The sequence below is a fragment of the Cetorhinus maximus genome, chromosome 2 (assembly GCF_964194155.1).
Source record: "Cetorhinus maximus chromosome 2, sCetMax3.hap1.1, whole genome shotgun sequence".
Lineage (NCBI taxonomy): Eukaryota > Metazoa > Chordata > Chondrichthyes > Lamniformes > Cetorhinidae > Cetorhinus > Cetorhinus maximus.
The window spans coordinates 144,028,167-144,316,524 of NC_135880.1; the positions used below are offsets into that span (position 1 = coordinate 144,028,167).

General features: G+C 43.9%; 3 protein-coding genes across 10 annotated transcripts in view; 1 reads left to right on the top strand and 2 right to left on the bottom strand.

Moving 5' to 3' along the window:
- The first annotated feature begins 5,331 nt into the window (after nt 1-5,331).
- LOC144691460 (transmembrane protease serine 9-like) lies at nt 5,332-175,686 on the top strand. The gene is made up of 18 exons (XM_078559567.1): nt 5,332-5,784; nt 23,403-23,545; nt 40,281-40,350; nt 47,851-48,016; nt 60,658-60,923; nt 68,777-68,913; nt 73,221-73,378; nt 100,670-100,785; nt 101,204-101,334; nt 105,269-105,336; nt 115,120-115,295; nt 119,397-119,435; nt 127,908-128,009; nt 143,447-143,512; nt 146,443-146,605; nt 150,209-150,471; nt 163,393-163,529; nt 175,048-175,686. Exons 2-18 carry the CDS (start codon nt 23,444-23,446, stop codon nt 175,207-175,209), a joined length of 2,322 nt encoding a protein of 773 aa, XP_078415693.1. The 5' UTR covers nt 5,332-5,784; nt 23,403-23,443; the 3' UTR covers nt 175,210-175,686.
- A 34,248-nt stretch (nt 175,687-209,934) lies between these two features.
- Nucleotides 209,935-253,117, bottom strand: ythdc1 (YTH N6-methyladenosine RNA binding protein C1). Of its 6 annotated transcripts, none has more exons than XM_078570391.1 (17): nt 252,958-253,117; nt 244,606-244,707; nt 243,428-243,777; nt 239,026-239,440; nt 236,857-236,955; nt 236,719-236,772; nt 232,990-233,084; nt 230,052-230,160; nt 224,312-224,429; nt 221,919-222,003; nt 221,661-221,827; nt 218,609-218,691; nt 213,105-213,141; nt 212,973-213,012; nt 212,794-212,859; nt 212,026-212,160; nt 209,935-210,860 (listed from the first exon to the last, which is right to left on the bottom strand). In XM_078570391.1, exons 1-17 carry the CDS (start codon nt 252,983-252,985, stop codon nt 210,645-210,647), a joined length of 2,199 nt encoding a protein of 732 aa, XP_078426517.1. In that variant the 5' UTR covers nt 252,986-253,117; the 3' UTR covers nt 209,935-210,644. The 6 variants fall into 6 exon arrangements, with proteins under 6 accessions (XP_078426517.1, XP_078426511.1, XP_078426536.1 ...); XM_078570385.1 differs by having other exon boundaries at nt 212,973-213,030; XM_078570410.1 differs by lacking the exon at nt 236,857-236,955 and having other exon boundaries at nt 212,973-213,030; nt 239,146-239,440.
- Nucleotides 253,118-270,967: 17,850 nt separating this feature from the next.
- LOC144698474 (UDP-glucuronosyltransferase 2A1-like) overlaps nt 270,968-288,358 on the bottom strand; it is a 77,784-nt gene continuing 60,393 nt past the window's right edge. For all 3 annotated transcript variants that reach the window (XM_078570421.1, XM_078570418.1, XM_078570429.1), the window contains 3 exons: nt 287,094-287,181; nt 276,210-276,429; nt 270,968-271,710 (listed from right to left, as the gene is read on the bottom strand). In XM_078570421.1, the coding sequence (XP_078426547.1) occupies nt 271,428-271,710; nt 276,210-276,429; nt 287,094-287,181 (591 nt within the window). In that variant the 3' untranslated portion in view covers nt 270,968-271,427. The remainder of the gene's footprint in view (nt 271,711-276,209; nt 276,430-287,093; nt 287,182-288,358) is intronic.

Sequence of the window (288,358 nt, forward strand, 5' to 3'; positions counted from 1 at the left end):
TTATAAGTCTGAGCTGGAGAGAATTTTTTTTCTCTCAGAATGTTGCCAGTATTTGGAATTCTCGTCCCAAAAGAGCAGTGGGGACTGGGTCATTGAATTCAATCAAGGCAGAAATAGACAGATTTTTGTTAGACAAGGGAATCAAGGGTTATCAGGGCAGACAGGGAAGTGGAGTTGCGTCCACAACCAGATCAGCCATGATCTTATTGAATGGTGGAGAAGGCTCAAAGAGCTGAATGGCCTATTCCTGACCCTATGCCCTATGTTCCTATGTACCCTGTTGCTCAGATCATGTGTCTTGCTTAAATTCATGCTATCAATTAATGCATCTAGCATAAATTGTTAGTAAATTGTCATCATGTTTCATGATGAAGGCATTATGAATTGGTTACAAGAAGCAAGTGATAAACAGAGCTAAGCGATTCCACAAACATCAGGTCAGATCTAAGCTCTGCAGTCCTGCTGCATCCACTCATGAATAGTGGTGGGCAATTGAACACCTCAGAGGAGGAGGTATTTGTGGAGCAGAAATATCCCTATCCTCAATAATGGGAGAGCACAGCATATCAATGCAAAAGATAAAGCTGAAGCATTTGCAACAATCATCAGTCAGAAGTGCCAAGTGGGTGATCCATCTTGGCCTCCTTCTGAGGTCCCCAAAATCACAGATGCCAGTCTCCAGCCAATTCGATTCACTCTGTGATATCAAGAAACGGCTGAAACGGATGCTGCAAAGGCTGACGATAATCCGGCAATACCACTGAAGACTTGTGCTCCAGAACTTGTTGCATCATTAGCCAAGCTGCTCCAGTACAGCTTCAACACTGGCATCTACCCGGCTATGTGGAAAATTGCCCAGGTATGTCCTGTACAGAAAAAAAAAGACAAATCCAACCCGGCCAATTACTGCCCCATCAGTCTATCCATGATCATCAGTCAAGTGATGGAAGGGATCATCAACAGTGCTATCAAGCAGCACTTGCTTAGCAATAGCCTGCTCACTGATGCTCAGCTTGGGCTCCGCCAGGTCACTCAGCTTTTGACCTCATTGCAGCCTTGGTCCAAACAAGGACAAAAGAGCTGAACTCCTGTTGTGAGGTGAGAATGGCTGCTCTTGACATTGAGGAAGCATTTGACAAAGTGTGGCATCAAGGATTCCTAGCAAAACTGAAGTCAATGGGAATCAGGTGGAAAACTCTCCACTGGTTGGAGTCATACCTAGCACAAAGGAAGATGGTTGTGATTGTTGGAGGCCAATCATATCAGTTCCCAGGTATTGCTGCTAGAGTTTCTCAGAGTAATGTCTGAGGCCCAGCCATCTTCAGCTGCTTCATCAATGACCTTCCTTCCACCATAAGGTCAGAAATGGGGATTGCACAATGCTCAGCACCATTCATGATTCCTCAGATACTGAAGAAGTCCCTGTCCAAATGCAGCAAGACATGGACAATATCCAGGCTTGGGCTGACTAGTGGCAAGTGACATTCGTGCCACACAAGTGCCAGGCAATGACCATCTCCAACAAGAGAGAATCTAACCATCGCCCCTTGACATTCAATGGCATTACCATCACTGAATTCCCCAATATTAACATCCGAGGGATTACCATTGAACAGAAAGTGAACAGAACTAGCCATATAAATACTGTGGCTACAAGAGCAGGTCAGGGGCTAGGAATCCTGTGGCGAGTAACTCACCTCCTGAAACCCCAAAGCCAGTCCACTATCTACAAGGCACAAGTCAGGAGTGTGATGGAATACTCTCCACTTGCCTGGATGAGTGCAGCTTCAAAAACACTCAGGGAGCTGGACACCATCCAGGACAAAGCAGCCCGCTTGATTGGCACCCCATCCACAAACATTCACTCCTTCAACCACCGACGCACAGTGGCATCTATGTGCACCGTCTATAAGATGCACTGCAGGAACTCACCAGGGCACCTTACACAGCACCTTCCAAGCCCACGACCACTACCATCTAAAAGGTCAAGGACAGCAGACACATGGAAACACTACCATCTGCAAGTTCCCCTCCAAGCCACTCACCATCCTAACTTGGAAATATATCGCCGTTCCTTCACTGTCGCTGGGTCAAAATGCTGGAACTCCCTCCCTAACAGCACTGTGGGTGTACCTACACCACATGGACTGCAGCAGTTCAAGAAGGTAGCTCACCACCACCATCTTCTCAAGGGCAATTAGGAATGGGCATTAAATGCCGGCCTAGCCAGCAGACGCCCACATCCCATGAATGAATAAAAAAAATCCCAGCTCCTTATCTGCATCCTGGCAAAGAAGTACAGCTACATTCTAGGAAGCATATTCCACTGAGCAATGTTCTTCATGAATGTGCCAAGTTCAAAGACAGTAAAACTGTAAAAGATCAGAGAAGGACAAGCCTTTGAAGGGAAATGTAACTGGAAAAATTTCAAACACAGGAAAGGTGACTGAATGCATGAGTAAGTTTAATTAAGATCTGCTGGTTTCTCCCACTCGACCAGTGTATCCTCATCAGAAGATGCATGGAACTCCTAGAAAACTGTGTAAACAGGCTTTATGGCCCATTTATGCTATTTCTCTGATTCTTTTGCCAAAGTTGTTGCAGATAATAGGGAGAAATCTCACAGAAGTTCATTTACCTTATTTTAGGTAATATGTTTTTGGGAGATGGAAGATGTCATTAAAAGTACTATCAAGCAGCACTTACTCACCAAGTTGAACATTCAGCAATACCTTCTCAAGGATAACTAGGTCATAAATGACAGTCTTGCCAGCGACACAAACATTGCAACTAATTATTTAAAAAATAGTATTGACGCTGCCTTGGTCAGTTTGATGTTTCAGTGTTATGTTCAAATTTAACTCTATTCTTTATTGATACAGTAACTCCATATGTTCTATATTCTAAGGCTTCAACTCAACGATAATTTTAACCTTTTCAACAACCATCCACTTGCACAGTGTAAAAATCAGGCCCATTATACAGATACATTAGCACATTAACCATATATTTAAAATGACCCACTGGTTGCAGAATATCTAGCTTATGACCTACTCTTACAGTCAAAGAATGGATATGGACATACAAACCCATATAATGTTGAATTCTTACAACAAAACCCATTATTTATGACTTATTTTAAGCAACGTAGTGTTTGCAACTGATCTTTAATCTTTGTTTATTTTTTTTAAATGTGGTAGAATTTCTGTGGGAATTCTCCTGATCTCTAAACTTTAGCCACAATCATTTTTACTATCTCCTCTAGTTCCCTCAGTTCATAATGGGTTTTTGTCCTCTTATCCCTCAGCTTAACTTCACACTCTGCCCTTCCCCCCAACTCTCACCCCTCAATTTAACCTGGCAATCTTGTACTTCCCTTTCAAACCAACCTCACACACTTATTCTAACTCACTGATCAAGCCTCCATTCCATGATGCATGTTATACCTTGTAGTTCGTACTGGTATTCTCCTTCCAGGGAAGCTTGCTGTGGAGTCGGGAATCTTTTGACATGTATGTATAAAAGGTCTTGCCAATTTCAACTGTCATAATTAGATGCTGTTTGGAAAGTTAAATATGTTATCAATGCAGTCATTGATCATAGGGTGCTGTCCTTAAGAGGTAAGAAGCCAATAAGTTATGTAAGGGTTCAGATACATTGGAGTAATTTATTCCTTGGATAAATTCCTGCATTCTATAGTAAAGAGAATCAGATATTAACATATGTAGGGAACACTGTGGTTTGATATTCATATTGATTTAATATCCTTACATCTGCTCAGCCTTTGAAGCACTCTTCCAGTATCCACTAAGTACAGAATCAATAAGCACTAAACACTGGCAAGTCTTTTAAATGCTCAAAGTAGTATTTTGCAAAGTATAAAAAAACACAATCAGCCATTCAAAATTCCCTTTAAAAGTTGCTCCATTATAAGCTCATAAAACTGTTAATCAAGCATAGCCAGTGAAAGTTCCATTGAAATACTTTCATTTCACTTAACATCTCCTAATCTTATCTTAATAAATAAAGTAATTGAAAAACCACATCAAAGAAAGATAAATGTATTACAAGCTCACAAAACTAGCAATCAACAAATCTAGCAGTCTTCTTTGCAGTTGTGTAAACAACCCCCTAGAGGCTGAATGTATTTGTGAGCCTTGAAGCTCAGCTAAGCATTCATAATGAGGCCATCTGGCAAAACAGATGTCAGGCTATTTGTTTGGTCTGCTTTGTCAATACAGTTGCCAGATGAGGGGTGGGAGCTAAAGGGCTTAAAAACCATGAATAGAAGTAAGAAATATCCCAGTAAACAGAGGCAGGCCTTCTAACCTGGCCTCAGCATCTACCTGCCTCCATTGCCTCCTTGGACCGGCCTTGGGAGGTGGCGGTCCCAACTCCAGCCCATATGCAACTCTCAGAGACCAGAATACCAGCTAAATGGGCTGGCTTTCTGAATTTAGGAATGCAACACCGGGAAATGGCCCAACACACACTTACCGAAGCCAAACAGCTCAAATTCAGGTCAAGGACCATTCATCAAAATGGTATAATGGCTTACTGAGGAAGGTAGACAATGTTATAAATTTCCAGGGTATTATGTATAATACTTTGGAAGCAGGGCTTTTGAAGGGATGAAATGAAATTAGATGTTTATAGGACTGGCTCTATTAACGGAATTGGAACCTATACATTCCTAAGTTCCTAAAGACACCAGGATAGACTCACTTGGGAGGGTGTGTTAATTAAGTATGTCCAGTGGTAAGTAAGGATTCTTGGAACTTAATTGATATCATTCAAGAATCAGGGAGTAATTTTCCAAGAGTCTCCTTGAAATTGATCACATGTTGTCAAACTCTCTGTATACTTTTTCATTCTCTGTGCTTTTGACTCCCCCAGGAGTTTGCATTGCTAACCATTGAGAGTGAAGTGAAATTTTGCTCAGTCAAACATTGAGTGAGTATGGATGGGCGAGACCATCTTTCCTTGCTCTTTTCATGTTTGTACCTTTATTAGACATAAAACACTTACAGTTACAACTACTCAGATGCGTTTCATTATCCAAATTCATGCTTTAACAGCTGTAGAATGGAGAAAATCCTTCAGAAATATTTGGCCAGTTTGTCACAATGATAAACGCCTTCTTCAAAGCTTGTGTCTTCCCAGTAATAGAGGCTAGTAATGCAGTTCCACAGCCGTAATATATTTTCAGGTGGCACCAAATTAAGTGCAACGGTCATTTATTTTGCAAACAAGCAACTATTAATATATTACAGGATTTAAGCAATAATTTACAGAGAGGCAAAACAGTATCTCCCGATTCCTTCCCTGGTTAGCACACATAATCCAGTTATCCTTCCCACTGTGGCATCTCGACCTCTACAACTAGAAACTACTTCATCTGTGGTCTTATACCCCTCAAAACTGTCATGGCATGATGTTAAACTAGGTAGCAAAAAAAATCTAAGTTATTACATAGATCAGGGGAAAACCGAATTGCTGACTAATACAGCTCACAACCAAAACTACCTGTGTCATTGAATAACAAGCAGCAGCAAATTCATGCAAAGTTTTCTGCTCCTCATTTCATGCAGTTCCTTCTTATTGTGCAATCCTGCATAACACGCACACATAGACATGTTAAATGACGCTTCTGAAATGACTCATTATCTGTCTAGCTTCGATCAGTTACTTCCATACCTTTCATTCTTGATCGCCTGTCCAGGATAAAGAGTGTGGATTTCAAGGATCATCATTTCTAATTATCACAACATTGTTGTGTACGAGGTAAGGTTGCATCTTCATTTACCTTTCCCTAGTTCTATGCTTTCTTTGTTTAAAAAAAGAAAAAAAAACATTTTGCTGAACTTTCAAAGCAGGCAAGAAGCCCCAGGATTCAGAAGCTGTGACAAGTTTGGTTTAATATTTCTGATACTAAACCACAAGTTCACCGAAGAACATTCAGAAAAAAGCACTTTGGATGGAAGCACCTGATAGAATTGAAGTATAAACTGTTGTAAATATGATTGCTGGAGGGGTTAGAAGTACAAGCATTCTTTAAAAATTGAACCTATTCAATGTTCTGCCGTCTGGTAACTGAATCACCTATTAACTTAAAGCGCAGCTAGTGAAATTTTAACCAACTTAGGAAAGCAAATTCACAGGATATTTTCTATTTAGTAGCTCCACTCTTAAATTTAGCATAAATGGCATTTTCAACAACAATTTATATTTATATAGCACCTTTAACACAATATAACTTTCCAAGGTGATTCACATGTTGTAAAACCAAATTATACATCAAGCCACAGAACGAAATATTAGGACAAATGCTCAAAAGCTGAGTCAAATAGGCAAGTTACAAGGAGTGCCTCAAAGGAAGAAATAGAAGTAGAGAGTTGGAGAGGTTTAGGAAGTCAATTCCAGAGATTAGGGCCAGAATTTTCCAGCCTAGTTGGCATCGGGCATCATGGCAGGCAGTGGGTACAATATTGCAAGAAGGCCAAAAATCGGTTTCACGCTGCCGTGAAAGCACAGCGGGATCATCCGATGGTGTCAATCCCACTGGAGGCTGGTGTGAACCCGCTTTGCATTTCGCTAATGGGGTGCAAAGTAAGGCCTGACAGGAATCGTTCCCCCGTGTCAGATTTACTGTTACGCTGGCGGGAAACAAGCTGGTCCAGAACACGTCTGGACAAGTGTGACGTGTAGAAGTCAGGACTTACTATTAGGGCCTTGCTCAGATCACGGACATCAGAGGAGCAGAAGGTGCTGGAGCCCTACAGCTACCGGACCCTGGAGGAACACGTGCAATGCATGCTGGGTGGATTCTCATGGGCGTGGCTCTGCTGCGAAGCAGCTCATGGAAGGTGGGAGGTCCCCATTGATGTCTGTGGTCCGCTTCGGAACATCACAATCTTGGCCATGGGCTGTTACAGGTGATCAGCGAGGGGGTAAGAGGAAGGATTAGGTTTGACTTGAGGAAGAAGGAATACCGGTGGTGGGGTGGGGGTGGGGGTTAACTTGGGAGGGGGAGGCAAAGGTATCAGGGGGTGAGCTTGTGAGGAGGGAGGAAGGAGTATAATGGGAGGAGGGTGTAAGGGGGGAGAATGTGTCAACTGAGGAGGTAGGTGTAAGGGGAGAGGAAGGTGTAAGGGAGGGAGTTCAGAGTGGGGAAAGTGTTCGGAGGGGGCACGGACTTCAGAGGGATGAATGAATCCGGAGGGAGGAAGGTAGTCGGAGGGGGGAAGGTGTCCAGGGGAAGGAAGGAGTCCGAGGGAGAAGGAGGGGGAGGGGAGAAGGAGTAAGGGTGGAGGAAAGAGTAAGGGTGGGATGTCCAGGTGAACGTGCAAGGCAGGGGTCTGTGGAGTTAATGATGCCTCCTAGGGAGTGAACTGAGGGTGGACATGGTAGGAGAGAATGGTGAAAATGAGAGGAGCCAGAGTGCGACGGAAGGGTGGGAGGGTAAGGGTGTGCCAGTAGCAGAAGGGATGGTGAGGGTGGTTAGTGGCGACTCAGAGGCTGACACTCACTCTGGGGGTGGGAAAGAGGAGGTTGGGGAGGTCAATGTGGATGGGGGTGGGATTCTCAGGAAGGTATGGAACATGCACGCTCACCTGGATATCCTGGAAAGAAAAGGGTTCTGGTTGGTTGGTGAGGGTGGGGTGGTCAACAGTGATGGGAAAAGGGACATGGGTGACTGGTGGAGGGGAAAGGATGGGAGAGATAACGAGAAAGTTGACTACAACGATGTTTTTCAAATTGTAAGTAAGGGGAGCCTCGTGTTGGAGTGGCACAAGTGCTGCAGGGGAGTGCTGCCCTGCCATCCACACAGGGGTGGAGACAGCCAATGCAATGGTTGGCCCTGTTGCTTCTAATGACTTTGGTGTGCATCCCTTGGAGAGCCGAGGTCTTGAGGTCCCTGGCTTGCTTTGGCTGTCCTCCTGTGGGCCAGCAGCTCCCTCTGGGGTGACAGAGGATGAGATTGAGGGGGTCACAGGCAAAGGGGACTCAGGCAGAGAGGCCAGCCTCTGAGATTCCTGAAAGGATGGCCTAGGAATGTCCATCTGCTGTTCCTCCTTCCTTTGGGTGTCAGAGGGTCCTGGCCCTGAGGGGAAGGAGCACCTGGAGGGACCTTAAGGTGCCCTGTTTCCCTCTCGCATTGCTACTGCAGGAACTCACCCATGGCTATCACAATGGAGTGCAGGCCTGCATGCATCTCTGTGTTCTACTGGACCAGGGTCTCCATGGCGTCTGCCATCTTTCCCATGGAGACTGCCATGTGAGTACATGTGGGCACCACTTCATCGGAGAGCAGGAGAATGCACTCGTCCGACACGCGTGCCACTCTGTTGAGGGCTTCCAACTGCTCTGTATAATATTCTCCTGCCTTATGCTGACTCTCCACGATGAGTTGAAAGGCCAAACCCAGAGGCTGGTCATCTGACTCGGGCCTCACAGATGTCTTTTCCCCAGTAGCCCTCTGAGTGCTGGGGAGCTCAACTGAACCTGCCTCCTCCTGTTGCGGACATGTATCCGTGTGGTGACAACCAGATTTTGAACTTGAGCCTGCTCTAGATCTAGATCCCATTGAGGTGTGTGTCTCTGTGCTGGTGGAGGGTGTGGGTAAGCGCTGTGATGCATCTTCCAGGCTGCTTATTTCCAGCTCTATAATGGAGAAAGTGTCCTTTTAGCTGGAGGTGAGGACCTGGATGGAGCTGAGGGACTGGCTGGCTGGCTGAGGACATTGGTCGCTTGGCAGAGCTCCCTGTGAACCATAGTAGAGATAATTAATGCTTGGCAGCACAGTCAAAAGCAGGAGAGAGAGCACTCACAGTTATGTTGAGGAAGGGATGAAGTGGTGCAGGATCCTCACGAGAGTGTTCACCACCAACCTCACTGTTGCCACAGGCATGGTCAATATCCTCACCAGTCTGCGCGATGGCACACTGCTCAAAGTGAGTGAGGGGCCTAATGTGGGCCACTCCACCCCCAGTCTGGGACCTCTCCCTGCTGTTGTGAGCCAGCTTCTCCTGCACGAAAACAGATGGGGAGAGTGTGAGCAGGACACATGGCACTGTGCGTAATGTTTGTGTGGTGAGCGGAGCCATGGACAGGATGAGCAGGTGAGCTGCAGAGGATATGAGCCTGATGGAGATGTGAGGGTGTGTGTGAGAATCAGTGGTGTTTTCCATTGAGGTGTGAGATCCCTGTGGATGTGTGATGGGTTTGTGAGTGTGTGAGTTGAGTGTGATGAGGTGGTTGCCTTACCCTGGTGGAACAGATGAGAGCATCCATTCTCTTTCTGCACTGGATGGCTGGCCTCCTCTGTGCTCCGTGGCACTGACTGCCACCGCCACCAACTCCAGGCCGGATTGGTGGCTCTTGTGGACCTCCGGAGGCCAGAACGGGGATTGAGGATGTTGCAGTGACCTTCCACTGCATCCAGCAGGCACCCCAGAGAGGCTTCAGGTATCACTAAATTTGGGGGCTGTTGTCTTCTTTGCTTTTGAGGCCATCTGTCACCCGGAGCAGCCCTGGTCTGAAGACATGAAGTAGGCTACACTCTGGTGCGCTTTAAATATGGTGCCTGGAGCGAGGAAGTGCTAAGGTCATGCTGCGGCAGGCAAATCCAAACCAGCCTACCGGCGATCTGGCGTGTTCCCCATGAATGCATAATTAATGAGGTGGGATGGGAAGGGATTGGGACAATACGGTGCGAAAAGCCGCCGTTGCAGCTGGCAGGTAAAACGTCCTTTTTCCCACTTGCTACTGCACTTAGTGCAAACCTGGAATGATTCTGCCCTAGGGCCTAGACAGCTGAAGCCACTGTCCCAATGGTGGAGCAATTAAAATCGAGGATACCCTAGAGAGCAGAGCCAGGGCTGAGGGGCCCCACAAATCTGCAGCCCAACCTATGCAAACAAAGGAGAGATAGAGAGAGAGAGACACACATGCGAGATACATGATAGCAACTCTGACACTTCGCATGTACAGCACATGAAAACTGCATTACTTTTGTGTGATCAATATTGAAGATACATGTCAGAGGACTGAGCTTGTGGATTAGTGAAATCTATTGTAAATTAAATTTTCCTGTGCTGAATTTAATGGGGGTACCAGGATCAGTTTTCTGACTTTGTGCTCCCATTATTCTACTGGAGGCCGTACACATGTGAATTTCCCATATGTGCTTTCACAAGGCACCCCAGCCAGGATGTGAAAACTATTATCTTTTCGGCTAATTTCTAATTTAATTCAAGATCCTCAACAAAACACTGCACACATCTTAATTCCCCTGTGGACAGACTTTATTTTTCATACATAGACCCCATAATAATACAACGAACAGGCTTTTACCTGCCCGCCGACGTCGGGTGTGTTTGGTGGCGTGAGTGAACAATATGGCGCAATCGGTTTCACAATGGCATGAACCCAGTTTGCGATCATCCACTTAGCCCACTGATGGTGGGCTGCGTTTCCCTCCATCGGACGTCAGGAACCTCATTGTAATGCATCAGCATATCATTATAAGTCCAGCCCGCCAGAATTGCTCCCCCCACCCGCTGGATCGTCCGCCCATGTCAGCGGGAAAACGCCAATGTATTTCACAACAGCATAAATAAAGCCTGCACCTGGTGGGCTGCACTTTGCTCGGACTTCAAGGTTTGTTTGCCTACCTTGCTTCGGTGAGCACTTGCAGTCATCAGCGCCAAGCTTCACAGATAGCACCACACCACACTTCAGGGGGGCTGACAGGTGGGTCTCTACCTACCAGATCAGACTAACTTTTCAATGGCTGCAGGGCAAGGTCTTGCTTGGAGAAAGGGGAGAAGTGGCCTCAGGCAAGGAAAGAGGCTGCAAGATGAGAGCTGTACTGGGGAAGGGGGTATCCCAGGGTGAGTGTGGGGGCACATGTTGATCTGTGCAAGTGGCCTCAAGATGGTGAGGGCTGAGGAGGCAGCCTCCAGAAGAAATGAAGCCGGATGGACATGTGAGGGTATGTGTGTGAGAATGGGTGGTGCTGTCCCTTGAGCTGGCAATGAGTGAGATGCCAGTGAATGTGCGATGGGCTTGAGTGTGTGAGTTTAGAGTGATGGGATGGTTGCCATACCCTGGCTGCACAGATGAGATCATTCATCCTCTATCTGCATTGGATGGCCAACCTCTTCTATGCAGCATTGGCACTGATCACCACTGCCTTCACCTACCAAGCCAGAGTGGTAATGTAGCTGCCCCTCCTGCGGCCAGAGCGGAGATAGAGGACATCAAAGCGAGCCTCCATGGCGACCAAAAGGTGCTTGAGGGCTGGAATCTTCTTGCCTTTCAGAGCCATATCTTATTTGCTGCAGTCCTGGGCTGGAAGCACTAAGCGTGGCTGTACTTTAAATGTGGTGCCTGTCATGATGAAGTGGCAAGGTGACAGTGTGGCAGGCGAAACGGAGCCCACACACCATGGATTTCCTAGGAATGCATAATTAATATGGCGAATTTGGGACGATACGGCATGAAAACCTGCATCGCGGCCAGCAGCTAAAATGTCGTTTTACCCGCCCGCTACCGCGCTTAGTGCAAATCTGGGACAATTCTGCCCAACATATACTAAATGAATACAAACTATTTGACATATAAACAACTGTAAAAAGGGAATATTTATTACAACGTTCATACCATATTATAGGTATTAGGTAAAATTCATAACCTTACAAGCCATCTCCATAAACCAACATATTTAATAATTACCAAATCTGGTAAACACCATGAGATGTTCTAGCTTGGTGATAGCTGTCAGCTTTCTTCTTCCTGTATGCTTTCTGACTGCAGTTGTAAACTGCTGCCACATATAAAGCCAAAAAGATGCAGCCCATTTGACTTTTGTTACATTTGGTAACCAAATCATTGTACAGAGCAACGTTCCAGAGTGACAGAACATTCTATTTAAAGGTAGTTCCAGTTTTATTAGTTCACCTCTTTTCACCTTGTTAGAGCTAACAGGCATCTGACAGTCACAGCAATAGAACAGTTTGCTTCCACTCGTGCACTTAAACAAATAGGCCTGAACCTTCTGAGCATCAGCATTGCTGCGTATTACCGCTGTGCACAAAGATTCTCCTGACCCGATGCTGTTGTGCATTTCTTCTGGGATCTTCTGCTCCCGACTATCAAATAAATGCCCCCTTATGGCATTTAATTGTCCAGTCTTTTAATGAATGTTAGTGAATGGGTGAGTGGATGAAGGAGTGAATGGGTAGGTGGGTGTCTGGGTAGGTGTGCGAGGCGGGGAGGAGGGTGAGGTGGGGAGGTGGGTGAATGGGTAGGGTAGTTGGGTAGGTGGGTGAGGTGGGTAAGGTAGATAGATAGGTGAGGTGGGCCTGTGGGGGAGATTGGTCAGTTGGTGAGATGGGTAGGTGGGTGAAGTGGGTGAGTAGGTGGGGTGGAGATTTAGGTAGGTGGGTAGGTAGGTGAGATGGTGGATGGGGAAGGTGGATAGGTGGGTGAGGTTGGTGAGGTGGGTGGGTAGGTGAGGTGGGTAGGTGGGTGTGGATAGTTGGGTCAGGGGTAATTGGGTGGTTGGGGAGTGTAATCAGGTCAGGGGGATAGTTGGATCTAATTGGGGGTGGTCAGGTGGTCAGGAGATAGTTGGGTCAAGTCGGGAGGGCCAATCGGGTGATCGGGGCTCAATCAGCTCTGGTCGGGGATTAGTCAGGTGGTTGTGGGTAGTCATATTGGGCCAGGGTGGTAGTCAGGTGGTCGGGGGTAGTTGGGTCTGGCTGGGGGTGTAATTGGGTGATTGGGGGGTTAGTAGTCGGGTCCAGTCGGGGGCTAGTCGGGTAGTCAGGGGGCAATTAATGGGGTTGGATCAGGGGTGTAGTTGGCTGGTCAGGGGGTAGTTGTGTCAGGTCAGGGGGATAGTCAGGTGATTGAGGGTAGCTGGGTCTGGTCGGAGATTAGTCGAGTTAGGGGTTTGTCAAGTGGTCAGGGATTAGTTGGGAGATTGGGGGTAGTCAGGTGCTCAGAGGGGTGGTGGGGTGGTCAGGGAACTGACTGTGGGGGGCATCAGATGTGGAGTTACCTTGGTGTTAGACTAGATTTTAATCTGTCTAATATTTGCAGGGTAGCTGTCCAGGTAAGTACCATGGATCTGTCCTAAGTCTCCGACTCCAGATTATAGATCTAGACTCCATAAATTCTACAGACTGTATTAACACTCTATATACAAATCAAAGTAAAAGTTTAAATTTAATTCATTTTTATGCATGTTAAATCGGACTTACTAACAAGATGTTTTATAACATTTAGTTACTTGTTATATGAACAGAGGGAATTTATTCAAGTTTTCCTTTCATCCTCAACAAATGTCCACAATAAAAAGGAAAACTTGCATTTGTATAGCATTATTTACAACCTCAGGATGTCCCAATTAATTTACAGCCAATTTCCAGTTCTTTCTGAAGTGTAGTTACTGTTTTAACGTAGGACAAATGGTAGCCAATTTGCACGCAGCAAGGTCCCACAAAGAGCAATGTGACAATGACCAGATAATCTGTTTTGTATTAGTGATGTTGGTTAAGGGATAAATATTGGCCAGGACACTTATGAGAACTTTGCTGCTCTTTTTCAAAATACGATCTTTCCCATCCTTGAGACAGTAGACAGGGCCTCAGTTTAATGTCTCAACCAAAAGACAGCACCTTTGACAGTGCAACACTCCCTCAGTACTGCACTAGAGCATTAGCCCAGAATTTGTGGTCAAGGCTCTAAATTGGGACTTGAACCTACATTTTTCTGACTCAGAAGAGAGAGGGTTGACACGCAGCCACAGCTAATTCTCAACAAAAGCATTTTTTTAAAAGCTTCATCCATTGACGAACATAATTAACAAATGAATATTAGGTGCAAGAGCGAATAAATTGCCTCAATGAAAAAGGATGATGAGGAAAATTGGGTCCCTGTGAAAGTTGAGAACATTTTGGAATTTAGCCATAGTCACATAATGGTCACAGCGAAAGAGAGAAGCCACAAGATTTTGTAACGAGGACCCTAGTGTAATAAAGTTTGATCATCAGTGAGTCATGATTAAAGCTTTCATTAAAAGTAACTAAGAAACAGGCACAAGTCTTTGGCACAGCCAAAATATGTAAATGTACAAAAGTTTAAATTTAATTGACTTTTATGCATGTTAAATCGGACTTTCTAACAAGATGGAAAGTTGAGTGACCTCAAAAACAATTTAACTTTATCTTCAATTGGCATGAGTAGTTGAGAGGAAAATAAATGTCATAATGAAGGCATTTCTTGCGTTTAGAAGAAGAAGTAGAGGTAGTTAATATTTCCAGAAGCTATTTGAGATTTAATGCAGCTAATTAGTCAATGATTGTATTTGAATATGCACAGTGCTTCAACATATACATGTTTAATATTTTTACATCAGGCTCATTGTGCAGCACTGATTTTGCGACCTTTGTTGCAGTGTATTCAAGGCACCATTAATTGTAAACAATTAGGCTACTTCTGATCAGAACCAAAACAAAGGTAGGATTTATTTTAGAACTTCAATATGCTATAGATTTATATCTGAGTTTAAAGTTCATCTCTCTGACAGGAGTACAACATTCTACATGCACAGCAGAGAGAGATTCATGTTTAAACTTGGAGCACAGTTTCATGTTATGGTATTGCAGATTGAAACCTGCTTGAGGCTGCGATTCATTATTGTGGAATATGCAAAAACAATGAACTTGTGATGGGTTAAAACATTGGTCAAGGTTACCCAACAATGTATCCAAGTTAACTTTGTCAATTTAATATGATTCCACTTCATTCCCCTTGTCCTTTCCATGATCTATAAAACAGTTGATGATTCCATCCTCCTCTGGGGAAGGATTATTACATTGGCCTAAAAACTCTGCTCCCCCCACCCCCCCAGACCACCTCCACCCCCTGCCCACCCCCCCCCCCCCCCCCCCCCCCACCGCCCTGAACCAACATGAAGACAGCAGCTCATCATAGAATGCAGCTTGTCACAGAGTGTGAAATTGAGAATTTGTTGAGTAAGGGGATTTTAAGGGTTAAATTTAAGGGTTAATCTCTTTCTAGAATCTGGTCTAGTTTGAATTTAGAATTTAACTACAATTTTCTGTTAAAGTTAAGTTTCTTTCAGCCTTAGTCAAGATAAACAAGCTCCCTGCAGGAGAGGCAGCTGCAGTTAGTTAATTAGGTTGCTAGTTTGAACCTGTTTATCTAGCCAGCAGAGCTGACTCATCTCTGTGGAATTTCAGCTAGCATAAATATAGGGGACCTTGCTAAGTGCACAAAATAAGCCAGCATGAAGTGAACAGTTCATCACAGCTAGTCACAGAGTGTGAACTTGGGAATTTAATGAGTAAGAGCATTTGGTGCAGTGAGGGAGGAAGGAAGCAAGTAAGTGATTGGTTGGCAAGTATTCTGCTCATTTATCTTACAATAACTCAGGTAAGTTAGCAGTAATTATAACGTTTTATTAGTAGTAGTAAGGTTTACTGGCAGTAGTAAAGCTCATTGGGAATAGTAAGGTTTATTAATTGAAAATAATTAAGAAAATAATAATTAATTAATTAAAACATAATAAAGATGGCAGGGCAGGTGATGTGTTGTGACTGCAGAATGTTCCTGGACACCAGTGTGATCCAGGGCAAATATGTCTGTAGTAAGTGTCAGCAGCTTGAGGAACTTCGGCTCAGAATTATTGAACTGGAGGCCGAACTGCATCCAGAAGGGGAAAGTTTCCTGGACACTTTGTTCCAGGAGGTGGTTACACCCTTGAGGTTAGGGTCTTCTGATTTGGCCAGTGATCAGGGACAAGAAGGTATGACTGCGAGTGAGGAGGGTAAGAGGATTGAGAAGATAGAAGTGGAGGAGCCTCATCCCTTGCAAGTGTCTAATAGGCTTGAGGTTTTTGCATCTTGTGGGGATGAAAGTGGGGGCTGTAGGAATGAGCAACCTGACCGTGGCACCGTGGTACAGGAAGCCATTCAAAGGTGGGGAGTTAATAGTAATGCGGTGGTTCTATGGGACAGTACAATCAGGGGGATTGACACAGTTCTTAGCAATTGAAAGTGCGAATCCAGATGTCTGCGTTGCCTGCCTGGTGCCAGGGTTCAGGACTGGAGAGGTACTGGCACTGGGAGAGGGACGATCCAGTTGTCATGGTCCATGTTGTTACCAACAACATAGACAGGACTAGGAAAGAAATTCTGCTTTGGGATTATGAGCAGCTAGGGTCGAAATTAAAAAGCAGAATCTCAAAGGTAATAATTGATTATTTCCTGAGCCATGAGCAAATTGGCATAGGGTAAATAAGATTAGAGAGATGAATGCATGGCTCAAATACTGGGGTGGGAGAAATGGGATTTAATTCATGAGGCACTGGCACCAGTATTGGGGAAAGTGGGTACTGCACTGTTGGGACGGGCTTCACCTGAACCACGCTGGGATCAGTGTTCAGGCGAGTCAGATAACTAGACCGGTAGAGAGGGCTTTAAACTATATAATGGGGGGGAGGGATCATGTGAAAGGCGATGTACATAGGGACATAGGAGCAGGAATAGGTCAATCGGCCCGTCAAGCCTGCTCCGCCATTTAAACAGATCATGGCTGGTTATTAACCTCAAACCATTTCTCCCCACAATCCCCATATCCTTGATATCATTAGTATCCTGAAGCCATTGATTTCTGTCTTGAACATGCTCAATGATTGAGCTTCCACAGCCATCTGGGGTAGAGAATTCCAAAGATTCACCATCCTCTGAGTGAAGAAATTCCTCCTCATCTCAGTCTTAAATGGCCTACCCCTTATTCTGAGACTGTGTCCCCCGTTTCTGGACTTACCAACCAGGGAAAACATCTGATCCACATCTACTCTGTCACGCCCAGTAAGAATTTTGTATGTTTCAATGAGATCACCCCTCATTCCTCGAAACTCCAGAGAAAATAGGCCCAGTTTCCTCAATCTCTCCTCATACGACAATCCTGCCATCCCAGGGATTATTCTGGTGAACCCCTGGCAAGTATATCCTTCCTTAGATAAGGGGTGACATGTAGGTCTAAGACTAGTGTTTTAAGCCTGAATAAAGGGAATTATATGGGAATGAAAACAGAGCTAGCTAAAGTGAGCTGGGAATCTACTTTAGAAGGTAGAACAGGAGAGATGCAGTGGCTGACTTTTAAGGAAATATTTTAATAACTCTCGGCAAAGATTTATCCCAATAAGAAAGAAAGACTCTTGACAAGGATGGCTGAATAAAGAAGTTATGGATTGTATCAAATTGACAGAAACACTAAAAATTTGTAAAAGTTAGTGGCGGGTCAAAAGATTGGTCAGATTTTAAGAACCAGTAAGGAATGATTTTAAAAATAATGAAGAGGGTGAAAGTTGAGTATAAGAGAGAGCTAGCTAGTAACATAAAAACAGATAGTAAGAGTTTCTATAAAGATTTATATTGGGAAAGAATAATTACAGCTAGTGTTGGCCCTCCACAGAGTGAGTCTCGGGAATTGATAATGGAAAACAAGAAAATGTCAAAGTAGAAATGGCGGAGGCGTTCAACAGGTACTGTGTTTGTCTTCATTTATGAAGCCACCTGCCAAAGATACTTGAAAATCAGGAGATGAATGGGAGGGAGGAATGTAAAACAATCACCATCACTAGGGAAAATGCTGACAAGTCCCCAGGACCAGTGGGCCTACATCCTAGGCTCTTAGAAGTGGCTGCAGAGGTAGTTGATGCATTGGTTAAAATCTTCAAAAATTCCTTAGACTCTGGAAGGGTTCTAGTGAATTAAAACTAGCTAATGTAACACATTTATTCAGGAAAGTAGGGAGACAGAAAGCAGAAAACTGCCAATCAGTTAGCCTAACTTCCGTTATTGGGAAATTGTTAGAATCCATTATTAAGGAGGTTATATCAGGAGACTTAGAAAATCATAATGTGATCAGGTGGAGTCTACATGGCTATTTGAAAGGGAAAACGTGTTTAACTAATTTATCTGATTTTTTGAGGAAATAGCAAGCAAGGCAGATCAAGTGGAATCTGTAGATGTGGTGTACTTGGATTTCCAAAAAGTATTTGGTAAGATCCCATATCAAAGCTTACTACACAAGTTAAGGGAACATGGTGTAGGGGATAACATTTTTGCATGAATAAAGGATTGGTTAGCTAACAGGATGCAGAGAGTATGGGTGAATGGGTCTTTTTTGGATTGCCAAGCTGTAAATAGTGGAGTGCCACACGGATCCGTGCTGGAGCCTCAACTAGTTACAATCTACATGAATGATTTGGATGAAGGGACCAAATGTATACCAAAGATAGGTAGGAAAATAAATTGTCAAGAGGAGGTAGAGAGTCTGCAAATGGATATAGACAGGTTAAGTGAGTGGGCAAAAACCCAGTAGTGAGGTGTTTAAATTTGTGCAAGCTCTCCCAAAGTTTGAGGAAAGGGCTGTAGAGGCATTCTTTAATTCATTTGAAAAGGTGGCTAAGCAAATGAAGTGGCCAAAATAAACCTGGACATTGCTCTTACATAGTAGATTGGTAGGTAGAGCTCATGAGGTTTATGCTTCACTTTCAGAAGAGGTATTGGTGGATTATGATGCAGTAAAAAAAAAAGGCTATTGTGAGTGCATATGAGTTAGTCCCTGAGGCATACAGGCAGAAATTTAGGAATATAAGGAAACAGCCTGGGCAGACCTATATTGAGTTTAAAAGGATAAAGCAAAGTAATTTTGACCATTGGATAGAGACAACATTTGAAGCTCTTAGGGAAATAATTATCTCGGAAGAATTTAAAGATTCACTTCCTCTTGCAGTTAGAACCCATGTTGAAGACCAGAAGGTTAAAACAACTAGACAGGCAGTGGAGATGGAAGATGATTATGAACCGGTCCATAAACCTGAACCTTTTTTCCATCATCCCCATAAACCCGAGAAGGATAGAAGATGGGAAGGTGAAAGGAAGGCAAGTAGTCAGGGAACAGAAAGGACAGTTGGGAATTCTCAGGAAATTTCTCCTCAGACCAGAAGGGAAGGTACTGAGGGTGGAAGTGGCATTCAAAAGCCTAAGTGTTTTCATTGTAACAAGATGGGATATGTTGGGGCAGATTGCTGGAGATTAAATGGTAGATCTATTGCAGTAGTAGGAACACCTAAGGAATCTGCAGGAAAGGTAGCATCAGAAAAGGAAATGGTTGTTAAAACTGTAGCAGTAGTACAGGTGAAACGTGTTTCCTCAGAACACACAGGAAAGGGGGACATGGTGCAGGATAGTCCAAAAAATTCTTCTTTGATTACTGGTGAAGGAAGTCAGGCTATTGGAGGGTCTGGATGTTTTGCTTTGAAGAGAGAAGTGTTCCCTTACTCCTCCAAAAAAAAGTAAATAGATAAAAATTTTGAGAGATACCGGGGCAGATCAATCATTGATGATGCTGATGATGCAATTTGTGTTCCAGGTAGTTTTATGAAAGAAAAAGTATTGATAAGAGATATTAATGGGATTTTTGAACCTGTTTCTTTGCATAAAGTTAACTTACAAAGTCACTTTATAAATGGAATTGTTATGGTGGGAATTATTCCTAAATCACATATTGAAGGTGTGGATTTTATTCTGGCTAATGATTTGGCTAGTGGAGACTAATGTGGTAATGATTGTATCGCAGTAGGTGGTTGATCATGTTGATCTTAACCAACTTCAGAAAACTACTGTGTCCAAAAATGAGATACTTATTGCAGATAACAAGCAATTGAAGGAATACTTAATTATGGTAGAAAATCAACTTTCATGAATGAAAGAGGAGTTTGTTAATGACAGAAGAGAATTGGTGAGAACAACTGAGAATCAGTCAGAAAGTAGAACATTTGATTGAGGGCTTGAAATGTCTAAATGATAAACTTGTAGAAGCAAACTTAACAACGGTCAATTTTCAGTTAAAACTTGATGAACTTCAGGCATTAGAAGTTGCTATGAGCAAGAAAATAAATTGTTGGTAAGTCAGAATAATTGGTTGAAAGCAGAATTAAAAAACAAAAGTAACAAACTGTTAGAACTTCGTTGGGAAAAGAGCAATGAGATTCTTGAACTTCTGTGCAATCTGGAGAAAATGAAAGAGGAGATGTGTGGTATGGGGTGTCACAGTCCAAAGTTGTCCCTGTGAAAAACTTTTTGCTGAATTGTGGTCCAGTTGAGCAGAGAACTGATCCAAGTAAAATTACTGATATATCATCTTCAGTAATGGACAATATGAAAGCAACTAAAGTGCATGCAGAATTGGAAATTAAGAATGGCCAACAAAAAGGACTGATAGTGCAAAATGGTCTGGAAAAGTCAATGACCACAGACTCTGATTTACAAGTGATTGCCGGTGCTAATATACCAAATATAGCAGCTGGAATCCAGGCAAGTGGACAGGCTGCAAAAGACCATCTAAAACCTGGAAAGGAGTGGCATGATATAGTTCATGAATTATGCAAAAGAATTGAAGGGTTGGAATGAATTATGAAACTCCACAAGGAGAACATAATTGACACTGCTCAAAGAGAAGTGGAAAAGACCTGTTTGAAACAAGATCTGGTGAAACACAATATCATAAAAAGTTTAAAGATCAAACCAAGCAGGAATACAAAACGTTTTTGTGTGAACGTAAGAAGCACCTCAACAACATCCTTGAAAGGCAAAAAGAGATTTTGACCAGAGAAGGAATGAGATGTTAATGCACAAAAATGCCATTTTTACTTTGCTAAATCGAAATGAGAATTTACTACATTTGAGTTCAGAAAATGAGTTTGAAGATGGAATTATGCCTAAAGGGAACGGAAAGGATGATCGGGCTGTAGACATAAACAAAACGTTCTTTGCTGAGAGACTGGGAATAAGAGAAAAAAGAAACATAAGAGTTGAATTATGATAATGCTAAGATGTATAAATTCTGCTAATCTTGTTACATTTATTGACTTTGTTTAAGTACATTTTTGTAATTGTACCATATGTTGTGTAATTATGATGAAATGGAAAATTTATTTGTATAGTATGTAATAAGCCATTGTTAGAGGTTTATGTTGTTAAGTTTGTGTGAGGCGGATATAAGGCCATTGTAAAGAAACCTTCACTGTTGTGAAGCTTTCTTTTCTCCAATGGTGTCAGGAAATAGAGACCATTTAAGTAAGTTATATTTGTAGTTGTGAATGTTAGGAATGAGTTTTAACTTTAATGTTTAAGTTTGATTTGTATTTCTGTATCTGTGTGTTAAGAACGGTCAAATAGAGTTTTAGTTTCAGTTTTAAAAGATGCTTGCATTTGTAATGAGAGTTTATGACTTAAGAAGTTAAGCAAACACAAGAGTAGAAAGACAGTGCTGTTGCCTAGCAACAGGGGTCCAGAGAGGCAGGCCCCTCCCACATACACACTCCGAAAAGCTAGAAACAGCCGTTTGTTTTGGAAGCTGTTTGAGTTCAGTTGGTTTGAAGACAACTGTGAAGCAGAAGCAACCTAGAAGGGGACAGATAGCAAGTCCCAAGCTAAAGGAAAAACCCCAAAAATCCAGGGGAAAGTCCTAATCAAACCTTCTAGTCAAAGGAGGGACAGAAACCTGGAGAAGGTCCTGTTAAGTGAAGTTAAGAGTGAGGGGCAGAGAGAAAGGCTCCAAGCTTCAGATTTAAAGAGACAAAAGCTGCAGAAAGCAGATTTAAAGTGAGAACAGCTTGTAAGAGTCAAGTAGGTCCAAAGAGACAGCTTAAGGTCTGTAACTCTTTGCAATGGGCATGTGAAGCAGTGGTGTACTGTTGACGGCTGAGTTGGTGAGAGAGAGTGCGGGCAAGACGGCTTGAATGCACGTGATGACCTAGGGGAGAGGAATTCCGGGAGGAGAGTTTGAAACCCTGGAGATGAACTTGCGGAAGGCATCTGAGAGAAAGCGTTAGTTTGCGAGAAGATTCCAAAGCGAGTTCTTGGAGAGTAGACATTGGAAACCCTTGTGTGAAAGACGGAGTTCAGTGAGACTGGTTGGCTCACGGTGTGACAAGCGTCTGGGGAGGGGTTGAGGAGAGATCCATAGCATCTGGTTGAGGTGGCACCGGGCACTAGGGCCGTGATTTTCCGGCCCTGTTGTGGGCAGGACCCGCCACGGATGAGGTGGTGCCCCAGCCAGAAGTCCATTGACTTGCGGCGGGACCGGAAGATCATGGCGGCGGGCGTATGCGGAAAGTCCTGCCATTGGTTTCAGAGTGTGGTGTGTCTAACCACAGGGTGCCTATTGGCACGTGGACTGGGTACTTACTATGGACATTAGGATATAAGATAGCTATTGTAACTTGTATTATCCTTACAAATCTGTGTATATCTGTAAAGGTATAGTTATGTGTGAAGGAGTATTGTAGTATAGTTAATCTTTTCTCGTTTAATAAATGTTTTATTATTTTGTTACAAGTTTATCAGCAGACTCCTGTGACTCTGTTCAGTAGCTACTCTCCATGTATCTAAACAAACAAATAAAAGTTAGGATCTTTCAAGCTGGGATCAAGCTTGTCCAGGGGTAATCTCAGCTGGGATTATAAAAAGTATAATGTGGGAAAATGTGAACTTATCCACTTTGGGATAAAGAATGAAAAAGCAATATACTTTTTAAATGAAGAGAGATTGCACACCTCAGTAGTACAGAAGGATCTGGGTGTCTTGGCACATGAATCACAAAAAATTATTAGGAAAGCAAATGGAAGGTTGGCATTGGAATCTCATTGCTGGAAAAATAGCCCACCGCATCTTCCATAGCTCCAGCATGTTCCAAAGCATTTCACACTCCATGGAGTATTTTTGAAGTGTCATCACTATTGTAATGTAGGAAATGTGGCAGAAAATTTGCAAACAGCAAGGTCCCACAAAGTGCAGTGAAATAAATGACCAGATATTTTGTCCTAGGCGTTAGTGGAAGGATAACTGTCGACAAGGACACTGGGAGGACTCCCCTGCTCTTCTCCAAAGTAGCATCATGGGATCATGTACATCCATTTGAGAGTGCTGACAAGGCCTTGGTTTAAAAAGTCTTTAGCACCTCTGACAGTGCAGCACTCCCTCAATACTGCACTGAAGTTTCAGTCTAGATTATGTGATAAAGCCTCTGGACTGGGCCCTGAACTCACCACCTTCTGACTAAATAAAGGAGAGACCAAATAGACTGCAATGAAAGAAAATGATATTCCTTAGTAAATACTTCATATACTCCAGTTAGTAGACCTTTGCCAATGCCCATCAAATAGACCGCTCCAAAAAACATAAAACTAAATGCTGATGTATGACAATGGCCAAATGTCAGAACTGTACATACCCCAAATTTTTGTATTAATAGAAAACTAAATAAGCAATTTTACATTTTTTTCTTCACAGGGAAACTGAGGATTATAAGAATTTAAAATTTGCTCTGGAAAATGAAATATTCAAAAGGATTAATATTGGTGTTTGCAGTCTTGGGTATTATTCTGATTATGTTAATGGCAGCAGCTATTATTCTGGCAAAACTTCTGATAGGAGGTAAGAACAAAGTCTGTCATTTGATGTATATTTCATGCCGCTGAAGTTTGAGGGAATTTGAAATTTAAAGTGAATCACTAAAATAATGGCATGCATTTGGGGTCAATAACAACTTGCATTTATATAGTGCTTTTAATCAAGTAAAATTTCCCACAATGATTCACAGGAGCATAATTGGACAAATAACAACACTTAACCAAAGAAGGAGACATTAGGATGAATGACTAAAGGCTTGGTTAAAGAGGCACGAGGCTTAGTGGGGAATTCCAGAGTTTAGAATCCACATAGTTGAAGGCACAACAATGGTGCACCAAAGGCAAGGGATTGCACAAGAGGCCAGATTTTGAGGAATGCAAGGAGGTTGCAGGGAAAATAAGGAGAGGCCATGGAAGAATTTGAGCATAAAACTTGAATATTTTTAAATCGAGGCATTGATGGAAAGGAGTTATCATGGCTTAGCAAACACAGGGATGATTGGTAAATGGAACTTGTTATGGACTAGGGTACAAGCAGCAGAATTTACATGCGTTCAAATTTATGGAAGGTAGCAGATGGGATGCCAGCCAGGAGAGCGTTGGAACAGTTTATTTTGCAGATAACAAAAGAATAGATGACAATTTCAGCAGCGGATAATACAAAGCAAGAGTGGATACTAGTAATGTTATCTTTATGGAATTAGACAATCTTTGTGATGAAAAGAATATAGGGTCAGAAGCTCAGCTCAGGGTCAACTGCAATATTAAGGCTATCAAATTAGATCCATAATTAAATTACAGAGCTCGCACTATGATTTTTACATTCTATTGTTCTCAATCAAACTGCTCCATTGAATTATCTTATTAGGTTGACATGTTCTCCAATATCCAATTATGCTATTCTATCATCTCTCACAAACTCTTGGAGAAGATATAGACTTGCCACCTGATATATGATCTTCTATGGCACCTACTCTGACAATCTTTCTCTCTATCTCTCAATTTCTATATCTCTGTCTCTCTTTCTCTCTCTTTGTTGCAAGGTTCATTGCCTCTCATGTTGATTCTATTATGGGCTAATATTTCTCTGAACTGCCTTATCTCATTCCTCCTAAGTAAAAATATGAATTTGTTAAAGACAAATTATGTTTGACTAACTTGGTTGAATTCTTTGAAGAAGTAACAGAGAGGGTTGATGAGGGTAAAGTAATACAATTCATGTGTATATAGACTTGAAAAAAGTTTTTGATAAAATGCCACATAATAGATTTGTTGGCGAAATTGAAGCCCATGAGATTAAAAGGGGAATGCCTGCATGGATACGGCATCAGCTAAGCGACAGGAAACAGGAAAAGTAGTGTGCAATGTTTTTCTGACAGGAGGCAAGTATAAGGTATCTGCCAGAGATCGGTATTCAGATCACTGCTCATTTTGAGATATATTAATAACCTGAACTTGGGTTTAAAGGGAAATGTTTCAAAGTCTGCAGATGATTCAAACCATGTTTTTATTCATTCATGGGGTGGGGCATCAGTGGTAAGGCAAACATTTATTGCCCATCCTTAAAATTCCTTGAGAAGGTGGTGGGCTGGCTTTTTGAACCATTGCAGTCAGTGTTATGATGATTTTATATTGGCTCCAGTCTTCCATGGACGAGACATAAGGGTCAATTCTGCTGTTAAGTGGCATGACTGGTGAGTATACCTTTCTTTCTTTCCTTAAGAATTGATATACTCACATTCACCAATTAACTCCCCTCCAAGCATTAAATAGCAGTGGGAAACCAAGGGAGTGGGGGCAAGCTCTCCATTGATTTTTCACCAGGGAATGTAAAACTCTAATTTATGCTTAAGATGGTGGATTGTCAAGTGGGCTGCATTGTCTTGGATGGTGTTGAGCTTCTTAAATGTTTTTAGAGCTGCACTCATCCAGGCAAGTGGGGAGCATTCCATCACAGAACTTACTTGTGCCTTGTAGATGGTGGACAGGCATTGGGAAGTCAGGAGGTGATGCTGAATGCCCAGCTTTTGACCTATTATTGCAACCCTAGTGTTTATGTAGCTGGTCTGTTCAATTTCTGGTCAATGGTGACCCCAGAATGTTGATAGTGGAGAATTTGATAATGGTAATACCATTGAATGTCAAGACAAGGTGGTTAGATTCTCTCTTTTTGGAGATGTTGCATGGCAATTTTGTAGCACAAATGTTACTTGCCACTTATCAACACAAGCTTGAACGTTGTCCAGGTCTTGCTGCATGCAGTAGGGACTGTTCCATTATCTGAAGAGTTGTGAGTGGAATTGAACGCTGTGCAATCATCAATGAGTATCCCCATTTCTGACTTCATGATGGAGGGAAAGTCATTAATGAAGGGTTGAAGATGGTTGGGCCTACAATACTACCCTGAGGAACTCCTGCAACAATGTTCTGGGGCTGGGATGATTGGCATCCCACAACCATAGTTACCTTCCTTTGTGCTAAGCATGACTTCAACCAGTGGGGAGCTTTCCCCCTAGCAAATGTTTTTGTAAAATGCTTTTGAGCAGGGCTCTGAGGCCAAGCTTGGGGGCAAATCCAATAGATATGAGTTTTGCATAGGCCATTAAGAACAGCGTGCATTTTGTCAATATCATAGCGTTTGTTTAGGATGACAACTCCAGTCCCTTTGTCAGGCTTGCAAATATGTTAGGCTTGTGTAAGAATAATGAGCAACATATCTGATAGGATTCATCCTCATGGCTCACTATGTCCACACATGTATGGGCTGCTGGAGACACACAAAAGTGATGTCATTATGCCCTATTTCATCAATGACCGGTTCTGCACAGCATGAATTGGTCAAATGGGTGAGTGAATTACTACAGCAAGTTCTTAGTGAATTTACCATGTACACAGTGAAGGATTCCTTCACCATCGCTAAGACTATAATGGCCTACATATTTATAATAATGCCTTGTCTATGTGCTCGTTCAACATTGTGAACTTATTTACAAATGAGCTGCTGAAGGAAGCCATCGACATTTGCGCCATGTCGCTATATTACAGCATTATAGCTACGCCGCCATTTTCTGAATCAGTATTCATTGAACTTATGAACTGAGCAACTTGCACAGTCGAGTGCAGTTTTAATGGCAGCTTGTATGCCCAAATAGATAGTGTAGCAATGGGATCCCCTCTAGGCCCAGTGCTCGCTAACATTTTCACAGTTTCCACAAGTTGATAGAATGAACCCCAACCTCTTACCCCTTGCATATTTCCAATACGTAAATGATAAGTTTGCGATCTTTGAATTTACAGCCACATGTAAGGATTTACTTACACATCTTAATACACTCCAACCCAGACTTAAAATTACTTTTGAGATGGAGCACTCTAATGTGCTCCCTTCCCTTGACATGCTGGTTAAGAAATTCACTAATGGGTTCTCCAAGCTTACCTTCACTGATCAAAACAGCCCCACACACTATAAGATTTGCCTTATAAGCAATCTTGTAAATAGGGCCCTAGCCATTTACTCACTTTGCAAACTTCACAGCAAACTTAAGCGCATCAAACTAGCTGTGGGATAATGGTTATCCTAATCAGATTATTGCTCATTGTGTATCATGCAATCTTGCAAATGGGGCCAAAGACTGCTGCTTTCAGACCTGAACAGTGCCTAGTCTACCCAAATTATCCTGGAAAGGTGAATTATCTCAAAAATTTGAACAACAGGTTAAGCAAGCTGTTTCACACTGCTATAATACACAAGTGGTATTTTCCAATAACAGGTTGTTGCCAGCAGTCCAGAAAGGTGTTTTGCCTACCACACAATTGAGCAATTGTGAACAATAGGCTCCCCAAGCTCCCAGTCAATTTAGAAAAGGCGCAAGCCATTTCCATAGTAATGCCTTAGCCAATCAGAATTGACTGGCCAATCAATCATCACCATTTTCTCCTGCAGTATAAATTGTTGTGATCATTTGAAATTTGGCATTTTTGTGTATGTCCCGATGAGTACAAGATGAAAAGCCTTGGCAACATGTCTCCCTTTGTAGCAACACTCAAGATGCTCAGCACCATTCAGAACAAAGCTTGATTGGCACCCCATCCACTACCTTAAACATTCACTTCCTCAACCATTGGCACCCAGTGACAGCAGTGTTTACCATATACACTATGCACTGAAGCAACTCACCAAGCTCCTTTAACCCACGAACTCTACCATCCAGAAGGATAAGGGCAACAGAACACTGCTTCCTGCAAGCTTCCCTCCAAGTCACACACCATCCTAACTTGGAACTATATCATTGCTCCTTCACTGTCACTGCATTAAAGTCCTGAAACTCCCTTCCTAACAGCACTTTGAGTGTACCTACACCAGATAGACTGCATCAGTTCAAGAACGTGGTTCACCACCACCTTCACAATAGCAATTAGGGATGGACAACAAATGCTGGCTTATCCATCTCATAAGGAATGTAAAAAAAAAAAGAAGCATAGAGTGCAAAAGCAAACATTTGTGCTGAACTTTTATAAACCGCTGATAACGCTTCACAAGAGTATTGTGATTAATTCTGCAAACACATTTTAGGAAGGATGCAAGGCCATGGAGAAGTTAGAGAGGAGATTTGCCGGAATTATATCAGGGATGCAAGACTTCAGTTATGTGGAGAGACTAAAGAAGCTGGGATTTGTTGCATTTCCTTTTCTTACTGCTGAACACAAACGCACCAACAGCTCAAATAGAAATTAGTAAACTCAAATGTGGGTTCTTTGTTCATGAAGTTGAGGTAGCATATGTACAATCTTGGAGAGCTCTTGATAGCACGTCTTACTTGGATAATTACACAAAACAGACAGCCTCTCATATGGTACCTTACATCATTTCCTATCTGGTGATATACAAAGATCAGAGCCACACCTAATTAAAGGTATACCTCAACATCCCCTTTTTTTCTAACTTAAAATTATCCCCTATAACAAACAACCAATAACTATTCACATTACAGCAACTCTTATACAATATAAATTTATAACTTTACAAGATTGTGAGCTTATGAGCCTATGAAGTGTAAAGGTAGTTTGCTGCTATGTTCTGATCTGGTCACTGTAAATCTGGGCTGAGATTACTGATTGTTCTCACAATGATTTGTAAATGTAGGAGCGTTGTGCTTTGATTTTGTCTTTGACCTTGTTCTGCGTGCAATAGAATTGCTTGTTGTTTCATAATTAGGAACTTCCCTAATTTGAGGCAGACTCCATTCGTGTCCTTTGGTGTGAGTACCTCGTAAGAACTTGGTTCAGGACCTATTCTATCTACCTCAGCTGGATTCCAATTTCCATCAGTGGGATGTAAAATCCGAACTTTCTGCCTAACCCTTAAGCTTGGTAGTTCTTTGCCTGCATGCTATTTATGCACATCCTTCACCTTCCCCATACCATATCTCTGAAGCGTAGATGGATGTTCACTCAGTAGAGTCATTTGCAACTGTCTGCCAAACATCAGCTCTGCCTGTGAAGGAATAGTTGCATTTAGTGGTGTTTCTGTGAGGTGTAACATGGCCACATGCTAGTCTTGCTTGGCCTGCCGGCATCTGGCGATTAAGGATTTTGCAGAGTCACAGAATTGTTGCAGTGCAGAAGGAGGGCATTTGGCCCATTGTGTCTGCACTGACCAAATGAGCAATTCACTTAGTGCTATTCTCCTGCCTTTTCCCAATAACTCTGCACATCCTTCCTCTTCAAATAACAGTCTAGTTCCCTTTTGAATGTCTCGAATGAACTTGCATCCACCACATACTTGGCAGTGCATTCCACACCTTAACCACTCGCTGCATGAAAAAGTTTTTGCTCATATCGCTTTTGCCTCTTTTGCAAATTACTTTAAATCTGTGCCCTCTCATTCTCAATCCTGTCATGAGTGGGAACAGTTTCTCCATATCTACTCTGCCCAGACATCTCTTGATTTTGAATGCCTCTATCAAATCTCCTCTCAACATTCTCTTCTCCAAGGAAAACAGTCCTAACTTCTCCAATCCATCTTCATACCTGAAGATCCTCATCCCTGGAGTCATTCTCATGAATCTTTTCTGCCCTTTCTCCAATGCCTTCACATCCTTCCTAAAGGGTGGTGCCCAGAACTGGACACAATACTCCAGCTGAGAATGGACCAGTACCCGATATAAGTTCAACATTACCTCCTTGCTCTTGTACTCAATGCCCCTATCAATAAAGCCTACGATATTATAGCTTTATTAACTGCTCTCTCAACCCCACTGCTGATGTTAAACTGACTGGCCTGTAGTTGCTGGCCTTATCTTTACGCCCTTTTTTGAACAAAGGTGTAACTTTTGCAATTCTCCAGTCCTTTGGCACCACCCCTGAGTCTAAGGAAGACTGAAAAATTATGGCCAGTGCCAATTTTCACTCTCACTCTCCTCAGTAACCTTGGATGCATCTCACCCAGTCTTAGTGCCTTATCAACTTTGAGTACAGATAACTTATCAAGTACCTCCTCCTTATCAATTTAATATGCTTCTTGTGTCTAAATTACCTCCTCTTTCACTATGGCCTGGGTAGCACCTTTTCCCTTGGTAAAGACAGGCGTAAAGTATTAATTTAATACCTCAGCCATGCCCTCTGCCTCCATGTGTAAATTCCCTTTTTCGGACCCTAATCAGCCCTACTCCTGTTTTTACTACCCTTTTTCTATTTATACGCCTATAGCAGACTTTAGGATTCCCTTTTATGTTAACTGAAAGTCTCTTTTCATACTCCCTCTTTGCTTCCTTTATTTGTTTTTCACCTCCCCCCTAAATCTCTATATTCAGCCAGATTTTCAATTATATATTCTATCTGACGTCTGTCCTAAGCACACTTTTTCTTCTTTATCTTAATGTCTATATCTTTTGTCATCCAGGGAGCTCTGGATTTGTCTGCCCTACCTTTCCCATTCAAGGGAAAATACATTGACTGTGCCTGAACTATTTCTTCGTCGAAGGTCGCCCATTGTTCAGCTACTGTTTTTCCTGCCAAGCTTTGACTCCAGTTTATTTGGAGTCCAGATCCCTTCTTGCTCCATTGAAGTTGGCTTTTCTGCAGTTAATTATTTTTACTCTGGATTGTTCTTTGCCCTTTTCCATAGCCAGCTTAAACCTTATGATAAAATGATTGCTATCCTCTAAATGCTTTCCTACTGACACTTGAACCACTTGGCCCACCTCATTCCCAAGAACCATGTCTAGCAATGCCTCCTTTCTCTTTGGACTGGAAACATAATGCTGTAGAAAATTTTAATGAATACTTCTACCCTTCAGAACTACTACTATCCCAGTCTGTATGTAATTAAAGTCCCCCATTATAAGTACTGTCATTTTTGCCCCTCTCTGTAAATTCCTTGCAAATTTGTTCCTCTACATCCTTCCCACTAGGTGGCGGCGTATAGACTACACCAAGCAATGTAATTGCACCTTTTTTGCTCCTTAGCTCAAACCAAATAGATTCTGTCTTTGACCCTTCTAGGACATCCTCTTTCCCCAGCATTGCTATACTCTCCTTAATCAATACTGCCACTCCCCACCCAATTTTCTACCTTTCCTGAACACCTTGTATCCAAAAATATTTAACACAATCCTGCCCTTCTTTGAACCAGGTCTCTGATATAGCCACAACATCATATTTCCACATGGCAATCTGCACCTGTAATTCTTCAATCTTATTTGCCACACTCCATGCATTCACATACATGCACAGTAACCCTGATGTAGACTTCATTACTTTCTCCCTTACCCTGACCCCACCTCTTAACTTACTATTCTCTTTTTTAGTGCTATCTATCTCTCCCAGCATGCTGGGCACCTTGGTATTCCTCTCTGATATTATCTTCTAGTTCCCACACCCCTGACATTTTAGTTTAAACCCTCTCCAATGCACTAGCAAACCAAGCAAGCAACTTGTTACTTGCTATTAATAGTTAATGTTTTTAACGTTTGTTAAACTCCTAGTTGTTTAGACTCGGTCCCTAAGCAGCAACACTCACCAGCCAATCAAGTTATGACTTTCCAGTGATGTCGCTGTTTGTTTTTTTTCTCTCTCAAACCCGACATTCTCCTGCAGTTGTAACTATAGTCCAGGTCTGCTCCTATCTCCGCTCCCACTACTGTCTTCAGGTGAGTCAGAACACACCATACACTCCACCTAGCCGTTCGGCGTAGGATATTGTGGTGGTGAAGTAATGTGATCAACTCCCCACTTCTCATATATGTTCAGGAATGGCTTACCCATATATTTAGGTCTGCTGTCTGAAATAATCTCCTGCAATGCTCAAAACAAGTTAAAAGTAGCACTCAATATATATGCTAAGATAAAAACAAAATACTGCAGATGCTGGAAATCTGAAACAAAAACAAAAATTGCTGGAAAAACTCAGCAGGTCTGACAGCATCTGCGGAGAGGAAGACAGAGTTAACGTTTCGAGTCCGTATGACTCTTCATCAGAACTAAAGAGAAATAGAAATGTGGTGAAATACAAGCTGTTTAAGGCAGGTTGGACAAGTGGAGCTGGATAGAGGGCCAGTGATAGGTGCAGGCAAAGGAGAGATTGCCAAAGATGTCATAAACAAAAGGTCAAAGGGTGTTGACGGTGGTGATATTAGCTAAAGGATGTGCTAATAGTGACATTAAGGGTAGAAAGCAGGTTGAGCAAGTGACAGATGGCCTTAGTGGAGGTGGGGTAGGGGGAAGGGATCGAAATAGGCCAAAAGGTGGGGATAAAACAATAAATGGAAATAAGTTTTAAAAATAATAATAGAACTAGGTGGGAAAAGAAAAATTTATACATTAAAAAATATATAATAATTATTAGAAAAAAGGGGATCAAAAAGGGGTGAGGATGGAGGAGAGGGTTCATGATCTGAAGTTGTTGAACTCAATGTTAAGTCCGGAAGGCTATAAAGTGCCTAATCGGAAGATGAGGTGTTGTTCCTCCAGTTTGCGTTGAGCTTCACTGGAACATTGCAGCAGGCCAAGGACATATACGTGGGCGTGAGAGCAGGGTGGGGTGTTGAAATGGCAAGTGACAGGGAGGTCTGGGTCATGCTTGCAGACAGACCGAAGGTGTTCCACAAAGCAGTCACCCAGTCTGCGTTTGGTCACTCCAATGTAGAGGAGGCCACATTGGGAGCAGCGAATGCAGTAGACTAATTTGAGGGAAGTGCAAGTGAAGTGCTGCTTCACTTGAAAGGAATGTTTGGGCCCTCGGACGGTAAGGAGGGGGGAAGTAAAGGGGCAGGTGTTGTACCTTCTGCGGTTGCATGGGAAGGTGCCGTGGGAGGGGGTTGAGGTGTAGGGGGTGATGGAGGAGTGGGCCAGGGTGTCCCGGAGGGAACGATCCCTGTGGAATGCTGCCAGGGGGGGTGAAGGGAAGATGTGTTTGGTGGTGGCATCATGCTGGAGTTGGCAGAAATGGTGGAGGATGATCCTTTGAATGCGGAGGCTGGTGGGGTGATAAGTGAGGACAAGGGGGACCCTATCATGGTTCTGGGAGGGAGAGGAAGGTGTGAGGGCGGATGCACGGGAGATGGGCCGGACATGGTTGAGGGCCCTATCAACCACTGTGGGTGGAAAACCTCGGTTAAGGAAGAAGGAAGACATGTCAGAGGAACTGCTTTGGAAGTGGCATCATAGGAACAGATGCGACGGAGGCGAAAGAACTGAGAGAATGGGATGGAGTCCTTACAGGAAGCGGGCTGTGAGGAGCTGTAGCCGAGGTAGCTGTGGGAGTCGGTGAGCTTTGGTTGATAGTATATCAGCAGAAATTGAGACAGCGAGGTCAAGGAAGGGAAGGGAAGTGTCAGTGATGGACCGCGTGAAAGTGATGGAGGGGTGGAAATTGGAAGAAAAATTAATAAATTTTTCCAGATCCAGAGGAGAGCATGAAGCGGCACCGAAGTAATCATCGATGTACCGGAGAAAGAGTTGTGCGGGGGGGGGGGCCTAAGTAGGACTGGAACAAGGAATGTTCCATATACCCCATAAAGAGACAGGCATAACTGGGGCCCATGTGGGTACCCATGGTCACACCTTTTATTTGGAGTAAGTGAGATGAGTTTAAGGAGAAATTGTTCAGTGAGAGAACAAGTTCAGCCAGACAGAGGAGAGTAGTGGTGGATGGGGATTGTTCGGGCCTCTGTTCAAGGAAGAAGCGGAGAGCCCTCAGACCATCCCGGTGGGGATGGAGGTGTAGAGGGATTGGACGTCCATGGTGAAGAGGAGGTGGTTGGGGCCAGGGAACTGGAAATTGTTGATAAGATGTAGGGCATCAGAGGAATTGCGGATATAGATGGACAAGGGGAGAGAGAATGGAGTTAAGATAGCAAGAAATGAGTTCCGTGAGGCAGGAACAGGCTGATACGATTGGTCTGCCAGGACAGTTCTGTTTGTGGATTTTGGGTAGGAGGTAGAGGCGGGCCGTCCGAGGTTGGGAGATTATGAGATTGGAAGCTGTGGAGGCAAGATCTCCAGAGGAGATGAGGTCAGTGACAGTCCTGGAAACAATGGCTTGATGTTCAGTGGTGGGGTCATGGTCCAGGGGAAGGTAGGAGGAAGTGTTTGCAAGTTGACGCTCAGCCTCTGCGAGGTAGAGGTCAATGTGCCAGACAACAACAGCACCACCCTTGTCAGCAGGTTTGATGACAATGTCAGGGTTGGACCTGAAAGAATGGAGTGTGGCAGGTTCAGAAGGAGACAGGTTAGAGTGGATGAGAGGAGCAGAGAAATTGAGATCGCCGATGTGACGCTGACAGTTCTCAGTGAAAAGATCAAGAGCAAGTGAGAGGCCAGAGGGAGGGGTCCAGGTGGCTGGAGAATATTGGAGGCGGGTAAAAGGATCCATTGAACCGGGGAAGGACTCCTGGCCAAAGAAGTGAGCACAGAGATGAAGGCGGCGAAAGAAGAGTTCATCATTGTACCGAGCCCAGAATTCATTGAGGTGAGGGTGTAAGGGTATGAAACTGAGTCCTTTGTTGAGCACTGAACATTCAGCATCAGAGAGGGGAAGGTCAGGAGGTATGGTGAATACACGGCCGGGGCTGGGATTAGAAGAAGGGATGGGGTCAGAGGGACGGGCAGGGGTGGAGGGTCCTGGATGGGCATTGGTGTCGATGAGTTGTTGGAGCTTGCATTCCTTAGCACCGTAACATCTCACTTTCTCCAAATAAAAGGTGTGGCTATGGGTACCTGCATGGGTCCCAGTTATGCCTGTCTCTTTATGGGGTACGTGGAACATTACTTGTTCTAGTCCCACTGAGGCCCCCTCCCACAACTCTTTCTCCGGTACATCGATGATTACTTTGGTGCTACTTCATGCTCTCGTTGGCCATGGAAAAAATTGTTAATTTTGCTTCCAATTCCACCCCTCCATCACTTTCACGTGGTCCATCACTGACACTTCCCTTCCCTTCCTTGACCTCTCTGTCTCAATTTCTGGTGATAGACTGTTCACCAATATCCATTACAAGCCTACCGACTCCCACAGCTACCTCGACTACAGCTCCTCACACCCCTTTTCCTGTAAGGACTCCATCCCATTTTCTCAGTTCTTTCGCCTCCATCACATCTGTTCTGATGATGCCACTTTCGAAAACAGTTCCTCTGACATGTCTTCCTTCTTCCTTAACCGAGGTTTTCCACCCACAGTGGTTGACAGGGCTCTCAACCATGTCCGGCCCATCTCCCATGCATCCGCCCTCACACCTTCCTCTCCCTCCCAGAACCATGATAGGGTCCCCCTTGTCCTCACTTATCACCCCACCAGCCCCCGCATTCAAAGGATCATCCTCCGCCATTTCTGCCAACTCCAGCATGATGCCACCACCAAACATATCTTCCCTTCACCCCCACTGTCAGCATTCCGTCGGGACCATTCCCTCCGGGACACCCTGGTCCACTCCTCCATCACCCCCTACACCTCAACCCCCTCCCATGGCACCTTCCCATGCAACCACAGAAGGTGCAACACCTGCACCTTTACTTCCCCCCTCCTCACCGTCCGAGGGCCCAAACAATCCTTCCAAGTGAAGCAGCACTTCACTTGCACTTCCCTCAATTTAGTCTACTGCATTCGCGGCTCCCAATGTGGTCTCCTCTACATTGGAGAGACCAAACACAGACTGGGTGACTGCTTTGCAGAACACCTTCGGTCTGTCCGCAAGCATGACAACACACCACCCTGTTCTCATGCCCACATGTTTGTCCTTGGCCTGCTGCAATGTTCCAGTGAAGCTCAACGCAAACTGGAGGAACAGCACCTCATCTTCCGACTAGGCACTTTACAGCCTTCCGGACTTAACATTGAGTTCAACAACTTCAGATCATGAACTCTCTCCTCCATCCTCACCCCTTTTTGATCCCCTTTTTTCTAATAATTATTATATATTTTTTAATATATATATTTTTCTTTTCCCAACAGTTTCGATTATTATTTTAAAAACTTATTTCCATTCATTGTTTTATCCCCACCTTTTAGCCTATTTCGATCCCCTCCCCTCACCCCACCCCACTAGGGCTATCTGTCACTTTCTCATCCTGCTTTCTACCCTTAGCACATCCTTTAGCTAATATCACCACCATCAACATCCTTTTCACCTTTTGTTTATGACATATTTGGCAATCTCTCCTTTGCCTCCACCTATCACTGGCCCTCTATCCAGCTTCACCTGTCCAACCCGCCTTAAACAGCTTATATTTCACCACATTTTTATTCCTCTTTAGTTCTGATGAAGAGTCATACGGACTCGAAACGTTAACTCTGTCTTCCTCTCCACAGACGTTGTCAGGCCTGCTGAGTTTTTCCAGCAATTTTTGTTTTTGGCTCAACTTATATGCAATGGTTACGCTGGAGATATCCTGTAAGTGAGATATGACTGGAAATTTAGGATAAGAATCTCTCACGACTAGGAAATCATCATCATGGACATGAAAAAGGTCAGTGGCAATCCTAGGCCACAGGTGTGCAAGAATTTTGTGGTGGTAATGGTTCCCTGTGTTGGTTGGTCATATGTTCTTGAAGTGCCTTGCCACCCTTGACAGTTGTCACAATGTCACTGCTAATCCCTGGCCAATACATTTTTTCTCATGCTAGCCTTCTAGTATGGTCTATGCCCATTTGTGTTTGGTGTAATTATTGCAAAATATCCATTCACAGTGATTTAGAAATGAGAATCTGTTTTCCATTTTACTTGGATGACTACACACTGTTGACTACCTATCATGTTGTAGCTTACATCATTTCCTATCTGGTGATGTAAAGATCATTGTCATGCCTACTTAAAGGTGTATCAATGCAGGATTGTTCTCCTTAGAGCAGAGAAGGTTAAGTAGAGAATTGGTAGAGATGTTCAAAATTATGAAGGATTTGAAAGAGTAAGTAAAGATAAACCATTTCAGTAGTAAAGTGGTCAGTGACCATAGGGCATATAATTAAGCTGATTGGCAAAAAGAACTAGAGATTAAATGAGGAAAAATGATAAATTTGCATCCAGTTATTATGATCTGGAATGCATTGCATGAAAGGGTTGTGAAAACAAATTCACAAGTGATTTTTGATAAGGACTGGATAAATACTTGAATGGAAATAATTTGTAGAACCATGAGGAAAGAGCAGGGGAGTGAGACTAATTGGACAGTTCTTTCAAAGAGCTGGCAAAAACAGACTGGGATGAATGCCCTGGTACTGTTCTGTATTATTCTATTATTCTAAGCTTCAGATACATAGTTCTACATATCTTAATCATTTCTGACTGATCACTGCTTTAATTGAGGCTTGCCCTATGCAATTTTTTCTTCTGAGTCCTGAAAACTGAAGGCTTTTGCCTCTCTCACTCTTCTCTAGCAAATCCTGGAGCCTGACTCAGATCTGCCAGAGTGTTAACCAAGACATAAAAACAAAAAGCTAAAAGCTACTGCGGATGCTGGAAATCCAAAACAAAAACAGAATTACCTGGAAAAACTCAGCAGGTCTGGCAGCATCGGTGGAGAAGAAATCAGTTAACATTTCGAGTCTTCATGACCCTTCGGCAGAACTCAGTTCTGCCGAAGGGTCATGAAGACTCAAAATGTTAACTGATTTCTTCTCCACCAATGCTGCCTGACCTGCTGAGTTTTTCCAGGTAATTCTGTTTTTGTTAACCAAGACAAGCTGGCACACACTGGTTGCCAAAAGGAAAAAAATTGCTTCCTTTTCCAGTAAGGATTGTCACAATGTGATCAGTATAAGAGTTCACAAAGATTACCCTATCTTCTTGTTTAGTATTGCAATTTGAAGATTCTCCATAAGCAGGATTTTTCGACAGGAAAGGATCCCTGCTGATGCCTGCAGCCCCGCAGCCATTTAACTCCCTGTTAACTGTCTGGAGGCGGGATTTCTGTCCCTCATTTGAGAGTGTCCTGCCTCAGAAAGCTTTCAGCCGGGCAGCTCTGTAGTCCCAGCAGTGTCCTTGGGAGCGAATTGGAAAGACTGGGTGAGGGCAAGAGAGCACTCCGACAGGAGGGCAGACCTTGGGGTGACACCGCTATTAGGAAAGGGGGCCTCTAAAAGAGGTGCCCCTCTCCCTTTTCTGCCTGGCATCCCACCATCCCTGACCTCCTCCCACCAGCCACAAAATTGCAACCAGGCAGGAAATTGCCATTAATTGGCTACTTTGAGGGTAGGCAGACCATCCTACTCCTCACCCCTGCAGACAGAATGGAGGCAGATATGGGGGTGACAGGAAGGCCACTGGGTGAATCTTACGGGTTCCCAGGTTGCAAACCCACCGACAGGGCCCCTTTAGTGTCTATTCCATAAGTAATAAACTCTATTTTTTTCATGGGGCATGGGGCTTGCTGTCAAGGCTAGCATTTGTTGCCCATCTCTAATTCCCCTTGAGAGGGTGATACTTTTTAAAAATTCATTTACAGGATGTGTGTATTTATCATCCATCCCTAATTGCCCGTGAGAAGGTGGTGGTGAGCTGCCTTCTTGAACTGCTGCAATCCATGTGGTGTAGGTACACCCACTGTGCTATTAGGAAGGGAGTTCCAGGATTTTGACCCAGCGACAGTGAAGGAACGGTGATATATTTCCACGTCAGGATGATGAGTGACTTGGAAGGGAAGTTGCAGGTGGTGGTGTTCCCATCTATCTGCTGCCCTTGTCCTTCTAGATGGTAGCGGTCCTGGGCTTGGAAGATGCTGTCTAAGGAGCCTTGGTGAATTCTTGCAGTACATCTTGTAGATGGTACACACTGCTGATCGGTGGTGGAGAAAGTGAATGTTTGTGGAAGGGGTGCCAATCAAGCGGGCTGCTTTGTCCTGGAATGTGTCAAGTTTCTAGAATGTTGTTGGAGCTGCACTCATCCAGACAAGTGGCGAGTATTCCATCACACTCCTGACTTGTGCTTTGTAGATGGTGGACAGGCTATGGGGAGTCAGGAGGTGAGTTACTCACCACAGGGTTCCTAGCCTCTGACCTACTTTTGTAGCCACAGTATTTATACAGCTAGTCCAGTTCAGCTGCCTTCTGGAACTGCTGCAGTGCGCATAGTGTAGATACATCCACTGTGCTGTTAGAGAGGGATCTTCAGATTTTTGACCCAATGACAATGAAGGAATGGTGAATTTCCCCCTCCCCCCAATATTTCCAAGTCAGGATGGTGTGTGACTTGGAGAGGAACTTGCAGGTGGTGGTGGTGTTCCCATGCATCTGCTGTACTTGCCCTTCTAGGTGGTAGAGTTCGCAGCTTTTGAAGTTTCAATCGAAAGAACCTTGGCAATTTGTTGTTGTGCATCCTGTAGATGGCACACACTGCGGCCACTGTGCATCGGTGGTAGAGGGAGTGAAAATTTAAGTTGGTGGGATAGGGCTGCTTTGTTCTGTATGGTGTTGAGCTTCTTAAGAGTTGGAGCTGCACTCAGCCAAGCAAGTGGAGAGTGTTCCATTACACTCCTGAATTGTGCCTTGTAGTTAATGGCCAGACTTTGGGGAGTCAGAGGTGAGTTACATGTTGCAAACTTCTAAGTCTCTGCCCTGCTCTTTTAGCTGCAATATTTGTAAGGCTAATCCAGTTAAGTTTCAGATCAAAGGTAAGCCCCAGGATGTTGATGGTTGGGAATTCAACGAAGGCAATACCATTGAACAGCAAGGGGAAATGATTAGATTCTCTCTTGTTGGAGGTGGTCATTGCCAGGCAATTTGTGGCGTGAATGTCACTTTCCACTTATCAACCCAAACCTGTCAAGTTGCAGTAAGTTTTAAACCTTAAAGCATATTCGGATTGTATTTTCTTAAATAAACATTCTTTTTTTTCCTTTGTTCTTGTTAATGCTGTAAAGTCAATGCCAAGGTCTAAGGGACATGATTTGTGTGTTCTTATTCAATTGGTCTGTCAAATGAGACAATAAACTAAGTGCCTGCTGGCCTTCTCTAGGGGGAGCAAGGGTGTTATCCCTCAACCAGCAATACTATAACAATTTATCTAGCCATTTATCTCATTTCTATTTATGAAAGCATGCTGTGCACAATTTGGCTGCTACATTTCCTTAGATTACAATAATTGCTACACATCAAAATTAATTGGTTGTGAGGTGTTTCGGGACATTCCGAGGCCATGAAAGGCTCTATATAAATGCAAATTCCTTTTTTAAAAGAAAGAAAGCTTTTCTCCTTCTGCTTCACTTCTCTGTTGTTTGTTGCCAGTACAGTTGCAATAATCTTGTTCAAACACAATCTCTTTACCTTCCGGGCAATTTAGCAAAGCCAACTTCAGAATATCTACACCATGGGACAACAAACAAGACTTCAGTAAATGGAAGTAAGTTGAAACTGTTCATTAGCAATTTTATTTGGGGCAGAATACAAACTATTTATTCATCATCCCTGTGCTCACTGACTGCATTAGTTCCTGGTCCACCAAAACCTTGATTTTGAAACTTTCACCCTGGTGTCCAAATCCCTCCATGACCTCACCCCACCCTGTGTCTGTAACCTCTTCTAGCCCTACAACCCCCAGAGAACTGTGCACTCCTCCAACTCTGGCCTCTTGTGCATCCCCACTTCCGATGCTCCACCACTGATGACACTGCCTTCAGCCATTTAGGCCCTAAATTCTGGAATTCCTTCCAAATAACATTGTATCTTTCTACCTCATTCTCCTATTTGAAGGTGCGCGTTAAAACCTACCTCTTTTCCAAGCTTTTTGTCACCTGTGCTAATGGATACCTGCCTTTGCCTCGATTTCAATTTGTGTCTGATTACACATCTGTGAAGCATCTTGGGGTATGAAAGACATTATATAAATGCATGTTCACGTTGTTTATGAAAACTAGGTAACTACTTTCCACATTGACCCCTTGCCTATGATTCATGCTAACTCAGTCAGACTCCCAGCATGAATAGTCACTTGCCCACAGTACAAGAGAGTGAGAAGCACCATGAAACTCAATGGACGTAATATCTTCAGAGAGGAGGGGAGAAAACTGTGGAGATAAAATAATGAGATAAAGAATAGTCTCTCAAACACTGCTAAACCTTCAAGAAAAGAAAGCATGGATTGGAAAAAGGCTATTGGTCCATCAAGCTTGTACTTTTCATAGAATCGTAGAATGGTTGCAGCACAGGAGGCCATTTGGCCCATCATGTCTGTGCCAGCTTTCTGAGCAATTCACCTAGTCTTACCCTCACTTTCCCCATAGCCCGGCAAAATTTTTCAGTTCAGCTAATTATCTAAATCTCTTTTGAAATCTTTGATTGAATCTGCCTCCAACACACTCTAAAGGCTGTGCATCCCGGATCCTAACCACTTACACTTTGTAAAAGATTTTCCGCATGTCGCTATTGATTCTTCTTCACCTTAAATCAGTATCCTCTGATTATCAATCCTTCCACCAATAAGAACAGTTTCTTCCTATAAACTTTGTCAAGACCCCTCATGATTTTGAACCCCTCTATGAAATTTCCTTGGAGAACAGATCTAGCTTCTCCAATCTATCCAAGCAAATTGAAGTTCCTCATCCCTGGAACCATGCTTGTGAATGTATTCAGCACCTCTCTAATGCCTTCACATCCTTCCTAAAGCCTGGTGTCCAGAACTGGATACAATACTCCAGTTAGGGCCAAACTAATGTTTGATACAAGTTTATCATAACTTCCTTGCTTTTGTACTCTATGCGCCTATTTATAAAGTCTAGCATCCCGTATGCTTTATTTTCTAAGCCTGCCCTGCCACCTTCAATGATTTGTGCACAAAAACTCCCAGGTCTTTTACTCCGACGCCATGTTAAGAATTATAGACTTTATTCTATACTGCCTTCCCTCATTCTTCCTATCCAAATGTATCACTTCACACTTCCCTGCATTAAATTGAATCTTCCACCTGCCTGCCAATCCATCAGCCTATGTCCTCTTGATGTCTAACTCCAGGATCCTCACAATTTTCAATACTTCCAAGTTCTGTGTCATCCTCAGGGTAATGAAATTTTGCCCTGCACACCAAAGTCTAGGTTATTAATATAGAGCAAGAAAAGCAGTGGTCCTTTTATGGATCCCTGGAGAACCCTACTATATAACCTGCCTCCAGTCTAAAGAAACAACCATTCATCACTACTCTCTGTTTCCTGTCACTCAGCCAACTTCATATCCGTGCTGCCATAGTTCATTTTATTCCATGGGTTTTAACTTTGCTGACAAGCCTGTTATATGGTACTTTATCAAATGCCTTTCGGAAGTCCATGTACACCATGTCAACCACATTACCTTCATCAATGTTCTCTGTCACCTCACCAAAAAACTCAATCAAGTTAGTTAAACAAAATTTTTCCTTAACAAAGCCATGATGGCTTTAATTAATTGATCCACATTTGTCCAAGTGACTATTAATTTTGTCCCAGATTATTATATCTAAAAGCTTTCCCACCAGCAACGATAAACTGACTGGCCTGTGATTTCTGGGCCTATCCTTACATCCTTTTTTGAACAAGGGCGTAAAATTTTCAATTCTCCACCTCTCTGGCACCACCCATGTATCCAAAGAGGATTGGAAGATTTTGGCCAGTGTCTCTGCATCCGATCTGCTCCTGGTGACTTATCAACTTTAAGTGTAGGCAGCCTTTCTAATTAGCTCCTCTTTTATCAATTTTTAGTTCACCCAGTGTCTCAATCACATCCTATGTCACTTTGGCCTGGTGGTAGCATCTTCTGCCTTGATAAAGACGATACAAAGTTCTCATTTAGAACATCAGCAATGGCCTTTGCCTCAATGTGTGAAAGTTCTTTTTAGCCCCTAATCAGCCCCACTTCTCCTTTCACTACCTTTTTACTATTTATATGCTTATAGAATTGGATTTCCTTTTATGTTAGGGGAGATGGTGGCATACTGGTACCATCACTGGACTAGTAATCCAGAGGCCAAGGGGACTTGAGTTCGAATCCATGACAGGTGGTTGAATTTAATTCAATAAAAATCTGGAATTAAAAGTCTAATGATGACCATTTTTGATTGTTTTATGCGTGACTCCAGGCCCAAAGCAATGTGGTTGACTCTTAAATGCTCTCTGAAATGGCCTAGCAAGCCGTTCAGTTGTATCAAACCACTCTGAAGTCTATGAGGAATGAAACTGGATGGACCATTCAGCATCGACCTAGGCATCGGCAATGACAACAGCAAACTCAGCCCTGTTAACCCTGCAAAGTCCGCCTTACTAACATCTGGGGGCTTGTGCCAAAATTGGGAGAGCTGTCTCACAGACTAGGCAAGCAACAGCCTGACATAGTCATACTCACGGAATCATACTTTACAGACAATGTCCCAGACCACCATCACCATCCCTTGGTATCACCTGTCCCACTGACAGGACAGACCCAGCAGAGATAGCAGCACAGTGGTATACAGTCGGGAGGGAGTTGCCCTGGGAGTCATCAACATCGACTCCGGACCTCATGAAGTCTCATGGCATCAGGTCAAACACGGGCAAGGAAACCTCCTGCTGATTACAACCTACCTCAGCTAATGAATCAACGCTCCTCCATGGTGAACACCACTTGGAGGAAGCACTGAGGGTGACAAGGGCGCAGAATGCACTCTGGTTGGGGGACTTCAATGTCCATCACCAAGAGTGGCTCGGTTGCACCACTGCTGACTGAGCAGGCCGAGTCCTAAAGGACATAACTGCTAGACTATGTCAGTGGCAAGTGGTGAGGGAACCAACCAGAGAGAAAAAGATACTTTTTATTTTATTAATTGGATGTGGGCATCACTGGCCAGGCCAGCATTTATTACCCATCCTTAGTTCAGAGGGCATTTAAGAGTCAACCACATCTGGAGTCACATGTAGGCTAGACCAGGTAAGGACAGCAGGATTCTTTCCCTAAAGGACATTAGTGAACCAGATGGGTTTTTACAACAATTGACAATGGTTTCATGGGCATCATTAGACTTTTAATTCCAGATTTTTAATGAATTCAAATTCCACCATCTGCTTGGATTCAAGCCCAGGTTCCCAGATCATTACCCTGGGTCTCTGATTATGAGTTCAGCGACAATACCACTACGCCATCGCCTCCCCCTTGACTGCATCCTCACCAGGTGCATTTGTCCATGATAGTATCGGTATGAGTGACCACTGCACAGTCCTTGTGGAGATCCGTCTTCACATTGAGGATACCCTGCATCGTGTTGCACCACCACCATTCTAAGAGGGATAGACTTCGAACAGGTCTAGCAACTCAAGAATGGGCATCCATGAGGCTCTGTGGGCCATCAGCAGCAGCAGAATTGTGCTCAATCACAATCTGTAACTTCATAGCCCGGCATATCCCCCACTCTACCATTACCACCAAGCCAGGGGATCAACCCTGGTTCAATGAAGAGTGCAGGAGGGCATGACAGGAGTAGTACCAGGCATACCTAAAAATGAGGTGTCAACCTGGTGAAGCTACCAAACAGCGTAAGCAGCATGTGATAGACAGAGCTAAGCAATTCCATAGCCAATGGATCAGATCTAAGCTCTGCAATCCTGCCACATACAAGCTCTGCAGTCCTGCCACATCCAGTCATGAATGGTGGTGGACAATTAAACAACCCACTGGAGGAGGAGGCTCCACAAATATCCCCATCCTCAATGATGGGGGAGCCCAGCACATCAGTGCAAAAGATAAGGCTGAAGCACTTGCAACAATCTTCAGCCAGGAGTGCCAAGTGTATGATCCATTTCGGCCTCCTCCACAGGTCCCCAGCATCACAGATGCCAGTCTTCAGCCAATTTGATTCACTTCACGTGATATGAAGAAATGTCTGAAGGTACTGGATACTGCAAAGGCTATTGGCCCTGACAATATTCCGGCAATAGTACTGAAGGCTTGTGCTCCAGAACTTGCCGCACCCCTAGCCAAGCTGTTCCAGTACAGCTACAACACTGGCATCTACCCTGCTATGTGGAAAATTGCCCAGGTATGTTCTGTACACAAAAAGCAGGACAAATCCAACCGGGTCAATTACCGCCTTATCAGTCTACTTGTGATCATCAGTCAAGTGATAGAAAGGATCATTCACAGTGCTGTCAAGCAGCACTTGCTTAGCAATAACCTTCTCGCTGACATTCAGTTTGGGTTCCACCAGGATCACTCAGCTCCTGACCTCATTACAGCCTTGGTTCAAACATGGACAAAAAAGCTGAACTCCAGAAGTGAGGTGAGAATGACTGCCCTTGAATCAAGGCAGCATTTGACCGAGTGTGGCATCAAGGAGCCCTAGCAAGGCTGGAGTCAATGGGAATAATCAGAAATACTCTCCACTGGTTGGAGTCATACCTAGCACAAAGAAAGATGGTTGTTGTTGTTGGAGGTCAATCATCTCAGTCCCAGGACATCACTGCATGGGTTCCCCAAGGTAGTGTCTTAGGCCCAACCATCTTTGGCATCTTCATCAATGTCCTTCCTTCCATCATAAAGTCAGAAGTAGGGATGTTCACTGATGATTGCATAATGTTCAGCATGATTCGCAACTCCTCAGATAATGAGGCAGTCCATGTCCAAATGCAGCAAGACCTGGACAATATCCAGGCTTGGGCTGACAAATGACAAGTAACATTTGTGCCACACAGGTGCCCGGCAATGACCATCTCCAACAAGAGAGAGTCTAACCATCGCCCCTTCACATTCAATGGCATTACCATCGCTGAACCCCCCACTGTCAACATCCTGGGGGTTACCATTGACCAGAAACTGAACTGACTAGCCATATAAATACTGTGGCTACAAAAGCAGGTCAGAGGCTAGGAATAGTGCGACGAGTAACCCACCTCCTGACTCCCCAAAGCCTGTCCACCATCTACAAGGCACAAGTCGGGAGTGTGATGGAATATTCTCCACTTGCCTGGATGAATGCAGCTCCAACAACACTCAAGAAGCTCAACACCATCCAGGACAAAACAGTCTGCTTGGTTGGCACCATATCCACAAACATTCACTCCCTGTAACATCGACCAACAGTGGCAGCAGTGTGTACCATCTACAAGATGCACTGCTGTAACTCACCAAGGCTCCTTAGTCAGCACCTTCCAAACCCACAACTGCTACTATCTAGAAGGACAAGGGCAGCAGATGCATGGGTACACCAACACCTGGAAGTTCCCTTCCAAGCCACTCACCACCCTGACTTGCAAATGTATCTCTGTTCCTTCACTGTCACTGGGTCAAAATCCTGGAACTCCCTAACAGCACTGTGGGTGTACCTCACCACATGGACTGCAGCGGTTCAAGAAGGCAACTCACCACCACCTTCTCAAGGGCAGTTAGGATGGACAATAATGCTGGCCTAGCCAGCAATAAACACATCCCACGACTGAATAATAAAAAAGTTACCAGTTTCTTCTCATACTCTCTCTTTTCTTCTCTTATTTCTTTTTTCATTTCCCCTCTGAAGTTTCTGAAGGTTCTGTATTCAGCCTGGTTCTCATTGATATTTTCAGCCTGACGTCTGTCATTTGCATCCTTTTTCTACTTCATCTTACTCTCTACCTCTTTTGTCACCCAGGGAGATCAGGCTCTGTTTGTCCTGCCTTTTCCCCTTGTGGGAATGTACCCCAGCACTATTTGAACTATCTCTCCTCTTCAAAGGCAGCCCATTGTTCCACTGTAGTTTTTCTTGCCAAACTTTGATTCCAATTTATCTGGACCAGAGTCATTCTCACCCCATTGAAATTGTCCTTCCTATCATAAGATCATAAGAAATAGGAGGAGGAGTGTGCCATGCGGCTCCTTGAGCCTACTCCACCTTTCAATAAGATAATGGCTGATCTGATTGTGGCCTTAACATCACTTAACTGCCAGCCCCCATTAACACTTGACTCCCTTGTAGATCAAAAATCTGTCTAACTCAAACTTGCATATATTCAATGACCCAGCCATCCCTGCTCTCTGGAGAAGAGAATTTCAAAAATTAATGACCCCCTGAGAGAAGAAATTCCTCTTTATCTTTGTATTAATTAGGAGACCTTGTATTTTTAAACTGTGCTCCCTAGTTCTAGATTCCCCACAGCATCTACTGTCAAGAATATTTTGTGTTTCAATAAGATCACTCTTCATTCTTCTAAACTCCAATGGGTATAGGCCTAGCTTGCTCAACATTTCCTCCTAAGGCAACCCTTTCATCTCAGTAATTAACCTAGTCAACCTTGCCTGAGCTGCTTCCAATGCAAGCTCCCTCAAGAATCACAGAAAAAAGACTCATGTCAAAGCTTCATGCAGAGAATGGCTGTTGCCTACTTTGTTCAGTTGAAACAGGCACAACGTGTGTACATGGTCTTCCTGTTTGCAAAGAACAGGGCCCTGTGTATTAATATATGTAGCTTCCAGCACATGTAAGTGAGCCACACTGCGAGCTGAACTGATAATCTTAAATTGGTTGTCAGTGTAATTCTTAGCACTCAAGATTGTTTAGCAATATTTTCCAATCACGGAAACACACCTAATGTTGGACACTGTGTTTTGAGTTTTGCAAGCATGGGCTGGTTGGGTATGGTCAGTACTTTGTCTGTTGTGAACAGCTGACGGGACATGCTGTTTGATACGATCTGCCAGTCTTTGGGACATACAGCCTACCTAGCGTCGCACTGGCACTGAAAGCTCCCTCCTTAAGTAAGGAGACCAAAACTGTACATTACTAATTATTTTTCCTCTGAATTCCTCTTTGTTTCCAAAGCTAAACTAACTCTTATGGTACTATGATCGTGCTAATTTTAACTTTGGAATATGAATGCCTACATAAAATAATTTCAAGGAAGATACCAGACCCTAAACATTTCCATATTTTATACAGCTTGTGGCTGCAGATCGTTATTCTCCGGTAGAATTGTTGGTGGGACAAACTCCATGAAAGGTGAATGGCCTTGGCAGGTTAGCCTCATGCTTCGTGGATCACACGTCTGTGGTGCCTCCATCATCTCTGACAGATGGCTCATCTCTGCAGCTCATTGCTTTACGAAGTAATTATTAAGGTTTTTATTTATACATGCTTATACGCACAAAGGGCAGGTTTTGTACAGATAATTGAGCCTCATCTTAATTATGAAGAGGTTCTCCCTGCCTTGCACCATAATTTTGGAAGATCATTATTGGAAAAACTCTGTATATGCCAGTGAAAGGTCATTTGCACTACTTCTCTGCCATTTCTGTCAATGTCCAATTGAAGTTAGAGCAGGAAACCAGGAGAACTCCCTGTAATATTTCCAGGTCAACATGCCTAATTGTTGTTTTGGTGCGGTCATTGACAGTATAGTCTAGATGAACTGAGACAATGGGCTAGTCAGATTCAGGAAATAAACTTTGCACTGGTTTTCCCAGTGAAGTAGGCCCTTTAGCTTTGTTGAAACTAAATGTTGACTAAAACTGCAACCAAGACACAATTAACCTGTACTTTCATCACAGAATGTCGATGTACTGCTGAGATAAAAGGAAAATAAATTAGAAAAGTGGTTTTACTGTCCATCCATCCAAGGCACTTCTTTATTGTGACCAACTCTTTCATTTTCATTTGCAAGTGTCTGAATTCCACTTGGTCCTGGTTAAGGGTATAAAATCTTAAGATTGGGAAGGTGACTAGAAAATTTGATTGTAAATACATAAGAACCTAAAATATGGTACATAAAAAGCTTCCTGTTTTATTTTGGCATTGTAATATCCTAACTATTAAATGAATTCATGCTAAAATATTAGCAACCAAAGTTTTTGGCCTCAGTCTAGACTTTTCTATTTTTCTTTCTACAAGGATTTTTTAAATTATTAGAATTTTAAAGCATAGCCTGAAGTCATGGGTGGAATCGGCACGGGTTTGCATTCAGTGTGCTGGTGGGTGGGACAAAGAATGTTTTTCCCTTCGGCTGCAATGGCGGCTTTTCACACTATATCGTCCCAATCCCACTTCAGTAATCACGCATTCTGCCGTCATCTCAGGCCTTCAGTAAACTGGGTGTCATATTTACAAGCCACCCCTGCAAAAAACTAACACTCTTCAAGGGATAAGAAGCTGCTGCAAAGTCATGGCTGCCAAAGGGAGGAAACATGCTGCGCCCAGATTTAGCGACACCTCCCTCAAGCGTCTACTGGATGCAGTGGAGGCCCGCTGTGAAATCCTTTACCTCCACTCTGGGCAAAGGCCAGCAAGCAAGATCACCAATTCAGCATGGGAGATGGCGGCAGCAGTGGTCAGTGCCAATGCCCTGCAAAGGAGGACAGCCAGCCAGGGTTGAAAGAGGATGAATGGTCTCACCCGTTCCGCCAGGATGAGCCACTCTTCTCATCATTCTCAACTCACACACTCTCAAACCCATCACACATCCATAAATATCTCACACCTCAAGGGACACTCCGCTAACTCTCACACACACCCTCACATCTCCATCAGGCTCATACCCTCTCGAGCTTGTGTCCTCATCGCATCCATGGCTACACTCACCACACAAACATTCCACGCAGTGCCATGTGTCCTGCTCACATTCTCTCTATCCGTTTTCATGCAGGAGAAGCTGGCTCACAACAGCAGGGAGACATCACAAACTGGTGGTGGAGTGGCCCATATTAGACCCCTCACTCGCTTTGAGGAGCATGCCATCGCGCTGATTGGTGAGGACGTGGACCCTGCCTGCGGCGACATTGAGGTCAGCAGCGAACATCCACATGAGGATCCTGCACCACATCATCCATCTTTCTAAATAAATGTGGGTGCTCTCTCTCTCCTGCTTTTGACTCTGCTGCCATGCACTAATCATTTCTACTTTGGTTCATGACGAGCTCTATCACACGACCGACACCCTCAGCCAGCCAGTCCTTCAACTTCATCTAGGTCCTCACCTCTAGCCAAGAGGACACATTCTCCATTGAAGAGCTGGAAATAAGCAACCTGGTAGACCCGTCACAGCGCTTACCCACACCCTGCACCAGCGCAGAGACACACACCTCGGTGGGACCTGGATCTAGAGCAGGCTTGGGTTCACAATCTGGTGGTGACCACACGGACACATGTCCGCAGCGGAAGGAGGCAGGTTCATGCGAACTCCCCGGAACTCGGAAGGCTCCTGGGGAAGAGACATCTGTGAGTTCCGAGTCAGATGACGAGCCTCTGGATTCGGCCTTCCAATTCACTGTGGAGAGTTAGCAGAAGGTAGGTGAATATCACGCAGAGCTGCTGAAGCCCTCAACAGAGTGGCACGCGAGTTGGAGGAGTGTGTCTGTCTGTTCCCTGATGAAGTGGTGCCCACATATGTGCGTATCGAGGTCTCCATGGGAAGGATGGCAGACACCATAGAGACCCTGGCCCAGCAGAATGTGGGGATGTGCACGGACCTGCATTCCATCATGGTAGCCATGGGTGAGTTCCTGCAGTGGCAACGCGAGAGGGGAACGGGGCACCTCGACATCCATCCAGGTGTTCCTTCTCCTCAAGGAGTCAGGCCAAGGCCTTTGGGCACCCGAAGGGAGGAGGAGCGGGTATACAGGCGGCGATGCAGCTACCTCAATATGTCTGAGGTACAATGCCGAAGGAGGCTCCCCCTCTCAAGGGAGACCATGAGCTCCATCTGTCAGATGATCGGGCCTGAGATCAGCTCCGACTGTGTGGGTGGACACCCCATGCCAGTGGATCTGAAGGTCACGGCTGCCCTCAACTTCTTTGCCTCCGGCTCTTTCCAGGGGTCAGTGGGGGATCTGTGTGGACTCTCCCAATCAGCTGTCCACAGTTGCTTGAAGCTGGTGACAGAAGTTCTGTTCAGACGAGTGCTGATCTTTATTCTTTACCGTATGGATGAGGCCAGCCAGATTGAGCAGCCAGAGGCATTGCAGCAATTGCTGGGATCCCCCGCATCCAGAGTGTATTCAACTGCACACCTGTGGCCATCAAGGTGCCAGCGGGTCAGCCGGGTGCCTTCATCAACAGGAAGGGATTCCACTCCATGAACGTGCAGATAGTGTGTGACCACAGGGTACATATTCTGCAAGTCTGTGTAAGGTACCCTGGCAGCTCCCATGACGCGTACATCCTGAAACGCTCCCAGTGCTCCAGCCCGAATGGATGGATGGCTGCTGGGTGACAAGGGCTATCCATTGAAAAGGTGGCTCATGACGCCTCTCGGCTACCCAAGAACAGAGTCAGAGTAGCGTTATAATAGGAGTCATGCCTCCACAAGGGCGGTGATAGAGAGGACCATAGGGCTTCTCAAGATGCGCTTCCGATGCTTGGACTGTTCAGGGGGTGCACTAAAATACCCACCAGAGTGGGTGTCACTGATAGTGATTGCATGCTGCGCTCTCCACAATCTGGCACTGGCAAGAGGGGACCCACTGAAGGAAGAGGATCTTGACACAGCTGCAAAGGCCACAGATGGTGAGTCAGAAGAGGAGCACGGTGAGGAGAACACTGAGGGTGTGAAGGCAGACCTTGGCAACCTCCAGGGAGGCAGGGACACCAGGGACCCCTTGATCCAAAGCTCCTTCAATTAGGCTAACAATGATCTGCTTCCACCTCATGCCAAGGCTGCCACCCCCATCTTGGATATCTGAAATGACCCTTTCATTTGCACCCAAAGTCCACTCAATGCCTGTGCAATAAAGTATCCAGCCACTCACGTCCAGGATTACAGACTGGCGTACCCTGCATCAGAAAGAAAAAAGATGAAGCATACTCAGGCCATCAGAACCAAAGTAAATTTAATGTTATTGTCACATTGAAAGCATAATGATATTCCCATTACTGGTGTTGCTGTCCACAACAGCAAACATATAAGCCAAAAATGAATGAACAGAAAATCACCCGTGAACTGTCCCAAGTGCTACGTCTTGGTGTTCCCCCTCACTGGCGCCGGCATTGGAGACAGATTGATGACTCTGCTATCTTGTTAGCCTTGATGACCTTGGCGGTTGTCCTCTGGCCAGTGGATCCTGTGCTGGCCCCACGGCTGGCATCTCCCTAGTCATCGCAGCCTCATCAGATGCCACAGTCATTGGTGGAGGGGCAGAGGAGCTGCCGACATCATCCAGAGCGCCCTGAGAGGAGCCCGCAGAGACGACAAACAACTCATGTGTCAACGTGAGTTCGCTCTGGACCTCCCTGCTCACTATTGATAGATAGGTGCCTGGCTGGGATACTGGGTGCCTCATCAATCTCCCACACTGGCGCTGACCACCTGAGGTCATTGCCTCTGTGAGGCCTTGCAGGTCCGAGTGCAACCCCAGGAACACCTGATTCTGTCCCTGGAGCTGCCTGTCCATGAGAGTCGCCACTCTCTCAATGGAGGAGGCAGTGCGCTCGGTCATGAGGGTCAACGCAGTGCTCATGCTCCATATGGACTCCTCCACAACGGAGACCATGGCACGCATACCCTCATGGATCTCTGCCAGATCCTCCCGCACATCTCACCAGACATCCAGCATCTGCCGCCTAATGGTTGACTCCAGAGGCTCATCATCTGCCTTTGACTCGGCATCATCCTGATCCCCAATAGTCCTCCGACTGCTGGTGCCCTGGGCACGCTCTGACTCCGCCTGCACCTCAAGCGAGTGTGAAGTGGCCTCACCAATGTGCACTGACATTTTAGCCGTTGATCTAATGCCCACCGAGATGCTGGTATTTGCACTGGTGCCTGGTTCAGAGAGTGGATGTGACACAGGTGCATATGAAGCTCCGGCGTTAGGGGTGGCTATTCGGGGTCCAGGGAGTGCGTGTGTGCTGGTGAATCTAAGGCAGAACAAGGCTGTGTCATTAGTTAAAGTAATCACACTGTCACTGTGCATGCCAGGCACCCTGGTGAGACAATGGCGATCTGTATCATGGTGCCATTGTCTTTCAATGTTGAATGGGGTCTCCAGGTTTGAGGCTCACATCAATGACGAGATTACACAAGAATGGTTGCACAATCTGAAACTCTCACCTCTGTGCACTGCGCTCTTACCATCGCCTGGCACCCCTGCCTCTCCACGCCCGGTTACACATGGAGTGTGCCGGCTTTCCAGCTCAGGGGCGTTCTGCTCAAACCTGGTGAGCAGCAGCAGGTTGGGCATGCCTCCGGCTGTCTGTGACCTCGCTGATTGGTTATGGCTTGTCTTCTCCTGAAATAATAAAGGAGCATTGATTAGGGATGCCATGGCATAGTGGTATTGTCGCTAGTGGTATTGTTGCTGGACTAGTAACCCAGAGACCCAGGGTAATGCTCCGGGGTTCCGGGTTTGAATCCCACCCCAGAAGATGGTGGAATTTGAATTCAATAAATATCTGGAATTAAAAGTCTAATGATCAACATTGTAAAAACCCATCTGGTTCACTAATGCCCTTAAGGGAAGGAAATCTGTTGTCCTTATCTGGTCTGGCCTACATGTGAGTCCAGATCCACAACAGTGTGGTTTTCTCTTAAATGCCCTCTGAAATGGCATGGCAAGCCACCTGTTGCACTGGAAACGTCAAGGGCATTCTCAGCCCTGCCAACCCTGCAAAGTCCTCCTTACTAACATCTGGGGGCTAGTGCCAAATTTGGGAGAGCTGTCTCACAGACTAGACAAGCAATATCCTGACATAGTCATCCTCACGGAATCATATCTTATAGAAAGTGTCCCAGACACCACCATCACTTTCCCTGGGTATGTCCTGTCCCACCAGCAGGATAGACCCAGCAGAGGTGGCGGCACAGTGGTAAACTCGGGAGGGAGTTTCCTTAAGAGTCCTCAAAATCAACTCTGGACCCCATGGAGTCTTATGGCATCAGGTCAAACATGGGCAAGGAAACTGCCTGTTGATTACCACATACCACCACCCCCCTCAGCTGATGAATCAGTGCTCCTCCATGTTGAACACCATTTGGAGGAAGCACTGAGGGTGGCAAGGGCTTAAAATGCACTCTGGGTGGGGGATTTCAACATCCATCACCAAGAGTGACTCAGTAGCACCACTACTGACCGAGCTGTCCGAGTCCTGAAGGACATAACTGCCAGACTGGGCCTGCGGCAGGTGGTGAGGGAACCAAGAAGATACTTGATCTTATCCTCACCAACCACCCTGTTGTAAATGCATCTGTCCATGACAGTATCAGTAGGTGTGACCACCACACAGTCATTGTGGAGACGAAGTCCCGCCTTCACATTGAAGATACCCTCCATCGTGTTGTGTAACACTACTACCGTGCTAAATGGGATAGATTTCGAACAGATCTAGCAACTCAAGACCGAGCATCCATGAGGCGCTGTGGGCCATCAGCAGCAGCAGAACTGTATACAACCACAATCTGTAACCTCATGACCCGGCATATCCCCCACTCTATCATTACCATCAAGCCAGGGGATCAACCCTGGTTCAATGAAGAGTGCAGGAGGGCATGTCAGGAGCAGCACCAGGCAGATCTAAAAATGAGATGTCAACTTGGTGAAGCTATAACACAGGACTACTTGCGTGCCAAACATCATAAGCAGCAAATGATAGACAGAGCCAAGCGATCCACAACCAATGGATCAGATCTAAGTTCTGCAATCCTGCCACATCTAGTCGTGAATGGTGGTGGACAATTAAACAACTCACTGGAGGGGGAGGCTCCACAAAATATCTCCATCCTCAATGATGGAGGAGCCAAGCACATCAGTGCATTTGCTACAACCTTCAGCCAGAAGTGATGAGTAGATGATCCATCTCGGCCTCCTCTGGAGGTCCGCAGCATCACCGATGCCAGTCTTCAGCCAATTCGATTCGCTCCACGTAGCATCAAGAAATGGTGGAAGGCACTGGATACTGCAAAGGCCATGTGGCCTGACAATATTCTGGCAATAGTACTGAAGACTTGTGCTCCAGAACTTGCCACGTCCTTGGCCAAGCTGTTCCAGTGCAGCTGCAACACTGGCATCTACCCGGCTATGTGGAAAATTGCCCAGGTATGTCCTGTACACAAAAAGCAGGACAAATCCAACCCAGTCAATTACCGCCCCATCAGTCTACTCTTGATCATCTGTAAAGTAGTGGAAGGGGTCATCAACACCGCTATCAGGCGGCACTTGCTTAGCAATAACTTGTTCACTGACGTCCAGTTTGGGTTCCACCAGGGCGACTTAGTTCCTGACCTCATTACAGCCTCAGTTCAAACATGGACAAAAGAGCTGAACTCCCGAGGTGAGGTGAGAGTGACTGCCCCTGACATCAAGGCAGCATTTGACCAAGTGTGGCAGCAAGGAGCCTGAGGAAAACTGGAGTCAGTGGGAATCAGGGGGAAAATTCTCCGCTGGTTGGAGTCATGCCTAGGACAAAGGAAGATGGTTGTGGTTGTTGGAGGTCAGTCATCAGCTCCAGGACATCAATGCAGGAGTTCTTCAGGGTAGTGTCCTCGGCCAAGCCATCTTCAGCTGCTTCATCAATGACCTTCCTTCCATCATAAGGTTAGAAGTGGGGATGTTCGCTGATGATTGCACAATGTTCAGCACCATTCGCGACTCCTCAAATACTGAAGCAGTCCCTGTCCAAATGCAGCAAGACCTGGACAATATCCAGGCTTGGGCTGAAAAGTGGCAAGTAACATTCACGCTACAAAAGTGCCAGACCATCTCCAACAAGAGAAAATCCAGCCATCGCCCATTGATATTTAATGGCATCAACATCACTGAATCCCCCGCTAGCAACATCCTGGAGGTTGCCATTGACCAGAAATTGAACTGGACTAGTCATATAAATACTGTGGCCACAAGAGCAGGCTAGGAATCATGTGACAGGTGACTCACCTCCTGACTCCCCAAAGCCTGTCCACCATCTACAAGGCACAAGTCAGGAGTGTGACGGAATCCTCCCCACTTGCCTGGATGAGTGCAGCTCCCACAACACTCAAGAAGCTTGACACCGTCCAGGAAAAAGCAGCCCGCTTGATTGACACCAAATCCACAAACATTCACTCCCTCTACCACCGATGCACAGTGGCAGCAGTGTGTAACACCTACAAGATGCACTGTGGGAATTCACCAAGGTTCCTTAGACAGCACCTTCCAAACCCACGACCACTACCATCTAGAAGGACAAGGGCAGTACCACTACCTGGAAATTCGCCTCCAAATCACTCACCATCCTGACTTGGAAATATATCGCCATTCCTTCACTGTCGCTGGGTAAAAGTCCTGGAACTCCCTTCCTAACAGCACTGTGGGTGTACCTACATCACATGGACTGCAGTGGTTCAAGAAGGCAGCTCACCATCACCTTGTCAAGGGCAACTAGAGATGGGCAATTATTACTGGTCCAGCCAGCGAAGCCCACATCCCGTGAATGAATAAGTTAAAAGAGAAACTCTACCTGCAGCGCCATTGCGCTCTACCTGAGGCCTGGCCAACCTCAGCTGAGGAACACCTTGCAGGACACATCCGGGTCATGGTCCTCGAGCTACAAGGCACTCAGTCCAAGCAGCCAGGGCTCACACCCTTGGCCAGCTCTGGCATCATTGACAGTTGGCACTCAGACTCTAACACCCCTGGGGTCCACAGGGGGATGGCCGGACCTTAATACTTCTGCACACTGACCCATGCCAACACGGTACACACCTTTCCTGAGCGCAGCAGGTTATTGAGCCTCTTCTGACATTGCATCCATGTGCACCGCACCACATCATGGTTTCTAACCACTGCTGCAACCTCCTCCCATGCCCTCTTTGTGAGGAGGTGTGATGGCCTCCTCCACCCATCTCTGGGGGCAAGGAGGTCCCTCCTGGCAGCCACCTCCTCCAGGAGGACCGCGAGGCACTCACCCGAAAAGCGAGGAGTCGAGTGCCCACCCAACCTGCCCTCCTGCCTGCGTGTCCAGCCACACTTGACTCCATTACTTGGATGTTAAAGACACAGAGAAGACGTTGTTCTGTGGCAGCCTTTCAGAGGCTGCCTAGGCCATTTTTAAACCAGCCGATGGGCACCTGTCCTGCCCACTCCTTCCCGACCAGTGGCCTGCCAGCGTGAAATCGCGGTCGAGGGCTGATTATGGGCAGCGGGCCGTTTCCTGGCCTCTCCCGGGCTCGCCAACCATGCCCATCCGCTGACCTCAAAATTCTGGCCAGAAAGTGGAGCCTAGACAGCTGAATGCCTAGGCAGTGGTGAGGTCAATGGGATGGATATGGAATAGGATGGTTCAAAGTAATGGAGGCAGAGAAACAGAGAGGGAGTTGTAGTTAGGAAAAGGTGAAGCTAAGGAGCAGCTTAAACACAAGGCTGAGAACTTAAATTTGAGGTAGGGGAGGATTTGAAAACCTATAAAGCTATAGGGTTGGGTCGGTAACCAGAGGACACTGGTCAGGTGAGCAGGAAAGTAACAAAAGGAGTTCAGTCCAGAAGTGTGAGGTAAATATTTTGGGAAGTGCAAACAATGAATGGTAGGTTACTGAAAAGGAAAGATTAGATAGGCAGGAGTTGTTTCTTTGGAGTAGGAGAGAGGTGATTTAATTGAGGTGCATAAAATTTTGAGGGCTGAGATAGAGTACAGGAAGGACTGATTTCCATTCACAATGAAGTCAACAGCCAGGGAATAATTTAAAGTAAAAACAGAAAATGCTGGAAAAACTCAGCAGGTCTGACAGCATCTGTGGAGAGAGAAACAGAGTTAACGTTTCGAGTCTGTGTGACTCTTCTTCAGAGCAAAAGAGAAGTAGAAATGTGATGGAATTTATACTGTTTAAGGGGGGTGGAGCAGGTAAAGCAGGACAGAAGGCCAGCGATAGATCGGGGCTAAGGAGAGATTGACAAAGATGCCATGGACACAAGACAAAGGGGGTGTTAATGGTAGTGGTGATGACTAAAGAAGGTGCTAATAGTGGCATAAAGGTAAGAAAGCAGAATGTGTTAATAGCAGAACAAGGGTCAGCACTCTGAAAGAAAAACATAGAACAAGTGACAGATGGCCCTTTTGGGGATGAGGGTGGGGGGAGGAGGTGGTGGTTGGGTAAAAAGGTTAGAAAAAGGGATAAAAAAAGGGATAGAACAATGAATAAATGAATAAAAATAAAAATAAGTGAATAAAAAAATAAAAATAAATTTTAAAAATGGGATTAAAAAAGGGGTGAAAATAGAAGTGAGAGTTCATGGTTTGAGGTTGTTGAACACAATGTTAAGTCCGGAAGGCTGTAAAGTGCCTAGTCGGAAGATGAGGTGCTGTTCCTGCAGTTTGCGTTGAGCTTCACTGGAACAATGCAGCAGGCCAAGGACGGACATGTGGGCATGAGAACAGGGTGGAGTGTTGAAATGGCAAGCGACAGGGAGGTCTGGATCATGCTTGCGGACAGACCGAAGGTGTCCCGCAAAGCGGTCACCCAGTCTGAGTTTGGTCTCCCCGGTGTAGAGGAGACCACATTGGGAGCAGCGAATGCAGTAGACTAAATTGAAGGAGGTGCAAGTGAAACGCTGCTTCACCTGAAAGGAGTGTTTGGGATCTTGGACGGTGAGGAGGGAGGAGGTAAAGGGGCATGTATTGCACCTTCTGCGATTGCATGGGAAGGTGCCGTGGGAAGGGGATGAGGTGTTGGTGGTAATGGAGGAGTGGACCAGGGTGTCTCGGAGGGAATGGTCCCTATGGAATGCTGACCGTGGGGGGTGAGGGGAAGATGTGTTCAGTGGTGGCATCATGCTGGATTTGGCGGAAATGGTGGAGGATGATTCTTCGAATGCGGAGGCTGGTGGGGTGAAAAGTGAGGGCAAGGGGGTCCCTATCATGGTTCTGGGAGGGAGGGGAAGGGGTGAGGGCAGAGGCATGGGACATGGGTTAGACATGATTGAGGGTTGTCAATCACAGTGTGGGGGAACCTCGGCTAAGGAAGAAGGAAGACATGTCAGCAGCGCCATTTTGGAAAGTGGCATCATCGGAACAGATGCGACGGAGATAAAGAAACTGAGAGAATGGGATGGAGTCCTTACAGGAAGCAGAGTGTGAGGAGCTGTAGTCGAGGTAGCTGTGGGAGTCGGTAGGCTTGTAATGATTATTGGTGGACAGTCTATCACCGGAAATGGAGACAGAGCGGTCAAGGAAGGGAAGGGAAGTGTCAGAGATGGACCATGTGACGGTGATAGAAGGGTGGAAATTGAAAGCAAAATTGATAAATTTTTTCAGGTCCCGACAAAAGCATGAAGCAGCAGCGAAACAGTCATCAATAGTTCTAGGAGGGGGCCTGAGTAGGACTGGACCAAGGAATATTCCACATATCCCATAAAGAGACAGGCATAGCTGGGACCCTCCATAAAGAGACAGGCATAACTAGGATTTAAAGTAATTGGCAGAAGGATTAGAGGTGACTTGGGGAGAATATTTTTCACCTGAAGGGCTGTGGGGATCTGGAAATCACTGTCTGTAAGTGTGGTAGGAGAAGAATCCCTCATTGCAATTTAAAAATTCTTGGATATGCAGTTAACATACTGGGCTATGGACCAAGAGCTGGAAAGTGGGATTCAGCTGAATAACTCTCCTTTTGGACAACACAAATACAATGGGCCAAATGGCCTCCTTTCATGTTGGAAAATTTCTGTGGGCAGAATTTTGCCCTTGGCAGGTGGGCTCGGTGGGGGTGGTCGGGAAGCCGACCACCACCAGCGATCGGGACCAGGCCACAGTTTCACACTGGCAGGCCAACTAAGGCCCACCCAGCGTGAAACACGAGTGGCAGCCCTGAGCTGCCTGTGCAGGTGGGGGATGAAGGCTAGCGGGCCGAGCCTGAACTTTCCGCATGCGTGCGAGTGAGCACTGCATAACCTCCCTGAGGCATGGAGCTGCCCCAGGGAGATGAAGCGTTTTTAAAAAAGAAAATGAAGAAAATAAAAATATAATAAAACATGTCCCCTCATGAGCAGGGACATGTTATTAATTACATTTTAGAACTTTTATTTTATTATTATTTGCTTTTGGAAACCTGATCCACAGATGGGGTGAGGTTTCCAAAAAGCATGCAAAGGCCGCTTGGACTTTTCACCTGCCCAGGTTGGATGGGCAGTGAAAAAATTAATTTAATTGATTATTTAATGGCCTTAACAGGCCTTTTAATTGTCGGCAGGTGCACTGCTGACCCCGCCGCGCGCCCGCCGACCAAACTACCGCGTGACTGCGCATTGACGTCGGCACGCTCTATCGATGTCAATACGCGTCATTTCACTGCCCAATGCGTCTATAATGATCAGGAATGCGCTCCTGAAAAGATATTGGAAGCAGGTTCAATGGTATCTTTCAAAAGGGAATTGCATATAAACCAGCAAAGGGAACCTTTACAGGGTTATGGAAAAAGTGAGGAAAGGAAGCAATTAGGCCATTCTTTCAAAAAGACACAATGGACTGAAAGGCCTCCTCCTGTGCTGTAAGATTCTGTAATTCTCAAGAGCCAGTATAGGTGAGTTGACATTTATATAGCGTAGAGGTGGGAACGAGGATGTTGGTGTAATTGAGTTTGGTCCTATAACAAAGGCATAAATGAGGGTGTCAGCAGTAAATGGACTTTGGTAAGGTAAGAGGTGAGCAACCTTATAGAGATGGCTATTAGCAGCCTTTGTGGTGTAGAGGATATAGAGTCAGAAGGTCAGCTCAAGATTAAACAGGAAATACAGATTGAACGGAAATTTTTTCTGTGTGATTGACATTATGTTTATTCATGTTTGTTTAAAGTTCATATGCCAATCCTTCAGCCTGGAAAGCTTTAATGGGATCACGTATTATTGGACAAGGTATATCCAGAAACATCAGAAGAATCCATACCCACCCCAACTACAGCATTCCAATTCACTCTAACAATGACATTGCAGTTCTGGAGCTTTCCTTCCCCCTCATCTTCAATGACTTCATCCAGCCAGTTTGTCTCCCCTTGAATAGTACAGTCTTCCCTGTTGGTCAAAGCTGCACAATCACAGGATGGGGGACGCTTGCCTATCAAGGTTAGATATTGGCTTTATTCTGACATCAGTTGAATCATTCAACTTTTTTGCAATGTAGCTGGAACTGCTGTTTTCCTAACTGTTCATATTTTAGTGTTTATTTCTTGCTTCAAGTACAGCAAATGTGTCTGATACAATAAATCATCACCTTTGTCCCTGTTAATCTTACCAGCTAACAGTCCATGGCGTTGCCTGTAGTCAATTGACCAGTATGTTTTTTTTCAGAAACGGTAGCATCGTGGTTATGCTACTGGACTAGTAATCCTGAGGCCTGGACTAATGCTGCAGAGACACCGGCCAGAATGTTTCCCTCGTTGGGCGGGCTCCGCGGGAGTGGTCGGCGGCCTGTGATCGGCTCCGCTCCACGATTTCATGCGGGGAGGCCAATTAAGGCCCGCCCTGCATGGATCGCGAGCGGCAGCGCTGAGCACTACCTGTGCGGGTTGGGGGGAGAAGGGAGAGCGGGCCAAGCTCGCAGTTCGCGCATGCACGCGATAGAGCGCTTCAATCTCCCTGAGGCAAGGAACAGCCTCAGGGAGATTGAAGCGCTTTTTAAAAAAATCAATGAAGGCAGTAAAAATGTTAAAAAAACATGTCCCCTCATGTGACTCTGTCATGAGCTGGGACATTTTTTAATTCAAAAATAAAGTTTTCAGTTAATGTTTATTTGCTTTAGGAAACCTCATCCCAGGTTTTTGTGACAATCCATGGATGAGGTTTCCTAAAAAACGTAAAGGCTGATTGGCCTTTTCGCCTGCCCGCCAACCGTAATGTTGAACGGGCAACGTAAATTTGATTTTAATAAGCCTGTTAATGGCCTTAATGGGCCTTTTAATTATTAGTGGGCGCGCAGCCAACTCCGGCGCACTTGCCGAACGAAATATCGTGTGAGTGCGCGATGATATTGGGACGTATGCCTGACGTCATCGTGCATCATATTACTTTCAGGCGTGTCGGGCGCAAAATTCTGCCCATGAGTTCAAAACCGACCATGGCATCTAAATTGTATTGATTGATTTAATCTAGAATAAAAAGATAGTTTCAGAAATAGAGACTATATTGCTACTGGATTGTCACAAAAACCTGTCTGATTTACTTACATCCTAAAGTGAAGGAAAGCTACCATCCTTACCAGGCCTATCCAAATGTGACTCCAGACCCATGGCACTGTTGTAGACTCTTAACTGCACCCTGAAATGGCCACTCAGTTGTATTAAACCGTTACAAAAAGCAATCAAGTAACAATAAAACCAGAAGGACCACCCTGGGATTTATATTTATGGAATAACAAAAGCACATTCAGGCCCAGTTAACCTCCAAATTCACTAACATCGGTGACTTGTGGCTAAAGTTAGAAGAGCTGTCCCACTGACTAGTCAAGCAACAACCTGACATAGTCATACTTACAGAATTATACCTTTCAGCTAGTGTCCCAGACTCTTCCTTCACCATCCCTTGGTATGTCCTGTCCACCAACAGCACAAATCCACCAGAAGTGGTGCACAATGTGTGCGGGAGGGAGGGAGTGGCCCTGGGAGTCCTCAACATTGACTCTGGACCCCATGACGTATCATGGCACCACGTCAAATATGAGAAAGGGAATCTCCAAATGATTACCACCTACTGCCCTTAACTGATGAATCAGTACTCCTCTGTGCTGAACACCACTTGGAAGAAGCACTGTGGGTAGCAAAGGTGCAGAATATGCTCTGGGTGGGGAATTTCAATGCTGTTGCAAGAACATAGGAAATAGGAGCAGGAGTAGGCCATACAGCTCCTCAAGCCTGCTCCACCATTCAATAAGATTAGGGCTGATTTGATCTTGTCTTCAACACCATTTTTTCCATAATCCTTGACTTCCAAAGAGTTCAAAAATCTGTCTAACTTAGCCTTGAATATATTCAATGGTCTGAATCCTCTAGTCAGCGCGAGGGGGTGGGCCCCACTTGCCGATGTGTAAAATAATGTGCGGTGACATCAGGCGTGCGTCCCGATGTCACCGCGCGTCATTCCTATCTTCAGTTCAGTGGGTGCGCACCGGAGTTGACTGCGCACCCGCCAAATTGTCAAAGGCCTATAAAAGCCATTTATCAACTAATTGAGCTGATTGTCTGGGCTGCCCATCCAACCTTTAGGTTGGCGGGCAGGCGAAGAGCCCAGGCGGCCTTCGCATTTCTCATGAAACCTCATCCACAGGCGGGATAAGGTTTCATGAAGAGTTTATAAATTTTTAAAAAATTTTATTGAAATACAGAAACATGTCCCAGCTCATGTGATACTGTCACATGAGGGGACATGTCTGAGTAATTTTTAAAATTTTTTTTCCATTTTTCATAATGAAATTAATCTCCCTGAGGCAGCTTCATGCCTCAGGGAGATTTTTGTGGCGCAGGTCCCGACTCTCCCTCCTGCCCCCGCCCGCACAGGTAGTGCTGAGCGCTTCTGGGTGCACATCACGCTGGGCGGGCCTTAATTGGCCTGCCACGTAAAATGGCGGTGCACAGCCGATGGCCCGCACTCCCCACCACCCGCCACCGCCCTAGGGAGTCAGAGTTGGGCTGGAGTCAGGTCCACTACTTCCTGAAGCAAGCCCAAGGCGGGAACAAAGGTGAGTGGTGCCATGGCGGGCAGGCTGGAAAGCCCGCCACCATTCACTGGGACATTGGCCCAGTTCTAATCATGACTGTTAGGCCCCCAGCCCTTACCCCTCACCCTCCTATCCACCCCTATGATCTGTCATATCTCCAATGCCCTCTCCACACCCTCCATACCCGCTACATATCCCCATGTCTCTTCATGTCACCCCACATCCCCCAGGCTCTCTCCATACTCCCATACCCCTGCATGCCCCCATGCAACCTCCATACCCACTTACCCAGTATCCACTATGACAGAACACACAAGCCCTATGATAACACTGGGAAGTCTCTGAAATGACATAAAACAAGTAACCAATAATCCATTCAAACTCCACTTAAAAAAATGCTCCTCTTAGTAGCTCACAAAACTGTCAAAATGAACAATAGAATTCAGAAACCTCTTCAAATTACTTAAATCCTATTAACTGCTTTTAAAACTATCAGTCCCCTTCACAGCTATGTAAATAAACCCTGCTAAGTTAAGTCCATTAGTAGGGTTTGGAGCTTAGCCAAGCTATATAAACAAACACTCAAAAGCTCAATATAATTGAGCCTTTGAAGTTACCTGAACAGATGGTTAGCCACATGTTCATGTTTTCAAAGGTTCAACAGAAGGACTTACAAGTAAAGAAGTCAGGCATCTGTTCAGCTATTCCAAAGGCCCAACAAATGCATGGACTTTAAATTGTTGTAAAAATCAAAGCACAGGATCCAGATGACACATTAATATCTGATTCTCAATACCTTTGAATGCAGAAGAGCACTTTATCCAGTGGAGAATGCATCTGAACACTTACATAATGCTGGTCAATTTAATGGCCAATTACCTTCTAAGGAAAGAGGCCTATGATCAATCACTGCATTAAAACATACTTACCTTACCAGCATCTAATTATGTTATTTGGACTTGGCAAGACTTTTTAAACTTGCCTGACTCCACAACAGACTTCCCCTATAGTTCATGAACTGATTGACAGATGGTTCATCCTCTAATAGAGCCTTTCTTTCTCAATAGAGTAAATTTTTGTTGAGAATTAGAAAATATCTCCTTGAATATCTTCCACTGATTATCTACTGTCTTACCTTTTAACCTTTCTTCCCCAATTCACTGTAGCAAACTCTGTCTTCATACCTTTGTAATTGCCTTTATTTAAGCTTATGACACTAATTTCAGACAAGTGTTTCTCATTCTCAAACTAAATGTGAAATTTTATCATGTTATGATCACTCTCCAACAGAAGAATCATACTATGAGATCATTAATTAATCCTGTCTTATTATACATTACTAGGTGTAAAATAGACTGTTTCCAGGTTGGTTCCACAATGTATTTTTCTAGGAAGCTATCCGAATACATTCTTTGAATTTGACCTCAAATCTTTGCCAGTTTGATTTGTCCAGTCTATGTGAAGATTAAAGCCGTCCACGATTATTGCAGTAGCAGTCTTATGAGCCCCCGTTATTTAATGATTATATGCTGTCCTACAGTGTAGCTATGGTTAGGAGGCCTGTAGACTGCTCCCACCAGTGACTTCTTTCCCTTGCTATTACTTAGCTCCACCCAAACTGATTCTACATCTTGGTCTTCTGAGCCAAGATCATTTCTCACTACTGTATTGATCTTATCCTTTATTGACAGAGCTACCCACCTCCTTTTCCTTTCTTCCTATCCTTCCAAAATGTCAAGAACATCTCAATATTCAATTCCCAGCACTAGCCATCTTGCAACCATGTCTCTGTAATGGCTATCAGATCATACCCATTTATTTCTATCTGTGTCATCAATTCATCTATCTTTATGAATGCTGTGTGCATTCAGATAAAGAGCCTTTAATTTTGTCTTTTACTATTTTTCCCTCCTCTGACCCTGGTGCACTCTTATGTCTATATGCTCTGTCATTCCCTGTTATACAGCCTGTGTATCATTACCTGTATCACTATCCTACACTATTGCATAGTCCTTTTTCTTTAACTTTCTAAATTTCACCTCACTTCAAATCCACCCACCCACCCCACCACCCCCTACTCCTCCCCACCAACCCAGTATTTAGCTTAAAGTCCCATCTACAACCCTAGTTATTTGGTTTGTCAGGGTACTGCTCACAGCACTGTTCAAGTGAAGTCTTTGCCAATGGAACAGCTCCCTTTTCCCCAGTAATGATGCCAGTGCCCCATGAATCAAAACTCATTTCTCCCACACCCACCTTTCAGCCACACATTCAGCTCCCTGATCTTGTTTAACTTATGCCAATTTGCACATGGTTTAGGTAGTAATTCAGAGATTATTACCTTTGTGGGTTCCACTTATAATTTAATACATAGATGCTCATCCTCCCTCAAGAGAACCTATTTCATAGCTCTACCTATGTCATTTGTAACTATGAAGACCATGACAATATCACTCAATTGCCTATTTAAAGTTCATAAGATAAATAATAACCTTGTTGACTTAGGTCTTTAGTCTAACTTAACCCTCAGTCCTAATTTCACCTATTTCTTTATTGTTTTTATATATATCAAGAAGTACTTCTTACTCTGACCTCACCAAATCCCGCACCAATTCCTTTGCAGTCTGGTGAAATCTGCGATCAGGCGAAGCTGCTCTGTGCTAATACGCATATTATTAATTACTTACCCCAATTGATTCTATTTTTAAAATTTCTAGCTCTTAATTTAAACCAATGTCCTAGATTAGCAAAAGAAAGAAAAGAGAAAAAAGTGAAATATTCACCAGCCAATCACTTACCTGCTTTCCTTTGAATATTTTTAAAACTCTTGGTTCTTTATATCCATATCCGGTCTCCCTCCGATCCCACAGAATAGTATTCAACCACAATCTGTAACTTCATGGCTCAGCAAATCCCTCACTCTACAATTACCATCAAGCCAGAGGATCAACTCTGGTTCAATGAGAAATGTAGGGGGCATGCCAGGAGCAGCACCAGGAATATTTACAAATGAGGATTACATGCATGCTATGCAATGGAAGCTATGAATTAAGCGATCCCACAATCAATGGATCAGATCAGAGCTCTGCAGCTCTGCCACATTAATTCATGAATGGTGGTGGACAACTAAACAACTAAATGGAGGAAGAAGCTCCTAAAACATCCCCCTTCTCAATGTTGTGGGAGTTCAGCAAGGCTGAAGCATTTGTAGCCATCTTCAGCCAGAAGTGCTGAGTGAATGATTCATCTTCTAAGGTCCCCAGCATCATTGATGCCAGTCTTCAGCTAATTCAATTTATTCCATGCAATGTCAAAGCATACCAGATACACAGCAGGCCCTGGGCCCCGACAGCAACCTGGCTACAGCGCTGAAGACTTGTGCTCCAGAACTAGCCATGCCCTTGCCAAGCTCTGTTCCTATAGAACTAAATGCAAAAGTCAGAACAAATCCAATCTAGCCAATTGCCTCTCTATCATTCTGTTCTCAATCATAAGAAAACTGAAAGAAGGTGTTGCCAACAGTGATAATGACACAGCACTTACTTCACCAATTACCTGCTCACCGTCAGTTTGGGTTCCACCAGGGCCACTCAGCTCTAGACCTCATTGCAGCCTTGGCCCAAACAGTGACAAGAGCTAAATGTCAGAGTTGCGGTCAGAGTGACTGCCCTTGCCATCAAGACAGCATTTGACTGAATATGGTATCACGGAGCCTAAACAAAATTAAAACCAATGGGAATCGGAAGGGGGGTGAGGGGGGAGGGGGAAGGGGGGTGGGCAAGAACTCTCCATTGGTTGGAGTCAAACCCTGCACAAAGGAAGATGGTTGTGGTTGTTGAAGGTCGATCATCTCAGTCCCAGGACATCGCTGCAGGAGTTCCTCAGGGTAGCATTCAAGGCCCAACCATCTTCAGTTGCCTCATCAAAGACCTTCCCTCCATCATAAGGGCAGAAGGAGGGATCTTTGCTGATGATTGCACAGTGTTTAAAACCCCTCACAGCTGTCCTGGCTGGCCTCTCATCTTCCACTCTCCATAAATTTATGCTCAGTCAAAACTCTATCTTGCAGCAAGTCCCATTCACCCATTAGTTCAATGCTTGCTGATCTATAATGCCTCCTCATGTTCAAATCCCTCCATGGTCTCACTCCTTTCCACCTCCATAACCTCCTGAAGCCTTATAGCCCTCTGACAATATTCCTTTCTTCCAATTCTAGTCTCTTGCGCATTCCCCTACTTTATTTGAAACACCATTGGCAGCTGTGCCTTTAATTCTCTAGGCCTTAGGCACTGGAATTCCCTTCATACACCTTTCTACCTTTGCACCTCTTTCCCCTTCTTTAAGATGTCCCTTTTGTACAGGAAGTACATCACTTCCTGTATCAGCACAGGTTGTGGTGCAGGACTTCATGCCTGGATCTGACAGCTCTTTCGGCTATGCAAATTGATGGCTTAACAACCATTTCAGGACTTCTTCCAGAAATGGAGCTGCTCTCAATGCCATTGGTGCCAGTGCTGAGATCAACTGCATTCACGATAAGCAAGTTTACTCACGACTGATAGTTTGTAAAGGGTCTGCTGCATAACGTCACCAAAAATGTAAAATAAAATTAACTAAATATTGAGCAAGGAGTAACAGGGATGCTGCTATAATGGAACAGGGATGCTGCTCCCAACTCCACAATGGTCCCGAAGCCTGTTGCTGCTTCACATTTCTTTCTGGGCAACAGGAGGAGTATTTCAGAGCAGCACAACATCACTTCCAAGAATGAATAGCCCGCTATTATTATGAAGACACCAGGTCAAAAACCTGATTGTTTCTAAAAAAGAGACTTGCAATTATATCACACTTATCATGACCACTGGACATCTCAAAGTACTTTACAGCCAATGAAGTACTTTTCTCAGTGCAGTCACTAAAACGCAGCAGCAAACACGTGAACAGCAAGGTCCGAGAAACAGCAATAAGATAACCAGATAATTTGTTTTTGCGATGTCGAGGGACAAACATTGGCCAAGACACCAGGGATATTTCCCCTGATCTCTTCAAAATAATGCCATGGGATATATTAACTCCACTTGAGAGGGCAGACAGGGCCTCAGTTTATTGTCCAGTCTGAAAGACAGCACCTCCGACAATGTACCACTCCTTCAATACCGCATTGAAAAGTCAGCCTTGTTTTTGTGCTCAAGTCCTGGAGTAAGTCTTGAACCTGAAAACTAATGCACACGAGGGAAAAAGTGTAATTTCTGGTCTTTTTCTCCAGGCTGGACTCCAAGAATCCTTCAAAAGGCAGAAGTGAAAATCATCAGTGACAACAGATGCAGGCGTACCTATGGATATCGTGTTAGTGATAAGATGCTGTGTGCTGGTATCTTAGAAGGAGGAGTTGATGCCTGTCAGGTAGCCTTTTGACCGAAACAGAATGCTGATACGCATTTACTTATACTTATAATCAAGATATTAGTTCTATCCTTTGAAGAAAGTGTATTATGTCACACTCATTTGAATGTAATACAATAGACAATAAGTATCTTCCTATGAACATACGAATATATGAGCTAGGAGCAGGAATAGGCCACTTGGCCCTTCAAATCTGCTCCGCCATTCAATAAGATCATGGCTGATCTGACTGTAACCTTCTGCCTACCCCTGATAACCCTTCACTGCCTTGTTTATCAAGAATCTATCTAGCTCTGCCTTGAAAACATTTAAAGACTCTGCTTCCACCGCCTTTTGAGGAAGAGAGTTCCAAAGGTTCACTGCTCTCTGAGAGAAAAAAAATTCTTCTCATCTCTGTCTTAGATGGATGGCCCCTTATTTTTAAACAGTGACCCCTGGTTCTAGATTCTCCCACAAGAGGAAACATCATCTCCACATCCACCCTGTCAAGACCCTTCAGGATCTTATGTTTCAATCAAGTCACCTCTTACTCTTCTAAACTCTAGCGGATACAAGCCTAGCCTGTCCAACCTTTCCTCATAAGGCAACCTGCCTATTCCTGGCATTAGTTTAGTAAACCTTCTCTGAACAGCTTCAAATGTATTTTCATCCTTTCTTAAATAAGGAGTCCAGTACTGTGCACATCACTCCAGATGTGGTCTCACCAGTGACCTGTATAACTGAAGCACAAACTCCCTACTTTTATATTCAATCCCCCTCGCAATAAATGATAACATTCTATTTTCTTTCCTAATTACTTGCTGTATCTGCATATTAGTCTTTTGCGATTTATGCACTAGGACACCCAGATCTCTCTGCATCTCAAAACTCTGCAATCTCTCACCATTTAGATAATATGCTTCTTTTTTATTCTTCCTGCCAAAATGGACAATACCACATTTTCTCATGTTCTTCCATTTGCCAGATCTTTGCCCACTCACTTAACCTACCTATGTCACTTTGTAGCTTCCTTTACAACTTACTTTCCACAGCACATGTGACTCCTTCAACGAACTCCAAGAAATTGGTAAATTACTATTTCCCTTTCACAAAACCAGGTTGACTGCCCGATTATCTTGAATTTATCTAAGTGTCCTAAGTGTTATGACGTCTTTAATAATAGATTCTAACATTTTCACTGACAGATGTTAAGCAACCTGGCCTATAGTTTTCTATTTTATGTCTCCCTCCCTTTTTGAATAAAGGAGTTACATTAGCTATTTTCCAATCTAATGGCACTTCCCCGAAGCCAGGGAATTTTGGAAAATTAAAACCAGTGCATCAACTATTTCAATAGCCACTTCTTTTAAGATCCTAGGATGAAGTCCATCAGGACCCGGGGATTTGTCAGCCCGCAGCTCCAACAATTTGCTAAGTATCTCTTCCTCATAAGGCAACCTGCCCTTCCTGGTATTAGTTTAGTAAACCTTCTCTGAACTGCTTCAAATTCATTTACATCCTTTCTTACATAAGGAGACCAGTACTGTACACATCACTCCAGATGTGGTCTCACCAGTGATTGTAATTTTCCTGAGTCCGTCCCTCCCTGCCAATTCCTGATTTACAGCTATTTCTGGGATGTTACTTGTATCCTCTATAGTGAAGACAAATATAAAATGCCTGTTCAATTCATCTGCTGTCTCTTTATTTTCCGTCATTAATTCCACAAACTCACTTTCCAAAGGAAAGTTTGTTAACTTTTTTCTTTTTTAAATCTCTAAAGAAACTCTTACTATCCATCTTTATATTTCTAGCTATCTTTCTTTCATACTCTAATTTTCCCTCCTTAGTAATCTTTTTGTCATTCTTTGCTGTTCTTTATATTCTGTCCAATCTCCTGATCAATGACCCGTCATTGCACAATTATATGCTTTTTCTTAAAGCTTGATCCTGTCTTTAACTTTTTAGTTAATCACGAATCATGCGTCCTCCCCTTGAAATTTTTCTTTCTCATTGGGGAATGTATCTATTCTGTGAATTCTGAAATATCCCTTTAACATTCGACAAGTCAATTTACTGTTGCAAACTATAGGTCCCAAATAGCTTTAAGCTGAATCTAAATTAATAGTCACAACAGGAAACAAGTGCACCATCCCTAGGACAGGCAGATTGTAAATGCCACAAAGATTCCATTCCAAGATGACTTCCAATGCATTTGAAAGTATAGAGAATAATATTAAATGTTTTATAGTGGAAACAAGTCCTTCTGTCATTTCAGCAACTTTAAGGCTGTTACTAACTAGCAACAGGTTACAGCTTGTTCTTTTTCAATCCAAGATCTGGGCCCTGCCTCCTAGTTTACAGCCTTATCAGAAAAAACAAGTAGCAATTGCTGAATGCAAATTCCACATTAGCAGTGGGCGGAGAAGTGGCAAATAAAATTCAAACTGGAAAATCGTGGGGCAATGCATTTGGGGAGGGCGCATAAAGCTAGGAAATACCCAATAAACGGGAAGTTATTGAGAGGGGTTGAGGAAGTGAGAGACCTTGGAGTGCATGTCCACAGGTCCTTGAAGGTGGAAAGACAAGGTAGTCAAGGAAGCATATGGAATGCTTTCCTTTATTGGGTGAGATATTGAATACAAAAGCAGGGAAGTAATGATTTAACTATATAAACCGCTGGTTAGGCCACAGCTGGAATTTTGTGTACAGTTCTGGTCACTACATTACAGGAAGGACATAATTGCCCTGGAGAGAGAGCAGAGGGCTTGAAAATTGTAGCTATGAGAAGAGATTGGATAGGCTAGGGTTCTATTCCTTGGAACAGAGGAGGCTAAGGGCTGACCTAATTGAAGTGTACAAAATTATGAGGGGCCTAGATAGGGTATAGACAGGAAAGACTTGTTTGCCCTAGCTGAGGGGTCAATTGCCAGAGGGCATAGATTTAAGGTGACTGATAGACAGATTAAAGGGGATATGAGGAAAAACCTTTTCACCCAGAGGGTGGCGGCATCTGGAATTCACTGCCTAAGTTGGCAGTTGAGGCTGAAATGCTCAGCTCATTTAAAAGGTACCTGGATCTGCATCTGAAGTGCTGTAACTTGCAAGACTATGGACCAGGTGCTGGAAAGTGGGATTAAAATGAGCAGTTAGTTTCTTTTTTGGCTGGCACAGACATGATGGGCTGAATGGCCTCTTTCTGCACCATAAATTTTCTATAATTCTATGGTTCTATGGAATAAAAACAACAACTTGCATTTCTGTAGCACCTTTGATGTAGTAAAATATCCCAAGGCACTTCAGCGGAGTGTAATCACACAAAAGTTAATAGCCAAAGAAGGAGATATAAAGACAAATAACCAAACACTTACTCAGAGGTGAGTTTAAGCAGCCTGTGCCTCCAGCCAGATAGTGGGGCTGAATAGTTTCCAATGGGAGTTTGATGAAAATTATGGAAAATGTCCATTGTTCTGGGACTCACGTGTGCCAGTCTGGCCCTGCTCCTTGTTAAAATCAGGGCCTATAACTTGGAAATACCACTCAGTTTAAGCATCCTGTGAGGGCATTTCAAAATTCTGCCCCATTTACATTGCCAAGTGGTTTAACACATCACCACGGTAATGCCAATACATAGTCTACATTTGCATGCAATGAGGCAACTGTCTTCCAGGTGGGACAAGTCAGTGAATAAGAAATGGAAGCTCAAACTACTTGAGCTTTGGGATGAAGGTTGACGGGATTCATAGGCCACATGTGCCATTACTTCTGATAAAGTGATATAGTGCCACCTTGTCCACTGCTGGACGTGCACTCCTGTGAAGGCACCGAAATTAAACTTTCTTTCATGTATTCATTCTCATTTAGTCAAAAAGCTAGATCCCAGCTCATGACATTACAATTCAATTTTCACTGCTGCTGTTTTTTTCTATCTCTCCTATTTTCCTTGATTTTCTCTCTCTTTTTTGCTTTGCAACTCTTTTCCTCCCTGTCTTTCCTTTCTCTCTGTTGTTTTCCTCCATCTCTTTTTTGTACTTCTTCCCCTCGCAGCCTTTGTTCCTGAGGGGCAGTTGAGCAATAAAGAATTCATGACGCAGATTTAAATTTAGCGGGCCATGCTAGTATAGATTCATTTGGCCCTGGAATTTGAAATGTCACAATAGGGAACAAAGGTGTCACAAGAACTATTTTGTTTATGTGCAGAATTTCCCACCAGTATCTATATTTCTGTCGAGTAAACTATACTAACAGGAACACATGCTATTTTGTAACATAATAGGTTTAAGTAACATCTTATAACTATACTATTTTCCTTCTTCTTCTTATTACAGGGTGATTCAGGAGGTCCACTTGTTTGTCAGAGTCCAGATAAGCCTTGGCTTCTTGCTGGGATTGTGAGCTTTGGTATTAAATGTGCCAGGCCTAATATACCCGGAGTCTATACTCGTGTTACAGCTCTGAGAGACTGGGTGCAGCAGGAGACTGGGTTGTAGGCAGAAATAGTTCACAAGATGTGATGTTGTCCTCGGATATTTCATTTCTACTGAATGAACAAATTGTCTTCGAGAAAGCTATCCCTGGTGCTACACTGAAGCCACAACTGACGTTTATATCTCCATTCAGCCCACAAGTTTCTACATTTTTTTCAGGGAGGGTGGGTGAGGAAGATCTGACATTGCTAATGATTCAGTTCTATTGTTGGTTCATGAATATGAATGATCCTGCAGGAACTCAAAGAATTCACTCAGGGACCTGAGCTGAATATGTGGTCTCTGATAAAACTCATTGTAAAACTGAAAGGCTCCATATAACTGCTGAATTTGTTTAATTTAAGAGTCAGATATTGTAATATGACTTCCTGGATTACTAAAACAGTATGTAAAGACCCACTTCTTCATGTGATTTACTACAGGTTTGTGTTTTAATCTATTGGTGGGGTGGGGGGCAGGTGAAGAGATGAGATTATGCAAGGACCTGGAGAGACCCTGAATGTTTTTGATGACATGAATAGAAGGACTCTGAATAAAAAATGTTGGAAAAAGAAGATCAGGCATCATCCATAGAGAGAGAAATAGAGTTAACACTTCAGATCGATGACCTGTTGTTAGAACTGTGTCTGGCTCCCAGCAGTTATATTTTCAATTCGATAGAGGTTTTGCATGGGATAATTTTGACTTTGGGAAAACTCGAATTAGCTGCTGGTTATATGAAGTGAAAATGGAAATATGAGGAAAGGAAAATCAGGAGAAGCAAATATTCAGGTCGCCAATCTCAGCTCTCCAATTTACGCTATCATGAAAAGTCAATGTATCCCTTCATATCTAAAATGAATAAATAGCAGTTAACTTATGAAGGGATTTTTCATCGTGAGGAAAGATATCGTGGATAACAACCATCCTTCAACACAATACTTAATTGTTTTCTGTTGATTAGAATATAGAATCAACCTAGTATACAGTGTATGTTTAGTGTGCAGAATTTTATATTTTTATTTAATGCTTAATCTGTCAGCAACACTCAGAATGCTGTCAATGTGCATACTATCAAGGGTACAGTGCAGCAGTGTGTTAAATTAATACCTTTTGCTGCTGTTTGAAAATCAACTCTATGTTTCATGGTGAATAAATCTGAGATGTAATCATGTGATGCAGAGGAATATATGTGTTTTAGCTTGGGTCCAAATTCAAATCAGACTGCCCACACGAAAGTCTTGTCTGTCTGCTAGGTGTAAGGACCATCTGTAAGTTAATTTTTGACATTTTTCAATTCATAGAAACAGGAAGAGACCATTCCACCCCTGAAGCCTGTTTCGCCATTTAGTTAGATCATGGCTCAGCTGTAGCCCAACTCCATTTACCCACCTTAACTCTATCTGACTTGATAAAATTTCCTAACAATTTATTGAACCCAGCCATGAAAATTTCAATTGACCCAGCATTCATAGCCTTTAGTGGGAGAGAGTTTAACATTGCCACTAAGCTTTGGGTGGAAAAGTACTTCTTGATTTCACTCCTGAATGTCCTAGCTCTAATTTCAAGACTGTGTCTCCTTTTTCTGGACTCCAAATTCAAAGTGGGCATAGACCTAAAGCGCAATTTGGCACTAACTAACAATATTGTCCACATAGACCTTAGGACAACCGGTCTGGGAAATGGAAAAATATCAGAGTGACGTAGGAGGGAGTGAACATTGGAGAATTGCACAATCATCCCAGAATGGCAGAGTAGAGGGAGCTTTATTCTGCGCCTGGTTGTGTTGTGCCTGATCTTGGACTGATGGTTGCTGATTGCTCCAAGGTTGCTGATTTCTCCAAGGTTGCTGACTGCTCAACATTGTGAACGCTGGAAATCTGAAATGAAAACAGAATACGCTGGAAATAATCAGGTCTGGCAGCATCTGTGGAAAGAGAAAGAGTTAATGTTTCAGATCAAAGACCTTTCATTGGAATAAATCTGACAGAACGTGATACCTGAATGCTAACTCTGTTTCTCTCTCCACATCTGTTATCAGACCTGTTGAGAATTTCCAGCATTTTCTGTTTTTAGATTTCCAGCACCCACATTATTTTACATCTCTCACATTGATGAGCATTGAATTAATTTTAAACACTTTGCGCTGCCTTAAGTAGTTCCCAACTTCTGCAAACCCACCCTAAATAGACAATCTTGTTCAACAAGGCCCTAAAGGTCAACTGAATGATAATGGGTCTTGGAAGCTTCAATTATGAGGATTGTTTGCATAAACATGGCTTGTATTCCCATGAGTATCGAAGATTCAGGGAGTGATCTAATTGAGGTGCTTAAGATGTTAAAATGGTAGGTATGAAGAAACTAGTTCCACTGGTGGGGCAATTAAGAACAAGGGGACATAATCTTAAAATTGGAGCTAGGCCATTTAGGAGTGAAATCAACTCCTTTTCACAAAGTGTGGTCGAAATCAGGAGCTCTCCCCCTAAAAGACTGTGGATGCTGGGTCAATGGGAGCTTTTCAGACTGAGATGGATAGATTTTTGTTCGCTTGTGGTACAAAGGACTATGAAGTAAAGGCAGGCCTTTGGGGTAGAGGTACAGGTCAGCTGTGATCTAATTGGTGGAACAGGCTTGACAGATTGAATGGCTTTCTCAAATGGTCCAATGTTTTTAAATTAGAAAATTCTCCTTGGTGCTTTCTGAACTATTCTTATGAGGTTAAGGTTAAATGCTAGAACACAATAAAGAAAGTTTAGCTCGCAGCTTGGTGTCCATGCTTGGTTTAGTCTGATAGTTTTGATGTTAATACCTCTGGGAAAAGTGCTTAATTCACTTGTACAGACATCCCCTTTCCATCAATGAACATAGAACTTCAGCTATTTTATTTTTAAAATGTATCAGTAAAAGTTCTCAGTGAGGCTGACAGGTTTTCCAACATGAAGACTGATTCTGGCTCTGTTGTATACATATCATTTTTTTTAATAATTGATTTAAAATTTTACATGTCCAAAACAAATTAATACCTAATGTGCAATAAATATTTGTGATTCTGAACACTGAGTATACGAATTTTATACACAGGCACTAGCTTTCTTCTACAACCCTACATTTTACTCACACTTTACGAAACTGTAAACTGTCAAAATTTAAAAACATGCAATCTTAATTTGGTTTCGCTGTTGTTGCACTTCTTTGTGAGGACTGGGACAGTAACAAAGACCAAGAGACAAAGATAAACCTTGCCCTCTCTCAGTGCCCAGCAATTTTCTTGCCCCTCTACTTGCCCATTCATGCTCTGTATTTCACTTAGTGCCCCCCTTCACACATTTTAAATCCCCTTGAAATAGATGAACCTTGCTAGTACCTAGTGGAGTGATTGCATGCTGTGCACTGTTGGCAGTGCCATTTTTTGGGTGAGGTGCTGAACTGAGGCTACCTCACTCTTCCTAGGTCAATGTAAAAGATCCCAAGGCAAAATCCAAAGAAGAGCAATAGAGTTCTTCTTGGTCAATATTTATCCTTGAATCAACATCACTAAAAAATGACTTGCTGTGCGCAAATTCCTTACATTACATTAGTGGCAAAACCTCAAAAGTACTTCACTGGCACCCATTGTGGCATCCTGAGGTTGTAACAGTCACTACATAACTGCAGTTTATTCCTTTCAATATGAAGATTATTCCCACCAGAGTAAAGTTTCAGAGGATGTTTAAAAGAGGTTTTTACAATTGTGAGAAGTTGGGTTGGGCAGTGTGATTCAGACAGAAACTACAGCATTATTTAATGGAAAAAATATTTGAAACAGAGGAAGGCACAGGTAGAGAATGAGGTAATTGGATTAATTTAAAATTATTCTAGGAAAAGCTGGTACAGACAAGATAATCCAAATGGCCTGTTTCTGTGCTATAAATTTCTACAGTTCCTGTAACATCACGTGAGAATCCTTCTCTGTAATGGGATGAGTCCTTCTCTGCCCTGCTCTCTTAATTGCTCCAGACGTGTCTTCCTTTCAGATTTGGCTGATTAATTCCCTTTCTAAGACACATAGTGGCTGAGACAGATAACCCAGCCACTGTGGAAACCACATTTGCTGTTGCAAAATCCAATCTATGTAGGAACGCATTTAAATGAGGGGACCTCGCAAGATGGAATGTGCAGTTTAACTATGGCTGGGATTTTCCATTCCTGCTGGTGTCGGGTGTGTTTGGTGGCGTGAGCAGACAATATGGGGCGATCAATTTCACAACGGTGTGAAACCAGGTGGCAATCATCCGCTCAGCCCACCAATAGTGGGCTGCTTCTCTGCCATTGGACGTCGAGAACCTAATTTTAATACATCAGTGTATCATTATTAGGCCTCGCTCGCCGGAATCGTCCCCCCCCGCTGGATTGTCCACCCACGTTGGCGGGAAAACACACTGGTGTAAAACACGACTTGACAAGCGTGACGTGCAGAAGTTGGGATTTACCCACCAGAGCCTTGCTCACATCATGGACAACCAAGGAGCAGAAGGTGTTGGAGCCCGACACCAACAGGATCCTGGAGGAACGTCCATGGCATGTTGGGTGGATTCTCATGGACATGGCTCTGCTGTGAAGCAGCTCACGGAAGTTGGAAAGTCACTGTTGATGCTCACAATGGATGATGGTCGAGGGGGTGGGAGAGGAAGGTCTAGGATTGGCTGGGAGAGGAAGAGGTGTCAGGGGGTGAGGTTGGGGAGGGAATGAAGATGTCAGAGGGGTGGGGTTGAGAGGAGGGAGGGGGAACAGGAGGAGGAGGGGGTAATGCAGGAGAAGACTGGGGAGGTAGGTGTAAGGGGGGTGGAGGGTGTAAGGGAAGGAGTGCAGAGAGGGGAAGGAGTGCGGAGAAGGGATAGTGTCAGGGGAGGAAGAGGCGCACAGAGGGGGGGTGTCCAGGGGGAGGAAGGGGTGCGGAGAGGGGAGGGAGTAAGAGTGGAAGAAGAAGTAAGGGTGGAGGAAGGAGTCAGGAAGGGGGTAGGAGTATGGCTGGAGGAAGAAGTGAGGCTGGAGGAAGAGGTAATGTTGGAGGAAGGAGTCGGGGAAGGGGCTAAGGGTGGCGGAAGAGGTAAGGATGGAGGAAGGAGTCAGAAAGGGGGACTAGGTGGGGGGGGCAGTCCATGGGGGGGGGTGGTGGGAGGACTTGAGGGAAGGGGTTTTGGGGGGAAGGGTTCCAGAGGGGGGAAGGGTTTCAGAGGGAAGGGGTCTGGTGGGGGAAGGGGTTCCATGGGCGCGAAGCAGTGCAAAGGGGGGGGATGTGTAGGTGAATGTGCATGGGTGGGGTCAGATAGTTCCACGTCTGCCTCCTGGGGAGTGAACTGAGGGTGGGCATTTTATGAGCAAATGGTGAGAATGACCAAGGGCAGAGTGAGGCAGTAGGGTGGGAGGGTGAGAGTTCGACCGTAGGGATAGAAGGGATAGCAAGGGTGTTTGGTGGGGAGCTGGAGGCAGAAACGGACCCTGGGGGTTGGAAAGAGGAGGCCGGGGAGGTGAGAGTGGACGGGGGTGGGAATTTCAGGAAGGAAGGGAACATGGGGTCAACTGTGATGGGGAAAGAAATGGGTGACTGGGGGAGAGGAAAAGACAGGAGAGCGCACAATGCTGGCTAAATCAAAAGTGAAACGAGAGTCATGGTGGGCAAGATCAGGTGCTGCATTGGGAGTGTGATCGGTGGGTAGGCAGAGATGCAGGTCAGCTCAGATGGACAACTGAAAGTGAACCCGAGCAGGCAGCATTGAAAATGCTCAGGACAGTGAGGTGAGTGTGCTACGTGATGGGTTCCCGTGCGTGGGAGCGTGTTTGCAGGAGTATCTGAAAGGCCCTGCCACACACACACTTCTCCCTCCAGAATCACTCATGGGCTGGCAGCTCCCACTGCGGTGACAGAGGATGAGGTTGAGGGGGGAGTCACAAACAAAGGGGACTCGGAGGAAGAGGACAGCCTCTGAGATTCCTGAGTGGATGACCCAGGGGTGTCCAGCTGCCGCTTCTCCTCCCTTTGGGTGCCTGGGGCCCTCAGCCTGGCTCCTTGAGTGAAAGGAGCACCTGGAAGGACGTCGAGGTGTCCTGTTTCCCTATCGCGTTGCCACTGCAGAATCTCCCATGGATCCAATGATGGTGTGCACACATCTCCGCGTTCTGCTGGACCAGGGTCTCCACGGGGTCCGCCATCATCCCCATGGAGACCTCCGTACATGCACATGCGGGCACCACTTCATCAGAGAACAGGCAGACGCACTCCTCCGACTCGCCTGCCACTCTGTCGAGGCCTTTCAACAGTTCTGTGTGATGTTCCCCTGCCTTCTGCTGACTCTCTATGATGAGTTGGAAGGCCAAATCCAGAGGTTCATCATCGAACTTGGGCATTACAGATGCCTCTTCCCCAGCAGTCCTCCGCGTGCCGGGAACTCAGTTGAACTTCCCTCCTCCTGCTTCGGACACGTGTCCACCAGATTGGGAACCCAAACCTGCTCTAGATCTAGGTCCCAATGATGTATACATCTCTGCGCTGGTGCAAGGTGTGGGTAAATGCTGTGATGGTTCTTCCGAGCTGTTTATTTCAAGCTCTTCACTGGTGGAGGAGTCCTCTTGGCTGAAGGTGAGGATGTGGATGGAGCTGAGGGACTGGCTGGCTGAGGGTGTCGGTCTTTTGGCTGAGCTCCCTATGAACCAAAGTAGAGATAATCAGTGCACGTCAGCAGTCACAAACAGGAGAGAGAGAGCACAGAGTAGTGTTGAGGGAGGGATGATGTGGTGTGGGATCCTCAGATGGGTGTTTGCCACCGACCTCACCATCGCCGCAAGCATGATCCTCATCCTCACTAGTCAGTACAATGGCACAGTCCTCAAAGTGAGTGAGAGGCCTAATGTGGGCCACTCGACCCCCAGTCTGGGATCTGCTGATGTGAACCAGCTTCTCTTGCATGGAAACAGATGGGGAGAATGTGAGCAGGACACATGGCACTGCGTGGAATGTTTGTGTGGTGAATGGCGACATGGGCAGGAATGAGGATGTGAGCTCGAGAGGATATGATCCTGATGGAGATGTTGAGGTGTGAAATCCCTGTGGATGTGTGATGGGTTTGTGAGTGTGTGAGTTAAGAGTGATGAAAAGAGTGAGTTACCCTGGCAGAACGGATGAGACCATTCATCCTGTAACGGCACTGAGTGGCTGTCCTCTTTTGCAGGGCATTGGCACTGACCACCACTGCCACTGCCTGCCATGCTGGATTGGTGATACTGCTGTGCAACCTGTGGCCAGAACGGAGGTAGAGGACAACAGAGCGGGCCTCCACGGCATCAAAAGAGATGTTCCAGTGACACGTCATTAAACCTGGGGACTGAAGTCTTTTTGCCTTTCGTGGACATTGTGCAGTGGTCATGGGCTGGAAGCACTGAGATGTCTGCACACTACTGGACTTTAAATATGGCGCCCAGCATGATGAAGTGGCGAGGTGATGGCGTGGCGGGCGAATGAGGGCCTGTCCATCATGGAAACGGCGTGTTTCCCAGGAATGCATAAATAATGCGGCAGATTTGGGACGTTATGGCGTGAAAACCTGCCATCGCGGCTGGCGGGTAAAATGGCATTTTACCTGCCTGCTACCGCACTTAGTGCAAATCTGGGATGATTCCGCCCTATGGGTGCTTATCAGCAGTTCAGTATGTTGGGTTCTGAAAGTTTGTCCTAAGAAATGGACCAGAATTTGGACACGAAGAGTAGCTGGGTAACTAATGTTTCATACCTACAAAAATGTGGCTCCCAATCTGTACAAGCTGGTTAGATGAGAGGTCAGCTAGAGGCATAATTAACAAAATCAGGGGACAATTGCAAAGAAAACTAGGCTACTGACCGGGCTTGTGCTTTGCAAAACTGTTAGCATGAGCAGGTAAACTCCAGTAAAGAAACTGTCTAGAACTGACTTTCAGTTAAGGGGAGAATGTGAATCTAGGGTTAAAAAGAAAGAATCAGAGTAACATCAGTTTGATCAAATTGAGGAGGGCCTGTTTCTGTGTCCACTTCCAGAACAGCCACAATCAGATCTAGATTATGTTACGACCAGGGGAGAACGAGTGCAAGAACTCCCCCTTTTTTTTCCCAATCCTCGGTTACACAATTTTAAAAAATTTATGAGGATGAATGTGTCAGTTCAGAGTACGCACTCAACCATTTACGTGCCGATTGCAAAGAACTCAGTCTGGCAGGCTTTCTGGAGTTTAAAAACCCAACCAAGTAAAGATATTGAAATAGTCAAAAAGAGAAACACACACCATCGCAACACACAGACACAGAGACACATGCACACACACCTATGCAAAATTACCAGTTACAAAGCAGAGGAGGTTAACTTTAGGCCAAATTAAGATTCAATAATAAAAGACAAATATATAGTAAGTTCACTGATTACGAGTCCTTTGCTTTTGTTTGTGGCTGAGGCAGTACTTTCAACGGTAGTCCTTGGTATTTTTTTCCTGGAAATGCTGCTTTGGAAATTGATGTCTTCCTTTAAAAACTCTGTTTTGCAGCAAAGCTTCCAGTTGGTTACAGCAAGCAGGGGACATTTTTGGGGAGAGGAGGAGTATAATTGGCTGTTGCCTCTTCAGTCCTTGGATCAATCTCTCATGATGTTTCAAGATGGTTTTCTGAGAGTGCAGTGTTGGTTCTTTGGAGAGCTGTGAAGGTTCCTCTCGCCCCTCTCTCTAAATTTTGCAGCTTGTGCTGCCTTTTTCTACAATTGGCAGTAAAGATGGTTTTCACCCTGCACAGTCATTGCACCCTCTGGCAGTGGGATCCTCCCTCACCTGTTAGCTCTATAGATCAAAAGTGGCCTCCAACAGGTCAGTTGATTAATTCCTTGTATCCCAGTAGCCAGAGGTGATTGAATAATAATGGGCGGAATTTTTCGTGCCCACTGACGTCAGGCGTGTTCGACGGCGTGAGTGAACAGTATGGCGAGAAAGCCAAAAATCGGTTTCATGGCGTCTGAAATCAGTTTGCAATCGTCCGCTCTGCCCATCAATGCCCGGCTGCGTTTCCCACTGTCAGATACCAGGAACCTCATTGTAATACATCTGCGTATTATTATAAGGCCAGCCCACCGAATCATCACCCCACACTGGAACATCCACCCACGTCGGCCTGATTTTACGTCGACTTGTTTCACAACTGAACATAAGCGGCATGCACCTGGCGAGCTGCACTTTGCTCGGGACTTCACGGTTTGTTTGCCTACCTTGCTTCGGGCAGCACTTACAGTCATCAGCACCAGGCTTTGCAGGCAGCACCACATCACTTTTAGGGGGAGCTCATGGGTAGGTCACTACCTGCCAGACCAGCTGTGAGGCTGGGTGGCTTCTCAGTGACTGCAGCTCTAGGGCTTGCTTGGGGAAGGGGGAGAAGTGGCCTCAGGCAAGGGAAGAAGCTGCAGGACGAGGGCTGTACTGGGGAAGCGGGATATCCCAGGGTGTGTGTAGGAGCAAAAGTTCATCTGTGCAAGTGGCCTCAAGAGGGTGAGGGCTGTGGAGGCAGTCTCCAGAGATCAGGCCAGGTGGAGATGTGAGGGTGTGTGTGAGAATGGGTGGTGATGTACCTTGAGCTGGCAGTCAGTGGGATGCCAGTGAATGTGTGATGGGCTTGAATGTATGAGTTTAGAGTGATGAGATGGTTGCCATACCCTGGCGGCATGGATAAGACTATTGAAAAACAACAGTACTGCAGTGAAAACCCACAAAATGAATGAGAGAAATACATCCAGGCCTCCAGTGAGCGAACGACAACTCAAACAAGTCGAGTGCTTTTTCTGCCACCACTATGGTTACATAAGGCGGCACTGCAGAGAAAGGTTAAAACAACACGATAAAGGCAGAAGGAAAAATCATGAAATATGCCTCATGGAAGAGCCAGAAGAAATAGAATCAAACATCCATTCATTATATAACCTCAAAGTGGGTAGAACCGAGCCAATCCAAGTAGCCATAATGATCAATGGACAACCCATTAAGATGAAAGTTGATACGGGAGCGTCGATGTCCATCATTGGAGAGCATACATTTAGATATCTGATTAAGGAACCCATCCTTTGGAGTTAGAAGTTTTGGACACAAAGCTGAGGACATACATGGGCAAAGAAATAAATGTGAAAGGGGCATGTCAAGTCAAGGTGCAGTATGAGGAACAGTCTGCAAAATTACCCCTATTTGTGATGTCAGGCAGAGGACCAAGTCTCCTCAGAAAGAATTGGCTGGGAGAGATAGAACTTGAGGGTCCGCTAAATTCCTAATTCGAAACCAGAAGTGTTGTTGCAAGAAAAAATGAGTACGCAATGACCCATTGGAAGAAGCTGGTAGAAGTGTTACATCGGGACAGTGTTCAAACTGAAGTCAGCATCCTTCGAAAGGAAATGGAAAATATATTAAAGGACTTTCACGTGCTACAAAATTCAATGAGCTCCCAATTTGTGCCACCAAAATGATACGAAGAAGAAAAGGACAATTTAAGCCTGTCTCTAGCCGAGTTAAGGAACGAATTAGCTGCGAAGGGGCAATGATATGCGATTTTGCAGGAAATTATTAATGAGAATAGGAAATAATTGGAAGAGCTGAAGCAGCAGTTGTGTAAAAGCCCTGAAGTTTTAAAGCTGGATGACCCTGAATTCTCAGAAGAGCTGTTGGAAAACCCAAATACTGATTTCATTCACGTTCTGCTCGCGCCTGAGTCTAGTCCAGCCAACAGCGAAATTAAAGAGAAGACAGAGATACGGGTCAGTGCTACCAAGAAAAGGACAGGCAGGAAGAAAAAGAGAAATTATTGACAGTCTTCGGAAAGAAAAACAAAAATTTTTTTTTTCCTTTTCGTCTTTCTCCTCACACATGATGTAGCTCATCGCTGTATTGCTTTGTGCTTGTTGCCCTTTATCTGTTTCAGCTTGGAGGGGAGGGGCAGCAGGAGTGAACATGACTGCACCCGGAAGATGATGAAACCATCCACTGAGGGACATAGTGGGCAACTGCCCCTGAAAAAGAGGTCTCGGAAGCAGCAGCCAAGGTTGTTGGGCTACAACGTTCAACCCATCAAAGAAAGCCTCCTGAGAGGTTTGACCTGTAATTAGTTATTGTGGAAATAGTTAATCTGTTTTAAGCTTGTTAGCTGTACTTTTAAGTAAAGGGGGAGGGATGTGGTAAAGTGAGAAACCCTGTCCCTTTAAGAGAATGCAAGTGTACTGATCATGTGACAGTACTGACGAATCATTGTACAGCGCAGGCAACTGGGAACTGTAAGTCTAGTTCTGGAGGTTTCTGAGTGAGCACGTATGATCTGGTGCTCTGCCCTGTGTCTCAATAAATCATCACTGTTTATTCTCACATCAGTCATTATTGATTGCAAACAGCAATTGAGGAGAACATAGGAAGGCATGCAGTTAGAGTTCGGTTGGCCAACAAACTCACTTACCAAAGACATAAAAGATGGCAAAATAGAGAGTTTAGTGAAGAATTGTGTGCAATGTCAGCAACTGCAAAAATTGCCATCGACAGCTCCGTTACACCCTTGGAAGTGGCCAGGTAGACCCTGGGTGCTGCTATACATTGACTATGTGGGATCTTTCTTGGGAACAATGTTTCTGCTCATTGTCGATGCCCATTCAAAATGATTGGGCATATATGAGGTGAAGTCACCAAGATCGACTGCTACAATTGTGAAACTACGTCAAAGTTTTACCATTCACGGACTAGCAGAAGTAATTGTTTCTGATAACCACACAGCATTTATGAGTGCTGAGTTTCAATGGTTTATCAGCCTCAACGGTGTCACTCATGTAAAAACTTCACCGTACCACCCTTCTTCAAATGTACTGGCCAAAAAGACGGTTCAAACGTTCAAGACAGGCATGAAGAAGCTAACTGGAGATTCCTTAGCAACCAAGCTGGCACACTTTCTTTTCCATTATAGGACCACCCCTCACACAGCAACATGTGTCACACCTGTGGAGTTATTGTTGAAACGCCGTCTCAGGACGAGATTGATCTTAATAATGCCGAATTTAGAGGGGAAGGTGGAAAGAAGTCAGGGAAGCCGGAAAACTCAACACGACTGGCATTGTTATGAGAGGAAATTTACCGTGGGAGAGACGGTATACGTGAAGAACTTCGGAGAAGGACCAAAGTGGTTACCGGGTGAAATAAGTATGGTGACTGGACCTCTATCTTACCAAGTGGTAGTGGAAGGTCGGTTCATATGAAAACAACAGGATCACTTAAGGAAGAGAGAGACAAATCACCAAGAATTGGTTCCACCAGCGACCATGGCCGGGTTTGCGTTTCCTGTTGGGGATACGCAGCCCAGGACAGACATGTCTCATGTTCCTGTAAGAGTTGAGGATACAGAACAGCAAGTACCCACCGAAGCACCTGATGTTCAGGTAATTCTGGGAAAGGAGGTACCTGAAAAAACATCTGAAGTTGTGGAGCTGCAACATTCCACACATACCAGGAAACCACCTGAAAGACTGAACTTGTAAATTCCTTACCCAGTGTAAATATTATGTTGCCTTGAAAAATATGTACTTTTAAATATAATATGTATATCTGAGTTAAAGGGGCAGAGATGTAGTAATTATGGTGTTAGTTAGTGTGTAAGGTACTTTTAAATAATAATGCTTGTTAAGGAAGACCACATGGTCTGTAGTAACCAATAGGAGAATAGTGTGGTCTACTTCAAAAGTTAGTAGCGTAGAGATAGATTTGGAGTTGAAAGTACACATGTGGTTGCTTGTAAATGAACTTTTAAGTTTCCAAAGAAGCGTCTGCAGATCAACTCTATCAATAGAAACAACTCAGCCACCACTCACAGCACAGCGGGATGTAATTTGATTTTGAGCCCCGGTACGGTGTTTGGACTTGCTTCCTCACCTCACCTGTAGTGGACCTTATCTCTCCCTGCTGGGTTTGTTGAGGTTTAAAACTTGAGCCTGTTCATTTGACTTACCAGCCAATAACTCCACATGGAGTTCGCTGGTACCTCTTGTGGTCTCCATTTTGGGGTAAGTTCACTTCCCTTTCTCTTTTGTCTTGGGAATGGGTTTTCTCCTAACCTGTCCCTTATCTTCAAGAACAGTACTGCTCCCAGGTGGCTGTTCAGCTCCTGATGCACTCCCCTGTGGCTTTTCAACTAAGTGGAGCATCTCCCTCAATGTCTCCTTGCCTGCTTGGGAACCCCCCTGATCCCCATTTAAATCTGAAAAGAAATTGCTTGGCAACTCAACTTCTGGGTCACTTCCCTCATTTTTTTAAGCTCCACGGGTCCTTCCTGGACCTCTTTTAACTCTACTGGCCTGTTGTCGGGACTTATAACTTCCTTGGGTTCTATCTTAACCCTTCCTAACACAGTTGCCCCGATTTCAACCGTTTTTAACTCAACAGGTTCAGTTCTGTTTCTTTCTAGCACTATTGGCCGAGTCCTGACCTCTCATGACTCAAGTCTCTTTTCCTTAGTCACTTCAACCCTCGAGGCTTCTATCGCCCCCTGCAGGGTTTCTGAACATTTTTCAGCTTTCCGTGCCCCTGCAGAACTCTGTGGCTTCCTCCAGCATTTTCAGCCTCTCTGGACTGTCTTTGAATTTTCGGGGGTATTACCCTCCAGCCTGCCAGGTCATTTGCCATCAAAATGTCTATCCCTTGCACGGGTGAGCTTGGGATTACACCCACTGTAACTTGTCCCATAACAAGCTCACACTGTAAGTAAATTTTCGCCAATGGCATCTCTCCCATGAATCCCTTGATTAATACATTGAAATATTCCTTGCTTTCGGGTGGAAATTCCTCAATGTTCCACATTAGCAAAGTCTGTAAACAGCCAGAGTCTCAGATGATGCTGATCTACTTTTCCAGCTCTTCTAGCCAGTTAAGGGTCATCTTTCCCTTAAATACAACTCCAAGTAATTACACTGACCAGCAGCCATGCCTGAACACAAGCTGACCACTCTAATGGTCACTGATATCAGTTTGGCAGTAGGATTCCCTGGGGTGTGAGAAGAAAGTAGCAGCTGATTTAAAAAGGAATCCAAAATCTTCTATTTGTATATAAACAGTAAACGGGTGGTAAAAGGAGAAGTGAGGCTAAATAGGGACCTAAAAGGACATTTAAGCATGGAAACAGAGCAAGGCTGAGGTACTAAGTGAATATTTTCAATCTATCTTTACCAAGGAAGAAGATGCTGCCTAAGTCATAATGAAAGATAAGGTCATTACGGCATTTGATGGGCTAAAAATTGATAAAGAGGCGGTATTAGATAGGCTGGCTGTATTGGAAGTGTTGGTTTTCAGATGAATTATTAAACCGAGGCCCTCTCTGGCTGCTTGGGTGGATGTAAAATATCCCATGGCACTATTTTGATGAAGAGCAGGGCAGTTATTTCTGATGTTCTGGCCAATACTTAATCAACATCATAAAACATCATAAATCAACATCACAAAAACAGATTATCTGGTCGCTATCAGATTGCTGCTTGTGGGAGTTTGCTGTGCACATATTGGCTGCCATGTTTCCCTCATTACAACAGTGACTACACTTCAAAAGTATTTCATTGGCTGAAAAGCACATTGAGGTGTCTGGTGATTGTGAAAAGTGCTATGTAAATGCAAATCTTTCTTTCTTTAATTTGGTTTTCGATGAGGTAACAGAGAGGGTTGATGAGGGTAATGCAGTTATTGTGATATACATGGACTTCCAAAAGGCATTTGCTGAAGTGCCACATAACAGGCTTGTGAGAAAGGTTAGAGCTCATGGAATAAAAGACAGTAGCAGCATGGATACAAAACTGGCTGAGTGACAGGAAACAGAGAGTAATGGCAAATGATGATTTTTTGAACTGAAAGAAGGTTAATAGTGGGATTCCCCAGGGGTTGGTGTTAGGAGCCCCTCCTTTTCTTGGTATAGATTAATGACCTATACTTGGGTGCACAGGACACAATTTCAAAATTTGCAGATGACACAAAACTTGGAAGTATTGTGAACTGTGAGGAGGGTAATGATAAATTTCAAGAGAATATAGGCAGACTATTGGAATAGGCAGACAAATTGCTGCGTTCTAACTTCCTGAAACAGATAACGAAAACAATGTAAAACTGTTGCTTAACCACCACCCCCCAAGTCATGCCTCCATCTTACCCCCTTCCCTCCTGTGTTCCACTCGTTCTCCCCACAGTGATGCCTCTGCCTTCCCCCTTCCTTCCCATGTTCCACGAGCCCACCCCCGCTCATGCCTCCGTCTTCCCCCTCCCCACTGGTATTGCTGTCCATGCACCAGCCTTGGTGCAGCTTCAGGCAAGCACTGAAATCTCGTAGCAGAAACAGACAGACAAGCCGACCATTCTAATTATCCACTGGAGGGGCAATTAACTTCAGAGGGAGAACATGATCCTGGCCAGTTGTATTTTTATTGAGCATTCATTAGATGCAAATGGATCCAAATGTGGTTCCCGACATCAATCAGTGGGAAAGTCGACCTGCCTTAAACCCACAGGAAAGAGAACAAAATTTCAAAGTAATTTCCCGCCGGTGAGAAACTGACTTTTGCCGTCACTCCAGATTTTGTGCCCCTGCCCGCCACAATTCCTACTGCTGGCAGGAGCGGAAAATTCTGGCCGATTATCTTCAATTATGGAGGAATTACAATTTTCTAGTGAATACTTGGAAGAAGCAATCATTAAATATATTAACTATTTCACATTCATGCTCAGTTGTGGTCCATTGTTTTTCACCAGTCCACCTTTGTCTAATAGTGAAACTTGTATGATAACTCCTGAGAAAAGAGTAGTGAGAGGAATGGGTCTACCAATAACTATTCTCCATCTATAAGAAAACTTAAATGCAAAATAGGACAATGTTACTTGTGCCAAGGAACTTGGCTGTGATGGTTTCCTTTGCTGATCTCAATGTGCTCAGAGATAAAAATAGAGTTTTTCATAGTCAGGTGATTGTCTCCCGGAACTTGTGTCATTTTGTTTTTAAATTGAAGCTTGTAACTTGATTGTAAGGTCGATTATGTTCTTGACAGATTTTAATCTGATTCATCCTGAAGCTTTCTAATGGGGTAGATTCTTTGCTCACTATGAGCAGTGAAACCAGAGGTCAAATGGTCTAAGTGTAGTAATGAGAAATCACAATGCAATAAATAAACAAAAATAAGCACAGATTTTATGCTTTTCACCTAAAATGTCAGCAGTAACTTAAAACACAGTGGATAGAAAAAACTTATTTGAGAAGTACTCATTAGCCTCCCTTTTAGCCATCAGTCAGAAATCATTTGGCAGAACAAGTTTAACTTGTTCTTTATCATTGGACGAGTTGCTCAGTCTTAAATTCTCCCCAGCTGCCTAAGAGGAAACACTATTTAACTGACTTCATGCTTTCCACACCATTTCTATCCACAGCTCAATGTGGTCTCAGGTAAGACTATCTTATTATGTTAAGACTATCTTATTATGTTTTCTAATGATTTCTCACCATCTTTTCAAATGCCTTTATTGCATTAACACTACTGATGCTTATAAAGGAAATATACTTAATTTAAAATGCTGAAGGGTTTGAGAAAGAGTGGATAGAAATAAATTGTTTCTACAGATTGAAGGGTCTAGAACAAGGGCATAGATGTAAGGTTCAACGTAAGCAATTTAAGACAGACAGTAGAAGAAAGATTTTTTTATACAGGGGGTTGAGGTTGTAGAATGCGCAGGTACATTATTAATTTCTGAACAATTAAAATTGTTTGCTTAAATAATCTTGCTGTGTGTTCATCATGGCTTACTGTCCTTATTATTACTCAGTCACATGAATTTTCTTTGGGAGAGGAATTTCAATTCGCCTCAAGTTTCTGCTGTTGATTTTCCTAATTCTGTTTGATACACGTCATATGCTCTGTTTTATCTTTAGCCATCACTTGGATTTCAACCATTCCGGCGTCTGTGGGATCATTTTAAACTGAATCAGTATTGGCACTGGGACAACAGATTAAAGGCTTAAATGTGTGTTTGAAAGATTGATGTGGGTGATGGAAATTTCAATTCATGGTACACTAACTTCTGCACTGAGGAAAAGAGAGCTTTTCCATGGGATGGGTTCCACTTAAATCGAGCTGGGACCAGTGTCTTGGTCGATCAAATATCTAAGATGGTAGATAGGGCTTTAAGCTAAGAAAGTGAAGGGATGCTCAGGTAAAGGTAAATCATTAAGCCTCAGGAGAAACATCAAAGCTATGCAGCAGTGTTGTGATTTGGGTAAAGCCAAACAGAGTGTGTCAGGAAGGAACAGAGAGATTAGCAATGATAATACGATATTATGAACTAAAATATCCAGGAAAAATAATAAAAGGTTAAAATTAAAGATGTTACATATGAATGCACGTGGCATTTGTGACCAGATAGATGAATTAATGGCGCAGATTGAGGAGATAAATGGGTTTGATATAGTAGCTATTACTGAGGGTTGCAAGATGACCAAAGTTGGGAACTAAATATTGTGGGATACCTGACTTTTAGAAAAAATAAACAAAATGAAAAAGTAGGGGTGGGGGGGAAGCCCTGATGATATAGGATGAGATAAAGACAGCCATGAGGAACATAGAAACATAGGGAAAAATCTTCCCCCCGTCCGCGGGGTTGTGCGGGGGCGGGCGTGAACCTGATCGGTGCCCCCGAGTGGGGCCACGCCGCTATTTTACGTGGGCAGGCCAATTAAGGCCCGCCCAGCATGACGGTCGCCTGGAAGCGCTGATCGCTTCCTTTGGGGGAGGGGGGGTGGGATTACCTGAGTCGTTCCCTGCGCTGTTTTGTGCATGTGCGAATAGTTTGGCATGTGTTTATTTAAATAAAGGTGGAAAAAAACTTTTAAAACATGTCCCCTCATGTGACACTGTCACATGAGCTGGGACATGTCAAAGAAGAAATGTTAAAATTTTTATTAGATTGTAAAACACTTCATGAAACCTCATCCCGCTTGTGGATGAGGTTTCATGAAAAATGTGAAGGCCGCCTGGGCTCTTTGACTGCCCACCAACCTTAAGGTTAGACGGACAGCTCAGCTAATTGAATGAATTACTATTTAAATGGCTTTAATAGGCCTTTGCGTGCCCGCCGAACTGAAAATCTAAATGGTGTACGATGACATCGGGACACCCGCCTGCCATCACTGCGCGTCATTTTGCGTGTCGGCGAGCGGGCCCCACTCCCACTCCCACTCACCGACCAGAGAATTCTGCCCATAGAAAATAGGATTGGGAGTATGTCATTCAGTCCTTTGAGCCTGCTCCGCCATTCAATAGGATCATGTCTGATCCTCTATCAACGCTATACTCCTGTTCTCTCCCTATACCCCCTGACGCCTTTGGAGTCCAGAAATCTTATCTATTTCCTTCTTAAATATATTCAGTAATTTGGCCTGTAGAGAATTCCACAGGTTCACCATCCTCTGAGTGAAGAAATTTCTCCTTTTCTCAGTCCTAAATGGCCTTCCCTGTATCCTAAGACTGTGACCCCTTGTTCTAGACCCCCCTCCCAGAGGAAACATCATCCCTATATCCAGTCTGTTCATCCCTGTCAGCATTTCATACGTTTCAATGAGATCGCTTCTCATTCTTCTAAACTCCAGTGAATACAGGTCTAGTCGGCCCAATCTCTCCTCATATGACTATCCTGCCATGCCAGTAATCAGTTTGGTGAACCTTCGCTGCAATCCCTCTATGGCAAATATACCGTTTCTTAGATAAGGAGACCAAAGCTGCACACAATACTCCAGGTTTGGTCTCATCGAGGCCTTGTAAAGCTGCAGTAAGACATCCTTGCTCTTGTACTCAAGTCCTCTCACAATGGAGGCCAGCATACCATTTACCTTCTTTACTACTTGCTGCACCTGCATGCTTGCTTTCAGTGATTGGTGTACAAGGACACCCAGGTCCCTTTGTACATCAACATTTCCCAATCTATCAACGTTTAAATAACACTCTGCCATTCTGTTTTTCCTGCCAAAGGTGATAACTTCACACTTATCCATGTTATACTGCATCTGCCATGTATTTGCCCAATCACTCAACCTGACTAAATCACCATGAACCCTCTTAACAGTCTCCTCACCACTCACATTCCCACCAAGTTTCGTGTCATCAGCAAATGGAAATATGGAAATATTACATGTTATTCCCTCAACCAAATCATTGATGTATATTGTGAATAGCTGGGGCCCAAGCACTGATCCCTGTGGTACCCCACTAGTCACCGCCTGCCATTCCAAAAAAGACCCATTTATTTTTATTCTCTGTTTCCTGTCTGCTAACCAATTCTCAATCCATGTCAATATATTACCCCAATCCCATGTGCTTTAATTTTGCATGCTAAACTCTTATGTAGGACTTTATCAAAAACTTTCTGAAAATCCAAATACACCACATCCACTGGTTCTTCCTTATCTATTCTGCTAGTTACCGCCTCAAAAAAACTCCAGTAGGTTTGATTTCAATCATGATTTCCCTTTCATAAATCCATGTTGACTTAGAAAATATCAACAGAATTAGACTAAGTGTCCTGTAATCACATCCTTTAGAATAGACTCTAGCATTTTCCTTACAACTGATGTTAGGCTAACCAGTCTGTAATTTGCTGTTTTCTCCCTCCTTCCTTTTTTAAATAGTGGGGTTACATTTTCCGCTCTCCAATTTGCCAGGATTATTCCAGAATCTACAGCATTTTGGAAGATGGCAATCAATGCATCCACTATTTCCATGGCCACCTCCTTTAGTACCCTGGGATGTAGAATATCAGGCCCTGGGGATTTATTGGCTTTCAGTCCCATTAATTTCCCTAGCACTATTTTTTTAGTAATACTAATTTCCTTCAATTCCTCCTTCTCACTAGACCCTTGCTTCCTTAGCACTTCTGGGAAGTTATTTGTGTCTTCCTCCATGAAGACAGAACTAAAGTAATTGTTTAATTGCTCTGCCATTTCCTTATTCTCTATTATAAATTCTCCCCTTCTGGACTGTAAGGGACCTACATTTGTCTTCACTATTTCTTTTTCTTTTCACACACTTATAGAAGCTTTTACAGTCCACCTTTATGCTCCTTGCAAGTTTACTCTCACATTCTATTTTTCCCCTCTTAATCAATCTCTTGGTCCTTCTTTACTGAATTCTAAACTGCTCCCAATCCTTAGGCTTGCTACTTTTTCTAACAACTTTATATTACTCCTCTTTGGATCTAAAACTATCCTTAATTTCTTTTGTTAGCCATGATTGGGCCACTTTTCGTGTTGTGTTTTGCGCCAGAAAGAAATATATAACTGTTGCAATGCATACATCAGTTCCTCAGGTATTAGCCATTGCTCTCCCACTGTCATGCCTTGTAATGAAGTTCCCCAATCTATCTTAGCCAATTCATGCCTCATACCTTAGTAGTTTCCTTTGTTTAGATTTAAGACCCAAGCTTTGGATTGGACTACTTCACTTTCTATCCTAATGAAGAATTCTAACATGTTATGGTCATTGTGCCCTAAAGGACCCGAACAACTAGATTATTAATTAACCCCTTCTCATTGCACAATACCAAATCTAGGATAGCCTGTTCCCTAGTTGTTTCCTTGATGTACTGGTTTAAAAAGCTATCTCATATACACTCCAGGAATTCATTTGCCACAGTATTATTGCTAATTTGGTTTGTCCAGTCTATATGTAGATTAAAGTCACCCATGATTACTGTAGCACCCTTGTTACATGCATCTCCAATTTCCTGTTTAATGCTGCCCCCTACCTTACCACTACTGTTTGGAGGCCTGTAGACAACTCCCACTAATGTTTTCTGCCCCTTGTTGCTTCTTAGCTCCACCCAGACTGATTCTACATCTAGATTTTCTGAGCCAATATCCTCTCTCACTATTGTACTGATTTCATCCTTAACCAGCAATGCCACTCCACCTCCTTTTCCTTCTTTTTGCCTATCTTTCCTAAATAGTAAGTACCCTTGGATATTCAGTTTCCAGCCTTGGTCACCCTGCAGCCATAATCACAATCATATCATACCCGTTTCTATCTATTTGCGCTGTTAATTCATCTACCTTATTGTGACTGCTCTGTGCATTCAGGTACAGTGCCTTTAGAGTTGTCATTTTAGCATTTTTACACATTTTTTTTGTACTATGGCCCTATTTGTTGCCAGCCCTTGTTTCTCCTGCCTTCCACTTTTGCTTTCTACTTTTCTGTCTTTCATTCCTATCTTTGTTTTCCTCTCTTGTATCTCCCCAGTCAGGTTCCCATCCCCCGCCAATCTAGTTTAAACCCTCCTCCACAAGTACTCGCAAATACCCCTGCGAGGGTATTTATATATTTATATAAGGATCTTAGCTCAGAAAATCAGGATGTAGAATTGGTATGGGTGCAGCTAAGAAATAACTAAGGGCAGTAAAGTCTGGTAGGAGTAGTTTATTGGCTGCTTGTAGTAATCATAGTGTTGCACAATGAATAATAAGCAAATTAGTGGAGAATGTAACAATGGTAATGCAAGAATGAGTTCATGGAATGCATTTGAGACATTGTTCTAGAACAGTGTGTTAAGAATCAACTAGAGAACAGGCTATTTTAGATCTAGGGCAGAATTTTGCTGTCGGCGAGCAGGGGGTGGGGCCCGCTCGCCGACGTGTAAAATGACGCGGGATGACATTGGGCGGAACCCCCAATGTCATCCCCCACCATTTAAATTTTCAGGAAGGCGGGGGTGCAGCAAAATCAGCTGCGGGCCCGCCAACCTGTCAATGGCCAATTGAGGCCATTGACAGGATCAATTATGCAATTAAAGGACCTGCCCATCCAATCTTAAGATTGGCGGGCAGGCCAGGAGCCCCGGCGGGCAATAGGAAAAACATGAAACCTCATCCACCGGCGGGATGAGGTTTCATGTAGGGATTTAAAAAGTTTAATAAAGTTATTATGTAAATTATGAACATGTCCCATCTCATGTGACATGGCCACATGAGGGGGACATGTTAGGGAATTTTTTTTCTTCTATTTTTAATATTTTTCAAAGCGGAAGCGATCTCCCTGAGGCAGCACTTTGCCTCAGGGAGATGTGCGCTCCTTCATGCGCATGTGTGAAAAACGCACTCTCGCTTTTGGGGAATTCCCCCCCACCAGCACACGGAGCGCATAGCGCTTCCCGCCGGTCATCACACTGGGCGAGCCTTAATTGGCCCGCCCACGTAAAATGACGGCGGTACCCGCTTCTCCGGCGGGGATCGGCTCCCCACCCGCCAGAGATTGGGTCAGGCCCGCCCACCCGACAGGCAGAAAATTCTGCCTCTAGTCTTGAATAGTGAGACAAGGCTTAATATGTTATGTTGCCAGTTTTCACAATAAATGACACAAAGACTGTACCAAAGATTGTGGGGAACCAAGCGCTTAATGGGAGTGAAAAACTTGAAGTAATTTACTTTAGTAAAGAAAAAGTACAGGGGAAATTAATAGGACTAAAAATCAACAAATCCCCTGGATCTGATTGCCTATATTCTGGGACCTGGGTTTTAATAAAGATGGCTGCAGTGATGGTGGATGCAATGAATCACAGAATCACAGAATCCCAGTGCAGAAGAGGCCCTTCGGCCCATCGAGTCTGCACTGACACATGAGAAACAGCCCTTTTGATCTTCCAGAATTTCCTAGGTTCTGGAATGATCCTTATGGATTAGAAGGCAGCAAATGTAACTCTACTATTCAAGAAAGGAGAGCAAGAGAAAACAGGGAACCCTTGGCCAGTTAACCTAACATCAGTAGTAAGAAAAATGCTAGCATCTACTGCAGGGTCCTCGGAAAGTCATAATATGATTAAGCAGAATAAACACGGTATTCGGAAAGGGAAATTGGATTTGATAAATCTATTAGAATTTATGTGGTTTTAATTAGCAGGATAGATGAAGGAGAACCATAGAATGTAGCAGATTTGGATTGTCAAAGGCATTCAGTAAGGTGCCAACAATAGTTTATTGAACAAACTTAGATCTCATGGTATTGGGGTAATATATTAGCATGGATTGAGGATTGATAAATGGACACAATAAAGAAATTAGGAATAAATGGATCAATTTCAGGATGGCAGCATGCAACCTTATCTTGAATTGTTACAGGTGTGTGTGTGTGTGTGTGTGTGTGTGTGTGTGTGTGTGTGCGGTTAAAGCAACTAGACAAATTTAAATGAGAAAACAGTCCAACATTGTGCACTCAATATAACTCACTGTAACTCAGATGTAACTGACTATTTTTGCTTTTAGGTGATGTTGCTTCTGCTCCATCTCCCTATTGTCCTGCAGCCAGAGGCACTGCAACCTTCAGTCCCCACAGCTGTTGCAGCCTTTGTGTGGACAGGTCACCAAATCCTCTGTTCTCCCTGTGAGGATGCAGTAACATGGAGTTGCGTGATCCAATTTGCAGCAGAGTATCACATCAGCCAGTAGGGCTGAATGATATCACGACAGCACCAGTTTAAATGCTTCTGGTACATGTAGAGGACGCCTGCGTGACCTTCCTTTTCAGCATGGGGCATCATACAGGCCATGGTAGAAGTGGCTGGAGGCACAGTACACACCAATCACAGGGCCTTCAGTTGCTGTGGAGCATCTTCCTACCAAAGTGGACAATTTCACATTTCCCCTCCTTATATTCCATCTGCCACTTTCTTGCCCGATCAATCTATATCCCTTTGTGACCTCTTTCCATCCTCCTAGCTTTATATCATCAATGAAGTTGGATACATTCCTCTCTGTCACTTCACTTAAGCCATTAATATAAATTGTAAAACCTGAGGACCCAGCATTGATCTCCACCAGATGCTGTTGCACACCTGGCCGCATTTCCTGCGTTTGCTGCATCGCGGACGACTCCAGAGGCACATCATCAGCCACCAACTGAGCATGTGCCTGGTCCCCTGCAGTCCTTTGACTGCTGGCGCCATGGGCACTCTCTGTCTCCTGCAACTCCTCTAGCGACTGTGAAGTGCCCTCACCGCTGTGCCCCGGGACACTAGCTGATGTTCTAATTTCCACCGAGGTGCCAGTATCTGCACTGGTTCCTGCCTCGTAGAGATGGTGTGACGCTGGTGAGTCTGAGACTTCAGGGCCATCAGGTGTGAGAGGGGGCCTCTGCTGCTCCTCCTCCGGGCCCTGCTCCACTGATGCTGAAAGGAAGAACAAGGACATTTGATTAGTTAATGTGGAGACAATGTCAATGTGCATCCCTGCCCCCCGGGTCATTATGCGCTCATCCTTCCATAAGCAATGGTCAAGTCATGTTGCAAACTTCAATCATTGAACATTCAGTACTGCCATGGCTGTTGGGAGAACAATGTTGACCTCAGTGCTGGGCAAACATACCTGCCCATACCTACCTGCACATACCTACCTGCTTCACCGACACCGGTGGACCTGGGCACATGGTGCCTCTCCAGATCTAGGGCCTCCTGCTCAAACCGGCTAAGCATCGCCACGTGGGCCGGCCCTCCGCCAGTCCTCACCCGCTCAGGGGCATTATGTACATTCTTCTCCTGAAAAGGAGAGAAGAGATTAGTGCTACTTGTACCTGGATTATCTTTGCGCATGGCCCACCCCAACCAGAGTGAGACATTGCAGGGCTCCAGTGCCTCCTCACCCCGTTGCTGCTGAACACTCACACAAAGATGACAGGCCTGTCTCCCCACCCACCCCCCCTTGGCCAAATGCTGCCTACATCACATTTGGCAACACACAGTCTAACCTTCCATAGCAAGGAGATGCAAGCATGTGGAGCGCAGAGGGCAGTAGATCGATCGGTGCCATGCCACCTTGAAGCTCCCCTCCCAGCATGTCATCACCCTGACTTTGACATGTCTTGGATTTCCAGCACAATGCCTAGGTGCAGATCCTCCAGGTTGCCCCCAAAACAGCAATGTGGGTCTCAATGTACCACATGCTGCAGGTGCAGAACCCATCTCTTCACCACCCTCTCATGGTGACCTCGGCATGGGCAATATCTGATCGCCCACCCAGCGAAGGACACACATGCCATCAATGATTCAATTCATTATACTCAGACTTGGGGGAGGTGGGGGGCCGCTAGGGGGAAAAGTCTATCTGCTGGGTTAAGTGACCAATGCAACATGGTACTCACCCTTCCTGAGCGCAAGAGGTCATTGAAGTGCTTGCGGTCCTGTGTCCAGGTGCGCCGCACCACGTCGCGGGAGCTCACCACCTCCGCCACCTCCTCCCAGGCATGTTTGGTTATGTGGGGGGGGGCTTCCTCCTCCCATCCTGGGGTGCGAGGACCCCCCCGCCCGAGCTGCCAGCTCCTCGAGGAGGGCAACAAGGTAATCATCCGAAAAATGAGGGGCACAGTGCCCCCCTGCCTTACCCGACTGCCTGGCCTGCTCACCAGCAGCGCTCTGGGGAGCTCTTCCACTGGCCATCATTCAGTGCCTTTGAAAGGCTGCAGCAGCTTTTTTAAACAGGCTGCCACGATTTACGCTGGGTGGACCTTAATTGGCCTGCCCATGTAAAATGGTAGGGCCCTAGGAAGTACTGAGGATCAGAGGGACCTTGTGTACATGTCCACCGGTCCCTTAAGGTAGCGGGACAGGTAGATAAGGTGGTTAAGAAGGCACATGGGATCCTTGCCTTTATTAGCCGAGGCAAGAATATAAGAGCAGGGAGGTTATGCTGGAATTGTATAAAACGCTGGTTAGGCCACAGCTAGAGTATTGCGTGCAGTTCTGGAATCCGCATTAAAGGAAGGGTATGATTACACTAGAGAGAGTGCAGAGGAGATTTACCAGGATGTTGCCTGGGCTGGAGAGTTTTAGTTATGAGGAGAGATTGGATAGATTGGATATTTTCCCTGGAGCAGAGGAGATTGGGGGGGGACATGATTGGGGTATAAAATTATGAGGGGCATAGATAGGGTAGACAGAAAGGAACTTTTCTCCTTGGTGGAGGGATCAATAACCAGGGGGCATGGATTTAAGTTAAGGGGCAGGAGGTTTAGAGGAGATGTGAGGAAAAAATTTTTCACCCAGAGGGCGGTGGGAATCTGGAACTCACTGCCTGAAAGGGTGGTAGAGGCAGAAACCCTCATAACATTTAAGAAGTATTTGGGTGTGCACTTGCGATGCCATGGCATACAAGGCTATGGGCCTAGTGCTGGAAAATCGGATTAGGTTAGGTACTTGTTTGACAGGCACAGATTTGATGGGCCGAAGGGCCTTTTTCTGTGCTGTAGATCTCTATGACTCTATGACATCGTGAGGTCTATCCATAATGGACACTGATGAGTGGCTATGTAGGATACATGGGGGTCATGGTGCGGGAATGTAGGTATGTAGGGGCGTGGGGGATATGAAGGAGCATGAGGGCCATGGGGAGTGTGTGGGGGCATGGAGGGGGCATGGAGAGTGGGTGAGGGGCAAGGGTTTGAGGACATGACATTCACCATTAACATTAACTGGGCCGATGTCCCAGTAAAGAAAGGCAGATGTTTTAGCCTGCTGGCCTGGCCATCTTCCCACTTCAGTTGCTACCTCGGCTTGCCTCCAGAAGCAACAGGCCCAGCTCCATCTCACCCCACCTGTCTGGAACATTATGGTGGGCAGGGGTCTTTTTAAGGGAAAGGGATCTGCCAAGTTGAGAAATTTCCTGACTCGATTTTCCACCTTCTCCACAAAAATCAGGCTCTGTCCACTTGCCTGATGAGTGCAGCTCCAACAACACTCTAGAAGCCCGACACCATCCAGGACAAAGCAGCATGCTTATTGGCACCCCATCCACCATCCTAAATATTCACTCCCTCAGTCACCAGCAGACAATGGCTGCAATAGATACCTTCGACAAAATGCGCTGCAGCAACTCACCAAGCCTCCTTCAACAGCACCTTCCAAACCCATGACCTCAACCACCCAGGAGGACAAGGGCTGCAGATGCATGGGAACACCACCACCTGCAAGTTCCCCTCCAAGTCACATGCCATCCTGACTTGGAACTACGTTGCCATTCCTTCAGTTGCTGGAACAAAATCTTGGAACTCCCTTCCAGCACTATTGCTGTATCTACAACAAATGGACTACGGCAGTTCAAGAAGGAGGTTCACCACCACCTTCTCCAGGGCAATTAGGGATGGGCAACAAATGCTGACCTTGCCTACGATGCCCGTAAATATTGTAAGTATTTTCTTAACCTGACAAAGTGTAAAGCAAGCTACTTTTCTTTTCTTCACAGAGAAACTGAAGGTTGCAAATATTTAAAAATTTCAGTTATTCAAAATGAATAAGTCCAAAAGTCTTGTGATCATCATTGTGGTTACTTCCGCTGTTCTGATTCTTGCAGCAGTTGCAGCATTTCTTCTAGGAGTCTTTCTGACACAAGGTAAGAATCAGGTTTACCAGTCAGTAATTGGTTAATGTATTGGTTAACTGGTAATTTCTTATTGGGAATCTCTTGAGATAGTTTTTTCTTATATTTTCTTAATTCAAATCCCAAATTTGCACTAGGTAGATATTGATAAGTATATTGATAGATAGATAAGTTAAAAGCAAAATACTGCGGATGCTGGAAATCTGAAACAAAAACAGAATTTTTTCTGTTTTAGATAGATAAGTTAATAAACAAATAAGGAGTTAGGCGGGAGAAGGGACTTTTTAAAGCATGTTTCCCAATTTGAATCCCTTAATGTGATTGAGGGCCCTTACAGAGAACATTGTACTGTTACTACTTGCTGATTTTTGGCTCAGATTCACAGTACAATATAACAACAGCAATAACTTATGTTTCTTTTCTTTCAAAGCTGCAGCTTCCAGATCAAGTGATGTTTTCTTCAGCGTAAATTTCAGAATATTAAATATTGCTTACCATGATGCCTTGGCAACACCCAGTTCAACTGAGTTCTCTCAATTAGCGAATGACATTGAGACACAAGTAAGAGTTCATTTGTTCCCTCGAAAGCCATTATCCTCCAACATTGTTTTGTTGGAGTTAGGAGGTTCAGAATTGACCTTTGAATCGCTTCACTCTCAAGTTCCAGAATGATTCAAAGTGATCACCCTTATTGATGACAGTGGTTATGTTTTATTCAGTATAAGTAAAACTTGAGACATACTAATGTCTTAGCGCTAGTATCAAAGCGCAACAACATTATTGTTACATTTTGGGTAGAAGTGCAATCTCCATGTGACAATGCCAAATGGCAATGCCCTAGGCACCATTGTGCCAGTCAATGTGGCATGTATACGTGAGTCCCTCCGTGAGCTGATCCTCCTGCAAGGGTTCATCTGCGATATGGTCTCAAACCTTGTCTGGCTGAATATCTCTAATCTCTGCTCAGAGAATCCCTCCTTATAATTTCCTTACACAGCCAAGCCAATGGAGACACACTTAACCCAATCATTACCTCACTATTATTTGTACGGCCCATGACCCAGAAGGAACAAACAGTTGGCATCAGTACTTTTATTTCCCAGTTTTAACTGGTGTTCCATTTTAAGGTATACAAGACCAGTTCAGGCCAGTGTTCTTATGTTTTATCATGCTATTATAAAATATATCATGTATCCATTTGCCCGCCCAAGCCAGGTCAGAGTTCCAGGATCTCTGGCTTCCAGCATTCATCAAGCTATCAGCTTGTAAACATTCAATTGCCAACACTGACCAAAGCAAGAGAAATATGGTGATGTTGGTACTCGGTTATTTTGGCTCTTTTCTGCCAATATCTGGGCCTGGGATTCCACTAACATGTCAAACTTTTAGTTCTCATTCAGCGCATTGTCTATTTTCACATCCTGCTAGATTTTTGCTAAGGTTTACTTTTTGACCATTTGGTTCCTTTCAAAATCTTGGGGACCAGTTAAACATTCAATCAACAAAGGCCCAAGCCAAAGTTTCCAATCCAGTCACCTCTCAAACTGCTTTTACCTATGGCGTATTACCAGCAGGAATATTTTTAATAAGTTCAGTGTAAGTATTGCCATATCGCTGCCAGTGTAGGTTCTAATTTATAATGTAATTAAAGTCATTTCAGAGAGGAGTGTGAAGTCACTTACAATAAAATTAAAGAAGCATTAGAGCAAGTCATAGTATTTAAGTTATTGTCATTATTTAGCAAGAAAACCTGACTCAGGGATTTCCCAGGATTCTTACAGTCTACATCTTTGAAAAGGAGCACTCTCCAATCCCTCAATTTCAATTGTTATTTTCCTTTCTGATCCTGCTCCGCCTGGGGTAACATCTGCTTGATCTTTTTATCTTGATTGTAGCTGTTAGTATTTATTAAAATGTAGGCCTTGTGTGGCTCAAGTCTCAGAGGAGGAAGGTCTTTATTTAATTTCCCTCCAGATCTGGGCCTTTGCTACCATCCCAAGACCGCACTTAAGCTTCCTTAATTAAGTTAGTTACATGCAATAGATAAACGGCTACTACCAATTGAACTATTACCAGACTGTGTTCAATAATACAAACCCAAAGATGAGCTGATATGTTAAATCTTCACCATTGTGAGTTATACTCTAAGCTATTAATTTCAACAACAACTTTTGCATTGTCTTGCTTCAGCAACAGAGATGTTTCGGGAGGATTTTAGATGTGGCATGAGTTCAATGAAGTCCTCAGATAGAAACAGAATACTATATCCAAATCATGCCATATAATTGTATAATTCATATTGAAGCGTGTTGTTTATTATTACTTTTCTTGTGTATGGGGTTTGATGTTTAATAACATATGTTGCTAGTTGTGGGCAGCTTCAGTGTGAAGCAAAAGCTGGGATGTTTAATAGGGCACGCTGTGTTACCCCCATAAATCATGACAGTCACCATAGTGGTGACACAGTATGTTCCTTTCTCCTGATAGCTAAGAGTGAATGGGTAATGCCAGCCTGACTGTGCTGACATAGTTCAATTGAAGCCACCAGGATCCTAACTGAACCCACAAGCAGTGACATTGGTTATGTTATGGGGGTGTCCAGGTGTCCCATGTGCGCATACAACCTGATAGGTCTGAGACCACCCAGGTGTAATTATTGATCACAGTGACGTCAGCAGGGGAATAGTCATGTTGTATTAACACGGGGCCTTACTTCGCCCCTATGTTCTTCACCCTGGATACAAGCCTGGCTAGTTTTCCTTGCCTGACAATGGGTACTCTTCAGTATCAACCCCGTGTAAACTTGATTGGTTTGTACATTCTCATAGTGGATGCTACGGGCATGGGGAATCAGCAGCATCTTTGTAAGTCTGTGGATTGGACATGTGCAAGGCGGTTGGGCATCATGCTTTATATTCCACTTTCTTAAATCTGCTTTCATGATCCAATGCAGCACTTTTCCATGATCTATCAGCTGGAGAGGTTCACTAGCTTGCCCTATCATCCAGGCCCCATGTAACATGCAGGTGATCCTCTGAAAGACCTCCACCGAGGTGCTTTCAGTTTCCCTTATAGCTGTGTGTGCAATTTGCTTGACCCACATGTTCATGGGCAGATTTTAAAAAATATTTCTCAATCTCATCGTAACTATTGCTCTGTGTGCATGGGTGAAATTTTACAGCCCTTTTCAGCTGAGGCGGGCGGTAAAATGCAACAAGCCATTTAAACATCTATTGACTTCGGCGGGACCGCAAAATCCCACCGGCATAAAGTTCCGCCCCATATCTAATTCTTACTGCCAATTTTTTCCACTTTCATGACATGTGGGCATCGCTGACAAGGCCAACAATTTTTGCCCATTCCTAATTGCCCTTGATAAGGTGGTGGTGAGCAGCCTCCTTGAAACGCTGCAGTTCATCTGTTGCAGCTATAATGCTGTTAGGGAGAGAGTTCCTAGGTCAATGCTGGGCAGTCTGTTTGGTTTTATTCCCTTTCCACAGTGTTTTGATACAACTGAGTGGCTAGCAAGCCCATTTCAGAGGGCAGTTAGGAGTCAATGACATTACTGAGGGCCTGAAATGACATGTAGGTCAGACCAGGTGAGGATGTCAGACTTCCTTTCCTAGAGGATATTAATTAAGGACATTAGGGTTTTTGCAACAATCAATGATAGTTTCATGGTCACCATTACTGAGACTAGCTTTCAATTCCAGATTTATTCATTAATTGAATTCCGCCAGCTGCCATGGTGGGACCTGAACCCGTGTTCCCAGAGCATTAGCCTGGGCCTTTGAATTGCTAATCCAGTGACATTACCACTACAATACATGACCAAAGGAAGTAGAAAAAATTTGCACAAGTACTCAAACAATAGTGTGGTTTGGTGTTAATTTGCATTCCATTTAAACAGTTGCACCATCCTCCGTTGCAGTCAGGTGCACGTATTGACAAAGAGATGAAGAGATTATCACCCATCTTTCCTCTACATTACTGTGGTGCATTCAGGAGAAGAAAGGAGAGAAATGTCCCCTAATTTGTTGTGCAGTGTCAGGAAGGAAAGGCTAAAAGCCATTCTCTCTCTATCTCTCTGTCTGTCCCTCTTTCTCTCCTTTTACCTGTCTCTGTTACTCTCTATTTCTCTGTCTTGCTATCTCTGTCTCCATCCATTTCTCTCAATCTCTCTCTCTCTCCCTCTCTCTCTTTTAGATTATGCTGAGGTGGACAGAATTGGCTGGAATGAAGGATAACTTCAAACTCCAAAATCATTTTAAAGTTAAAATAACTTAGTACAATTTTTATTGCCAAAGTATTTGAAACTCATTTAAAATAACAATGAGATGTGTGCAAATGGTTTAGCCTAAGGGTATAAATGATGAATGAATTAGATATTTTCTGACCACCCCGATCTTCTGTTAGTACTTATGTGTTAGACGTCATTTTTGCATTCTCAAAGTGCTACAGAAAATGAAATCTCTTCTCATCCTTTTGGTTACAGATAAAAACCCTGTATTCAACATCAAACTTGTCCATGCAATTTGACAATTCACAGATTGTAGAATTCAGGTATGTCCCTTGCAATTTTCCTATTTAATACTTGTAAAATAATTACAAAGCTGAAGCTTCAACAGATTACATAATTCTACTTTCAGAACTTAATCTGCAAAGGTCACTTGCTGATCCCAACCTCCATAGATGTTGTGCATGGTAAAGGATAGATATTTAACCATTCATGACAGCCATTCTACTCACTATGGCTCGAGAATCTTTTGAAATCTACAAAGTCCGATCAGGAATAGCACAGTGTAGGAAGGGAATTATAATTTTCTCAAAGTCTGAGTGCATGTGACAAGTTGAATTAAATTCTAGGTTTCTTTAAATAAACTGAAACGTAGGAAACACTACCCTTAGTAGGAGGTAAAAGGCAGGGAATGTAATAACTAATACTGGACACAGGTATTGTTTAGACCTGCAAATTTTAAAGACAATTTAAAATTAAAAGAGTTACCGATCACATAATGAGGAAACCTGCAAGAAATTTTAACTTAGCTCACTCGGCAGAAAACAGACAAGATCAGATCAAACGCCAGGTTGGATTTTACCAGACCTCTGGAGAGGGGCTGAGAGGCAGAGGGGCCAGTAAAATGGCGAGGGAAAGTGGGGAATGTGTGGAGTGCCTGTTGCCTTCCTGATGCCATGCCATTTTAAAAGAGGCAGGAAAGCTCCTGCCCAAAGTCCAATTGAGCCACTTAAATGGCCAATTAAGAGCCTCTTTTTGCCACCACAGGCAATTTACCAGCAGCATGGTGAATACTGGTGGCCTCCCTGCAGGCTCAGTCTGGGGGCACACCTAATCCAGCACTCTGCAGCCCATGGAGTGCCCACCCACTGGCAATGGCTGCCTCTGCAGCAATGGCGCTTCCTGCCCTCACCAATGCCCCCATTTCTTGCAGCAGTGCCTAACTGGCTAGATACCCAAGACTCCATTTGCCTGCTTGGGAGGGTGGCGCCTTTTCATGGCATCCTCACTGTTCAGGCGCAGTCCCAGCAGTGGTCACTGCTCCAGGTGGCAAGGCTGGGTTTGCGGAGCTGTCAGCCTTCAGATTGGCTGGCAGCTCTTGGGGTTGGGTGCCCATTCTTTAAAGGGACGAGATTCCTGACAGCAACTAATTCATTGCCAAACAGCCAAAAAGTGCATCTGGGAGTCCCATAACTGTCCAAAGCAACATTGTCCCTGGCTTTCAGGCCAGTCATCGGGGGCCCCACTCTGCCAGTAAAATTCCAACCACTGGGTTTACATCCCACTGGATTTTACTCTCTTCTGTTCCATATACTGGCAGTGTGCCTGCCTTATCGAGAGACGCTGTAGTCTGGCGCTGGTAATTACTTCAAACTGGTTTATTTACACTATGTACACTATATACATGATGAGCTACTAAGTAGGCACATTTCTCCTGAGTGCTGACTGCTCGATCTGCTGGGCAGAGTCTCTAGAACATGACTGCTGATGTCAGTGTTACATTGCAGTCTACATCGCTCATTCCCATGACTATTCTATTAACCCATTACACTACACTTCTCCCCAAGTATATGATCAACTCCTTTAATAACCATGTTAACTACTTATTCAGCTGCTTACATTGCATTTGCTCTACCACCTCCTCCCCCCAAAGTCCACCAATCAAAGGCTGAGTCTTTGTGGTGCCTTCACCACTCGTCCTCACTGCGCTGTTTGACTGCTAAGCGGGGCAAATGGTCTTGAACTGGATCCTGAGATGGATCAGCATCTGCATGCTGCTCAAAGTATCCTTGGGGTCTGCATTCTACATCGTGTGGTAATCGAAGGCCTCTGTTTTCGTGAGCGCCAATGAAATCAGAGCTCTTCAGTTGCATCTGAAAGTACCAGATGGTGTTTGGACCAGGTATGACATTGGATGCTCTGTCCTTTGAAGGATCACTCCTTCTGATTTACAATCCCGATCCAAAACCTCTGTCTAGAGTTTTGGCCCTATGCCTGGAGTTGTATCAATGCTGCTGCTTCTGATGGAGACCAGTCTCCCTGTTCCTCACCCTCTTGTGGTCAGCAGACTTAATGTTAGTTTGGAGGCTCTTTGGCAGCAGAGGGACTTGTGTCTTCAGATGTCAGCCCATGAGCACTTCCACTGGTGAGAAACCGCTAGTTAAAGATGTAGCTCTGTGGCACAGCAAGGCTGAATTCCAGTCAGAATTCTTGGTCATTGGGCTCTTGGTGGTTCTCACTGCTCTTTCAGCCTCTCTGTTGGCTTGTGGGCGGAGAGGAGAGCTGGTGACATGGCTGACCCCATTGTCATAGGTAAATTTTCTAAAGCGATCATTGATAAATTGTAGGCCATTATCTGAGGTGATTTTGTCTGGAAACCCATATGTGTAGAACATGGTCTGCAGCACCCTGATCACAGACTCAGCTGTAGTGGTGTGGAATCTGACAGCTTACAACCATCTGGAGTAGCAATCTATAGCAACGAGGCATGATTTGCCCCGAAAATAGAAGAGGTCGAGCACCAATTTCTGTCAAGGTCTGTCTGGGGAGTGGGATAGTACGAGGGGCTCTGTGGGTGAATTTCTTTTAATTTTGCAGATGTGGCAGGAGAGAATGAAATCTTGGCTAGCCTGCGTAATGCTTGGCTACCACACAGATCGCTGTGCATGTGCTCTGCACTTTGTAATACCCAGGTGGCCTCCATAGAGCCTATTGAGGATCTCTTCCCGCATCAACTTAGAAATGACCAGGCAGTGATCGAAGACCAAGAGATTGTCCACTATGATTAGGTGCCTATGTTGTTCATGATATTTACAGAAAATTGGTCAGCAGGGCTATATTTAGACCAACCTTCTTGCAGAGTTTTTCGACTTGGGCACATTCCAAGTTCTCTTTCTGTGCTCTTTGGACATCTTGCAGCTTTGTAGCCGAGATTGGCAAGAAGTTCATTATGGCCAATGAGAATGCTTCCACCTCGGAGATAAGTATGAAGTCCTGGGTAACAGCTTCGTCCACCGTAGCTCTGGATAGGGGATCAGCCATGGTCTGTGACTTTCCCCTGGAATGTACAGTTATATACTGTCAACTGAAGCCTGAACCTTTGAATGCGTAGGGGCATTTTGACGACCTCTTGTGGAATTTAAGAGGGTAGTTAGTGGTTTGTGGTCGGTCTCAATGTGGAAAGGTAAACCCATCAGAGAACCTCTAATGGCCCAAGTGACAGCCAGTGCTTCCTTCTCTATGGTTGCATAGCGTTGCTCCATTTCTATCAGTGCTTTGGAGGCAAAGTATACAGGCTTTCTGGTGTCATTCTTCTGGACTTGAATGAGAACAAATCCAAGGCCTGTGTGGATGCATTGGCAGCCACCACTGTGGGAAATATTTGATCGTAATGTGCTAGCACACCTGAAGAGACCAGCCTTTCCTTGATACATTGAAATGCATTGGTTTATTCAATGCCCCAGAACCACTGTTGGCCCTTTCGTAGAGGATTTCTTAAAGGTTCGGTGATGGTGACTAGGTTTGGAATAAATTTGCCAACGTGATTGACTATTCCAAGGAACCTCTGGACATCAGTGACACACTCGGTTGTGGGAAGTTGCTGATGGCTTTCGTTCTTTGAGGGTCTACCATGATACCCTGCCTTTGAATGATGTGCCCTAGAAATTTGATAGTGGTTTTGGTGAATTCACATTTCTCATTTAAGGTGAGACTGGTCTCTTGTAGGGCCTTGAGAATCCCCCAAAGCCTGATCATGCTGTTATCTTGTGGGCCCATGGATAAGAATGTCATCCATGTGACAAATGGCTCCTTGTTTACCTTCTAAGATACCGGACATGATTCCCTGGAATATCTCTGGAGCTGATGAGATCCCGAAGGGAAAACGTGATAAATGCTGTAAGCAGCTTGGACTCCTGGTCGAGGAGTATTTGCCAAAACCCACTATTAGCGTCAAGTTTGGTGAAGACGATGCTATTGGCAAGCTTTGCCAGGCTGACATTCACTGATGCCATCAAGTGGATTTCCCTCTTGGACTGCTTTGTTTAATTGCATGAGATGAACGCAAAGCCTGAGCTGATGATTCAGTCTGGGGGCTGTACAAGCCCAGAACACCACCGGGCTGGTTCAATCACAGGTAATATGACACCTCTGTGCAGCATTCAGTCAAGTTCCTCTTTGACTTTTGGCAACAGTAGATGTGGTACCCTCCTGAGGCTAAATACGCAAACTGGCATGGCATCGGGAAGCAATGTAACACTGTATTTATGTTTGAGCTTACCGAGCCCCTGGTAAAGCTGTGGGAATTCTTGGTGGAATTCAGTCCTGTTGTCTGGTTGAAGGACTTCATCCACTTTTGTAGGATGCCCAGTTGCCTGTGTGCATTCCTGCTGAGTAAAAAGAGACCTTGTGCAGAATATAGGAGGGCCTCTGTGATCTGTCAACCCCTGTGGCAAAGAGTGGCTGTGATCTGACCTTTCACTTGTGGATTCGTTTTCCCTGGACATTGAGATTTTAATGTTTGATGGCTGGACAGGAACTGTGTTGATCCATGCAAAATGATCAGCCTGCATGGAAATACCAGCGCCAGTATCAAGAGTAAAGCGGTTTTTAAAACCTTTAACTTGTACAGTGACAGGCCAGAAGTCTTGTTGATGATGGTTCTTTACTTCTCCCAGGAAAGCTCTAATGGATAGAGGAGAATCTCTAATGGCATTTGTTTATTTATGGTCTATGTTTGAAATGATCTGTGTGCCATATTTATTTGGCTGTGTTCTTCTCTTAGTGGAGTTGTTAAATGTACAGAACTGCTGGCAGCGTCCTGTTCTCCCACATCAGGAAGCACAGTACTAGATAAGCAGAAATTTCCTCCAATTAAATATTGGGAAGACACAAGCCATTGTTTTTGGTCCCTGCCCCAAACTCCATTCCCTAGCTAGCAACTCCATCACTCTCCCTGGCAACAGTATGAGACTAAGCCAGTTTTTTCACACCCTAGGTGTCACATTTGACCCAAGATGAGCTTCTGACCTCACATTCGTGCCATCACTAAGGCACCCTATTTCCAATTTCATAACATCGCCCAATTTCACCTCTGCCACAGCTCAACTACCGGTGAAACCCTTTGTTACCTCTAGACTTGACTGTTCCAATGTGCTCCTGGCTGTTTTGCCACATTAAACCCTCTGTAAACTATCCAAAGTTCTGCTGCCAGTGTCTTGACTTCAGCAAGTCCTGTTCACCTATTACCCCTGTTCTCACTGGTCAAGCAGTGTCTTGATTGTAAAATTCTTATCCTTGCTTTCAAGTCCCTCCATGGCCTCACACCTCCATATCTCTGTAATCTCCTATAGCCCCACAACCCTCCGAGATACCTGTGCAACTCTAATTCTGGCCCCTTGAGCATCCCGATTTTAATTGCTCCACCATTGGTGCCCATGCCTTCAGTTGCCAAGGCCCTAAGCTCTCGAATTCCCTCTCTACAACTCTCAGCCTTTGTATCTTGCTTTCCTCCTTTAAGGAACTCCTTAAAATTTCTTTGAACAAACTTTGGCTATCTGACCTATTATCTTTTTACGTGATTTGGTGACATATTTGTTTTCTAATACTCCTGTGAAGGGACATTTTATTACATTAAAGGCACTATATAAATATAAATTATTGTTGTTGATTCCCTTTGAGCAACAGGAGGCGGAATTTCCCGTGCCCACTGGCGCGGGCATGTTCGCCAGCATCAGCGGACAACATGGCAAAAAGACCACAAATCGGTTTCACGATGTCGCGAAACCAGTTTGCAATCGTCTGCTCTGCCCATCAATGGGAGGCCACATTTCCCACTGTCAGACGTCGGGGAGCTCATTGTAATACATTTACATACCATTATAAGACCAGCTCTCCTGAGTCATCCCCCCACAGCTGAATCGTCCAAGCACGTCAGCCTGATTGCATGCCGATGTATTTCACAACAGTTTACATAAGGTGTGCACTTGGCTGGCTGAACTTCACTCAGGATTTCAAAGTTTGTTTGCCTACCTTGCTTCGGGCAGCACTCAGTCATCAGGCTTTGCAGGCAGCACCACATCACTCACGGGCAGGTCTCTACCTACCAGACCAGCCGTAAGGCGGGGGTGGCTTTTCAATGGCTGCAGCTCTAGGGCTTGCTTGGGGAAGGGGTGAAGTGGCCTCAGGCAAGGGAAGAGGCTACAGGACGAGGACTGTATGGGGGAAGAGGTGTATGTCAGGGTGTGCGCGGGTGCACATGTTGATCTGTGCAAATGGCCTCAAGGTGGTGAGGGCTGAGGAGGCAGTTTCCAGAAGAGATGAGGCCAGATGGACATGTGAGGGTCTGTGTGTGAGAATGGATGGTGATATCCCTTGAGCTGACAGTGAGTGAGATGCCAGTGAATGTATGATGGTCTTGAGTGTGTAAGTTTAGATTGGTGAGATGATTGCCTTACCCCGGCGGCATGGATGAGATCATTCATCCTCTACCTACATTGGATGGCCAACTTCTTCTATGCAGCATTGGTACTGATCACCACTGCCATCGCCTACCAAGCCGTAGTGGTAATGTTGCTGCCCCTCCTGCGGCCAGAGCGGGGGTGGAGGATATCACAGAGAGCCTCCACAGTGTCTAAAAGGTGCTTGAAGGATGTGTCAGTCTTCTTTCCTTTTGGGGCCATGTCTTCTCTGCAGCAGTCCTGGACTGGAAGCACTGAGATGTGTACGTGCAGCTGTACTTTAAATGTGGCGCTCAGCGTGATGAAGTGGCGGGTGACAGCCTGGCAGCGAATCGGAGTCTGCCCACCATCCAAACAGTGTGTTTCCTGGGAATACATAATTAATGTGGCGGGATTGGGATGATACTGCATGAGAAGCTGCCATTGCGGCCGGCAGATTTTTCCCTACCGCATTTAGTGCAAATCTGGGATGATTCTGCCCAGGAGTATTTAAGTGGAACTTTTCCCTTAAAAATTAAAGGGTTTCATCAGATTAAGTGAGTGGGATCAAGTCCATGACAGGTGACATGATCTATAGAAAGAGGGGGTTTCAGAAACCAAATGGTCATTTCTCATAGTTTCTTAAGCTCTTAAATACCAATGATGCAATTTATAAGGTTAGACAACTTGGACTGGTGTTTTCCATGTTTTTCTCCATGACAGGAATAAAATCTAGAAGGTACATCCAAACAATAACAGGCATCTCTTTACTAACAGTGTTTTGCAATAAACTGCAATATGCTCTCTGGAAAGCTGAAATCTTTTTCTGTTTTTGTGTGTCTGATGTGGCCCAGAAGAAACCCATTCGCTTCTATCAGAAGGTGTGGATTCAAGTTCCACTCCAGACAATTGAGCACAGAATCTAGGCTGAATATGCATTGTTGTACCATGGGTGTGCTGCACCAGCAAATGTTCTGTCTTTCAGATGAGATTAAACCAAGGCCCTGTGTACCCCCTTAGATGGATGTAAAAAATCCTATGGAACTATTTTGAAGACTCAGGGAGTTCTCCCCGATGTCCTGACCAAATTTATCCCTCAACGACCATTATAGTTAAACAAATTATCTGGTCATTATCACATTGCTGTTTATGGCATTTTGCAACACACAAATTATCCGCCAATTTGTCCCACATTACCACAGTGATTACACTTCAAAAGTCCTTCATTGGCTGTAATATGCTTTTGGATGTCCTTAGATTATGAAACACATAAATTGCAAGTTTCCTTTTCTTTTTTGTATGTTTGTTTAGCTTTAATTAATGCAGATGAGCAGAAGCTACAGAATCTTTGCAAAGCATCTTGTTACTCATGGTAAAAACACTTATTCAATCATCATCAACAACAAGATGAAAACCAAATATTGTGGATGCTGGAAATCTAAAATAGAAACAGAAAATGCTGGAAAAACTCAGCAAGTCTGGCAGCATCTGTGGAGAGAGAAACAGAGTTAACATTTCGAATCTGTATGGCTTCTTCAGAGCTGAAGAGTAGGATTCACAGAAAGAGGAGACAATTTACATGCATATTTCAGAAAGATGCAAGAATTATGGAGCAGTGATGATGGGAGACTTCAATTATTCTCATATAGATTGGCAAAATAACAGTGTTAAGGACAAAGAGCTGGAGGAATTTCTGAAATGTGTGCAAAAGAACTTTTTTGATCAGTATGTTTCCAGCCCAATAAGGAAGGGAGCAGTGCTAGGTCTGGTTCTAGGCAATGAAGAGGCAAGTGGAGCATGTTTCAATGCGGCTGGGGGGGAAGCACTTGTGAAACAGTGATCACAATATCGTCAAGTTTAGAATAGCTATGGAACAGGACAAGGAACAAGCAAATGTAAAAATACTCAACTGGAGGAGGGCTAATTTCAATGATTTGAAGGGGGATTGGAATCAAATGTTGGCAGTTAATTGAGCAATAGGATGCCTTCAAAGAGCAAATGGTTTGGGTATAGACTAATTATTTCCACTTTGGGAAAAGGTAGGGCATCCAAAGCTAGAGCTCCCTGGGTGATAAAATATAAAGAGATTTGAATCAAATAGGAAAAGGGGGCTTACGTTAGCTTCATAATGCAGTAGAAAACCAAGAGGAATGCAGAAGGCACAGTGGAGAACTGTAAGAGGAAATAAGAGTAAACAAAGTATTTGAGAATAGTTTAGTGGGCAACATGAAATGATTCTAAAAGTCGTTTATAAAGATGCAACTAGTAACTTTAAAAAGGGAAAGGAATCAACCTGGCAACTACAGGCCAGATGGTGTAAAGCAGTGGCAGGCAGCCTACAACCTGCGGGCCGCAAGCGACCCATCAGGGTTCTGAATTCAGCTGCAAGACATTTTGTTGACCATTGCCATGCGCAGGGTTGCCAGATTCCGCTGGTTTCTGTCCGTGTAGTTTTTTTTTCCTACCAGTATTACTAAAGTGTTATACATGCAAAGCAAGGACACGTGCTGATTGCTCACAATATTGACTGTGAGAGCCATGCACTCCCTCTGTGTCCAATCAAAGCGCTGCTACGGTTTAATCAGTTTAATCAAATTCTTATTCAAGGGGTCATGGTTTGTGCACGTGCCCGATTTCAGTCTTGCGGCCCATTGAGGTGAAGGAGGGCCACTCATGCGGCCCACTCACTAGCCTAGGTTGCCCATCACTGGTCTAAAGTCAGTGGTGGGGGAACTTATAGATACAATAATCAGCAACAAAATAAATTGGCACTGGGAAACATGTCGGTTAGTAAATGAAAAACAGCACAGATTTGTTGAAGGCAAATTTTTTTTGACTAACATGATTGGGTTCTTTGATAAAGTAATGGATTTGGGTGATGAAGGGAGTGTGATTAATGTTATATACATGAAATTTCAAAAACCATTTGAAGTACTTCATAATAGACTTGTAAGCAAAATTGAAGGGATTAAAGAGGCAATGATAGTATGGATAACAAATTGGCTAAGGGACAGAAAGCAGAGATTCTTGGTGAGCTAGAAACAGAAAATACAGAAAATACCGGAAAACCTCAGCAGATCAGGCAACATTTGTGGACAGTGAAATAGAGTTAATGGGCAGGATATTCCTGAAGGCTTCAGGACCCCACCATCAGGCTCAAATGGGGATCAGAAGTCCACACAGTGTGGGAAACAGTCACTCATCTGTGATTTTCCTTGAATTGGCCAATTAAGGCCCAGAGGGTGGGCCTGCCATCCAATTAAGAATGGCGGATGAATCCTTGAAGGGTCAATAGGAGAACTTCACTAATATATCCATTGGACTGTAAATTACTTTTTACTTAAGTTGTACAAAACATTGAATTTAATGCTTCCTTGCCTCTTTTTCTGACAGGGCAGGCAGTGTTATAGTGACACTTATCCAACAGTTCAAGGGAGATGGAAGCGCCTCTTTACCAGCAGGAACCGTTGAAAAGACATTTCAGCAAAGTCTGACACAAGTCAATATGTCTAGTCAATCTGGTTCCTTGGACCACTTCATTATAGACTTAAAGTCAATTCAGTTCACTGGTACGTTTTCTGCAATCTAACATACTTATTCTAGGATCTATAGTGGATAATCTGTATTACATTGAAATAATATAATGGATATGTGGTTGACAGGAAGTAGTAATTGAGTTTTTCCACATCGGTGTTCACAAATGAAGGCTGCAGGCAAACCCAATATCAGGTTAATTTAGTTTGATTCTCTGTAACACTCTAACATCCGTAAAATTAGTATTATGAAGAAATTCAAAACATTAAAGAGGTGGGGCAGTGTATTTGGAGTTTTTGTATAAAGTAATCCATTTTTAAAGGATAATATTAGTGCCTAATAATTTTCCTTGATAGCTTTTTTATTCCCTCAATGGAATGGAAACTTCCGAGTTGACCAGATTAGCTCCACAATCTATCCTGAGGCTGGTTACTCAAGCTCTGTCAGCTCAGGAATGGCTTCTACTGTAGATCTAGTTCGCATTGTATCACCCACCGCTTCCAATGATGTGTCAGTAATTGCATTTAACAGAATCAGGACTAGACAACACAAGATGTAAAATGAGGCTAAGAGCTTCAAAAATTTGCCCAGAAGCCTTTTTGGGGTCAGGGAGGAATTTCCTACACTAGAGCTCTGCAATAGCGTAGAACTCGGTAAAAAATGGGTCCATCTTGGGCCCTGAAATTGTCATTTAAAATGAAAAACTGCACTTGTCATGGCTACAAAACCAATCTTTTAAAGAGAATGGCCATTAAGTTAAAGTACGTTTTATTCACTTCTTCCCCATAAAAGTACAATTTTGTATACTTTAAGAGTTCCTAGAAAATTTCCCTCCAGGGATGACTCACTGCTATCAAAGGAATCTTGTTGTTTTGCACCAGAGGCTGGGCCATCCTGCCAGCGATCTGCATATACAAATATTTGTTAAAGGCATTATTGTCTGATTTATAACAAAAAGCAATTAAAGTTTTGATGTACCTGACAATTAATATTCCCACCCTACTTCCCTTGTATTAAGGTGTCATTACAAAGAATCAACCTTTGTGATTAATACAACAATGAGCTTGAACACAATATTGAAAAAAGATGAATTAAATGAAGCGAGACTACTTTTTGCTGTCCCTGTGACCAAGTAACTTCAGAGTATACCAAATAGTGGTACAGACTCATCATAAACCATCTAACTTACTAACAGGTGCTGACACTGATTCCATTCCTGTTCGGCAGATAATCTAGAGGAGTGAACACTCCAATTCAATTAGATGAGCAGAAATGTTTTCTATCTGAGGCTCATTAGTCGGAATGCTCTTCCCCAGAGAGTGGAGGTTGGGTCATTGAATATGTTCAAGGCTGAGTTAGACTTTTGATAGACAAGGGAATCAAGTATTATGGGAAGTAACATTTGAGCCACACAAGTGTCAGGCAATGGCCATCTCCAACAAGAGAGAATCCAACCATCGCCCCTTCATGTTCAATGGCATTACCATCACTGAATCTCCCACTATCAACATCCTTAGGGTTACCATTGACCAGAAACTGAGCTGGGCTAGCCATATAAATACTGTGACTACAAGAGCAGGTCAGAGGCTAGGAATTTTGCGACAGGTAACCCACCTCCTACCTCCCCAAAACCTGTCCACCATCTACAAGGCACAAGTCAGGAGTGTGTTGGAATACTCCCCACTTGCCTGGATGAGTGCAGCCCCCACAACACTCATGAAGCTTGACACCATCCAGGACAAAGCAGCCCACTTGATTGGTGCCACATCCACAAACAGTCACTCCCTCCACCATCGACGCACAGTAGCAGTAGTGTGTGCCATCTACAAGATGTGCTGCAGGAATTCACCATGGCTCCTTCGATAGCACCTCCAAAACCCATGATCACTACCATCTAGAAGGACAAGGGCAGCAGATAGATGGGAACACCACCACCTGGAAGTTCCCCTCCAAGTCACTCACCATCCTGACTTGGAAATATATCACTGTTCCTTCACTGTTGCTGGGTCAAAATCCTACAATTCCCTCCCTAACAACACCTACACCACATGGACTGCAGCGGTTCAAGAAGCAGCTCACCACCACCTTCTCAAGGGCAATTAGGGATGGGCAATAAATGCTGGCCCAGCCAGCGAAGCCCACATCCCGTAGATGAATTTTTAAAAAATGGGGGTGCAAGCTGGAAAATGGAGTTGAAGCCACAAACAGATCAACCATGATCTTATCGAATGGCAGAGCAGGCTTGAGGGGCAGAATGGCCTACTCCTGCTCCTAATTCTTGTGTTCTTGTTCTTGTCTCACTTGATGGAAAAGTAAATGGAATAATCTCCCTTCAGGTATGCTTTTATTGGTGTGTGTTTGATTAATTTAGTTATGAAAAGTGGAAATGGGACTTTGTTATTAAATATAGCTGGCCAAACTTTCCGGTCTCAGGATCGGCACAGGCTGGACATACAACCCAGGATGCGCATCGAGACCCTGTGAAAGTCCTGACATGTGGACCTATGTGGGAACTGCCCAGGAAGTTTAAACTGCTGAAGGGCTATTCCCCTTCTTCCCATGACCCTCTGCAAATGTCCCAACTCTGAGTTAGACTTGGAGACTTTGGACAGTTCCAACTCAGTTAATTGTATAGTTACCTAGGAAAAATTACACAGGTTAAAACCTAGTCTAGCATCTGGGTAACTGCACAACTGACCCAGCCCCCAATCACACTCCCACCCCCCCTCCAACCACCCGACTTCCTCCCTAACCACCCGGCTACACCCCCTGACCGCATGACTCCCCCTCCAACCAACTGACAACCCCCAACCTCTGCTACCACCCCCCAACAACCTGATTACTCCCCTGACCACCTAACTACAGCTCCTGACCACCTGGCACCACGCACCCCCTATCCCCACCCCCCAGACCACCTGACCACACCCCCAACCCCCCCCCCCCCCCCCCGACTAACTCCAAAAACCCCACTACCCTCTGACCCAACCTGGATTAACCCCCAAAACTGACTACCCACCCCACCGGACCCAACTACCCCCTGATACCCGACTGCTCTCTGACCTGACCCGACTATCCCCCAACCAATCCCAGCTACCCACCGGACCTGATCCCCCCACTCACCCACCTACCCGTTCACCCACCTATTCGTCTACCCACTCAACCACCTATCCCCTCAGCCACCTCAACCAACTCGCCCGCTCACCCACTACACCCAACCCACCCACCTATCCACTCATCCATTCACTGACATTCAAAGACTGGACCTTTAAATTTACCATAGGGCAGCTAGTGCTGTAAAAAGGGGCCGTGTCCTGTCTTCTCCCGACTCTACTCCGATGGAATTGCCTGGCAGATGTTTCGCCGCGCATTCCTCTGACAGCCCTGATTGGAATCTGAGGGCAGCGGCCTTCCGCTCAGCATTGCCGCTGCTCGGAAGTTTGGAGGGAAATCTGTGCTGGCAATTCAAGTTATTTGAAGGCATTTTCAGTCAGGCAGCCTCGTTTGCTAGAACAACTGTGAACAATCGCTCTTAAAAAAAAACACCCAGAAGAAGGGAAGTTAGAAGGGAAAATGACAATTTAAACATTCTTAATTGAGGGTAAAAGTAGAAGAGGAAGAGGAAAAATTGGATGGAGAGATAACATTGAGACGCGGACAGAGAGAGGCATGAAGAAAGCCAGGGAAGCAAAATCATGCATACAATCGACTAAGGCGAGAGTGACAATGAATGATGAAAGCAAAACACTGTGGATGCTGGAAATCTAGAACAAAAACAAAAATACCTGGAAAAACCTGCTGAGTTTTTCCGGGTATTTTTGTTTTTGTTGTGACAAAGAATGAATTGCCCAGCTTAAAATTCCTTTCTAAAAAATTAATCTCCATGTGTTTAATTTTTTTTTCCCAGAACTTCGTTTCTTGAGACCCAATGACATATTGATTGTCTTATGCTGCAGCGTCTCAAAAGTAATATATGTTTTCTAGGGTGTGGTGACCAATATGGTAAACACAGTAAAGAAGATTAGCTCTATTCAGTGTGTACTAGGGTAGTGCCACTATTGAGCAGCTCAGCCAAGAAATTCTCAAAATCCTCGATCCTAGTCCGTTGTGATCATCTTTTATCCCTTTACTCATTTCAGAAATCAGCCAGGCGGAAGCAAAAGTTTTTATCAACAGTGGTAAGCCATGTATCTTAATGCTGATTAATTTCTATCTTCTTGTTTCCAAATGACAACGTACAATTATAAGCCTCTATTCTTGAAATGCTTCTTGAAGTTTCGTGTTGTTCCCTTACCGTGGGAGTTCAGTTCTGAGCTGCTGACCTGGATTTTGAGGCCCCAACAGCGGGGAACGCTGAGGCATTTGTCCCTATTGAGGGCGATAACGGGCGCCGCAATTTGCGAGGCCTCACATGCGCCGAAAACCAGCAGAAGTTGCAGTGAACCTCAACGGGCTCCAGAGGAGTGCACACTAATGGTCCCGGCGGGCCGTTTTAGCAACAGGGATCCATCATTCGCCAATTTGGGCTGATTGTCCACGCAGATTTATCTAGAGCTGGTATCTACATGGGGGCGCATTCATACCTGTAAACACCATTGACAGGAAAATACCTCCCCTCTTCATTTGTTACTTTGCGCCTTCGCCTGATTGCCGCTCTTCAAAATGTAACTGCAAGATTTTGTTAAAATCCTTCAAAACTAACTAGAAGTGGGCAAGCCTTGGGTACGAGAGAGGAAAAGTGGCGAATGAAATAGAGGGAGGTTCGGGAATGTTTGGGGAGTTATGAAGACATGAAATTATTTTGGCAGCCTTTAATAACACTGCCCTTGAAATCTGGATCAGTATCAAAAACGTCAGAATTTTGTGATTGATGACAATCTACATCTCTGTCTCTCTGGAAAGGTGTTAGAAAGATTGCTGGCTGGATGGCAAAGCGCTTCCACATCAGTGCCGTTGTGTTTATTAAAATTTCAGATTTCTAGTGTGTTGTGCTCTCTCAGCAGCCAAGTATTTGAAACTTATTATGCAAATTATGGACATTTTACTTGGGTATAGCTGAGGACTGGTTAGGAAATTACCACAGTGTCCAATTAGTATCAGTGAACATATTTTCCAAACAAATTCCCCGTTGCTCGGTAACGATTCTATTGTTTGACCTTCTTATGAAGAAGGTATTGTTGTCCCATCTTGGTTCAATCTGTGAGGGCGTTTATTGATTCGGTTTGAAAAAGCACTTCATTTTAAAAAGATATAATGCCACAATGGCAGCTGGCAGACTTTAACATTTCATATTTATGCACCAAGCCCTGATGTTGTGGTTAGCATAGCCTAATTGCTGTAATTTGTTAATAGTTCTGCATTAAGGAAATCATCGGCTCAAGTTTGATTTTTTTTTTAGAGCAATTGTGTATTTATCATAACAGTAATGATTGATACAGATTTTTTTTAAACTCCAAATGGTGACATTTTGAGGCTCTGATGAGGAAAGGACAGATGTGCAGTGGGGGTAATGATCCCATGTATTATCGTTTTATAAATTAGGAAACCTGAAACAGAATTGAGAAGCATTTCTGTTTCACTTGGTAGACTTTGTCTGAACAATTCTTCTTTCACGTTGTGTTGGCACACGCCTTTTTCTCTCAGCTAATGATAATTCTGTTTGGTCACTCTTCTACAAATGTGCCTTAAACAGCATTGGAAGAGATTCCATTTCAGCCTTAATTAAGGATGTAATTAATGTTCTGCTGATAAAGGGGAAAATGCTAACTACAACACATAAATATGTAATGAAGTCTGCCAGCTGCCATTGTGGCATTATATCTTTTTAAAATGAAGTGCTTTTTAAGACCGAATCAAAAAACACCCTCACAACTGCAACAGCTAGTACCATGCCTTGTGTTGTTGCTAGACTGTCACCATGTGGTTTATAGACTGTCACTGAGGCTGGTAGGCTATCACTGTGTGGTTGGGTGACTGTCACTGACATTGGTAGAATGTCACTGTGAGGTTTGGCAAACTGTCATTGTATGGTTGGTAGACTGTCACTGTATAGTTGGTGGACTGTTGGTAGGCTGGCTGATGAGCAATGGCAACAGCACTGATGGATTGGCAGTGTTGGGAGGATGAATGCTGTCATCCAGTAGGTTCATGCTCCAAGGAGCCAGTACCTTTCACAGGAGCAGTGCAACAGCAATCCCAGTAATGTAAGTGGTTTGGGTTGAGGTGAGAAATGAAAAAGGCAAGAAGTCACTAGGAAAATAGAGCAGCTCCAAGGAAAGAAGAACATAGTAAATGAAAGGCTTAAGATTGAGTGGTGATCTTTACCTCACCACACACTTCCCTCCACCCTGACATTCTATTTATCAAAGTGAATATGGCAGTGGTGAGGCAAAAACCTTTTAAAACTTGCTTTGACCCCCTCACCAAAGAACCTCAACATGATTTTTCAGCAGGATATAAGTATCTCCAGCACACTCGCCCAAAACATAATTAGCATTTGTTGGAATATATTAACATAGGTCCTATGCTTCTTCCTGGCCAGATGTATGACTTCCTGTAAGTTTAGCTACTCTATTAGGAATTTCCTAACATTCTTCTCAAGCATTTTCTCATGACTTATTAGAGTTTTTTCTTAATGAGCTGATACTTTCAATTCAACACATAAACCACTAGCTTGCTTATTTCATTTGAGAAGACTTGGATGTACTTTGGGACGTCTGCTGGGGAGTACCACACCGGCCTGAAATTAGTTGCCTCTGAAATATTGGTGTCTATTCTGAACTAGTAGACTCAGAGATTTTATATGAACATATTAATTTGCTGATACTGAACAGCAGGTTTCATGTCATGTGTATTGTGAAGTTTGCAAAAAGGATAAATGAGAAAATACCCAGCTATTTATTAGAGGGCGGATTAATTTTATACTGAAAAATGATATCCCTTGGTACAATGTCAAGGATGTGCATTCTTACTCAAGACCACTGTAGAAACACACTCTGGGAAGCTTCTTAGTCAAACAAAACAAATTTTATTTACACAAGAGCTTCTGTGGCTGCTTGTATCTAGCCAGCCCCTCATACAAACATTTTCTAGGGAACTCCTCCCCTAGAATTTATTTCCCCCGTGCGAGCTACACATTGGTTGAGCAAATCACGAGACTCCTTCTCAGCAGAACTGATCTTAAAGTGACAGTCAACACATCCACCTGAAAGAATATTGGGAACAGTTTCAATAGTAACTTACAAAAGGGAATTGGGTAAATTTTTGCAAAGGAAATATTTGCACGACTATGGGGAAAGAACAGGGGCATGTTTCTAATGGACAGTCCCTTCAAAGAGACACGATGGGCTTCAATGGTCTCACCATGTTGTATGATTTTATAATTGATCCATTATGCTGCTATTCTTCCATAGCCCTGTTAACAAGTGTGTGTGTGTGTGAGTGTGTGTCTTTTGTCCTGTTTGTTTGTTTAGTTTCTACAACCGTATTGGTCACATCAAATCCAAGCACTACAGCTGCACCAGATACTCCTATCACAGTTAGCTCAACTGACAAGCCTACAAGTAAGATATTTCTTTATGACTTATCATATTTCAGCAAGGCTAGCTGTTAAAAGGAACCAGCATTTATATAGCAGAATGTTGTGATGCACATCAAAGCTAATTAATTACTATGGAAGCTTAATCACTGCTATGCAAGAAAATGCAGCAGCCAATTTGCACAAGGTCCCACAAACAGCAATGAGTTAATGACTAGCTAAAAGGATGTAGGGACACTGGCTAGAATATTCCCTTTGGTGTGCGGGGGCAGGACCCGCACCCCGATGCGTAAAGTGACACGCAGTGATGTCGGGCGAGCATCCCGATGTCACCACGTGCTATCGCGATATTTCGGCCAGCAGCCATGTGATGATCTCCGGTACCTGTCCGCCATTAATTTACAGGCCACTTAAGGCACTTGAGGTGCCAATTGATGGCAATTTTTTGGCACATGTGCGATCTTCGGGTCGTTGCATGGGCGCAACTGGCAGGCGGGTAGGAGACATTTGTATAAACCTCATCCACGGGCAGGATAAGAGGGCTCACTGGGGTTGCGAGTGTGCTCTGTCAAATATTTAATTTGCAAAGTAACTGATACTTGTCTGTGTGAGCTGCAATACTTTAAAACGCATACCAGCTGCTTGGTCTGGACTCACAACCTTCAGGTCAGCACTCTGCAGTGAAGAATCATTTATGGGCCTGCAGGTTTCAGGAAGCCTTCCCTTAGCCTAGGAATGGGAATTGAACTCTCCACTGGAGGCACCTCCTTTGAGGAGGAAGAGAAGGCTAGAAGGGGGAGGAGGCCAGAAGTTCACATTCAGCTACCATGGGAACCAGCTTTGAGAGGACAGATGCAGGCACAAGGGGTGCAGGGCCAAGAGGTGGTCCAAGGTGGAAGAGGCCGCAGAAGACACCACTATCCTGATGCCAGGGTATACAGGCGGTGAAGCAGCTACCTCAATATGTCTGAGGTGCAGTGCCGAAGGAGGCTCCGACTGTCAAGGGAGACAGTCAACGATATCTGTCAGATGATTGGGCCTGAGATCTCCGCGAACTGTGTGGGTGGACACCCCATGCCAGTGGCTCTGAAGGTCACAGCTGCCCTCAACGTCTATGCCTCTGGCTCCTTCCAGGGCTCGGTGGGTGATCTTTGCGGTGTCTCCCAATCAGCTGTCCACACTTGTGTCAAGCAGGTTACAGACGCTCTGTTCAGACGTGCATTGACCTTCATCCACTACCGCTGGGACCAGGCAAGCCAGACACAGTGAGCCAGGGGCTTTGCAGCGATTGCTGGCTTCCCCCACGTCCAGGGTGCAATAGACTGTACACATGTGGCCATCAAGGCGCCAGCAGGTGAGCCCTTTGTCAACAGGAAGGGCTTCCATTCCATGAACGTACAGATAGTGTGTGATCACAGGATGTTGATTCTATAAGTCTGTGCAAGGTACCCAGGCAGCTCCCACGACGCCTACATCCTCAGACACACCCAGGTGCCGAGGCTCTTCAGTGCTCCAGCCCGGCTGGATGGATGGCTGCTGGGTGACAAGGGCTATCCCCTCAGAAGGTGGCTCATGACGCCGCTCCGCCATCCAAGAACAGAAGCTGAGCAGCGGTACAATAGGAGCCACGCCTCCACAAGGGCTGTGGTGGAGAGAACCATCAGTCTTCTCAAAATGCGCTTCCGGTGCCTGGACAGCTCAGGGGGTGCACTCCAGTATCCCCCAGATCGTGTGTCGCTGATAGTGGTTGCACGCTGCATTCTCCACAATCTTGCGCTGGAAAGGGGGGATGCTGTGGATGAAGAAGATGTAGACGCAGTGGCTGTGGCTGCACACGATAAGTTCAGCCGTGAGTCGGAGGATGAGCGCGCACAGGAATATGTTGAGGGGATAGACGCTGGCCCGGGCATACTCCAGGGAGGCAGGGACACCCGGGAGGCTTTAATCCAATGAACCTTTAGCTAGCCCACCACAGATGGACCTCCAGGACAAGCCTGGGCTTCAGGCTCCATACTTGATACCTGAGTGCAAAATCTGCCAGGTTAGGAACATTAACTAAGGGCCTAGTCAATAAAGCTCAATGTCCCACAAATCACTCGGAACATTATTGGTAACCATCCACCTGCAGAAGAAAAGAAGCTCCCTCAGCCATGGTGACATGTCTGAATTTAATGGTACAACAAAAGGAACTTAAGAGAACAAAATGACAAAGGTGATCAACATCACACCAACTCATAAAGACCTCATTGCAGGCCAACACAAAAGCACCAGTGATAAAACTGTGGTGTGCCTAAGGTGCCTTATGCTTACGCTTTCGGTTGCTATGTCTTGGTGCTGCCCCCTTGCTGGGACTGGCATCAGAGACAGCCTGCTCACTGAGCTGTCCTGTTGGCCTCGATGACCTCGGCGGATGTCCTCTGGCCCGTGGAGCCTGTGCTGGTCCCGCCTGTTCCACAGCTGACATTTCCCCAGTCACCTTAGTTGCGTCGGATGCTACGGTCACTGGCAGAGGTGCGGAGGAGTTGTTACTCTCATCCAGAGCGCCCTGAGAGGAGCCCGCAGAGACGTCAGGCAGCTGCTGCGCCGATGTGAGGTCGCTTCGGGCCTCCCTGCTCATTGTGGATGAATGGGCACCGAGCTGGGAAACTTGATGCCCAGGCCATCTCCCACACTGGCACTAACCAGTTGAGGTCAATGCCGATGTGAGGGTTTGCTAGTCAGAGCGCATCCCCAGGAAGCCCTGATTGGTCTCCTGGAGGAGCCTCTCCACGAGAGTCGCCACTCTCTCCATGAAGGATGCATGGCGCTCGGCCATGAGGCTCATTGAATCGGCAATGGTCCGTGTAGACTCCTCCACCACGGACACCAAGCCAAGCATAGCCTCATGTATCTCCACCAAATGCTACCGCACACCCGGCCGCATTTCCTGCGTTTGCTGTGTCACGGACGACTCCAGAGGCACATCATCAGCCACCGACTGAGCATGTGCCTGGTCCCCTGCTGTCCTCCGGCTACTGGCGCCATGGGCACTCTGTCTCCAGCAATGGTGATGTGTCCTCACCGCTGTGCCCTGGGACACTAGCTGATGTTTTAATTCCCACCGAGGTGCTAGTGTCTGTGCTGGTGCTTGCCTCGCAGGGATGGTGTGACGCTGGAGGAGCTTCAGGGCCCTCAGGTGTGAGAGGGGCCCTCTGCTGCTCCTCCTCCCGGCTCTGCTCTGCTGATGCCGAAAGGAAGAACAAGGACATTTGATCAGTTAACATGGAGACAATGTCAATGTGCATCCCTGTCCCTCGGATCATTATGCACTCATCCTTCCATAAGCAATGGTCAAGCCATGTTGCAAACTTCAATCACTGAACATTCAGCACTGCCATTGGCTGTTGGGAGAACAATGGTGACCTCACTGCTGGGCAAACATACCTGCCTTTGGCACCCCAGCTTCACCGACACCAGTGGACCTGGGCACATGGTGCCTCTCCAGATCTAGGGCCTCCTGCTCGAACCGGATAAGCATCGCCACCTAGGCCGGCCCTCCGCCAGTCCTCACCTGCTCAGCGGCATTATGTACATTCTTCTCCTGAAAAGGAGAGAAGAGCATTGATTAGTGCTACTTGTACCTGGATTCTCTTCACGGACGGCCCACCCCAACCAGAGTGGGACATATCAGGTCTCCAGTGCCACCTCATTCTGCTGCTGCCGAACATTCACACAAAGATGCCAGGCCTGTACCCCCACCCACCCCTCCTTGGACACATGCTGCCTGCATCACATTTGGCACCACACGATCTAACCTTCCATAGCAAGGAGGCACAAGCACATGGAGTGCAGAGGGCAGCAGATCGATCGGTGCCGCCCAGCATGTCATCACCCTGACTTTGACATGTCCAGGAATTCCAGCATTATGCCTAGGTGCAGCTCCTCCAGGTTGCCCCCAAAACAGTCATGTGGGTCTCAGTGTACCACATGCTGTGGGTGCAGAACTCATTTCATCACCATCCTCTCAGGATGACCTAGGCATGGGCAATATCAGCTGGCCCACCCAGCGAAGGACACCTGCTGCCAATGATTCAGTGCAGTTACTACATTCAGACTTGGGGGTGGTGGAGGGCCGCTGGGTGGAAAACCTATCTTCTGGGTTAAGTGATCAATGCCAACATGGTACTCACCCTTCCCAAGTGCAAGAGGTCATTGAAGCGCTTGCGGCCCTGTGTCCACGTGCACCGCACCACGTCGCGGGAGCTCACCACCTCCGCCACCTCCTCCCAGGCACGTTTGGTTATGTAGGGGGGCCTCCTCCTTCTGTCCTGGGGTGCGAGCACCTCCCACTGTACTGCCACGTCCTCGAGGAGGGCAGCAAGGTAATCATCCGAAAAATGAGGGGCACAGTGCCCCCCTGCCTTACCCACCTGCCTGGCCTGCTCACCAGCAGCGCTCTGAGGAGCCCTTCCACTGGCCATGACTCGCAGCCTTTGGAAGGCTGCAGCAACTTTTTTAAACAGGCCGCCGGGTCGCCATTGGACCCGATGGTCATTGCGTTCCCGCCGCCACCGCCCGCCCACTCCCGCTGACCTCGGGAGCCATGATTCACACTGGGCAGGCCTTAATTGGCCCACCCGCTTAAAATGGCGGCGCAGACTCGATTGTGGGCGGCGATCGGGTCTGCGCCCACTCCCACTCCACCCGCCCGCCCGCCAGCCAGAAAATTCTGCCCACTAGACAGGGTGCAGAGAAGACTTACCATGATAATACCAGAAATGTTTGGGTATACATATCAGAAAAGATATGGGTCTCTTCTCTCTTGGGGAAAGAAGGCTGAGGGGTGACCTAATAGAAGGTTTTAAAATTATGAAAGGTTTTGATAGAGTGGATATGAGGGAGAAGGGAATAGGTGAATACCATGGTAGATTTAGATGAGAAAAGATGGGAGGAGGCTCGATGGAGTATAAACACTGGCATGGACTGTTTGGGCCGAATGGTTTGTTTTTGTGCCGTATATCCTACGTAATCTTAAGCTAACGTGTCTATGATAGTCAAGGGATGGGTGCTAGTCATGACATCAGGAGAGCCATTCTGCCACATATACCTGTTAACAGTTGTGTTTTTTTTACAGTGCCTTTAGCTGTTCTAACCACATTGGGCATGTCAAATACAAAGGCTACAACTGTCACCACAGACACCCCCACCACACTTCACTCAAGTTGGAAGCCTACAAGTAAGATAACGCTTCCTGAGTTATGATAGTTCAGCTTTTCTTCAAATACTGCCTTGGGATCAAAGGGAATTTGATATATATTGTATATATATACTTCAACAGGAAAACCCTAAAGAAGAATTTGCGGGGTTATGTGCATTTATAGAGCATCTTTCGCAATCACACAATGTCCCAAAGCACTTTACAATCAATGAACTAATTTTGAAATATACTCACTGTGGTAACGTAAGGCACGTGGCAGCGAATTTACATGCAATGCGACAATGTCTAGATAACCTGTTTTGGTGGATTTGATTGAGGGATCCTGTCAGGATCCTGGGAATAACTTCCTCTCTTTTCTATAAAATAGTGCCTGTTGTTTTTACAATTCTGTCACCACTGTCTCTCCTGCCACCTCACTAGAACAGGAACTCGGTGCCACTGACATCATCATTGTGCGCTTGCAGAAGTCGGCATCCACTCCACCGCGAGCTGCATGCACAGCACCGCTGATGTTATCATGTGCGCCTGTTGAACGTTTGCCAACCACTTGCTCACATCGCCCCCGGCCCTGCTCACCCCTTCGCCCCCGGCCCCAATCACCCCTTCGCCCCCAGTCCCGCTCGCCCCTTCGCCCCCGCTCGCCCCTTTGTCCCCGGCCCCGCTCGCCCCTTCACCCCCGCCCCCGCTCGCCCCTTCAGCCCGGTTGCTCCTTTGCCCCCGGCCGCGCCCGCCCCTTCGCCCCCGCTCACCCCTTCGCCCCCGCCCCCGCCCCGCTCGCCCCTTCACTGCTTTGCCCCCGGCCCCGCTCGCCCCTTCGCCCCTTTGCCCCCGGCCCCGCTCGCCGTTTCGCCCCCGGCCCCGCTTGTCCCTTCGCCCCCGGCCCCGCTCGCCCCTTCGCCCCCGGCCCCGCTTGTCCCTTCGCCACCGGCCCCGCTCGCCCCTTTGCCCCCGCTCGCCCCTTTGCCCCCGGCCCCGCTCGCCACTTCGCCCCCGCTCGACCCTTCGCCCCTGGCCCCACTCGCTCCTTCACCCCCGCTCGCCCCTTTGCCCCCGGCCCCACTCGCCCCTTTGTCCCCAGCCCCGCTCGCCCCTTTGCCCCCGGCCCCGCTTGCCCCTTCACCACCCGCCCCCGCTCGCCCCTTCAGCCTGGTTGCCCCTTCGCCCCCAGCCCCGCTCGCCCCTTCGCCCCCACTCACCCCTTCACCCCTTTGCCCCCGGCCCCGCTCGCCCCTTCGCCCCCACTCGCCCCTTTGCCCCCGGCCCCGCTCGCCGTTTCGCCCCCGGCCCCGCTTGTCCCTTCGCCCCCGGCCCCGCTCTCCCCTTTGCCCCCGGCCCCGCTCGCCCCTTCGCCCCCGCTCGCCCCTTCACCCCCGGCCCCGCTCGCCCCTTCGCCCTCGGCCCCGTTCGCCCCTTCGCCCCCGGCCCCGCTCGATCCTTCGCCCCCGGCCCCGCTCGCCCCTTGGCCCCCGGCCCCGCTCGCCCCTTGGCCCCCGGCCCCGCTCACCCCCGGCCCCGCTCGCCCCTTCGCCTCCAGGCCCCTTTGCCCCCGGCCCCGCTCGCCCCTTCGCCCCCGGCCCCGCTTGCCCCCTTGCCCCCGGCCCCGCTCGCCCCTTCGTCCCCGGCCCCACTCGCCCCTTCACCCCCGGCCCCGCTCGCCCCCGGCCCCGCTCTCCCCTTCGCCCCCGGCCCCGCTTGCCCCCTTGCCCCCAGCCCCGCTCGCCCCTTCGTCCCCGGTCCCGCTCACCGTTTCGCCCCTAGCCCCGCTCGCCCCCGGCCCCTTTGCCCCAGGTCCCGCTAATCAATCTCTCCTCATAACTAGAATTCTCCATCCCTTGCAATAATCTGATCAAACTCCTCTGTACTCTTTTAACGTGATCATATCCTTCCTGTAATTTATTGACCAGAATTGTACTCAATACTCTAGCTGTAGGCAAACTAGTGTTTTATACAGTTCTAGCATAACCTGCTGTTGGATCCAGTGCCCGTAATTTGTTGGGGCTTAAGGATCCAGGTTGCACGCTTGTTTCGGGGTGACTGAGTTGGTACAGAGACAGAGAAGATTAGATCATTGTTAGAATAAACACATGCTGTTTATTTACAAACAAAACTCAGCAGCTACACTTGTGTGCTCACAACTCAAAACTCTGTATTCATTCTTCAGTGTCTAACTCAAGACTCTCCCACAGAGGTAGCCCGCTTGCTCTGCTATTGGGTATTAAGATCATGTGATCTTACATTACAATACTTGTCTTAAAGCTATACTACACATCAGATTACTATGCCTGTTTGCTCTTATACTCTATGCCTTGGCTAATGAAGGAGAGTATCCCATGACCAGGATTTTCCGGTGGTCGGGCGGGCTCAGCAGGCGGACTTGGGAGCGGTCGGGAAGCTGACCGGAGCCCACAATCAGGCTCCGACCGTGATTTCACGTTGGCTGGCCAATTAACGGCCAGCCAGTGTGAAACACACGCTGCAGTGCTCAGCGCTGCTGAGTTGGGGGCAGGAGGAGCGCGAGGGCTGAAATTCACACATGTGCATGGTGCGCAGAGTAAAAGCTCCCTGAGGCACAGGACTGCCTCAGGGAGCCGAAGATTTTTAAAATTAAAACTTAAGCAATGTTAAAAACATATCCCCTCATGTGACTCTGTCACATGAGCAGGGACATGTTATGAATGAAATTTAAAAACTTTAATTTAATTTTTATTTGCTGTTGGAAACCTCATCCTACCCATGGATGACGTTTCCTAAAAAATCCAAAGGCCACTTGGCCTTTTCGCCTGCTCGCTAACCATAAGGTTGGACAGGCAGAGAAAAATTTGATTTAATTATTACTTTAATGGCCTCAATAGGCCTATTAGTTGTCAGCGGGTACGCTGCTGACTCCCGCGTGCGCCCGCCAACCAAAATATCGCACGAGTGTGCGATAATGTTTGGACACTCAGCCAATGTCATCGTGCGTCATTTTACGCTCGTTTGGGTCGGGCGCATGCCCGCCCAACGAGCGCAATATTCTGCCCCATATGTTTGTAACTATCCTAGCTACCTGTCCTGCAACCTTCCTCGTCAACAGCCTCTTGTTTCGAAGATAACATTTACTCAGGGTCACGAGTTTCCACCATGGATCTTCATGTGATTGAACAGGCTGATTTTTGACCTGCAGATCTTTGGGCATGAGGGGCAGGACCTCCCATGATGTCGTGGGATCCAGAGTGCAGGACCTGATTCCTTTGCTTTCCCCCTTTGCTGCTGGCCCATCATTAAGGCATTGGGACTCAAAGCATGATGCAGCTTGATGGACAAGTTATCACCATTCTGAACATTTGGTAACAAGCTCCTCCCAGTCAGAAGGTCAATGGCACCGCAATTCATGCAGAGCTTCAGAGTGTCCTTGAAGTGTTTTCTTTGTCCTCCCCTAGAACATTGGCCATTTGGGGGTTGAGAAAACGGGACCTGGTGAGGGACAGTTTTCAGCCATTAGAAGTTGATTTTGCTGGAGTTTTGTGTGAATGCTTGAGGACCTGCTTCAAGGACACCAGCGTTTGTTCAACGATTCTCCCATTGGATCTGCAGGATGTTGCGGAGGCATTGCTGATGGAATTTCTCTAGCACACTAATGTGTCACTGATACACAGACCAGGCCTCACTGCAGTACAGGAGTGTGGTGACAACAGCAGCTCTGTACAATCGGACTTTTATTGACTTCCGGAGGTCTTTGCTATCAAACACTTGTTGCTGTAGTTTGTAGAAACCTGAACTGGTGCAGCTGATCCAATTTTGAATTTCCTCATCAATGGTGGCCCTTTGAGAGGGGCAGCTTCCAAGCTGTGGGAAATGCTCAATATATTCCAGAGTATCTCCTTCAACATATTTGGGAGGTGGAATATTTGGCTGACCAAGTGTGGGTTGAGATATGAATTTTGTTTTGGCAACATTTAAGGACAGGCTGAGTTTTTTTGTATGCAGAATTGAAGAGGTCAAGTGTGGTTTGCAAGTCCAGCACAGAGTGGACAATGACACTACAGTCACCCCCAAACTGTAGATCATGTATGTCTTTGGAAGTCAGTTTAGTCACTTTAGCGAGGCAACTGAGGTTAAAGAGTTTTCCATCTTGTATTTAATACTGACACTAGAGGACAGTCAATCCTTGATGAGGTGAATGCAAGGAGATTATAAATAGCATAGGGGCTATCACACAGCCCTGCTTGACTCCAGTCCGGATGTTGAGGACATATGTTCCAGATCTCCCACTCAAGGCAGTTGCACTCATATCATCATGAAGCAATCGCAGGGTTGTGATTAAGTTTCTTGGATATCCAAATCTTTCAAACACAATCCACAGGTCCTCGTGATTTACAGTCAAATGCTTCGGTCAGGTCGATGAATGCAATAATGAGTTCTTGGTGTTGTTCTCGACATTTTTCCTGAGTTTGTCTGGTGACAAAGACCACATTAGAGATTACTCTGGAAGGTTCAAAGCCACACTGTCTCTGGGAGGATTTCCACAGCCACAGGAAGTAGGTGATTTGGGAAAATGCATGTCAAGATTTTCCTTTCTACGGACAAGAGGGAATATCCTCGATAGTTTCCACAGCATGATTTATCTCATGATTTAGTTATAATGTCACATGTTTGAAGTTGTGGGGAGGGGATACAACTTCTACTGGAAAGGAAAGGTTGACAGAGACCCTTGTGTTTATGGAATTGGTTTTGCCATCCATAATAGGATCTTGGCTGCACTGCCAGAACAGCCCATTTGTATAAATGAAAGACTCATGTCACTTCACCTACAGCTCAGTCATAACCAATATGTTACCGTCGTCAGCGCTTATGACCTGACCCTTGACTCAAATGAAGATGTCAAGGAAAAGTTCTATTCTGACTTTGATGAAGTGCATTCCAAAAGAAAAAAAATCATCCTTCTGGTTGACTTTAATGCCAGGGTTGGCCATGACTATGATGTCTGGAGTGGAACAAATTGGGAGAAATGGATGGGAAAAGCCAATGCAAATGGCACCCTCCTGCTGACAAAGTGTGTTCAGCATGCCCTTATTATAATAAACAACCTTTTCCACCAGAAGGACAAATATAAAACCACATGGAGGCATCCTAGATCAAAGCACTGGCACCTCCTGGATTATGTCAAAGATCCAAGTGATGTCTGTAGCACTCAATCCATGTGGGGATTGGATGCTTGCCGGACAGATCATTGATTTGTTTGATTGGTGATGAACATCCACCTTGCACCAAGGCATCGCAAGTCTCAAAAGTGCAAGAGGAAGATCAAAACAGCCGAACCAAAGAGAGGAATTCAAAGTGCAACCTGCAACTTGTCTGGAAAATCTTCATACATCCAACTCAATTCCAGAGCAGTGGGATCAAATAAAGTCAGCAGTACTAGACTCCTGTGTGCAGAGCATTAGGTTTGAGCATCATTGTCACCAGCACTGGTGCAATGAAAACAAAGCTTAAAAATGTGATCTCCTGGAACAAAAACAAGCAGTGTTCATTGCCTGGCAGAACAACACAAGATCATAACTCAAGAAGGCACCATCCCAACAGCTCAAAGCTGATGCCCAAAGACAAATCCAGATGATAAAGGACATGTGGTGGGAAGTGAAAGCCCAGGAGGTCCAACAACATGCTGATCATCATGACATACAAAGCTTTTGTGAAGCCATCAAGGCCGTCCATAGACTGAAGTCAAATGTACAAAATCCCATTAATTCTCAGGACAGTAATGCTATCGGTCAATGATGGAAAGACCAGTTTGGACAACTCGTCAACTGTGAATCCACTGTGGCAAGTACCCTGTGTAATACCCAGAGGTGAATCAGCATTGATGGGAGAGCTGCAACAAGCAATCAAACAGATAAAATACATCAAAGCCTGGGGCCCTTTTGTAATTCCAGCTGAGAGCTGCAAAGATGGTGAACTTTTGCTCACATCAAGACTCCATACACTCATCCTATGGATTTGGGAAGAAAAAGAACCATGCCCCCCCCCCCATTTGCCACTTTTCTGTGGACCTCGCTAGTTCATTGACATCTTCCTGCAGTCTACAGCTTTTTTCCTCACATCAGCCGCACAATCAACTCTTGTAAGTAGACTGCATCAAGCATGCTACTATCATTGAACTTTATTTTTACCTCCTCAAAAAATTCAATCAAGCTTGCCAGACACAACCTTCTCTTAACAAATCCATGTTGGCTGTCCTTGATTAATCCGTGTCTTTCTAAATGAATATGTATTTTGTATAGTGTGCCTCAGAATTTTTTACAATAATTTTCCCACCACTAATATTAGGCTGACTGGCCTGTAATTACTCAGCCTTTACTTCCTCACTTGATAAACAACATTACAAACGTTAGCAGTCCCCCAGTTTTCTTCATGACACTTGTAACCATGGACTATTGGATAATGATGGTCAGAACATTCATTATTTCCTCCCTTGCTTCTTATAACAGCTTTGAATGCATTCTATCTGGAGCTGGCGATTAGAGATACTTAACTCCTTAATATTTCCTCCTTCACTATGTTTATTCTATCCAATATTGCACGCTCCTGCTTAACTACAGTCTCTGCAATGTCCCCTTCTGTTTTGAAGGCAGACACAAGGTATTCATTAAGGAGCATGTCCATGTCTTTGGCCTCCACACACAAGTTAGCTTCTTGGATTGGAGAGTGTCATAGAGTTATACAGCATAGAAACAGGCCCTTCAGCCTTTCATGTCCATGCCAGCCATGCCAACCTATCTATTCTAATCCCATTTACCAGCACTTGGCCCGTAGCCCTATATGCTATGGTGTTTCAAGTGCTCATCTAAATACATCTTATATGTTGTGAGGGTTCCTGCCTCTATCACCCCCTCAGGCAGTGTGATCCAGATTCCAACCACCCTCTGGGTGAAAAAATGTTTCCTCAAATCCTTGCCAAACCTTCTGACCCTTTCCTTAAATCTATGCCCCCTGGTTATTGACACCTCTGCTAAGGGGAAAAGTTTTTTCCTATCTACCCTACCTATGCCCCTCATAATTTTGTATACCTTTATCAGGTCCCCCCTCAGCCTTCTCTGCTCTAAAGAAAACAACCCCAGCCTATCCAGTCTCGCTTCATAGCTGAAACGCTGCAGCCCAGGCATCATCCTGGTGAATCTCCTCTGCGCCCTCTCCAGCACAATCACATCCTTCCCATAGTGTTCTGACCAGAACTACACACAGCACTCCCAGCTGTGGCCTAATTAGCGTTTTATACAGCTCCAACACAACCTCCCTGCTCTTATATTCCTTGCCTCAGCTAATAAAGGCAAGTATCCTATATGCCTTCTTAAGCACCTTATCTATCTGCCCTGCTACTTTCAGGGATCAGTGGACATGTACGCCAAGGTCCATCTGATCCTCTGTACTTCCTAGGGTCCTACCATTCATTGTGTATTCCCTTGCCGTGTTAGTCCTTCCAAAATGCATCACCTCACACTTCTCAGGACTAAATTCTATTCTCCACTGCTGTGCCCATCTTACCAGCCCATCTATATCACCCTGTAATTTAAGGTTTTCCTCCTCACTATTTACGACACCACCAATTTTCGTGCCATCTGCGAACTTACTGATCATACCTCTTATATTCATGTCTAAATCATTAATCTATACTACAAACAGCAAGGATTCAGCACTGATCCCCGTGGTACACCATTCGTCACAGGTTTCCAATCGCAAAAATAACTGTCGACCATCACCCCCATCTCCTGCCATGAAGCCAATTTTGGATCCAATTTATCAAATTGCCCTGGATCCCATGGGCTCTTTCCTTCTTGACCATTCTCCCATGCAGGACCTTGTCAAAAGCCTTACTGAAGTCCATGTAGACTACATCAACTGCACTACCCTCATCTACACAACTAGCCACCTCCTCGAAAAATTCAATCAAATTTGTTAGACATGATCTCCCCCTGACAAAGCCATGCTGACTATCCCTGTTTAATTCCCGCCTCTCCAAGTGGAGATTAATCCTGTCCCTCAGAGTTTTTTCCAATAGTTTCCCTACCACTGATGTTGGACTCAATGGCCTGTAATTACCTGATTTATCCCTACTACCTTCTTGAATAATGATACCACATTTGCTGTCCCTCCAGTCCTCTGGCACTTCTCCTGTGGCCAGAGAGGATTTGAAAATTAGTGTCAGAGCCCCTGCAATCTCCTCCCTTGCCTTACATAGCAGCCTGGCATACATGTCACCTGGGACTGGGGATTTATCTACCTTTAAGCCTGCTAAAACCGTTAATACCTCCTCCCTTTCAATGCTAATTTGTTCAAGTATACAACAGTCCCCCACCCTGATTTCTACACCCACATCATCCTTCTCCATAGTGAACACAGATGAAAAGTAATCATTTAAAACCTCATCTACGTCCTCTGGCTTCACTCACAGATTACCATTTTGGTCCCTAATGGGCCCTACCCTTTCCCTGGTTAGCCTCTTAATATATTTATAAAAGCCTTGGGATTTTCCTTTACCTTGCCCATCAGTGTTTTTTCATGCCCCCTCTTCACTCCCCTAATTACTTTTTAAAATACCCCCCCACTACAATTTCTATTCTCCTCTAAGTCTTCTGCTGTTTTCAGCCATCTGTATCTGCCATAAGCCTCCTCTTTTTTCCTATCCAATCCTCTATATCCCTTGAATCCAGGGTTCCCTGGACTTGTTGGTCCTACCCTTCACCTTTACGGGAACCTGTTGGCCCTGAACTCTCACCATTTCCTTTTTGAATGACTCTCACTGGTCTGATGTAGACTTTCCTACAAGTAGCTGCTCCCAGTCCACTTTGGTCAGATCTGACCTTATCATATTGAAATCGGCCTTCTCCCAATTCAAGACCTTTATTTCTGGTTCATCTTTGTCCTTTTCCATAACTGCCTTAAATCTTACAAAGTTATGGTCACTATCCCCGAAATGCTCCCCCATTGACACCTCTACCCCTTGCCCAGCTTCATTCCCTAAGATTAGGTCCAGTGCTACTCCTTCTCTTGTAGGACTTTCTATGTGCTGGCTCAGAAAGCTCTCCTGGATGCACTTTAAGAATCCCGCCCCCTCTAAGCCTTTCACACTAAGACCATCTCAGTTAATACTGGGGAATTTGAAATCTGCTACTATTATTACCCTATTATGTTTACACTTCTCTGAGATTTTCCTACATATCTGCTCCTCTATCTCCCCCTGACTGTTTGGAAGCCTATGATATACTCCCAGCAAAGTGATTGCCCGCTTTTTGTTTTTAAGTTCTACCCATATGGCCTCATTTGAGGAACCTTCTAAGATACCATCCCTCCTTACTGCAGTAATTGACTCCTTGATCAATAGTGCAATGCCACCTCCTCTTTTACACCCCCCTACCCCATCACGCCTGAAGATTCTATACCCTGGAATATTGAGCTGCCAGTCCTCCCCTTCCCTCAACCATGTCTCTGTGATAGCAACAATATCATATTCCCATGTGTTAATCAACGCCCTTAATTCATCTGCCTTACTTGTAAGACTCCTTGCGTTAAAATAGATGCAATCCAGCCTTGCATCACTTCCTTGTGCCTTAACAGGTCTATATTTGCTCTGCCTTCCAGACTGACTTAGTTTCTCTTATATATTTGGCTGTGCCTCACCCCCTGCTGTACCTCCACTCTGTATCCCACACCCCTGCCAAATTAGTTTAAACCCCGCCCCAAACAGCACTCGCAAACCTCCTCGCAAGGATGTTGGTCCCGTTCTGGTTCAGGTGCAGCCCGTCCAACTTGTACAGGCCTCACGTTCACCAGAAACAGACCCAGTGATCCAGGAAACTAAAGCCCTCCCTCCTGCACCATCTCTTCAGCCATACATTCATCCTCTCTATCCTCCTATTCCTATACTCACTAGCACGTGGCAGAGATTACAACCTTTGAGATGTTGCTTTTAATCTGCTTCCTAGATCCCTAAATTCTTGTTGCAGGACCTCATCCCTCTTTCTACCTACGTTGTTGATACCAATGTGAACCACGACCTCTAACTGTTCGTCCTCTCCTTGTGACACCCTTGACCCTGGCACCAGGGAGGCAACACACAGTCCTGGAGTCACATCTACAGCTGCAGAAGTGCCTTTCTGCATCCTTCACTATTGAGTCTCCTACTGCTATTGCTCTTACACTCTTACTCCAACCCCCTTGTCCAGCTGAGCCATCCACACTGCCGTGAACCTGGCTCTGGCTGCACTCTCCAGAGGAACCTTCACCCTCACTGTTTTCCAATGCAAAAAAATGGTTCTTGAGTGAGATGCACTCTGGGCCTTTCCTAGCTACCTGCCTGCCTCCCTTCTTCTGACTGGTAGTCACCCATTCCCTCTCTGACTGCCCTTCCTTAAGCTGCGAAGTGACCAAATCTAAAAACGTGCTATCCACGTAACCCTCAGCCTTGCGGATGCATCGCTGTGTCTCCAGCTGAGGCTCAAGCTCCAAAACCAGTTGCTCAAGCTGGTCAAGCCGGTGGCACTTCCTGCACATGTGGTCATCCAGACCACAAGGAGTGTCTAAGAATTCCCACATGCTGCAGGCTGTACAACACTCAGGGCTGAGCTCTCTTGCCATACTTTTTGTTTGTTTTTAATTAAAAGACTATTTCCTTAAATTTAAGCCAGGTAGAAAACTATTTAGTCTTTCTTTAAAAAAAAACAAATGCTGAAACTCTTACCTTCTGTAATGTCGCGTTAAAGTGGAAAAAAAAACACTTGCTCACTACCTACCAATCAGCTCTCTCCCTTGTCCTGACGTCATTCCTTTCAAATTCCAGCGCCACCAAGTGTCCGGGTGAGAACCGGCTCCCTCACAAGTAAACTCCGCTCTGCTCTTTATACAGCCACTCCGTTCCCTCACAGGTAAACTCTGCTCCACTCTTTATACAGCCACTCCGTTCCCTCACAGGTAAACTCCCGCTCTTTATACAGCCGTCCTGCTCCGCTCTTTATACAGCCGCTCCGCTAGCCTCTAGGTGCTGCTGACTGCCTAACTCGGGGTTCTCCTGTCGCACTCTCCTCTAATGTGGATTGCACGTTATCCATGGTAGGTGTGGATTTGATTGGCCAATTGTTCTTATTTCCCTGTTTTCAACAGTTTGGAACTCATTGCATACTTGATGATGTCACAACTTGGTGAGGAGGGGTGAACTGACCCTTCTCTTTTCCCATTCCCCGGTTGGTTCGCACAGAGGTTTGAATTTAAAAAGGATGTGATATAGCCAATTCAGTGTATGTACTTATCACAAAGAACTCAATCAGACAGGCTTTCCTGAGTTTAAACACATAAGGTGTTAGTTTTTTATTGTGCTAAAAACCCAGCCAAGTAAAGATATTAAAAATATTAAAAATGGTAAACACACATCCTGACTATTGTAACACACACACATACAAGCATGCAAAACCACAATTACAAAATAGAGGAGGTAAACCTTTGGCCAAATTGAGATTCAACAATAAAAGACAAAGATATAAAGAATTAACTGATTGAGTCCTTCACTGTTGTTTGTGGTTGAGGCAGTTCTTAAAGTGGTAGGCCTTGTATTTTTCCTGGAAACACTGCATTGTAATTTGATGTCTCCTTCACTGTTTGCTGTCCATAGTAAAATATAAGCAGGCACAGTCCAGTTCAGTCAAAAGAGAGAGTGAGGCAAACAGCTTTTGCTGCCTTCAGACATTCCTTCTCTAGACTGCCCTTAGCAAGCAGGATTTAGTAATAAAAGACATCTCAAAATGGTGATCCCAATCACATGACTGCTGTCTCATTAACGATTAAGTATTCCTCAGAAGGTAATTGATTAGCTAATATCTGGACAGACCTTGGCTATTATGTTATGGCCCAAGTGATTCATTTTGAATGTGCATGCCATCACTTCTGATGACTCATTCTTCTATGTGATAATCTAGGATGGACATATCAATTCCTCAAAGGTAGCCATTGTCTCTGCAGGCTCACTGTCTCACCTGACAGAATGGAATGTGGATTATATAGTGATGAAAAGGGTGACAGCAATTTTAAGTTTCAGTCCATCTTTGAAGTAATCCATGACATCAGCAGGTGTGAAGTTCCACAAGAGGGCTGCCTGGATATATCCTAGTTGTAATCCACATTGGAAACTTCCAGAAATTTGACCAACTTGCTGTTGCAGACATGTCATGAGACCTGTGGCAGCCATCTTAAGTCAATGTCTTTGTTTTAACAGTTGAAACTTTTTAAAAAAGTTTCATATGTGAGTCCAACAGATGAAATTGAAATTTAATATTTGGCATCAACACATTTCCATAACAATGACAAGAACCTTTGGTAAACTTTTAGATAAAATAAAAAAGGTGGGGCAGGACAAGACGTTCAACCATCATTTGGGCCTCCCGATGACACGTTCTCAGATCTTGAGGACAAGGTAGATTAAATAATTGCAGGAGGCGGATGCACAAGTGGGGATTCTTCCTACTTTGTTGCTGGAAAGCTGGAGCAGCTGAAAATAATTGGCCCCTCCGGCATCATTACCTTTTAGACCCTCAATATTGGGTCTTTCAGGAGACTCACTACAGAAGTCACCCTTCCCTCAGCTGACAGGGGATCAGCTAGGCCTTTCTGAAGTGAGCTGCACAAAATCCCTAAGGCAACCTGAAAATAATTCCAAAACTCCCCATCAATGTAAGGGAGGCAGACCTAATAATTGCCTATCAACCTTGCACTAAGAGCACAACTAGAAGAGGACTCCCCTCATCACCAGAATTGCTGCACAATTCCAGCAGCAACCTGTAGTGATTGAAGGTATAGCTTTTCCTACTGCCTATTAGGGGTCACGTGATTGTTCTTGTCTTTTTTGGGCATGATTAATTATTATAGCCTCTTCTTGCCAAACTTGTCAACAGTGTTAGCACCTTTACACTTACTATTGAAGAAGAATCATCATTGGTCATGGAATTCGCAGCAAGAAGCCTTTGTGAAAGTTAAGAAGCTATTACATTCATCATGTCTACTAATACACTCTGACCCATCAAAAGAATTAATATTAACCTGTGAAGTGTCTCATTATGGTGTGGGGACTGTGTTATCACACAGGACGGTAGATGGTTCTGAAAGGCCGATCAACTACTTCTCCAGAACCCTCTCTGCAGCCGAGAAGGTTATTCACAACTTAAAAAGGAAGGTTTATCAGTGATATTTGGAGTGAAGAAATTCCATCAGTATCTGCATGGACGACATTTCACCATTAGTGGGTTTATTCAGTGAGGATAAAGCCATTCCGCCAATAGCCTCAGCAAGAATTCAACTTTGGGATTTGATATTATCTGCGTGATTGTTCTTGACTAATGAGTCTTAAGCGCGGGTAATCTGAGGGGTGGAGCTTTCTGGTCATGGACCTGGTTCAAGAATGTAGCGTCTAAAAGAGCATTGTATTAAAGTTCTGTTTCAAGTAGAAACCTGTCCAGTGCGTCAAGACGTTACACAAACCGCACCCCATGCTCAGAATTCCCAGGCTGCAGCTCCAGTACCAGGCAAGGCCTAAGAAATGCGCAAGGGATGGGTGAGTGCAGTTGGTGTTTGGAGAGGTACGGAAGGGAATAATTCCCTCTGCTATTTGCACCAAAATCAACTTTGCGTATATAAAGATCACATTCACAATTTCATCTCATTCTGCTTAATGTTTCTTCAAAGCTGTCAAGTCATTGCTCCAATTTTAATTTGATTCAAAATGGCTAGAAACATGATGCAAGCCAACAATAGTCATTCATATACATCAAATTTGAAATTTTATTTATTAACTGATATAATTGCATATGTTTTATTACAGCTGCTGCAGGTTTCTGATGGCACAGAGTGCTGCAGATGTTTCTAGTATCTGAATCTCAATTTCATACTAATGCCTTGAAATCACTTGTATGAGTTTTATTATATGTTGTGGTTTGTAGTGTGAAACTCATGGGGCAGGAATTTCCTGTCGGTGAGCGGGGGGTGGGGCCCGCTCACCGACGCGTAAAATGATGCGTGGTGACGTCGGGCGGAACTCCCAACGTCACCGCGCCCCATTTAAATTTTCCAGTAGGCAGGGATGCAGCAAAATCAGCTGTGCGCCCGCCGACCTGTCAATGGCCAATTGAGGCCATTGACAGTGTAATTAAGCTAATTAGTGGACCTACCGGTCCAACCTTAAGGTTGGCGGGCAGGCCAGGAGCCCCGGCGGGAAGTAGAAAAAACATGAAACCTCATCCATGGGCGGGATGAGGTTTCATGTAGGTTTTTAAAAAATTTTAATAAAGTTTTTGTAAAAATTATGGACATATCCCAACTCATGTGACAGTGTCACATGAGGGGACATGGTATTAAAATTTTATTATTCTATTTTTAGCTTTTTTACATTTAGAGCCAATCTTCCTGAGGCAGCACTTAGCGTCAGGGAGATGAGTGCGCTCTTTCATGTGCATGTGCAGAAGAGCGCACTCTCGATTTTGGGGTTTCCCCCCCTGCCCGCACAGGGAGTGCATAGCGCTTCCGTGCAGATATCAAGCTGGGCAGGCCTTAATTGGTCTGCCCATGTAAAATGGCGCCATGCCCTCAATTGGGTCACCGATCGGAAGCGCGCCTATGCACGCCCGCCCTTCAACTTCGCCCCCAACGGGGGGAGACCCTGCCCATAGACCGGCTTAGTGGTGTTTTAGGTTGTTTTTGGATTGACCAATGATAACTCTAACCTGTCTCAATGATTACAACCATATTAAATGATTAAGTATTGTGATACACTCACTGCAAATTATTGGGAGACAATTAACAACTGATTGCTGATTAAACACAATGGATAGACAATAATATGGAATGCACTGCCTAAAAGGACAGTGGCTGTCTATTCAATAGTAATTTTTAAAAGGGAATTGTATATATAATTAATAAGGCACGATTTGTAGGGCTATGGGGAAAGAACAGATTAGCCTTAATTGCATGGTTCTTTCAAAGAGCTAGCACAAACGCAACGGACCAAATAGTCTTCTTCTGTGCTGTCAGATTCTACCATTTTACGTGAGTTAATTTGTTATTCCTCTTTGAAATTGCATCTTTCCAGATGCAAATTTTGCTTGCAAACAAAACGTGCTTTTAGATGTATTATGATTCACCTTTAGTCAGCATAAGGTAGAAAGTTTTGATAATAAACACACCTGGATCATCTCTATAGTGATGTTTGCCCAATGTTTGAAACAGAACCATGCTGAGGACATCACCCATAGAATGGCATAATATGAAAGACCAACACAAATTCAAGAGTTGGTTTTAAGATGATTGAACCACAAAATTTCAGTTATAACTGGCAAATGAAAATGAAATTATATAAATGGAGCTTATTTTCCTGCAGTGTTTGTTGCTGTGTGTTTTTGGTGCAGCTTCATAAACAGTTTCTAAAGTATTTCTCCTTTTCTTAGGTGCTGTTACAACACCCACCAATGGAATCACAACTTCTGCATCCAAAAGTACCAGCTCAAGCCCAAGTAAACTATCCTTTACTGCACATTTATTTTCATTGACAATTTTGAGTCATTTCCACAGATGTTATCCAGAACGAGTTTTGTTAATGTGATGGCTAAAAAAAACTCTTGCAAGAGTTAAATTCACACTTTGTTAACACTTTCATATTTTCCACCCCAGTACCATGTGCCTCTCAATTTTCACCCCGTTCATTACCTCTACCATCTCTGCTGCTACCCATGTATTGGCAAATCCCTATTCCTTAGTGAACACCAATACAAAGTACTCATTAAATATTTTAGCCTTGTCCTGCGTCTCTAAGCGTATGTCACCCTCTTTGGTCCACTCTACTTCTTACTACCCACTTACTATTTACATGCTAGTAGACGATTTTGGCATTCCCTTTTTCTGTTGACTGCCATTCCATTCTCATATTCTCTCTTTGCCAGTCTTATCTTCCTCCTTATTTCCCCTCTCAACCTATTGTATTTGACCTGGTTCTCACTGGAATTCACCAAGGCTCCTTCGAAGCACCTTCTAAACCCACGACCACTACCATGTAGAAGGACAAGGACAGCAGATAGATGGGAACACCACCACCTGGAGATTCCCCTCCAAGTAACTCACCATCCTGACTTGGAAATATATCGCCGTTCCTTCACTGTCACTGGGTCAAAATCCTGGAACTCCCTTCCTAACAGCACTGTGGGGGCACCTACACCACATGGACGGCAGCGGTTCAAGAAGGCAGCTCACCACCACCTTCTCAGGGGCAACTAGGAATGGGCAATAAATGCTGGCCCAGCCAGCGACACCCACATCCTGTGAATGAATAAAAAAAAGTCTATTTTCTAAGAGAAATAGGAATGGTAGTCATGGAAAGCAGGCAAAATCAGAACAGGAGTTACAACAAAAAAGCTTCCAATTCACTCCTCTTGTAATTGGCTTCATCTAATTAAGATTATACATTTGCTTTTCTTTTCTCACATCCTTTTCCTTTCATCCTTCCATGTCAGTTTGTTTCTTTTGTATATTTTTGTTTTTCTGTTACTTATAATTCATACCAGGCAAAGTGTGTCCTGCCTAAAGGTGCTCTGCTGGAATTTAAGAGTGGGTTTCTCAGCCTGGGACATCAGAGGAACCAGCCCAGAGAAATAGCATGAGTGGCAAAAATCAGCCAATTACATCATTTCTCCAAGGTTTCCACTGATACGCCTAAGCTATGATGGGAGATCGGGAGGGTCCCACGGAAATTCTCTCCCACTATGTAAAATAACTGGAGCCTAACCTCCATCTCTTCAGAATTGTAATGCAAAGCTGTCTTAGTTGTGATCATTTCAGACTTTGAATTTTAAAAAAAGAGTACACAGCAAATTTCATGCTGCTGAAAGTGGTGCAGTCAGTTAGGGTGGAATCTTCACCTCTATCTGTAATAAAAGAAAGACTTGTATTCATGTGGACTTTCATGACCTCAGGAAGCCCTAAGTACTTCAGAAATGATTAATTACTTTTACAATGTGGACGCTGTTAGAACATATGGAATGTGGTAGCTAATTTGCACTCAATTTTGTTAAAAATCTTTGAATAGGGGAATAACCCTCTTTTTACCAAGACCTGCTCATCCCAGTTTTCTTCTCCCTTCTCCTGAACCCCCTAAATCCACCAGGGTATAGTTTCAAAGCTCCTCTCTGGAATCTGAGTAATTCGTCTGTGAACCCAAACGAGGAGTTTCATCGTGGAGCACATCTCAATCAATCATTTTTGGCCCCATCCAATGCCCACACAAGCACACTCCCCAACAGGAACAAACTCTTGCCTCCTGATTGCTGTCTAAGCATGATCAGTGATTCAATGCTCATCGAGGACCTATCTTGTATTACTGATGTGCAGTTTTATAAGATTGTTATATTTTGGCACTGTGTCTTTAATTTAGAGTAAAATGGAGGAGGTTACGTGACCCATTCTGAAGTCTACCTGACAATAAGTTGTTTTTCTGGGAAGAAGGTGCAAGGTATTCACTCTTGTAGACAAAGGTGAAAGAAGCTGTGATGACAGGGGATAGACTGTTAATCTTCAAAGTCCCGGGAAGATGTTGAGAACATCAGGTTGTAAACAGTTATGCTTTAAACCATCCATTTAATTCCAACATAGGGTCTCAAGAATAGTTAATCAGCATTTTTAGCTGTATACAATGTGATTCATGTTGCCATGGAGATGGCCTTTGAGAGGGGGAGATCAGGTTGCAAGTTTTTCTAAAACGCATATCACTGAGCCTCACAGCTTAGTCTGCCAGGATCCGGGAGAGAGAGAGCAGCTAGAAGCAGAAAGTCTCTATGATTCCTTATGCAGGAATGCGGGCGGGAGCTTGCACTTATGTTGAAAAGACCAAATTCATAAGGATTTAAAGCAAGACTGGAAGATTTGGCTAGCTTTAGCTAGTAGGAGAATGTCCAGAGAAACCATCACCATGAAGGACAGTTCTGGGGTTAAAAGTTATGAGGGTGGGAAAGGAAAAGAATGGGAGCTAAGAATCACTTGGGACTGGGTCCGGGAAGTTTGAGTGTCTACTTAAGGGTCAGGGTGACAGGCATGAGATTTTCGATTGTGGGAAAACTTAAAGGGAAAAGTTATTTTCTGCTGATTATCTCGTAGGCAACTTATGCTTTAATGTTTAGCTAATGTTGCTTTTAGTTTTATTTGTTACAGAATGTCTTAAAACTTGAATATCTTGTTGTGCAGTTCCTTTTTATTGACCACAGGGAATTCGGATTCCTTTCTATAAGTTATCAGTCTCTATGGATATTGTGATACTTGTTAATTTAGCCTTGCTCCATTCATATGTAGAACTTTAAGCTATGCGTTCTTAAAGTAAATGGGGAATAGTCCAATTTATTTTTTCCCTTTGAATTATTGTTTTGAAACCAGACTTTAAACATATCTGTATTTTATACAGCTTGTGGCTCCAGACCTGCAATCTTCAGTAGGATTGTCGGTGGCACAAACTCGATGAATGGTGAATGGCCTTGGCAGGTTAGCCTCCAGATCAGGTCACACATCTGTGGTGCTTCCATCATCTCTGACAGGTGGCTCGTCTCTGCAGCTCACTGCTTTGAGGGGTACGTACATTATTGATGCTTCATTTGTGTGGCTTACTAGAACAAATGAAACATGAAATTCTATAAATAGAACTTTAGTATTTTTTGGTGTACTTTGGACTTCCAAAAAGTACTTGACTGCAGGTTAAGTTTTAAGGTTTGGGTATTGAAGATAACAAAAGGGGGAATGGACACAATAAATTGACTGAAGGATTAAAAGTGGTATATACTTGTCAGAGGAGTCATGAGGGAGTGAGAATAAAGGGGTGAGTTGGGTACTGCAGGGACTAGTGTTGAGATGCCCACTGTTTGAAATTGATATTAACTACTTGGATTCTGAAACTCAGATAAATTGACCACATTCATAAACAATACTAAATTCAGAGGTAATTGAGTCTTGAGAGGCTGCTTAGGTACTAGAAATTGAATTACACAAAATACATAAATGACAGAACAACGCTTACTTAAATTTAAGTGTAATGTACAAGGGAATACATAGCATATGTACTCCATTGCAAAATATTGATGAGGCTCAGAATGAGCTGAAAATATTCCTATAGAGTTTTGGTAGACTTAATGTTTAACTGTCCAAAATTTAGGACTGACATCAGGAAGTCCTTCTTCATACAGAGAGTGATGAATACATGGAACAAACTTTCAAATAAGGCAGGGGAGGTGGATCACTCAAGAACCTGTTAGATGCTATGAGGGGGGGACCTTAGGGTTGTTTTTGATGGTTGAATTAAAGGGACCACATTGCTTTCTTCATTCCTGTCAATCCTAGATAATCTTTTAACCAAAACCATGCAATAATTTTGTGGAATGGGAACTCCTCTTATTCATTCATTTTCTTAAACCATCCATATGATTCTTTGATTTGTTATTTCATTAGCAGACCATTGGTCAATATCAGGCAAAACTGGGGTGAATTGACATAACAGGAGGGCATTTTTTCTCTTCGTCTTGCTGTATCTGCAGCAAAACCACCCACATAACTGCATCAAGCAACACTGCAGGACAATAATGGGCAAGATATAACATAGCACGCTTATGGCCTCATGCACTGGACATGTCACGCAGCATCTGAAATCAATGGTACAGCACAAGCATAGTCCATGACTTTGCAGACGATGCCACACATTATGACACAAGAAATAAGGCTTGATTTGGTAGTCACAGATATTCAAAAGGGAATTGAAAAGGAAACACTTGTAGGGCTACAGGAAATGGAGAAATTATATAAAACAATATAATTCTGAAGGGGGTGCTGGGGAAGAGGGACCTGAGTGTATATGTACATAACTCTTTAAAGGTGGTTGAGAGATTGGTTAATAAAGCATACAGTATCCTAGGCTGTATTAATAGGGGCATAGAGAACAAGCGCAAAGAGGTTATGTTGAACTTATATAAGTCAATAGTTTGGCCTCAGCTGGAGCATTGTGTCCAGTTCTGGGCACCACACTTCAGGAAGGATGAGAAGGCATTGGAGAGAGTGCAGAAAAGATTCACGAGAATAGTTCCAGGGGTGAGGAACTTCAGTTATGAAGATAAGATTGGAGAAGTTTTCCTTGGAGAAGAGAAGATTGAGAAGAGATTTGATAGAGACATTCAAAATCATAAGGGGTCTGGACAGAGTAGATAGGGTGAAACTGTTCCCTCTCATGACAGGATTGAGAACGAGAGGGCACAGACTTAAAGTAATTGACAGAAGAATCAAAAGCGATATGAGAAAAAGCCTTTTCACGCAGCAAGTGGTTAAGATATGGAATGCACTGCCTGAGATTGTGGCAGTGACAGGTTCAATCGATGCATTCACAAGGCAGTTAGACTGTTATCTGAAAAGGAAGAATGAGCAGGGTTATGGGGAGAAAGTGGAGGAATGGCACTCGGTGAATTGCTCATTTGGAGAGCTGGTACAGACATGATGGGCTGAATGGCCTCCTTCTGTGCTTTAACAATTCTGTGAGAGAGCAGGGGAGTGGAGCTAATTTCGAAGAGCTGACACAAGCACAATGAGCCAAATGACTTCCTTCTGTTCTGTAAGGTTGTATAAAGTTATCTGAGTCAAGCTTTCCAAATGCATATTATTTGGATCATTCCACCTAATCAGTACAACATCCAAGAAGATATGAGCACCTATGGATTTGTAGTCTCATAATGAATATTATAGATGCCAGGGGGTAGACCTTGACTTTGTGCAATCGTGTAAAATGGGCAATAGCAAGTTGGCAGCCTGCATTTCTCTCTCAATTTTTATTTCTGTTGACTTCAATGAGAGAAGAGGGTGAGATGTATAACTGGCCACTATCACCCATCTTACATTATTGTACAAAGACAAAATTGCCCCAGCCTCTTTTTGATAAATCTCACTTTTGAAGCAAACAATATAGAAATAGAGAATACTAATATTAAAGCCTTGCCCTATTTGTTGCAAACATGAATTGCTTCAATATCAGTCTCTGATTTAAAATCTTAGCAAACCAAGATGGACTAATATAGATAAAAGCAAAATACTGCAGGTGCTGGGAATCTGAAATAAAAACAGAAAATGCTGGAAAAACTCAGCATGTCTGGCAGTATCTGTGGAGAGAGAAACAGAGTTAACGTTTTGAGTTCATATGACTTCTTCAGAGCTAAAGAGATGTAGAAATGTGATGAATTTTATACTGTTTAAGAGGGGATGCAGCAGGTGACGCAAGATAGAAGGTCAGGGTTGGGGGAAACCTAAGGAGAGATCGACAAAGATGTCATGGACACAAGGCAAAGGGAGTGTTAATGGTAGTGGTAAAGATTAAAGAAGGTGCTGATAGTGGTATAAAGGTAAGATAGCAGCAGTTGTTAATAGCAGAACAAAGGTCAGTGCACTGAGAAAGCACAACATAGAAACAAGTGACATGTGGCCCTCTGTTGGGGAAAAAGGATTTTAAAAAATGAACAAAATTTTAAAAAATAAGAATAAATAATTTGGATTAAAAAGGGGGTCAAGATGGGGAGAGAGTTCATGGCCTGAAGTTGTTGAACTCAGTGTTAAGCCCAGAAGGCTGTAAAGTGCCCAATCGGAAGATGAGGTGCTGTACCTCCAGTTTGTGTTGGGCTTCACTGGAACATTGCAGCAGACCAAGGATGGACATGTGGGCATGGGAGCAGGGTGGAGTGTTGAAAAGGCAAGCGACAGGGAGGTCCAGGTCATGCTTGCAGGCTGAGTGAAGCTGTTCCGCTAACTAGTCACCCAGTCTGAGTTTAGTCTCCCCAGTGTAGAGGAGACCACATTGGGAGCAGCGAATGCAGTAGACCAAATTAAAGGAGGTGCAAGTGAAGCCCTGCTTCACCTGAAAGGAGTGTTTGGGATCTTGGACGGTAAGGAGGGAGGAAGTAAAGGGACATGTGTTGCACCTTCTGTGATTGCACGGGAAGGTGCCATGGGAAGGGGATGACGAGTTGGGGGTAATGGAGGAGTGGACCAGGGCATCACGGAGGGATTAGTCCCTACAGACTAATATAGAGTTGTGAATGATGGGAGCTTATGAAACTGAATTTTGTAATGCACTCTTTAAAAGGCTGATAGAATTTAACTCTTGCTTGTCGCAATGTGATTGACATTTTATTGTCGCTGTTTATTTAAAGAACAAAGAGGAATCCATCAATTTGGAAAGCTTACATGGGAACGGTTAATGTAGGAATGGGTATTGTCCAAACCATCAAAACTATCATCAGCCATCCAAACTACCTTTCAAATGAAAATGATTTTGACATCGCAGTGCTGGAGCTTTCCTCCCCTCTCAACTTCGTAGATGTCATCCAGCCAATTTGCCTCCCATCGTATAACCAGGTCTTTCCTGCTGGGAAAAGCTGCGCAGTCACAGGATGGGGGACTCTTTCCTTTAAAGGTTAATTGACAAATTATTTGATTTATTGTAAAGTTATAAAATGCAACTAAAGCTGTGGCTTTTGAATATGTGTTGGTGGCTTAGCGATTGTTTCATGCTCTGGTATGGTGAATGTGTGAGATACAACAAATCATTACTTTGTTATGCCTTTTCTTCATACTGAGTGAAGATGGAGGGTAGAATTAGTACCAGGGGATGTCTATGAACTGAAATTCAAACTCAAAATATTCTGAATTAGAACCATTTAGGTTGATTGCTAAGTGACAGAATTTGCCCTGATTTAGGCTATATTCAGAATGTTAATAATTATGTCATCTCATTATTGTTGCCTAAGCCTTTTGCAGTTTGTATTTATAAGCATGACAGCTAATGCATCTTGCTAAAAAAAACTAGCCCTTACTTTCAAACTTTTTCTATAGAGAAGCAGGAAGAAAATTCTGAAACATGTCTAACATAGCCCATTTCCCAAACTTGTCTAAATCAGCATGCAACCTATTGATATAGGCCGGAATTTTCTGCTCCCATTAGCGGCAGGCGTGGGGGAGAATTCGGCTGGAGGGGCAGAAATCAGCATCACGCCAGCGTGAAATCACAATGAGATCATCCAGTGGTGTCCACCATGGCGGATCGTGAATCCTGCTGGAGGCCGGCGTGAACACCATTTGCATCTTGTTAATGGGATGCAAAGTAAGGCCCGACCAGAATCATCCCCCCACGCCAGATTTATAGTTACGCCAGCGTGAAAACACACCGGCCCAAAACACGTCTGGATAAGCGTGACGTGCAGAAGTCAGGACTTACCTTTAGGGCCTTGCTCAGATTGCGGACGTCCAAGAAAATGCTGGAGGCCTAAGCTTACCTGGCCCTGCAGGAAGACGTGCATCGCGTGCTGGGTGGATTCTCATGCACATGGCTCTGCCGTGAAGCAGCTGTCAGATGGAGGGAGGTCTCTGTTAATGCTTCGGACCTACTTTGGAACTTCACAGATTTTGCCATGGGCTGGTATGGATGATCAGCGAAGGGGGTGGGGTGTTGAGACTGGGAGGGGAGTGAAAGTAATGGGCAGGTGAAGATGGGGGGTGGCAAGGTGTTGGGGGGCAAAAGTGTCGGGTGGGTGAGGCTGGGAGGGGGAAGGAGGGAGACTGGAGGGGGGAAAGTATCTGGACAGAGGAGAGGATTATGGGGGGAGGAGGGTGTAATAGGGGAGAATGGTGCAAGTGGGGATGTAGGTGTAAGGGGGAGGAAGGTGTAAGGGAGGGAGTCCTGAGGTGGGGGAGGAGGGAGTAAGGGGGGGAGGAAGGATTCAGGGGGAAGGAAGATGTTGTGGGGGGGTGGAATGTCCAGGTGAATGTGCAAGGGCGGGGTCTGTGGAGTCAATGACTGCCTCCTGGGTAGTAAGCTGAGGGTGGTAGGAGGGGATGGTTAGAGTAACAGTGAGCAGAGGGAGCCAGTAGGGTGGGAGGGTGAGGGTGTGATGGTAACGATAGAAGGGGTGGTGAGCATGGTTGGTGGGGATACGGAAGTAAATACAGACATAAAGGGTGGGAAGGATGGGGTCAGGGAGGTCAAATAGATGGGGGTGGGGTTTTCCGGAAGGTAGGGAACATGCATGTTCACCTGGACGTCCTGTAATGACAAGAGTTCGGGCCGTAGATAATGATGGTGATGCCAGGGGGGGTCCACAGGGATGGGGAAAAGGACATGGGTGACTGGGGGAAGGGAAAGGACTGGGGAGCTAAGCAAATACTTCACCACAACCATGCTGTGATAATCGAAAGTGAGTGGAGCCTCGTGTTGGACGGGCACAGGTGCTGCATGGAAGTGTGATCAGTGGGTGGGTGGAGATGCAACTCAGCTCAGATGTGTCCCCACCACACTTACTTGGACAACCAAAATGGAACTCCAGCAGGCAGCATTGAAAATGCTCGAGACGGCGAGAATGATGGATATAGGCTCCACGTGCATGGGAGAGTGCTTGCATGAGGCTCCAAAAGGCTCTGCCACATACACTGCTCCCTCTAGAATCAGTCGAGGTCCAGCTGCATGCCATGGAACTACTCGTGGGTATGGGGCGATGCAGGGGGAGCACTCATGAAGCCTGTAAATGAAGCTGAAAGACTACATTACACATTCAGTGAAAGCGATTATATTTTCAGATTATAAAGTGACAATATGTGTTCACCCATGCAACCACTTGTGATCAGAATTTCTTAACTTTTCTAGGCCTACCCCTTCTTCTAGTGCTGCCCTGACGTCCACAGCAGGGGTGGAGTCAGCCTGTGCAATAGTTGGCTCCATTGCCTCTTATGACTTCAGCATGTCCTCTGGAGGGCTGAGACCTGGAGGGCCCTGGCCTGATTTGGATATCCTGCTGTGGGCCAGGTGCACTCTCCTCGGCCTGTGGGGCTGGAGCTGATGGAGGCACAGGATCGGCCAGACATTCCCAAAATCACCTGGGTGGCTGGCCTCGGGGTGTCGAGCTGCTGGTTCTGCTCCCTATGGATGCCCGACGGCCCCTGACTGACTCCTTGAGTAGAAGAGGAAGCTGGAGTGAGATCGAGCTGCCCCATATCCCTCTTGCACTGACACTGTTGGAGGCCAACTATGGCATCAGTGATGGAGTGTAGGGGGAGGAAGGAGTAAGGGGGGAGGAAGGTGTTGTGGGTGGTGGAATGTCCAGATGAACGTGCAAGGGAGAGGTCTGGGAGTCAATGACTGCCTCCCAGGAAGCGAACACAGGGTGGGCGTGGTAGGACATCTCCATGGCAGCCGCCATCCTACCAGTGTTGACCTTGGTGCATCGGCATGTCAGCACTTTCACCTCAGACTGAAGGCAGACGGACTCCTCCATCATCCCTTGCAATCCGAGGAGTGCATCAGACATCACTTCCTGATGTTCCCGTGTTTGTCTTTGCAGCTCCTGGAACTGATTGAGGACCGAGTCCAGAGGCTCATCATCTGACTCAGACTCAGCAGATTCCTTGCCTCCAGCAGTCCTCTGAGTGTCGGCGACCAAGGATGCCCCTGCCTCCACCTGCTCTGGAACAGATTGTGTGCTGTGCTCATTAGATTGTGATCTGAGACTGCTATACATCTGGGTCCGAGGCCTGTGACCCTGCGCTGGTGGAGGGTGCAGGTAAGTGCCGTGACAGGTCTTCAACGGTGCTGCCCTCAGGATCCTCATCCAAAGTGGTCTCGGCGTTGGAGTAAGGGTCAAGGTTGCCTGAGGACAAGGTGGCAGATGTGTCCAAGAGAGAAAGTGGAGATTATTATTACATGCAGAACAGTGGATTCAGAGTAGCGTTGAGAAAGGGATGATCTAGTGCAGGATCCTCATGTGGGTGTTCGCCGCCAACCTCACTGTCAATGCAGGCACAGTCCCTGTCCTTTCTGACCAGCTCCAACACACAACCCACAAACAGAGTGAGAACCTTGATGTCCAGCACTCCAGCCCAGTTCTGGGACATCTCCTGACAAGTGATCTTGTCCTGCATAAAGACAGTTGGAGAGAATGTGAGCAAAACGCATGCCAGGCCAACTAGGAAGGATGCCAGGTGTGCATGTGTGCTGAGTAGATCCATGGATGGAAAGAGGAGGCAGACTCCAGAGGAGATGAGGCCAAATGGAGATGTGAGGGTATGTGTGGGAGAGTGGGTGGTGATGTCCCTCGAGCTGGCAGTGAGTGAGATGCCAGTGAATGTGTGATGGGCTTGTGAATGAGTGAGTTGAAATTGATGAGATGGTTGACTTACTCTGGCAGCATGGATGAGCTTATTCATCCTTTTGCTGCACTGGATGGCCAAACTCTTGTGTGCAGCATTGGCACTGACCACTGCTGCCACCATCTCCCTGGAGTGTTGAAACTGATGGACCTACTGCGACCAGAGAGTGGAGTAGAGGACTTTGCGGCAGTCCACAGTGTCCAGAAGGAGTTCCAAGGATGCGTCACTGAATCAGGGGGCTGCACTCCTCTTGGCTTTTGGGGCCTTGTCTTCACCGGAGCAGTCCTGGGCTTCAAACATGGAGAACTGTGCACGCAGCTGCAGTTTAAATATGGGGGCCTGCGTGAGGATGCAGTGAGGTAACGGTGTGGTGAGCAAATCAGAGGCCGCCCGCCAGTGAGATGGCGTGTTTCCCGTGAATGTGTAATTTATGAGGCGGGAAGGGGATGATATGGCCATTGCGGCCGGCGGGTAAAAGTCCTTTTTCATGTCTGCTACCGCACTCAGTGCAATTCTGGGACGATTCCACCCATAGTCTAAATTACTTACCCCTTTGTGCTTTCAATTTAAGTGTGGTTCTGTTTATAACCTCATCTAAATCATTAATGAAATTGGCCAAGATAACGTTAGACTACTGAAAATGCTCAGGTCTTGAAGTTTTGCAATTTGAATGTTAGATTATGAAGGCAAAATGGATTTGCATCAACTTGCCTTGCCAGCTATTCAATGAATAATCCTCCACCATTTTTGCCAGCTCCAGTGTGATGCCACCATCAAATGCATCTTCCCCGGTTTTCCCCTTTCAGCACTCTGAAGGGACCATTCCCTCCACAACACCCTGATACACTCCTCAGTCATGCCTAATACCTCCTTCCTCTCCTACAACACCTTTCAATGCAAGCGCAGGAGATGCAACACCTGTCCTTTCACCACCTCCCTTCTCACCATTCTAGGTCCCAAACACACTTTCCAAGCGAAACAGTGATTTACTTGCATGTTCATGATGTGGTTTCCTGTACATTGGGGAGACCAAACATAGACTGGGTGACCGCTTTGCAGGTCACCTTCGTTCAGTCCAAAGCTTCTGGTTGCTTGTCATTTAAATTCACCACATTTCTCCCATTAAGACCTTTCTGTGGACTACAGTGTTCCAGTGAAACTCAACACAAGCCCGAGGAACAGCACCTCATCCTTCAACTCGACACGCTACAGTCTTCTAGATTCAACATTGAGTTCAACAGCTTTAGAACTTGTCACAGGAAGGGTGGCATCGTGGTACTGTCACTGGGCTAATAATCAAAAGGCTAATGCCCTGGGGCATGAGTTCAAATCCCACTATGGCAGCTGATGGAATTTGTATTCAATTAATAAAAAATCCAGAATTGAAAGCTAGTCTTAGTAATAGTGACCGTGAAAGTATCATTACTTATTGTAAAAACCCATTTGGCTCACTAATCTGCTGTCCTTAACAGGTCTGGCCTACATATGATTCCGGACCCACAGAAATGTGGTTGACTGCCCTCTGAAATGGCCCAGCAAGCCACACAGTTCAAGGGCAATCAGGAAAAGAAAATTAATGTTGGCCTTGGCCGTGGCACCCACATCCCATGAAAGAATAAATTTAGATCATAATTTCTACTTTCAACTTGTTCTATGTGCTTTTTTGGCTTTTTTTGTTTTGCTAGATTGGTCTTGTCTTGTTTCTTTCTTTATCCCTTCATGTTGCATTCAGATGGGTGCTACGTAGCCATGTATGCCTCATCTGGCCGCATCTTTTACTCCTTTGCACTACTCATTACCACTCATTCTGGCTGTTGCATCATGAAATCTTTTGTTATTTAATCTCTCCTGCCCTCCATTCCATACAGACTTCCCCTTTTCTTCACCCTACCCCCATCCCCACTTGCATCGGCCTAAAAACTCTTACATTTCCATCTTCAGTTCTGTTGAAAGGTCATCTCGAACTGAAACATTAACTCTGGCCAGAATTTTCTGGCCCCTTTGGCGTTGGCAGTCATGGTGGTGACAATATGGTGAGAAGGCCAAAATTCGGTTTTGCACCATCATGAAACCAGTTTGCAATCATCCGCTCCACCCATCAATGGCGGCCCACGTTTCTCGCCGCTGCACATCGGGAACGTCATTTTAATACGTTTGCATCTAATTATAAGCCCTGCTCACCGGAATCACCCCCCTACACATAAAATTTACCACCCACATCGCCGTGACTTCAGAATGGCATGATTCACAACAGCCTTTAAAAGGCATACACCTGGCAACCTGAACTTCGAGGGGAACTTGGAGGTGAGTGCACACAATGTTGCACAGCGCTTGCGAGCATTACCTGTAGGACATCAAGGAAGAGGAGCTGTGCATTTGTGGGGGTCACAGGCAAGTTGCTTTTTCCTGACTGGCTTTCAGTGCAGTCCTGGGGCAAGGGCTCCAGTGCACGTCAGCCTGGAGGGTGCTGGGGGCAAGGCAGCACAGACTGAAGGAAATACTCTAGTATGTGCTGGGGGTGTTGGGGAGGGGGGGTAGTGTGGAAAGCAGCCACGCTCTTGGAAAAGCCTGTCAAAAGTGAATATTTTTGCACAACTGAGACAGTACAGCAGCAGCTCCATTGACATGCTTGGAGTCGGGCCTCTGAAGCGTTTCTGCCCACTCAAGCAACAGAAAAACATGAAAGTGCCACCAAATGCTCAGACCTTTTCACCCCTTGGGTGCAATCTGCAAATTAACGTGCATTTTAGGAGGCAGTAAAGCAATTGGCTGACTGGGCAAGTTGTAGAATCCCCTTGTGAAAGGTGGCCATGGCACAGTCACTGGTGGAGGCACTCACAGCCCTTTGCAATGTCTTTATTAAGGTTTGGACCAAGGATGCAAGGTGTAACAGAACTTGTCCCAACATTGTGATGGAATCTGTGGTTTCAAAGCTTGTATTTTTTTGACATGGACCCAAACAACAAAAGGAAACTGACCTTTCTGGTTTCTAAGGAGACTAAGATTGAAACTGAGAATGGAACCCAAAACATAGGGAAGAATTTTCTCCCTGTCAGGCGGGCCAGTCAAGAGCAGGCACGAGCAGGCGTGGAGCCGATTACCCCCGCGATTTTACGTGGGCGGGCCAATTAAGGCCCGCCCAGTGTGACGCACGGCCGATAGCGCTCAGCACTACCTATGTGAGCGGGGGAAGGAGGAAGAGTCGGAGCCTGCATTCTTTCACGCATGCATGTGGAAGAGCACAGAAATCTCTCTGAGGCATGGAGCTGCCTCAGGGAGATTAAGTTCATATTGAAATTTTCAAACAAAGAAAGATAAAAATGATTTAGTCCTGTCCCCTCAGTGTCATATGAGCTGGGACATGTTTATGAAATGTGAATAAATTATTTATAGATTCTATTAAACTTTCAGGAAACCTCATCCCGCCCGTGGATGAGGTTTCTTGAAAAACGCGAAGGCTGCTTGGGCTCTTTGCCTTAAGGTTGGACGGGCAGCGTTGATAATTAGCTTAATTGGATTTTTAATGGCCTTAACAGGCCTTTGACAGTTTGGCGGGCACACGCCCGATGTCACTGCGCGTCATTTTACGTGTCGCACGCCGATGCGAAAATTCTCTCCATTAAAAAAGGACACAGAACCATCCGAGCTCAGTAGCTGCTGATGATTCCAGTAGTGCAATATAGTCAGGCTGAAGAAGACAGAGGTTCGATTCAGAAACTGAGAATAAGCAAAGAAACATTTGCTGCAGCTGTTTCTGTTACTTGGAGATAACATTGATGAATCTACACCATCTAGATCACCCTAAGCAGACTTGAGTAGTTTTTGGAGACGTGTGCCATATCTGGTGAAGATTGTGCCTGTGGAACTCAGGATGGTTCTGCACTGTTGTCAGCTGAGGATCAGGCAAAATCGGAGCTAAAATTCTTCATCAGGAAGACAGAGTTTTGAAGGACTTTGTGACTGAAATTAATGACGTATGTACTGACTGGACTGCTAGCCAATTTGTAAGATTTGTCTTAGTTATATCAGCCATTTAATGTGTAATTTATAGTTTATAATTTACCACAATTTGCCCATTAATTCATGTTTAACTTATGTTGATTCTAGGTTTTATAATATAGGCGGTTATCTAAAATGTATTTATTGCTTGCCTTGTTTGACTCTTGTATGGTAAAATTCTTCTGTTTTAAAACGTGGAATTTTCATTCTTTCAGTAAATAACTGGGATCTCAGATTTCCTTTTTTAAAAATGCTACTGGTCTCTAACAGAGATCATAACAACATTAGGGGCTCTTTGTGGGATTTTGAATCCACAGATGGTACGGTGCTGGGATTTGCTAAAGTTAAGGCTAACAGGATTTCACAGTGAAATTTATTGTACTTATGGAGAAGCAGAATGGCTTTGTCAATTGCTGAGACTTTTCTGGAGAGGCAAGATTTACCCCTGAGTAATTTGCAACAATTAACAAAGGTTAGGTTATTCACATTAGCAGGAAATTTAAAGTTAGCCTTAAAAACAGGGGCTAAAAAGGCAGAAATATTTGAGGCAATCACACAACATTTGGGATTGGAAGAAGAAAAGCCTGACCCAGGTAGAGTGCAGGTTGAGTTGGCTAGAATTAAGTTGCAAATGAAGCAGCTTGAAATTAAAAAGGAATAAGAAATGAAACTATTTGAATGGGAAAAGGATAGAAAAGAGCAAATATTCAAACTTGAAAGAGAGGAAAAAGAAAGAGTAAAATAAATGGAAATGCAAACAGCATGAAATTGAACTCCAGGAAAAGAAGTTAGCAAAGGAGGGAAAGGATAAGGAAAGCAACAGAATTTCAAAGAGAGAAAAAGTCAGATAGTATGAACTGGCTAAGAAAAGCTGGGGTTACGGGGTGTAAGAGAGACATATGGCTCAAACGATGAGTCAGGGATTGAAAATTCTCAGATCAAACTCCTCGTAATAAAATGAGCCAATACTGAGGCATTAAAAAATTTGGATAGAATATTACACCATCATCCAGAGTGGTCTCAGGGCAACATAGTCAAGCTGCTAAAGAAAATGAGTCATTGTGTATAGATAGACCGAGGGATGTTCTTTCGCAATGCATGATGTTGATATGGGAAAAGCTACACCTATCAAACAAAACCCTTACTGACTCAATCCTGGAAAATTGGCTTAAGTCAAAGAAGAAAATAAATTTATGTTAGACAATGATATCATTGAAGTAAGTCAAAGTAGCTGGAATAAAAACAAAAATGCTAGAAATACTCAGCAGGTCAGGCAGCATCTGCGGAGAGAAACAGGGAGTGGAATTGTCCCAGATTTGCACAATGTGCAGTAGCAGGCAGGAAAAAGGAAGTTTTATCCACCGGCTTGTTAAGAAATAACTAAGTAAGTAAGTTATATTGGTATCTGTGGGTATTAGGATTGAATTTCAGCTTTAAAGTTTAAGTTTGATTTGCATTTCTGTATCTGTGTGTTAAGAAAGGTCAAATTGAGTCTTAGTTTCACTTTAAAAAGCTGCTAGTATTTCTAATGAGAGTTTATGACTTAAGAAGTTAATCAAAAACAAGAGTAGAAAAAAACAGTGCTGTTGTCTAGCTGTCCAGAGAGACAGGTCCCTCCCACAAGAAGAAAGACAACAGTTTAAGAGTTCAGCTGGTTTTGAAGATTGCTGGCAGAGAAGCAGTCTAGAAGGGGCATTTGGCCAGCTCCAAGCTAAAGTTGGCTGAAGTAGCTGCCAGAGAGAGACTGGAGAAAGAGGGACAGATAGCCAGTCCAAAGCTAAGGAAAAGACCCAAAATCCAGGGGAATGGAACAAGAGGAAGTGCCAAGCAGACCTTCTGGTCAAAGGAAGGATAGGAAAAGGTCCTGGTAATGAAGTTAGGGGTGAAGGGCAGAGAGAAAGGCTCCAAGCTTCAGATTTAAAGAGACAAAAGCTGCAGAAAGCAGAATTAAAGTGAGAACAGCTCGCAAAAGGCAAGAAGGTCCAAAAAGACGGCTGAAAGTCTGTAACTCTTTGCTATGGGCATGTGAAGCAGTGGTACTGTTGACAGCTGAGCCAGTAAGAGAGAGTGCAAGGCAGACAGCTTGAATGCATGTGGTGACCCAGGGGAGAGGAACATCAGAAGGAGAGTTCGAAACCCTGGAGGTGAACCCTTGCAGAAGGTATCTGAGAGAAAGTGTCAGTTTTGGAGAAGATTCCAATGCGAGTCTTTGGAGTGTGGAGATTGGAAGCCCCTGTGTGAAGGACGGAGTTCAGTGAGACTGATTGGCTCATAGTGTGACAAGCGTCTGGGGGGAGGTGAGGAGAGATCCATAGCATCTGGTTGAGGTGACACCTGTCACTTGGTTTCAGAATGTGGTGTGTCTGACCACAGGGTTGCCAATTGGTTTACATGGACTTGTATTTACCGAGAACGTTAAAGCATAGGATAGCTTTTGTAACTTGTGTTATTCTTACAAATCTGTATATATCTGTAAAGGTATAGTGTGTGAATGAGTATTGTAATATTGTTCATCTTTTCTTGTTTAATAAATGTTTTATTCTTTTGTTAAAAGCTCATCAGCTGACTCCTGTGACTCTGTTCAGTAGCTACTCTCCACGTATCTAAACAAACAAATTACAAGTTAGGATCTATCAAGCTGGGTTCCACTCTGGGATATGTTTGTCCCAGGGTAATCTCAGCTGGGATCAGAACAGGCTGCAATGGCGGGTTTTCACATGGCATCGTCCCATTCCTGGCATGTCCCACCTCATTAATAATGCATTTCTGGAAAACATGCCGGATCGCTGGCAGGTCAGCCTCTGATTTGCCCACCCCACTGTCACCTCAGGCCAACAGTAATCCGGGTGCCATATTTAAAGGGTGCCCTTGCATAGAGCTAGCACTCTCTAAGGCATCGGAACCTGCTGGAAAGTCATGGCTGCCAAAGGGAGGAAACATGCTGCCCTAAATTTAGCGACACCTCACTCAGGCGCCAACTGGACACAGTGGAGGCCTGCCATGAAGTCTTCTAACCCAGCTCTGGACGAAGACCTGAAAGCAGGGTCACTAATCCAGCTTGGAAGGCGGTGGCAACGATGGTCAGCGCCAATGCTTGCAAAAGAGGAAAGCCACACAGTGCCAAAAGAGGATGAATGATCTCCTCTGTTCTGCCAAGGTAAGTCACTCTTCTCGTCACTCAACTCACACACTCACAAGCCCATCACACATCCACAGGGATCTCACTCACTGCCAGTTCAAGGGACATCACCATTCACTCTCTCACACACACCTTCATCTGCCTTGCAGATCATGCCCTCTTCCCGTCCATGGCACCATTCACCACCCACACATTGCCAGGCATTGTTCTCATCTGGCCTGACAGGTGTCCTTCTTACTATCTTCATGCAGGACAAGCTGACACACAACAAAAGGGAGACGTCACAGACTGGCGGAGGAATGCCTGACGTCAAGGTCCTCACAGACTTTGAAAATAGAGTCATACAGCTGGCCGACGACAATCTGGACTGTTCCTGTGCTGATGGTGAGGTCAGTGGTGCTCAACCAAGTGAGGATCCAACAGTGCAACATCCATCAGACAACCATTCTGTGGGCGGAATTTTCCGTGCCCACTGGCGGCAGGCATAATAGGTGGCAGACAATAGGTAAGCAGACAATATGGCATGATTGGTTTCACGAAGGCAGGAAGGCAGGTCGCAATTGTCCACTCAGCCTGCCAATGGCGGGCCATGTCTCCCGCCATCGATCATCAGGGACCTCATTGCAATACATCAGCATATCATTATCAGGCCATCCCAACAGGCTCTTGCACCCCTGCTGGATCATCCGTCCACGTCACCGGGAAAGTACGCCGATGTGTTTCACAACAGCACAGAGTTGACATGCACTTGGCGGCCTTCACTCTGGGGGAACTGGAGCTGGGTGAACAGTATCATTCTGCAGAGCTCGCCTGTTGCTTTGCAGGCTTCAGGTGTGCCGGGGGGTTGGGGTTAAGTGCCGCCCTGCCTGACTAGTGGCGGGAGGGGGGCAAGTGCAGCCTTGCCATTGAGGTGACTTTTGAGGGTGTGAGTGAGCGTCGTGATGGGACTTCAGGGAGGGTGCCTCCAGATTCCTCTTCAGATGCTTCTTCGGGGCTTGATTGGAGGCCCTGGGTCGTGGACTCTGTTGGCTGTTTGGCAGATGTGCCTGCGAAAGCAAGGGGAGATAATTAGTGCATGGCAGTGGCCTGTGAAACAGGACACATCACTCACAGTTGCTGGAACTGAAAAGGCAAGTTCGGGGACATCAGGAAGAGATGTCCGCTGCACTCCTCAGATTGCAAGGCACGATGGAGTAGTCCACCCGCCGTCAGTCTGAGCTGATAGTGCCGACATGCCAATGCACTGAGGTCAATGCTGGTAGGATGGCGGCCGCCATGGAGACCTTGGTCCAGGACATTGGTCCTGCACTGCTGCGCGGGCTGAACTCCATCGTTGACACCATAGTTGGCATCCAACTGTGTGTACACGAGAGGGGTGCAGGCTATCTCGATCTCACCCCTTCTCCTCAAGGAGTCTTCCAGGGGCTCTTGGGCACCCATAGGGAGAAGGATCAGCAGATGAACACCCCGGGGCCATCCATCCAGGTGACTCCGGGAGTGGCCAGCCCATCTGAATCCCCTCTTCCAGCGACCCCAGCAGTTCTAGCTCCACAGGCCAAGGAGGGTGCCACTGCCGCACAGTAGGACCCCAAGATCAGGCCGGGGCCCTCCTGGTCTTGTCCCTCCAGAGGCATTCTCCAGGGCTATGTGTTGACCAATCAGAGTCAAGCTGCCTGATTTAAATTTCAAACAATGCTTGGCAGTTAACTGTCAGTCACGATCCCTGGTGCATTCTCCATGGCAATGCCTCTACCAATCAGAGTCCACTTGCCAACCAATCAGCACAATGTTCTCATACAGTATAAAGTTGTTGTTTCCTCTGAATTTGGCATTTATCTAACTGCTGCTTGTAGGAGCTTGCTGTGTGAAACTTGGCTGATGCATTTCCTACCTCATCGGCTGTAAATCTCTTTAGGACATCCTGTGGCTGTGAAGGGCACAATATAAATGCACATTCTTTCTTTCTATCCATCTGCAAGATTTGTGAGCCTCATGTGTTTCCTAAAGATAAAATGCTTTTTAAGGAGGAGATAGTTGCAGACCATGTTTTCTTTTCCCCAGGCTCATTACCAACAATCCTTCAAAAAGCAGATGTGGACATCATTAATAACAACACATGCAAGGCTGTCTATGGAAGTATTATCACTGAAAGGATGCTGTGTGCTGGCTTCTTAGAAGGGGGAGTCGATTCCTGTCAGGTAGCTTTTAACCCAATATTTTTAAATATATTGAGCAAATGGCTGTTAAAATATCATACAGGATCAATGGGTTTAAGAGTGGAGGCATAAACTATAAAAGAGAGGATGTTATGCTAATCTTCCATAAATCATTAGCTAGAACTAGCATTGGGCTTAATTTTACAAGGGAAACTGGGACCCCGGCATCAGGATAAAAAGCAAATTCTGACCCTGCACTTGCCAGCAGTGGGATCTACTCAGCAGTTTTACCACAGCAGCCTCCCAATTGGGCATCTGCCGCCATCCAGTTAAGGACAGCTGACCAGCTCCTGATGTTGTCGGCCCGATCAGTGGGCCAGTAGCTCTGAAGCCTCAGCAGAGCCACTGGGAGAGGAGATCGCTGCTGAGGAATGCAGGAGACATAAGCAGCTGGGCAGTTAAGTAAAATAAAAAGAATTCAGGGGGGCTGAGTGCCAGAGGGGAAAGTCCTCTAGCTGGGCGGATTGTTGGGGCTGAGGGTCTGCCTTCCCCCTCCCTCTTTGTTCCATTTGACCATTCCCCCCCAGGCTACAACTGGGAGGCCACCACCACTTAGTTGTCCCTTTTATCAATGGCACCAAAAAGTAGTCCCTAGTTGGGCCTTTAATTATGGAAATTGGTTGCCCGCATCCCTGGAGCAGATATCCTTTCCACTTCTGGTCCAACATTGGTAAAATGCTCTGGGGGAAGGACCACAATAGTACTACAGACTTGTGCTCCAGAATTAGCCACGCCCCTAGCCAAGCTGTTCCAGTACAGCTATAACACTGACATTTACCTGGCTATGTGAAAAATTGCCCAGGTATGTCCTATCCACAAAAAGCAGGACAAATGTAACCTAGCCAATTACCACCTCATCTCTCTACTCTCACTCATCAGCAAAACAAAATCAAGCAGCCCTTACTCAGCAATAACCTACTCACTGATAGTTAGCTCGGGTTCTGCCAGGACCATTCAGCTTCTGACCTCATTACTGCCTTGATCCAAACATGGACAAAAGAGCTGAACAAAAGAAGTGAAGTGAGAGTGACATCGCTGCAGGAGTTCCCAGGCCTAATCATCTTCAGCTGCTTCATCAATGATCTTCCCTCCATCATAAGGTCAGAGGTGGGGATGTTCGTGGATGATTGCACAATGTTCATCACCATTCACGACTCCTCAGATACTGAAGCAGTCCATGTCCATATGCAGCATGTCCTGGACAACATTCACGCTTGGGCTGATATGTGGCAAGTATCATTCGTTCCACACAAGTGCCAGGCAATGACCATCTCCAACAAGGGAGAATCCAACCATCACCCCATGACATTCAATGGCAGTACCATCACTGAATCCCCCACTATCAATGCTCTGTGGGTTACCATTGGCCAGAAACTGAACCGGACCAGCCATATAAATGCTGTGGCTACAGAGCAGGCCAGAGTCTGGGAATTCTGGGTTGAGTAACTCACCTCCTGACTCCCCAACACCTGTCCACCACCTACAAGGGACAAGTCAGGAGTGTGATGGAATACTGTCCACTTGCCTGGATGAGTGCAGCTCCCACAACACTGAAGAGGTTCAACACCATCCAGACAAAGAAGCCTGCTTGATTAGTACTCCATCTACCACCTTCAACATTCATTCCCTCCACCACTGTCGCACAGTAGCAGCACTGTGTACCATCTACAAAATGCACTGCAGCAACTCACCAAGGCTCCTTTGACAGCACCTTCCAAACCCACAACCTCTACCATGTGAAGGACAAGGGCAGCAGACACATAGGAACACCACCACCTGCAAGTTCCCCTCCAAGTCACACACCATCCTGACTTGGAAATATATCGCTGTTTCTTCACTGTCACTGGGTCAAAGTCCTGGAACTCCCTTCCTAAAAGCACTGGGTGTTCCTACAACACATGGACTGTAGCGGTTCAAGAAGGCAGCTCACCACCACCTTCTCAAGGGCAATTGGGGATGGGCAATAAATGCTGGGCTAGCCAGCAATGCCCACATCTCATGAACGAATTTAAAAAAAACAGGGAGCCAATCCAACACAGCTCCCCACAATTTTACTGCCTCTCCTGCCTTCCAGCATGCCTTCCTGGAGTTGGTAAAATCCTGGCCATTATGTCTAATTAGGAGTACATCAAGAAGCATACCAAGACCTTGGGAGGGCGCAGAGGAGATTTCCTAGAATGCACCAGGGTAAAGGCGTTCAGTGATATGAAGAGACTAACTAAAGAGGTTAAAAATCTCCTCCTTAGAGCAGAAAAGGTTAAACTTATAAATGGTTTTGATAGAGTAAGGGAAAGACTGAGTATTAAATATTCCTGGATACAAGGTTTTCAGGAAAGATAGGAAAGGAAGGAAAGGGTGTGCAGAGTGGCAGTATTGATTAAGGAGAACATTGCAGTATTGGGGAGAGAGGACGTCCCAGAGGAGTCAAGGACAGAATTTATTTTGCTAGAGCAAAGAAATAAAAAAGGTGCAATTACATGGTTCAATATAGTCTTTATTCCACCAACTAGTGGGGAAGGTGTAGAGAACAAATTATCAAGGAAATTACAGAAAGGTGCAAGAATAATGGAATAGTGATAACAGGGGACTTTAATTACCCGAATATAGACTGGGGCAGTAGTAGTTAGAGGACAGAGAGTTACAAGAGTTCCTAGAGTGTGTTCAGGAGAATTTTCTACAGCAGTATGTTTCCAGTTCAATGAAAAAGGAGGCATTGCTCGAGCTGGTTCATGAGAATGGCGGGCAAAATGGATCAAGTGTCCATAGGGGAACATTTATCATAAGTTGTAGGTTGGTGATAGAAATGGACAAGGAACAATCTATAGTAAGAATAATTAATTAGGGGGAGAGTCAACTTCACTGGGGTGAGAATGGATCTAGTCCAGGTAAATTGGAATCAGAGGTTGGCAGGCAAGGCTGTAACTAAACAATGTATGACCTTTAAGGAAGAGATAATTTGGGAACAGTCAAGGCACATTTCCACGAAGGGGAAAGGTAGGGCAAATAAACCCAGAGATCCCTGGATGACAAACGAGATAGAGATGAAGATGAAGAAGAAAAAGTGGGCAGATGCAGGTTAATTAAAGAAATCCAACACAGATTTGTTAAGGGAAAATTGTGTTTAACTAACTTGCTTGAGCTTTTAGATGAGGTAACAGAGAAGGTTAATGAGGGCAATGCCATTGACGTGGACTTCCAAAAGGCTTTTGATAAAGTGCCACACAACAGTCTTGTAAGCTAAATTAGAGCTCATGGAATAAATGGGACAGTAGCAACATGGATGCAAAATTGGCTGAGTGGCAGGAAACGAGACTAGGAGTTAATAGTTGTTTTTCAGACTGGAGCAATGTTTATAATGGGGTTTCCCCATGGGTTAGTGTTGGGACGCCTTCTTTTCCTAATATACATTAGTGACCTAGACCTTGGTGTACAGGGCACAATTTCAAAATTTGCTGACAGTACAAATCTATGAACATACGAACAAGGAGCAGGCCATTCAGCACCTCGAGCCTGTTCCACCATTTAATAAGATCACGGCCAATCTGATAGTAACCTGCAATCTGCATCCCACCTACCCCCAATAACCTATCACCCCCTTGCTTACCAAGAACGTAGCCACCTTTGCCTTAAAAATATTCAAAGACTCTGCTTCCACCACCTTATCAGGAAGAGAGTTCCAAAGACACCCAACCTTCTGAGTGAAAAGAAATTCACCTCATCTCTGTTTTAAATGGGTGACCCCTTATTTTTAAACAGTGACCCCTAGTTCTAGATTTTTCCACAAGATGAAACGCCCTCTCCACATTGACCCTTGTTAAGACTCCTCAGGATCTTAAACATTTCAGTCAAGTCACCTCTTACTCGTCTAAAATGAAGTGGATATAAGCTTAGTCTGTCCAACCTTGCCTCATAAGGCAACCCACCTATTCCAGGTATTAGTCTGGCAAACTTTCTCTGAATTACTTCCAACGCATTTACATCCATCCTTAAATATGGCGCTAAATACTGTACACACTACTCCAAATGTGGTCTCACTAGTGCCCTGTACAACTGAAGCATAACCTCCCTACTTTTGTATTCAATTCCCCTCACAATAAATGATAACATTCTATTAGCTTTCATAATTACTTGCATACTAGCCTTTTGTGATTCGTGCATTAGGACACCCAGATCTCTTTGCATCTCAGAGCACTGCAATCTCTCGCCGTATAAATATGCTTCTCTTATTCTTCCTGCCAAAATGGACAATTTCACATTTTCCCACATTATACCCCATTTGCCAGATCTTTGCCCACTCACTTAACATATCTATATCTTTTCGTAGCCTCCTTATGTCCTCTTCACAACTTACTTTCCTACCTACCTCCGTGTCATCAGCAAATTTGGCAATCATCCCTTCAATCACTTCATCCAAGTCATTTATATAAATTGTAAACAGTTGATGTCTCAGCACTGATCCCTATGGCACAACACTCGTTACATCTTGTGTTGTGGTAACTTTGACAAACAGACCACAGGTGGCTCAGGTACAAGTCACAATCGTTTATTCGAGCAATTGCAAGGAGAGAACAATCTCAAGGCAGCTTAAGATAGCACTCTGCTAAATTACAAGGGTTCAGCATACTTATACTTTACTGATCACGTACATCTCTGGCATCAGGTACATCCCACTTTTCATCCAGGCAGAGACCTTCCCTCCTATCTAAGCTGGGACCATCTATCCTTCCCCTATTTGTTGAAGAGCACACTTAATCTTAGTTGTTTTCCAACCTAAGTCTCCAGTCTGACTCCCAGGACACTCAATATATCTTATTTTTAATTCCTTCATTAACAGTCTAGCTCCCAGGACCTTGCTGGTGATTGCAAAGATCATCAGATTTACTGGTTTGTGCTGGCCTGCCTGTAGATTCTAACTTAAGTAATTCATTCACCTTAGAATGAATTCTCCCTTATCAAAAATTCTCACTTACTTTCTTCCCCCTAACACTTGCCAACCTGAAAAAGTGCCATTTATACTTACTCTCTTCCTGTTAGCCAGCCAATCACCTATCCATGCCAATATGTTACCCCCTATACCATGAGCTTTTATTTTCCAAAATAACCGATGATGTAGCACTTTTTCAAATGCCTTCTGGAAATCTAAGTACAGTACATCCACCGGTTCCCCTTTATCCACAGCACATGTTGCTTCCTCAAAGTACTCCAATAAGTTGGTTAAACACAATTTTGATTTCACAAAACCATGTTGACTCTGCCTGGTGACCATGAGCTTATCCAAGTGCCCTGCTATAACTTCTTTAATGATAGCTTCTAACATTTTCCCTATGATAGATGTTAAGCTAACTGGCCTGTAGTTTCCCGTTTTCCATCTCCCTCCCTTTTTGAATAATGGAGTTACATTTTCTATCTTCCAATCTAATGCGACCTTCCCCACATCTAGGGAGTTTTGGAAAATTAAAACCAATGCATCACTATCTCACTAGACACTTCTTTTAAGACCCTAGGATGAAATCCATCAGGACCCAGGCTCTTGTCAGCCCACAGCTCCAACAATTTTTCTTTTTCTTATTCATTCACAGGATTTGGACTTCGCTGGCTTGGCCAGCATTTATTACCCAACTCTAGTTGCCCTTGAGAAGGTGGTGGTGAGCTGTCTTCTTGAACCGCTGCAGTCCATGTGGTGTAGGTACAGCCACAGTGCTGTTAGGAAGGGTGTTCCAGGATTTTGGCCCAGCGATAGTGAAGGAATGGTGATATATTTCCAAGTCAGGATAGTGAGTGACTCATTGCCACTTATCTTGTGACTGTAATTTTCCTGACTTCTTTTCCCACTTCCATTTCCTGGTTTTTTGCTGCTTCTGGGGTGTTATTTGTATCCTCTATAATGAAAACTGATGCAAAATACTTGTTTAATTCATCAGCCATCTCCTTGTTTTCCATTATCAATTCTCCAGACTCACTTTCTGTAGAACAAACACTCACTTTATTGAGTCTCTTTTCTTTTTTAAATAGTTATAAAAACTCTTACTATGTTTTTATATTTCTGGCTAGCTTTCTCTAATACTCTAATTTTTCCCTCCTTATTAGTCTTTTAGTCATTCTTTGCTGTTCCTTATAATCTGTCCAAACTTCTGACCTGCCATCTGTCTTTGCACAATTACATGCTTTCTCTTTAAGTTTTATACTATCTTTAATTTTTCTAGTTAACCACAAATAGTGTGTCTGTCCCTTGGACTTTTTGTTACTCGTTGGAATGTATCTATTCTGTGCATTCTGAAATATCCCCTTAAGTATTAGCCACTGCATCTCTATTGACCTATCTCTTAACCTAATTTGCCAATTCACTTTAAGCAGCTCAGCTTTCATGCCCTCATAATTGCCCTTATTTAAGTTAAAAACTTAGTCTCACACCCACCCCTCTCTCCCTCAAAGTGAATGTAAAATTCAATCATATTATGGTCACTGCTACCTAGGAGCAGCTTCTCTATGAGATTATTAATTACTCTCATCTCGTTGCGCAATACTATGTCTAGTATAGTCTGCTCTCTGGTTGGCTCCAGAACATGCTGTTCTAAGAAGCTATCACAAAAACATTCAATGTACTCCTCATCTAGGCTATCTTTGCCCATTTGACTTTTCTAGTCTATATGAAATTTAAAATATCCCATGATTATCGATGTGTCTTTCTGACAAGCTCCAATTATTTCTTCCTTTATGCTCAACCCTACCATGTGGTTACTATTAAGGGGCCTGTACACAACTCCCACAAGTGACTTCTTGCCTTTACTATTTCTCATCTCTACTCAAACCGTTTACACATCCTGGTTCCCTGAACTTAGGTCATCCCTCTCTATTGTGCTAATACCATCCTTAACTAACAGAACAACCCCTCCACCATTTCCTCGCTTCTTCCTAAATACCCTGTACCCTTCAATATTCAGGTCCCAATCCATGTCCTCCTGCAGCCATGTCTCCGTAATAGCTATCTAATCATAATTATTTATTTCTATGTGCATTCTCAGTTCATCTTTTTTGTTTCAAATGCTAAGTTCATTCAGATACGGAGCTTTTAGTTTTATCCTTTATTCTTTTTACAACCTTTATAAATCTATGATTTACTCTTAGATTTGTACTCTCTATTCCTTCCTGTCATGGTTTATTTTTCATTTCCTGTAATAATACCTTTTCTTTTGTCTTGTCTCTGCTCTTTGATTTACCACATCTTCCCAAATTTGATCCCTTGCCCCCACTATTTATTTCAAAACTCTCTCTACTTCCCTAGTTATGCAACTCGCAAGAACACCGGTCCCAGCACGGTTTGGGTGTAGACTGTCCCAACGGTACAGATCCCACTTTCCCCAGTACTTATGCCAGTGCCCCATGAACTGAAACCCACTTCTCCCACGCCAGTCTTTGAGCCACACATTCATCTCCCTAACCTGATATTTCCTATGCCAATTTGCACACGGCTCAGGTAATAATCCAGAGACTATGACCTTTGAGGTTCTGCTTCTTAATTTGATGCCTAGGTCCTCATACTGACTATGCAGAACCTCCTTCTTTGTCTTGCCTGTGTCATTGGTACCAACATGGGCCATGATGACTCAATCCTCCCCCTCCCACTGCAAATTCCTCTCCAGCCCCGAACAGATGTCCCTCACCCTGGCACCAGGCAGATAATACAGTCGTCTGGACTCTCGCTCTTTGCTGTAGAGGTTGATGTCAATCTCTCTGACTATACTGTCCCCTACTACCACTACATTCCTTTTTGCTCCCCCCACTTGAATGGCTTCTTGTACCACGGTGCCATAGCCATTTAGCTCATCCACCCTGCAGCCCCGACTCTCATCCAAACAAGCTGAAAAAAAACTCAAACCTGTTGGACAATTGCAAAGGCTGGGGATCCTGCGCTCCTACCCTCTGAGTCTCCTTACCTGCCTCATTCGAAGTCATGCACTCCTGTCCATGACCACTGACCAAATCAGAAGACCCTGCCCTAAGAGGTGTGACTGCCTCCTGGTACAAAGAATCCAAGTAATTTTCCCCCTCCCTGATGCATCTCAGTGTCTGTAGTTCAGCCTCCAGCTCAATGACTCTGAGCTGAAGCTGTCCAAACTTCAAACACTCACTGCAGATGCGTTTTCCCTGGATAAAACTGGCATCCAGGATCTCCCATGGGCTGCAGCTGTGACACATCGCCTGTCCTGACATCCTGAATGTGTTATAATTATTAACTATTTAATTATTTTATTCAATTATATGTTTTACTTTTGTTTTTATGTATTTTATTAGCCATATCACCAGTTGCTAGGCTATTTTGAACCTTAGGAATAGAATAAGCCTTAGTTACTTATCAGATACTCACCAAATAACTAGCTTCCTGTAGCAGAGTACGGCCAATTGCTGAAGGCTGAGAAAGTTAGAAAGCAGGAAGCAAAAGAGCATCTCTTTCCCTCCCTTCCCTAAGTCCCTTAATTACCCAATTCCCTGCATTCTATTCTAAGTCATACTTCTTGTAGTAAACCTTACCTAAAGCACCTCTTTCCCCCTAAGCACCAAATTCCCACTTTGAACCAAATTCCCAAATATACTCACCTGATCTCTGTCTGATTCAGGCTGAAGTCTCCCCTCACTGATGGTGCATCTCTTACTTACGAAGTATTGAGAACTGTGAGAAGGATAATATAGAACTACAAAAAGGCATAGACAGGCTGGTTGAATGGGCGGACAAGTGGCAAATGAAATTTAATGCAGGCATTCATTTTGGTAGGAAGAACATGAAGAGACAATATAACGTAAAGGATAAAATTCAAAAGGGGGTGCAAAATCAGAGGGATCTGGATTTATATGTGCCTAAATCGTTGAAGGTGGCAGGGCAGATTGAGAGTGCAATTAATACACTATACAACATCCTGAGCCTTATTAATAGGGGTATAGAATACGAAAGCAAGGAAGCAATCTTAAACCTATATAAACCTTAAACCTGAGGTTCAGCCTCAGCTGGAATATAGCATCTGAGCACCACACTTTAGGAAGGATGTGAAAGCATTAGAGAGAGCGCAGAAAAGTTTCATGAGAATGGTTCTAGGGATGAGGAACTTCAGTTAGGTAGATAAATTTAAGGATTTGAGTCTGTTTTCCTTGAAGATTAGATTGAGAGGAGATTTGATAGAGGTATTCAAAATCAAGAGGCATCTGGACAGAGTAGATAGGGAGAAACCATTTCCATTGGCGGAAGGGTTGAGAACCAGAGTGCACAGATTTAAGGTACTAGTCAAAAGAAGCAATGGCGACATGAGAAAAAAGGTTTTCACGCAGTGAGTGGTTAGGATCTGGAATGCTCTGCCTAAGTGTAGTGGAGGCCGACTCAATCGAGGGATTCAAAAGGGAATTGGGTTATTATCTGAAAAGGAAGAATGTGCAGGGCTACAGGGACAAGGTGGTCATGTGGCACTAGGTGAATTGCTGCTTCAGAGAGCCAACAAAAATGTGACAGGCCAAATGGCCTCCTTCTGTGCTGTAACCTTTCTATGATTCTATAACAATTGCTTCCACTGACAGGAAGGTTGGGCATTAGAGAACACAGATTTAAGTTAATTGGCAAAAGAACCAGAGGTGAAAAATGTCTGCAGCGAGTTGTTATGATCTGGAATGCACTGCCTGAGAGGGTGGTGTATTCAGACTTAATAATAAATTTCAAAAGGGAATTGGGAAATGCTTGAAGGAAAATTGCAGGGCTATGAGGAAATAGCAGGGGAGTAAGATTACTTGGATAACTCTTTCAAAAAGCCAGCATAGTCATGTTGGGCAGAATGGCCTTCCCAGTGGGGCGTGTGGGTACACAATGCCGATAGCCGTTAAGGTTACCACAGCCCTGAATTCCATCCCCTCTGGTTCCTCCCATCTGCTGGTGAAACCCCAATGATCTCACAATCTGCTGCCCTTAAGTGCATCTCCCAGGTGACCAATGCCTTATTTTCCAAGACCACCACTTAAGTGCACTTTTCCACGGATGAGGTCAGTCATACACAGAGGGCGGTCATCTTCACTGAAGTGGCTGGATGTCCACAAGTACAGTGGGTCATTGACTGCACACATGGTAATCACGGACCCCTCAAATCGGCATGGAGATATAGCACAAATCACATGACTGCAAGACAATTATAAAAAGCCATTGGGTTGCTCAAGGCGTATCTCAGGTGCCTCAGCTGATCTGGAGACAGCCTTCTGTATGTCGTGTCAAGGATTCTAAAATGGTTGTTGTCTGATGTGCCCTTCACAACATCACACTGCTGAGAGGAATGGAGCTGCAATAAGAGGTAGGTGCAGAACGGCCAGAATCCCATAGGGTCTGCAGCCGCTCACTTGGCCTTCAGAGAAGTGCACAATGGCCTCATCCAGGCATGCTTGGGGGAAGCCCTGCAGTCCTTGCTGAAACATGTCTCCTAACTTATGGTGATTTGCTGCGCCCTCCGCAACCCGACCAACAGGACAGTGAAGCAGAGTTGGTGTGGGTGTGTGAGGGAGTGGGACAGATTGGTCTTCTGCAACAAAGCAAAACAGGCAATAGTGTATCTGTTCACTAACAGCTCATTTTACACCCCACCCAACTTTCTTTTTTATTGAAGTCATCCATTATCGCAGATTTACACACCCACCAACAATTAATTTTACCTCCTCTCCCCCCCCGACCATCAAAAATCCAGGTGTATTAACTTTTAAAGCTAATGTGTGCAATTGCTCACAAATAGATTGTTTAAACAGAATGAATTCTAAGGTCAAACATTGGAAGGACAAGTTAAAGGCTGAACCAGACAGACAGCTCTAAATTGTTCATTTAAATGTCCAACTTGGTGTTGGAGGGCTGCAAGATTTAGGCCAGAATTTTCCGGCCCCTCCTGCCAACGGAATCTTCTGGACCTGCTGAAGTGAATGGACATTCGAATGGCTCGCTACATTTCCCGGCTCCACCACCGCCGCCATGACAGGGCTGGAAAATTCCACTAAGATAAAAGCAAAAAACTGCGGATGCTGGAAATCCAAAACAAAAATAAAAATAAAAATACCTGGAAAAACTCAGCAGGTCCAGCAGCATCTGCAGAGAGGAACACAGTCGACGTTTCGAGTCCGTATGATGCTTCAACAGAACCCTTAGTCCCAGCAAAAGACTCTGAAAACCTTCCAATGAAAGGGAATTAATTTCATATAGTTCAGCAAAAATGTACCCCACAAGTCAGATGGGAGAGAGAATACCAAAAAACCCAGGCCTTGTTTGCTTCATAGACCATAGTACCAATAACAGTATGGGCAATTCACAGAGATTTTAACTGTATTCGCTTCAAGTGTTCTTACTAAGAGAGATATAATTCATACAAATAAGATTTAATTAATTAAGCAACATTGGTTTGTAAAACTAGAATGGAACCATAGATAAGTTCTTGCTCACGTTCTTTGCCAGTAATTACTGTGCAATAGTGATACTGCTTTACTTTTATCTCAGGGTGACTCTGGAGGCCCATTAGCCTGTATGGAGCCTGACGGAACCTGGTTTCTTGCTGGAATTGTAAGCTTTGGTTTAGAATGCGCCAAACCTAATTTTCCAGGAGTCTATACTCGTGTAACGGCTCTTCGCGACTGGCTGCAGGAGCAGACTGGAGTATAAATGATTGTATTAATTAATGGTCCAATTTGCACTGTTCCCCAACTGATTATCATTCTCCATTAACAAATTCCAGCTTGATGCTTATCAAGAACTTATTAGGGTGCACTGAATTCCCTGCTGCACATTTTCAAAAAACAATGCAATTTATTTTCTTGAGCCCGCATTTTCTATTTTGGGTGGGATTTTCCAGGCCACGAGGTGTGGCCTGGGAGGAGTGGAGGGAGCTGAGAACATTGTGAGGAGTTGCACTAGGACAGCTCCCCAATAATGCCGCTGCCAGGGAGGTTTCCTAGAGGTGGGACCAGCCGCAGATCAGCTGTGTGCGGGCAGTCTTTTAAATACTTAAATGCTCCATTAAGGTAATTTTCCCGGCAGAGCAGCCCTCTTGAGCTGCACATGGGGAGGCTGCCAGCTCTGTGGAGATGGCGGCCGCCCTGTGGCAGCCCAGGAGACCATAAGAGCTGGAGGCTCCATAGCCCAAAGGGGGTGGTGGGGGGGAAGGGGGTTGGGTGAGGGGTGGGGGAGGGTGACAGGCTGCAAAGGCCTCCCTACAGCCCCAAAGGGCTATCCAGCAGGGCCTGCCTGCTTGGCTTGTCAGAATTTTAATTTAAAACTGACATCTCTGAGGGCCTCTCAATCACCAAACTGCCTCAGCAGTACCCACCTTTCCCGGTGGATGAGGCTGCTGAGACTCCAGAGCTGCCGGCCCTTTGACTCAGCCAGCCTCACCAGAGCCGATCCTTATGGATGGCGAGTTCAGAGACAGCCAACTTGGAGGACGCCTCCTAGACAAGAGCTAAGCAAGTCCCACTACCAACAAGTACAGGCTCATGGCCTCCATTTCATCCCAACTTCAATGGTCCCAAATGCTGTGGCAACATCCTGCCTTTATGTTTGGGTGAGGTGAAAAAATATAAGCGCCACTGGGCATCTAAACTCTAAAATCTTTCTTCACAAGAAGATATTTTTGCTGCTAATGTTCAATTCCCAAGTGCAATATTCTGCTGTTTTTGTGGATTTTACTGAGTTAGAGTTTAAAGTTACTTTAGGTTTTAAAATGAGTTCTAAATCAATGAGTGATATCTCACAACAACAACAGCAACAACTTGCTGGCCTTATAAATATAAATGCTGGCCTAGCCAGCGACACCTAAGACCCATGAAAGAATTTTTTAAAAATCACTCGGGGCTGGATTTAACACTCCCCCACTAGGGGGAGTGCAGGCAGGGGGGCATATTAAATCCAGTAGGCAACCTGTACACTGTCTACCCACCTGCACCTGCCCCCACTGCAATTTTGCCAGTAGCAAGGTGGAATTGGGCAGCCCAGTCATCAATGGGTCAAGTCAGGCCCTTCACTGGGCAATTAATGTCCAATTAAGTGCCTTACCTCACCATTGCAGGGACTAACCAGCAGCAGGAGAGGCCTGTACCAAGTAACCAGCATAGCAAGTTTCACTGTGCAGGCTGGTGGTGGACGAGGGGATCCCTCCATAAATGGCCCCCTAGGCCCATCAGAAAGCCTCTCCCAAGGTGTTAACCCCTACTCCCCCACAGACTCCCTTCCCCGGCATGGCCCCTCAAATCCCACATCCCCCATCCCTCCCTGACCCCCAAACACTTAAAAAGTTCCAATCCATCGCTAAATGCCTTTTCAAGCCCCGGGTGAAACACCCACATGCCAGTACTTGAGGCCTTCTGGCCTCTGATTAGCCAGCAACCCTCTGAGGCAGGACTTCCAGTCCATGAGGGGCCGAAATCCCACCACCAGACTATTAATGGCCAATTGGTCGTTAAATGGCTTCAGGGCTGCAATTCAGCCCCTGGATGGACTCCCTGTCACCGCCCTCCCACCCTGCCCCCACCCCCCCACTTGCAACCTTTTAGCTGGGAGAGTGGGGGCCACACACCTCATATAACTCAGCCTATGTGTCAAAGCCTAATCTGATTAATTCTGTGCAGAGGCTGGTATTTCTTCAAGCTGTTGTAATACGTGCACTGTTTAAATGTAAAATGCAAGTATTGCTGTGAAATAATTTTACCATTGACCTCTATGCCAGGCAAAAGTGCACAAAAAATGAAACTGGCAGTTAATAAGGGATCAAGCAAATGGATTAATTATTACTGCTATTCCTGATGTTGTTAATAAGTTGATTGATCTTTGAAGAAGGCACAAATTTTCAGAGATAAATTGAATAAAGCACAACTGTGCCATATGTTCTTATATGTGTCAGAGTTGTTAGTTCAATAACAATAGCTTCAACTATATGCTACATTTAGTATTGTGTCTAAAATGCCATTTTTCACACAGATTTCAAACCATACTAGAACTTAAACCTGAGTTTTTCTTGTTTGAGCTGACCATTATAACTGGCACTTAGGTGATATAAATCCTACTTGAAATTAGCCTACCAAAGCCAGGTCCTGCTCTAGGCTGGAATAAAAATAGAAAAATGCTGGAAATACAGAGGATGTCTGGCAGCTTCTGTGGAGAGATAAAACAGAGATGTTTCAGGTCTGTAGCCTTTCATCAGCACCTTGCTATGCGGTGACACAGGCTGCTTCATTAACAAAGGAATTATCAGCAAAGAACTCACTCACAATTTCCAGGTTTGGTATCAGAACAAGTATAATACCACATCCCCAAGTAATAGGCACTGCACTTCGAATGTCAAGAGTGGCTGCATTTTACCTTAGAGCCGATGTTGCTGTTATCAAACAAAGAACTTGCATTTCTACATTATCACATCATCAAGATTTTGAAACGAATGGATTCCTTTTGAAATGTCATCATTATTACGCAGGCAAATACAACACAAGCTTATTCCAACAAACGTCAATGAGATTAATGGCCAGATAACAGGGTTAAACGCACTCTGGGGCTATTCTCAATTGCTGGCTGTAATTTTGGACAAAGACCCACAGAAACCTCAAAGGAAATTAAGTAATTTGTTTTCTTGATGGTGCTAGTTGAGGGAGAAGCATTGGTAAGGACATAGAATCATATAAATTTACAGCACAGAAGAAGGCCATTCAGCCCATTGTGTTTGTTAAGGCCAAAAAGTAGCTATTCATCCTACCCCACTTTTCAGCTTTTACTCCATAGCCTTGAAGTGCATATCCAAGTATTTTTTTAAATGCAACAGGAGGTTTTGCCTTTACCACCATTTCAGGCAGTGAGTTCCAGACCCCACCATCGTCTGGATGATTTCCTCAAAACCCACCCAATGCTTCTGCCATTTACTTTAAAGTTATGTCCCTTTGATATTGGCCTCTCTGCCAAGGGAAATAGATCCTTCCTATCCACTATGTCCAGGTCCCTAATCATTTTATATAATTCAATTAAATCTCTCCTCAGCTTCCTCTATTCTAAAGGAAACAACCCCAGACTGTTCAAATTTTTATCACAATTAAAATTCTCCATTCCTGGCAACATCCTTGTAAATCTACTTTGTGCCCTCTCTCGTGCAATTACATCCTTCTTGTGATACAGTAACCAAAACTGTACATAGTACTTAACTGTGGCCTAACTAGTGTTTTATACAGTTCTAGCACTTTTTTCCTGCTCTTAAATCCTATGCCTCAGCTAATAAAGGGAAGTATCCTGTACACCTTCTTGACCATGCTAGCTACTTGTCATGCTACCTTCAGGAATCTGTGGACTTGGATTCCAAGATCCCTCTGTTCCTTTTTATGTTATTGTGGGTTTACCTCGGGATTCATTGGCTTTTTACACTAGATCTTGTTTGAGGCGATGGTCTTTTGTTCAAAAACCTTCGATTTACATCCTAACTGCTTACAAAGGTTATAGAATATCAAGGCAGAGCTTGAGCTACTCTTTGAGATGCTTCTCAATCATCTCTCTGTGAGTGACATCACTGTGACATAGTTCCTTACACACATGTTCAGTAGCTATCATTAGATTTAACCCTTTACTCTACATCTCCCCCAAGTCTTTACCCCCATATTGTTACATACATATCCTCCTACACCTCCCCCTAAAGTCTTTACTTTTAAAGGAAAATTCTGTTAGCTGGTTTCACTAGTCATCCTGAATGAGTGTGGAACTCCTTCTGAGGTAGTTGGGACCCTGTTTGCTTCAAGGTTGGTTCCCGGTGATTGTCATTCCTAATTTCCATCATTTGTGGTTCGAAGGATGTAAATGTGGTGGAGGAAGTTTAGAGGAGGTTTACTAGATTGCCACCTGGAATCAGTGGGTTATCTTATGAGGAAAGGTTGGACAGTCTGGGCTTGTTTCCACTGGAGTTTAGAAGAGTGAGGGGTGACTTGATTGAAGTATATAAGACCCTGAACGGCCTTGACAAGGTGGACATGGAAAGTATATTTCCTCTTGTGGGCGAGTCCAGAACTAGGGGGCACTGTTTTAAAATTAGGGGTTGCCTTTATAGGACAGGGATGAGGAGAATTTTCTTCTCTTGGGGCTGTGCGACTTTGGAACTCTGCCTCAGAAGGCAGTGGAGGCAGGGTCACTGAATATTTTTAAGGCAGGGGTAGATAGATTCTTGTTAGGCAAGAGAATCAAAGGCTATCGGGGGTATGTGGGAATGTGGAACTCGAAAGACAAACAGATCAGCCACAACCTTATTGAATGATGGAGCAGGCTCAAGGAGCCAAATGGCCTACTTCTGCTTCTATTTTGTATGTTCGTATGTTCTGTAGGTGTGACATTCTCCTGAGTTTCAGGGTACTCTGCCCATGCTGTTAATGGTTTTCTGCCCACTGAGGTCAGGCCAGCCCTGTTCCTTTGAATGATGCCTGACTGTGCCTTGACCTACAATCTCAGTTGCTGCAGCTTCTCAATTAGAGTTACCTCTTCAATTCTGGTCTCTGATCCCTACTCGCTCTGCTCTTTCAAGAGCTGTAGGGTGGAGAGCTCTGTGTCTCTGGTTAAAAGTACGGGCTTGACTCACTCGGTAGGTTTCTTCCTTTTTTCTAGCTCAGTCATGGGCTTCCACTGTGACATTTGGTAGCAACGAGTTCTGACTGTCCTTGATTACTCCATGCCTTTCTAAGTGACAGTTTATCCTGTCTCTCAGAACTAACATCAATAGCTTACCCACCACCGAGATTAGACTGACTGGCCTGTAATTATTCGGTCTGTCCCTCACTCCATTTTTAAACAAGGCTACAACATTAGCAGTCCTTCAATCCCCCAGCATCACACCTGCTTCCAGTGAGGATTGGAAAATGATGGTCAGAGCATCCGCTATTTCCTCCTTGGCTTCTTTTAACAGCTGGGGTACATTGCATCTGCCCCAATGACTTATCCACTTTCATGGATGTTAATCCCCTTAATATTTCCTCTCTCCCTATGTTTATCACATCCAATATTCCATGCTCCTCCTCCTTAACTACGATGTCTGCATCGCCTCCCTCTTTTCTGAAAACAAAGTGCTAATTAAGAACTATACCCAAATCTTCCACCTCCACACATAGGTTACCTTTTTGGTCTTTTATGAGCCCTACTCTTTCCTTAGTTATCCTCTTACTCTTAATGTATTGATAAAACATCTTTGGGTTCTCCTTGTTTTTACTTGCCAATATTCTTTCATGCCCTGTCTTTGCTTTCTTAATTTCCTTTTTGATTTCACCCCAGAATTTTGTATACTCCTCTCAACTTTCTGTAGTATTGAATTCTCAGTGTCTGACATAAGCTTTCCTTTTCTGCCTTATCGTACCCTGTATGCTCCTTGACACCTAGGGGGGCTCTAGATTTGGTCATACTACCCTTTTTCTTTGTGGGAACATGTTTACTTTGAATCCCTTGAATTTCTCCTTTGAATGCGTCCCACTGCTCTAACACTGATTTACTTTCAAGTAGCTGTTTTCAGTCCACTTTTGCTAAATCACTCCTCAGCTTAGTAAAATTGGCCTTACACCAATTAAGAACTTTAATTCCCATTTTATCTTTGTCCTTTTCCATAACTATGTTAAAACTAACTGAATTCAAATTATTACCACCAAAATACTCTCCCATTGCCACTCCTTCCACCTGACCAGTTTCATTTCCTGTAACTAAGTCCAGAACTGCACCCTTTCTTGTTGGATTTGCTACATGCTGGCCAAAAGGTTCTCTGAATGCACCTCAAGAATTCAGTTCCCTCAATCCCTTTCACACTAAAACTATCCCAGTTAATATTGGGGTAATTAAAATCCGCTACTATTACTACCCTGTTGCTTTTGCACTTCTCAGAGATTTGTCTACATATTTGCTCTTCTTTCTCCTTCTGACTGTTTGGAGGTCTATAGTACTGTTTGGAGGTCTATAGTATAGTCTATAATGAGGTGGTGTGACTGCCCCATTTTTGTTCCTTAGCTCAATCCATATGCCCTCATTTGATGATCCTTCTTTTGATTGCAGTATGCTCTCACTGCAATAAAATAGGACACTGAATGCTGGAACTCAAGGGAAAACCCATGTGTCTTATAGGAATCCACAAGATTAGTCCTAACGAGGATGCTCAAGTAAGTGGTGTAGCAGATCAGGCAGTGGCCCTAGCTGTAGAAATTAGCTCCTCTAGTCATACCACCCAATGTGTGGTGGAACCCAACAAAATTTCCAAGAGCTAACAGAGACTTTTCCTTCAAAGAGCAGTGTCCCCATATCCCTCTAAGGAAATGAACAAGTCCATGTGCTGCTCGGGGATACAGGCCCACTCAATCCTTGATGCTGGGGAAAGACCTGGCTCTACCTGTAAATCTCCATGAAGGCCAAGGTACTGATCAATGGAGATTGAGGAGGAAACGTATCCATTCCCCTCCATCGGGTCCACCTACAGAGTGACCTAGTCTTGAATCCAGTTACTGTAGGAATGTCCCTGAGCTGCAGGTGGCAGTGGTAGATTTCTTTCTTGGGAATGATTTGGCTGGCAGTAAGGCAGTAGCATCCCCTATAGTCCTAGACCAATCAAGTGAGAAAAGGGAAACCGAGCAGTTATAGGAGGAAGTTCTGGGGATCTTCTCTGATTGCATAATGACAGAGTCCCAAGACAGACAGGCAAATTTAAATGAGAAAGTGCCAGCACCCCAGCTGGAGCTGGAGATCCTTCTTTGGAAACCTGTCTGAAGAAGAGGAGGCACCTTAATTAAGGCAAAGCAGGCAGATCCTAAATTAAAGTACATAGCACAGACTGCCTGTTCTATAGCAGAAGCTGCCCAGCTCCCTGAGTGCAATTACTTTTGAGACGGGGTAGTAATGCGGAAGTGGAGACCTTGTGGGAGGCTTGCAGACAAGGAGTGGATGGTGCTCCACCAGACTGTAGTGTCCCCAGAATATCGCCAGGAAATCTTACAAATTGCCAATACTATTCTGATGGCTGGACATGTGGATACTCACAAAACTTTAAACTGCATAAGGAGGCACTTTTTCTGGCTTCACCTCCCGTCTGATGTGACCACATACTGCAAAACCTCCCTCGCTTGTCAGGTTGCAGGAAAATCCGAGGCTGCAATTAAACTTTTCCTGTCATACCTATACTGGCATTTGGTGAACCTTTTAACTGTATCCTGATAGACTGTGTAGGTCCCTACCCAAAACCAGGACAGGCTATCAGTACCTCCTTACCATAATGGAGCTGACCACCAAATTCCCCAAGGCCATTCCCTTCAGAAAGATCACAGCAAAGCCATGATCGAGGGACTGACCCAGTTATTTACCTGGCACCGCCTGCCAAAGAAATACAGTCAGATCAGGGGACAAATTTCATGTCCTATGTGTTTCAGGAGGTTGTCCACGGCTGAAGTCAACAGCCTAGCACCTTCATGCCCAAGGGGCATTAGAGTGGTGTCACCAGACCCTAAAAACTATGATTCAGACCTTCACAGGCTTCTGTCTGTTTGAATTAATTTATGGACGTGAGGTGGGAGGGCCCCCCAAAGGTAATAAAAGAAGTTCCTGAAGCCCAGGGAGGATACTTCACTAATGGAGTACATATCCGTGTGCCAGAAATAACTCATCAATGCCTGTCCTGTGGCCAAGAAGCATTTAAAGCCTCCCAGCAATTCATGAAAAGGCAGACAGCCAGGCACTCTGAGACTTGAACTCTCCAGCCGGGAGAAGAGGTCCTAGCGCTGTTGCTGCTGCTGCTGCAAAAAGATTCTTTTAGAGCCAAATTTAAGGGTCCACACCGCGTGGCCAAAAAGATCAGTGAGGTAAGTTATTTATTATCCACACCCCTGACTGGAGAAAGAAACACTGGTTATGGCACCTTAATATGTTAAGGAAATATCACAGCTGAGAGCTGGGTCAACCAGTAAGTGTTTTCCAGAGGTTAGAGATAGTAGCTGTCAGCCAGGGAGAGTCAGACGGCAAGGAGAGACCGGACAACTTCCAAGTCGAACACCCAGCTGTTGGCTGGCAAACACAGAAATTTTGGAAAATCTACATGTCCTATTAACCTACCTAGCAGACGAGCAGCAGAAGAATATAGCCACCTTGCTCAGGGGATTTAAAGAATTCTGTAGTGTTCAACTGGGATGTACCTCACTGACAGACCACAATGTGGATGTAGGAGACACCCCACCAATAAAGCAAAATCCCTACCGACTGAGCCCCGACAAGCTGGCTCAGGTCAGACAAGAAATCAAATTCATGCTAAACAATTACATAATTAAGCCCAGCCAAAGCAGCTGGAGCTCCCCCAGTGTACTAATCCCAAAACTGGATGTGTCAAAACAGCTCTGCATTGACTACCAGAAGGTAACTGCAGTAACTCGAACTGATTCATATCCAATCCCTCACATCGAGGATTGTGTAGATAAGGTGGGTCACTCTGCCTACCTCAGTAAAATTGATCTTTCCAAAGGGTACAGCCAAACCCCATGTCCTCCACAGTGAGATAAATCTCGGCCTTTGTCACCCCAGATGGCCTGTAGCAGTGTAAGATCATGCCCTTCAGCCTTGAAAATTCCACAGCGACCTTTTGGTAGTTGACAAACCAGATAGCTGCTGGATTAACCAACTGTGCAATATACCTGGACAACCTGTTAATTTACAGAGATACCACAAAGGACCATCTAGATCATGTGGAGGCAGTGTTCCAGGGTCTGGGAGGGCAAACCTTCTAGTGAACTTAGCTAACAGCAAGTTTGCTAAGGCAAAGGTCATTTACATGGGGCACGTGGTGGGACAAAATCAAATTGTACCCCAGGAAGTGAAAATATGTGCCCTGGTCAATTTTCCCATTCCCAAAAAAGAAGAGAGAAATCCTGCGATTTCTGGGAATGTGCGGGTTCTACTGAAAGTTTCAAGTTAAAGGTTTACCGACCAACAAACCCACACTAGCCATCCCAAACTTCAGTAAATCTTTTAGAGCAGCTATTGAGGCAAGCGATATAGGGGTAGGACCAGTCCTACTCCAGAAAGATGATTCCAGAATTGAACGTCCAATTGGTTGTTTCTCAAAAAAGCTAAATAAATATCAGAAAAATTACTTTACAGTTGAGAAAGAAATATTAGGCCTTTTTGTTAGTTCTCCAGCATTTTGAGGTCTATGTTAGCATTGAGCACCAAGAGACCCTAGCCCTTTAAAGTTTCTAGAAAAATTTAAAGTGACCAATGCCAGATTGTTCCGACCGAGATTACTCATGAGCTCTAAAGATTAGACACATTACTGGAAAGAATGTTGCCATCGCTGACATGCTATGCAGAGCATAAGCCAGCAAGGGAATGGAACTGAAGTAATATTAGATCCCTGTGTGAACATCAAAATATGTGCAGAATGTAAGTGTACATTCTTGCTTCACAGTAAATTCATTTAAAGAAAAAGTCAACAAAATTCCATTTCTTTTTTCTGTGTGGTGTGTCATGCCCTGTACAGAGCATGTCATATTATGATCTTTCAATACTTTAAAAATTGGACACAAACAAGCTGTTATGATGACTGCAGCAAATAATGTGACTTATGACATTTAGACAACAGACAGTATCAAGTCTCCAGTGAATACCTAATTAAATATGGACATAGATGAGGGTACCTCACAGCTATCTGTGGAGTTCACACGTCTCATTGTTTAAGGGTGGGCCAACAACTAAAGATTATGGAGTGTCCAGACTGCCTGTCGCCCTGTTTCATACCGGGCCAAAGGGAAGATCGAAATCCAGTGGCCACTTTCAACTTCCCATGGTTTCACGATGGCCTCCTCCATCCAAACTAAACTGAGTGGGCCTCAGAAATGTTAACCTGGTGGTCATGTGTTTAAAACTGGTGTCAAGGACTGCACCCTCATTACCCCCAGACTCAAAAAGCGCCCTCTGAACAAGGGAAATTAGGGAAGGGCAATAAGTGCTGGCCTAGCCAGCGACGCCCACAACCCATGAACGGATATTTAAAAAACTCAGGAGATCACCACCTCCATGAATCATCAGCCAGTGTGAGAACCAGATTCAGAAACTAGCTGCAAGCCGTCAAGCAGCCAAAGTACTTAATCTGTTCTAGCTTCAAAGTTCACCTGAGAGCCAAACTCCTAGGGGCAGAATTTTCTGGCTGGCTGGGGGGTGGCGTGGGAGCGAGCGTGGGTGGGCGTGGACCCGATTGCCACCCGTGATCGGGTCCGCGCCGCCATTTTACGCCGGCGTGCCAATTAAGGCCCGCCCAGCATGAATCATGGCTCCCAAGGACAGCGGGAGTGGGCATGATCGCCGGGTCCAATGGCGGCCCACCGGTCTCTCAAAGGCTGAAAATTATGACCAATGGAAGGGCTCCCCAGAGCGCTGCTGGTGAGCAGGCCAGGCAGGAGGGTAGGGCAGGGGGGTACTGTGCCCCTTATTTTTCCAATGGTTGCCTTGCTGCCCTCCTCGAGGAGGTGGCAGCACGGCGGGAGGTCCTCGTACCCCAGGACGGGAGAAGGAGGCCCCCCCACATGACCAAACATGCCTGGGAGGAGGTGGCGGAGGTCATAAGCTCCCGCGACGTGGTGCAGCGCACCTGGATCCAGTGCCATAAGCGCTTCAATGACTTGTTGCGCTCAGGAAGGGTGAATACCATGTTGGCATTGGTCACTTAACCCAGCAGGTAGGCTTTCCACCCAGCTGCCACCCCCCCACCCCTAAGCCTAGAGTGTAGTGACTGCATTGAATCATTGACGGCATGTAACCTTCACTGGGTGGGCCAGCAGATATTGCCCATGCCGAGGTCACCCTGAGAGAGTGGTGAAGAGATGGGTTCTGCCCCCACAGCATGTGGTACACTGTGACCCACATTACTGTTTTGGGGGCAACCTGGAGGAGCTGCACCTAGACACAGTGCTGGAACTCCAGGACATGTCAAAGTCAGGGTGATGACATGCTGGGAGGGCAGCTTCAAGGTGGCATGGCACCGATCGATCTGCTGCCCTCTGCGCTCCATGTGTTTGCACCTCCTTGCTAGGGAAGGATATACCATGTAGTGCGTAATGTGATGTAGGCAGCATTTGGCCAAGGGGGTGGGGGGGAGCAGCGGAACAGGCCTAGCATCTTTGTATGAGTGTTTGGCAGCAGTGGGGTGAGGAGGCACTGGAGCCCTGATGTGTCCCACTCTGGTTGCGGTGGGTCGTGCGCGAAGAGAGTCCATGTGCAATTTGCACAAATCAATACTCTTCTCTCATTTTCAGGAGAAGAATGCTCATAACCCGGCAGAGTGTGTGAGGACTGGCAGCGGCCCTGGATTTGGAGAGGCACCATGTGCCCAGGTCCATTGGTGTCGGTGAAGCTGGGGTGCCAAAGACAGGTATGTTTGCCCAGCAGTGAGGTCACCATTGTTCTCCCAACAGCCAATGGCAGTGCTGAATGTTCAGTGATTGAAGTTTGCAACATGGCTTGACAATTGCTTATGGAAGGATGAGTGCGTAGTGATCCAGGGGACAGGGATGCTCATTGACATTGTCTCCACGTTAGCTGATCCACTGTCCTTGTTCTTCCTTTCAGCATCAGCGAAGCAGGGCCGGGAGGAGGAGCAGTAGAGGCCCCCTCTCACACCTGAGGGCCCTGAAGTCTCACCAGTGTCACACCATCTCTGCCAGGCAGGCACCAGCGCAGATAGTAGTGCCTCAGTGGGAATTAAAACATCAGTTAGTGTCCCAGGGCACAGCGGTGAGGGCACATCACAGTTGCTGGAGGAACTGGCAGAGACAGAGAGTGCCCATGGTGCCAGCAGTCGGAGGACTGCTGGGGACCAGGCACATGCTCAGTCGGTGCCTGATCATGTGACTCTGGAGTCGTCTGTGACGCAGCAAACGCAAGAAATGCACCAGTGTGTGCAGGAGCATCTGGTGGAGATACATGAGGCTATGCTTGGCTTGGTGTCCGTGGTGGAGGAGTCCACGCCGAAGCAATGAGTCTCATGTCCAAGCACCATGCCTCCTCCATGGAGAGAGTGACGACTCTCGGGGAGAGGCTCCTCCAGGAAACCCATCAGGGCTTCCTGGGGATGTGCTCAGGGTAGCAAGCCCTCACATCGGCATTGACCTCAGCTGGTCAGTGTCAGTGTGGGAGATGGCCTGGGCCCCAAGTTTCCCAGCTCAGTGCAGCAGCTGGCTGGTGCTTCTACAAGGCTCCGGATGAGGGCGGCAGCTCCTCCGTCCCTCTGCCAGTGACTGTTGCATCCGGTGAGGCTACAACGACTGGGCTAATACCAGCTGTGGAACTGGCAGCTCCCTCCCAGGCGGGGCCAGCACAGGCTCCACGGGCCAGAGGACGACCGCCAAGGTCATCAAGGCCAACAGGGCAGCAGAGTGAGCAGGCTGTCTCAGATGCCAGTCCCAGTGAGGGGGCAGCACCAACACGTAGCACCCAGAAACGTAAACATAAGGCACCTTAGGCACACTATGGGTTTCTCACTGGTGCTTTTGTGTTGGCCCGAGATGAGGTCTTTATGATTTGCTTTGATTTTGAAAACCATTGTCATTTTGTTTCCTATAGTTTCTTTGTTTGTGATATTAAATTCAAACATGTGACCATGGCTGAGGGTCTCTTTTCTTCTGCAGGTGGATGGTTTCCAAAAATGTTATGAGTGATTTGTGGGACATTCAGCTTTATTAACAAGGCCCTTAGTTAATGTTCCTATCCAGGCAGATTTTGCACTTAGGTATTGAGTATGGAGCCTACAGCCCAGGCCTGTCCTGGAGGTGCATATGTGGTAGGCTAGCTGAAGGTTCATTGGATTAAAGCCTCCCAGGTGTCCCTGCCTCCCTGGAGTATGCCCAGGTCAGCGTCTGCCCCCTCAGTATTTCCCTGTGCGTGCTCATCCTCGGACTCACTGCTGGACTCATCGTGTGCAGCCGCATCTACTGCGTCGACGCCTTCATCAGCCACTGCGTCCCCCCTTTCCAGCACAAGATTGTGGAGAGCACAGTATGCAACCACTATCACCGATAAACGATTTGGAGTGCGCCCCGAGTGGTCCAGGCATCGGAAGCGCATCGTGAGAAGACCGATCGTTCTCTCCACCACAGCCCTTGTGGAGGCGTGGCTCCTATTATACCGCTGCTCAGCTTCTGTCCTTGGATGGGGGAGAGGCGTCATGAACCACCTTCTGAGGGGATGGCCCTTGTCACCCAGCAGCCATCCATCCAGCCGGGTTGGAGCACTGAAGAGCCTCGGCACCTGAGAGTGTCTGAGGATTTAGGTGTCATGGGAGCTGCCTGGGTACCTTGCACAGACTTGTAGAATCAGCATCCTGTGGTCACACACTATCTGCACGTTCATGGAGTGGAAGCCCTTCCTGTTGACGAAGGCACCGGGCTCACGCGCTGGCGCCTTGATGGCCACATGTGTACAGTCTATTGCACCCTGGACGCGGGGGAAGCCAGCAATGGCCGTGAAGCCTCTGGCTCATTGTGTCTGGCTTACCTGGTCCCAACGGAAGTGGATGAAGGTCAATGCACGCCTGAACAGAGCGTCTGTAACCTGCTTGACACAAGTGTGGACAGCTGATTGGGAGACACCGCTAAGATCACCCTCCGGGCCCTGGAAGGAGCCAGAGGCATAGAAGTTGAGGGCAGCTGTGACCTTTAGAGCCACTGGCATGGGGTGTCCACCCACACAGTTAGCGGAGATCTCAGGCTCAATCATCTGACAGATATAGCAGATATAGTTGACTGTCTCCCTTGAGAGGCAGAGCCTCCTTCAGCACTGCACCTCAGACATATTGAGGTAGCAGCTTCTCCGCCTGTATACCCTGGCAACAGGATAGTGGTGTCTTCTGTGGCCCCTTCCGCCTTGGACTACCTCTTGGCCCTGCACCCCTTGTGCCTGCGCCTGTCCTCCCAAAGGTGGTTCCCCTGGAGGCTGAATGTGCACTCCTGGCCTCCTACTCCTTCTAGCCCTCCCTTCCTCCTCAGAGGAGGTGCCTCTAGTGGTGAGATCAGCTCCCATTCCCAAGCTAAGGGAAGGCTTCCTGAAACCTGCAGGCCCAAAAAGGATTCCTCACTGCAGAGTGCTGACCTGAAGGTTGTGAGTCCAGACCAAGCAGCTGATAAGCGTTTTGAAGTATTGCAGATCACACAGGCAAGCTTCAGTAACTTTGAAAAATCATTATTTGACAGAGCACACTCGCAACCCCAGTGAGCCCTCTTATCCTGCCCGTGGATGAGGTTTATACAAATGTCTCCTACCCGCCTGCCCGTTGCGCCCGTGCGCTTACCCAAAGATCGCAAGGGTGCCAAAATATCGCTGTTGATTGGCGCTTCAAGGGCCTTAGGTGGCCCGTTAATTAATGGTGGGCGCACATCAGAGAGCATTGCGCGCCCACCCACCGGAATATCGCGATGGCGTGCGGTGACGTTGGGACACTCACCCGACGTGACGCATGGGGTCCGCCCCCGCAAGCCAACAGGAAAATTCTGGCCTCGGTATTTGACTACAGGAAACCTCATAACCTGCTGTGAACCCTTCACTTCACAAGACCCTCGTGCCAAACTTAAATCATCAAATTTTTTCAAGAAATCACATGCTTGTCATGTGGGAGACCAGAAATCATAAATCAAGATCGAATTAACTGTAATCTGTAAAAGTGCACCAACTTTATCTGTATCTAATCTTTGTATATGTGTGTGTGCGTGCATGTGTGTGTGTGAATGTGAGAGACTGAGTGTGTGATGTTGCATTAATTTGGGGTAGTAAGTGTGTGAGAATAAATAACCTATATTTTAACTTCATGGAAGCTTGCTGCAGAATTATTCAATTGGAACACACACTCCAAGGGTAAGAAAAGACACACCTCTTTTTATACAAAACATACTGATTACGGCAGTAAGAGAGCAAATACATTCTGCCTGTGACAAAAGCAAACCAATTCTGTAGCGGGTTTTTCCTGTATTTCACAATTGCCATGAGGCGCAAGATTTCACGGTCTGTTAATCCTGTTTTTTTCAAATCCACTAACAATAAACAAAGATCTCTGCCTGGTTAGTTCAGTCTGTGGTGTCACTATCATGTTAGCAATGAGGCACTATGGGTGTGGCATTCAAACATAGACCAGGATTTCCCGATCAGCGAGCAGGGGGGGTGGTGGGGGGATGGGGCCCGCTCGCCGATGCGTAAAATGATGCAGGATGACATCCGGTGGAACTCCCGACATCACCCCGCGTCATTTCAGTTTTCCGGTAGGCGGGGGCTCAGCAGAATCAGCTGTGCGTCCGCCAACCTGTCAATGGCCAATTGAGGCCATTGACAAAGTCGTTAAACTAATTAATGGACCTGCCCATCCAACCTTAAGGTTGGCGGGCAGGCCAGGAGCCCTGGCGGGCATTAGAAAAAGCATGAAACCTCATCCACGGGCGGGATGAGGTTTCATGTAGGTTTTTAAAAATGTAATTAAACTGTATTTAAAAGTGATGGACATGTCACAACTCATGTGACAGTGTCTATGGGACATGTCAGGGAAATTTTTTTTCTACTTTTCAGATTTTTTATTGTGTAGCCAATCTCCCTGTGGCTGCACTTAGCCTCAGGGAGATGAGTGCGCTCCTTCATGCGCATGCGCGAAAGAGCGCACTCTCAGCTCAGGGAAATCCCCCCCAACCCTGCCCACACAGGGAGCGCTCAGCGCTTCCTTGCGGACATCACACTGGGCAGGCCTTAATTGGCCCGCCCATGTAAAATGGCGGCGTGCCTCCGATTGGGGGCGTCGATCGGAGGCGCGCCTCCACAAGCCTGCTCCTAAACTTGCCCCCCCAACGGGGGAAAACTCTGCCCATAGAATCTGTGACCTGTGTGTAGCATTTTCTGAATCAATTTCCTTCCTGCTTCTGCCCCTATTCAAATCTGAAATCCCAAAATTTCTAATCCATATGTTAAAGAAAAAACTTACATTTATATAGCACCTTTCATGACCTCAGGATAGTTAAAAGCACTTTACAGCCAATGAAGTACTTTGAAATGTAGTCACTGTTACAATGGAGGAAATGTGGCAGCCAATTTGCACACAGCAATCTCTTATTAACCCAGTAGCAGTACTTACTTTTGAACTACATCCTACTGGCTCAGAAGTAATCTAGTGCAGTATTAAGGCAGCGCTCAGAAGAAGAGTAGGGGAACTCTCCTGGGAACCTGTCCTAAATTTATCCTTCAACCAAGATCACTAAAACAGATTATTGATCTCAGTACAAAAACAAAAATACCAGGAAAAACTCAGCATGTCTGACACAGTTGACATTTCCCTCTCCGCAGATGCTGTCAGACCTGCTGAGTTTTTCCAGGAATTTTTGTTTTTGTTCTAGATTTCCAGCATCCGCAGTATTTTGCTTTTACCTTATTGATCTCAGTGCTGTTTTGTCAGTCTTGCTGTATACAAATTGGCAGCCACATTTGCCTACATTACAACAGTGATTCACTATAAAGTGCTTTGAGATGCCCTGAGGATGTGAAACGTGTTACCTAACTGCAAGGTTCATCTTTTGGTTAGTAAAAGAGGGAGGTGGGAATCAGGCTATTTGCTTTTACTGCAGCTGGAGATCTGGTGTCAATTGATAAAGCCCTAGAGAATGTGAGTCCATGATGCAGATTGGTCATTGGAGGTTTTTGCACTTGAAGTTGATCTTATTGATAACACCTCACTGCTGCGCTTTTATTTCTTTTGATGTTGGAGGCACTATATAAATGCATGAGTCATATTTGCATAGGCAGAGTTGTTATTAATGGTAGCCACTCTGTGCAGGGCTAAGTCACCAATGGGATTTTGCAGGTATTTGTGCTATGACCACTGCTGTTCACCATCTTTATCTATTATTTGGATGAAGGCACTGAGGGTACAACCCTTAACTTTTCTGATGACACCAGGAACCAACCCCCTTCCTATCTCCCCAAGCTTCTCTGGTACTACAACTCTCAAGAACTCAAATGTTCCTCAAACTTTGGAACCTTGTGCAGTTCCTCAATCTTTCCCCCGACCAATGCTGGCCATGCCTTCAGCCATCCATGTCCTTAGATCTGGATTTCCTTCCCTAAACTGCTCCCTCTCCTCCTCTAAGAACCAATTTAGAAACCTACCACTTTGACCAAGTTTTCAGTTACCTTTCCTAAGATCGCCTTCCTTGGCTCGGTGCCAAATTTTGCTCCTGTGAAGCACCTCAGAGTGCTTCCCTACATTAAAGATGGTGTAATAATATAATAGTTTATTGAGATGAAACAATTGGTCAGCAGACTATGCAGCGGGATGCTGTTTGCATACAGTAACAGAATAAAGCTTTTATGAGGTAATCAAGTAGCATCAGCCTAGGTTTTGTATCACAATTCTGCTTCTACTGTGTTATCAGTACATTCTATGTTTTATTAAGCAATCCCCTTAGGCAAAGCAAAGTTTGTTACATAAATGAAGTGACCTTTACTTTATCTTCGTAGGAGCCATATGGTCATTACCTCAGCGAGCTGCTGATCTTGTAAGTCTGACAAGATGAAATCCAACCAATTAGTGCCAATGTACAAGAGTATGACTGAATAGTTTGCAGAGTCATACCATCTCAGCATCCATGAAACTATGAAAAATATGCCAATTATTGCCTCCCAGTATAAATATAGAATACTTCCACATACCTCTCTGCAATTACCATTGTATCTCTAAATGCAAGGTCATGATGCAAATTTTCTGTACAATTTCCTTGTTCTTTTCTTGGTTTTGTTGTTTCCCATATACCTTCCTCCAGACACAGGTGAGAACTTACCAAAAATTAGGGAAATTTGGAGAGAAAAAAATACTTTCAGAAGCGTGGAAAAAGTCAACTGTGGCTCGGTTGCTCGCACTCCTCTCTAGGTCAGAATGTTCCAGGTTCAAGTCCTACTCCAGGACCTGAGCACAACAATCAAGGCTGACACTCCAGTGCAGTGCTGAGTGAGTGCTGCACTGCTGGAGGTGCTGTCCTTCGGATAAAATATTGAACCAAGGTCCTTTTAGGTGAATTTAAAAGATCTATGGCATATTTTGAATAAGGGCGCTATCCCTGGTGTCCTGGCGAACATTTTTTCCTCAATCAACATTAAAAAACAGATTTTCTGGTTGTTAACACATTGCTGTTTGTAGGAGCTTGCTGTGTGCAAATTGGCGGACATGATTCCTACACTACAAGAATAACCACACTTCAAAAAGTACTTAATTGGCTCTAAAGTGTTTCTGAACACCTGGTGGTCATGAAAGGTAAATGCAAGTCTTTCTGTCACGTGCTATTGCTACGTTGCAACTACTTTTTGATAATCGCGTGAGCTTGTGGAATTGAGTTATAGTGCTGACTCCAAACTATGTATCTGAATCATAGAATAGAATCATAGAAAGTTTATGGCACAGGAAGAGACACTTGACCCATCGTGTATGAATAATGAGCCATCCAGCCCAATCCTGCTTTCCTGCATTTCCTACAGGGTAAAGCAGTAGAGGACCCCTGAGTAGTAGAAACTGGAATTCTCTCCTTCAAAATGCTGGAGATACTGGGACAATTGGAGTTTCCACAACATAGATCGATATATTTTCATTTGGAAAGGATATTAAAGGGTACAAAGCAAAGATTGGTAAACATATGAATTAGGAGCAAGAGTAGCCCATTCGGGCCCTCAAGCTGGCTCCACCATTCAGTAAGATCGTGGTTCATCTGATTGTGGCCTCAGCTCTACTTTCCTGTCAACGCCCATAACCTTTGACTCCCTTGTCAATCAAGAATCTATCTAACTCAGCCTTAAAAATATTCAATGACCCTGCCTCCAGCACGCTCTGGGAAAGAGAGTTCCAAAGACTACCAACTCTCTGAGAGAAAAAAATTCTTCTCATCTCCATCTTAAATGGGAAACCCCTTATTTTTAAACCATGTCCCTTAGTTCTAGGCTCCTCCACAAGGGGAAACACCCTCTCAGCATCCACCCTGTCAAGTCCCATCAGGATCTTATATATTTCAATAAGATCACCTCTCATTCTTCTAAACTCCAATGGATACAGGCCAATCCTGTCCAACCTTTCCTCATGAGATAACTCCTTCATCCCAGGAATCAGTTGAGCAAGTCTTCACTGAACTGCTTCTAATGCAGTTATAATTAAATCCTTTCTTAAGTAAGGAGACCAAAACTGCACACAGTACTCCAGATGTAATCTCATCAATACCCTGTACAACTGTAGCAAAGCTTCCTTACTTTTATATTCCATTCCCTGCAATAAACAACATTTGCCTTCCTAATCATTTGCTGTACCTACATGCTAATTATTTGCAATTCATGTACCAGGACACCCAAATCCCTCTGTACCACAGAGTTTTGTAATCTCCCTCCATTTAAATAATGTACTGCTTTTTTATTCTTCCTTCCAAAGTGGATAAGTTCACAATTTCTTACATTATACTCCATCTTTTTTGCCAAATTTTTGCCCACTCACTTAACCTATCTAAATCCCTTTGTAGACTCTAAATGTTCTTATCACAATTTACTTTCCTACCTATCATTGTGTCATCAGCAAATTCAGAAAACATACCTCCAGTCCCTTCATTGATATAGATTGTAAGTCGTTGAGGGCCTAGCACTGATCTCTGTGGCTGCACTGGTTAAAGCCTTCCAACCCAAAAATGACCCATTTGTCCCTACTCTCTGCTTCCTGTTAGTTAACCAATCCTCTAACCATGATAATATGTTACCCCCTACACCATGAGTTCTACTTTGGTGTAATAACCTTTGATGTGGCAACTTATTAAATGCCTTTTGGAAATCCAAGTACACCACATCTACAGTTTCCCCTTTACCCATGTTACTTGTTATTTCCTCAAAGAACTCTAGTAAATTAGTCAAACATGATTTCCCTTTCACAAAACCATGTTGCCTCTGTCTGATTGCATTAAGATTTTCTAAGTGTCTTACTGTAACCTCCTTAATAATGGATTCTAGCATTTCTCTATGACAGATGTTTGGCTAACTGGACCAGAGTTTCCTACTTCCTGTTTCCCTCTTTTCTTGGCGGAGTTGAAATACAGAACAGCCATGATCTGAGTTGAATGGTGAAATAGGCCCAAGGGGTTAAATGGCCTTACTCCTGTTCGTATGTTCTGGAATTAAAGAAAAGCAGGCACTTGTTTAAACAAAGCTCAGTGTGCGATCACCAATTTATAAATGCCATTAACATCACTGAGGTGTATTGTTCTCCATTTACTGACATTGAAAATGTAAAGGCAGTGACTTTTTAAAATGTGATTGCTAAAGCCCTGTGTTCTCATACTTGATGCCAAGAATCAGGCTCACATATACTGGCTATAGTTGTTCTGTACACGTTGCTAAATGCTCTGTCACTGAGCTCAGTGTTACTGGCAGACTGTGGCTCAGTTTGGACAGGATGCATTCCAGCTATTCACCAAGGATACTTCAACAACATCTCCCAGTTTCTACCACAAGAAGAACAAGGGCAGCGATGAAAGGAGACACCATCACCTCTAAGTTCCTCTCCTACACCGGACATTTTTTAAAAATGTATTCTTTCACGGGATGTAAGTATTGTTGGCTATGCCAGCATTTATTGCCCATCCCTAATTGTCCTTACCATTGTCTCTGAGTCAAAATCTTAGAATTCCCTCGCTGTCACGAAACTATCATATTTTCCATAATATTGTGGGGTATTGCAAATTAGGCTCATGTTTGTATGTGTTTGGATGGTTCTGTCTGTGTGGCTGATTTAACTAAATTAGAGATAGGTAGACAGCAAGGTTGAAATTATCAAAAGAGTTAGGTGTAAAAGGGCATGTGAAATGCTAATGAGTGAACTAGGGTAAAGTCTCAGCAGATAGAGTGTGAATGAAATTTGCATTTTAAGATAAATGGTGAGGTGTTTGGTTTTCAAAGGGATGATAGGATGTTTACAACTAACAAGATAAATGAGGCAGGTTATTGCATTGATTTTTCCCACAAGTGCTGGCCATAATGACAACATAAAAGATTCTTATATTATGGGAAAAGTAACTTCCAAAGACATGTGGGAACAATGGGATTTACAAATCAAAGAAGGGAAAATATAATTAAAGAAGGAGGGAAGGCTATGAGGGGTGGCTGTGTAATATCTGAAAGTTACGCCATGTGAAACAGACTTGAGGAAAAGCCTCTAGCCACTTTGCAGAAGTTTGCTGTTCCAGCAACCAGTTATGTTAAAAGCCTTTGGAATTCCACTGCCATGTGGGTGCCTGTGGTAACCTTGCTGGATTGTCATTATAAATTTAAAATCTATTTTGGACTGTTGTCTTAAAGGGGGTGTGTAGTTGGGAGCCTGGTTAACTAGGAATTTTGGGGATTGTTACAATATTAAGGCCAGAATTTTCCCGTCGGTGATTTGGGGGTGGGGCCTGCTTGCCGACGGGAAAATGACGCGGGATGACATCGGGAGGAACCCCTGATGTCATCCCGGTCCCTTTAAATTTTCAGGTAAGCGGGCGGACAGCAAAATCAGCTGTCCGCCCGCCAACCTGTCAATGGCCAATTGAGGCCATTGACAGGGTAATTAAAGTAATTAAAGGCCCTGCCCGTCCAACCTTAAGGCTGGTGGGAAGGCCAGGAGCCCCAGTGGGCTTCTGATAATACATGAAACCTCATCCACTGGTGGGATGAGGTTTCATGTTCCTTTTTAAAAACTTTAATAAATGTAATGTGATATTTATTAACATGTCCCCTCTCGTGTGACATTGTCACATGAGGTGGATATGTTAATAATATTTTATTTCTCTATTTTTTAACTTTTCTACGCTGTCACTAATCTCCCTGAGACAGCACTTAGTCTCAGGGAGCAGTGCGCATGCGCGAAAGAGCGCACTTTGACAGCTGGGGATTTCCTCCCCACCCCCCACACAGGAATAGCGCTTCCTGTTGGGCAGGCCGCTGGGCGGGTCTTAATTGGCCCACCCACTCAAAATGGCGGCGGACCCTGTTTCGGTGGCAGGGGTTGGCTGTCTGCCCGCTGCCAAGCCGGTGGGGCCCGCACGCCCACCAAGGGCAAAATTCTGCCCTAAGTAACCATGTAATTGTAATCTTGTGTGTATGTTTTATTCTTTTCTTTTGTTAATAAATGTTTTAATTTAATGGTTAAAATATCTAAAGATGTGAGTGGATTCCTTACTTCTGAATTAAGTGCACAAACCTTCTCGTAATAAATATAAATTGCTAAATTGTTGTGATAGTATGGCCAAATTTCTCTTGTAGACTTGGTCAGTCTGGCAAATACCACCTGCCGTATCATAACACTCGCAAAGACCATCATGAGGCACCATCAACGCATGGCCTGCATTTATTCAAGGAGAAGGTTCATTGCTATCTTTTCATGGTAACTAGGGATGGAAAATGAAATTTTGCCTGCCAGGATCACCTACATTCTGAGAACAAATAGTAAAAGTCCCGATACACAAGTGTAATAGAATGGCCCTCTTAATTTTGATTTTTTTTCTCTGTTTCTATCTTGACTGAGGTTTTGTTTATTTCTGTTTTCTTCTGTTATTTTTTATTTATTGCTATTGGTTATTGCTTACTGTCTTGTTTTATGGCTGGAATTTTCCAGCCTCCCCCAGTGGCGGGTTCCCTCGTGGCAGGGCCAGCGAGCCTTTGAAATAAATCTCTGTTCACATCGATGAGATTGAAAGATCCCACCGAGGCGAGGGGCTGGAAAATTCCAGCCAATATCTCATTTTCTTTTTTATTTTTTGAGCTGTATCTTTCTTCTCCAATGTTTCTCCCCTGAAGACACTGACTTGTGCTCCATCAATGGTAACTGGCCTTCAGTGCCTAGTCCAAGAAATTATTCTTCATGTGGCTCACTGAATAGTGGCCTGATTTATCCATGCTCCATTTCTCCCCAACATACACCCACACCTGCATACCCCACCACCCACCCCACCATGCTCAAACAAACAAATATCCAACATCATTTGTGGAGAGAGAAACAGAGTTAACATTTCGAGTCCAATATGATTCTTCTTTGGACATTAACGCTGTTTCTCTTTCCACGGATGTTGCCAGACCTGCTGAATTTTTCCAACACTTTCTGTTTTTATTTCAGATCACTAGCATCCACAGTATTTTGCTTTCATCCAACATCATTCACTGGACTGTGATCAGTAATGGAAACTCTAGCTAATTGTATCTCTTCTTGAATTCAGGTACACTGAAATCTTGACTCCTGCCTCACAATCAGATCACTCATTAAGTTCTACATAGAGCATCTGGGCTTACTATCCTATATGGCTCAGAACTACTCCAACAAAATACAATTACTGACAAGAAACTTGGGAATTTCTGAGGGATGGGTCTACTTTGTCAGGAATTGGATCAGTGGTGAGAGATATACAGCTGATGATATAGGTGCAGCAAGTTCTTGAGCAACCTGTGTCTTCAAAAATATTGGGGTAAAACGCTCAACAATTAAACCTTTACATTTGATTTAAGCTCTGTATTGTGTTTGTAGAATGGCTGCAAAACCCTACATGATTTATGTGTCATGACTTGGATTATTGTTGTGTTAATTATGGGGATCTATATTGGCCCAGAATTTCTAATCCTCTGGAGGTTGTCATATGAAGAACATTTTTGCACATCTAATTAAACTCTGATTTGAAGTGTTTCATTCAAATGGGTAAGTTTTCCAAAAGCTATTTCCTCACTGGAAGAAATTGATAAATGAAGGTACAATTTTATGGGATTTTACTATAGCCCACAATAACTTTGGCAAAAGATTGGCAGAAAATGTGAAGAAACTGCAATAGTTATGGCGAGAAATCAAAAGAATCTCTAGAATTTTTACCTCTGGATATCTGTAGATTCAGTTACCTAAATGTTATGGCTTTACACAGTAAAGACTTAAAAATGAAATTCTAGATCGGTTCTTTTTGTCATTTGATTTAGTAAATAAACTATATCATTTATCTTAATTGAAGCTTCCAGTTTGAAACAATTATATCAAAATAGATTTTTGAAACTGAGAATACAACAGTATCAGTTCTGGGATGCAAAAATTATTGTGATAAAATACCACGGTGAAAATGTTGCAGAAATCATGAGTTAAAACAGGAAAGAAAATTGTAAAAAAAAATTTAAATCAAAAAATTTCCTGAAAATCAAACAAAATATCTCTGGGAATAAAGATGCTGAATTGATCCCAAGAAATAGAAGATTTTTACCCAGCAAATGAAATAAGTTCCCCCTAAAAAAGACAACAATCCTCTTTTTTTAGTAAACAGCTCTTTATATTTCCCTTGTTGATATGAGTTGGCACAGCAAAGAACAAGAACCAACTCTCTGCTTTTCTCTGTGTCTGTCTGCCACATCTAAACTTTTGTCACTGAGGCACAGACACCAAAAAAGAACCGGGAGCATTGTTCCAATCCCTGGGAGGTGTTCTACGGTCAGTTACACCAGCACCGGTATAAGGTCTCAAATGAAGAGCAGAAAAGGCACATTTCAGATACAATTTCTTCACAGAGAAGCTATTAAAAATGTAAATAAGCCTACCAACAGGAGCAGTAGAAATAGAGGAAAGCTGGTTAAATTGTTGATGGGCAGGACTGTTAGAGACCTCAACCACAAAGGGGAACAAAGCAGCAAAATCACAAGAACTGTATCGTTTTCTATTTCCCCAACCGTGTCACATAACTTACGAGCTTCTGGGAGCTGTAACAGGTTTGTACCCCAAAGATGCGCTGGGGAAACCCCAACCCCCCCGGAAGTCCCCAGGTAAGGATTGCCCGGTAATTTCTCAGGAAATTCAAACTTCTGTTGGGCAATTACCCTGCAATCGGAACCACCTGAAAGTACGATTTAAATCACAAAGTTCCGACTGTCTTACAGTAATAGTTACCCAGAAAAAGTTAGAAGAATTAAAACCACTTCTAACTGCTGGGTAACAATAGTACTGACCCCCGCCACAGGGCTCCCCCTACCACCCCAACACCCCCACGGGACACCCCATGAACACCTGACCCCCACCCCCACTGATCACCCCACCAACCACCTGATCCCCCGACCCTCTCACTGACCACTTGACATGCACCTGCTGACCACCCAACCCCCCTGAGCACCCAACACACCCCATCGAACACCCAACCCCCACTCCCCAACAGACACCCTCCCACTGACCACCTCACAAGCCCCCATTGACCACCCAACCCCCCTGAACACCCGTGCTCCCCACCGCACCCCCCACCCTCCCACCCCCCCACCCCTGGTGACCAACCCGGCCCCATATGCTGAACTCATAGATAAACCACTGCAGTTCTGAATATTAATTCCTATACCTTTTGTCTATTTTTCAAATAAGTTATAATCAGCCTCTACTGTGGGTCCACGACGTTTGCCTGGAATTTTTCCTTTGTTGCAGAGGAGGGCGTGGACTGTATTTAGTTTGTTGTCAGTGACATAGTGGCCTTGAAAAAGGTCCAGAGGAGAGCAGCAAGAATGATTCCAAGTTTAAATAACCGCAATTACTCAGAAAGACTTAAAAACTGGGGTCTATTTACTCTAGAGCAACCTAGATTTAGAAATAGCTTGATGCAGATATATAAATTAATGAAAGGACTGGATTGTGTGCATACTTGGAGATTATTTCAGTTTGACAGATTGAGAAAAACCAAGGGACATGCATTTGAACTATGCAAAAGGAGGAACAGACTAGATATTAGGGTTCTTTTTTCAGAGTGGAATTTGTTGCAGCTTGTCCACTGTGTGCTGACACCCTTCAGGCATTCAAGTGGGAGCTGAATCAGTTCTTGGCTGGAATAGAAATGGTACATGTAGGAGGTAAGTAAAATAACAGATGCCACACATATGATCAATGTGATCTCCTGAACTGTTTCAGTTGCCGATGGGGGTTGGAGAGGAATTTCACAAGTTTGTTTCCCTTATTCACCTGGGCATTTTTCATGCTTTTTTGCCTCTCTCAGGAGGTTCCATAGCTGCAATTGTCATTGAGGGGGGTGTTGGGTGGAAAAGTGGGGCCTGGGTGGCAGTGAAGGGAGGAAGGGAGTATCTTGTCATGATGTTCCAGGCATCATGAGTGTGAGGCAGGCTAGATGGACCAGCTGGTCTTTTCCTTCCAGCCTTTTCATACGTTCTATAATATCCATCACATTTCTACTTCTCTTTAGCTCTGAAGAAGAGCCATATGGACTCAGAATGTTATCTCTGTTTCTCTCTCCACAGATGCTGCCAGACCTACTGAGTTTTCCAGCATTTTCTGTTTTTATTTCAGATTTCCAGCAGCCACAGAATTTTGCTTTTATCTTTTCATACGTTCATTGGTTTATATGTTTCACCTATTGTCTTGTTGGTGTTACTGTCTTGTGGGATTTGATTGTTTTATCACGGCTCTGGAGTTCCAGTTGCAAACTAATGTTTGAAATAGTAGTGGGGATTATTCAAACTGCTGGAAAATGGTCTGTATACAATTTTTAAATTGGCCACATGGGGAAGCTGTAACAAACATGGAAATGTGCTGAGAAAAAAAATCATTATCAGCCACCAATTTTATTTACATAAATGCTCATTTCAAGATTTTAGCTGAGTTGTAAATTTCTCAAATCTCCTAAGATGGCATAAAGGAAGAACTTTTAAAAAATGGATCCCTTGGGACACAGGTGTTGCTGTCAAGGCCAGCATTCATTTCCCATCTGCAGTTTGTGATCTAATTCAGTGACTTTCCAAAGCACTTCAGAGCACAGTTAAGTCAACCGCATTGGTGTGGAGTTTGAATAACATATAAACCACAGCAAGTAAAGGAAAATAGTGAACCACTACTGGTGTGCTTCGAGATTCACACAGGAAAAAGGTTGGGCAGGACAGACGGAAAAGATCAAGCTCCTAGTTCTCTGTCAATGTTGGAATAAACCCAATGTTGTATGAAAAGTTAATTTTAAATTTAGAACTAGTCAAATTCAGAAAAAAAACTAACCAGAAAAATAATTATAGAAAGAAAGAACGAACTTGAATTTATTTAGCATTTTTCACACACTCAACGGGTCACAGCCAATGAGTACTTTTGAAGTTCAGCCACTGTTGTAATGTAAAAATGTGGCAGTCAGTTTGCACACAGCAAGGCACCACTGTAGCAATATAATAATAACCACATAATCTGTTTTAGTGGCATTTGTTGAGGGATAGATGTGAGCCAGGATACCAGGAGAATTTTGCAAAGCAGCAGAATGAAGATAGAAACACAGGTGGGGAGATTTTATCGAGCAGGCCAAAGGATAGCAGAGGGAAAAGTTCACTGTTTGGATAGTGCAGATGGGATGCTCCTCTAGTCTAAGAAAAGCCATCACTGCCTATGGCACACTTGTACAATTTTGCCATTCAAAATGAGTGAGCATCCAGGACATGGAATGGACCCATGTCATGGGCTGAAGGATCACAAGAAAGTGGCATAAAGACAATGTGCTGACGTAGATTTTGGTACAATCAGGAACTATTTTCAGGAGCAGATACTGCACCAACTCTATTATCCCAAGAACCTAGGCTCCACTGAAGCACCATGTTTCAGTTTCCTTACAGCACTTGATGCTTTTCCCTGCCCCTACATAAAAACTCCTGTAACTGGGTACCAGAGGTGCTGATGCTGCCAGCCACAGTGAAGAATACTGATCAGCACTTGTTCCAACATGGCTCTGGGTGTTCCCTGCAGGAGATTGTGAAGATGTCACAGTGCTCTGTTTTTCTGTAACATTCTTCTGCGGGGCTATAGTAATACTGGAGGTACACTGTTGTGCATTCTTCAAGAATTGGTGCATACTCTAAAGGCAATCTTAACAGATATAACATATATTTGTTCCTGCATCAACTCCCATCTAAAGGCAAACCTGGAAGGAAAACAATCCCAAGCTGTAGAGTTGACATGTGTTGTAGGCTCACACCCAGCCAAAACTTTCTTCCTTCTCTGCTACCTTCACCTGTTCCTGCCCACTTATGAATTGGGATTTACCTCGCCAACATTTCTCACTTCCTTTAGGGCCATTGAGAATAACTAACCTGATGGCAGGCAGCCACAGGAGCTGCTGGTCTGATTCCCTGCATTCAGTTATCACGATCAAGAAGCCCACTCAGAATTGAATGAGGCCGGCCCTCGCTGGCACAGATAATCCCGCACCTTGGCTAAGAGATTCCCTGATGCAGGCCCTAGTAGCATCACATTATTTTCTGCCTCGTCTGCAAGGTTCACCATTATCACCGAATGATATTCCCACCCACAACTGTAAAAAAAATCAGCTAGATTTCAGACACTCAGCATAAATTTATAAAAGATGACATTTCAAGCTAATTTTTTTTGAGAAGCTAACTATAACATGGTCAATAAGGAAGTGTATGGAGATTATCTATTTAGACTGTCTTAAGGCATTCAAAAAGGTTCTGCGTAAGAAACTTAAAAGAGATTACATGGAATTGGAGGCAACCTAGTTTGCCTGGATAGAAAATTAGATTGGAGGTAGGAAACAGGCATATATTTGAATCAGCAGGAACAGACTAGTGGTGCCCCAAGGGTATTGGGGCCACACTTTTTTCTTATTTATAAATGATTTAGATGAAGGAAGAGAACCTTATATCTAAGTTTGCTAATGACCCAAAAAGTTAGGTGGTATTAGTAGATGAGTGCAGAAAGTTGTAAAGGGCCATTAATAGGTTATATGAATGGACAAAACAGATGGAGTTCATTGTGGAGAAATGTGATGTCATCCACTTTGCACCTAAGGAAAGCAATTCATTTTTTAAAAGCTAGGATCTATGAATAAGCAGAGATTTGAGGTTCAAACGGAGCTAGTGAGCATGTACAAAAATAATTAAAAAGGTGAATGAAATGTTGGCCTTTATCTCAAGGGGAATGGATTACAAAGGGGTGGAACTCATGATAAATTGTGAGGGCAAGTTGCATAGTCTAGGCTTGTATCCCCTTGAATATAGAAGATTAAGGGGAAATCTTTTTTTTATCCATTCGTGGGATGTGGGCATCACTAGCTAGGCCAGCATTTGTTGCCCATCCCTAATTTCCATGGAGAACGTGGTGAGCTGCCTTCTTGAACTGCTGCAGTCCATGTGGTATAGCTACACTTAGTGCTGTTAGGGAGTTCCAAATTTTGACCCAGTGACAGTGAAGGAACAGCAACATATTTAAGTCAGGGTGGTGAGTGTCTTGGAAGGGAACCTCCAGGTGGTGGAGTTCCCATGTGTCTGCTGCCCTTGTCCTTCTAGATGGTAGAGGTCATGGGTTTCAAGGCTAAGAAGCCTTGGTGAGTTCCTACAGTGCATCTTGTACATGGCGTACACTGCTGCCACAATGTTTGTGGAAGGGGTGTCAAACAAGCAGTTTGTCCTGGATGGTGTCAAGCTCGAGTGTTGTTGGAGCTGCACTCATCCAGGCAAGTAGGGAGTATTCCATCACACTCCTGACTTGTGTCTTGTAGATAGTGGACAGGCTTTGGAGAGTCAGGAGGTGAGTTAATCTCTGCAGGATTCCTGCCTCTGACCTGCTCTTGTAACCACAGTATTTATAAGGCTAGTCCAACTCAGTCTGTGGTCAATAGTAACTCCCAGGTTGTTGATAGTGGGGGATTTAGCAATGGCAATGCCATTGAATGTCAAGGAGCGGCAGTTAAATTATCTTGTTGGGGATGGTCATTGCCTGGCACTTGTGTTACTTGCTTGATTGTTACTTGCCATCTGTCAATCCAAGCCTGGACATTGTCCAGGTCTTGCTGCATTTAGACGTTGTCTACTTCAGTATCTGAGAAGTCACGAATGGTGAACATTGTACAATCAGCGAACATCCCGATTTCTGACCTTATGATGGAAGTAAGGTCATTGATGAAGCAGCTGAAGATGGTTGGGCCTGACACTACCCTGAAGAACTCCTGCAGTAATACCCTGGAAGCGAGAAGATTGACCGCCAACAACCACAACCATCTTCCTTTGTGCTAGGTATGACTCCAACCAGCGGAGCGTTTTCCCTGATTCCGTTTTGCTTAGCTGCCTGCTGCCACAGTCAAATGCTGCCTTGATGTAAAGTTTTATGATTAAAGAATTTGATAGGCTAGATAGAAAAACTATTTTCTCTTGTGAGAGCCCAGAATAAGGTGGCATAACCTTAAAATTAGAGGTAGGGTGTTCTGGGTCATATCAGAAACCATTCTTCCCAGAAGAATCTGGAATATTTGTCTTCCAAAATACGGGGCCAACTGAAATCTATAATAATTTTGAAATTTCATGTTAGGCAAGTGCATTAGGGGTTATGGAACCAAAACAGGTAGTTAGGGTACAAAAACAGAAAGTGCTGGAAAAACTCAGTATAAGTGTCTGTGGAGAGAGAAAAAGAGAGTTAACATTGAGTCCTTATGACTTCTTCAGTCATAAGCACTCGAAAAGTTAATTATTTTCTCTCCACAGTTAGACCTGCTGAGTTTTTCCAGCATTTTCTGTCTTTGTTTCCAATTTGCAACATCCACAGTATTTTGTTTTTATCTTCGATTTAGGATACCTTCAACCAAGATCTAATTGTATAGGTTTGAGGCACAGAATGGCCAAATCCTTTCCTTATGCTGCCTGATTACTAAAATTCTGATATGTAGGCATTACAGACAAGAGCAACAACTTGTCTACAGGGTTTAGCTCTCTTGAGGGAATGGATCTATGTTTCAGCTCCACTTAGAATATGTAGAGTGGAGAAAGAGAAGGGAAAATGCTGACTAAAAACATACTGACTTAGGGAGTTCCCTGCTTTATATTACTGTGATTCTGCTTTTGAGAGGAAACAGCTTGAGCAGATGCCACAAAGCAACTGTGCCAAAGCCATTAGTGGGTTTGGACGGCAATAGCTTGATTAAAGATAAGATAGTTGCTAAGGGACTTCCAATAGTAGTACCCCTGCCAATGTGTACAGCTTGATAGCCCTTCCCAGAAAGCATGAGAAAACTGCCTGGAAAAAAGCTGTCTGAAGACCAATAAACATAACCTGTACAGTTGACTCAAATTACATTACTCCTCAGGTCCGAGGTTGTTTCTACTGAAAAATGAAATGTTCAGATTAACTTTTCAAAGCCATAGTTTAACAGTAATTACAAGCCAATGGCTACTCCATGCCTTCCACCCTGGAATCATGAAATGGTCTTCCCACATATAAATTCAAAACTATCTGAATAGAGAAACTTGTAGTTTCAAACCAGATCCTTAATTTCACAGGACTAGTTGTTGAGACATTCTCAGGTGCGAGTGCTACCAAAGGAGAAAAACTGGATGAAGCCAATAACCCAGGCAGCTACATTTGTTATATTAGGAACAGGATCCAGTTGTCTGATTTAACTAAATTTTCATTTGAAATTATATAGATGATTCCCCTTCCCTGAATTCAAATTTCATTCACTAGATATGCAAAAAACATGCCCACTCATCCAGAACAAATGATGGTGCCTCCATCAAAATGTCTTATTTTCTTTAAGCAATTCCAGGGTTTTAAGTTCTATAGTCCATTCTACATGTTGATCACTGTGAAAAAGGGCTTCTTCAGGTCAATCCTAAAGCTATATCTTGCACAACAGCCCTAGGAGCTGAATGGCTTACTTTTATTCCCACGACAATGTCAACCTGCAGCCCTTTGACTTACTGTCACGATTTACAGAAAGTTTTCTGGGTTTAGTTTTTCTGTAGCTTTTCCATCTTGCCCATCCCTCTGGATGTCACATATTTGTATCCCCTTTTCAGTGTCAAAAAAAATCCACATCCTGTACCTTTTCCTCCTTCCTCAACACTAGGCATTAGTATTTTTCTCTGCACTATGCATCTGTAGCTTCAATATTCCCCTTCTGCCTTCATGACTTAAATGGAATATTGTACTGCAAATGCCATTTTTTCATTACTATTATGTAACTAAAATACTTCACATTACGATATACAAGTAGATAGCAACAAGACAGCAAACACATTTAACACCAGCTAAATTGGAGGGCGGGAAACATTTGCTTGATGAGATATGGATAACCAACACTTTAATTGTCTAATTTTCTATTTTCAGAAGCTGTTCAAGTAAGATGAAATGGCAAACATTAATCATGAAATTAAATAAGGTGGCCATTTGACAACTTTTGATTTGCATTCAGCTGGACAATTTCTGAAGTTTTTTGTCTGGGGCCTGATCAAGTAATCATGCACCATAATACCATGGGATGTTACAAAATTTGCATGCATATTTGATCCAAACATATCTAAATTTACTGGGATGTGTTATGTTCTACCAGATCCAAGCACACAAATAATTAGGTAATTTACCTAAATATTTATCACACAACTAATTTGATCTAATAAAAACAGAATTTCACTACTGGTGAAACATAGTGGCATGAAAAATTTTCACCTCAATGGTCAGTTTTGCATTTCAGTCCAAATTGTTAAACTAAATCATAAAAAAAGTGTTAATTGCTTTCAAGTGCACATAAATTGCTCGTTAGTACCTCTTGTATAAGAATATGAATAGGTACAAGTGCGCTCCCAACATGATCCCTCAACCATGATAATTTTACTAGAATCCACTTTCCAAATAACAGAAGTTTGGAGTGTCAATTTTTTTCAAACATTCTGGCAGGAGTTTAGGAAAGGGTGGTTGTTCAATCTACAGCCACATGCCACCCTCTAGCCATGGCAATTGAGACCCAGAGCAGAGACAACTTTTACTACCAACCAGAGAGTTAGAAATACATTTGAATTTTGCAGGTCTACAAGTTTCAAAATAATTTCTTCTAGCACTGTTGCTTCATTGGCAGCTCATTTCTAAATCAGAACATCAAGATTGAATAGTATCAACAACTTGAGATATACAAATTAATGGGAACATGAATTTAAATTTTATAAGGCATTCCAAGATTCATAATACAAATCTACATAGCCAAATACCGATATGTACAAATTCATCATATTCCAGGGATGCAATAACAGAATGGTCCAGTGACTTGATAAAGCATCTTCTGCACAAGCTCTCATGCGTCACAATTTTGCTGAAAGGTAACATGCAAAATGAATCTAGAAACTAATCGAGATGTTTTATTTCTTAAACAGCAAGTGAACATGTCAAGCTACCGTTGTAACTTTTTACAATTCAGTCCACAAAATTTATTTTCACACAAGTAATTTAATCAACACTTTCCCACATTAACAGGTACTCATGTTTGACCAAAATAATTTCCAATTATCTAGCTTCTTAACCTTTTCAGTTTGGCAAGCAGATTGTTTATGAAGGCCAGGCTGCCAGTGTGTTTGCCTCTCAAATTTTATGCATCTGTTCAGAGGGACATATGCCAGACAACTACTAAAGCACATCGGAAATTCCCAACGCAAAATGGATGCGAGGGATTTTTATCAATTACTGACCACCTTCAGTTTCTGGAAACTGCTTTCATTAACATTTTAACTAGCTATTAAATAAAACAGCTGTGAATACAGTTTTGAAATTCCATTTAAATATAATCATTCCAGATCTTTGCTCGGAAGAGAAAGAAATCAAAAATCTTGACTCAGGACACCCTTATAGTTTGGTTACACCTAGTGCATCTTTTATATGTGAAGGCATTTTGTGTGTTCCCCATGACAATAAAGTTTTCTACAGGTTGTTTAATATTTGAGAAACAGAAAGATTTAAATTCAAGCCTACTTTTCACATTTAAAGTTGGGATTCTACACCTGTTTAGTTTTATAACAGTAACTTTATTTCAAGACAAGTAAAAGCGATGATGTTTTAATTGAATGACATTAAAGCATTCTGTTCCCATTTTTCCAAGATATGACCAGCATTCGGCAAATCCTTCAACTGTAATATTACATTACTATACAAGTAATCAGAGGAAGCTTTCCAGATCTTTCCAGTGCAGGAGAATTGCATGGACTCTCATCATCTTTTTTAAAAACAATCACATTCATGGAACGTGGCACAATGTCAAAAGGGAAGTCCAGAGCCCGTAAATTTATTAAAATTGAAGCAAAAGAATTCTGATATTACAATTATGAGCATAAAGAACAAAATACTAAGGTTAACAATTTATCTATCTTCATGTGTGGATGCTTTAGGAAATGAAAACCATCCAAACTTTTTCAACATGCAAATAAGGTTAGCATATTTAACAATTTATTAATTCAGAAATTTTGGTCCAGACTATCTACATGAAACATTTTCATACCAAAAGACATTATCTGAATATCTACTTTACATCAGAAAGTACAAAGGAAGTATCACTTTCTTCAACACCACTTCTTTATGTAATAAAGCAACACACACTGAAAGTGATCAGTTTTCTCATTTATTTTGTACAAAAGTTTTGCAGTTAAAGGTAATGTAACAATTTTCTACCATAAACTTACAGTAAATCTATCAGGCCACTGCGTGCTTTTTTTTAATTTTGGGAGAAAAATAATGAACTTTAGCATTGATTAAATGCTATTAAGCAAGGGATTTCTCTTAAAAAAGTTAAAACTGGATTGTAATAGTGTCTTTGAATATTGCTTTCATCATTAACAATGAAAAAAGTTGAAATCTAAATGGAGTTTAAAAAAAAGTTACTTGCTACAACATAACAAGGTCACACAATCAGCCCATTATACTTAACTTGCATACTTATTAGCAGCAATATTTTCCTCATTAATCCATGTGCAACTACATACAACAAAGTCTACGCCAAGTGCAGATTTGTTCCTCACAGCTTTCAACTGAACAGAGGGCAAATATTTTTGATTAGACATTAACATTCATAGATGACAATAAGTCATCAGCAAACCGCACCCCTCCCCCTGAAACATCCCTCTACAAAAATCTGTGCTTCTGGGTTCAAAATTCAGTTGATATAGTCCCACATGCATGAAAGCAATAGATGTACGAGGGTCATAATAAGTTCCAATATGTAATTTAACTTAAAAAAATAAAAATAAAAAAGGAACAGTTCTAAACACCTTTCTGCTACTGTAAACACAATAATATGGGCAGTGCTTCAGCCAACGAGTTATCTCCTATATCTTCCTCGTTCTTTGTCTCTCTCTCTCTCCCTCATTCTTTCCCTTTCTCGTTCACGTTCTCTGCCTCGATCACGTTCCCTGTCTCGTCGGCTATCTCGAGGCCGTTCACGCTCTCTCTCTCTTTCCCGTGGTCTACTTCGGCGATTGGTGACCACTGCCTGAGTGCGACGAAGGAAGTCATCTACTCTCATGTCATAGTCATGCTATTGGAATGAATGAGAATGGTAACTAAAAATGAAATTATTTATCTTATAAAGAGTAACAGCTAGAACACATTTGATCAGAAGCTCTTCTAGTTGAGACTTAAGATTGCATTCAAATATATACTGCTGTTAGGACTACATTTATACTGCAACAAATGTCAATCTTGTATCTCTAGTTAGTTATGAAGGCGACAGTGCACTTGATAGTTACCACCCTAAAGATACTAGGTCAATTATAGGTCTACAGAAATCACGTACCAGACACTGTTTACTAAATGTTAGATTATAACGTCACTTTGTAAAATCCCCAACAATTTAATATCCCATCATGAAAGTGGGTAATGACTGGAGCCACAACAATAAACAGAGGTTCTTCAATTGCAAATTTAAAAAAGATTAACCACCATAAACGTGTTGTCAAGTGTAAATGTGTTTTTTTTTCTTGACTATACCTTATTTGTTTATATTGCTTTGAGTAATAGTGTTTAAAACAAAGAGTGCTCACTGACTTTCCCTAATTTTCCCACCAATCTAAGATTTTATTTTAAAAGGGAGAAGTAAACGTCTAGATTTCCAAAATTAATAATGACTGAGCTTGATGAATCCAGCTTTCGCTTCCACTTCTGTATTTGTTCTGAACCGTACCCATGGTTCTTTAAACAGCACTAAGGATTCTAGCAACAGAGCTGGTAGCAGAAACTGCAGTAATTGGAATCTTTTGTCATTACCATGGGTAGTGTCAGAAACCAGATTGGTACTTCAATGCCAGGCAGTAACAAGGCAGTGCAAAATCAAAGGGCAGTCCTTTCTTCTGTGCATGGCTTAACATATGAGACTTCAATCCTTGTCATAGAACCATATAAATACTGCAATATAAAGAAATTCTCTGAGATGCTAGCCTATTCATGATGCAAAGGCTGGTGAAAAGGCTGAATAAAAATAATCCACCCTATGACATTTAAGAATAAGGTTCTTAATCTCAATTGTCATAATTCCCCCAATGTTGACAAAATCTGTCAGTGAGCTATATTGCAGACTTATATTTAATTTAAGAGGAACTGCTTAACTTAATCACTGCAACATTTGAATATGGTTGGGATTTGTTACTGCAATGAAAATCAGCGGTCAGTAAGAAGGTTGCAGTAAATTTGCATAAAGTACATACCACTCGCTTGTCTCTGTATCTGGCTTCATGTGGGACTGGATGATGTCCAGAATATGGTGGATGTGCCTGAGGTGGTGGAGGGTGATGTTGGTAATAAGGATGATGTGGAGCCTGCTCCATACCAGGATAAGGTGGCTGTAAATTAGAAAGACAAAACGTTAACACAGCATCCATGTCTTCATTTGCAGCATTTTTGAACTTTAAAAACATTTATTTCACCCAATATTGAATAAATGCCAGCATCTTATTCCCAAAGGGCTCACAAATCACAAGAAGCTGTTTAGCAAGAAAGTGTGCAAAGGGCATTGGACACCATTAGACTCCAGGCCAACATCGCTATACTCGGCTCAAATGCAATCAAACTTGTTTCCCCCAGTAGGAAGGAGACAAGAGAGGATAACTTCATCGCCAGACTGTACAGGTACTGCTGTGAATGTTGGATAAGTTACCACCCAGTCTGGTTTACAAATGACTTGCAAGTATTTCAAAAAAAGAACCGGTGCATGGGGCCAGACTGGGTTACAAAGCGAAAAGGAAGAATTTTCTTTTTGATAATTTTGCTGGGGGCAAAATCACAGGCAGGTGAATTTCTTACACACCCACCAAGGATAACCCTTTTGAGGGGTGGACGACAAACAACAGACTATGTAAAGTGGGAGTAAAGTCAGCTACTTCAACTAACAATCAGACTTTTTCCAGATTTTAATAACCGAGAAACACTGATGGGCAAAAGTCCTCTACTAAGTAGAGCATATCTTGGCTACTCACCATTCCCTGCCAAGGTGGTGGTGGACCAATGCTGTGATGAAATTCCCTCATATAATCATTGTACGACTGTGAAAGATATATTTGTAAATTGAAATCAGACATTGAAATGTATTTACCAATATATTAATACAAATGTTATAATAATTCCAAGGTTTGAAATTTTACAGAAAATTACTTACTCCATTTAGAAACACATCACGTCTAACGCCGGAAAATCGTCTGTAGGGATACAAAGTTCTGAAATTATGAATAAATTTATGTGAGAGAAATAAAAACTCGAATGAGTGACATGTTTAATTTAGGCAACCTACCTCTCTACTTCTTGGTACCGTGGATCCTTCATGTATCCTGCCCAAAGATGAACATATTAACAAGAAAAGTTTTGTATAATGATCATTTACACAGGAAACCATTTCATAAATAAAGCTAACAGGGGCATTTAGACAATTCGTGGTTTTAATCAGCAGTACGAAAACGCCTACACTTTGCCAACCTGCCAACCTGCAACTTAAAATGCATTTAAAAATATTTTTCAACCTACACTAGCCTTCAGGATTCCAAGTATGCCTAAGAAATCAATTTAGAAACATCTATAGATCATCAAAACTCGAATAGGGCACATCATTCCTGTTGTCAGCTTTTGATCATGTTTTGTCAACAATATCCCATTCAAGTTTGCTAAGTCAAATCTTATGATATAGCTGCTATTAGGAAACTATGGAATGAGTTTGAAGTTTCTTCCAAATCCATCACCATTCTTATATCTAAAAAAAATCATCAACTGCCCATGGACAATGCTACAGGCAATTTATTGTGCTTTTTCCTCACTTTGAGCATTTTGTTTTAAGCAGGAAGCGCTGTCACCCTTTATGGACATTGATTTGGAAGAGTTACTGAGTTCAACAGCTCAGAGCTGAATTGGTCCCATAGGAGGTAGTTAATAACCCAATATTTCGCAATTATGACATTTCATTAAAGCTTTCTGCAGTATGCTCCCTCCCTCAGTGAAAATGCCTTCAAGACATGGCACCAGGAGGTCACGTGCCAACCATTTCTAACTTTACCTAGGCTAAAAATTAAAGAAGCACAAGAATATTGAAACTATAAATTTAAACCAGCTTTGCAGTAAATATAAGTGTGCAATGCTATTGAGTTGTTTGTCCTGAACCGCTTAATCTTTCATTAAGGAGTTTTGTTTTAGTATGGGGACCAAACAACTCAGGCAGCTCACATGAAATAAGATACTAAAATGCCCTCTTTACTCAACTTTACTCAACAACATAATCAACAAATTACCTCCAGGGCAGCACCTTTTACACTAACTGACAAAACTGTTGAACAAAGCTTGAACTTTAACTGGGACAAAGTAACTAATTCAAGGTAGCGATAAAAGGCCATTCAAACCATTTAACACATGCAAGCCCATTCCAGCTTTCAATATAAAAAGTCAAGTCTAGACCTTCAGACTGTGTATAATTTAAGCTATAATAACCCCATCTACCAAAAAGGAAACTCATTTCACACACAGTAAAGCTTTATCATTATTTTAAAAACATATTACCCAAATATTATTAGAAAATCGAGATTCAATAAGAAAACATTCCTTTTGTAATTATTTCTAGAGAAACTGTTAATCCTAACCTGTGTACACCATTAAAATTACTGCCATTGCAATAGGTCTGAAAATATATACCATAATGGTGAAAATAAATTGAAAAGCAAACCGGAATAGCATTTACAATGTGCAGTGCCTAACTGATGACCTAACTGCACAATACTGAAATCTCAACCCACTTTATTGAATAGGCTATTTTCACATTTTTATCCATATTTCCAGTCACTTGCTTAACAGGTTAATCTTCAGCTTCTAGATCTGAATTCCAAATATTTTTCTAGAAGTATATTCTATACTGTCAAACAAGGATTGGTTTCTGAAATAGCTTACTCTTTTACGAATTGGCATTAGTTTTTAACTAATTTTTACATTCTGTTCATAAACAAAGCCTAAACAGTAATTTTAGGAAGTCACTGCATAGTTGGTGAGACACCATTAATTTCTGTAAAATTACAAAAAATCAATTATGCAAATGGATGCCGTAGTTCTCGCTTAAAAATACAAAAATATGCTTATGGCCATTTAATCTGAAGCAATACCATTGTTTAAAAAAATAAGGAAACGTGTCCAATGAGTAAATTGCATGCAGCATTTCCCAAGTTGCTGAGTACTTTGCCACCTTGTGGCAAGAGCCTGCAACTACATAAAATTTGAAATAACATTTTAACGATTGATAACGATAAATGCCAATAAACAAGCATGACCAAAAACCATGACAATGGGAAGGCAGGCTTGTGCATAGCAAGTGTCTCGTGCAACATAGAAATAAGCTCTTTATACACCAATTTACTTGATTGTTCATGAGCCTCTGCACTATTGTACGCAGTTACACCGATTCAATCAATGTTTGGTTTAAAAATTGTAATCATACATTAAACCCTAAATTCTGCCACCAATTATTGTCAAGCTAGCAAAACTCAAGAATGGGATAAAATTGAATGCACTTCAGTTTGCCTGATAGCTCATTTTGTTTACAGAACTTTACTAAAAATGTAAATTATGGGAAGGTTCTTTCAATCTATGTACTGAGAGAGACAAATATCACTATCTTGAATTGCTTTACAGAAAGAAATGTTTTTTATTCATTTGGAGCAGAACAAGTTGGCATTAGATTTGACTGAAGCCCTCTAGTGCAGAACTTCACATGACAATAGCACATTTCTGGAACTTGAGCAGGTTAGCACATCTCCGACACTCTACCCCTTAAAGTGAATGGGTGGGAGGTTTTATGGGGCACACTGACACCCTAATTCCCAAAATACATAACATTGTGCAAAGTTCTGCAAAAGGAGCATTAGCATATAAAATCTACAACAAAGACAGGTAAACAAAATAGCTTCAGTTACTGCATTAATTTCTTCTCATCTTATGCTAATCTCACACCACACAACATCCTCAATAAGACTTCCAAAAATACTTAGCAGGTCTGACAGCACCTGCGGAGAGGAATACAGTTAACGTTCCGAGTCCGTATGACTCTTCAACAGAACAGACTCTTCAACAGAAACACAGATCCCGCAGATGCTGTCAGACTTGCTGAGTTTTTCCAGGTATTTTTGTTTTGGATTTCCAGCATCCGCAGTTTTTTTGCTTTTATTCCAAAAATACTTGGTTGCCATGCTTTAGGATCCATGTTTAACATCATTGAACAGCATTTAACCCACTGCTTATACAAGTAACTAACAGGCATTTTTGAAAGCGATGCATTCCTGAATTATATATCAAGTTTCCAATGTGGTATTAGCACAGTAAAATCCAAAAAGCATATACTAAATTTTTTGTAAATAAAATCATAGACAGGAATCAAAGCTTTATTTTTATGAGTGATAAACGGCTAATACTTCAGGAAGGATGTGTCAAAAACTTGAGTTATTCTCCATGGAGCAGAGAGAGGGCTAAAGGGAGATTTGTTTTTGAAAAAATAAATTTTGGCAAATGGAATTTAATCATGAGAAATGTGAGGTGATGCATTTTGGGAGGACTAACTTGGTAAGGGAATACACAATGAATGGTAGGACCCTAGGACGGACAGAGGGTGAGAGGGGCCTTGGTGTGCATGTCTATAGATCCCTAAAGGCGGCAGCAGCACAGGTTGATAAGGTGGTTAAGAGGGTATATGGGATACTTGCCGTTATTAGCCAAGGCACAGAATATAAGAGCAGGAAGGTTATGTTGGAGCTGTATAAAACGCTAGTTAGGCCACAGCTGGGAGTGCTGTGTGCAGTTCTAGTCACCACACTATAGGAAGGATGCAATTGCACTGGAGAGGGTGCAGAGGAGATACACCAGGATGATGTCTGGGCTGGAGTGTTTCAGCTATGAAGAGAGACTGGATAGGCTAGAGTTGTTTTCCTTAGAGCAGAGAAGACTGAGGGGGGACCTGATAGAGGTATATAAAATTATGAGGGGCATAGATAGGGTAGATAGGAAGAATCTTTCTCCCTTAGCAGAGGTGTCAATAATCAGGGGGCATCAATTTAAGGTAAGGGGCAGGAGGTTTAGCGGGGGTTTGAGGAAAAATCTTTTCACCAAGTAGGTGGTTGGAATCTGGAATACTGCCTAAGGGGGTGGTAGAGGCAGGAACCATCAACATTTAAGTAGTATTTAGATCAGCACTTGAAACGCCATAGCATACAGGGCTATGGGCCTAGTGCTGGAAAACGGGATTAGAATAGATAAATGCTTGATGGCCGGCATGGACACAAAGGGCCGAAGGGCCTGTTTCTGTGCTGTATAACTCAACTTAAAATCTGGAAGGGTTTCATGCTGAACAGTTTGGAGACTTCATGGCAAATCCAATGACAACAGGGTTGGTAACCAGAAGACACAGATTTAATGACTGGCGCAAGTTAAATGAAACATGCAGAATTTTTTAAAAACTCAAATTATTGCAATCCAGAATGCACTGCCTGAAAGGATGAGAGTAAATCAAATGGTAGCTTTCTCAAAGAAATTGAACAAATAACTGCAAAGAAAATAATCCGCTGCACTACAAGGAAAGAGCTGGGAAATGCATCTAATAGTTTTTGAGCTGGCATAGGCATGATAGGCTGAATGGCCTTCTTCTGTGCTGTATCATTCTAAGATTCAATAAAAGATTTCTAATCTTTTCTCATCCAGATTAAAGCTCTGGGTTGAAAGGAATGAATATAACTACACATTCTTCTGATTGCTATGTTAAGTCTAACTAAAAATCATTATGTGTGTACTAGCCCTTAATCTGCACTTTCCCAATTCCAGCCCCATTTTTAATCGATCCACCATTGGTGGCCATGCCTGAAGCTGCCTATGACTTAAGTTCCAGAATTCCCTCCATAAACATCCCACTTCCCTCTCCTCCTTCAAGTTGCTCTTATAAATGTACCGTAACCAAGCTTTTGGTCGTTTGTCCTAAAATCTTGTGGGTCAGTAACAAACTTAGTATTCCCATGAAACCCCTTTGGATGATAAACTGCAGTAAAAGCACAATATACACACCAGGTATCATCAGTCTAGTGATTTTGACAATGGACCTGCTATCCAGTGGTAGTAAACATCCCGCCACAGCAAGTTGCAAAACCCCAACTGGTTCACTAAGTCACCGGAGGGACAGCATGACTGCAATGCCATTCAACGTACTTGATTTCTTATGCCCTCTGGACAGTGCTGTTCATTTATTTTTTAATAGTTAACAGTAATATATTATTCAAATCAACTATAATAGCCAGGCTTAGGAATTCAACTGGCAACATCTAGACTACTGAAAAGGATTTAACTTTATCTAAGTTACCTGTTATCTGTTGTCAACAGCTTCAGGTATTTATTTCTCTTTTCATTACTCACCTTTATATTGGCTAAATATGCTCAACACCTTTTAGTTTTCAACGTTGTGGAAAATGTATCTTAAATTATAATTAGTCACAGCACTAACCATACATTGGAAATGGACACGAGAAACTTGTACAATGCGTGACATACCTGCACTTACCTGAAGTTTCTATGTTGCATGATTATTGATTAGGAAATATGTAGCATGATTTGAATGGAAAACTTGAGCAAGTGTACACAGACTCACAACTACAATTACAGCCCGAAATACTTGACCCTCTATGTATTCGGGTCTATCTGTAGATCATATAACTGCAGTTATGAGTGAGGGTAGACTTCATTCAAATGCCACATTTCTCACTCTAAAATTTCAATATGCTACAAGATAATGACCTGGTCTTTGTGAGAATTCTGGTGGGTAGTCAATCCTTGGTCTCTTTCTGGTGTTATATGAGTCAAAATCTTCTGCTCGACGCCTACGTAAATTAGGTAAACAGAATCATTATAAAACAACAACTTGATGAATACAATTGAAAAAGCTGACAAATGTAAAATTTTAAGATAGCAATCAAGAAATGCAAACATATAATGGGATTTATTTTTCCTGTGTTTCATTAATCAATATTACTGTACCAATGAAACAGTTCATCAATTTGATCAGCTGGATTGTTGTCTGTATATATCTTTGTACTTATATGTCTTGTTAACAGTGTATTAAACCCACGGTTAAAAAAAACTCAAAACTTCTTCATTTTGAAATAGTGCAGGATAGTTACAGTTAAAGCTAAATCTTATGATTTTTAAAAAATTACAGAAAATTACAACCGAACAACTGAGCACACAGAAGTGACCAGCTGCATTTCATGATGGCAGTTTTATGTATATCATGGCAACAGAAAGCTTACTTAAAAAAAGAACAATTCTTCATAAAGTTGCAATGCAAAATACAAGTTACCACATGAACATGAAGAAGGAATGTATGTTTTGTTCATTCTTAATGATTCTGGCTGATTAATAAACATTTCAAATATTTTATACTTCTAGTTTAAAATACAGCTGTCCAAATATAATTTTATCCCCACAAAGAGGAAGACGCCATTGAGACCTGGTTTCAAATTACAACACAACCTTTTTTTTAAAACTCAGAACCAAACTTAATTTTCCCTGTTCTCTTTCTGCTAAACAGGACATGTGCAGTCAGTTTTAAAATTCAAATTTTGTATTATAAAAATATGACAAATTAATAAATAATGGTGAAAAAACCATGAGAGTCAAATTTTATCATTCACACAATGGGATTCATTCAAGTGTGCACTTTAAAGTCACATTCAATTCCTACTGTCTCCATGGGGATAAAACATTAAAACACAAAAATTTTAAACAAAATGACTGGAAGCCTTAATAGCCTAAAGTCAACAGGAAGAGTGATGTCAATTATATTCATACTAAATGACTTATCTCCAGCTTTCTGTTGCATATGTTTTATATATTAAACAAAAAATAAAGCATAAAAAAAGCTTTCACGGTGAGAAAAATTCATTAATTCTACATTGATTCACACAATTGAATTGAGTTGCAAGATGTTAAGGTTCCAAAGGCCATCGACATTAAGGCTTCAAAATAATCAAGTACGACTGCCAAATTTGACGTTAAAAATATATGGGAATGCCTATTAATTATGTGAATGGATTAGAAGTTTGAGAACTGTGTGTGCATCAGTAATAAGGAGGGAGCTGATTAAACCAATTTTATGATAGGTTACCCAATTTTGATTAAGCAGAAATCAGAGTGAGATATTTTGGAAGATGAAAAATGATTCATATTCACAAATCAAGAGGATGCATCAACCCAGTAACTCAAGAGTGAAGAAGAAAAAGTGGATTTTTCTCACCCTATCATTCAAAACAAAACAAGGGCAACAACAGCAAGTTCATATAAAAATGCTGGTTAAAGGAGGAACATACCGCTTCTTGTAGTTGATTTTTGACCACGCAACGAAGGTTTTAATTTGACAGTAAAGTTCATAAAGCAGTCCCAACTAATGACTTATGATGTGAGCCACAAACATAAAAGGAGGGCCTGGCAGGCTGAGTAGAGGTGCTGTGGTAGCAATGCTATTGCAGTCCAGTGCAAAAAAAAGAATAAATTCCATTCACAAAGACCTTTAAAATAGCACAGTGAACCCCTTGGCTCATAACTTCAAAAGACATCTGGCCGCACAGTCCATAATAGCCACAAAGAGAGGGGCACTGCCAGGTTTCCTCCTACCTAATCGACAGTCCACTACATCAATGAAATGGGCCATTGTTGAATTATTTTCTACCTACCACAGGTGCGTTTCATAAAAGGAAACATTTGTCAAAGGCTGTATCCCAGCAAACTACATCAATCCATAGTCCTTTGACAGAGTGGAGGGTATTGAAAGACTTAAATCTGTCGTTTGATAGATGGCTACAGGCAAAAGCACTAAGCAGAGTGGTTACATCAGTTCTTTGAAATTCTCCGCTTTTTTCACCGTGTTAACACCCCTTTTCTCCCCCCAAGATTAGGAGGGAAACTGTATACTGTTCATAAGCAGTGCTCAGTGAGGTGGCTTCAAACTGTAAAAGTCCAGAGGCACTGTGGACATCTAGGAAGATCGCACACGGACTCAGCAACATCCACACTCTGGTTTGTTGCCAGGTCTCCAAGGGCCATCGATTTTCCCTTTTTAAAAAAAACCTAATCACGTGGATGCTTTCAGAAGCTCAGCAGCTTGATGGAAATGTATTCACTGTGACTAATACTTTTTTAAGGAATACTTTCAATAGGTGTATGCGTCACGGTGACCAGGGTGTAGCACCAAGTGAAAGAGTCCCATATTTAATGCTCTTCTTGACCAAGATAAAATAACTTAACCCAAAATGAGATGTCATCTTCTGTAAAATTAACAGATACTGATCCTTTTAAAGTCCCAGAGCACATTATTATCCACAGGAATACACCTGAAAGAAAAGGCTTTCACAAGATTATAAATGCAAGTTTACCATTAAAAATATAATTTACACTCCACCTACCACACCAAGATTTCATTAGTTCTACACAATACCTCAAACTCCCTCTACCCCAGTATATGTACAGGATGTACCACTCTGTACTCATATATTGGAAACAATAATATGATCACCCCATTTCTTTATTACAGTTCATTCTGGACATTTATGCTTTAACCATGTATGGCTCCACTCTTTCACTCTTGAAGACGAAAAGCCACTGCGAAAGCACCCACAGCTGTCAAGGGTAGACTGTGCAATCCTCACTGAAGCCACAGACTAGTCCATGCAGCTTGGCATGAGGATTTTAAAGTGATCTTCGGTATCGCTGGTACAATGAATGGTGACTCTTAGTGCTCCATCATGTTATTCCAATACAAGTGCCTACTATCAGTCCAAAGAACGTTTCTAACCTTCCCACTTCCCGGACAGGATCACGCCGAGAAGGCCGGCCTCTTGATCGTGGCTGAGAATGCACTCTTCTCTTGTGCCGCATTTTATGAATGAACTGATACAAGTCAATGCTTTCATCAGGTGGAAACAGAAGACAAAGCTGTGTGCCACATTCAGGTTCAATTTCCTAAGGAAAAAAAAGACCCAATGGCACAGTTTTAAAAAAAAGACAAGCAGTTTGAAGTCTGCAATAAGTCTGAAAAGTTATATTTGTATACCTGGCCATCCCGTCCAATTTTAACTGGTTTATTTTCATTCCACAGGTTTACAAGATGTCCCGTTTTTGTGAATGGCAATTCACGTCTGGAAAAGAATATTTTTTTCAGTAAGCATAATGGTCTAATATTCTACCCCATGCAAGCTGTTAATTTACAGATCACATTCATGCAGCTTAATTCTTAATTGCATTTATTCTTGACAGCACCTTCGAAAACCACAACCGGTGCCATCTAGAAGGACAAGGACAGCAGATAGGTGGGAACGCCATTACTTGCAAGTTCCCCTCCAAGCCAGTCACCACCCTGTCTCGGAAATATATCATCGTTCCTTCACTGTTGCTAGGTCAAAACCCTGACATTCTCTCCCTAACTGCACGGTGGGTGTACCTATACCACATGGTCTGCAGCGGTTCAAGAAGGCTGCTCACCACCACTTTCTCAACGGCAATTAGGATGGCCAAGCCAGCGACACACACATCCCATGAATGAATGAATGAATTTTTAAAAAAAATTCATCCTTCTTAGGTCTCAGTTGTTAAGGCAGATAGGTAACTAACTTGTTCTGTGCCAATTCACACCTTCACTCTGGCACAGGGACACAAGGAGGAATGTAGGTTATTTAGTGTGAATAGGAATATCAAACATGATTGAACCAATGCTCAAGAGGCAAACTACTCAGGTGTGTGTTTAAATAGGAATATCAAACATGATTGAACCTATGCTCAAGAGGCAAACTACTCAGGTGTGTGTTTAAGATCCTATATCTCTATTCAAAGATCAGGAAGTTCTTCCAGCATTCTGGTCAATGTAAGGAGAAAGGACAGTAACATATATAAGCCATAAATAGTGCTGAAACAACTAAAGATTATCCCATTGTTACCTCTGGACATGACTATTCCAATGTTCTTCTGGTTGGTCTTTGATCTTCCACCCTGTATAATCTCTGCTCTACGACTGGCGTAAAACCATGATCCATGTTGGTGCTTTCCAGCTGCCTTGGTCCCAAGTTCTGGAATTACCTCCCTAAACCTCCCTCTCTTCTTTTAAGATGCCCTTTAAAACCTACCTCTTTGACCAAGTTTTTGATCATGTGTTCTGTCAAAGTGGTTCAATGTCAAAACTGTTTATTAGTAATTCTCTGGCTAAGGGCCTTGAGATGTTATGCTATGTTAAAGTATTTTATAAATGCAAGCTGCTGTTGATTAAGAGGGTTTAGGGGTATAAGCACATTTGACAATTAACACAAGCAACAACTGCAAAATATCAATTAACAAAGTCAACAGGATGCTGAACCATAAAGGCAAAAGAGCAGAAAAGTGGACATAATGCTGTAATGGTATTTTGCACTAGTCAAACCATATCTTAAGCTCTGTCCACTTCTGGTCATCAAGGCAAAAAAAAAGACATGCAAGCTCTTGAGGAAATGCAGGAAAGAGCTATAATGTTGGTCCCAAGTCTCTCATGTATCTTCTTCCCTTCATCCTACCACTGGCAGCTATGCCTTCAACCATCCACATCCACACTTGGGGAGTCCCTTCTAAACACCTAACTTTCCTCCTCAAAATTCACCTATTTGATCAAGGTCCTGGTCACTTGTGGGAGTTTTTTTTAAAAAAAGAGGTTACATCTTTGAAGTATAATGACACTTTTCCTATATTAAAAGGCACCACATAAATACAAAGTTGTCGCTGTCAGAGGCCTGACTTGTGTGGAAACCCAGGAGAAACTTAAGACTTTTCAGTCACATAATGAGACTAGGAACACAAGAAATAAGAGTAGACCACATGGCCTGTCAAGCCTATTCCATCATTCAATACGATCATGACTGATCTTGGGCTTCAACTCCACTTTCCTGCCCACTCCCCATGCCCCTCAATTCCCTGAGACCAAATATCTGCCTATTCCAATCTTTTAGCTGACTTTTTAGAGAGCTTTAAGATAGTGAGATAATAAAAGGCATTGAAAAGATAAATTTGAAATATTACTTCAAATTAAACTGAACTTAGGGCCTGGGGTCACCTGAAACTAGTCAAAGGCACCATGAAGACCGATGTCAGGAAGTTCTTCATAGAAACATGATCAACCAGGATAGGACTGGAGATATATAAAAAAAAATCCTGGAAGAAACTAGTTGTTGCTATAGTGGGAACGTGGGGTGAGACTGCAGGGCTTTTGTGGATGGATAAATGAAGATGAACCGAAAACTCTTCTTCACCCATAATGGTCACAATCCTATGAACATGACTTCCCTTAAATATTCCTTTCCTCCCCACAAAGCTTGTACTCAACGCCACCCAAGCAGTCAGTTCATATAATAGAAATTGCTGAACTATGCATCTCAAACATCTGCCTTTAATGTTTCAGAATTTGTTATAGCTTTTAACTGAGAGTACCTGCAAATCCAGTCAATTTTGAATACGCCACCTAACATTTTTGCATTCATTCCTGCAGGCAGTACCCAGTGAATTGGAGATCCTCCATGGTGCGACTCTGATGAAAGTCTGGCAAACCCTGAAAACAAGTGAAAAATGGTAAAGTAAGTTACATAAAATTAATGGACTCTGTTCACCTATACATTATGCGCATACTCGTACCATGTAAACAGTTACTGCATTTCCAGGTATGAATTTCTGATTCATTATATATCAAGGGTCAAGCCATTAGGGAGTGATTTGGCCTATTAAAAACATGGCCACATCCATATCCTCAAATAACATTTACTCAACTACAGCTATACATTGTAACTGAAAGTATAAATACTAAGCGGTTTGTATTGAATGAAATTAGATTTTTTGGGGAGGGAGAAATTAAGTGGTGAAAAAAATACAGGCTGGTGAGAAATTAATATTCTCTGATATCCATCTAATAAATATTTGATTTTACTACCAACACCCTGATCCTATTCCCAGACAGCACAAACAGAAAAAGTTTATATGACTTCTAACTTGACAGTTGTGTTTAGAATGGCAATCTATGGAACAACGGCATCGAGTGGAGGAGATCTTGATGGTTCTGCATCACATCTGCTAGGCCAGGGGAAGGAAACTATCAAAAGGACAATGTGTTTTTCATTTTTTTAAAAATAAATAACATACAACTCACATGGATCATGGTTTTACTCCCCAGAGGGTGGTAACTTGTATACTGTCTGCATTTCTTTAAAAACACTCTAGAGTAAGATTCCTTAATCTCTTCCCTGCTTTAATTATTGATAAAACAAAGCAAAATACAGTTTGGAATACAGCAAAGGGGGGAGATAGCAAAGAACACAACCCATTTGAGTCCAGTTCCCCATTGGTAGCACAGATTTCTCATCAACCTGATACGTGCAATATACTAGTTCAACTTTCAGTCATAGTCAATCAGTTTCATCATCCATTCCGATCTACTGTCATGTCTCCTAAAGACTCAAAACAATTGGAAATACGCAAGAGTATGGAGAGTACCTTCCACTCAACTTCCTACTAGGGTTCAAATTTTAGTCAGGATTATATTGAATCTCGACTGAAACTAAAAAATATAATAAATGTATAAATAAAAAACTCAAATTTATTTAACAACATTGAAAATGGGTTGGTTTCCAACAATACTTACTCAGCTATAACATGCCCAGTTTGAGTTCTGCCAGGGCCATTGTGCTCCTGACCTCATTACAGCCTTTGTCCAAACATGGACAAAAGAGCTGAACTCTAGAGAGGAGGTGGAGGTGAGTGTGTCTGTCCCTGACATCAAGGGAACATTTGACCCAATGTGGCATCAAGGAGCCCTAGCAAAACTGGAGTCAATGGGAATCGGGCGGGGGGGTGGGGGGGGGGGGACGGACGGACTCTCCACTGGTTGGAGTCATACCCAGCACAAAGGACGATGGTTGTGGTTGTTGGAGGTTAATCATCTCAGTCCCAGGACATCACTACAGGAGTGATAGCCCAACCATCATCAGCTGCTTCATCAACGACCTTCCCTCCATCATAGGGTCAGGAGTGGGGATGTTCGCTGATGACTGCACAATGTTCAGCACCATTCGTGACTCCTTAGACATTGAAGCAGCCAGTGCCTATATTCAGCAAGGCCTGGGAAATATTCAGGCTTGGGCTGATAAGTGAGTGGAAAATAACATTCACACCACACAAGTGCCAGACAATGACCATCTCCAACAAGAAAGAATCGAACCAATCCCCTTGACATTCAATGGCATTACCATCGCTGTCCCCCACCACCTCCCCATTAACAACATCCTGGGGGGTTACCATTGACCAGAAACTGAACTGGAGCAGCCATATAAATACTGTGGCAACAAGAGGTTAGAGCCTGGGAAATCCGCAGCGAGTAACTCACCTCCTGACTCCCCAAAGCCTGACCACCATCTACATGGCACAAGTCAGGAGTGTGATGGAATGCTCTCCACTTGCCTGGATGAGTGCAGCTCCAACAATGCTCAAGAAGCTCAACACCTTCCAAGAAAAAACAGCCCGCTTGATTGGCACCCTATCCACCACCTTCAACACTCTCCCTCCACTATCAACAGTGGTAGCAGAGTACATCATTTACAAGATGCACTGCAGCAACTCACCAAGCCTCCTTCAACAGCACTTTCCAAAGCAGTGACCTCTACCATCTAGAAGGACACAAGCAGCAGATGCATGAGAACAAGATCCCCTCCAAGCCTCACACCATCATGATTTGAAACTATATCACCATTTCTTCCCTGTTGCTGGATCAAAATCCTGGAACTCCCTTCCAACAACACTGTGGGTGTACCTACACATCATGGACTCCAGTAATTCAAGAAGGCCGCTCACCACTACCTTCTCAAGGGCAATGAGGGTTAGGCAATAAATGCTGGCCTAGCCAGAGACACCCACATCACATGAAAGGATAAAAAAAACGTGGTAGTACTACTTCTTGGTCAAAGTATTCCTTTCTTTAATAGAAGGAACAAAAATTCTAAGATTCAGAACAGACCTAGTAGCTCAGAACTGGGTACCCATGAGACACTGTAGGCCATTAGCAGCAGCAGTATTTATTACATTCCACCACAATCTGCAAACTCATGGCCTGGCATATTCCTCACTCTACACTGCCATCAAGTCAGGGAGTCAACCCTGGTTCAATGGAGAGTGCAGAGCATGCTTGGAGCAGAACTAGGCATACCTAGAAATAAGGTACCAACTTGGTGAAGTTACAACACAAGACTACATGCATGCTAAACAGTGGAAGCAGCGCACTGTAATATGCTAAATGATTCCACAACCAACAGATCAGATCAAAGCTCTGCAGTTCTGCCACATCCAGTTGTGAATGGCGGCAGGCAATTAAACAAGTAACAGGACAAGGAAGCTCCAGGACATCCCTCATCTTGACTAATGGTGGAGTCCAGCACATGAATGCAAAAGGCAAGGCTGATGCTTTCGCAACCATCTTCACCCAGAACTGCTGAGTAGATGCTCAATGTTGGCCTTGTCTAGAGGACCCCATCATCACAGATCCTAGTCTTCAGGCAATTTAATTCACTCCACGTAATCAAGAAATAGTTAATCACACAGATGCAGGAAAAGCTATTGGCCCTGACAACAATCCGCTGTAGTGTTGAACCAGCTTTGCCTCTGGCCAAACCGCTCTAACACAACCACAACACATATCTAGCGGCCAAAATTAACAAAATGAACGGGTTTGACCAATACACAAAAGTCAGAACAAAATCCAACCAATTACACTCCCAACAGTCTACTCAAGTGATGAAAGGTGTCAACGACAGGTATCAAGGGGCACTTACTCACCAATAATCTGCTTATCAAAGCTTGCAACGGTTCACAAGAAACACTCAGTCTCAGACCTCATTACGGCCCTGGTCCAAGCATAGACAAACAAGGTGAATTCCAGAGGTGAGACGAGGGTGTGGCATCAAGGAACCCTAGCAAAATTAAAGTCAATAGGAATCAGAGGGGGAAACTCCACACTGGTTGGAGTCATGGTGAGCAGGAAGAAAGATGGTTGTGGTTGTTAGAGGTCAATAATCCCAGCTCGAGGACATTGTTGCAGGAGTTCAATGCCCAACCATCCATCAATAACCTTCCCTCCATCATAAGGTTAAGTGGGAATGTTCGGTGATGATTGCACTGTTTAGCTCTATGCACAACTTCTCAGGAATCAATTGGTGCCTACATGCAGCAATATCTGGACAACATTCAAATTCCAGACAATGATCACCCCAACAAGTGAGAGTCCAACTACCTTTGACATTCATCAACAATGACATCGTCAAGTCATCCACCATCAAGAGCTGGGGAGGGGGGGTCACCACTGACCAGAAACCTAACTAGGCCTGCCACATCAATACAATGCCTACAAAAGCAGCTCAGATGTTGGGTATTCTGCAGTGAGTAACTAACCTGACTTCCCAAAGACGTCTACAAGGTGCAAATCAAAAGTGTGATGTGTAGTTCTAACAACATTCAAGAAACCTGACACTCTCCAGGTCAAAGAAACTCACTTAATTGGTATCTCACCCACCAAAACAAGCATTCATGCCCTGAAGCCACCTTGCACTGTATTGTGTACCATCTAAAAGAAGCAGTGCAGCAACTTGGCAAGGCTTCATCAACAACACCTCCCAAACTTACAAACTCCTAGAAGAACAAGATCAAGAGGCACACGGGAACACCACCACCTGCAAGTTCCTCTCCAAGTCACACACCATCCTGACATTAAAATGTAATCATTGCTGGGTGAAAATTCTGGAAGTCTTTATCTAAGAGCACTGTGGCAATTGTGAGGAATATCTAGTTCATGGTTCATGTTAATATTTTAGAGGTTAATGTTTAGTTTCAGGAAGATTAAAGTTTAACTGTAGAAAATGGGATGAATGCAACTAAAGCAGCTTGGAGTCTGTTACATTTAAAAGGTTGGGACTATATTAACTTAAGGGGTTAACAGCTGGAAAGGTTAAGATCCTAAAGCAGCAGGTGGGCTTACTTAGCTGGGGATGTGGTGTCTACACTGCTTGCAAAGAAGTGCAGTCATGAGAGATGTTCTGTTTTGAGAATTAGAGTTAAATTCGTTTAAAGGCATTCAGTGAACCATGAAAGGCTACGTCATCATGGGAGATGGGCCAAGCTTAAGACGGCTCTCTGGTTTCAACTTGTACGTGGGTTTGCTGGGAGAGGGGATTGGTTGCAGTTTGGACCATATGTGGTTTGCAGCTCAATGAAGCCGCCCTGGGAGCCATTTGGTGCAATTAGGGCTCAGGAAAAGTCCTGGGGGACAGAGAAGATGGCAAAAGGTCATTCCATGCTGGAGAGGGCCGGGGCTCAGGAGAAACTCTGGGAGTCGTTTATAGCTTGGGGTGCTGGGAGACTGGAGTTTGGGGAAACCAGTACCAGCTTAGTGAAGTTATTGGTCTGCGAAAGAGTTGGAATTGTGCTGATAATTAGGGGCAGGAATGCAGCATTGTGAATCCTATGGAACGCAATCTTAGACGAAGAGACTGAACCATTAGGAGGAGGTGAGCAGTCGCAGAGGCAGAGTCCAAGTGGATTTTGAGGGAATTCAGAGGCTAGATCTTCTAAAGTGATGAATTGAAATCCCTCCTAAGGGAGAGTTATGCCGAGATTTTATGACTCACAGTGGTCACTGAAGTCTGGGTGGGTTGCTGAGAAATCTATGGGACGTGCCTATATCACACAAACTTTACCAGTTCAAGGGGAGCAATTGGGGTTGGGAAATAAATGTAGGTGTTGCCACATCCCATTACCAAATATTTTTTAAAGAAATGGCTATACCACAGGCAGTCCTGGAGCACAGATGAATGCCCCAGAGCCATCCGATTGCAGAAAATACATTATGCATAGTTTGATCACTGCAATTAACTCTGCAAAGCTTATCAGACCGTACTAACAACTAACATTAAGAAATCAGAGATTTCTGACTAGACAGTTTGCTTCTATTTTAAGCTTATTTTCAACCAAAAAGAAAATTACATCAGGATCTTGGGATTTGCAATAAATGCAGGCTCCCCTGCAGCGATGCCCAAATGCTGTGGATGAATCAAAAAACCACTTTCCCATGAAAAAAACTAATTAGAAAATATCTACAAAACCAACAAAATTACTCAATTTCTCCATACTATTTTCTCACCCTGAAACTTCCCACTTTCTCGAACAGAGAATACCAGTATAACGCTCCGAGCATCTCGGAATGCAGTGTTGAGCTTCTTCTCATTTACTGGCAGTGTTGACCATACACCCTAAAAAGAGAGGGGAAAAAGATACACCTTAAAGTTAATTATCCAACAGATCTGAACACTTTAACCTCAAGTTGGACCGAAAATGTTTGAAACAAAATGAACAGAACGTGGGAAATACTCAAGCAAGCTTGGCAGCATCTGTGGAGAGAGAAACAGGGTTAAAGTTTCAGGTCATGACCTTTCTTCAGAACGGTCACAACCTGAAATGTTGTTTTATTTCTCTCGCCACAGATACTTGCAGATTGCTGAGAACTTCCAGCAGTTTTCTGTTCTTATTTCAGCTTTCCATCACCTGCAGTATTTTGCTTTTAAATTTTTGAACCCAATGGATGTTTACACTTAATGCACATTTCCCAGTTGAGAGCAATCTAAATACCTGTGTGGGGATGATCTTTGGCAACTATTCCAACAATATAATGGGAAACAGACTGGCTTATTGTTCAAACCACATTGGGAGCAACGAATGCAGTAGACTAAGTTGGGGGAAATGCAAGTGAAATGCTGCTTCACTTGAAAGGAATGTTTGGGCCCTTGGACGGTGAGGAGAGAGGAAGTGAAGGGGCAGGTGTTGCATATTTTGCGTATGCATGGGGAGGTGCCGTCATCTTCCAAAAAACGAATCTCAACAATATATTTGAGGGTTATTCCATTACAGCTACACAGTTTAGTCATTCATGGAGTAAGAGTAGATAACCAGTAGATAACGTTTTTTTTATTGGAAGGCAGTTACTCAAACATCCAACTTACTCTTCACATTCCTAAGGTTTTAGTAGTCTTAAGTTTTATATTATGCTGAAGCACTTGATAAATACCCTATGAAATTGTTGATTTGATGGGAAGTACCTATACGGAGAAACTTAGGGTGGGATTTTCCGCACCCGCCCGCTGCCGGGATCATCTGGTCCTGTTGCAAGTCAATGGACTTCTGGCTGGGACACCGCTCACCCCCAGCAGGTCCCGCCCGCGACAGGGCCAGAAAATCCCAGTCTTAATGTTATGCACTTATTACATAGAAAATGCTACAAGGCAAATAATCCTGCACTCCTATCATTTTGTCCCACTATTCTAAAATTATGAGTCAAAAACCCTTACTTGGTTCCAAAATGTCCAAACTTTTCACAATTTTAAATGCTTTATCATATTACCTCTACCTTCTCCACATGTTGTTTGGCAACTAACCATTTTCCAACTGTATTTCATACATTCCCATCTAATTCGTTGTCTTGGACCCGATGTAGGAGTTTGTAATGATGAGACACTGTCAAATGTCTTCCTGAAACTGAGGAAGCTTTAGATCCTCCCTTATATTATGTCTCATAAGACTTTCAAAACACTACCAACACTAGAAGGCTAACATATTTATATAATATATAATTTAACAGCTTCTTCTTTGTTCGTTTTTTTGAAAAAGGAAGTCAGATTTGCTATTATCCAGCTGTTTGCTTATTCGCAAATAGAACTTATGGAAACAGGCAATATTAGTGAAACAATGAACATTTCAATTCAATACTAAAAGCCTGTAAAAAAACAATTCACAAACCCAAGCAAGACTTTTGAAATCTTAATTGCTTCTCAGAAGAACTTGATGTGAAGAACCTTCCAGGAAGAAATAAGCAATCTTGCCCCTCAACAGAAACAGAATTTACTTTTCCTAAGGAATACGCATGTTAGTTTAGGGAGCTTAATTCACCGCATGCTCTGAAGCAAGGGTCAGAACTGGCAGTCTAACATTTATGTCTAGGATTCAAATATGATCCAAAAACCTGCCACTTTTAATTCATTCTCAACAACACGTTTTGGTGAGCTGAGGGCAAATGCACTATTTATAAAATAATGTAAGGCAGTTAAGAAATGGAGTCTGACAAATCCAATTAATGAGTAATTCATGGGATTGCTAATAAGTATTGTTATTATATGTTAATTGCTAAAACTTTTCAATCAGAACATTGGCTTGTCAAAATGCTTAGCAGTAAAATGAACTCATCACTTGAGCAAACAAGTTGAATTCAAATGAAGAAATTACCTCTATTTTGAGTGATATTTAAGGTGGCTAAGGCAAGAACAAAAGAAACTGTGGACAAAAAGAAAAAAATTATGGCCCAATTCTTCCGATCTCAATAGCAGCAAATGCTGAGAGGGTTGCCGGTATTGTGGTCAGACAGTTATTCTTGGCTGATAGACAGTGCTTAATGCCTGACTCAGATCGGTGCCGATGCCAGTGATCTCGGATACAATCTGACACATTTAGAATTGGACCTGCTTAAAAGGCATCTTTCAATCCTGCAAATATGTCCCCACTTTAAAGGAACCTCTTTAGTATTTGCCTTTCAGGTCAAATTCATTAATGGCAATACTGTGTTATCATAACAGGAACAAAATCTTTTGTTGTTGACAACTCTTGGTAATGTGTCAGGGTCAGCTTTGTCTGGTGAGGTTCTGAGATTTCCCTGCAGCCCACATGGTGAACTCGGTGCAACAACTAAATCCAAATTATATAAATTGATTGCTCAGCTATAATACCAATGACAACCATCACAAGTCAGTTTGTAGACAGAACACTTCAGAAAACATCCTTTCGACCCACTTCTGCCTGTGAACTGGGTATTTAAAAATTAAAAGCAGGTATATACGTTGTCACAACATAAACTTAGAATCTAAGACCTCAAAAAATGTTAGATGATGTGTTGGACATCATACAGACCAAATGAACTGATAGCATTCACAAATTAGTGGCAAACACACTCTACATTAAAACACTAAGCTGCAGCAAGTACTGTGCAGAGTATAATTAGGTTCATTTCAGGGATATATGGATACACAAGACTATACCTTAGCCTTTGCCAGGGATACATTCTCATGGTTGTTGCTTTTTATGAGGAAAAATCGTGCATCTCGAAGAATGTACTTCAGTTTACTAGTTTGATCTGTAAAAATGCAAATATAAAATTACTTCACGTAATAGCAAATAGCACAACCGACAACTGTGTACAGCACATTATGCTTTATGTTCAGAGACATCAACTTTGTACTAGAGGTGTAAATGATGCTTGCACAAACATCCACCCATAAGAAAGCAGTTTCAGTGAAAGAACTGTTATGATCATTTAAAAAGAAAAATCAGAAGTGCAGTGCAACAGATCAGCGCATAGTCCGATTGCCACTGTAATTTGTGCAATAATTTGAACAAGACTTTTATATCAGCTGTAAAACTTCAAGTGAAACAAAATCAGACAGACTCAATGGAATTCCAAGACAGCAGGGCTGAACAATTCAGAACTGCAAATAACTGCCGGCACTGCAAATTATGGAGAAAATGCATGGATGGGGCTATGCACAACCACTCTTGCACAGGATCAACATCAGCAGAAGGAACAAATGGGTTGTAAGTTTCTATGAGATGATTCTAAACTTGACAAACTTGTTCAATAGATGATCGATTGGGGAGTGAAACTTTACACTGTTGCATCAGAAGGTTAAGGTCAGGAATACTGGTACAGCTTATAGATCATTTCCATGCGCTACATATGACCAAACGGTGCTTTCATAAGCTGTTCCTTTCACAACTCTCTCCAAGTCTTAAAATGGATTGACTTCTTTGGTCAAGTTATGCAATAATTGTTGTTTAATAATACACTACTTTCTATGAAACAATCAACAAAACATTTAATGATCAGGTCCAATTATTTAACATATTAAAGAAACACACCTTTGCAAACGTTCTACAGACAAATACCACATTTGAAAGCTTTTTAAAAGCATGATCAGATCTTCAATTTGAGTTGCCATATTTCTGATGGGCAATAACGCCTACCGTTATTTGTTGCTGGTTACATAGCCAGTATTACCGAAAAGTAAGGCAACTAAATGCCATGTTTAAGCATTCATCCTTGGAAATACAGCAAAAATGGCAACTTCAACTGAGAGGTTAATCACACATTGGAATCTGAACTTTTAAAAAGAAATGGGGCATGAAATTGAAGCCAAACTGCACAAAAGGGATTAATACATTACAGCAACAAACTTGTTAGCAGAAACAGGATTGAAGCCTTGATTTTGTTAGCATTAAAGCCTGCTTGCATAGTTCCACACCAATAGTATCCAATATATTAAGCTTCAATTCATACACACGCAGCCTCTTCGATTTCAGAACATGCACCATAATCCCTTCAAAGTATAACTTTTTACATCTGCTGGCATATACAATTGTTTCGTGTAAACATAACTGTATAAGTTATAGAATGGAAGGAAGCTCAAACTGCAATAAAACCAAGGTCATACAAAAAAAAATCATAGACAGAAAAATTAACCATTTTCAGGAAGGGTGCCAAATCATTCCTCTAAAACTTTTCTTGTTGCCAGGCCTCCCGATGCAGCCGAGAGTTCAAAAGCCACCTGGAAAGCTTGTTGCTATGCCAGCTGATTTCCACTGCTGGGAAGTAAAGCTCTATCCCACTTTGTCACGGCCCAAACATTCTAGTCTCCCGATCGTTGGTGACTGGATGTATGACCAGAGATGCGCATCGGGATCCTGCGGAAGTCCTGACCCAATGACCTACATGGGAATTGCCTGGAAAGTTTCAACTTCCAACGGGCAATTCCCCTGCTCCCTGGGGCCCTCAGTAAACATCTGACTATGAGTCAGAGTCGGCAACTATGGACGGTTCCAATTTACTGATCTAAATAGATATCCAGGAAATGTTAGACAGAAAAAAAACCTAGTCTAACTCTCGGATAACTCCAGAATTGACACCACAATCACTCACACTGACACCCACACGTGCCACTCTACCCACTTACATCACCCATCCTACCCTTCACTCATTCATCCACTCACCCATTCACTAACATTCAAATGGACCTTTAACCTTACCACACGGAGCTACTGCCATAAAAAACAGCACGTCTTCTCTTCTCCCATCACCCCTGCCCACCCCCACCCCAGGCTCAGCATGGCCTGGCAAGAAATACGGAGCAGCATCGAGTTAGAAAGTTCAAACAGAGCTGCAATCAGACGATGATTGCTGCTTCTCGGAAGATCTGGGCCAAAATTTCTGGCAAAATACCTCATTAAATTTCAACAAAAATCAACTTAGATTTCCAGAAAACTTTATGCAATTTCACTTCCCACATTGCACGGTCAAGCCTGAAGAACTTAAGCTATAGTAAATGTACAGGGATGGTAAACAATCTAACCCCCCATTTCTTGTAGCAATCATGTGCAGGGGAAAAAAAGGAAAAAATGAAATGCTATATGTAAGCCACATTTATGAAAAACTCAGGCTAATTTATGAAATTGTAATGCCACCCAATATAAAAGTTGGAGGCAAGACATTCACGCTGATGCAATCAATTCAACTTAAAAGTGTTTATATTTGCATAAAAGAAAACTAAACAAGCATCATGTTATTGAAAGGAACCAAAAACAAGTTTTTCAACTAGCTATAAATTCAACGGAAAACACTCAGGTACTGCATTATAGTGGCACTGTAATTTGGAGAGACAACTTAGAAAAGCTGTGAAATCTAAAGTCGTGGATGCAAGATGAGCAGGTAACCAGTTCAGGAAACAACCATCATCAGGAGGAGCCGTTAACAGTGGATATTTTGACAATCTCACCAAGCTATGTATCCTAATTAAGGTAATTCAATCATCAATAAAGCAAGACAAAATGTTTGTCAAAATCAATTACAATTCATTTTAATTCTGCTTCCCCCGGCCTCTTCCAAGAATTTATGCAAATAGCATTACTGATTAGAAAAGAGCACTTTTGACTAGAACAGTTGACTGTTAGCAGGAGAAACAGAACAGGATTTTAAACATAAAAAGGGTCATTACAAATTAAAGGATTTACTCCAAAACCTTTAGTCCATAATTCATAAAGTTGCATGCTACACAATTTCTCAATCCCCCATTTCAAAAGTCAAATTCATTAGCTTTTAGATAAGCAATGTTATTTGGAACCACAGGCTTAGGACATATTAACACTGCACAACTAATTCAAGAAGCAGTTTGCTGAAGGATCTAGGGTTTCCTCATGAGGGAGCAGAGTGGAGACAGAATCCACAGAAGAGCAAAAACCCCAAATTCAGACAGCAACCACCTCAAAAATCACCCTTGCAATATCTGTACTAGCAAGTTGTCACAAGAAGAGTGTGATATAAAAATAGAACTAAATTTGCTTGAAAAACACCCATTTTAGTCAATTAAAATCTTTTAAACCAAAAAAAAAAGCCTTTTGGATTTGCACTGAGAATTAGTAATGTCCTTACTGACGTTGCATATTGAATGATTTAGAAATGACAGAAAAAGCTTATGCAATTTAGCAATGTTCCAATTCACTATTAAACTTTATCTCCCAGCTTACAGTTAAGGTTTATAAATTATGGAACACTGCAACTTCAATAAATTATAAAGGCATACAATATTTTACAGCCAAGTACATCCAAGTCCATAGATGTCAAGCATAACACTTAACCTAGCAGCGACTTTTCAAGATGCTCAACAGCACATTGAGGGTGTGCTGCCTTATGCTAACCTCTAAGCTAGTCGTTTCCATACCTTTACGAACTGCACGTACAGATGATGACAGCTTCTCATGTTTCTTCTCTGATCCTGCATTACAGTACACAAAACCCATTAGGCCCTTGCTGTTTAAGCTCCACGCACAACAAGTTCCAAATGAAACACAAAACATACCTGCATATGAATCGGATGCTGAGCTTTCACTCCTATCAAACACAATTGGAGAAATGTCTCTAGATCGCTTTTTCTTCTCCTTTTTATCTGTCTCATCGTCTGAAGAAAAGTTAATTTGTAACAATTCTATTTAATGACAGTCTAAGAATCACTGAGACTGCAGTATGATGACGGGGGTTGAAAATTCCACTAAATTTGGTCTAGGCCTGTTGAAAATTACGAATCAGTAAAATTATGGAAACTGAACCATATTGTTACAGTGTCCAGTATCTGCTGCTAGGCACATATTCAGCACAGTAGCAGCTTTCAGGATTTGAAAATTAGTCCAATCCAAATAATTACAGAGCTGATTTGAAAAAATTATAAAACCCGAGCTAAGGTTAGCCAATTTATAAATCTTTGTTTTGACATGAAATTTTGTGTTTCAAATTGAACTGTTCAATTAACAAAACAAAAGCTGTTGCTATCATTATACTGCTCGCACTGGTGGAGTACCAACACCATATTAACAGTGATGCAACTGAGAAACCATACACTGATGTAGGATAGGGATGAAGGTACAGCTCCATGTACACGTACGGAAAGCTTTGGTTACTTGCCTCAAGTCTTTTAGATCAGTTTTAGGACAGTCAGCACTTATCAAATGGGAAAAATCAAATTGTGCCTCCAAGGCCAACTTAAAAACCCAATATCTGGGAAAGTGTAAAAACTGGTCCTTCACCTCTAGCATTAGGCTTAAATCTAGCCCAAAATGATGATTTGAAAGTCTCCTGGTCTGCAAAAAATAGCTTGAATAGACTTAAGGCAGTTTCATGGAGTCAATAACCACAACAAAAACTCTAATTTGATCCTAATCAGAGGGTCACAGAATGGCAAACAGAGGAAAAGTGGAAAAATCATTCAGCAAGTGCTCTGCTGAGGTTTTGGTTGAACGGTTGAAGCATATTTTTGGGGCGGAGCAGAGGGAGTCTTACTTTGCATCTGACCAACAGGAATAAAAAGCACAGTGACTTGTCACTGAGTGAAGGAGGGGAATCTTGAACAGTGAAGAAATTGATCATTCAAAGCTAGTCACACAGAAGTAGAGCAATACCTGAACCTAAGGTTCTAGAATCTTTAAAAGCACAGCGGATATCTTAATCGACCAGGGAAACGAATAAGAACCGGGAAAGAAAGAAGTGCGAAACTAAGATGGCTGATGATTTAAGCACAAAAGTGCTCAGAAATTCCAGTTTAATTGCTGCCTGCTGAAAGCTGAAGCTAATGAGTATGCCTGAGAACTCGGTGTGGAAAGGCTTAGGCAAAGAGATTGTTACACACCAGAACAGCTTTGATTTCTGTTGCTTTTTTGCATTATAGAATTTCCTGTTTATCATAATCTGAGGTTGCCCCAAGTGGTTGCAATTAAGTTGCTTCATCTGTATAACATTTTAAACTTGCACATCAGTCCAGTCTCACTAGCCACATTGTCCACCATTTAAATGGACAACCTCATGAGCAGCCATGACCACCACAATGTTAGCAACATAGAGTCCTGACCTGAAAAGCTAAAAGAAAATAATTTTCAACCCCCTCAATCATTATACATTAGGTTGACATATTCCCACTCTCCCACAAACAAAAAAGAGGGGGTATTTCTACATATATTACCTGACAATGCTCTAATTCTGATTAAGCCCATTGCTAAAAGCCACAAAACAAAGAAATAAGAATTTTTTAAAAATTGGAAGTTTAGGTGAATACAATTGATTCATGTCTGGAGATTTTAGCTAAATGAATTACAGATTAGGACACATTTACACAGACTGCTGTACTGCACCTATTTTTGTAGCTGCTGCAAACATTTTTTTTTAAAAACAATCTCAGTTCGCCCTTGCCAGGGCCCATTTCCACACCTATCAGGAATTGGAGCATCTACAAAAACAGGTCAAGAAACACAAAGACTACCAATTTTATAAACTCTGATTACAATGATTCACTGTAGATTTCAGACAGGTTTGATCGCTGCACTGTAGTGGTTTCAAGGTAACCTTTCTGGCTTGCTGGACTGAGATTTTCTAACCTTCCAAAAACTGAGAACACCAACCTTACAGTGATGAAGATACTCAATATGAATGGATTTTACGCTAAATTAAATGGCAAACTGCAATTTTCAGCCTTGTAATGTACCTGATGCATCAGAACCAGATCTGGTGGCAGATTCTCCATCAGTAAATGAGACAGACTCAGAGTCAGAGTCACTGGCTTCACTACGTGTATCATAATCCTGTTCATGGCCTTCTTCCTTACTTTCTCTAGGATCTCTCTCTCTGAAATCATCTTGTTCAGACATATCCTGTTCATATTCTTCCTCCTCTACTACTTCTTCCTCCTCCTCCTCTTCCTCCCCCTCCTTCTCTTCCTCAGCATCATCCTCATCGGGTATTATGGTGTCTACTGCTTCATCTTGATTCTCTTGGTCTTCAGATGAAGTATTGCCATCACTTTCAACCTCTGCTTCAGACTGATAGTCAGATTGAACCTCTTCTTTAGAGGAATGGCTTGATCTATGCACTTTCGCGCTCTCGATGTTCCGTAAAGTCTTCTGCATTAAAAATAGAAGGTTGGTAAAACAGTATTTGCGAAATAAACAGAGTGCTAACAAAGACAAGTTATGTATATAGAAAAAGATTGACAGCAGAATGGCCTTGTCAAAAAAAATGAGATTAAAACTGTAATTAAAACAGTGAATGCTGTATAATTGGCAAAATTGGCTTGGAGGCATTAAAAGGCCAGCACTGAAAGGGTATTAACCCCAAGTGCCTCAAACATGCACCTTGTTCAAAATAAACTTATAACTGATTTTCTTTGCTTTTACAGATTCCAAGCCAATAATATTAAATATAAATGAAAGGATCAGTAATATAAAAACTTTCCCCCAACACGACGAAAGAATGTCAAGGTTAATCATAATCAATCAGTCACTTAACAGAACTTGAATACTGCTGAAAAGAGAGAGACATTGCCAAAGCTTTGTCTTGCACTAATAGGGACAAATGCAAGAATGCCAAATTTCAAATGATCACAGGACAAAAGGGGTGATTAGTTAGCAAGTCAGTTCTGATTGGCCGAGGTGTTGCCACAGAGAAAACGGGGAACTATAGACTCCCCATGCTTCCCACTAATGCAAAAAAAAGGCCCCAGATTTGAACATATTACTTTTTGTTTGCAGAGAACGGGTTCCTACATGTAAATGTATGCCTCTTCGAGCAAACGTAAATGAACCATATTACAAGCTAAACTGATCATCTTAAATTGGTTGTTAGCATAGCTATTAGTGCACTCAGGATATTTCAGCAAGTGCTGCTCAATCATGGAATCACATCTAAAAATAGGCATTTTGTTTTGGGTTTCGCAAGTAGAGTACGGTTTACACTCTGCCAACTACGAATAACCAAAGGAACACGCTGTTTGATTCAATCTGCCAATCGTTGGGACATACAACCTATGTACCTGGCATCGCACTGGTTCTGAGATTCATACATGACGTTGTTCAATTGTGTGCTAGACAATACACTGTGATCTGATCAGGACAGCCATTATCCCGCAACATAGCCTCAATGAACTGTTTGTGCGTCGAGCTTGCAAGGTGGGCAAACAGCTAGGCCAATTTTGTAACATGTGAAGCTTTACGAATCCAAGCACGTATATCAACCAGCTTGTGTAAACAGAAGCGCAGAAACCATTTGCGGATTTCTTAACTAATACACCAAGGAAAGGGAGCGTGTTCGACTGCTCCATCTCAAAAGTGAATCTGAATGAAGTGCATTAAGGTGTGTCAGGAAATCCTTACACTCGCAGCAGATTCAAATCTTGTAAACATATCATCTAATTATTAGAAAAATCCATCAAAAATGGGATACTCGTGGAAGCCAACAAAAATCTTAGTGAACACTGAACCTAGAGAGGATCCCAAGGGCCGTCAGTCCAAAAAGATGTTCTGCCTACCACCCAACTAAGTAACATTGTGTATGAATTTCAGTGCCAGTGCAATGACACATATGTAGCCCATATGCCCCAACAACTGGCTTCATGTTCCTCTGGCTGCAGTAATAGGCACAGTACAGGCCATACTCAATCAGATTGCGCTTGCAAAACCCAAAATAAAACGACTACTGTTAAGGCGTGCTTACGTGATTGGGCAGCACTTGCTGAAGAATTCCAAGAGCGGTAATAGCTACCGACTAATTTAAGATTCTCAGTCAAGCGGGTAACGTGGCTCATTTATGCTTGCTAGGAGCGAAATACATTCATACGTAGGGACCCGTTCTCTGTAAACAAAAGGAATACGTTCATGCATTGCGCTTTTTGAATTACCCTGAAGCATGGGGGGCCTCAAATTCCCCATTGCTTTCTCCATGGCAATGCCTCGACCAGAGTTGACTTACCAATCAGCACCGCTTTTCTCCTCAGGTATAAATTGTTGTGATCATTCAAAATTTGGCATTCTTTCATTTGTCCCAATGAATCAAGACAAAAAACTTCGGTAACATGAACTTGAAATGACTTTTGGAAAGGGGGCAGATACTAAGTATGCAGGCAATGGTATAAATTTTAAGAAAATCATTTATGTAAAATCATTTGTGAATTTAGTTACAACTTATTTTGAAAAGACTGAGTTTAAGCAGTACTATCAGGACAATTTCAAATAATATTAAAGACTTGGGAAATTTAAACTGAGCTTGGGTTTAAGCAGAATAAAAACCAGCTAGAACAATCTTTTGAATGCACAAGAAAAAAAATCCATATATCAGTTACCCCATGCACAGCGTGCACTTCCTGCAAGTATCACTTCATAGGACAAAATTCTCCCCATTGCACAGTTATAACCATATATTGTTAAAAAAAAAAGCTAGTCACCACACCCAACACCATGGGGGAAATATAATTTTAAAAGCATACTGGGTTGGAATTGGCTGCACTCTTCAGCTCAAATTTGTTTTTGTCCTGCAATTTAAAGTGCAAACTGATACGGGCAACAGGAAACTTGGTGAACAGCGTATCTCCTTAATCAATTAGATTTAAGGATTGAGAAACAAATAGGCCAAGAAGGATAGTAAATTAGATGGGGTGAATTCAATGTCAAATGAGAGATAAAGAATGGGAAAGAAAGATTAGAGAGAAATTTTTAAAATCACCAATAATTCATCAGCTGAAGGGATGGGTCACTACACTTAATTGTTCATTTCTGAGCCAGAGAAATCTATTCATAGTGATCGACAGTTATTAAGTCAATAAAAGGGCACCTAAGAATTAATAACTAGTCTTAATTTTCTGTGGCAAGTTATGTGCAACTATAAAGCTCACAGGGAGGTTAAGGACAAGATGCTACTTTCGCAAACCTAATTGTAAAGTGGCACAAATCATTCAATAATATGCTGCTTCACAATCCATAGGGTATGTGCCACAAGTTACTTGCTTTTAAGTAAAATTGTTGCCACTGCACTATTTTCACTGTGCACCACCACATTGCTGCCACCAGTTTACGATATTCACATTTCAGAACACAAAATTCCTTCAGGAAAAAATCTTGAACTGTAATCATACCAAGTAAACAATTTTGTGGCGACCTCAAAAATAATGAAAATGAAAGACTAGTTCACTAGCCCTAAGATACAAATGTGCAAGTCACTACAATGAATTGCCATATTCTTCCTCAATGACTGGGTCCAGGTGTGACAACTCATTTAGACATCTGACGGAATATCTCAATTTAGTTTGCGTGTTAGTAAGACCTACACATCATTTATGAGATTTCTTAGCAGAAATCATTTTAGCACAAGAGGGCAAAAAAGAACTACTGAGGAGTTTAACTCATAAACCACACTCTAGAGAATTACACTGAAACACCTCAGTTTAATCTGGGCCACGGCCACACTAAACAATTATTCTCCATTCTGGAACTTCCCCCCCGCCCCCCCATTTCCTCCAATCTTTCCAGTTCAAAGTGTACACTACCAATTTTTACCTCCTCGTAAGATTCATAATGTAGAATGCATTAGCAAAACTACTGCTTCAACTTACCACTAAAATCATCTCACAATCTGCTTTTTGTTCAGCCTCTCTCTTCCATTTCCCCTTGTTTAGACTCTTCCCACCCAGAGCTTTGACTCTTTCTGCTATTCTGTTTTATTCCTCTGGTTCCGTCTACATCTCCATCTGCGACTGGAATGATCTCCAAGCCTTCCATAGTTACAAACAGATTTCTCTAATTATAAGTATTCTCCATGGAGCACTATTTTTCAGGTGTGTTAGGATAACTAAAGCAAATGTCTCATTGCAATGTACCCATTCAAGATAATTAATTTCAATGGGCTATGTTTAGAGAAGGACTTTCCCATGATTGTATTCACCCCAGGGCAGCAACCTTTTTAACCACTACTTAACTGCTATACATCAGAACTCGTGGTTTCCAACAGCAGGAATATACCAATGCACTTAGCAAGAGGTGGGTGCATAGATAGTTGGTTCTTCTTCACAGAAAACACAGTAAATGCAAACATTAACATTTTAGAAACTAGTTTTGCATTACCATGCTGTAAGTTTCTGACTCGTCTGGGGTTGTCGATTTAATTTTTCTGTCGGATTCTCTCCTTCTACTACCCATTTTGTCTGTTCGATCTTTCTGTGACTCTCGGGAACTCCCACCTTGGGTATGGTTCTTTCTGTCAGTGCTTGCAGTTTTGCTTCGTTCATATCGCTGATATTCATCCTTCTTAAAGGTAGATACATGTCTACCTTTTGAAATGGAAGCCTTTATGTTGTCTCCTGCAGACGGGCAGGAAGACCTTTTGCTAACTTGCCGCATCGAATGGCTTGAGGATTTCTGCCTTTTCCCATCACCACTGTCAGCCCTCTCCTTTTCATTTTTTCTTTTTGATGCTGTTCAATAAAGAAAGTTAACACCCTTTATGTCTCAAAAAAATGTATCAAAATCATTAGTGAGAAAAACAAACAGCTTAAAGGTATTGCACAAGTGAAAGTATAATGGTTCCATTGTAAGGGAGGCTGATATCTATTATCTATAAACAAAAATAGAAAGTTTGATTAAATAATACATGCGCTTGCATGTTTTTATTTGCAATAAAGGATATCCTTTCAAAAACATATTGACTGTGGTTATGTAGAGCCTGCTGAAATTGCCTTTTGTTACTGGCAGTGTCACAAGTTAAAACACATGAAGTAATGTTTTAAAACATTAAAGCTACTGTACAATCAAAAGCAGAATTTTCTTGATAAAGTACAACGCATGCTGACCAAATAAAGTTTGGCTGAGCTGCACTTTGCCTTCAGCTTAGAAATACAAGTCAAAACTGATGCAATGAGACAGGACACATGCTAAGCAATCCAAAACAAGATGAGAAAAATTAACCCTTAAACTGGTGATCCACTTAAAAATCTCTAGCCTAGCCATTTTCCTCTTTTAATTAAAAAGTTTTCAGCTCACAAATTAATGGTGAATCAAACTCAAAGATCATATACCTTAATTTTAAAAACTGAGCATTCAGTTCCAAGGCAAATCCAAAATGAAAAAAAAGTCTATTATAGGCTGCATTTTCAAGTACCATACACCAAGAAGCATTATTGCATTCATAGTGTATGCAAACCAATTGTACTCAGCCACATTAACTCAAAAAGCTCTTCCAGTGGCATCGTGAAACCATAAAACAAGAGTCTGTGAACCAAAAAGCACCATGATGCCAAACTCACCTTTCTTCTCACTAACGTCTTGTTCACTTTCGGGATTATAAAGCTCATCATCTTGGTCAGGAGCTTCCGTCAAGATATCATCCAAAACATTGACTTCACCATCTAAAAGACAAGAAACGTAACTTGCCTTACACTACTGCTTTGCCACAAGTACATCAAGTACAATAGCTTACAAAGGGTGGCGCGTTACAATTTTACAAACAAATTTTTACATAGCATTTCAATATAATTTTTTTCTGCAAGAATAAAGAGTGAATTTCTGTGAAAATGTTTATTGTTGTATTTTCAATCAGGATGTACTCTGAATACATTTCACACTTCACATTTCCACCCATAAACATTATCTTGTCAGCTCTGTGCAGTGATGATGCCAGAGCTGCTGCCTTACTTTTTTTGGTCAGTTTCCACCTCAGTGTTTTCTTCTCTTCTCCAACTGCCACCTTTTCTTATTTTTCCCATATTAGAATCAGAGAATGTTACTGCATAATAATGGACCATTATGAGAAGGTGGCAGAGTGGTAATGTCACTGGACTAATAATTTTGAGGCCCAGGCTAATGCTCTGGGGACAGAGGGTCAAATCCCACCATGGCAGCTGATGGAATTTAAATTCAATTAAGTAGTAAATCTGGAATTGAAAACTCATCTCATGTGCCATGAAACTGTCAATTGTCATAAAAATCCATTTGCTTCACTAATGTCTTTTAGGGAAGGAAATCTGCCATCCTTACCTGGTCTGGCCGACATGTGCCTCCAGACCCACAATGTGGCTGATGCATAACTGCCCTCTGAAATAGCCTAGCGAGCCACTCAGCTTAAGGGTAATTAGGGTTGAGCAACAAATGCTGGCGTTGCCAGAGATGCCAACATCCCATGAAAGAATAAATTAAAAACAAGTCTGCACCAGTCCTTTTTTCCCCAAACATGATGCCTTGGCTAATCACACTATAACCCCTCACCTCTGCATCCAAAAAAAAAATTCACTCTTCCACCATAACCCCACTGTTCACCCACCGCCCTGCTTTTCCCAGCAAGATTGCATGCAGACATGAAGTGAAGTCCTGCATGGTGCCATGCTTGGAGCTTTATGTTTGCCATCTTTCTGAAAGGTGTTGACTGGGAACAAATACTAAACCAATAGGTTAAATGCCTAAACTGGGGACTGGGCTTATGGGTGGCAGATATAGTGAAGCAGTTGAGTCCTGGAAATCAAGCAGCTGGATTGGTTACTTGAGACAGATCGGGGCAGCAGAACCAAGGAGCATGTGAAACAAGTAAATAGGCAAAGAGTTAGATTAGCCATCACCCAGTATTTCTTTTCCACAGACTGATTGCCCTCTGGTTCAAGTATCGGGCGAGTGTGGATTCTGGCAATCCCGAAAAACAAAGTTTAGCAGGTCCTTGGGGGAAGATATTTCAAATTATCAAAGGCAAGTTGCAGAGATCTGGGAGGAGATTCATTAGTTGCCACGGTTCCTAAGAGATCACTTGTTTTTTTCAAAAAAGAAACAGCCTCTCCCAGGAGAACATGCAACATGCAGATTAATGATGGTAATGATGAGCTGCTCCATGGCTAGATAAGGCAGGTTAGATCGATCACACTCATTTTCTGCTCTTTCGTATTTCCATAACTATTTATAGGCAACTAATACATTAAACTACAGAAAGGATATCCCCCATTAACTTTAAACACAACCAAAACCCCATGCCACAGTTATACTTTACATCCCGCTCTCTGCAGAATAACAGCTTCCACAAGATCCAGTCCAACATCACACTCAGCTTCCAATGGGTTCGCTTCTCCCCATTTCCCCGAGTTGTAAGGTTGACCAACTGTCATGAGGTGTTCTTCAGTTTTCAGAGAAGTCCCGAACCAAATCGCCAACTCCAGCTATTTTTTTCACCCTCAAGACAAACCGCCCAGATTCCTTAGATGGCCATGGGGTGCATTCCTTCGAACAGAGACCATCTTCCCTCCCACATTCTGCTTCAGTAGCAAGCAGAGAACCAGCTTCTCCTCTCTGCTGGCCACAATAACTGCAGTCCTTTGGGTGTGCTTCTCTCTCTCAGGTCTCATTTTCTGCCCAAAACTTGGAGACTGAAAGTCTATCCACAGTCAGCACAGCTGCTCATGCTTTTATTGATAGGTGCGAGCATCTTGCACCTTCTACCCAGTAAGTCAACCTGCAGCACCCCACAGTAACCAATCGACCCAGACTTGTCCTCCAGCAGAATGTGGAGCTAGTCACATGACTCTCTTCCTTCCACCATTTTACCTGGATTTATTGACAGACTCAAAACAATCATAAAAAACCTCATTCATAGCAATATGCCCAAAATTACTCAGCCTCTCATCATAGGACAATTCTCTCATCCCAGAAGCCAATCTAGTATCACCTCCAAAGTAAGTATATCCTCCTTTAAACACCAAAACTGCACATTCAACTCCAGCGTAGTCTCGCCAAAGCCCTATACAGTCCCCTTGCAATAAAAGCCAAAATGCCATTTGCCTTCCCAATTCCTTGCTGTACTTGCACGCTAATTTTGTGTTCCTTGTAAGAGTGCACCCAAGAGCTCCTGAACAACAACATTTCCAGCTCTTTTAAAAAATATTTGTTTTTCTGCTCTTCCTGCCAACATGAATAACCTCATACACCTCACATTATATTCCATCTGCCACCTTGTTGCCCACTAGCTTAATCTATATCTCTTCGCATCCTCCTCACAGCTTATATTTCCACCTAGCTTTCCATGGTCAGCAAACTTAGATACACCACCCTTGGTCTCTTTGTTGAAGTCATTAATAGGGATTGTAAAATGCTGGGGCCCCAGCATTGATCGTTGCTGCACTCCACTAGTTAGGCTGCCAACTTGAATATGCATGTTTATCCTGACTCTCTGCTTCCTGTCCATTAACCAATTCAGTATCCATGCTAACATATTACCCCAAACTCCATGCGCCCTAAATATATTATTCCCAATTGTGTTATAGTCCTATAAAACCAGTTTTATAAACAGAATAAGAGCAGAGTTTGAACACAAGTAAAAGGATACATTTCAGACATTGAATCACTCTAAAATATCTGCACCAGTGAGGGTTGAAATGCTTCAACTACAACAACTTGGATTCGATTGTAGTAAAATGTCTCAGGGTGCTACACAGGAGCATTAAACAAAGTTTAACAAAATACATAAGGGGATATTAGGGAAGATGGCCAAAGGCTTAGTCCAGGAGTTAAGCTTGAAGGAATTTCTCAAAACAAGAGAGGAGTGGAGGGGAAGCTTAGACAAATTGCCATAAATTAAAGCCTTGACAGCTGAAGTCAGTGGTGAAATGATTAAAATAAGGGGATGCTTGAGACCAAAATTGAAGGAGCAAGAGATATGAGAATTGTTTGGCTGGCAGGATTACACAGATAAGGAGGAACAAAGCCATTGAGGAATTTGAAAACAAGGATGATAAATTAACCAGAAGTCAATGTAGGACAGCACGCAGGGTGAAGAACGAATGGGACTTGCTACGTGTCAAGACATAGGCAGCAGTTTACGAAGGCCAGGCTTGCGTCCAACTCTAGAGACAAGGATGAGGATTTCAACAAATTAATGGAGACAAGTAATAGCTAGATGATATTATGATGGTGGAAGTAGGCTTCTTAGTGAATTGGATGTGTGATCGGAAGCTCATCTTGCGGTGAAATGTTACACCAAGCTTGCAAAGAGTTTGGTTCAGTCTCTGGCAGTTGCCAGGTATAGGGATGGAGTCAGTGGCTAGGGGGTGGTTTGCAATGGGGGCGGAAGACAATAATCTTCCCAATACTTAGCGAGAGGGCATTTTTGCACCAGTGCCGGGTGCCAGACAAGCAGTGTGATAATTTAGAGGCAGTGAAGGGGTCAAGGGAGGTGGTTGAGAGATACAGCTGGGTGTCATCAATACACTTGTTTCCAGATGATGCTGGGAGGGGCAGCATATAAACAAGGAAAAGGAGCAGATCAAGACAGATCCTTGGGGAACACTAAAGATTAATAATGCAGGAGCAGGAAAAGAAGCCATTGTTGTTTCGCTGGCTACAACTGGATAGCTAAGAATGGAACCAGGCGTATGCAGTCCACCCAGCTGGATGAGTGCAAAGAGGCATTGGAGGAGGATAGTGTGGTCAACTGTGTCAAAGGCTGCACAGATCGAGAAGGACAAGGAGGGTTCATTTATGGTACTCTGGCAGGGACAGAAACCTGATTGGAATTCTGGGAAAAATAGGCAAGGGTTTTGGAGGTGAAAACACATTCAAGGGCTTTAGAGAGGAAAGGAAGGTTAAACATGGGCTGGTAATTTGCAAGGACAGAGCATGTCAAAGGTTGTTTTTTGATTGGGGGTGGGGGGGAGAGGGGTGCAGGGGGGTACAATGGCAGATTTGAATGGGGGACCGTTCCTGAGAAGACTGAGAACTGTTATCAGCTAACATGGGGACCAGAAAGGAAAGTTGAGCAGTCAGTGGTCTAGTTGGATTAGGGTCAAAGGAGCATAAGGTGGGACACATAGACAAGATGAGCTCAGAGAAGGCACATGAGACAGGAGAGAAAAGATTAAAGTTCTAGCTCATGCAGAAAATAACCTTAGACAATGTTTAGGCTAGAAGGAAGTGAAAATGCAGCAAATTCAATGGTCTTAATCTTAGGGAACGGTGATAAGAGTCATACCAGGTGGAGCAGCCAGTCTCTGTGAAAGCAATAATTTTAATGGGGAATTACAACATTGAAGGTAGAGGCAAGAGTATAGTTCAGGCCATTAGCTGAAAAATGTTGTGTGGTCAGCCAAAGGGCTATATAGTTGGGAATCTGTAGATGAATTGGGAGGGAGATTTTTTTCCAGGGGAATAGACTGAAGGAAGTAGGGTTGTGAGGTGAAAGTGAATGGAAAGCGATTGAAGAACGTGATCAGAGATGGCATTATCCATGGCTGACGCCATGAAAACAAGGCCACATGAGATGCAAGGTCAAGAGAATGGTTGTGTATATTAGTCTGGCATGGTAACTTAGGTCAGGTCACTGTCAGTGAAACAAAGCTGATTTTTGTTTTCATTTTCTCACCTCAAAAGTCACAGCTGGATTGCGTGCTAGATAATGATGTTATTATTTTTAAACGTACACTGGGGAATAGAAGAAACTGAGTAGAGTATCAGTGTAGATTTGTCTCATAATAACAGAAGCATTACATTGTGTGAAAACGTACTCCAGGTGTTATGTTAGCAGACAATTCCCTTGCTCATCTAATGCAAATGTTTTCTCATCAGGCAGCTGGTGTAAACCACCTCAGCATTAACAAGAACCAAAGTTAATGTTCCCAACCAAATAGTAGAACAACCATGGATAATCTTTGGATTTCAGATCTTTAACCAACAATTCCAGGCAGTCCAGCTCAGGAAATCTATCTGGAGCCTTACTAGTTTGAAAAGCTTGGCTTCTCATTCTTTTAGTCAACTTTGGAGGAGATTACATCCTTGATTTCATACAAATCATGTAAAACACAAGTAAACTGCAACTACTTTTGGGATATTTTCTTCCAAATTAGTCAATAGTTACAGCCTAAGGAACTGCACCTTTTAAATTTTGCACTATAGCAGTGGTCATCCTTTTTCCCACTCAGGGCTAACTGGAAACAGGACTAAATAATGAATGGAAGAGACACAGAGCAAGAAGAGGTGCACGCTTCACTGGAAAAGGCTGAATAGACTAGGTGCAGGATATTCAGACAGTGTGGCAAGATTAAGACAGCAAGGGAGCAGCATATTGAGACTCAGGGCAAAGGATTGTGAGAGAGGTGGGGATGGACAGGTAGAAGGGGAGAGGATGACAGCAGACTGGAGAATAGGAGTTTGCAGCAATCTAGAGCAAAGATACGGAAGCAGGGTTGGGAGGTGACTTGTTTGAACACAGCATTTCCTTCAGAACCAGGAGCAGCAGAGAAGCCAGTGAAGTGCTAAGTGAAACCTGGGGCCTCGACTGTGAGCAGTGAAAGATTATTCCTACTGGTAGGCAAACGGGGAAACAAAGAGGCAGAGACAACTGCACAATTGCAGGTCCTAATTTTACAGCATAAGTACCAACCGTTGTCATCCACAGGCTGGGAGAAATGAGCAAAGTGCAAAACTGTTAAGGCAACAAACCCCACAAATATTCGAGAAATATATTAAGAATTCTAATCCTTGGAAAGAAAGGCAAACCGGGCAACAGTCTTCCTTTTTACACAGAGAATGCACTGCTGACTGATTCTTCATGCTTAACAAACTAACCCAAAATTAAACCCCAGCAGTACCCTCCCTAGAATGGTACAAACTAACGTTGTCCCTAAACTGAGTGGCTTGCGAGGCTATTCCAGAGGGAAGTTAAGGGTCAACCACATTATCACGGGTCTGGAGTCATATGTAGGCCAGAATTAGGGGACACTGTTTAAAAATAAGGGGTTGCTCATTTAAGACAGCGATGAGGAGAAATTTTGTCTCAGAGGGTTGTGAGCATTTGGAACTCTCTTCCTCAAAAGGCGGTAGAAGCAGAGTCTTTGAATATTTTTAAGGCAGAGCTAGATAGATTCTTGATTAACAAGAGGGTGAAAGGTTATCGGGAGTAGACAGGAATATGGGGTTGAGGTTACAATCAGGTCAGCCATGATCTTATCAAATGGCGGAGCAGGCTCGAGGGGCCTACTCCTGCTTCTAATTCATATGTAAATAAAAGCAAAGTACTGCAGATACCGGAAATGTAAAATAAAGACGGAAAATGCTGGAAAAACTCAGCAGTTCTGACAGTGAAGAGGAGTCGTGTGGACTCAAAATGTTAACTCTTATTTCTTCATCCACAGATGCTGATTATTTCTAGCATTTTCTGGGCTTCAAATTTTCAGCATCACACTATGTTGCTGTTGAATCTGCTTTAGGTGTTGACTGAGGGATAATAATAGTCTGAACAGCAGGAGAATGCCCCCGATCTTTTCCAGTGCTATAGGATCTTTTAGGATCACCTGAGGGAGCAGACAGGGCCTCAATTTAAGTTCATCTCTGAAAGTCAGCTCCAACAATACACCACTCCCTCATTTCTGCATGGAGCGTCAACTAGGATTTTGTGTTCAGGTCTCCAGAATGCCACTCGAACACACTCTGGCTCTAAAGCAAGAGAAAACTACAGCACTTCTCCAGATGTTAGATCTGCTGGTGCAGCATTCCCAGGACACACGTGCAGAGGCAGTCCCTGATTCCCCTGACTGGGAGGTATCATACAATGGTCACAGCACAGTGGAAGACCATTTGGCCCATTGTGTCCATACTAGCTCTCTATAAACGCCACTCGGCTCATCCCATTCGCCTTAGCCCTGCAAAATCAGGAATTTACCCAATTCCCTTTTGACAGTCCCCATTGTCCCAGCCTCCACCATACTTTGGTAGTACAATCCGGATCCTAACCACACTCTGCATCGATTACTTTTCATATCACCATTGACCATTTTGCCATTCACCTGGAATCGGTCTCCTTCGGTTCTCAACCCTTCAGTCAGCTGGAACAATTTCTATCTGCTCTATCCAGACACCTCAAGGTTTTGAATAATTATCAATTCTCCTCTCAACCTTCTTCCCCAAGACTAGCAGCCCTAGTTTCTTCAGTATATCCATGAAACTGAAGTTATTCATTGCTGGAACCTTTCTCGTGAATCTTTTCTGTACCCTCTGTAATGCCTTCACATCATCCTGGTGTGATGCCCAAAATTGGACACAACACTCCAGTTGAGGCTGAATCAGTGTTTTGTTCAGGTCTGTCATAACTTCGTTTTTCTACTCTATGCCCCATTTATAAAGCCCAGGTTGCCGTACCCTTTATTAACCACTTTCCTAAGTTGCTTTACCACCTTCAATGGTTTCTGCACAGATAAGCCCAGGTCCCGCTATTTCTGCACCCAGTTCAAAATTGCAACAAATTTATATTGCTCCTGCGCGCTCTACTCTTCCTGACTCCGGGGGGAGGGGGAGGGAAGAGGCCTCGGGGATCGGCTCCGACATCAATAACATGGCGGCGAGGTCTCCACACCCTCACCCCGGAGCTGTCCAAATGTTGTAGCACCACGCGGATTGTGGGGTAGATGGGGTGGAGAGCAGTGAGCAGGAGATAGAGCCGGGCACAATGTTATAATTTCCCCCCCATCGGAAGGGCGTGCATCGCCACCATCCCCGTAGCTGCTTGCCTTCCCCCTCCCGCTTCCCACCTCGCTTCTTCTAAACAAAAGGGGCCCTGACCCTACGCGGTTCTCTCCTCCTCTTCGGCTCGCAACCACGCACCGAGGCAGATTGGCGGCGCTGGTGCCTAAGTTTACCTTTATCGTCCCGAATTTCGGCCGCCATGGATGATGTGGGGAGGCTCGCCTCGCTCCGCCCCGGGGGCTGCGCTGTCGCCGCTGCCGACTGTCCGCTGCTCGCAAAATGGCGCCGCCAGCCAGGGCCGCCGTCATCCCACAGGCCTCCGCGCCGCCCCGCGTCACAATGGGCGCCGCCACGACGTCACAATCAGCATTCCCCCTCTCCCACGCGGACTTAGCAGTCACCAGGAGGACTAAATTTTGGAGAGTTTTTAGTGGGGAACTTGCTGAGTGAGCCTTGCATTGTTTTTGATTCAATGTGCAACAGATTTAAGCCGCTATTAACTTAACTCTGATGGTACAGTTTAAAGATAAACTCAAAATCTGCAATCAAATTGCTGGAACACAACAGTATTTCGGACAAAAGATCCACAGACTCTCCCATACAATGGCCTTTCTTTTTCTGATGGTCTTGTTCTGTGATAGTAATCCCAGTTTTCTATTATCGAAAAATGTTTAAACCATCCATGAGAAAATAAATCGAAATGACATTTGAATTAACACACAAAGGAATTATAGCAGGATCATTAAGTGGTGCCTATAAACTAGAGGGTGTTAAACCATATTTGTGTACTTGCATCCGTTTCATCTCCTTATTGCTGTAAGAAAGAGTTCAATCACAACATGAAAGTGGTTTTAACGCACCTCTTAAAGGCTACTGCTTTAACCAAGCTTTTGCCACCACTCGCGTAGGGACATAGAAAAAAGAGTAGGCCATTCAGCCCCTTGAGCCAGTTCTGCCAATTGTTTCGATCATGGCTGATCTACATCTTAACTCCCTTTGCCTGTCTTGGTTCCATAATCATCTTAAACTCTTCAGTTAGATTGCCCCTTAAACTATGCTCAAGGAAATTTAGTATGTTCTGTCTCCATAATTCAACCCCTCAAGCTCCAGTATCATTCTGGTGTTTCTTTGCTGCATCCCCTCCAAGGTTAATATATCCTTCTGGAGAGGCAGCGCCCAGAACTGAATGAAGGGGGTGGGGTGGTCTTAGAAGAATTTTCAAAACTGCAGCATAACTTCCACCCATTGTATTACAGCTCTGGGGAGGTGATGGCATAGTGGTATTTTTGCTGGACTAGTAATCCAGACACCCAGGGTAATGCTATGGGGACACAAGTTCAAATCCTGCCACAGCCGATGTGGGAATTTGAATTCAATGGAATTAAAAGCCTGATGATGATTGTCGATTGATGTAAAAAACCCGCCTTTAGGGAAGGAAATCTGCCATCTTTACCTGGTTCTCTAGCCTATATATGATTCCAGACCCACAGCAATGTGGTTGACTCTTAAAAATGGCATCAAACTGCTAAAGGGGGAAAAAAACAAGAAAGAAAATGGAGGGATCGCCTGGCATCGACCTAGGCACTGGAAACGACATAGACAATCTCAGCCCTGTCGACCCTGCAAAGTCCTCCTCACTAACATGTGGGGACTAGTGCCAAAATTGGGAGACTAATCAAACAACAGCCTGACATACTCATCCTCACGGTCATCCATACATACCTTACAGATAATGTCCCAGACACCACCATCACCATCCCGGGGTACGTCCTGTCCCACTGGCAGGACAGGCCCGGCAGAGGTGGCGGCACAGTTGGGAGGGAGTTGCCTTGGGAGTCCTCAACATTGATTCTGGACCCCATGAAGTCTCATGGCATCAGGTCAAACATGGGCAAGGAAACCTCCTGCTGATTACCACGTACCACCCTCCCTCAGCTGATGAATTAGTGCTCCTCCATGTTGAACACCACTTGGAAGGTGGCAAGGGCACAGAATGTACTTTGGATGGAGGACTTCAATGTCCATCACCAAGAGTGGCTTGGTAGCACCACTACAGACTGAGCTGGCCGAGTCCTAAAGGACATAGCTGCCAGACTGGGTCTGCGGCAGGTGGTAAGGGAACCAACAAGAGGAAAAAACATACTTGACCTCATCCTCACCAACCTACCTGCCCCAAATGCATCTGTCCATGACCATATCGGTAGGAGTGACCACCACACAGTCATTGTGGAGACATTGAGGATACCCTCTGTCATGTTGTGTGGTACTACCACCGTGCTAAATGGGATAGATTTTGTACAGATCTAGCAACTCAAGACTGCTGCATCCATGAGGCACTGTGGGCCATCAGCAGCAGCAGAATTGTATACAACCACAATCTGTAACCTCATGACCCATCATAACCCCCACTCTACCATTACCATCAAGCCAGGGGATCAACCCTGGTTCAATGAAGAGTACAAGAGGGCATGCCAGGAGCAGCACCAGGCATACCTGAAAATGAGGCGTCAACCTGGTGAAGCTATAACACAGGACCACATGCCTGCCAAACAGCATAAGCAACAAATGATAGACAGAGCTAAGCGATACCACAACTAACGGATTAGATCTAAGCACTGCAGTCCTGCCACATCCAGTAGTGAATGGTGGTAGACAATTAAACAACTCACTGGAGAAGGAGGCTCCACAAATATCCCCAGTCTCAATGATGGGGGAGCCCAGCACATCAGTGCAAAAGATAAGGCTGAAGCATTTGCTACAATCTTCAGCCAGAAGTACTGAATGGATGATCTATCTCAGCCTCCTCCGGAGGTCCCCAGCATCACAGATGCCGGTCTTCAGCCAATTCGATTCCCTGTACGTGATATCAAGAAACAGCTGATGGCACTGGATACTGCAAAGGCTATGGGCCCTGACAATATTCCGGCAATAGTATTGAAGACTTGTGCTCCAGGACTTGCCACACCCCTAGCCAAGCTGTTCCAGTACAGCTACAACACTGGCATCTACCCGGCTACGTGGAAAATGGAAAACAGGTACATCCTGTTAACAAAAAGCAGGACAAATCCAACCCGGCCAATTACCGCCCCATCAGTCTACTCTCGATCATCAGTAAAGTAATGGAAGGGTCATCAACAGTGCTATCAAGCAGCATTTGATTAGCAATAACCTGCTCACTGATGCCCAGTTTGGGTTCCGCCAGGGTCACTCAGCTCCTGACCTCATTAAAGCCTTGGTTCAAACATGGACAAAAGAGCTGAACTCCCGAGGTGAGGTGAGAGTGACTGCCCTTGACATCAAGGCTGCTTTTGATGCAGTGTGGCATTAAGGAGCCCTAGCAAAACTGGAGTCAATGGGAATCAGGGAGAAAACTCTTCACTGGTTGGAGTCATACCTAGCGCAAAAGAAGTTGGTTGTGGTTGTTGGAGGTCGGCCATCTCAGCTCCAGGACATCACCACAGGAGTTCCTTAGGATAGTGTCCTTGGCCCAATCATCTTCAGCTGCTTCATCCATTATAAGGTCAGAAGTGGGGATGTTCGCTGATGATTGCATGATGTTCAGCACCATTCACGACATCTCAGATACTGAAGTAGTCCATGTCCAAATGCAGCAAGACCTGGACAACATGTAGGCTTGGTTGATAATGGCAAACATTCACGTCACACAAGTGCCAGGCAATGACCTTCTCCAACAAGAGAGAATCTCATCATCCCCCCTTGACATTCCATGACATTACCATCACTGAACCCCCCACTATCAACATCCTGGGAGTTACCATTGACCACAAACTGAACTGGACTAACCATATAAATACTGTGGCTATAAGAGCAGGTCAGAGGCTAGGAATTGTGTGACAATTTACTGACCTCCAGGCTCCCCAAAGCCTGTCCACCATCTGCAAGGCACAAATCAGGAGTATGATGGAATACTCCCCATTTGCCTGGATGAGTGCAGCTCCCACAACACTCAAGAAGCTTGACACCATCCAGGACAAAGCAGCCCGCTTGTTTGGCACCGCACCCACAAACATTCACTCCCTCCACCACTGATGCACAGTGGCAGCAGTGTGTACCATCTACAAGATGCATTGCATCGCCAAGGCTCCTTCAACAGCACCTTCGAAATCTACGACCACTACCATCTAGAAGGATAAGGCTAGATGGGAACACCACCACTTGGGACGTTCCCCTCCAAGCCACTCAGCATCCTGACTTGGAAATATATTGCTGTTCCTTCACTGTCACTGGGTCAAAATCCTGGAACTCCCTCCCTAACAGTGCTGTGGGTGTACCTACACATATGGACTGCAGCGGTTCAAGAAGGCAGCTTACCACCACCTTCTCAAGGGCAACTAGGGATGGGCAATAAATGCTGGCCAAGCCAGCGAAGCCCACACACCATGAATGAATAAAAAAAAGATAAAGGAAGGCTAGCACTTCATTAACCTTTTTAATTATTTTTGTCCACGAGTTTTTAGTGATTTATGTAAATAGTCCTGCTCCTCCACAGTTCTTGTATTTAGAGATTATGTCTCCCTTTTAGGCTTGGTGTCAGTTTTGTATGATGGCTTTCCTGTGAAGCACCTAGGGAAGTATTTCTTAGGTTGAAGGTGCTACATAAATGCAAGCTGTTGCCCCACTTTGGGGACAACTCAAGATGACCATTCCCCTCTCCGGTCACCCAAAACAACGATCTGCTCTGACTTTTCACCTGCTTTGCTAGCAAGCTTAATGTGCAAGATGGATGTTGTGCCATGGGAATACATTATATAAGTGTGTTTATTGTTTTTTTTTGGAGGGATGGTTTGTTTTCTGTAAAAATAACTATTACTAAACAGGCAGTGGAGCATATTATGTTTAAATGTTAAGATTTGACAAAACAAGTAGTGCATTTTAGCAACACATTCTGTTTTGGGATGGTGAGTGTAAGGCTTTCCAGCTTTAATTTATTATAGCACAACGTAAGCATGATAAAAATAACTTTCATTTACATTACACCTTTCCCCTCCAGCTCTACAATTCTCTGAGATCACTGTGCATCCCTAATTCTGGCCTCTTATGGCCACTCTACTTTAATCGGTCTATCATTGGCGGCTTTTCTTTCAGCTACCTAAACTCTGAAATTCCCTCCCAGGCCTCTACGCCTCTCTCTTCTACTTTAAAGGGAGAATTTTCTCCCTGTCGGGCAGGCCGGTCGGGATCAGGCGCAGGCGGGCACGGAGCTGATTGACACCTGTGATCAGTTCCGTGCCACCATTTTATGCGGGCGGGCCAATTAAGGCCAGCCCAGCGTGTCGCACAGCCAGTAGCACTACCTGTGTGGGTGGGGGGAAGAGGGAGAGTTGGAGCCTGTGCTGTTTCACGCATGCATGCGAAAGAGCGCAGAAATCTCCCTGAGGCACGGAGCTGCCTCAGGGAGATTAGGTTCATATTGAAATTTTCAAACAAAGAAAGGTAAAAATTACTTAGACATTGTCACATGAGCTGGGACATGTTTATGAAATGTGAATAAATTATTTATAGATTTTATTAAACCCTCAGGAAACCTCATCCCACCTGTGGATGAGGTTTCCTGAAAAACGTGAAGGCTGCGTGGGCTCTTCGCCTGCCTGCCCACCATAAGGTTGGACGGGCAGCATTGATAATTAGTTTAATTGGCTTTTTAATGGCCTTTACAGGCCTTTGTCAGTTCGGCAAGCGGGCAGCCGCCTCCAGCGTGCGCCCATCAAACGATAGATCTGAATGATGCGCAGTGAGGTTGGGACGCACACCCAATGTCACCTCGTGTCGTTTTATGCATCGGCAAATGGGGCCCGCACGCCAACGTGAAAATTCTCCCCTAAGACTTTAAGCTCCTTAAAATCCACATCTTAGGCCAAACTTTTGGTTATCTGTCATATCTCCTTATATGGCATGATGTCAATTCTTGCCTGATTATGCTCCTGTGAAGCACCTTGGGACATGTTACAAGTTAAAGGCGCTATTTAAGTGCAAGTTATTTTTGTTGCTATTGTTCCATAGCTTTTTCTATCAATTTTCCTTTTGCCATCCTTTGATGAAAATGTCCTTACGGGAATGCAGTTCTGTGGGAATTGGCTCCCCTCTCATTCTTTGCCAAAGTGGCCATTTGTTTAATATGAGCCTATGCAGTGAGTGCTGAAGATATTCAGCTTTGGGATGTGGTGGTGGTGGTGGTGTGGTGGGAGGTGGGAGTGGCGGTGCAGTGATATCGTACCCTATACTGATTCTTCCCTTACCTGCTGTCCCTACATTATTTTGAGCTAAAGTTGTTTTATAATGACTAGAAGCAGACTATAACCAATGTAGTATAATAAATGGACTCAAAATGTTAACTGTTTCTCTCCCCACAGATGCTGCCAGACCTGCTGAGTTTTTCCAGCATTTTCTGTTTTCATTTCAGATTTCCAGCATCCGCAGTATTTTGCTTTTATATAACCAGTGTTATATCAGCCTTCCTAACGCAGATTGCTGAGGCTAATTGTATAAACATGGTACTGCTTTAGCTGAAAACAGCTAATTCAGCAGAGACTGTGGACCATCCTTAAACCTTCTTGATCGAAGTAGGTCAGTGACTTAACCAAATAACTTAACCCTGTATATTGTTTATAGTGCTATTATGGTCACTGGGTTCCTTTATATCCCTTTATAAATTTGCTGCCACTGCTGAAGATTAGATCCAAATTAGAAACTGACCACATTGCTGTTTAGAAAACTGAGTTTTTCTTCAGTTTTTTTAATAATTAACATCTGGGTAATTGAAATAGCCCATGGTAAATATCCTGACGTTTTTTATAAGCCAGTTTGATTTTTAAAAATGCCCTTGTCTATTGTCCAACAAGATGGAGTGCATTTAGTCTTAGGAAATGAAGCTGGGCAAGTGGATGACCATTTTGGAAATAGTGACCATAATACAGTTAGATTTAGCATCGTTAAGGAAAAGGATAAAGCTAAAATATGGATAAAAATTCTAAACTGGGGAAAGATAAATTTTATGGGCAGGATTTTATGCGTCGGCGAGCGCGGGTGGGGCCCGCTCGCCAACGCGTAAAATGACGCGTGGTGAAGTCGTGCGGAACTCCCGACGTCACCGCGCCCCATTTAAATTTTTAGGTAGGCGGGGGTGCAGCGAAATCAGCTTTTCTTAGCTTTTTTACATTTTTTACATTTAGAGCTGATCTCCCTGAGGCTGCACTTAGCTTCAGGGAGATGAGTGAGCTCTTTTGTGCGCATGCGCGAAACAGCGCACTCTCGATTTTGGGATTCTCCCCCCACCCAGATGTCACGCTGGGTGGGCCTTAGTTGGCCTGCCCATGTAAAATGGTGCCGCGCGGGGGCGCTGATCGGAAGCGTGCCTGTGCGCACCCGCCTTTCAACTTTGACCCCGATGGGGGGAAAATCCTGCCCTATGATGCTGAGAGGTGATCTGGCGAAAGTGGACTAGTTTCAGCCACTTAAAAAGAAATCAGTGACAGATCAGTGGGAGGAATTCAAAAGCGAGATTCTACAGGCACAGTGTAGACATGTCCCCACAAAGAAAAAGGGTGGTACTGCCAAATCTAGAGCCCCCTGATCATCTAGAAGCATACAAGGTAAAATAAAGCAGAAAAAGAAAGCTTATGACAGGCACAAAAAACTTAATACTGTAGAAAGACTAAAGGAGTCTAGAAAGTACAGGGGTGAAATTAAAAAAAGGTAATTAGGAAAGCAAAGAGATGATATGAAAAAATATTGTCAGGTAAAATTAAAGAAAATCCAAAGATGTTTCATCAGTACATTAAGAACAAGAGAATAACTAAGGAAAGGGTAGGGCCTATCAAAGATGTACATGGTAACTTGTGTGCTAATGCTGAAGATGTGGGCAGGGTTCTCAATAAGTACTTTGCCTCTGTCTTCACTGAGAAGAGGAATGATGCAGATATTCTAGTTAAAGAGGCAAAGTGTGAAATATTAGATACAATAAGCATAGTGAGAGAGAATGTACTGGAGGGACTGACATCCTTGAAGGTGGATAAATCACCAGGGCCGGATGGATTCTATCCCAGGCTCTTAAAGAAAGTCAGGGAGGAAATAGCAGATGCTCTAAGGATTATTTTCCAATCCTCACTGGTTATAGGTGAGGTACCAGAGGATTGGAGGTCTACAAATGTTGTACCGATGTTTAAAAAGGGTGCGAGGGATAGGCCAAATAATTGTAGATCATTCAGTCTGACTTTGGTGGAGGGCAAATTAATAGGATCAATTCGGAGAGACAGGATATACTGTCACTTAGAAAGGAACAGATTAATCAGGGATAGTCAGCATGCTTTTGTTCGGGGAAGGGCGTGTCTTATTAAATTAATGGAATTTTGTGAGGAAGCAAGGAGGATTGATGAGTGTAGTAGATGTTGGCTACATGGATTTTAGTAAGGCATTTGACAAGGTCCCACATGGCAGACTGGTTATGAAAGTAAAAGCTCTTGGGATACAGGGGATTGTGGCAAGTTGGATCCAAAATTGGCTCAGCAACAGGAAACAAAGGGTAAAGGTTGATGGATGTTTTTGCAAATGGAAAATGGTTTCCAGTGGTGTTCCACAGGGCTCAGTGTTTGGTCTCTTGCTGTTTGTTGTATATATTAATGATTTGGACTTAAATGTGGGTGGCATGATTGGGAAATTTGCAGATGACACAAAACTTGGCCATGTAGTTAATTGTCAAAAGGATAACTGTTGTCTCCAAAATGATATCAATGGTTTGGTTTAGAGGGAGGAAAAGTGGCAAATGGAATTCAATCCAGAGAAGTGAGAGGTAATGCATTTGGGGAGGGCAAACAAAGCAAAGGAATACACAATAAATGGGAGGATATTGGGAGGGTAGAGGAAGTGAGAGACCTTGGAGTGCATGTCCACAGGTCCCTTAAGGTGGCAGGACAGGTGGATAACGTGGTAAATAAAGCATAAGGGATGTTTTCCTTTATTGGACGAGGTATTGAATACAAAAGCAGCGATGTAATGTGGAACTGTGTAAAATGCTGGTTAGGCCACAGCTGGAATTTTGTGTACAGTTCTGGTCACCACATTACAGGAACGACATAATTGCTCTGGAGAGAGTACAGAGGAGATTTACAAGAATGTTTCCAGATCTTGAAAATTGCAGCTAGAGGAAAGATTGGATAGGCTGGGGTTGTTTGAAGGTTGATGGGTGACCTGATTGAGGTGTACAAGATTATGAGGGGCCTAGATAGAGTAGACAAGGATGCCCTATTTCCCCTAGCAGAGAGGTCAGTTACCAGGGGCACAGATTTAAGGTGATTGGTAGAAGGATTAGAGGGGATAAACTTCTTCGCCCAGAGGGTGGCGGGTGTTTGGAATTCACTGCCTGGTTTGTTGATAGAGGCAGAAACCTTCAACTCATTTAAAAGGCACCTGGATCTGCACCTAAAGTGCTGTAACCTGCAAGGCTATGGACCAGGTGCTGGAAAGTGGGATTAGAAAGGGCAACTAGTTTTTTTCTTTTTTCTTTTTCAGCCAGCGCAGACATGATGCGCTGAATGGCCTATTTGTATGCTGTAACTTTTCTATGGTTTTCTACAACTGCTCAGATACTATAGCAGTCTATGTCCATACGCAGCAAGACCTGGACAACATGCAGGCTTGGCTGATAACGGCAAACATTCACGTCACACAAGTGCCAGGCAATGACCTTCTCCAACAAGAGAGAATCTCATCATCTCCCCTTGACATTCCATGACATTACCATCACTGAATCCCCCACTATCAACATCCTGGGAGTTACCATTGACCACAAACTGAACTGGACTAACCATATAAATACTGTGGCTACAAGAGCAGGTCAGAGGCTGGGAATTCTATGGCGAATAACTCACCTCCTGTCTCCCCAGAGCCTGTCCACCATCTACAAGGTACAAGTCAGGAGTGTGATGGAATACTCTCCACTTGCCTGGATGAGTGCAGCTCCAACAACACTCAAGAAGATTGACACCATCCAGGACAAAGCAGCCTTCTTGATTGGCACCTCACCCACAAACATTCACTCCCTCCACCACCGATGCACAGTGGCAGCCGTGTGTACCATCTACAAGATACACTGCAGCAACTCATCAAGACTCCTTCGACAGCACCTTACAAACTTGCGACCTCCACCACCTAGAAGAACAAGGGCAGTAGATGCATGGGAACACCACCACCCCCAAATTCCCCTCTAAGCCACACACCATCCTGACTTGGAATTATATCACTGTTCCTTCACTGGCACTAGGTCAAAATCCTGGAACTCCCTTCCTAACAAGACTGTGGGTTTACCTACAGCACAAGGACTGCAGCAGTTCAGGAAGGCAGCGGCCAATGTCAAGGAGCATGGAGGAGTCTGGCTCCAACTTGGTACAGAGTTTTGTGCAGAATTTGCTGTCCATTCTCTCCAGCCTGATAGTATTGGCCAAGTCCATAAGAACACTCATGGATCCATCCATGATGCAGTGTCTGATGGCTGGTGCCTCAGGTTCCATTGCAGACAAGCAAAAACCACCCAGCATTTGGGTACTGCAGGGTGACTCAGATTGAAATCATACAAACTCAGACTGCTGCTATGCAAGCTCTGACTGCTGCCACCATAGGTCTGGATACCAGCATTCAAAGGGGCTTGCAGGTGGCACAACAGTCCCGGAATATGACTCCTAACGCTTTGCTGGGATTGCTGAGGTGCCAACCCAGTGGAGTGTTAGTTGCAATGTGTATCATGAACCTACTGTCCTTTATCAAGATGACAGCATTTATCTTCACACCACTGCCACTTCACCAGCGTGCTTGCTGTTGCCTGTCAGTCATCTGGGTCAGCCCAGGCTGCTGCTGCCCATGCCGAGGTGGTGCAGTCTAAATATGGGGCCTTCTCGGGCCAAACCTGGTTGAGATCCTTCTACAAGGCCACCTGCAGTCTCCTCCACTGAAAATCAGCACCTTCTACCAGTTATGTTGCAGCCAGTGGGGTAGGGCTGCATAAAAGCACCAGGGCAGGCAAAGGCAAATGGAAGACAAGTACTTATGGAATGCAAAAGTGTGATTGGTTGATTTTTGTATGGAATACCGGATAGTTTGATTTATAAAGTTGGTTTGGAATGTTTTTTGTGGTGGATTTCATTTCAGCATTGTGGTCAAAGAGGATGCTGTGATGGTCAGTAACAGAGGGCAGATAAAATGTGGGACAGTTAGTGAATGGGGAATTGGAGTTGTGTTCACCAGCCACACAGTCAGATGAGTTAATCATGGACAGCCCGGCCAGAAAGGGGCAGTGTTGGTTGTCTCTAACCTTCCTTCCTCCTCAGATTGTCGCCATGTACCTGCTGGTGCCCTCAAAATGCAGAGGTTGTTCAGCTTGCAGCAGACTTAACAAATCTTGACACACACTCTCTCAAGTACAATTGAGTGCTCTAGACCGGTCTAGGATGCAGAAGCATTGTTTTTGATGACACCTTCCCCCTTAATGAAGCCTCCCTGCCTGGTTACATCTTCCATCATTTTCCCGTCAAGACCATTGGGGTGGTGGTGTGGCGCTTCGCACCAGATCACACCTTGGCCTGATCCCCTACTCCTCTGGGACTTTCCCCTCCTTTGAGCATCTCACCTTGTTTCAACCCTCTCACTTCCCTTTCTCAATCGTTGTTCTGTACTGCCCTCACAAGTACGATAAAAATTTTATCACCGAGATATCTTCACTGCTTTCCTTCCTCAGTCTCTGAATCGAATGACTCCTCATCCCCAGTGATTTCAACCTCCATCTCAACTCATGGTGTTTTCTTCCCTCCTCGTTCACTTTCCTCCTATTCTCCTTAAATCTCTCTCTCCATTTAAACTTCCCAACCCATATTCACAGCCACCCTAATGACCTCGCTAACTCATGTGATCTTGCTAGTCCCATCGTATTAATCACAGATAAGGCTATCTCCAATCGCTTCCTTATATCATTCACCACTCACGTTCCCCTTCCACGCCTAACTTTGCTTCCTTGTGTATATATCCCTGGAAGAAAAACTACTCCCGATTTACTTACATCTGCATTTTCACAATCCCTTCCATTTGCCACAATGTTTCTGCAGCTACTGATTTACTCAACTGCACCTTCACCTCTACCATGGATGTTCTAGTCCCCAGTAAAACCATTACTCTCTTACCCTGACCTTTCTCCCGGTACAGCTCCCATCTCCACTCCCTTAGGTCCAAGAGACAATGATTTGAGAGGATATGGCAGGCAACTGGTTTAGCCATTCACTGCTGGATCTGGCTGGACCACTTAAAACACAGAGATAAAAACAAAAAACTACTGCGGATGCTGGAAATCCAAAACAAAAACAAAATTACCTGGAAAAACTCAGCAGGTCTGGCAGCATTGGCGGAGAAGAAAAGAGTTGACGTTTCAAGTCCTCATGACCCTTCAGCAAAACACGTCTGTTTAAACTGCTCACTATTCCAGGGTCATCCTGGAACGTAATGATAATCCCTGGCTTCTTTGTCTGTACTGCAAATCATCTTAATTAAATCCCTCTCTCCTGTCACTTCAACCCTCACTTCCAACAACAAGTGCAAGGAGCTCAAGGACATACTTGTCACTAAGGTTGAGACAATCGGATCAGCTACCTACTCTTCCACTAGCCCACCTGACCAAACCTACTATAATGGTTCCCCCTGCCCTAGCCCTGAACTTGCATCTTTCTCTTGTTTCTCTCCTATCTCCCCTCATACTCTCTCTGAGATCATCTTGTCCATTAGACCCACCTCCTGTTCCCTCAATCCTATTCCCATTAAACTGCTGATCACCCAACTTCCCTTCCTGGCCCCCAGGTTAACTGATATTGTAAATGGGTCTCTCTTCCCAGTTGTTGTCCCTGTCTCCTTTAAATCTGCCAACATAATCCCTCTCCTCAAAATACCAACACTTAACCCCACCACCCTTACCAACTACAGCCCCATTTCCTACCTCCTTTTCCTCTCCAAAGTTCTTGAACATGTTGTTGCCTCTCAAATCCATTCCCACCTTCCTCAAAACTCCATGTTGAATCTCTCCAATCAGGTTTCCACTCCTGCCACAGTACTGAAACAGCTCTTATCAAAGTCAAAAATGACATCCTATATGACTGTGACAAAGGTTAACTTTCCCTCCTCATCCTTCTTGGACGGCCTGCAGCTTTTAACAAGTACCTTTCAAAGCCTCTCCACTGTCGCCTGCTGGGCAGGATTGCTCTTGCCGATTCCATTCTTATCTATCCAATCATAGCCAAAGAATCACTTGCAATGGCTTCTCTTCCTGCTCCTGCATCATTACCTCTGGTGTTCTCTAAGGATCTATCTTTGGCCTCCTCCTATTTCTTATTTACATGCTGACCCTCAATGACATCATCCGAAGGCACAGCGTTAACTTTCACCGGTATGCTGAGGATACCCAACTCTACCTCACCACCACTTCCCTGGACTCCTCCACTGTTATTAAATTATCAAACTGCTTATCCGACATCCAATACTGGATGGGCAGAAATTTCCTCCAGTTAAATATTGGGAAGACTGAAACCAGTCCTTGCTCCAAACTCCATTCCCTAGCAAACGACTCATCCCTCTCCCTAGTCTGAGATTAAGCCAGACCACTTCCAACCTTGGTGTTACATCCGATCCCAATGAACTTCCAATCTCATATTCATGCCATTTCCACCTCCGTAACATCACCTGACTTCCCCCCTGTCTTAACTGATCTGCTGCTGAAACCCTCATTCGTGTTTTTGTTACCTCAACTATTCCAGCACATTTCTGGCTTGTCTCCCACATTCTGCCCTCTGTAAACTTTGTTTACATCCAAAACTCTGCTGCCCATGTCTTAACTCACAGCAAGTTCCATTCCCCTATTACATCTGTGCTCACTGACCTACATTGGCTCCCAGTCAAACAATGTTTTGATTTAAAAATTCTCATTCTTATTTTAAATCCTTATTGGCCTTGTCTCTACCTATCTCTGTAATCTCCCCCAGGCCCACAGCCCTCTGGGTTATTTGCACTCCTCAAATTATGGCCTCTTGTGCATCCCCAATTTTTATTACTTCACCATTGGTGGCCATGCCTTCAGTTGCCTAGATCCAAAGCTCTGGAATACCCAGCCTAAACCTCTCTGCCTCACTACCTTGCTTTCCTCCTTTAAGACAATTCCTAAAACATACCTCTTTGACTAAGCTTTTGGTCATCTGACCTATTATCTCCTTATGAGGCTTGGTGTCATTATTTTATAATGCTTCTGTGAAGTACCTTGAGACATTTCATTAAAGGCACTGTATAAATATAAGTTGTTGTTGTTATACCTCACTGGTATTCTCCATTAAATGCTCCCCTCACCCACACTAACACTCACCAGAATGGTGTCTGACATGGCCAGCACTAGAAGTGTGCGCACATTTTCGACTGAAACGGCTCTCACAGCACCAAATATATCAGCACTACACTATAACATTTTGCAGCCACTGACATTTGCATTACAACCAGCTCAATATTCATGTGTGTCAGCCCATGAGTTGGGATGGGACTTAATACAAGGCTTAACACGAACAGTGTATCTTACACCAAAGGTTATTTAAATAAAAGCAAAATACTGCAGGCACTGGAAATCTGAAATTAAAACAGAAAATGTTGCAAATACTCAGCAGGTCAGGTAGCATCTGTAGAGACAGAAACAGAGTTCACATTTCAGGCCCATGACCTTTTCTCAGATCTGGAAAACATTAGAGATGTAACGTGTTTTAAGCAGCTACAGAGGCAGGAAAAGGGGAGTTGTGGGGTTGGGGACAGCGGATACGATCAAAGATGAAGGTGTGTGAAAGGGTGGAAGGCAGCAGGGATTAAATGACAAGAGAAATGTTGGTGCAAGGCAAAATGACTGATAATAGGTTGAGGAAAGAAACAAAAGTTGGGTCTAGAGGAGGCGTCAATTGAAATAGCAGAATCATTACCAAGAGTCGCCATCCAAAAACATGGGGGCAGAGATTATGACCTGAAATTGTTGAACTCAATGTTATGTATGAATGGCTGTAAAGTGCCAAATCCAAAGTTGAGGTGCTGTTCCTCAAGCTTTTGCTGAGCTTCACTGCAGCAGCGTAGGAAGCCAAGGAAAGAATGGTCAGCGATGGAGTGGGGCGGAGAATTGAAATGACAGGCAACCAGAAGCCCAGAGTGAAGGCTGCGTACTGCAGGCAGGTGATCCGTAAAGTGGTCTGAAATGTGGAGATGCCCACGATGTGAGCAGCAAAAACAATATACTAAATCTATTTACTCAGCAAATAGCAAAACAAACATTTATTTACAGAGTCTATTTTTAAAAATTGTATGCAGCAAATAGAACTTGTGACCAAAGCAGCTGCAAATCTTCCAGATAAAAGCTTGGTGATTTCTCAAGTAAAATACAGTGAATGCCATTACATCATACAATTTTTGCACGTTAAATCAATCCCTGTCATGTACAGCATGGAGGTCAGCATAATATATAAGTTTATATACAATATGAACGACCCTTTACTGGTTCAGAATAGCTGTGTCACTACATATGGCGCATTTAATAGAAGTCACTGGACTGCTGTTAGAAGTGGGGGCTGCTTGTAGTGATTTTATTTAAAAAGGAGGTGCATCACACTGACACCATTGGTAAGTAGTTTCTTTATAAGGGAACATCCCATGCAGATACCAGCAGAATCCTTTTTTAAGGAGGGATATTATACTCAAAAGAAAGACTTCACTCTCTGTATAATTTTGATACTATCATAACTGGGACCACGTGTACTTATTATCTAACAATAAAATAATTGGCATTTTCAGATATTCCATTCTGAGGAGCCCATTCTCTTACAGATATCGTTATAATGAGTGACACACAATAAACACAAATAGAAAAAAAACAAACAACAAGCAGAACTTGGAAAGATCTTTCATTTTATTAATTATTTTAAAGACCAATTTGCAATGCTAAATGTTTATAAAACGCATCATTTACTTTCATTTCTATAGTCAAGAAAGGGCTGAGGAGCAGTTGCTCCACCTAATGGCAGAGGACCAATCTCCTGCTCTGCCCTTCCTAGTATTGAAGGATTGTTAAAAAAAACGATAAAAAGATTCACAGAGCCCATAGCTTGGGCTAGGTCAAATTAGGATTCAGCTGTTGTAGATTCCTTCAGCTCTTTTGTTTTAAGATTACAGCTAGATTAGTTCTGCTGCCTCACAGTGACATGATAGCACAGCCCAGACTATGGTACTCCTCAAACATGTTTCAGAGTTCAGCCGAATATGTAGCAAGCACCATTGTAATGGTCATTTCCTATTTGTTAAAAACCTGAGTTACTATGCTGTGCCAATAGAAATTTAATAAGGCATCAATTAAATATAGAGATAAAAACAAAAAGCTAAAAGAAACTGCGGATGCTGGAAATCCAAAACAAAAACAGAATTACCTGGAAAAACTCAGCAGGTCTGGCAGCATCGGTGGAGAAGAAATCAGTTCTGCCGAAGGGTCATGAAGACCCGAAACGTTAACTGATTTCTTCTCCACCGATGCTGCCAGACTTGCTGAGTTTTTCCAGGTAATTCTGTTTTTGTTATCAATTAAATATGATGTTAAAAAACATTACATATGAACACAAAAGCATGTAGCGAAGTGATTGAAAAGACTATGCCCAGCCTAGGGAAATCAATATTGATAAATATGGCCCAATGAGAAATTATGAGTGATGAAAACTAATAGCTATCCATTGAAATCACTCACCAACCCCAGACGCTGTTGCAGTATTGTTTCAGTGGGAGCACTTTGGCCCAAGTCACAGGGTTGTGGTTTCAAGAACTAACGCTGACTCAAGGCTGACATTTCAGTGCAGTGCTGAGGGAGTGCTGCACCGACGAAGCTGCTGACTTACAGATGAGATGTTAAACCAAGGCCTTATCTGTCAGGTCGATTTAAAAGATCCCACCATTTGAAGAAGAGCAGGGGAGTTCTCTGGGTCAATATTTATCCCCAAAGCAACACCCATTAAAAATGTTTATGTAATGATTATCACTGCTGTTTGTGGGACTTTGCTGTGTGCAAATTGGCTGTCCCATTTCCCTCCATTACAAAAGTGACTACACTTCAAATTAATTGAATATAAAACATATTAGGATATCTATATTCACAATATAAATGTACAGCTTTCTTTCTAGCATAACTAACAACTCCACATCAATCGGATAAAATCATTTGTCGTTGCACCCTGCATGATATGATCACTGCGTGCCACCATTTTACATGTGCGCGAAAGAGCGCAGAAATCTCCCTGAGGCACAGAGCTGCTTCAGGGAGATTAATTTCATTATGAATCATTGAAAGAAAGAAAAAAAAATTATTCAGACATGTCTCCTCATGTGGCAGTGTCACATGAGCCTGGGCATGTTTATGAATTTTGAAAAAAAATTTTATTTCCTTAATAAATCCTTCATGAACCTCATCCCGCCCATGGATAAGGTTTCATGAAAAATGCGAAGGCCACCTGGGCTCTTCGCCTGTCCGCCAACATTAAGGTTGGATGGGCAGCCATTACAAGTACTTCAATTAGTTTATTAATGGTCTTAACAGGGCTTTGACAGTTTGGTGGGCACACAGCTGACTCCGGTGTGTGCCCGCTGAATTAAAGACAGGAATGACGCGCAGTGACGTTGGGATGCATGCCCGACATCACCACGAGTCATTTTACACGTCGGCGTGCAGGGCCCACCCCTGCACGCCGAACAGAAGATTCTGCCCATGATCTTGTGAAGCAACCTAGCACATGTTAAACCACCAAATCAGGAAACCCTTATCTGCAGTTATTTGGCTGTGAAAACCTGAACCAGGAGCAGGTGCCATGACAGGTAGGGAATTAACCATGATACTTGGATAGAACTTTTTTGACAAGGGACTAAGTGGAAGTCTTAATTTGGTTAATTCAGATCAACGTGCTGACCTGTGATGATGTCAAGTTTGCCATGTTATCAATATTTAAAGCATTGAGGCACAAAACATACAACTTACATAGTTCCTGCAAATATCTTTGCCTCAGTGCAGAGGTACATGTATGCAAATTAATAAATGCATAGGCATTTTCACACTATTTGTCTCCATAAACTGTCACATAATATCCTGACTTCTACATATATCGTCTGTTCCTTCATTGTCGCTGGTCAAAATCCTGAAACTTCCTAACTAACAGCAATATGGGAGCATCTTCACCATATGAACTGTAGCAAGAAAGGCCACCAGCATCTTTTCAAGGACAATGAAGGATAGGTAATAAATTGTGAGTGATGCCCACATCTCGAGAATGAATATATTTTTTAAAAGTGTAAAAGTACAACATTCTTTAAGCATAAATTAATTTTGGAGAGATGCATCAACTGGCTGCAATGAAAGATTCATCAGGGAATTGAAATTGCACTATTGGCAATAAATATGATCATGAATTCCAATGAATTTTTTTTTGAACTCTAGTTTGACAATAGCATTAATTGGTTTGAGGGGCATTAACATTTTAACCAACAAGAGTAGAAGTTCCAATGTAATTAAATTATATTATAAATTTAAGGTAATCCTATGCATTACAGACCATTACTCAGTTTTGTTTTTCATTCCCCTTGAACCCCTGCATTTTCTGCAGCAAAACATGCAACATTTTGTGAGGATAAATACGATGGCTGCCACACAAGCAACCAGGAATGCTATCACATCTAGGCAATGGTACTGGTACCAGGACAGGGAATGTGCTGCAGGCCGCAAATGTTGAGCTCCTCCATGGCGCATTACAAACTCAATCCAGAACACAGCTCTCCCCAACGAACTCATTGGTTGGTCATGCTGAATTTGAGATAACTTCACTGCATTTTCTCTGTACCTGAGAAAATAAAAACAGTTTATTTTACAATCTTTCTTTATTTTTCCCCATTTAACCCCCAACATCCATATATCTACAATAACTTGCATTATATATAGTGCCTTTAACTTAATAAAATATCCCAAGGTGCTTCACAGGAGAATAATCAGACATAAATTAACCCAGGGACAAAGAAGGGAACATTAGGACAGGTGACCAAAAGCTCGGTCAAACAGGTAAGTTTTAAGTGGTGTCTTAAAGGAGGAGAGTGAGGTGGAGGGCAAGGCCAGAGCTTAGGACCTAGACAGCTGAAGGCATGGCTGCCAATAGTAGGATGAAGCAAATTTGGGGGTGCACAAGAGGCCAGAATATGGACAGGAGACAGGAAAACTGTACTTAATTTCTCTTATCACCTGTCCATATGCAGAGGGTGTTTTGAATAATTTTTAAAGTGTGCGGTGGTGTGTTTTCCCAAACCCTCAAGTTTATGTGGCCCCATTTACTAATAACCCCCAGCAAACTTGCATTATGGTTAACTCAGAAGATTACTTCATTTCACATTCAAACCCCGCAGGACACACACAGTAAAGTTAGGGGGGGGGGGGGTGCAGTGGAATAGAAAAAGGAGTTTTACAACTGTGGATAGTAACAGTATAAGAACCACAGAAATGAATATTAGTTCATGTGGTTTCCAGAGTCAGAATCCAATGAGGAATTCTTTCACATAGGAGTTTGAGTTCAGCTGGCTGAAGACCGAAGTTGTAGAATTCACTTTACAGTTGGTGCTGATACCACAAGACGAAGTAGGTACACAGAGATTGGGTCCATTCTATAGGTGATGGTAGGAAATCTTCCAGCAGAGGCAGGCTTGAGGAGCAGGCTGTTGTTCTGCCTGAAGGGCTGCTTCTCGGTGGTTCACCAGTTGGGTGTTAAACAGCAGACTACTTGTAAGGCTAAAGACTTAATGTTGAAAATGTCCAAAAAGGCATGAGGCTTGGGTCATGTGACATGTCACAATAATGGTTAATTGCAGCTTAACAATCAGTTTCTGTGCTTTTGGCCAGAATTCCATTGTTCTTCCTCAGGAGATAGACAGATAGTCATTAGCATCTCTTTCAATATAATGAGTTTTTATCTCCCTTGTTTGTGATAGTTCCGGTTGGGGGAGCCAGTTCGTTTGCACTTCCTCTGCTTTCATTGATTACAAAGGGTGTGAGATTTCACAGACTGAGCAAAGAATTCTTTTGTTCTTGTAACTCCTGGTGGTAGCTCCCAGAACAAAGGCCCAGTCCTGTGGCCATGTGACTAGTAGCAACCATCCTTTATGGTTCAGTAGAAAATCCATTTTTTGAAAAAGCAATAAGACTAAAATTTTGAACAGTGTTGGATTTCTTTTCATGTCATAGGAACAAACAATTGGAAGAATGCAGAGTTCTTAATGATTATTGGGCTAGAAGAGAGGGATTTGAACAGAAGAATGAGAATTTTAAATTTGAGGGCTTGATGGGCCAATAACCAAGCCAGGTCAGACAGCACAGAGGTGATGGCTGAAAAGTAATGTTCCCTTTACATATTCTGCCCCATAGTGCAGAATAAGGGTTGAAAAGAGCAAAAGGGAGAACAAGTATATCAGGAAGAATGTGATTATGATTGTCATTGCAATCATTACTGAAACATAGCAAGCTCACTGATTTTACTTTGATTTTTTAGTGAATTTTCACCTTACAGAACAGTGTTTACATTTTTTGTGTACAATTCTAACATTTATTGTTTTGAGATAAGTTTTAGCAAACTAGTTGGGTATCCATGGAATTAAGAGAGTTACACCACTAGAAGCATACTTCTCCAGGTCACAGCAAGGTCAAACATGCTCACGAGTGCTTAGTACATGTGCAGGATTCAATTCCACAGGTCAGTGACATAGGACAAAGTAACATTTACACTTTGTGTCCAATGCCAACATTTGCTGCTTACGACTAGTTGGACCATGGAACAGTTTGCCACTTGGCACATTTGAAGCATCTTTTCAGGGAAATTGATTAACCATGTGGCAAGACTAGGAAGAGAGTGACAGTATAAGAAATTTTAGATTGTTCTAGTAAAGAGCCATCAGACATGCATTGGACTGAATGGCCTTCTTTTGTGCTGTAAATTGAGCTTCAATATTGCTTTTATAGTCTTCACAGCAAGCAGTGGGAGAGAAATTGATGTTTATTAAGGCAGGTTAATCTTTCTCTCTCCATATTCGTAAGGCTGCACTTGTTGATGCTGCAAATGCAGAGGGTGCACTCCCTACACATGCAGCATGTTAGCACTTGCTTCAAAGATGGCGCAGATCTAAAAGAACACACACCGTTTTCTCTCCCTCCCGTTTGCCTCTCTCTTCGCTGCGCCCTCCTGTTCCCCTGGCTGCTCCCCTCATTCCCTTCACTACTCACTCCTGCTTCTCTATGCTCACTCTACTACTTCCCCAGCTCTCTCTGCTGATTCCCCACATTCTCTTCATTGTTTCCCCTCCCGCTTCCCCTGCTCTCTTCGCTGCTCCCCCTTGCCCACTTTGCCTCTTCCCTCCTCTCCCCTTCACCCACTTTGTCACTTTCCCCTACTTCCTTTGCTGCTCCCTCTTGCTCCCCCCACTGCTCCCCCTGCTGTTTCTCCTACTGCTCCCCCAGCTCTCTTTGCTAGTCCCTCCTGCTCCACCTCACCGCTCCCCCTCCCCCCACTCTCTTTGTTACTCCCTCTTAATATGGGAGCACTCATTATTTCATGATATAAGACAAACTCTGTGCAATGTTTTTACAGGTGGTTTATCAGGCATCCTGGATATTACCCATAGCATGTAGGTGGCTCCTGGCCTTTAATTGGTTTAATTATTGGCCATTGACAAGTCGGCGGGCGGACAGCTGATTGCGCTGTCCGCCCGCCTTCCTGAATATTTAAATGGGCGGGATGACATTGGGGAGAACCCCCGACGTTATCCCACGTCATTTTCACGTCGGCGAGGGGGCCCCACCCCCAGATCACCGACAGAAAAATGCTGGCCACAGTGTCCAACATTAGCTGTGCTTCCACGGTTGGACAACATTTACTAAATAATTCTCAGTGTGCTAAAAATTACGCTGACAACCAATTTAAGATAATCAGTCAGGCTCACAGTGTGGTGCATTTGCCTGTACTGGAAACTACATATATTAATACACAGGTCCTGTTATTTACAGACAGAAAGAACATGTACACATATTGTGCCTGTTTCAGCTAAACAAAATAAGTGACAGCCATTCACTGGTTCATTCCTCAGGCAATGCCTTGACCAGAGTCAAGCTGCCTGGTTTAAAATTTCAAACAATGCTTGGCAGTTAATTGTCAGTCACTATTAACTGGTGCACTCTCCATAGCAATGCCTCTACCTATCAGAGTCCCCTTGCCAATCAATCAGCACTCTTCTTATACAGTATAATGTTGTTGCTTCCCCAGATTGGATTCTTGCGATTGTCCTGATGAGTGCAAGATGAAACGTTTCAACAAAATGTCAATTTCAGTGCTATTAACTGCCATGCCCCAATCTCTCAAAGCCACTCACTACTGGAAGTAAAAGTTCCTCCAATGTCTTCATTTGAAGTTAGGCGAGTTAATATTTTGGTTTAAACTCATTAGAAGTGTTATTTGTTTAATGTCTTGGCAATGTAAAACTGTAAAGAGGAAATTTCACAATCTTGGAGGAGTGAGAGAAACAGTGGGGATGTTCCAGATCATGGGGGAGTCTGGAACGCGTATAGGGGCACATCAGGATCACATGAGGTAGGGCGAGATTTTTCCAGTCCTGCCAGCGGCGGGTATCGAATTTTGGCCACTCTTCAAGTTTTCCCGTCCCATCTGCGTTGTGCCCTCCGCTGCAGGACCAGGAAATCCCAGCCAGGGTCTGTATTGAGGGATCCGAGTTAGATGGTGGCTTGGCAGGGTCCTGACCACAGGGTCTTCTGGTGGTCAGGGTTTCCTCAGGGGAAGGGGAGGGGGTGATCACATTGCGGTACAGGGATCCCAATTCCAGGGGAAGGTCCAATGGTGGTCATGGGGGGTAAATCAGACTATAGTCAGCAGACAGATTACAGAATGGATGGTGGTTTACTGGCTAGTTTATTGGGCATGGTGAAAATACTCCTGCTCCTCTTGACGCATAAGCAGTGCTGCAAAAGCACTTAACTCATGCATTCAGCGCCTCTTGCCTCCTGTAAGCTGCTTAGGGCCAGCGAAAGCTGGCTGTCAGTGGACAAAAATCGAATGACTACTAAAATGAAGGCATGCAGTCTTATTAAAATATTTTAATGGCCAATTCACTCCCAGCCAGTGGGTTTGGGGTACGTCCCTTGCCCGCCTCGGTTAAAACCAGAAATGGTTGGGTTCCATGCATGTTCACTTCCTGTTCCAGATTTTTTGAAATTTAACCTCTGACATGACACAGAATCCAGCCATTTTAGGAGTTCATGGTTCTGTTCTGCTTCCTTTGAACATTGTTCTCTTACCTTGTATCATTGATCACCATGTTGAGAGCATCAACTAAGTCCTGTGTTTTAAGGTTGATAAAGTTGAGGACCACAGCAACTCCCTTTGCCTTCATGTGAACCATGTTATCAGGTTGATCGGCAAACAGAGGAATTCCAATCATGGGCACTCCATGGTAAATAGCTTCATATATTCCATTTGCACCACCATGAGTGATAAATACTCTAGTCTTGGGATGCCCTGCAATTATATTTTCAGAAAATAGAAATGATCAATTGAGCCTCTGTTGTAACTAAACTGAGAGCTAGACTGTTATCCCTATGTTACATGATTGGACATTCAAAATTCAAAATCAAATATAATAAAGTTTGCGGTGTCAGCTGTGGCTAAGTGGTAGCACTCATACGCTTGAGACAGAAGGTTCTGAGTTCAAGCCCCACTTCAGAGATTTGAGCACAGAATCTTGGCTGATACTCCAGTGCAGTACTGAGGGAATGCTGCACTGATGGAGGTGCTATATTTTAGATAAGATGTTAAACTGAGGCACCATCTACCCTCTCAGGTGGAGAAAAGATCTCATTGCACTAATCAAAAAAGAGCAGGTAGTTTGCTCCATTATCCTGGCCAATATCTATTCCTCAATCATCATCACTAAACAGATTTTTAATTGATATCTCAGAGCTGTTTATGATCTCGTTGTGTGCAAATTGGTTTACACATTTCCTACATTGAAAGAGTGAGTACACTTCAAAAGCACTTAATTGATTGTAAAATACTTTGGGATGTCTTTTGGTTATGAAAGGTATGAAGATTTTTTTTAATACAGTCTAACAGAGGTGCACTCATCTGTTAGAAAGTGGCAAATATTACTTTTTAACAATAGAAATTGCACATTTTCTGCTAGCACTGGGTTATTTAGCAAACTTATGGATATAAAAGATAATGGTAGAAAATGTGTACCTGTGATTGACACCAATGGTTACTTTAGTAACATACCTGGGGCGAATGAAATCATTCAAACTGGTTGCATGACAGTACAGATAAAGGAGCCTCCTTTTCTTCACAACTTATACACGGGTTTACATTTATACATTTAACAAAAATAACAACTTGCATTTGTAAAGCACGTTTAAAGTAGTAAAACTTCTCAGGGCTCTTCAGACAAAAAAGATAAATCAGACAAAAATTTATACTGAGCCGAAGAAGAAAAAATTAGGATCGATGACAAAAAGTTTAGTCCGAGCAGTAAGTTTAAAGGAATACCATAAAGGAGGGAAGAGAGGTGGAGAGGAGAAGAGGCTTATGGAGTGAATTTCAACACTTAGGGCTTGGAGGTTCAACTGCCAATTTTGGGGAAAAGGAAGTGGTGGATACATAAGAGACCAGAGCTTGAAGAAAATATAGTTCATGGAGGGTTATAGGGCTGGAGCAGCTTATGGGGATGGTGGGTGTGGAGGCCATGTGGGATTTAAACACATGGACGATAATTTTAAAATTGAGGCACTGGTGGGCTCGAAGTCAATATAGATAATGCACAAAGGACATTTCCCCATACTTTTCATAAATGCTATACTAAATAGAGTACTTGGATGACACAAAGATACCTTTTGGGCTGCAGTTCTGTAATTATTTTTGTCTAATAACATTCTCACCATGTTTGCATATGAAACTGGGCGAGTTTATCACACGTTCACAACACAAATCAATTACTCTTTTTTTTTTGCTTAGCATTCATAATTCAGTGTTGTGACTTATTAAATGAATACAATAAGTACTACATATTAAATCTGTGCATTTATCATCCATTGACTTGTAGCTCAGTGACACCTTGGTGCTCAGTGATGAATTTCAACATTTTACATTTCCTCCCAACTATCGACTTCTTCTGAAAATGGAGTATCATTCCAAGAACAAAAACCTTCCAGTGCAGTGTGAAATAATGTTCTGAACGTGAGAGCAATCTCATGGAATCTCACCCTCTGTCCACTCCATTTCCTCTTTTAGTTCAGCATTAGTCTCCTGACGTAAAGTCAGCAGTTGGGGGAGACACAGAGATGTGTCCACCAATAAGGTGGCTGGCAGTAAACCTTCCTACAACCACTATTTCCACTAAGACCAAATAGGCAAACCCAGCAGCATATAATAAAACTTCAGCTCTTACATGATAGTAGGGTTTTCCTTAAATTTACACAGTGCAGTTGAAAAATAACTTCTCACTCCAATTAATGTACTATTGTTACAGGAAAAAAAGGCTGGCATAATGCTTTAGTTGTGATGACATTAGGTTGATCACCAAAGGGTATTTTAAATAGAAATAAATAAAAATATAGAAAGAAAAAGATTTATAAAGCATCTTTCATATCCTCAGGGCTTCCCAAAGGACTTCACTGCCAAGATCTTTTGAAGCGTTGTCACTTACAATGTAAGGAAACAAAGCAGCCAATTTGTGCATAGTAAGGTTCTACAAACAGGTATGAAATGAATGACTACATAATGTGTTAGCCATGTTGTCTAAATGAAAACTGTTGACCAAGGTGTACTTCTTTTTGAATAGTGCCATGGAGTCTTTTATTTCAACCGAGAGAGATGGAGCCTTGGTTGCTTTCCTGAAAATCACAACTTTAAGTGAAAGGACTAAGTGCAAATCTGGAATAATTCGCCCTAAATGTGGTAGCAGGTGGGAAAAACATTGTTTTACCTGCTGACCGCAATGGTGGCTTTTCACGCCTAATCGCCCCAAACCCACTGCATTCCCAGGAAACACGCTGTTTCTATGGCAGGCGGGCTCTTATTCACCTGCCAAGCCATCATCTCACTGCTTCGTCATGCCAGGCGCCATATTTAAAGTCCAGCTGCGCACACTCAGTGCTTCCAGCCCAGGACTACTGCAGGGAAGATGTCCACGAAAGGCAAAAAAACTGCAGCCCCCAGGTTTAATGATGTGTCACTGGAACGTCATTTGGATGCCGTGGAGGCCACTCCGGGTGTAGGATGGGCAGCGACATGACCAACCAGGCTCGGGGGCAGTGGCAGCAGTGGTCAGCGCCAACGTCCTTCAGAAAGGGACAGCCACCCAGTGCCACAAGAGGATGAATGATCTCCTCCCTTCCGCCAGAGTAAGTCACTTTTTTCAATACTCTCAAATCACACATTCTCAATCCCATCACACATCCACAGGGTCCTCACTCACTGCCAGTGCAAGGCACATCACCACTCACTCTCTCACACACACCTTCACTGTCCTCATCCCGTCCATGGAACCACTCACCACCCACACAGGCCAGCCCATACTTATCATCTGGCCTGGCAGGCATCCTGCTTACACTCTCTCCATCTCTATTCATGCAGGACAAGCTGGCACGTAACAAGAGGGAGAGGTTGCAGACTGGTGGAAGAATGCCTGAAATCAAGGTCCTCATGGGCTTTGAAAACAGAGCCATCCAGCTGGCTGATGAAGATCTGAACCGTTCCTGTGCTGATGGTGAGGCCGGTGCTGCTCTACCAAGTGAGGATCCAGCAGTGCAACATCCATCAGACAACGATACTGTGATTGATGTGTCCTGTTTCACAGGCCACTGCCATGCACTAATTATCTCTCCTTGCTTCCGCAGGCACATCTGGGAAACAGCCAATGGAGTCCACAACTCAGGGCCTCCAATCAAGCCCTGAAGACACCTTAGAAGAAGAATCTGGAGGCACCCTTGGGTCCTGTCACAGTGCTCACCCACAACCTCCACCAGCGCAGCGACACACACATCTTTACAGTAGTCCCAGGATCACAATCTGGTCAGGACATCGCATTTTCAGATCCACAGGAGGCAGCAGCAGGGACTTCCCAGGTTTCCAGCACTCGGAGGACTGCTGGAGGCCAGAAATTTGCTGAGTCTGAGTCAGATGACGAGCCTCTGGACTCGGTCATGTCACAGTTGCAGGAACATGAGGAAGGGATGACTGCTGCATTCCTCAGATTGCAAGGCACGATGGAGGTGTCCATTGCCTTCAGGCTGAGGTGATAGTGCCGACATGCCAATGTACTGAGGTCAACACTCTAGGATAGCGGTCGCATGGGGATCTTGGTCCAAGATGTCACTCCTGCACTGCTGTGCTCTGCTGCCACAGTTGACCTCCAGCAGTGTGTACGTGAGAGGGTTGTGGGGCAGCTCGATCTCATTCTAGCTACCCCTTCTCAAGGAGTCAGCCAGGAGCCCTTGGGCACCCATAGGGAGGAGGATCAGTGGGTGTACCCCTCGGCGCTATCCATCCAGGTGACTCTGGGAGTGTCCGGCCCATCTGATCTCCTTTTCCTGTGACCCCAGCAGCTCCAGGTTCACAGGCCAAGGAGGGTGCCACTGTCACACAGCAGGACCCAAAAAGCAGGCCGGGGCCCTCCAGGTCTCAGCCCTCAGAGGACACCCGCCAAGATCATCACAGACAGGGCACAGCAGTCAGCAGGCTGCTTCCACCTCCACTGTGGATGTCCTGAGAGCACGAAGACATAGCAGCAGGGTTAGGAAGGTTAAGAAGATGCAGTTGGACTCCCCAGCCATGGATGTTAATCACTTGTACATATTGTTCACTGTTGTCAGTAAACTCCCAAGAATGTCTCCCTGCCTATGGCTCCTTGTTCTGATGAGCAGTGCTCGTGTCACTCAGGTGTGAAACCTTTCTGCACAAGATGGAGGCAGGTGTCCCAGTCCAGAGCCTCTTCCCTGTGCTTTGTGTAGCTTTCAGACCAAAGTGATGATCTGGCCTCACACTCCCTGGACACATTAGTGATGCCTGCACCTCGATGGTGTTTGTCATTGCTGCCAAAATGTCATGGGTAGGCATTACAGAGTTTGGTCATTCTCTCTGTGTGCTCTCAGCACCTTTAAGGTGGTTCTGGTCCCAATCACTTTAGCATCTGTGACCAATGACGCTGTGCTCCTGAAGGGGCCGGGTACTGAAGGCAGACAAAGGATCAGATGCTTTTAAAGTTTCATGGCTGTGTCTCTACGATATGACCCTGATCACAGAGCGCAAGCGAGCAGTCCTTGGCCAGACAGGAGTCAGCCATGCTCAGAGGCTGTGTGAAGATTTATGGAGTGTCCTCACTGCATGTCGTCATCATCCTCCTGCAATCAAGCAACGATTAAGGCCTCCACTGCATCTACAGGAGCATTCTCACAGAGGATATGTGCATTGCCATAAGCCAGGCTGGAGTTAAACATTCACAGAAGCAATGTGAGGATCCATGGTATTTCCTCACTGCATGTCGTCATCATCCTCCACAAATCTAGCAGCTAGGAGGGCCTCCCGAGTGCGCCTTCCTTGTCTGGCCAGTGTGAGGGCCTCATTCCTGTCCGTCGCCTCCTCACCCTCATCCCTGTCGCCGTCCTCCTCATCGGAGGAGACCTCCAGCTCCTCCACAGCCAGCTCCTCTGTCCATTATAACCTGGCGCTGCAAAGCGCAGTAGACAACGATGATGCATGACGCCCTTTGCGGACTGTATTGCACAGCTCCACCAGACTGGTCCAGGCAACGGAACCTCATTTTCAGCATCCCAATGGTTTGCGCCACCAAGTTGCGAGTTGCAGCATGAGCCTCATTATAGCGTCGCTCTGTTGCAGTCTGAGGCTGCCACATGGGTGTCATCAGCCACAGCCTCTGCAGGTAGCCCTTGTACCTGAGGAGCCATCTCTGCAGCTTCAGTGGACTCTGGAAGACGTCAGGGATTTGTGACTGACTGAGAATGTAGGAGTCATGCAAACTCCCTGGAAACGGTGCGCAGACCTGCAGGATGCATTTGTGGTGGTCGCACACCAGCTGCACGTTTAGTAATGGAATCCCTTGCAGTTGATGTAGTTGACCATGTGTTGCGACAGAGATCTGAGCGAGTGCAGTTGATGGCACCCTGCACCCATAGGAAACCCAAGATCTGGGCAAATCCAGTCACTCCTACACCCTGGCTGTCCTGGTTCTGGGCGAAATGCACAAAGTCGTGTGCCCTCGCGAAGGTGGCATCCGTGACCTCATAGCTGCTTTTGTGGGTGGAGGCTTGTGATATCCCACAGAGGTCACCTATGGAGCCCTGAAAGGAGCCATTGGTGTGGAAATTGAGCACCATGATCACTTTCACAGCCACTGGTAGTGGATGCCCTCCATGTCCCTGTGGCGCCAAGTCCTGCAGTAGCTGGCAGATGTGACTGACCAGTTCCTAGACTTGCGCAGTCTTCGACGACACTGGTTGTTGGTCATCTGCAGGAATGAAATGTGTTGTCTGTAGACCCTGGATCTAGCTAGGCACCAACAAGCAACGGCTCACTGTGGCTCTTCGGCAATGCGGGAGCCCCAGCCACCCCTTCTTCCTGAGGTTGCTGCCCCTCCCTCTGCATAGCCAGGTGCCTCAGTCGCTCTCTTCTCCGTCATCTTTGCTCTCTGTTGGCCACGAGGCATACAGCTAGTTCACCAGGCTCCATGGTCCTGATGTAGTCCTCCTGCAGGATGAAAGAGAGAGACACTTCGTTAGCATGTGTGTACTAAGAACCTGTCCTGGTTAAGTCTGAAGGCCCCTTACTGCAACTTGGAGAGTGCTGGCACCACTTGGATGGCCAGAGATTAGTGCGCTGCATGGCTACCTGAAGCCCTACCCACCTCTGCCCCACTCCAACCAACCGATTGGCGGCAGCTTTGCCCATTGGACTGCATGCTGTGCTCTCAGCCCAGGTGCAGGCATTCTCCTAACCCACACTGCAAGGCTGCACTGTTAGCTTGAACCACGGGAGAAGCTGGTCCAAACCGGGATGCTGACATTGCAAAGGGGCTGTGAGCCTCTCCACCAGTGACTGCTCCATGGCCAGCTTTAGCAAGGAGATTGTACAATGTGCCCAGTTGTCGAACTGTTCTGCAGTCCACTAAAACGCTCATTATTTTGCAGTCTGTGCCCAAGGAGTGAAAAACCCTGGAACACTTGCTGGGACTTTGATGCCTCTGCGTTGCTTGAGTGGGCAGAGAAGCTAGAGGCCCGACTCCAATCGTATCATTCGTGGCTGCGCCTGAACTGTCTCAGCTGCAAAGGAATGGTCAATTTATACAAGGATTCCCTAATGTGTGGCCGCTTCCCTTGCACATCCCCACCCCCTCCCCCGCACGTGCTTGTGTGCTACCTCCAACCACAGGGCAGCCCTTGCCCCCACCAACCCCCGCAATATGTCTCAAACTTGAAGTCCAGCAGGCGACCTGGGTGAGTGCTCTGCAACGTTACTGTGTACTCACCTCCGGATTCCCCTCAAAGTGCAGCCCGCCAAGTGCATGCCTTTTATGTGCTGTTGTAAAACACGACGGCATGTCATGGGCAGACAATCCAGCGGGGTGGGCTGGCCTTATGATGATTTGCTGATGTAGTACAGTGAGGTTCCCGACCTCCAATGGCGGGAAACACGGCCCACCATTGGCGGGCAGAGCAGACGATCGCAAACTGGTTTCACATCGTGAAACCCATTTTTGGCCTTCTCGCCATATTGTCCGCTCTTGCCACCGAATATGCCTGACACCAGCAGGCATGAAAAATCCCGGCCCAAGTGAATCATGTGTTTCCATTGGAATCAATGCTAAAACCCGAGTCAGGTTCCTTCAGTCATTTCTCACCCGGAAAAAAAAACAATGTACAAGTTGAAATACTATACCACAAGACCATAAGACGTAGGTGCAGAAGGAGGCCATTCAACCCATCGAGTCTGCTTTGCCATTCAGTGAGATCATGGCTGATCTGATGATCCTCAACTGCACTTTCCTGCTTTTTCCCCATAACCCTTGATTCCCTTACTGATTAAAAATCTCTCTATCTCAGCCTTGAATATGCTTAATGATCCAGCCTCTACCGCCCTCTGCAGTAAAGAATTCCACAGATTCACTACCCTCTGAGAGAAGAAATTCCTCCTCATCTCTGTTTTAAATGGGCGACCCCTTACTCTGAGATTATGCCTTCTGGTCCTATACTCTCGCACAAGGGGAAACAACCTCTCAGCATCTACCCTGTCAAGCTTCCAAAGAATCTTATATGTTTCAATAAGATCTCCTCTCATTCTTCTGAACTCCAATGAGTACAGCCCAACCTACTCAATCTCTCCTCATAAGAAAATCCCTCCATACTCAGGATCAACCTAGTGAACAACTATGAATAACCATTCATGTACAGCACTATGTATCCCTATCTGAAATAACTTGGAAAATAAAACACTACTAAATTTTTAAACATTATAATAAACAAATTAAATTATTTTTAAAAATAGCAGTACAGTACCTGTTCTCAACTCAGTGCACAGTACTTAGAGATTGGCCAGGCTCCATCTAGTGGCAGAAGTTGTCAGTTTGTGGCTACCTGCACTGACCAACTTCTGCCACTAGTGAAATGCAGGGCTGAATGCGAACTCAGGGACACAGCCAGAAGTAGAAGTCAGGAGCCAGTGAGGAACAGATCCCAAGGGCTCAGGTAAGAACAGAAGGGGTTAGAAAAGGAAAGAAGGCCCAGAGAGGGAAACGGGGAGAAGAGGCAAGACTGGGAGTGGGAAGGTGGGGTTGGGAAAGCAAGGTCGAGAGTTGGCAAGGATGGCAGTGGGAGGAAGAGGGATTGAGGGCGAGATTGGAAGCAATGCAGCAAAAATGATGTGAACAGACAGGCCACAGAAGAGTAAGTCTGTGGTAAACAACTTTAAAGTGAAACTGACAACGTTAAATGGATATATTCATAGTACTTTATTAACAACATTAAAGTAAAACAACATTAAGCAAGTTGACTTTAAGCAAGGACTTATTGTACTGAATTAGTGTCAACCCAGGTTACATGCTCAAACCTCTGGAGAGGAACTTGAGAACACATGACCTTTTGACTCAGAGACAAGAGACCACTGAGCCAAGGGCTGATACCTCAAATGAACTGTTGTCCAGAACTTAAAATCATTCTAAACAGCTGCATCTTCAATACACACACACATATAAAACACCATTTATGTGGGACTCCCGCAGCTTTTACAAAAGGACATAAGAAATAGGAGCAGAAGTGGGCCATTCAGCCCTTCGAGCCTGCTCTACCATTCAATGAGATCATCACTGATCTTCTACTTCACTACCATTTTCCTGTACCATGTATGTACAAATCTATCGATCTCCCCTCTGGTACAGAGAACTCCAAAGATTCACCACCCTCTCAGTGAAGAAATTTCTCCTCATCTCAGTCCTAAATCACCTGCCCCTTACTCTGAGACCATGTCTCCTGGTTCTAGACCACCCCCCCCCCGACCCCCCACCCCCCCACTCCAGCCAAGGGAAACATCCTTCCTGATTTACCCTGTCGAGCCCTGTAAAAATTTTGTATGTTTTGAATGAGATCACCTCTCATTCCTCTAAACTCCAGAGAATAACCACCACCTTCTCAAGGGCAATTAGGGATGGGCAATAAAGGCTGGCCGAGCCAGCAAATCCCACATCCCATGAATGAATTAAAAAAAATAAAGGCCCAGTCTATTTAATTTTTCCTCATAGGACAATCTCTCCATCCCAGGTATTAATTTCATGAACATTTGTTGCACTCCCTCTATGTCAAGTATATCTTTCCTTAGATAAAGAGAGCAAAACTGCACACAATACTCCAGGTGCGGTCTCACAAAGGCTCTATATAATTTCAGGAAGACATCTTTACTCTTATACTCAAATCCTCTTGCAACAAAGGCTAGCATGCCATTTGCCTTCTTAATTGCTTGCTGTACCTGCATGTTAGCTTTTAGTGACTCATGAACAAAGATACCAAAGCTCTTTTGAAGTTCAACCAGTCTCTCACCATTTAAGAAATTCTCTGCATTTCTGTTTTTCCTACCAACGTGGGTAACTTGTGGACTCTGCCAAAGTTATAGCAGTCAAGCTGGAGAACCCCCATGGAAATACATCCAATAAAGTTGAGCAACCACAGAGATTTTTGCAGTTTTGCACCTGGTTGCAGGTTGCCAAAGGACTGCCCCTTCAGAAACTCATTGACAACAAGTCCATGTAAAAGCACCCCAAGATATACACAGCAAAATTTGAAACCTGAACAATTTTAGCAATCACTATTCTAGAAAAGGTAAGTGAATAAAATGCTATATCAACCTTGTCTTATTTTAACACTTGACCTGCAATCTGTGTTAAAATTGATGAATGAAAATGAGTTGTCCCAAAGACTGGCTCAAGTCTATCCCCATGTATTTTAACACAATGCTGAAACAATATTTATCACACCTATTCGATGAAATGTTTAATAACCTCATAACAACTTAACGTTTCAGCTTGTAAAAAAAAAAGCTGAAAATCAATTTAACAGTTGCTAATATTTTTGAGAATCAGGCTAAAAAAGGACATTTACTGAAAAGTTAAATGCAGTGTTCACTTGTGCCTTATTAAATTCACATTTAAAACAACTCAATTTCATTAAAAATGCTACAGGTATCTATCCCACTGATAGGTTTTCCAAGTGAACAGAGGAGCCACACAGACCAAGAAGGTCCAATGTTTGGTCCCAATCTGTGCTGAGTTGGTTGATCTTGGCCTTGGTAACATTAGGGCACTACAATAGAGTTTAGCATCCCTAGAGTAGGGAAGAAGATCAGCTAGGAAGTCCACTTGTGAGCACTGTCCAGTGACTTCATCCTGCAAGTACGTCCATGTAGACTTTGAATGACCAGTGATAGGCTCCACTGTGATGCCACCTACAGCCAAAGAGCCTTCCAATATCTACCATCTAAGCACACATGCAAAATAGCCATGCAGATAAGAAACCAGAGGGCAGTTAGCTACCACAAAACCCAATCCCAGCAAAGAATCAAAGCCTTCAATCCAAACTTCAGGCAAAGGAGGAAAGAATATTGGTGAGAAAACGAAAAACCAGGGCTCTTACCAAGCAGGTCATTTTGAGGCAGCCATTTATATATCTTTGTGTTAGGTGCCAGTTTCTTCGGTTGATCACTGGCATAGCTCCAAAGAACCTGGAAGATACCAACATTGGGAATAAATAGCACCATGTTTTGTTGAGCTTGTCTGAGTCTTCAGGAATTTGAGGAAGACATTGCACAGCTGTTCTAACGTAACTTTAACGGGGGTCTGTCGGAAAGGCCACGAGGGACCTTATGGGGATGGAACTACCACCACTACTACAAGGACATTGGGGTAAGGGGGCTGGATCAAGGACAGGAATTCCATAAATTAGAAATCCATACCTTGACCTTCAATCAGAAGCTGGCATAGTGTTGACCAAAGGTATGTCTCATTCCACCAGACGTATCTCAATAATAGGGGGTAATGTAGGGTCTGTCTGCTGTCCAGGCTGGGATAGGGGCCTGAACCCAGAGATGATAGGCGAAAATTTATTTTTAAAAAATGACTCCCTTTTTGGGGGGAACCAGGAGACACCAACCGAGCTGGTAGACCTTTTGTAGACTTTCTAGCTGCATCAGTGTGTGAGGGGCAGGAACATAGGGAAGAATTTTCCCCCCATTGGGGGGAAAGTGCAGGAGCGGGCGCGGGCAGGTGGGTGTCTGATCGACGCCCCCGATCGGGGGCACGCCGCCATTTTACGTGGGCGGGCCACTTAAGACCCACCCAGCGTGACGTCCGCCAGGAAGCGCTATGCGGTCCCAGTACGGGCCGGGAGGAGTGGATTCCCTGAGCCAAGAGATTCCCTTTGGCGCTTGCGCGTGAAAGAGCGCACTCATCTCCCTGAGGCTAAATGCTGCTTCAGGGAGATCGGCTCCAAATTTAAAAATGTTAAAGAGACAAAAACAAAATTTCCCTGACCTGCCCCCTCACGTGGCACTGTCACATGAATTGGGACATGTCCATCACTTTCAGTGACACCTTTATTAAATATTTTAAAATCCTCCTGAAACTTCGTTCCACCTGTGGATGAGGTTTCATGCTTTTTCTTAAGCCCACCAGGGCTCCCGGCCTGCCCACCAATAGGCCATTGACAGGTCGGTGGGCGCACAGCTGATTTGGCTGTGCCCCCGCCGATCTGAAAATGGAAATGACGCGGGGTGACGTCAGGAGTTCCGCCCAACGTCATCCCACATCATTTTATGTGTCGGCAAGTGGGCCTCACCCCCCCGCTTGCTGACCTAAAGATCCTGTCCACAGGGAATTTAGGAAGTATGCCATTCGCCCCTC

Bases quoted from the DNA above. Each gene is read 5' to 3' on its own strand.
- LOC144691460 (XM_078559567.1), top strand. From the start codon at position 23,444: ATGAAATATTCAAAAGGATTAATATTGGTGTTTGCAGTCTTGGGTATT. The intron at 68,914-73,220 runs GTAGCCTTTTGA...TTCTTATTACAG, and splicing joins GAGGAGTTGATGCCTGTCAG to GGTGATTCAGGAGGTCCACT. The intron at 100,786-101,203 runs GTAAGAATCAGG...TTTCTTTCAAAG, and splicing joins AGGAGTCTTTCTGACACAAG to CTGCAGCTTCCAGATCAAGT.
- ythdc1 (XM_078570385.1), bottom strand. From the start codon at position 252,985: ATGGCGGCCGAAATTCGGGACGATAAAG. The intron at 224,430-230,051 runs GTGAGAAAATAG...ACTTGTTTTCAG, and splicing joins AGAAAGTGGGAAGTTTCAGG to GGTTTGCCAGACTTTCATCA. The intron at 210,861-212,025 runs GTATGTACTTTA...TCATTCCAATAG, and splicing joins GATACAGAGACAAGCGAGTG to CATGACTATGACATGAGAGT.